This window comes from Myotis yumanensis, unplaced genomic scaffold (genome assembly GCF_028538775.1).
Source record: "Myotis yumanensis isolate MYYU_CA2020_CCGP unplaced genomic scaffold, mMyoYum1.0.hap1 SCAF_5, whole genome shotgun sequence".
Classification (NCBI taxonomy): Eukaryota; Metazoa; Chordata; class Mammalia; order Chiroptera; family Vespertilionidae; genus Myotis; species Myotis yumanensis.
The window spans coordinates 23,313,278-23,601,635 of NW_027223756.1; the positions used below are offsets into that span (position 1 = coordinate 23,313,278).

Sequence of the window (288,358 nt, forward strand, 5' to 3'; positions counted from 1 at the left end):
TTTATCTCCTTGATCATTATGCTCCTGGAAGATATATTCAGTAAGGTCCTTTTCCTATTTCTTCTTTGTCTTCTTCAGGACTCTGTACTGCCACATTCTTTTTAGCACTCTCCAGCAGAACTTTCTGCAATGACAGAAATGCTCTACATACATCTGTGCTATCCAATATGGAAGCCCCTGCCACTAGCACTTAAAATGTGGCTAATACAACAAAAAAAACTGAAGTTTAATATCAGTTAGTTTTTAACTGATTTAAATTTAAATAGCTACATGTGGATAGTGTCTAGTGTGCTGGACAGCACAGCTAGAGAAAAGTGAACTTGGGTGCTCTGTTTAGATGCTTGTGCTTGTATATGCTACAAGTATTATGAGTGGTTAATAATTATGGAACAAGAAAATATCAAAAACTCTTAAAATGAAGAATCAGCAGGTTTCAGATAAATACATGTGTAAAGATATATGAGTTAGATGTCCTCAAGTAAGAGAGAAATAGAAGAATCTCACAAGGAACAATTAAAATATTTATAAATATTTGGCTCAGGGAAGAGGAAACCAGTTTGAAAAAGGTGGAGTGGGGCTGGGGGAAGCAGAAAAGTCTGTATCTGGAAGGGAGGGTGCTTAGAGTTGGCAGCTATCATATGGGACAGAGAGATGACTTCCTTTTGTGAGTTCTCACAAATATGAATGCCAGCATTCTAAGGGGAAAGATCAATCAGTTAGAAGGTCCTGCAGAGCCCACTTTCCCAACCTGGAAACATGGTGGTCAGGACAATGACATCAGGAGCAAAAGAAGCAACAATGGATTTGAGATTAATTTCAGAGGTTCACTGTAATTGCCCCCACCAGAACAAGGACAGACATTATTTTTCTTCTGCTATACTCTTAGTGTATGTAATAGTTCTCAATCAATATTTGATGAGTTAAAGAATAAGTCAATGAAAGAAAGAGAAATGAGGATAAATCTCAAACCAATCCAGGTAGCTCAGCTGATTAGAGCCTCATCCTGATACACCAAGATTGTGGGTTCTATTTCCAATCAGGGCACATACAAGAAGTAACCAATGAATGCATAAATCAATGGAACAACAAAGTTGATATCTCTCTCTCTCTCTAAAATCATTTTTTTAAAAAAACTTTATGTTAAATAAAGCTAAACTTTTTTTCACTGTTTTTTTTTTTTTTTTTTTTTTTTTTTTTTTCCAATCGTCACTTTGTCAGCAGAGTGCAAACTAATTTTTTTTCCAATCTTTTCTACAGGGAGCGGGAAGTTCCTGTCCTCATTAAAAAACATGGGCCTTGCTGAGAACCAAGGTTCTGAAATCCTATAAGGTCACCATGATATCCACTGCCTGATTGTTGAATAAAATGCATCTAAACACTTCCTGTGGTTCTCATGTGCTTTATTCCCAAAGGCATGTTTGATTATAGTGGGGACAAAGAACCAAGTTTATAAAATCCAGCAATCCGATCATTTCAGACAGGGTTTCCTTCATGGTACTTTTTGCTTCCCCATCTTCCTCACATTCTGAGGACTCTGTCTTAGGAAATATGACTGCAGATATTTAAGTGACAGGACACAGTTGATCATCAATACACTTAGGACTAGATAGCATTTTCAGAAACAGGTGGAAAACTAGTCCAGAAACATGTTACCCATCACCTATCACCTTCACTAATGAAATAATTCCTTTAGGTTTTCCTTGGGATTTAACTGAGCATCTATTGTTCCTGGCAGTGGTCTAGGTACACATGTGTACGAATTAACAGATCTGTCTATCTGGTAGAAAACAATTTAGTCTTAAGATTTTCCCTGTATCTTAGAGTATAGATTTCAGGTGAGATACAATTTTCTCAAAGAGGCTCTGAATTACTGAGGAAACCAAAAAGGCTACATTTTCTCAACTATGCTGTGGAACAGCCTCTGCGTTCAGCTTTAATTCTTACTCAGCAGAGGTAACGCCCCATTAGTGACTAAGACTTTCCGTGGTACCTGAGATTTGGAGGGAGGGGCAAAGCAAAAACAAATCAAGCATTAGGGTAGGATGCTCAGATCACACCCAGATTGAGACCATTTTTAGTATTCCCTTCCCTCCATCCCAACAAGCTCTTCAATCTTCCCTATGAAGTCCCAGGTTAACCCAGGCACTCACCCGACCCAGCTTCTAAGTCTTGTAATTACCTATTTATACTGCTGTGTTCTCAGTATTTCTGGCTGCATGTATCTGTTGCCCCAGGCAGACCAGGTTTAAGACATGCCCATCTGTCTCCCCAGATCAACTTCATTTAAATGAGCATGTCCTCCTGGCTGCAAACAAGAGAGTTTTTTAAAATTGATGTTTCAGGAAAACTAGGACGGAGTCATTTCTAAGACAGAGCACTGCATTTATTTACTCGAAGCCACTGGGAAAGAATGATTGATGAGCCAAGGTTTGCTTCTCACCATATGTAACCAAAGGAGTCTGCATTAGTGTTGCTACATTTCTCAGCATGCAGTCAATGGAAAGTACATTTCATTGGAACGAGACAGAGCTATTTAAGTGACCTCCAATATTTTAGTATTAATAGTAGGCCACGAATCGATCAGGTCTTCTATATAAACCTGGAATTTTTTAAGTTATTAAGTAAATACAAAATTACTAACTTTCACCACTTAAACTAGGGATGATGCATGCATTGAAGTCTATGAGAAATTTTGTAATCAAAAATACTGGTTCTCAGGCTTAAAAAACTACTTAAGTATGAATGGGAGAGCCTGACTAAAAGGCTTCTTCCTAGAGATCTAACATTTTCTGTATGATCATCTGCATCTTGTGGTAAACCTGCCCATATGTTTAACTTGTTCTTGCCACATTTGCTTACCTTGACTTTCTAATTAGTCTTACTCTCACTGCCCTTTTCACCTGAGGCTCCCTACTGAAAGGCTTAATTGCAGGGAACTCTCTCCCATTTTAGAGAACATATTCCTAATGCTCTTTACTGCACCATCCATGAGGTATTTCCTTTTAGTGAGAGCTGGTAAAAAATCACACCAGTGCCAATGCGGTGAGAATTGAGAGGCAGGAGGATGTGAAAGGCAGAGTTTGGCTGTTTAATAACTCCATTATGTAAGTAGACACTGTAAGGCATTTGAACTGTACTCCCTTTAAGAATAATAACATTATGCCGAAACCGGTTTGGCTCAGTGGATAGGGCATCGGCCTGCGGACTCAAGGGTCCCAGGTTCAATTCCGGTCAAGGGCATGTACATTGGTTGCGGACACATCCCCAGTAGGAGATGTGCAGGAGGCAGCTGATCGATGTTTCTCTCTCATCGATGTTTCTAACTCTCTATCTCTCTCCCTTCCTCTCTGTAAAAAATCAATAAAATATATATATTTTTAAAAAGAATAATAACATCATAAAATTGTCAACAATGAGAATTATTACTGGACCAGGTACAGGCTAAGATCATCCCCGAGCCTTCAAAAACTCAACTGAGCACTCCTATCACAAGAGAACCGTGGAGCAGGTCCTCGGGAGACAAAGGGAGGAGACAGACATTACATTTCATTTCCTACTTCTTCTAGCTCCTGCTTTATTCATTTGGGCAATGTGTCTGAAATAAAACCCACAGTTCATCTATACTTCTCTATTACTCCATCCATGCTGAGACTGAGTCACGGGAGCATGGGGAGCATGCACTGGAGGTGCCCAGAAAACTGCATTCCTCCTGACTCCATTTAAGTTGATGTGTTGCCCATGGTTGGTTATGACCTACTGGTACTGTCCAGTAGTTAAGGCTCTTAGGAGGGACAGTAGAGCAGAGACCCCAGAGAGCTCACATAATCTAATAAACAAACAAACAAACAAACAAAACATCTCAGCCCTGAAGGTCAAACTCAGAGAGATCTGGTTATGCTGTTGGGAGAGAGAGACATTCATCATGGGAGTATTTTACATTCAATAAAGTCTGAAGGAGCGAGTTAGATAATCTCTAATTGTTCTTCCCTGAAGAAGGAGCACATAATAGTTGCTTCTCAACTACAGATCCCAATATTGGTGTTGTAAAAAACTTGCTGAGGATTTTATAGGAACTTCTAGCCCCAAAGCATAAAGCATATGACTTACTTCCCACATGATAAAAATGTCCCCTTGAAGAAAATGACACTAAGAATTCTGAGTGAGCAGAGGTCAGAGTCCTGTGCAGCATGAAGCTCCCTCTCCCAGGCTCAGTCTCTTATACTGAAGTAGAACTCATGAGGGCACATCCTAGAAAACTCTTGATGGGTTAAGATACAAGAAAGCATTGTGTCTCAGCTTCAAATCCACCCTTCTATCTTTGATTTGATAATAGGGCTGAAACTATGCAAACCCCATTGCTGCTTGACCAGTCAGCCAACCAAGGAGGCAGGGGACAGGGAGAGAATGCTAGAGGGAGACTAGAAGACTGTAGGAGGGAGAAGGGGTTTTTTTCTTTCCCTTTTGTATCCTATGGGCTTGAGGTTTCTGTGAACATCACTCCAGCAACACCAGGAGTGGGTGGGAGATGGGGGTGGCTGAGAAAGAATCAGTGGAAAGGAAAAGGAGAAAACCTACAGAAAAATGTTACAGACATTATGTTCTTTCCCCTAAATACTTGTGTGTATTTCCTAAAAGCAAGGACTATTTCTTTCATGAATTCAATGATCAAAATCAGGAAACTATATTGATATAATTCTCTGTACTCAATCTACCTTATTCAGGTATTGCCAATTATGCCATGAATGTCCTTTATGGAAAGTTGTTTTGTTTTGGTTCCCCCGAATTTAATCCAAGATTCCATAGCATTTAATTATCATCTCTAATCGTCTTCAATCTGGAAGATTTTCTCAGTCCTACTTTGCCTCTTATGACTTTGACATTTTTGAGGGGTGCAGGCTATTTTGTACAGTATCCTTCAACTTGGCTGTGTCTGCTATTTCCTTGTGAATTAGAATCAGTAAAGCATTTTAGCGAAAATGCCGCAGAAGTGATGGTTCTTTTCAGTACATAATGTTAAGAGGCACGTGATTTCTTTCCTCTATTCTTGGTGCTAACTTTAATCAGTCAATTAAGGAGATTATCAACCAGCTTTCTTCACTGTAAAGTTGCTGTTTTCTTTAGTAATTATTAGAAACTTTGTGGAGAAATAAGTTGAAAATCTAGATAGCCTTTCCTCCTCACATGTCTGCTCATGAGTTTTAGCATCCACTGATGATTCATGCCTAAAAATATTATGATGATGTTTGCTAAATAACAATTTGCCAAATGATAGAGCATTCCTTTTATAATTATTAGTTGGCATTTTCCCATAAGAGATTTTCCTTCTCCCCATTTATTCCATTTTATATATTTGTTTGTTTATAACAGTATGATTGAAGTTTTTCCTGCAGCTCTCAGTAGAAAACAGATCAGGTATTTCCCAGTAATTTCTGCCCATGAGCCTCCTTGTATATGGGTGACATAAAAAGGGTCAACACAAATCAGAGCACAAATAACAGGTGACAGGAGCCACAGTTAGGCATACAATATTCCATCTGGGCTTAATATCCCATACTGAGGTCTGGGACATGAAGGCTCTTCCTCCTTTAAGGAAAGGTATCTGAAACAACCTACTCTTGTTCTATAATATTTCCATATAGATTTCTGCATAACCTCAGACCCAGGTCCTTTTTCAGAGAATTTTGGGAATTTAGGACACCACATGATACAAAGCACTGCTCTTCCTCTTGGCCATTCCCATTGATTCAGGTGATATACGGGCTGCTTAGGACATACAAAAGGCCAACCACTAGCTTAGTTTATTCAAGGTCATAAAGATCAATCCTGGCATAAAATTTGTATCTCAAGGCTTGAAGCTCGAGTGAAACTGTGTAAGTAAAACCACTCTTATTCTTTCCTTTGTATATTGCCTATAAATATCTAGCTTCTCAAATGCTTTTTGGGACAGTTTTAACACATTATAGTTCCTCTGATAGAAATCAATCAATCAATCACTGGTATGCACATTTTGAATTTGCTTGAGAGTCCTGATTTTGCCATTTTAAAAATTTTATTTCAATAGGAGTTTAGAGTTGTACAGATTTATTTAAGAGATTGATTGGGATTTTGATAAGGATTGAGAAATTTATTAGAAGGAGAAATAGATGCTGTGAAAAGAGAAGCAATTTGGACTTAGGGTAAAAGAAAAGAGGTTTAAAAAGCGTTAAAATGACAAGAGCTGCTTTCTTGAAATGGAACTCCTCCTCTCTGGGTTTGCCTTCATTCCATCTCCCCACTCAAAATCAAACCATTTGCTTCAGAGTGGTAGTCTCTGACTCCTCAGGAAAGACCTCCTCAGCTGTAACAGGAGTTAGAACCAGGGGCATGTTAAGCAAGAGTCCCACAGAAGAAGGCTATGGGCAGATGCAAGAAATCTCAAAGATATCCTTACAAAGTTTGATTCTCCTTGGTAGGTGGGGGAGGGACTCCCACAAAACTCAAACTTCTTATTTATATATTTTTCTAATATGGAAGTATTAGCAAGCTCCAGCTCCCAATTTCACTCTTCAGACCAATCAAAAGAAACAAATCAAAGAGTAATAAAATGTACATATGGGATCTAAGTATTTAAAGAAAGTTGGCTCATAAATATGAGACCAGGAAATCTGTAAGCTGCACTTTTACACTACCCTTTCCTCCTTTTCAGTCCTCTGCATCTGCTATGTCTGTCACAGGAAAATAAGTACTCAGCCATCTGAAGGACCTGAGGGACCATTTGGGGGTCTTGAGGTGGGAGATATTAGGGAAATTTTTCAAACATTTGGGGGCTGGAAGGAAAAGAATAGCTTTAAAGGCTTTAATAAGGAAGGTTCTGGTTTGGGGGAGGGGATAATATAAGAGAACAGCTGAAATTCAGAGCGATCCTTCTTCATGCCAGGCATGTGTAAAGAATTTACAAATATAATTCATTTCAATCTCAATTCATTAGACAAAGGCAATTTTACCCTGGTTTCATAGATAAAACAACGAGGCTAAGAGAAGATATTGTCACAAGGTCTCATGATTAGAAGGTGGTGGAATGGAGACAGTAGCTCGAGGAACCAGTAGTTGTGGAAGAGAATATGGTTTGGAATATGTAGGAGGCTCAGAGTAGAGGAAGGCCTTTTCTTCCTGGCAAGCCACTTCTCAAGGCTGAGGGATTTTTTGAGTCAAATCCTGCTGTTCTTCCAGGCCTCATTGATCCCTTCTCAGCCAAGATACTTATGTGCAATAATGAGTCTCCCAACGCTCTGACTGGTCATTAATGCCTAATTCTCAAGAATGCTAGGCCTGGGGAGAAGGGGAGGAAAGGCCCCTGAATGCTGGCTGCTCAGAAACCCTTCAGGTCTGTCCCCCCCCCAACACCCCACATTCCCAGAGCCAGAGCCTTGGGGCCTTTCCTCACTACAGAAGGTGAGAACTAAACCTTAACAGAGAGATCTTCAAAACAGAAGAATTGTCTTTTTCAAAGTGATCCTTAATATTTGCCTCTCCCTCAGCCCTAACATCTAATCCATTCGCAAGTCCTCACAATGCCACCTCTAAAATGCCTTCATTCAAAACAGCCTAATTTTCTCCACATCCACTGCCACCACCCCAATCTAACCACTATAATCTCTAGCCAGATGCCACAGCATCCTCACTACACCCACTTTTGTCCACCACCAATTCATTTTCCACAATGCTTTGAACCATGTTTAAACTCTTCAAAGTCTCTTCAATGCCTGACAGTAGGCTCCAAGGTGCTGCATAACTTGGTTCCTGCCCACCTTCCCAACTGCCTCTCATGCCACTGTTCCCCATGCTCACCATATCCAGCTGTACTGACCTTCAGAAATACTTCTCATTCCTGAGCTCTCTCCTCTGAGCTCATCCTTCCATATGAAACTCTCTTTTCTTAGTTCTTATATGACTGGCATAATCCATACTTCATTCCTCAGTTTAAATGTCACCCCCACAGTAAGTCATTCTCTCTCTCCCCACCTCCAGTCCTTAACTTCCTTTCAGTTAATCACTGTTTCACAACACTTGTAAAATTTTGCTATGATTGTAGTGTTTTGTTGTCTTGTTCTTTGGCTCCTCACCCTGACAGCGGTTCTCAACCTGTGGGTCGTGAACAATGAAAATACATCCTGCATATCAGATATTTACATTACGATTAATAACAGTAGCAAAATTACAGTTATGAAGTAGCAACAAAAATAATATTATGGTTGGGGGTCACCACAACATGTGGAACTGTATTAAAGGGTCACAGCATTAGGAAGGTTGAGAACCACTGGTTGATGCTTAGCTCCATCAGGACAAGAACTATGTTTTGTTCACTGTGGGATGTATGTGCTTATTGCACTACCTGGGCCATGTTTTCTACTGCTGTGCTGTATGTGGCAAGACATCTTGAGTTCCTAAGCACTATAAAAATTATGGTGTCTCCCATAGACAATGAAAAGAAAGAACTAAGTTAAAATTAAAATTAAACTTGCATGTACACAAACATTGTAGACTTTCTAATTGTCAAAATTTGGAAAAGATAATTGAAATAGAACTTGTCTCATTTCTTTGGTGTCCCCGAGTTGCTGGTAACCTAAGCCAATGTATTGTCTGCCTCTGGATAATCTACAATTGCACAGGATCTGAAAGGAAAAACTGTTTCTTGTTCCAACATCACAGCGAATGTTTGTATTACCATGTAAATCTTACTTTACAAATCTGTAATGGAACAGTGGTTACTGTTAGCATTACACCTCTTTTCTACCGTAGAACACTGAATCTGTTGGCTTCTCTTCATGCTTTCACATTCCACACAGCCTGCCAGCTCCTTAGCTATTGACAAACTCTAATCCCCCAAATAAATTAGCAGAAGGAAAATATGGAGAAAAGGAGTTCTTTGTTTAGAAAAGGAATGACGCAGATTCTTTCAACAAACATGTAAATGGCACATAATGTATGTGCCATAGGTATTATGCTACATTAAACAAAAATTGAGTAACATGCCATGTTCTTCCATACCTAGGGACCTGTGTACATTTCCTTTGCTTTGTCTGAAATCACCTTCCCTGACCCACCCCACATTCTCTCCAGCAATATTTTCCCTGGGCTCCCACACTTAGTTACATCCTCCTTTTATACTAGTATGCTATCAGAGCTTCCTGCAGTTCTCTAATATAGCCTTCAACTTACTTCCCTTTCATATTATAAGCCCCATGAAGACAGTGTTTGTTATCTTATACACAGCTATGTCCCTGGTCCCTAGTATAGTACCCAGTAGTAGCTAGCAAGAAATATTAATGTATCAATAAATGAATAAACTGTATTACTGACCTCAAAATGCTTACAGTCAAGTAGGAGAGAAAGACAAAGAAAAAATATTTACCATTCAACATCCTAAGTGTAGTAATAAAGACATGACAGGGGACAATTGGAACTTCAGCTCTAATGCTAATCTTGGTATCACTGAAGACTCCCTGAAGGAGGTGATGAACAAATCTTGAAGGTTGAAGAGTTTGGGGAAGAGTGGGGATTTCCAGGGAATGGGGTTATCAAAGGCAAAAGTGTCCATCTGCTTACGCAAGGAGTCATCCATAAGAAGGTTGGCCATAGGAGTGTCGAGTTCATGAAAGAGTTCTAACATACTTGCTTACTGATACTATTGATAAAGTGTATGCAATGGGATCAGAAGGGTATTATCCTCCTTCTTAGTGAACTCAAGAAGATCTTGACTGCTTACATTTAATGTTTTCTCTAAATATGTAACATGTTAATAACCTCTAATAGAGTAAACAGGGAATAAACAAGTTTATTTGAAAACCTCCCTTTTGTGCCTCATTTTTGGGGGAAATCAGAACATTGGCCTATCTCTGAGATAAACATCTCCAGAAATCCTCATAGTCTGCTGAAAGCTGGTCTGCAGTCATAACAGCATGTTCTTAAAATAACCCTGAGTGATCTGAGTGTTTTTGTAAACACTCAGAAAAATATGCTATGCATTATCATAGTTATTATAAATTATATTAATATCTGTTATTAGCTAATGTTACTTGCCATTTACTTACTACATGCCAGATACTGGTTAACTCTTTGCACACATGAACATTGATCTTCAAAGCAATCCAATAAGTAAGTAATGCTTTTATGTCATACAAGGAAGAAACTGAGGCACAGAGAGATTAAGCAACTTACCCAAGGTCACTCAGAAAACAAATGAAGTATGGACTCGATCCAAGGAGTCTGTCTTCAGAGTCCATACTTTGCAGCTTCCTTCCATTATGCTGTGGTTTCTCCTGAAAATTTAATGCTGTTCTGGAGCCAAGACCCACACCCTGTACTTTTTTAGAAATCTCAAAGAATTCAGAAGTCAAAGTTGAAAAGTTCCCAGGAGAGGTAGACAAGTCTGGTAACTGTACTACTGGGAAGACACTCTTAGTACAAAATCAGTATTTCCCAAAGAACCCATGCATACCACTGGTAATATGCTAGATGACTTTGAATATGCATGCATAAACATTTCCATTTTAATAGCTATTTATATTTAAGATATGGATTAGACAAACATTATGCGAATATGCATGTATACAAATAAAACAATTATTTTTAATTTTGAGAAATATCAAAAATATATAACTGAAAAAATACTATAACATATAGAGCCATAACTCAATGCAGAACTTTTTACTATTATATTTATTTACTGGTTTATTCATTCAAGAAATATTTATTGAGCATTTAATATGGGTCAGCACAGTTCACAAATAAACAAACAAAAATTCCTCCTCCCCTTTCAGCAGACCTGACTAGACATTACTTCAAAGAGGACAGGACATACATACATCAAATAGGCATATGAAAACATGCTCAACATTACTAATCATCAGGGAAATGCAAATAAAAAACAAAATGAGATATCATCTCACAGCTGTCAGAATTGTTATCAATAAATCAATAAATAACAAGTGTTGGCGAGGATGTGGAGAAAGGGGAACCCTCCTGCACTGTTGGTGGGATTGTAAATTGGTGCAGCAGCTATGGAAAACAGCATGGAGGGTCCTGAAAACATTAAAAACAGAATCACCATATAACCCAGCAATACTTCTGGATAATTATTTGAAGAAATCCAAATCACTAATTCCAAAAGACCTATGTACCCTTATGTTTACTGCAGCATTATTTAAACAGCCAAGATATGGAACCAACCTAAGTGTCCATCAATAGATGAATGGGTAAAGAAATGTACTACATATATACAATGGAATATTATTCAGCCATAAAATAAATGAGATCTTGCCATTTATAACAACATGATGGACCTAGAGGATAATATGCTAAGTGAAATAAGTCAGAGAAAGACAAATACTATATCATTTCACTTACATGTGGAATACAAACAAACAAAACAAAAACAAACTCATAGATACAGAGAACAAACTGATGATGGCCAGATGGAGGATGGGATGGGTAAATAAGGGGAAAGGATTAAGATGTCAAATTGCCGAGACAACCAAGATGGTGGCATAGGTAAACACCTGAACTTGCTGCCGCGTACAACCACATTAAAACTACAACTAAAAGACAAAACGAATAGCATCCAGAACCACAGGAAGGCTGGCTGAGTGGAAATTCTACAACTAGAAGGAAAGAGAAAAGCGCATTGGGTCCGATTGGAGGTGCAGAGGTGTGAAAGTGTGGAGGTACGGATGCACATGCAAAAGGGGCTGGCAGCTGGGTATGCTGTTGTCTATTTCAACCAGGAGGGAGATACAAGCTCCTGGCTGCTCTGAAATCCAGTTCTGGGCAAGAATCTGGGGACCCAGACTCATAGAGAGAGAAATTGTACTGTCTGGCATCGGGCCGGAACGTGAGAGCGGCTTTCTCACAGAGGTGCTTGCAGCATCCATGGTTCCTACACGGGGCCAAGGGACATAGAGACCCAGGGACCTATCAGGGGAGGTCTGATGGCAACCATTGCTGTTTGCACAGCCCCATGACTCCCTGAGACCATGCCCCACCCAATTTACAACCCCACCCAAGCTGTGCAAAGAGGCTTTTGCATACTAATGGCCTGGCCTTTCTCCGCCTAAAAACCTGTCAAACTGCAGCTGGGTCAGAGAAACCCAGAGCTTCCAAAAGGCCTAAGGCTGGTCAGCAGCCCACATTACTTCACAGTTGTGCCTCATCTTGGTACCTCCAAATCCCAAACAAAGAGAAGTAATCTGCAGATCTCTCTGTAGCTCCTGCTGAGTGGCCTTAGGCAGTGGGTGACTTTGCATCCCCTTGGAGATCCAAGAGCCAGTATCCCCAGTGGTCAGAGTGAGACCATCCAGATTACAACTCTTCACATCCATAAGAGACACACTCAGGGGGCAGACTCAGTGAGCGCCAAAGCCCCACTGAAGCAAGTCCTGCCCCATAGGGTGTCTCTAGCACAGAAGTTCTCCCATTGTAGACACAACTGGTCCTCACAGCCAATTGACCTGGAGGTCAATTCCTATCAGTGATACCAACAGCAATCAAGGCTTAACTACAACAAGACTGTGCACACAGCCCTAACCGGTTTGGCTCAGTGGATAGAGCGTCGGCCTTCGGACTCAAGGGTCCCAGGTTTGATTCCAGTCAAGAGCATGTACCTTGGTTGCAGGCACATCCCCAGTAGGGGGTGTGCAGGAGGCAGCTGATCGATGTTTCTCTCTCATCAATTTTCTAACTCTCTATCCCTCTCCTTTCCTCTCTGTAAAAAAATCAATAATATATATATATTTTTAAAAAAGACTGCGCACACAGCCCACAAAGGGGTGCACCAAGAGTGTCCACCTCAGGTAATTAGAGAGGTTGAGCCACTGGGCCCTATAGGACACCTAGCACACAAAGCCACTCTATCAACACAGGGAAGCAGCCAAAATGCGGAGACAAAGAAACAGGTCACAAATTAAAGAAATGGAGGAAAGCAAACTACTGGATATAGAGTTCAAAATCACGGTTATAAGGCTACTCAAGAATCTTCTAGAAACCTCCAAGAAATATAGTGAGACACTCAAGGATATGAAAAAGGACCAATTAGAAATTAAGCATACACTGACTGAAATAAAGAATAATATACAGAGATCCAACAGCAGACCAGAGGATCCCAAGAATCAAGTCAAAGATTTGAAATATGAAGAAGCAAAAAACACCCAACCGGGAAAGCAAAAGGAAAAAAGAATACAAAAACATGAAGATAGTGCAAGGAGCCTCTGGGACAACTTCAAGCGTACCAACATCCGAAATACAGGGGTGCCAGAAGAAGAGAGAGAGCAAGATATTGAAAATCTATTTGAAGAAATAATGACAGAAAAGTTCCCCTCCCTGGTGAAAGAAATAGATTTACAAGTCCAGGAAGTGCAGAGAACCCCAAACAAAAGGAATCCAAAGAGGACCACACCAAGACACATCATAATTAAAATGCCAAGGGCAAAAGACAAATAGAGAATATTAAAAGCAGCAAGAGAAAAACAGCTAGTTACCTACAAGGGAGTATCCATACGACTGTCAACTGATTTCTCAACAGAAACTATGCAGGCCAGAAGGGAGTGGCAAGAAATATTCAAAATGATGAATAGCAAGAACCTACAACCAAGATTACTCTACCTAGCAAAGCTATCATTTAGAATTGAAGGTCAGATAAAGAGCTTCACAGATAAGAAAAAGCTAAAGGAGTTCATCACCGCCAAACCAGTATTATATGAAATGCTGAAGGGTAGTCTTTAAGAAGAGAAAGAAGAAAAAGGTAAAGATAAAAATTATGAACAACAAAGTAACAACAAATACATATCTATCAACAAGTGAATCTAAAAATCAAGTGAATAAATAATCTGATGAACAGAATAAACTGGTGAATAGAATAGAATCAAGAGCATAGAAAGGGAGTGGACTGGCAATTCTCAGGGGGAAGGGAGAGTGGGGGGTGTGGGAAGAGTCTGGACAAAAATCATACACCTATGGATGAGGACAGTGGCAGAGGGGTGGGGAGGGGTGGGGTAAAGACAGGGGGTGGGGTGGAAACTGGGTGGAAGGGAGCTATGGGGGGAAAAAGAGTAACAACTGTAATAATCTGAACAATAAAGATTTATTTGAAAAAAAAAAGATGTCAAATTGCCAGTTATAAAAACAGTCCCAGGGATGTACAGTACAGCATAGGGAATATAGTCAATAATAATATTGTAATAGCTGTGTATGGTGTCAAATAGGCACTAGGCTTACTGGGCTGATTGATCACTTTATATATTATACAAATGTCTAATCACTGTGTTGTACATCTGAAACTAATATAACATTGTATGTCAACTGTAATTGAAAAAAAATTGTTAAATCTCTGTCCTTTCATAGCTTACCTTCTAGTGGGCACAGATAAAAAATTTTAAGGTACAAATAAATAATATATTAGAAAATAAATACTATGGAAAAATAAAGTATGCTAGGAGAGGGGATGGCAATGAAGAGAAGAAATAAAATTTAAAGTTTAGTTTTTTGACTAGAAATCATTACAAATACAGTTGAAGTTTCTGTTTTACAAAAAAAAAAGAGGTCTGCTTTTGCTTTAAGTTCCTTTTACTGGGCATACCCTCTCTACCATGCCTATTTTTTTAAATATACTTTTTATTGATTTTTTACAGAGAGGAAGGGAGAGGGATAGAGAGTTAGAAACATCTATGAAAGAGAAACATCCATCAGCTGCCTCTTGCACACCCCCTACTGGCCCGCAACCAAGGCACATGCCCTTGACCCGAATCGAACCTGGGACCCCTCAGTGCGCAGGCCGATGCTCTATCCACTGAGCCAAACCGGTTAGGGCAGCCACGCCTATTTTTATTACTGTTCTGCTAAAGCCAGGGGCACATTTCATTTTAAAATAAATAAGTAACAAGTAGTCAAATAAAAAATAACTTCTGCATGATTAAATATCTAAAGAAGTTCTTAAACAATCATTAAATATATTATTAAATAATGATAACCGTGCTGCATAGATACGGACACCGAGAGGGTAGTGTTTGAATGTGTAAACGGGGGAATTGTTCAAACAGGGAACATTTTCTCTCCCCCGTGGATCCTGTTTGTGTGGACGGTAAGAGGAAACCGGAACCACTCACCCCAACATGTCAGCGCTGGGCCTGGACGAACGCTCCTCATTGGGCCTGGGGAGGACTGTCCCCTGAACAGGGCGCTTCCTCCGCCGGCAGCTGTCCTCCCAGCTCACCTACAAGCCCTTCCCCGTGGAGACAGCGGAAGATGAACACTGCGAAGGCAGCGAGGTCATCACATCCCCTCCCCTTACGCCGACAGAACTTCACTTACTCGGCAGCGCTCATGGTTTAGGTCCTGCCCCAGGCTTCGTGGCCGCAAACATCTCCCACGCAGAACTGCTTGGCCGTAAGGCAATATTGCCGTAAAGGAGATCAATAACGACCAATGAAGGAGAGAGATTACAAAGGACATAATGAAACCTGAAAAAGTGAATAGCAAAGTTAAAGACTTTATTGCAAAATACAAAGTATGCGAATACGTTTTGAATGGTCTGTAGCCTCAAGGTAATAGCACTCAAAGAACTGATCTTTGTTGTTTGTACCTAAGCTCGCATCTTCCTTCTGTGGGAAATGTGGTCCACTCTGCCCTCAGCGGGCCCTCGCCTCTCTTCTCTCAATAGGATGTGTTTCAAAATAACAAGCCACCAACTCTTGGGGAAAATCCTCATCTGGAAGTGAAGCATCCATCTTATATAAAAACTGCTGTTTGAAATTTTAGCCCTGCTATTTCTGGCTTCTGTAAATGCTTGCTGGCTTAAATAATAAGAAAAATAAGACTACTCCCATTCCAGGGAGGCCATTAAACCTTCTCCAGACAAAATTATCAGTGCTGGTGTCAGGCCAAGCCAGTGGTTCCCAACCTTCTGGCCCTTTAAATACAGTTCCTCATGTTGTGACCCAACCATAAAATTATTTTCGTTGCTACTTCATAACTGTCATGTTGCTACTGTTATGAATCGTAATGTAAATATCTGATATGCAGGATGGTCTTAGGCGACCCCTGTGAAAGGGTCGTTCGACCGCCAAAGGGGTCGCGACCCACAGGTTGAGAACCGCTGGGCCAAGCCTTCGGTTGAAGTCTCAAAGCCCCAGCACGTAGGGCCCTTTAAGAACTTGCAAAGGGAACCAGTAAAACCCCATATTGGGGAGACAAAGAGGGTAAGATGTATAAATACAGGAAACTTCCTGTGTGATTTCGCCCAGAATTTGAGAGACATTTTCCTCTGGGCCCACGCACAATAATAAATGTAACTCCATCTCTCTAAGCGTTGCTTGGTTCTTCTCCGGTTTTCTGCAACAGAAGAAATGCTGTTAAGACCACCAGCACCATGTCCACTGGTAACTGTGTAGGCCATTATGAGGGCTAGCTAAGATTTATATGTAATATAAAAATGGAGTCACTGTGAGAAATTCGTACAAACTAAAAAACCCCACCAAACAAACAAAAAAACCAAACTGTCAACCAGCTAGTTTCTTTTTTACGGAGATTGACTCATCAATGGAGAAATGAACTCCTCCACACACACACACACACACACACACACACACCTAAATAAATAAATAAAACAAAAACAAACCCACACTGTCAATTGGTTTACAGTATCTTTTGCAACACAATTTCCTTACTGCCAATTAGTGATGCTGCAAAAATGCTGTGGCAAAGACGATTGTGGGGAAAATCCCGGACAGTGATGCTGATGTGGAAGTGCGTGCAGACTGTGTGATTGACTTTCAGGCTCTGGTGGGAGGTAGGGCCCACCAGCTGCGCAGAGCAGGAGTGCTGAGGGTGAGCTGTAACCCTTTTCTCCATAAATGAGATACCTTTAAGTCAGTTTTGTCAGAATAAGGCCCTAGCACCAAGACCTTTTCCATGCAGGAAAAAGTCCTCTCACACGTTCATATTAATTACGTAAGAATGAGTAACAAATGATTATAGTTAATATTTACTGAACATTTACTATGTACTAGCCATGCTAATGCTCTATATGCATCAACCTATTTAATTGTCACGATGATCTGTCAGGTTCTATGATTAGCACCATTTCACAGGTGAAACACCTAGGTTCAGGGGAGTTAATTAACAAGCCCCATGCCATATCTATAGTAAATCAAGCTCAGGCTATCTGGCTCTGAAACTTGTATTAATCCCCTTTGAACCTACAAATAATCCTATAGGTGAAGAACAGAATATCTTCCTTTTCTGTTAGAGTGGTGTAGTAAAACCTCAATATAATGGACTAATTCGGGCAAGGGGATGTTTATTAAAGCTGTAAGTCCACTATATAATAAAGTAGGTTTTCCGAATTCGTATGCTAAAAATTTGACAACTTAGTTCATTTACCTTTATGTAGGCATGTTTGTGTAATCAAAATTAAGTATGTATGAAAAGTTTAATTTCACATAAAAGTTTTCTATATGTATTACTATAATTTTTAATTTATTTTAAAGAGATCTAATAAACGTGTGCATTCACCAGTCACTGTGAGTAAACAAATGCACACAGCTGGATGGGGCGTGGCTTAGCGCACGTGGAAACATTGGCCAGCACCTGTTAAAACTGCTGCAGAAAGTCACACCACGTGACAACAGAATCAATTACCCCAGATGCAGTGTGATCACGTGCTAATCACTCCCCCGAACATTGTTTACGAGAGGTGACTCTTGGATTTAAATACTTAGACTATAGTTGTAACTATGTCATATTTATTTATGTTGGTGAAATTACTACAATGTTTTGTCCAACATATGACCTATTCACTAAAATTTGTTTAAAAGAACAGTGAATTAATAACAAAAAAATAACCTGTTAATTTAATCATAAGCAAATCTTGGCTAAAAGCATTTAAAAATTAACAGGGTGTTAATTTTCACACATAACATACAGAGCGAAAAATTTGTCTGTTAAATCCAAAGTCTGTTTAATCAAGGTCCAAAAAATCAAGGGTTTACTGCAATGGTTAAACAAGAGCAGATGTTAGTGTTAGAAGAGCCAGAGTATTAATTCTGGCTCTGCCTCTTATTAGCTGTGTGAATTGGGGAAATTTATCCAACTCCTTTAGGACTTAGAACGTCCTCCATTAACCTTTTAATCTTCAGAGTACGTACTTTTAATCTCTCAGGCCTCCCTATATTTGTCATTGTCATCATCATCATCACAGATAACATGTACTAAGTGTTTTCTCACCTTACTTTTCCCCATATTTGTAACTGCCATGCTATTCCTTTAATTTCTTGGATTAAGACATGAATACAATGTACTACTGCTACTGGTAATCTTTATTGTACACATACTACATGCCAAGTGCTTTTAGTGCATTATCTCATTTGATCTTTACAACTACTGCATGAGATAAATACCAGTGTCATCTATAATTTATAGCCAGAGACAACTCACCTAAACCTCAATACTGCTGACCTCACTCCTTGGGACCTCCAAAAGAGCGTTCATGAAAATGGCATGGAATTTACCGCAGGAAATGAACTAAAAAGGCTTGGAACTATCCACCAACTTGTGCTACTGAGAACCCTGATTGCTGAAGAAATTTGTTTCCTCTGTTCCATCTTCCTTTTCCACAGGGTAGTGCCAATGAACGCTGGGACTTCTTCACAGGGGGAGCTGGAAAAACAGTAAGACCAAGCAACTCTCCTGAAAAGAACAAGGGAGAACAGTGCCAAGGAATCAGATTCTTGTTTTATTGCAAAGTCCAGCCACTCCTTTTGCTTTATAACAACCTTGAGTGGCATTGAGTAAAAGATGCTACAAAGGACAAACATATCTGGAGTGATAATAATTTCCTATTACACGACATAATTTTCTCCATATTTTTTTTCTGATCGCAAACTTAATACATTTCACTGGAAAAACCATATAAAATGCACAAATAGCTGAGCTGTTTTGTATGTTACAGTCTAGATTTCGATTCAATTTAAATTATTTTCTTCCCGTGCCTATGCACCCTTGCCCCACTTTTAAAGAGCCGGAGTCCAAGATAGGAGAGCCCAAGAGCATCCCAGAGGGCAGCAGCACAAATTCACTCCCCTCCTGCTCCTCCAGCGTTTCACCCATCTCCCCTCCCCCTTAGTCCGATCGCTTACCATTGGTTATTACCATGACAACCAGCAGCTGCCGGGACGGGCAGCCTCTACCGCAGCAGGGGAGGGGCTGTGGGGGAGGGGGCAGGAGAGGAGGAGCCAGAGGAGGTGTCTGCTGCAAGTTCCTGGCTGCTTCTGAGCTCACCCCATCCTCCGAGAGGGAGGAGGCCCAAGTGGTGATGCTGGTGCTGCCGCCGCCTGGACTGCTGATACTCTAGTGGGGCTGGAAGGGTGGTTCCTTTTTGCACCATCGCCAGCCAGAGACTGAGGGTGGAAAAAAAAAAATCCCAGCAGCCGCTGCTGATGTTGGGTTCGGAGGCTGCATCCGACTCGGTCACAAGGAAAATGGATTCAGTTTGCACCTCTCCCTCCTTTCAACAGCTTCTCCAGGTCTCAGCATGGTGAGTAAGACACAGTGGAGCTATCTTCTTGGTTTAGTTTGTTCCCAAATGCCCTGTGTATACATCTGTGGCCTGCACTGGAACAATGACTCCCTTAGAGCGGGAGAAGATGTAGAGACAGAGATGGGGATGGAGATAGAGGAAGGTTGCCAGGAGGAGAGAAGTAAGAAGGCATCCGCTCCCGTTTAAAAAAAAAATGGTGTTCTGATTTTATCTTAACTGGCTTAGAATGCAGAGTGAGCCACTTGGTTCCTTTCCTTCCAAGCTTAGCTACAGAACCAGGGGGTGGAAAAAGCTAACAAGAAATGGGTGTTATTGAAAGGAATCATTTCATTTGCAGATCCCACATTCAGGGCTAGGCCTTCCTCCAAAACACATTCGGTGCCTCATAAGCTTCTCTGTCTAATGATAAGGTGATTTTGCTTCTCTCCCTCATTGCGTGGGAAAGGTGGCCCCAGAATTGAGCGTCCTATTCCATGTTCTTATGTGCTCTTGTTGAGAAACCATTTGCTGGGTACAGTTTCATTTTCAGTGCATACATTTCATTGTGACTACACAAATGTATACTCTCTGGATATGCATAACATATATACACATTACTTAGCACTTAGAGTGCATTTATGAAACATATTTATGTGCAAAGCATTCTTTGCAATCATTCTTATGGGTTATCAAATGCCCTTGCATGCTTGGAGGTAATTGAATATTTTTGAAAGTATGCTTCTGGTTTGTGAAATTATTCATTGACTTCATCTGGATTAATGTGAGATTTATTCTTGTTATTGCCCATCAGTTTTGTTGTGACCAATTAGAACAGATGCCTGTCATTTAATATGTATCGTCACCCTCGATGTGAATTCATAGCCGGCCTCTTTTCTTTATTTTTAATTAGGTTTGTGGGGGGTGATTTGAGAACCCGGACTTGACAATGATGGGAAAGGGAGGTGGCTTGTGGTATTATTTTGTGTACAGCGTCTTGCCAAATGATTGTGGAAACAAATCAGTTTTCTTGGAATTCTACCCCTTCCCTTTCATGTGTGTGCCTTGTGTCCCAGAAAGCACAGGCAAGCTGGATGGTGAAATGCATTCATTTTATTTAATAGTGATGCTATTTGCTGTTCATTCCTTCAGTATCCAGGCACCATTTTAGAGTTCTCTCAAATGTTGTATTCTGGATTCACTTACTTAGGTGGTCAAGTAGGAAAGTGAGTTTGTTTTGAAAAAAATCTAGGTATTTCCTAAGTACCCTAGCCATTTCCAAATGAATCTGCTTATACAGTGAAATGGAATAAGAGAGAGCAAAGCTTAGCAAGAGAATGTGTGGCTTGTAGCCTAAATGGGGGGTGGGGAGCGGGTATTGTAGTTTACAAATGCTTACTGGGATCTGCTTGACCTTTTATTATGCCAAGGCTTTAGGGCAGCGCAGGAGACTAAAGATGTCTAAGATGAGTAGGGTACAGGCCTCCATTACCACCCAGGATAATGGATTTCATTGAATTAAAGCCAGAAAAATCCTTGCAGGTAAAAGTGTGTTAGTAGTATTACATTCATCACTTGGGCTAGTTTCAGCCATCGATCTCGTCTCTAACAATATCATTGTCAGTGCAAGCATTTTCTACAGTGTAAAATATCAGTATTTTTGGTTTTAATCTTTCATTTTATTTTACCCATCGCTTCCCTTCACTTAAGAATTGTATATGTATTTGAATCAGGTTTATAGTTTAATGTCTCTGAGAATAAATGTCCTATTTGGCTTATATATGGGAAGACTCTTCAGCAACTTAATGGAGAGAATGCACTTAATATGCTTATGGCATGTCATATATTATATAGATGCACGACTCTGTAAAGTCTTGCTACCATGTGCCTAATTATAACAGCTACATAAAGTCAAGCAAGGAAATATCCCCTGGGCTTGTATGTCATATCAAAATTTTAACACACTTCATCCTGAATTTTTTAATGACAACTTTTGACCTCCAAAAATTACAATTTCAGATATATCTACAGTAAGCTTTAAAGAATCAAGACATAGTTGACTCTGTTTTATGCAATGGAAACAGATATCTTGGGGCTTTGTTTTCTTTGTGTTGACTTTCCATGGGGATATGGTTTTATAGGTGATGTTGGTACAATTTGAGCAGAGGCAAATCACTGTAGGCCACGGATATAGAACTAACAGTCATATATTTCAGCTACGTGGTCAGACCTTGATATGAATACAGGTCTAGATTTTGGTGCCACAACTTGAGGTGATTACATAGCCTTTGAGGAGGAGCCACAGAAAAGTGAATTATGTATAAAGTTGAACTCTTTAAGAAAGGATAAGGAAACTAGGATTATTACATTTAGAGAAACCTGAGAGATGACAGTTATTTGCTTCAGAGAAGCTGAGGGTTTACACGTAGGAAATTGCTTCTTGCCTATTTTTGGGGACCTAAAGAGTGGAAAATGGGATTCACCTGCATTAGGAAGAATGGAGATTATAAATACAAAATGTAGAACTTTCTGATAGCAAATTTGAGTGGTCAGTAGGATAACCAGATAGGGCAGTGCATTCTTTTCTCATCAAAACCTCCATAAATATGACCTAGACATGAATTTATTTGGGATGGACTAGATTCTTTCTCAAAAACTTCTCTGCCTTTCTAGTCAACTGTCCATTGAAGAGTGTTTCATATCACGTACTTCTAGACTTGTAACAGTCTAGAAGTACAAGACTCCGTTTTGTAAGGGGCTTTTAAATTACAGAATCTGGATATTTTTTACAAAATCAATTGATCATCTGCACAGAGAAATTTATATGTCATCTTGTCAGGATGCGGGGAACTGAAAAATGGCCATTTCACGAGAGTCCTTTCCCAGTACCTCTATGGAGTGTGATGCCTAATAGCCATATTAAAGTTATCCCTTCTGTGTGGCTAATTTTGAAAAATGAAATGGGGTTCATTGAGGTCTAGATACAAAATAATTCAAGAGCCATCAGATTGATGTCAGAACAAAACAAAATATATATAAAAGGTACATTCAAACCCTGGCTGGTGTGGCTCAGTTGGTTGGGCTTTGTCCTGTGCACCACAAGGTTGCCTTTTGGATTGCCGGTCAGGGCACATGCTTGGGTTGCACGCTCTATCCCTGATGGAGGGAGTACAGGAGGCAGCCAGTTGATGTTAAGCTCTCACATTGCTGTTTCTCTCTTTCTAAAAAAAAAAAAAAAGGCACATTTAAATTATTGTGTAAATGAACTGTTTAACAGCTAATTATCTTTTTCTCAAACACTATCTTGAAAATGCCATTCTGGTTGAGATAGTAAATATTTTGACTGGTATTTAAACTTAGGTAAAACTTGTTTTAATTGGAATAAAACACATTATCTAATTTCTCACTTTCTGATAGGATGTTCCTTATTTCTTTAAGTCATCTCAAAACATATTTCAGTTTTATGTACATGCTTCAAGTCTCAACCAGGAAGAACTAGAAGGAGAGTCAGAACCATTTTCTTCAATTCTTATAGGTCTATCAAAAGATTAATGCTTGTTTCCCATGGTTGGAGCCTAAAAGAAAACCAAATTTATCATGGAAGTTTTAACATAATATTTATACTTGTGTGTTATTCTGAGAGGTCAGTTACAACTGAAAATGTGTTTTCAAAGGAGATGAATTAATTAATTGCAAAACAACTTATATGAGTGGCAACATTTGCATATGTTAGCACATAGAATTTTTTGGAGGATTTAAGATGTACACATGTGAAAAGTTATTGACAAAAATAACGCATCTTATATTAGTCATTACGCCTTGTATTAATACTAGAGGCCCAGCGCACGAAATTGTGCGTGGGTAGGGTACCTAGGCCTAGCCTGCAATCAGGGCCATCTTCTGCCCATTCACCAGTCCCCAGTCCCACCCCGCCGCCAACACCCACCCTGGTTCCCCGTTCGCCATCTGGTGATCTATCTGAGCCTGTGGGCTGCGGGGAGGGAACAAGAGGTCAGTCATTCCGCCCGCTTGCCAGTCCCCAGTCCCGTCCCACTGCCGGCACCCACCCCAGTTTCCCGTGGTTCCCCATTGGCCATCCAGCGATCTGAGTCTGTGGAATGGGGGAAGGGACCGAGAGGTGGTCAATGCACCTCATAGTGACTGGTTGATCGGTCGTTCTGGTTGTTACGCCGTTATGGTCGCTGGCCTTTTATTATATAGGATAATCTTTTGTAGTTCTCATTAATTTTACATTGTTTATTTTTAGCTTGTATTCCCCCGAATTCTATCACTATAAGTATTTTAAATAAGTGGAAACAGTCTCAGAGAGGTTAGACTTGTTCAAGTTTGGGTTAGGTAAATGGTCTAACTGCAGCTGGATTCCAAATCTCCTGAGCCCAATTGTTCCATATTAGAAAATGTAACAAATTACCTTGCCAATTTGAATTTTTAAATATCAAATATAGTAGATCTGCATTAAATGTGGCTCATCTTTATTTGGATTTTTATTTGAATATTTCAGGTGCCATGATTTGCTCTTTGATCATGTTGAATTGGTTCAACAGACTAAGTGTATGGTTAGGGTATCAGATCAAAAAAAAAAAATGGTGCACACAAGAATTATTTTGGAAAAACTTTGAGATTCCTGATATTTCAGAAAAGCACAAAAGCATTTGTCTAGGGAAAAGTCAGAACTATGTTGGACTGCCCTGCACTTATTTTATGACCAAGTACTATTTTTATTTTTAATGAGAGTTTGGAAGGTAACATAATTTTATTCTGTGCTTTGGACCTTGAAAACACTTAGCCATACCTCCTACCTATATGTCCTAAGCATCTCTCCACCTACATGTTCTTAAAAATAGAAAGGGCATTAAATAATAAACAAGTGCACATAGCTTCAACAACTTCCTGATATTTTTCCTGAACAAACACTTTTATACTTTTCTGAAATATCAAAAGTCAAGTAAGTACCTTTCTCCAGAATATTCTAATTTTTGGTGCCTCCCTTTCCTTCCGAATGCCCTAGCATACGCTCTGTCTGACTGGTAATTCTGTGCTGGCCAAAGAGCAAATTGTGCTGTCTGAACTATCATTCCACATCCATTAGCTTGCGGTGCAAGAGAGATCTGTCTCACTAACGACATTCTGCTTTAAATCAGTTTTCACCAGTACAGTTAAAGTTTGTCTTTGAAAGTTTTTTTTTCCACATTTAAAAAAATACATGCTCATTTTAAGAGGAAAAAAAGATAATACAGGAATGTTTAAAAAGAAATTCACTCATAAGCCTACCATCAAGAAATAATGCCTCTTAGCGTCTTGGAATATTTCCCACTAGATTTTTTTTTCTATATGACACTATAAACACACTCAGGCATACAGTTTCATAAATGGGACCATACTCTAAACATTGTTTTATAGTTATTTTACTGTGTCAATGAAATATGTCTCTACTAAATTTTTAATCGCTGTGCATTTTTCTTGATGATTCAAGATGTTCTTTCCCCCACTTGGGGCTCTTTACACTTTGCTTTAAATACTTCTTATGATACAGGTAGAGCCTACTGCTTTACAGCAGCTGTGAGTCAAGCATTATTTTCAGGAAATACAAGATCTGTTACCCAGGCTTGCTACTACCTCTCACAATGGGCATTAAATTAACCTGGGTCATCTCTCGTCTGCTAACAATGAATGACTTTTTAACCCAAGTCAGTGAAATCCCTGTTTGAATCACTGGGAATTGTAGCAGGTGCATGCATAAACAATAATTTAAAATAGCAATAATAAATATCTTTCAGATTCATGTTATTTTTCCTCAGTATGGTAGTGGCATCCTGCAATCTTAACGTCTCTGACCAACTGAACTCTTTTATGAAAAAATATTTAACTGACAAACATTAGCTGTCACATGACTTCTTAGACTAAACTGAAATATATTTTTGGCGTATATATCCCTTAAACCTGTATATATTTTTATTTGTTTCATATTTTATATTTTTTATTAAAGTATAGTTGGCATACAATATTACATTAGATTCAGGTGTATAAAATAGTGATTCTGCATTTACATACCTTATGATGTAACCACGATAAGGCTATTAACCATCTGTCACTGAACGAAGTTATTATGATATTATTGACCTTATTGCCTGTGCTGTGCATCACATCTCAATGTCTTATTTATGTTAAAACTGGAAGTTTGTGCCCTGGTTAGTGTGGTTCAGTTTGTTGGGCATCATTCTGTGCACCGAAAGGTTGCTGGTTTGATTCTCAGTCAGGGCACCTGCCTAGTTATGCTCTCACATCCATGTTTCTCTCTTCTCCCCTCCTTTCTCTCTAAAATCAATAAGCTATGCTTAAAAACAACAACAACTAGAAGTTTGTACCGATTATTTCCCTCCACATTTTTCATCCATTCCTCCCACCCCCTCCCATCTGGCTCTATATCTATGAATGTGTTTATGTTTTGTTTTAAATATGAATATAGTTTTTAAATGAAAGCTCACTCTCATCAAACTCTTCCCCTTTTAAAATATGACTAGTTGGATTCTTCTTATACTTTAACTTTGAGCTTTAATATGACTCCTTGTGTGTGTGTGTGTGTGTGTGTGTGTGTATTACCCTCTGTACACTGTGTGTTTCCTTCATAGCATATATCAAAATTGTAATTTTAGAGCTTTTTGTTTGCTTTCTTGGTTTTCCCTACCCTTCACTATGAGGGTGAAAAATTAAACTGTTAATAACAAATGGCTTAGCACAATATATGTGCTCAGCAAATACTGGCTGACTGACTGACTGAATGAATGAATGAATTGTCCCCTGAAACACCTCTGGCCTAAGATTGTAGAAGAGCTTTTTCACTAGTAGTTCTTTGCACTTTTCTCATCCTTTTATTTTGGCTGTGAAGAGAAAATGGATTTTGTATTCAGATATGTGATCGCCCCAGGATTTTAAATTTTGATAAAAGAAAATCAAAACTCAAAAGGTAACAAATCACACCACTAAAAGATCCACCTTTAAAAGGTGTACACTACTATATGCTATGACATAAATAAGAAAGCTGTGGACATTTCTTTTCTTCCCTTATGGTTCCTTTAATTCCCTTCCAAAGGGAATTGCAAGTCAGACATAGTGACATCATTAAGAGAAAACCATTGATTTCAGTGTAATTTATTAAAATTAATTAGTAACTTAATTAATATTAGTATCAAATTACTTAATACACACTCATAGCTATTTTGCTATTCTAGAAATCCACCCTAATAAATTCACTAATCATAAACAAATTATTTTTTCATTTCTATATCTAAAAATCAAGCTGAAACAAATTGAAGTAATAACCTCACTCAAAAGATAAATTAAAGCAACATCTCGCTTTCATGAAAGTTCTGAAATCAAATATCAAAAGAGTAACTTGGAAGAGTGAGGTATCCTTGGCAAATACAGAGGACTATCTTCAAGCCATTGGGGACAGCCACCTCTATAGGTGCCTAACCGGCTGATCCAGTTAAACTTCAGTATGAGGAAAAAGTCTTCGTTCCCTTTCTTTACCTGGAATCTATATCAAAATCATTTACTGCAATGCTTGAAATCCAAGCATTGAAATGCTGGAATCCAACTGCAGTTAAAATCTACATAGAAAACCAAATCTAAGTTTAGTTGATACTATTTGGTCAGAAAATAATTCATTGGTATTATTTTCAGGAATGAAATTTTGCTGAGATCATTGTGAATCTAAAAAGCCTTGTGAGCCTGTGCTTAAGAACAGAGGATGATATTTTCATCATGCCTTCTGCTGCAAACTGGAAAATGTCCCCTGGAAAATGCTACCCATTATAACACAATGAAAATGTAAACCAAGCAAATGTGCCTCACCTATATTTCTTACCTGCCTCTTTCTTATGCAGCATTTCATGGAGAGAGAAACCTCCAAAAATAAGCTAAGCTCTTACTTCATAGTCATTACTGATTCATATTTAAGTCCCATTAAGTCAGATATACCTAATTTGAGCACATATTTCAAACAAAAAATTGTTTTTTAAAATACAAGAATACTGATGGAAACAATTAGAGGTAATCTATATATATAAAAGCCTAAGCGACCATTACGACCGAATGACCGGAACAACCGGTTGACCAGTCACTATGATGCACACTGACCACCAGGGGGTGGACACTCAATGCAGGAGCTGCCCCCTGGTGGTCAGTGCACTCCTACAGCCAACCTCCCATGGCCCCTCCCCCTGTCCAGCAGGCCCCAGCCAGCAGGCCCCATCTGGCAGCCAGCCCGCCCCAGATCGGGACTGAGCAAGATGGCCCCGATAGGCCCTGATCACTGGCCAGGCCTAGGGATCCCACCCGTGCACGAATTTCATGCACCAGGCCTCTAGTAGTTTAAATAAGCATCATTCTATAAAATTTAGGATATGGTGTCATTCTACCAATAAATTATTAACACGTTAAGCACCAAGCCTGTTTTGTCTTCCTTTCCATTTAGCCTGCCATATCCGATTTCACCAATATGCTGGCAGCACCAGTGACTGACTAGTCCGGATGGAAAGTATAGTGTCAGTCACCAGTGACTGACATGGTGCTTAACGTGTTAAAATAATAATAAGATAATTGACAATATTTTTTATGTAACAATAACCAACTGGAGAGTTTATCCTAAAAATTAACACTGAATTCACATGAAAATTCATAAGATACTAATTCTTCCATTGGCACTGACAAGACAGAGAGAAGGACTTAGGTGTCTTGAAGATATTATAGATCCCATTGCTTTTTTATGAATTTCCTAGATGATTCAGATTATGAAAATGGGTACTCTGGATCACTGGGGTTTCTCTATCCTCTGCTCTGCTCTGGTTTACCTAGACCCAGAGGAAGGAATTACTCCTACTCCATTGGCTCAGTCTTTGTCCCTGTATCTCTTAAGGAGGAATTAAAAGGTAGTTAATTAACCATGAAATGAATTTTGAATTTTAGAAAATGTGAAATTTTTGCTGTATTAAGGAAAACATTTGAATTATGACTTATTTTTAAATCACTTCATTCAATAAAAGCATTTACAAAATTTAGAATTTACAGTAGTTTGAGCCAGGTGCCTAAAACATTAGTAATCATTAAAAATAAACCTTAATTTAAAAAAAAATTTTTTTTTTATATTTTATTGGTTTTTTACAGAGAGGAAAGGAGAGGGATAGAGAGTTAGAAACATCGATGAGAGAGAAACATCGACCAGCTGCCTTCTGCACACTCCCCACTGGGGATGTGCCTGCAACCAAGGTACATACCCTTGACCGGAATCGAACCTGGGACCCTTCAGTCCACAGGCCGACGCTCTATCCACTGAGCCAAACTGGTTAGGGCATAAACCTTAATATTTTAAAATGAAGTAACAGGAAACCCTTTACATCTAGTCAGTTTTGCTTAAAAAGAACATTCAGGCATTTTGTTCTCTTCTTGCTAGGTTGTCTATATGTTAGGCTCCACAGGGTACAAGGCTACACTATGAAACAAGAGAAAGGAAAATATCAGCCTGCAACATAGAAATTGATTTTTCTACCACTGTGCGACCTTCAGGTTTTTATCCTTTATAGAGCTCAATCTCTAAATGCATGCTTAAACATGCCGGAGTCATACTAATGCTCCTATCTGGACAGGTTTGACTACACATATTGTCAAATCTCTTCTAACTGTGGTATATGATTTTATATTTTTCTTCTTGGTTTCTTCTTTCATTCTACTTAAGGTTTTTGAAATCAAACCTAAATGGTTTAGCCACCGTCCCTGAAAGGTAATACAAAGGCAGGATTAATATTTCTAGTCAGTCACTGGTCATTTGCTTACTGAACTTTCACTAACATTTGTATAGTTTGAAAACATTAACAGTCTAAATTTATTTTATATAATCCTCTTGCTTTGAAACATCGATCTTTGGCTGTATAGTCAACTAATCTAAGCAGAATTGATCCGTTCTCAGCTCAGATGGTGCCATCACTTACCACATTCTTGGTGTCCTTAAATGCTGTTTGACTAACGTAAGGATCTTTATGACTGAGAGTAGCTGATGAAATAGTGGGGAAGCGTTTTGTTCAGAAGACAGTAATTTTGCAAAACAGCACTCTCCCTTGGGTCAATCTGAAAAAACTTTCAGACCTGATGCTGACTCATCTGTATTATTTAGAAGAATTGGGGATAACCATAGTTTCAAATTACATTTACAATTCAAGTAAACAATTTATTTCGTCTTTAAACCCTTCCTAGTATGGGAATATAATGAGGCCATACGCACAGTAAATATTGGAAGACATGTTAGATACATTGATTCCAGTAAAAGTCAAGGGACTCTTTCATTACTGTTTTTTCTGCATTTAATACATAAAAAGTAACACAGAAAGTGAGGAAAAAATATAAATCCGGAGGGAAATGGTCACTGAGTATTTAATGAGAGTATTGATTCTGATTCACCTGCCTTCACTTTGTTTTTCTTTCATTGAGCTGTGATTATCAGTACTCCAGCTTCTGCAGTAAATATTCTGCTCTCTCTCTCTCTCTCTCTCTCTCTCACTCACTCTCTCTCTCGTCAAATGCCACTGAGGCATAAACCTTTGAAACTGGCAAATATTTTGAGCTCTTTATTTTTCTTTCAGTAAAAGGAAAGTCTTGGGCTACATTAGCTTCAATAAGGGCCCTTCCAGCTATAAAGATGTTTATGACTCTGTGACTGTCCCTCACATTTGCTGGCAGTTCTATGTCATAATAAATGCTTCCCAAAGAAATAAGCAATGAAAGCACTTGTATGCATGCATATTAGAATAACCAATGGACACAGACACTGGGATGGTGGGGGCTTACCAGGGGTGGGAATGGCTGGGGAAGGGGGTGTCAATCGGGAAAAAGGAGACATATGTAAAACTTTAGACAATAAAAAAGAAAAGAAAAAAGAAATAAGCAATGTCAGCTTTTTGTCATTTTTCTCTTTCATTACGTTTAAGTCTCTCCTCTCTCTCTCTCTCTCTCTCTCTCTGTCTCTCTCTCTCTCTCTGTGTGTGTGTGTGTGTGTGTGTGTGTGAGAGAGAGAGAGAGAGAGAGAGAGTTGCCATTCAGTTTAACAAAAGGTCATTAAGTCCAAGCCATACATCTAAAAAGCCATATAATGAGGTATACTGCTGGACTAATTAGTCAGTCCAATACATAAAAGTGTTGAGTTTACTTTTTCTTGACTTCGGTCCAGATACTGAATCCCTAAGTGCTGATGTTCAATTACCAGGTGAATGATTGATTGACAGGTTTTCTGACTTATTTAAGGGATTGTATCACATTATTTTTAAGGACTCTTCCCACTCAACATTATGAGTGTATGATATGTAGACCCCCAAGGCAGGAGTATTCTCTGTCCTATAAAAGATTTGCTCTGACACATTCAGAGAGTCAATTTCTAGATCTCTTTTTAGAGGCCATGTTGGAAGCCAGCTTGCCATATATGTAATATTTTAATCAAGGTATGAGTGTAGCTCTGTTTGAAAGAAGAAACAATCAAATGAAAGGGTACAGGATTTTTATTTTTGGTTCTCTCCTATTTCTCAGGACACCTTTTGCTGTTGTATATCGAGTCAGTAGAAATTCTTGCAAAATCAGTGAATCCCTTGACTTTAACAGGTGTTCTTTGCCCACCTTCTCTGTCTTGGTACCAAGTTCACATATTCCATCTGCAATTTTTTATTAGGGTGACCTGGTGTGACACAGTGTGAAAGCACAAACCTGGGATTCCAAAATCCTGGATTTAACATGAGTTAAAATAATTATTAACTATAAATATATGCAGGAAATGAAAACCCTAGGATTTTAGATAAGCCAAATGAAGACCAGCAAAGTTGTCCTGCTAAGTTTAAAGCTGTAATGATGCTGAAGGAAAGTCACCAAAGTGATTACATCGCCCCCATCAATGGGAAAAGAACCAAGCTTTCTTAATGTCTATCTACTAATAATTATGAAAATTAATATTGGGGTCATTTCTTTTTTTGGAAAATATGACCTATCGGTTTAGGACGTGGATCTCTTTCTTAATTTACAAAATGAACTCTGATACACCAATATTGTCATCTATTAGTAATTATTCAGTACATACTTATAATGTAATCCTTTTTAGTCATTATAGTTATTTTTATGTACTTATTATGAGCATTAATTGTTCTTTTCATAAAGTATAGATCAGTTGAAGACTTTCATTAATCACTTTTGCTTAATTTTATTCAATGTCTCTATCATTTATTTGTGCCTTTGCCACAGCATCCACTTTCACTCCTGACCCCTTCCCATGTCCTTTTTCCTCAACTTGTTGCTCTATGTTACTTACCCCAGACACCCAGAACGTAAGACAAATCTTTGACTGGCAGACTAGTCCAGTGCACTCAGACCTCCCCTTGTCTGAATTCCTTTCATACTTGTGATCACTACCACACTGTTTAGTGCATCATTGTTCTTCTCGTTTCAGATGTTCTAACTTTGTTTCCACAGCTGGATTGAAAAATTTACCATTCTTCTCCTTTTTCTAGTCCTGGAAGGAAACCTCTGTTTTATGAGTGAATCCTGTATGTCATGTACTATGATGGGTGTTTTGCATGTGATCTCATTTAAGCCTGATAACTACTCTTATTAAGTTGGTATTAGTATTCTCATATGTCATGGGCGGTCACTAAACTTAGAGTTTGCCTACTTTCCTGAGGCCACACAGCTGGTGAGTGTCAGAGCCATCTGCCTCTCAGTCTCCATTTCACCACATTGTCTGGTGGTCGATAATAGGTCACTTTAATGTGGTAGCTCATGTATAATTTTATTTCATTTTCTACTTTTCCATACTCTTGCTTTGTTGACATAGTTGAGGTAAAATGTAATGGTAGAAACCTTAAATATAATCAACTTTTGGTCACTTGCTTTTAAATGGCCTCCCCTGTTCCTGCCAAGTTTTTCTCCCTCCCTGGTGTCTTCTCTATGATATTGTTTCCACACACCAAGACCGCATTAAACCTCAAAGTGCCCAATTCATTAAATAGCTCCTCTATCCTGGGAACAATGTTAAGACATAAATACATGGCTAAGCTCTCTCTATTCCCTGCGTGAAAACAACCTTATCTTCTCTCTTTCAATTTGAGATTCCCCTCCGCCTCCAAATTAAAATATTCCCCCCAATTGTGGAGGCACCAGACTCCAGAGACAAAAGACAATGAAGATGAAGCAATGATTCCAGTCTGTATTCCCTGCAGTGCCTCTAGGATATTCAGAAGCCTGAGGTAACCTGACTCCAGGAGGAGAGAGCAGAATATTTACAGAGAATGCTGAGTAGGAAAAGGCTCCCCTTCAACTGTGTTAGCTTAGCAGGAAGCAGGAGACAGCCTCAGAGCTGCCCCTAAATTAACCATGTTTATACAATCTTGTAACAGTACTGACACATGGAAAGACTGTAGGTGATTATTAACTCCATGAAGAATTAAAACTGGGGCTGGTATACAGTATTAATCATCAGGAGCAGCACATTGTCAAATATAGTAGCCCAGGTATTTTGCTTATATCAGAAACAACTATATGTTTGTCAGCTCTTTCTTATTCTATAACTGATGAGAACACCTTGATTTAGGTGCTTTTTTGAGAATGTTACTTTAAAAAATTCTGTTTATTATTAAAACAAATATTAAGCAACACTAGAGGAAGGAAGATTCCTTCCCGTGTCCTTGTGTAATTCTTCAATTACTCATATTTCCTTCTAGTCTGCCTAACACACACCTGAGGTCATAGTTATAATTAGAATGTATATGCCTTTGTGTAGGGCCTCATGCCTTTTACAGTGGTCCTTGCACCTGTGGAGACCAGAGCGGAGCCTGTAGATTTTGAATCCCATTCCCTCTCACCTTCTCAAGGTCTTTTCTCCTGCAATTGTATTCTCTTTCCCCTGAATCATCCATTTCTTGACCCTCGTAACTCAATTACTGGCACCAGCATATACATATGCTCTTCAGTCTCACATCTTTAAAAATTCCTCTTCTGACCTCACATCCCCTTTAATTACTCCCCATTTTCATTCTACCCTTAATAGCAAGACTTGTTGAAAAAGCTGTTTCTCAATGCTGTCCACACCTACTCACCCCACACTTTCTCCTTAATTCCCTCTAGATGGGCTTCCATTCCCATCACTCCACTGAGACTGCATTTGTCAAATCCCCAAGAACCTCTGTACTGCAAAATTCTCCTTATTTAATCCTTTTTTAAAAATCTTGATCTTTTCTTAGTTTGACCTCTCAGATAAGACTATTGACCAATCCCTTTTTACTGTTTTTCCCTTCATGGTTTCTATTACTCTACACTCATTGATTATTTCTTCTATTTCACTAGCTTCCTCTTTTCCTTTCTTGTGTCTGGTTCCTTTTCTACTTTCCACTTCTAAGTATTCGAGTTACCAAGTCTCAGTCATCAGCCTCCATAAGCTCTCTAGTTACACGGTCCCCAAGTAATCTCATGCATTCTCATCCACAAGATGACAAATCTCATTTCTGGGAAGTCCAGACTCATACTCAGTCACCTACTTAACATGTGCAGTATTGTTTTTACTAATCTTTCAGCTTCATAAGGACAAAGTAGAACTCTTGACTTACCTGCATGTCACACTCAGCACAAAGTCATCCTTCCCATCTCCATCTTATTTAATGACATTAATCCTCTAAACCAATTTGCAGAACTGCCCCTGAGTTCCTTTTTTTATTTGATACTCCATATCCAATCTATTAACAACTTGTTACTTTTACCTCAGAACATTCCCTAACTTGATCTACTTTTCTATCTCTATTTCTTGTTAAAGCCGCCATCTTCTCCTGCCTGAACCACCTTAATAACCCTACAGGGACTGTCTGCTTCTGTCCCTCTTAGAGTAAATTCTTCTCACAGAAAACAGAGCAATCCTTTTAAACATGAGTCAGATCATAACTTTCACTTCAAAATCATCAATAAAGACAAACTCCTTACCACTACACATTGACCTTGCATCCAACTATAATGCCATCTTCTCCTAGTCTCTTCCTCATGCGCTCCACTTTCTATTCCTCTACTTTTCTATAACTGATTAGATAAAGTTATAAATTGTGAAATAGTGGACAATGTTTTCAATGCCCAAGCACTTTTGTGTTCTCGTTATTGGTCTAGTAGCATTTTAATTGGAGAAATCAAACTTGGGGGAACCGTATTATTTCCTCAATCTTTACTAAACTGTTCATTACTGCATCTGACTATTGTACCTAAAATGAAATCTGTGATGAAAACCTTTTAATAGATAAATTAATCCTTTCAAGTTAATAACACACGATATAGTTTATCTGTGAGTTTAAACAAAGTCATGGCTTGTATTATCACTGGTTTCATAGGAAAGGAAACCAGGGTCCAGAGTTTACATGACTAGGCTGAGGTTACATGACCAAGGCTAGATTCATGCCCAGGCCATCTGACTCCCAGAGCCACTGGAATATGATCCCTGACTTAGTTGACTTGTCTCATAAAATCTATAACTTCTCAATGATCTTCTCTAGATTTTCATAAAAATTTAAAGACCAAGTTTACTCCTGTGGGTAGAGCTAATAAGATGATGTCTCCCTAATACCACATATTACAGCCTTTGCTCTGCTATCACAGTGAAGAACTAAGGCAAGGACTTCCATTTCTAAGAGTTTTCCCCTATCCTCAATAGTCCATCCCACTAGAGAAAAGATCTGTGGATAATTTGTATTTTTTGTCCCAGTGGCTATTTCTATCCCCTTGTCTTTTGGGTTCTTCATATTTGGTAGTAATATTTTCTGTGAATGGAGTGGGTCCTACTGGGTGTAATTACTATACAGAGCATGTCAGCCAACCTTAACCCACCACTGTGCCTGCCCTTTTTTGATTCATGCCTTTTTAATTCACAGGGACTCTTTTTCTCCACATAAATCAGTCTCCTTAATCAAGTAGCGTAAATTATAGCATATATGTGAAATTCCACCAGCCTCTTCCTCATGTGAATTAAATTAGCATAGGTTAGGGAAGAAGCCAAGTACTTACTGAGTGCATATTATAAATGACAGCATATAGCACAGTTACCTGAACACAGGAAGCACTTCATTATTGTTCCTTTTTCTTGTCTTCCTTTTTTCACCCCCCTACCCTCTGCCCTTCTGATGTTTTGTTCGCTGTTGCTCACCTGTGTTAACAGATGGCAAAGTCTAGAAACAGCAGTTACCACATAGGAAGGGTAGAGCACTGGCTGTTTATCTTGACAAGTCCAATGGGAGGACAAATGTGTGCAGCCCTGCACTTCCTCGGTGACTAGATGACTGGGTGCCTGTCCACCCACCTTTCCTCCTCTCAGTCCCTGTTCTCTGTTTACCTGTCCCCAGTTTCCATTGAGTGGGGAAGCGGTCCCACAAGCAACTGTCTTAAGGAGATTTATTAGGTCTTGTTTGTAAAGCTTTTTGATTCCTCAAACAAAAAGACATATCATATAAATACAACACCTCATGCTGGACAAGTTTTTTGTTTAATGTTTTATAACCATGAGAACTTTTCATGAACCTTAAAGTCTTTTTGAATAGCTCAGAAGGTAACATACGCAGTCATTCTAAGCTAAAGTGATTAGAATGCTCTAATCTCTGCACATCCCAGGGTAAGGGGTAAGGGCAGGAGCTTCCCATCCTTATGGACCTTTACTGACAAATTATTTCTCCCATAAAGACAACACGAATACAAATTGTCTTTGATAGAATTCTTCTCTCTGATGCATCAGTCATTACATCCTGTCTAATAAAGAGGGGGTATGCTAATTGACCCTCACGCTCTCACAAAGATGGCAGCACCCACAGCCAATAAGGAGGGAATATGCTAATTGACTGCCCTATCCTCAAATATGGTGGTGCCCACAGCCAATAAGGAGAGAATATGCTAATTGACTGCCCCTTCCTCAAATATGGCAGCACCCATAGCCAATAAGGAGGGAATATGCTAATTAACAGTCACGCCCTCACAGATGGTGGCGCCCACAGCCACAAGATGGCGGCGCCCAGTCCCCTCAGCCCCGCCGAGGCAGCAGGTGCGCGGCAAGGCCAGAGTCCCCCAGTCCCCTAAGGCCCCCAGCTGTCCAGGGCTGGTCCGAGGCGCAGGTAACCAGGGCCGGCCGAGGCTTGTGCTGCCGGCAGTGGCAGCAGCAGAGGTGTGATGAGGGTGTAGCCTTCCCCTGGTCACCAGGTCACCTCCCACCCCTGAGGGCTACCGGACTATGAGAGGGGGCAGGCTGGGCTGAGGGACGCCCCCTCCAGTGCATGAATTTTCATGCACTGGGCCTCTAGTAAAAATATAAGATGCTTTAAAAAATAATTCTTTCAAAGCACTGTACTTTCATTTAATTCATTATAGTTGCAGCATTAGTAATCACCGTGACTATTCCTTTTATAAAAAACATTTAAATATTCATAATTGGTCCTTCCTGTTGCACTGATAGACTCATCTGTTTATGATAATTTTATATGGATGTTTGTAAGTAACCTGTGTTTCTTTTTGTTAAAGCAATATAGGGTATACATACATCTGTTGATTAACTAAATGATCTCAGTTCTCATTGTGAGCCCCAATTGTAAAATGTTCAGTTTACTGATAGCTAGTATGAGTGAATGTTGAGACTCTCTAGTCATTAAATACTTGTACATGGACTAGTTCTAAAAAAATAATAAATAAACATTTATGTTTTTTACCACCCTGAGTCAAGTGTACAATATACAGATAATGTATTATAGAATTGTATATCTAAAACCTATATAAATTTATTTACCAATGTCACCCCAATACATTCAATTAAAAATACATTTAAAAAAATTACTCTGCCTTGGATAATTTTAAACATTCAAAAAAATTACAGAGGCACTGGGAAGAATAGTGTTTAATATCAGAATAAACTTTAATATAAACATGCAGGTATGAGTATAACTATTGTTGGTATTGCTATTGGGTTTTATGTCTTTATTTCTTCACAGTGCATGTGACCTCCCCTTTCTTAGGCTCCTACTGATAGAGGCAGAAATGTAATATTGGGGACCAGCTAGAATTGTAAGGAATATTAATCATGCTCTGTTAACTGTGATTGCTTTGTTCTGATTAAAGAAGGCACACTCTAACTTGGCTGGGAGTTACACATGGGATCTAGAAACTCACCTGGAAATGCAGCCCATCCTCCCCATCAGGGAGCTGCCTATTGTCATGGGAAAATTAACAACTTTGTTGCAGAAACCAGAGCCGCCAGCCCTTTGAAGACCCCCAGCCTTTGCATATCCACAGGCCTTTGCAAATCTGTATTACCAATTATTTTTTGGACTTACCAACTTGAACATCCATGGACCTTCCCCTTATGTTACAAATTTCACAATCAATACCTACCCAGTTATTCAAGCATGAATCTCTAGTGTCACCCATGATACCTCTCTTTCATCCCTCCAATTAATCCATTCTAAAATTATGCTGATTCTCCCTCCACATCTTGATGCATCCTTATCTTCTCTGTTCTCACTGCCAGTACCCAAGTTTAGACCATCATTATTTTTTTTTCTGGATTATTTCAGTAACCTTTTAAGAGGTTTTCTAGCATTTGGTTTCTTCAATGTTCCTGGGTTTATCTAATAAACTCATGCTTGATCATGTTAATCTGATTCTTACAAGCATTCAAACAGTCCTTGCAATCTGTGGAGTAACACTCCAAATCTGTAATTTTCAAATCTGGACCCCGTTTACAAGTCTTACATAAAAATATTTATAGCTGCTCCTTACCTGTACCCCCCACTCCAACACATATGAGTGCAACGAACGAATCTCTAGACCTCAAACAAAAACATTGTATGTCTACATGCTGCGTGCCCTACCTGATGATAGAGTATAGGTTTAAAAGCCCAGGCTTTCATGTCACATAGACATGGAACTGAATGCAAGTTTTTCCAAAGACTAGCTGTGAAGCTACCTTTCTGGACCTCAGTCTTTTAATATAAAAAATGGGAATTTAAAACAGGTTTAACTTATTAGGTTGTTGTGAAGAATCAGGTATAAGTGTACTCATGGTAAACTCTTGATATGTATTAATATGCATATATGACACAAAATGCACCTTTTCATACCTGAATTCTGAAATGTTAGCCATCCTTACAGTTAGAATTGAGCTGTAACCTTTCCTGGGTAGTTTTCCTTGACCTAGACCTCTCCCAGCTCTGCCCCCAAAGGAGCGTTTATTAACTATCCTTTTATCCATGTTCCCAGAGCATTTTGTAATCTTATTAGAGCACATGTCTCAATCTATTGTTATTTATGGTTCTGTTTCCCCTACTGGAACCTAAGTGCTCACGGCCAGGGGCAATGGCTTGTTCATTTCGTATCCTGGGACCTAGCACAGGTCCTGGCATATAATAGCCATTCAGTAATTGTTCACCAATTGAATTTGTTAGATTCTTTAAACATTCCATTTGCCTCCTCATTATACTATTTAGAGGTTGCTGAGCTTAAAATTGAAACGGTAAACCAGTGATGGCATTTTCTAATCTCCCATTGTTAATGAAATTAACTTCAGTTGGAACCATCAAAACGATATCCAGTCTCCAAAAACCAAGAAATGAATCTGAAAAAAAAATAAAGCATTTGATATCTTTAATTCTAAAACCTCAGAGTTTGTTGGCACAGTGAGGTCAGTGTAGTTGTATCATTGCATTAGGAGGACTAGATGAATTCATTAGCCACATGGACAATATGATTTGGGGTTTCACTCTAGTCATCAAGCAGATGTTCAAACATTAGAGAATGGCTACGTGTTCCAGACACAAAAAGCAAGTGCCTAATGCAACCCTTAGCTATTCTAAGAAACATCTTCAACAAAAAATACAATTGGTTGAGCACGCAGAACAGTGAGTTACACCAGATTCACCAATATTTACTAAGAAGTGGAGTAGTGCATTTCCCCACTAAAAAGGTGATAAATCTGCAAAGGAAAGTATGAGAAATGCCTGCAGTGATTGGATTCTCTAATGTTTGCTCTAGGACAAGGTCTTTTTTTAAATTCAGAGGTTTTTTATTTATAAAATAAATTGATTTCCAGCTTCTCTTGAAAAATCAGACCTGGCAATATTGGGTGACTGCTTTTTTGCAGACTAAGGCTCACTGTCAGCCAAGAAACAATTGCTCACTTAGGAATGCTGTTGCCCTATCTACTCCTTCGCCATGTATATTTCCTGCCTCAGCTCAGTAGGACAGGCATTTGTGCTTTTGGTCCCTTGCTCTAAACCTCAGTTTCCAAATCTGTAGAACTGCTATAGCAGCAACTTGCTTGTTGGGCTTTTGTAAGGATTCAATACTGTAATCCATGTGAAGTGCCTCACCAAGTCCCTGGTGTTATAGTGAGTTCTCAATAAATGGTTGCTGACTCTTTCTCAGTTCTCTTTGAAAATCTGTATTTATTAAGCTTCTACTGTGTCGCAGGTACTGGGCTAGGCATGGAGATATAATGGTGAGCAATACAGGCATGGGTCCTTCCTCTTGAGTGTTTACGGTTTAGCATCCAGGGAAATGTCAGTTAGCATTCTACGTGGCTTTTGTTTGTGTTATGGAACAAGGAGGGAGAAAAAGTCATTGGGTTCTTTTGAGAATCACTGCCCTGAACTGAAAGGAAAAGCAACAGGCTATTTTTATTGTTAATCCTCACCCTCAGATATTTTCCCATTGATTTTTTTAGAGAGAGTGGAAGGGAGAGGGACAGAGAGAGAGAAACATCAATGTGACAGAGACACATCGATTGGTTGCCTCTTGCATGCACCCGGAGCAGGGCTAGGGTTCAAGCCTGCAACTGAGATACATGTCCTTAACTGGAATCAAACCCGGGACCCTCAGTCCATGGGCTGAAACTCTATCCACGGAGCCAAACCAGCTAGAGCCAGACAGGCTTTATGAAAAGACATTTCAAACTAAACATTTGCCAATAGCTCTTTTTTAAAAAAGAAGAGTTTATTGATTTTTAGAAAGAGAGGAAGGGAGAGGGAGAGAGAGAAACACTGATATGAGAGCACAACATTGATTGGCTGCCTCCTGCATGCCCCCTGTCAGGCATTGAGCCTGCAACCCGGGCATGTGCCCTTGACTGAACCAGCAACCTAGCAACAGGATGACACCTGACCAACTGAGCCACACCGGCCAGGGCTCCTCAACAGCTCTTCATTCTCACTGTTCCCATAGAGCTGCTGCTTCCCAGAACTCTCTGTCTCAGCATATGACCTTGTTATCCACTCAGTTGTTCAAGCCAAAATGCTAGGAATATTCTCTGATTCCTTTCTATCCTTTCCTCTATTCCCGCCATGTTCAATTCATCAGCAAATTCTGTCTTCTCTTCTTACAAAGCATGCGGAGACCTGTCCACCTCCCACCTCTATACTGCTACTTACCACTCTGGTCCGAGCTACCATCACCTCTCCATTGGATGACTGCCCAGCCCCAGCCTCTTGCTTCCACTCCTTTACTTTTCTGCAAAGGGCCAGATAGTAAATAGTTTAGCTGTTGTGGACCATACAATCTGTCACAACCACTCAATTTTCCTCTTATAGCACAAAAGCAGTCATAGACAATACTTAAACTGCTGGGCATGGCTGTGCCCCATTCAAACGTTATTTACAGAAACAGGTTACATGCTGGATCATTGTTGTAGTTAGACTCACTTAATGTAAACCTCTGCAAAGATATCTAAAAGCACTAAGAGTACATCCTCAGTTCTCCTGATCATGTTCTGCATGGCCCTCTTGCTCTAGCGCCCCTTTTGACCCCATCCTTCCTTCTGACTTTCAGACACATCCAGCTAATTCCTGCCATAGGTCATTGCACCAATTCCCTGAATTCTCCCAGATTTTAGCATGGCCTGACCACAATTCAGACTCACCGCAAATGACTATTAAAAGTTATCCATGCCGAAACCAGTTTGGCTCAGTGGATAGAGCGTCAGCCTGCGGACTGAAAGGTCCCAGGTTCGATTCCGGTCAAGGGCATGTACCTGGGTTGCGGGCACATCCCCAGTAGGAGATGTGCAGGAGGCAGCTGATCGATGTTTCTCTCTCATCGATGTTTCTAACTCTATCTCTCTCCCTTCCTCTCTGTAAAAAATCAATAAAATCTATTTTTTAAAAAAAGTTATCCATTACTATCTTTTATTATATTTTCAGTATTTACCATCATCAGAAAATATTTATTAATTTGGTTCATTTTGGATGGTGGTCTATATTTACCTACTAGTTTGTAAGCTCAGTACCAGTCACAGAGCAGGCCTTAAAAACAGACTTTTTGCAACAGAAAATAAATAAATGCTCCCGATCAGTGTGAAGCACAGCAGCACTTTCAGCCTGCAGTCCTTAAAGGCCACTGGAGCCTTATCAGTCAGTGCAGGCCCCGGCTTCGTTCTGTCCTCTTTGATCCACAATGGACAACTGGGGCTGGCCTAAAAGGATGCAATTGTAAATCCCTTTCAACGGGAAAGAATTTAAATTTCAGAAGGAAAAAGAGTACAATCCATCTAACAAAGAGCCAGTATCATTGCTAAGTTTACACCGATTTCTGCTGTGTGGCTGGCCTTTGTCTGCCTAGGACCCTTTGCCCATGCTCGATATCTGGAGGGCGGTTCTTAGAGAAAAGATCCCTCATAAAGAGATACTTTACAAAACAAGTGTTATATGTGGGGTGTTAATATTTTTTTTTTCTTTTTGTCTGAAGTATAAAGGCCAGAAGATCCCAACTACATCTCTCAAAGGGATTTCCTTGACTTGAAAAGCTCTTTGTTTGATAAGCTGTCCTTTCTCTTCATTGAAAAATATAACCATTATTGTTATAGGAGGACAGGAAATCATTTAATATAAACATTACTATTATTATTCGTCTGCTCCAGCTGGCATAATGGAATGCTGCATACTGGGGGCTTACACAACAGAAAATCCACTTTCTCGTGATTCCAGAGGCTGGAAGTCCAAGATCAAGGCACCAGCAGAGTTGGTTTGTGGTGAGACCTTTCTTCCTAATTTGTAAAAGGCCACCTTCTTCACCTTCTTCAACAAGAAAGAATTTAAATTTCAGAAGGAAAAAGAGTACAATCCATGTAAGAAAGAGCCAGTATCATTGCTAAGTTTACACTGATTTCTGCTGTGTAGCTGGTCTTTGTCTGCCTACTACCCTTTGCCCTCTGTGGTCTTTCCTCTGTGCATGTTGAGAGAGAGCTCTGGTGTTTCTTCCTCTTTATAAGAGGGCACTGGTTCTGTTGGATTAAGGCCCCAGCCATATGACCTCATTTAACCTTTATTACCTCCTTAAAGGCCATACCTCCAAATGCAGTCATGTTGGGGGTTTGGGCTTTCACCTATGGAACACAAATCAGCCCATAACAATCAGGACCCTTCAAGTACTGCAGTAATATAGACTTCTTTATTTAAAAAACATATATTTTTATAGATTTCAGAGAGAAAGGGAGAGGGAGAAAAAAATAGAAACACCAATGATGAGAGAGAACCATTGATGGGCTGCCTCCTGCACGACCCCCATTAAGGATCAAGTCCACAACTTGGGCATGTGCCCTGGCAGGGAATCAAACCGCAACCTCCTGGTTCATAGGTCGACGCTCAACCACTGAGCCATGCCAGCTGGGCAATATTTACTTTTTTATTGATTAAAGTGGAAATACATGTATTTGTATTTACCTGCAACATGAGTGATGCCTTCATTGGGAAATCTGTGTGCTTACTGTTTTTATCTTGTCAGCTCTATTACCTTATAGCCAGTGTCAATCTTGCAACTCTTAATAAATTGGAGATCAGAGTTTTCAAATAAGTGATTACTACATGTGAAATTTACTCTGTCAGTGCGACTGGAGAACAAAGGAAAACTCTCACCAAGGGGCCTTTTTCACACACAGTAACAACACAAAGGCATCCTCTGGGGATTGTGTCCCTTGGGTTAAGAAGGAAGCTGTTTACCACAAAAGGGTCCTTCTTCCTGCTGATTCTCACATGCATGGCCCCTTCAGAGCTCCTAGAGAGTAACTTATTTCCTGTTCCTTCATCTTCACTCAAGTTTATTTCACAATATTTATGATCTTACCTGAGGAAGACTTTAGATCTGGGTAAAAGAGCAATTGCTTGAATGATCAAGGAGTATTCTTTAATCATTTGACTTTTAAAAAATAATAAAATTGTATTTATCAAGCAAACTTTACTGAGTGCTCACCACGTAGGAGTTATCCAAATTATTTTAAGACAATTTTAGTCTTCATTTTTTGGCAAATATTTAACTGATAGGCTGTTCTCAGGTTATTGGTAAGTATTTGTTAGTGTAAATCTCAGTTTCATCCCCCAAGACTTGTTTGTGTTTCCCCATAAAATCTACTGTTCAGGAATCACTCAATGGGCCTACAATAGGGGCTGAGGGCAAAACTCATTTCCAAAGAGAATCTCACATTTAAACTTCAATGCTATGTCCACATGGGGCTCTGTTTACAGCCACAGAGACACCTTGACAAGATTGAAAATATCCATCGTAAAAGTCTAAAATTTTTGTTCTATTGCAAGACCTATGGACTTTAATGAACTGTGATTAATGTTATATAATACTGTAATTATTTTTGTGAGGAGCATGGTTATTTTGTTTTAACATCTTTTTCATTGAAACAGCATTGCTGCAATGCTGTTTAATAGGTTTATAATATACTAGAGGCCTGGTGCACGAGATTCGTGCACTGAGGGGAGGAGGTCCCTCAGCCCAGCCTGCGCCCTCTTGCAGTCTGGGAGCCCTCGGGGAATGTCCGACTGACATTAGCGCTGCTGCGGAGAGGCTCCTGCCACCACTGCTGCTGCACTTGCCAGCCGTGAGCCTGGCTCCTGCTTTGAGCGTCTCCCCTTGGTGGTCAGTGCGTGTCATAGCGACCAGTCATTCTACCTTTCGGTCTATTTGCATATTAGCCTTTTATTATTTAAGATAACAACTTTGGGGGAATTATTTAAACTTTTATTTATTTTTTAATACATTGGCCTTAGATAGTTTTTGACAATTTATTTATAAAAATTATGTTTCTCCAGTGAATTTTTGAGAATTTTAGCATGTTCCTAATACTGTCATACAAAGGGTCAAGTTGGAACCTGGGAACTCCTTATCTTAGGCATAGTGTCCCCTGTCATGCAAAACATGACATGACAAGTTGGGGGAGACTTGTTTTTCTTTGCCAACCTAGATCCTCTCCTTGATATCTGCAGATACATTTAGAGACAGGCCAGTTCCCTGTGTTGGCTCATTTATTTCATTTATTTGTCTTTTTTTTCTTTGAAAAACAAATGAGACAACTTGCTTTTAAAAAAAAAAAGATGAAAGAAAAGGAGGGAGGGAGAAAACAGAGAAAGAGGCAGGGAAAGGAAGGAAGGAAGGAAGAAAGGAAGGAAGGAAGGAAGGAAGGAAGGAAGGAAGGAAGGAAGGAAGGAAGGAAGGGAGGGAGGGAGGGAGGGAGGAAGGAAGGGAGGAAGGAAGGAAATAAGAAAGGAAGGAAGGACTGTTCAATCAGGTAGCTTATCCATGAATTATTTTCTAGGATAATGGAGAGACAATAAAGATAATCTGCTGGTGAGGTGGGCTGAGTTGAGTGGGAGGTGGACTGGGAGTAGGGACCTCTGCTCCACATCTCAGAGCCTCAGTTTTGGCATCTAGAATATAGCACAACAACTCGCTTGTAGGTGTCTGTCAACCCAGGTGCTCCAGGAAGCCGAGGCCCAGGCTGGACTCATTAGGGGGAAGGCCTGGGAGGAAAGGGCAGAGCTGGGGAGTACCCTGCATCATCCTGCAGTGGGGGACTCAGCAAGGTGGCGAGGAGTCCCTGAGCCACACAGCCTGCACTTCCCACCGAGCAGCCTGCCCTGGTGTGCCCACTGCACTGTCACTGCCAAGGAGGTCCCGGAGGGAGCAGGAGACAGGGCTGAGGCACAGACACAGGTGTGGGTCTCCCTGTGAGACCTGCAGTGAGAGGTCTAGGGGGTCTCCCCTGCTGGGGCACAGGGCTCAGCTGTTCCCAGAATGCGATCAAAGCCCCAAAAGGAGGGGCAAGAAGGGGTCTATTTCCTGGGGCTGCTGCTCCAATGACCACAGACTGGCCTAAACAAACAGAATCATGTGCTCTCCCCATTGTAGGGGCCAGACTCTGAAATCAAGGTGTCTGGGGCTATGCTCTCTCCGAGGGCTCCAGGGGAGGGTCCTTCCTGCCTCTTCAGCTTCTGGGGGCTCCTGGCCACATCCCTTCAATCTCAGCCTCCATCCTTACGTGACCATCCTGTGTGTTCACGTGTCCTCACCCCGTTCACGTGCCTACTCTCACGAGTTCATGTGTCCACATGGCCCCACCCCCTTGTAAAAAAAAAAATCTACTAACCCAGTTTTCTCTGGTGCTCAACCTGGACTTCATACCACCAGTGAACAGAAGATATTTTAACAATATCTAAGCTATAAGTTTTCTTTGAGATCAAAGTCAAATGCCTGCATTTTATTGTGAGAGATACACAGATTCCTTTTTTTTTTTTAAGGATTTCTCCTCCACATACACACCGACTCAAGTACTGTTATTTAAGTGCCATTAAGCAATTTTTGTATCTTCAACAGATCAACCTGCCTACTACATGAAAATTATTATAAATTAAATGGATAATGTAAGGTTTATTTAAACTGTGTGAGTGATGGAGAATGCTGGCTCAGCTCAAATGAGATAGCCTTGGCTCCAAATCTGTCACACCTCCTTCAAGCTGTGTGCTGCAGAGCAGTTCACCTAACCTCTCTGAGCCATAGGAAAAGGATCAACAAAGAGGTCCCTCCTAGTGTTGGTGTGAGGATTCATAAAATAATCTGGAGGATTAACACAGCAATTCATTTATTTATCACAGTTAACACTCAATAAGGTCAATTATGATTATGATTATTATTTGAAGGGTTTTATCTCAGAGAAAAAGCCAAACATTGAGGATTAGGATAGTGTGTAAAATTCTAGAGGGAGAATCAAAATTCAGTCCTATTTCAGGTTATCAATGCTGTAAGTCAGCAAGTCTTGTAATAGACTTACTTTATACCAAGCATTGTGCTAGACATTTTTCTAAGCCATTAATATTTATATTTCAACTAGAGGCCTGTTGCAGGAAGAGATTCGTTCAATAGGCCTTCCCTTCTGGCTGACAGCACAGGTTTTCCTCTGGCACCCGGGAGCCGCCTTCAGTCTTCCGTCTTCGTTGCTCCGGCTCACCTTCAGTCTTCCCTCCACCTCTTGGAGCGTACGTATGCAAATTAACCGCCATCTTTGTTGGCGGCTAATTTGCATATCGCGCTGATTAGCCAATGGGAGGCTTAGTGAAGGTACGGTCAATTACCATGTTTGTCTATTATTAGATAGGATAATTAGTTTGCTACTGCAGGCAGGGTGGGACAGTGCCATCCCACCTGCCCTGCCGCCATCCGGGCCTGCTATCTGCGACCCGGGCAGCGGGCGTCCGTGTGCAACCCGACAAGGGGCGGCCGGGTGGTGCAGCAGCAATTGGCCAGCCTGCCCAGCCTCCACCTGGGTGTCCCATGTGCGACCCGACCCGGGGCGGCAGGGCAGGGCAGCAGCGATCGGCTGGCCCGCCCAGGTGTCCCATGTGCGACCCGACCCGGGGCGGCTCCCCAACCCCCGGATCGGCCCTGCCGTGTGCACAACCCGGGGAGGCACTGAGGTATCAGGCCTGCCATCTGCCACCCGGGGAGCGGGCCTAAACCAGCAGGTGGTTATCTCCCAAGGGGTCCCAGACTGTGAGAGGGCACAAGTGGGGCTGAGGGACACCCCCTCATTCCCCTCCCCCGCCAGTGCACAAATTTTTGTGCACCGGGCCTCTAGTTATTATATAAAAACCTAAGCGACCATTCGACCAGTAGCTATGATGCGCACTGACCACCAGGGGGCAGACGCTCAATGCACAGGCATGGAAACATGGGACAGACTGATGAATCTCAGAGGAAAGGGGGAGGGGGAGGGTGGGAAGAGATTAACCAAAAATCTTATATGCATACTAGAGGCCCGGTGCACGGATTCGTGCACTGGTGGGGTCCCACGGCCTGGCCTGAACCCTCTCACAATCCAGGACCCCTCAGGGGATGTCGGACTGCTGGTTTCTGCCTGATCCCCACAGGCCAGGCCGAGGGACCCCACCAGTGCATGGATTTACTAGAGGTGCATGGGCCTCTAGTAAAGTAATAAAAGTCAAAGGAATGGATATGTAATAAATACCACCCACAATTCTACTCTCTAAAGTAGAATTTTGGCATTCACATTCTGAAACTGGAATTGGTATATCTTTTAAAAAGCAGATATCTGATAATTTTTTACAATGAAGTTATCAGAATTATTTTAAACATACTCTGTGCAATTTTTTTCAATTTATATTTAGAGAAGTACTGAAATTATTTTAGTATGCAGGTAAGGTTTGTGATATTATTTTATGTAGTGATATCCTAACACCTAATTTAGCTTATGAGCAAGTTTGTGTTTTAGTTAGTTGGGTTTTTGCAGCAGGATATAGCTATAATCTTCTTCCAGGCCTGAATGGACAGGGTGTTCTGTACTGATCAACTCCTCCTAAGAAGCCCATCCTATGTGAAGTGTTAGTTGTCTAGGATACCGTAAAGGGCTGCAAAAAAAATCATCTCATTGGGCCCTCCAACTGTATATTATACTAAAATTCCTCCTTACATAAAAGGAACCCACAGCTCATTTTACAATATTCCCCTTCACCAAGTTTATATATGAGGTTTTCACTTCAAGATTGGTTGCAGCACCCTAACTGGTTTGGCTGAGTGGATAGAGCAGTAGCCCGCAGACTCAAGGGTCCTGGGTTCGATTCTGGTCAAGGGCATGTACCTTGGTTGTGGGCTCCATTCCAGTAGGGAACGTGCAGGAGGCAGCTGATTGATGTTTCTCTCTCATCGATGTTTCTAACTATCCCTCTCTCTTCCTCTCTGTAAAAATCAATTAAAATATATTTTTAATAAAAAAAATTGGTTGCAGTAATGCTGAGACACTTTTCCCCCCTACCTGTCATTTTTGATCACATACTAAGTAATAAACAGTGTGCTAAAGTTGGTTGTGGAGATAAAGGCTGATATCAGAGCTCTAGCTTTAGCCCTTTTAATTTTGCCAGGGATTCCTGGAAGATGTGAGAAGAACCTGTAAAGACTTTGGGATTATTGCAACCATCCCATACTACTTCTAAATTGTCCAAAAGCTTTGAGAAATGCAGATATGCTGAGCAACAGTGGGAAAGACTTGGTACTGTAGGGAAGATTCATTGAGACTATTGGGTTCTAGCCTGGGAGAGGTTCTTAGTCAACTTGCAGAAAAAAAGAACATTTATGAAATTGGCTTGACCTTTAAAAGTAAGACTATGACCATACCCTCTTGTCACAGCTGCCATGGTTACCACCCTAGCCCCTCCCCTTTCCCAGTAATGTTCAATCTGGCTTCATAGAGCACTGATAATATATATGCAAAAATATGCATATATGTAAAATATGCATATATATGTAATGGCAATCAGCTCTCAATTTCTTTTTTTACATCTGTGTAATTAATGTGTGTCATGCATTCTGATTATATAATTAGGCCTTAGATCTTAGTGCTACTTACATTTGTACTTTTATATGTTTTCCTTATAAAACATGCATAACAAGTACTCATCCATTTGGCTGAAGCCTGGAAAGCAGGTTAGACATGTGACTCAAGACAGCACCATATAGTTGTATGGATATAGGTCTGGTATCTAGCAAGTAAGAACAACAAAAAAAGGGAGGTGAGCTTTTATCTCCAATAATCAGTTGTCCTTGGAACAAGTACGTACAGCTCATGGAACACAATAAAACACTTATTTTTCATTGCTCCCTTTAAAATTTATGTACTAGGCATAGTCTTTCTATGACTCTGGATAAGAAAGGCAGGCCTATGACTTTTGTGGTTCATCTTAGGTAAGAGAGAAAGTCCTGTGATCTCTTTAAATTACAGGAAGTCTCAAAATGAGACTTTCTCATCCCAGAGGATGATCACACTCTGAATTTGATTTAAGGCTGGATTTCCCCCCACCCACAATGAAGGCTAGCCTCTTGCAATATGTATGTGTGTATGTGTATGTGTGGGGTGTGTCCTTGTATTTTTCTCACCCACCACTCCCTCTCTGTGGTTGGAGCATTGAATTTCCATACCTCGAATTTTTCTTATAAAATATAAACTACTTAAACCCATTATATTAGTGTTTTGTAAAAAGTATATCTGTACATGTATGTGCTCAATAAGATACTTGTATCAGCTAAGACATTTAAGTCACTCAAATTAATCCATCAAGAGTCCTGACTATAGCCCTAGCCGGTTTGGCTCAGTGGATAGAGCATTGGCCTACAGTCTGAAGGGTCCCTGGTTTGATTCCAGTCAAGGGCACGTGCCTGGCTTTCGGGCTTGATCCCCAGTAGGGGGCGTGCAGGAGGCAGCCAATCTGATTCTCTCTCAACATTGATGTTTCTATCTCTCTCTCCCTCTCCCTTCCTCTCTGAAATAAATTTTTTAAAAAAATTCTGACTATCTTTAATGAGAATGTTATTTTCCAATAGAAGAATGTACACATTTCATGAGCAAGAATCTCAAAATCAGTCAGCAGCTATTGGAACAAATCCCCAGATGATACTTTAAATAGCTATACCTAGAAGCCTATTAAAGCTTAAATGCATTCTTGGTCAGAATATATACCTTAAAGATAACAAAAGTAGAAGAATGATGGAAAAATCTGTAACATTTTCAACTTTTGAGGACTTCAATTCCAAATGTATATCTTCACCATCTCAGTTAAGGGAAATTAAAACCTCAGTGCTATTTATGAGGGATTTCTTCTTCATTTCGCCCTGCCTCTGGGAAAACAGTACTTGAATGTAAAAAATGAAAATTGAAATCCTTCTTTACTTATAATCCTGATTTATAACACTGAAAGAGCCAAGTTATAGCTGGGCTAGAACAAGACACAACTAAAAAATTTAGTGGTAATCATATGCTGCAGCTCTATAATTAATTTTATTAGGAGATGTTTTGACATTAAGGTGGGAAGTATTTTCATTCTACAAGATCAGATGATACTCAAATCAAATATATCAAAATGAAGCATAACGTTCAGAATTTGTTATTGTGACGACTGTTTCTGGAAATATTCTGGATTTTTTCCCTCCATTTTTGTGTTTTTTAATGGAGATTGCTGGGACTGATGTCAGATACTCAGCAAATATCTTACCTAATAGGACAAATGTCTATTTCTGTAGTAAGAAAGGTAGGTGAACACTGATGTGGTCTTACACCTCACATCTCTCCCTATCAGCCATAGTGTTTCTTCTAGTAAACTTTTCTTTTCCCTTGGGAACTCAGTTATGAAATACTAATACACAGCAGATATGTGTGAAAAATTGACCTTAAATTTCCTAAATTGTTACCAGTTACCTGAATATGTCCAGAAACAATACAGCACTCACACAAAATCTGCGTAAAAGATTCAACATCCTATTCAACATTGTATATCTTTAAAATCCAGGGTTTTTCCCAGCTGGTTTGGCTCAGTGATTGAGTGTTGACCCATGAACCAAGAGGTCACTGGTTCAATTTCTGGTTGGGGGACATGCCCAGGTTGGGGTACATGTCCGGGTAGGGGGCGTGCAGGAGGCAGCCGATTGATGTCTCTCTCTCATCGATGTTTCTATCTATCTGTCTCCCTTTCTCTCTCTCTCGAAGTCAATAAAAACATATTAATAAAATTAAGAAAAGAAAGTACAGGGTTTTGATTAAGTGAACTCTAAGATACCCTGTAGCCACCAATGTTCTTTAAATTAAATAGATTTATCTTTTGCAATGACTAAAACAAAATTTTAATTTTAATCAGGAAATTAAATGAACTAGAAAACCTCATCTCTTGAGACTTGTATTATATTTCTTTCTTAAGCCAGGTTAAGGAAGAAGAGGTGGGAAGGAGCATTAGTTTATCGGAATTGCCTCATTTAATCTGCCTGAGGCTCAAGAAGGAGATGACACCCAAAAGAGTAATGATTTGGACTACAGACTGAGACCAGAACTATGAAACTCCTGACTGCTAAACCAGTGCTCATTCTAATCCACGTGTTAACTTCATTATTTCATAGAAATCCTACCTACATTGAGTGACAGTCAGCAATGATTGCTAGAAAGTACAATAGCTAAAAACATTTAGTACCACCCTAACAGAATTTTGAGATGGTCAATTATTAACAAAAGGTAAGCATTAAATATGGGAATTAAGTTGGTAGAAATATTTGAAAGATGATCCCAGTAATAATAACAAGCAACATGGGAGGCAGCTTTACTGTTGGAAGATCACTTTCATATTCTGTAAATTGTTAATGTGAGCTTCGTACTACCCACTTTTTTCAAGTAAGGGAACTAAGGCAGTTGCAGGAATTTGACCAAGGTGACATTGTTGGCAGAGCCAGTACTCAAACTGAGGTCTGGCAGACAAGAAACACCTTAAAATAGAGACACCTGAATAGTAAGGATCTTGGGGGAGCCCTTATTTTGGGTGCTGACCCAGCATACGCAGAACCACAGAAATCCATTTGCAGGGATTCCCACTCTGACCCTCTGCGTGGTCAAACGAGTGGGAAGGCTGTCTGGGAGGGGGTTTTTGCTCTGTTTCCTTCAGTAGAGAATTTTCATCTCATGTAGGTGTCTGCAGAGGGCCTCAGGGTACCCCCTTCAACCCCTCCCTTTACACATAGGATAAGTCAGGCTCTGTGTTCACACTCATTAGAAAGAGAAAGCAGTTTATTAGCAGTTTGTTATGATCTGCATGTAGTTTGTAAATCTTGCCCCAAAATCAATGTGTCAATAGCCTTACCTACAAAGATGCTGAAACAGCAGTGGCAAGTGGAAGGATGGAAACTATATCAGGAATAAATAGGAATACGAAAGGGCATAGGGAACTGAATGGAAAATACCAGCAACACTGATGTAGTGCAGTAAAGGCATAGAGATAATGGCAGATAATTCTCCTTTGTTCCTTCCCTTCTTTGTCAAATACAGAGCCCAGCGTGGACCAAAGTTGCCCATTTTAGTTTTTCTGTGGCTGATCTGCTCTCACAACTAAAGAGAGTGATATGATCATGAGTAAAGGTGGTTTTTTTCTATTTATTTGCATTCATTCTCTAAGCATTACGTGGTGACATCTACCTGTCAACTATTGTGATCATCAATGGAAATGAAATGATTGATACCATCTCTCCCCTTAAGATCCTCAGAGATTAATGGATTTTAAAAATCCTCACCTAAACCATGATTTAATTATGAGTAACAGTTTCACACAAGCGATCTCTATCAATTTTAAACTCTGTAAGCATCTTAAAGATTTTAATTTTAGATATTCCCTTGAAAGTGTTGGGAAGACAGAAGAATTCGAATAAATCATTGAAAGATCATAATGGCAAGATGGTGTTGGATATGTCAGAACTTCATACTGTGAAATAGAAAAGTCCAAGCCTGAGATTAAGAGCACATTTCAAAGGCCAGACAGACCTGGGTTTAAATCCTGATCACATGAAAAAGTACCAGCTCTGTGACATTGTGCAAGGTACTCAACCTCTCTGAGCCTTGGTTTCCTTACTCAGCAGGAGTGATAGTACTGACTTCATCAGGTTTTTTTGAGGATTAATGACATGATGCAGGTAAAGGCTTCAACACCTAGTAAATGTTCAATAGCATTTGTCATTATTATGAGCAGCAGTGATACTAGTAGTGCTAGTATATTATTTATTATTATTATTATTATCTGAAAGATCCCAGCAAGCCCTATGTTTTCTCCTGTATCCACCACCAAGTCAGACAGAGGGAAATAGCCATATCTAAATTCTCACATACTCCACTTCTTAGAAGAAATGGAGCCATCTCTTTTTTCTGTGTTAATAGTACCAGCTAGGGATAGAATGCTGGGGGCCTCACAAACACATGCTGAATGAGAACATTAAGAGTTACTACAGCCAGGTGGGGGAAGGGCACAAAAATGGCAGTGATTCCAAATGAAGCCATGAATCTTTTTTATAGTTATATTGGGTGTTAATGGAAAAACATGGAGTCACATGACCTGCATTCCTAGATGCCATTTCATCAGTGCTTTCTACAGAGTCAATTAAATGTGCTGAAAACAATTTATTAGACATGGGCTAGAAAATGAAGATGGTAGGAATTTAGAGGTGCAAATCATGATTTTGTATTAACCACCTTTCTTAGAGCAACTCAGGGACAGGGGAAGAGATCACCCATGCATGATCTAATTTAGCCTGAAACTGCTCAGTGATATTTAGTTTTGCAAACCCACGTACTCCAACCATGTTCCAAGCTTTTCTGTAGCGATCCTTTGTATGCACAATGCACTGATCCTAATTGAAATGCTGAGTAGTTTGTTTCTGCAAGGTTCAAATTCTTGATACATCTTCTGAATACCAAACGCCCAGAACAATGCTGCCACACTGGCCGATGTGCGAATAAATGTGTTCTGTCGGGTTTCTGCCCTGATACCAAGAGCGGCTCATTTCCAAATCATCCTCAGCCCCAGATGGCTCAACACAAAATAGTTTTGAAATCTAGGTGACCTATATTTTAAAACCATTGTTGCGAGTAATTTGGAGGAAAATAATCTAGATTAAAAAAAATAAAAGAGGTGAGCATTGCTGTGTTCTCTGGAACGCTCCATCTGAAGCTGTTTTTTCTTGGTAAACGTATCTATAACATGACCAGGACTTTGAGATACAGTACAAAACCTCTGAGGCAAACAGCATGGTCCTGAAGGATTTGCTGCTTCCACAGCTCCTATGAAAGCCTCATCCAGAAGCCCTTCCAATAGTCCCCTTTATTGTGAGGCCTTTGAAGTAGAGGGACTGTGTGGAATTCATTGTCTAGCCCTGGATACTTTCAGAGCACTGTTCATGGTTACACCAGAAGAGCAGGTGTGACGCATGTCTGCCCTGAGCAGACCAGAATAGTATCATTGCTTTTCTCAGAAGGCTATAAATCATCTGCTACCTCCCAAAGGATTTACTTCATCTTTAATGATGTCTTTTCCTAAAAATTCTATGCAGTTCCTTTTACCATCAAACTAGATCCTCGAGGCCTCCTTGAACATCTCTCCATTCAAAATAGAACCAATATTGGGATTTTTTAATTCTTGTGATTTTTTTTAAACTTATCGATTTGAGAGAGAGAGAAACATTGATTTGTTGTTCCACTTATTTATGCATTCATTGGATGTTTCTTGTATGTGTCCTGACCAGGGATCAAACCCACAACCTGCTCTAACCAACTAAGCTACCAAGCCAGGGCTAGAACCAATAATCCCATTGTCTCTGTTCATCTGGCCTTGGATACTGACCCTCATTTCCTGTTTATTCACTTTGTTCCTGTCTAACAAACTTGCTTTAATTCTTCCTATCCCCTCTATCTGCTTATATTCTTTATTAACCTAAAATGGCCTGAAATCACATAGGCTTGACCCACAGTTAAAAAAAACAACAAATACAAGTGCACTGGTAGGAAATCACCCAGCATATCACTCTGCAGAGGCCATTTGTTGAGCATTTTTATTTGCCGGGCATAATGCCAAACACAATGCCATGCACTTTGCATACATTATTTTTAAGTTTTGCAACCGTATTTCGGATAGCTGTTATTATTCCTATTTTATAGATAGGAACGTGAAACTTAGGGATGTTAAACCACTTCTGTGGTCTTGTAGATAATGAAATGGCCAAGCCCATTTCAAACCAGGCACAGCTGACCTTGAAGTCAGCTTCCCCGACTACTGCACTCTACTGCTTCCTCTGTAAGGACAAACCTCCGTGTTTGCTCTGCTGTGCTGGCTGGCAAAAGATTCCAGGGAATAAATATTTCATAGAACAAAGCTTTTTATCTGACAGTACCTAACCCTGCCTTCGCCTTTGGAAATTATAACACTTTAGAGAACGTGATGCTTGGTGATTTTTCTGTCCTCTCTACTCCCTATCCCCCCAGTTTTTATTGATGACACTTGAGCATCCTTTCAGTTTCCTAAATGCTGTCTCAAACATCCTCTCACTTTGTCCTCATGAAAGATAGGAGGAGTTAAGCTAGGCAAGGATGGAATTAAGACTTCATAGATGAGAAAACAAACTTGGGAAGGTTAAATGTGTTGCCCAGTGTCATGCATCTGTGGCTAAAACTGATGGTGGCCAACTCTTAAATCAGGAAAACCATGACTTATACGGGAGAGCGATCTATCTATCTATCTATCTATCTATCTATCTATCTATCATCTATCTATCTATCTATCATCTATCTATCTATCTATCTATCTATCTATCTATCATCTACCTATCTGGCCATCCATCTAATCTATATCTGGACAGTGATTAATAAGGAAAAGAAAACTACTGATGCAACTCTTACAAAAATCAGTTCAAACTGCCTAGACTTGTAAAGACTTTATGAATATGGAACAAGTACAGGAAGATCTTTCTTCTATATCATCATTCCATGAGACACATCTGAGTTTGAGTTTGAACTGAGCCTCTTATTAGCTTGGTTGACGCAGGAGAGTTAGTAAATCACTCCAAATCTCAATTTCTTATCTGATAGAGTATTTGAGATGGATTTAAAGAGCTGGTGCCCGTAAAGACCTAGCCTAATTCTGGGCACATAATAAGTACACAGCATATTAGATGTTATTCTATTTATTGTTTTTATTATTATTGGGGAGCAAGAAAGACATAAAAAGAGACTGCTATACAACACCTTGTCTCATTATACCAAGCTGCAGGTGTGATAATAAATAAGAGGAAGATGACAAAAATAATGGTGCTAGAAAATGTAAGTTTGTCATGTTTACCTGGGCCTTCATTGATGAGTGTATGGCATGTTAGATAGTAAAACAAAACTACCTTGCATTGTAAGCACTCAGAATTTTTAAAAAAACTTAATTATGGGTCAAATGTCTTTTATCCTCAGGACCTAGCTCAGTGTTTAAAATATACTAATAGTAAGTGTTCAAAAGAATCAGAGAATTATGAATAAAGAACTAATTTACTTGTTTTTGTAATCCTATCATTTTTCAGTGAGCCTGCCACAAAATAAGTCCTCAAGTATCTGATGAAGTGGATTTTTTTTTTATAATGAACGAGAGGCCTGGTACATGAATCCGACATCCCCCGAGGGGTCGCGGATTGTGAAAGGGTGCAGGCTAGGCCGAGTGACCCCATGGGTGCATGATCGGGGCTGGGGAGGAATTGTGGGAGGGCTCCAGGGCGTTTCTGGCCCATCTCACTTAGTCCCCATCAGCCGGACCCCAGCAGCAAGCTAACCTACCGGTCAGAGCATCTGCCCCCTGGTGATCAGTGCGCATCATAGCGACTGGTCAAAGGGTTGGACACTTAGCATATTAGGCTTTTAATATAATAAATAGTATCTTCTAGATAGTGAGTTGAATTTGATTGAAGGCCCTTTGGACATGTGGGAAATTTAAGATCATTTCACCACAGTATCTTCCAAATATGTTATGCCTCTCTTCTTTTGGGTTTTAGACCATTCATTGTATTTTTTAAAGAGCTGAGGTGTTTGGGATGCTAGCCCCAGGCTACTGTGAAAAGACAACTATTTATGATACTGCTGGATAAGAAAAAAATGAGTACTTTTTAAGCCATGTGCTGTTCTTTCTGTAATGCACAATGATGGTTTATACAGGCTGCATAATAAATGAGATACAGGCAGAGCTGTTGTTGCTGAAAATAGCTACATCAAAAGGCATGGAAGAGTAGAGAGAATCATCTGGTGAATATTAAGGAGTATCAGCTTTTTACTATATTTGGATCAATTTTTACCTCTTTTTAAAAATTGCCTATGACTGAACACACAGCAATGAAAGAAAAGAAGTTCTTTAAAAAAACAATAGGGAGCAACCTTCATCCCAGGGTATTATCCAAAATCAATGTTATTAACCCAAAGGGGACATTGTACTAGAACACACCACCTAGAATGTACAGAGTTACTGTGTTAAACTCTTCCTCAGCCCTCTTTGAAAAGTTTTTGTTTTTTTTAATCACACAAATGTTTCCTATTTGGGGGAGTGTTTCCTATTTTGAGGAGAGTTATTTCACAGGGTCTCCATGCTACCTTGAAAAGTCTTCTAGATAACATATGTGGGAGGTTGCTAATTTGTTGAGTTTAATTGTATTTTATCCTCTAAAGATGACATTTTCTCTCCCAGAGTAAGTGTGGGAAATGAAACTGTTTTGTTTCTTAAAGATTTATGTAAGCTAGAAAGTGGTATTAAAACCCCAGTATTTGCAAGTGTATAGAATGTTTAGCTAGTTTATTACATGTCATGTAAATCATCATGCTTACAAAATACACATATATCTGGACTTTGTGTATCTGATTGTGTATAATGTATGATATTGTTTTTCTCTAAATCTGATATTAAAATGAGAGTAACAAGGCATAAAATCCAAGTAGCTTAGAAAGACTACCCTATCAAAATGTAAAATTTATGGATGATGTTCTAAAATTCCCACTATTTCCTTTCAACTCAATACTGTGTTAATGATGCATGGTTACATTTTTCAAAATTCAATATGTAATTAATTGCATAATATTACTTTTCCTCACCCACAAATGCTTTGCTAATGCTGGGTAACTATGTCAATGTAGTAATTGACATAGTTAATTGACATGTCATGGGGTAGCAATAAATGACATGAAATGGGGTGGTGGGAAGAAAGAAAAGAAAAGAAAGATGCAAATAAAAATGAATTGTCCTATATTCCACTTTCAATTTTTAAGTAGATAATTCTTTGAAAAAATTAGTTGTCATGACATCAACAGAGCAGTAAATTACACATTTATTTTATTAGACAAAACACCAAACTTGACATCTTCAGCATCAGATGATTTAGTTTCTTCATTTCACTTGTAATGTAACAAAAATATTACATTTTTTGTTATAACTAACATTGTCTCATGTTATCCTTTCATTAGTTATACTTTGCTGGAGCTGGTCATTAGTGGAAATCATCAAAGATTAGAAAATTAGGAAATCATTATGAGAAATTGTCAGGAAACAGCCACTGCTTACACAAGGAACTACAAAATACAATAAAAATTTTTTAAAAAAAGGTCAGTAGGGAAAGAGGGGAGAGATAAAAGGGAAGATAAAGGTAGGGAAGGAAAGGGAAAAATAATTAAAAAGAGCAAGCAGCCCTGCTGGTGTGGCTCAGTGGTTGAGTGTTGACCTATGAACCAGGAGGTCACGGTTCGAGTCAGGACACATGTCGGGTTTCTTGGTTCTCTCTCATCATTGATGTTTCTATCTCTCTCTCCCTCTCCCTTCCACTCTGAAATCAATAAAAATATATTCAAAAAATAAATAAAATAAAAATAAATAGAGCAAGCAGACTAACCTGAAATCTGGTATAGCAAGTTATAACAGCAGCTTTTAAAGATTGCACAGGTATTTATAAAACCATCAGGGTGAGAACAGCAACTAGAAGCAAAATCCTAAAATTAGTCATTTGCAGCAAAGTTGGATAGAGAGTGCAAACAGCAATTAGTTGATTTTAAAAAAATGTTACAGATATGAAGGACTCTATAAATATTTCACTGGCTTTAAAAAATTGAAACGTCAAGTACTTTTCTATGTAGGTTTTTTCCTCTTTGTTCTTATTGCTTTTGTGTTGATAGGAAAACTATAATCAAGACATTTCTTTTTTATTAATTTAGAAGTTAGAATATCTTTTTAAAAATGTGTTTAGTGTTAACCCTAGTAATTACATTCTTGAGTTACCAGTCTAACTTTAATCCACATATCTAGCTTCCTCCAAATCCTTAAAACTTTATTTACTCTTCTTGAATTATAAAATTATGTGCTTTTATTTTGGTGAATTTTAATTATATACCTCATAAGAAATACTCCAACTTTTAAATAGTCAGTGCTAACCTGATCGGTTTGGCTCAGTGGAGATAGGGCACCGGCCTGCGGACTGAAGGGTCCCAGGTTCGATTCCGGTCAAGGGCATGTACCTTGGTTGCGGGCACATCCCCAGTGGGGAGTGTGCAGGAGGCAGCTGATCAATGTTTCTCTCTCATTGATGTTTCTAACTCTCTATCCCTCTTCCTTCCTATCTGTGAAAAATAAATAAAATATATTTTTTAAAAAATAGTCAGTGCTCATTTAGATTTGCCCAGATTTTTATCCTGTTCTTTTTTTTTTTTTTTTTTTTTTTTCGCTTAAAGTATTACAAAGGGTATTACATAAGTGTCCTTTTTCCCCCCCCCCCGCCCTTGACAAACCCCTACCCTCCCTTACCCCCCAGTGTCTTATGTCCATTAGTTATGCTTATATGCATGCATACAAGTCCTTCGGTTGATCTCTTACTCCCCTCCCTCCTGCCCCCCAACTCTCTCTGGCCTTCCCACTGCAGTTTGACAATCAGTTTGAGGCAGCTCTGCCTCTGTATCTATTATTGTTCAAAAGTTTGTAATGGTCTTTATTATCCATGAATGAGTGAGATCATGTGGTATTTTTCCTTCATTGACTGGCTTGTTTCACTTAGCATTATGCTCTCCAGTTCCATCCATGATGTTGCAAATGGTAGTTCTTATTCCTTTCTGTATTGTTTTTCTTCTGCCTGAAGAAAACCCTTTAAATATTTTTGCAGTAATGTCTATCTTATCTTTATTCTTAAAGGATGTTTTCCATGGATACAGAATTCCAATTGCCCATTACTTTCTATTAACATATTGAAAATATCATTCCACTGTTTACTGCTTCTCATATTGCTATTGAGAAGCTATTGGAATAACTCTTGGGTTTTTTGGGTTTTTTTTGTAGGCAAGCTGTCTACAATATTTAAGATTTTTAAAAATTTGAATTCTTGCCAGTACTTATTAAACCTCTCAAATATATGAATTTGTATGTTTTAGCAATTCTGGAAAAAAAATTAGCCATTATCTCTTTAAAATTGCCCTGCCCCATTCTGTCTCTTGGATCTTTCCATGGCTCTGTTGAACATATGCCAGACTTTCCATAAAGCCTCTGTGTCTTCTTTCATATCTTGGTCATTTGCATCTTTTGATGTCTCCATGCTTTTGACCTAACTTTCATTCACTGGTTCTCTCTTCTGTTGCACTTAAACTGTCAATGAAATCATCTGTTGGTTTTTAATTTTCGTTGCTATTTTTTTTTCACTCTTATCATTCAAATTTTGTTCTTAAATCCATTGCATTTGTTTTTTTAAAAATATATTTTCAGGTTGCCTTTCAAAATTTTCAGGCTTGATTTTTATCTCCTTGAATTGGACCTTTCTGATAATTACAGTATTTGAATTCTTTGAGTGTTTCTGTTGTCTCTGCTGTTCTTATGTGTGTCTCCTCATGTATTGGTCATTTTTGGGTGTGTGCTGATCATGGTATTTCAATAATTGTTAGTAGAAATCATTTGAGCCCTGCAAGTCATTTTCCCTTTGCCTTCCCAGGCCCCCGTGGACAATAGCAATCTGGGATGACCTTAATGGAAATCTGGGTTTTAGATGTTCTGGGTCATCCAGATGAATCACAGTTTTTATGGATAGTCATTTACTTTGCTTCATCTTTTCCTTCCCTATGCAGCACTCGGAGGTCCCACCTTAAAGCAAGAACAGTTTACTTGGATTCCAACTTTTTTCTGCTACCCCCATTAGTCTACCAAAAACTTAGCTCAGCGTTTTAGCCATCTTCCTTGGATCAACAAACACCATCAGACCAAAGCCTCTGAGTGCTCTGTGTTCTTGGCCCTAGATTTCTATTTCTCCCCAAATATCAGCCTGCTAATTCTTTACAATCTGGGTTGCTATTTAATGCTTTTTTTTTAAAAATTTGGGATGTTTTTTCCAGGCTTTTAAATTGTCTGTTGGATTTAGTTTGCTCAGGATTATCTAGTCTGCTATTAACTAAGTAGAATCCCCAATGTATTTAAAAATTTACCATTTTTCCCACCAATAATTTCCTCATAATTATAAAAAGGATTACCTGCTCTCTTTTTTTAGATTATTTTAAGTGAATTGATGGATGTAAAACCTAAGAATAGTATATGGTACTTAGGGAATATTCAAACAAATTTATGATTTTTCTCTAATATTATTGCTGTTTGTAGCCCTCGTCAGTTTGGCTCAGTGGATAGAGTGTCGGCCTGTGGACTGAAGGGTCCTGGGTTTGATACTGGTTGGGGCACATGTCTGGGTTGCAGGTTCAATCCCCAGTAGGAGGGTACAGGAGGCAACCGATCAATGATTCTCTGTCATCATTGATGTTTTTTATCTCCCTCTCACTCTCCCTTCCTCTCTGAAATCAATTTAAAAAAAGTGTCATGTAAAAAATGGAACTTTGATATTAATGAAGTCTCACACTTGTAAAAAAGTGTCTTAGTTGGTAAACTCAAAAAATTGAACAAATGTTAAGAAATTTTGTATTAGTATAATAAAAATATGCTAATTCTACAATCCTTGAAGTGAAAACAGATCTGAGCCAGCTACATTATATTATTCCTGGCTAGAATTATCTTTTTAAAAAATATGTTTTATTGATTTTTTTACAGAGAGGAAAGGAGAGGGATAGAGAGTTAGAAACATCAGTCAGCTGCCTCCTGCACACTCTCTACTGGGGATGTGCCCGCAACCAAGGTACATGCCCTTGACCGGAATCGAACCTGGGACCCTTCAGTCTGCAGGCTGACACTCTATCCACTGAGCCAAACCGGTTAGGGCCAGAATTATCTTAAATGTAAAATGCAACAAATTAAGTTTATGCAACATATTAATATTCAGGATGTGATTTATTTTTGAAGACTTCCAGTTTTGACAATTCCTTTTATTTTGACTGCCTCCTGTCATACACACATTTCTAATTGTTAGCTATATCCTTTAAAGGAACCCTGTCTAACTAGAATTACTTAGATTTATGAACTCAGCATAACAAAGAGTATTATTATTTCAATCCTTAGTTCTTAAAAGGGTTATTGCTTAGGGTTTTACTTGAGAAGGAGACTGAGATGTGTCTGTGTTTGAAGCTGAAATGGATGCCCTTCTGTTTCTTGCTTTTAAACATTCATGGGCATGGGCATTATTTCCATCATTGGAGGGGGTGGGTGCTAGGTGCCATGAGGTTATGGTGTCTAAATTAAGATGGATGAGGGAGCAACCAAGTGAAACATCCAATTCCTAGTTTTAAAATGTCCCCTCCCCCCTCAACTAACTGATATTGGCAATGCAATTTTATAGTGTGAGAGAGCCACACAAAGAGATGAGAATGAAGCCCTGTGAATGTATTATTAGTGGAAGGACTCCAAAATTCGTTCCATGGCCTGTATGCCTACTCTTACAACAAATTTCACATGATTTTAGAAGGGACTATACACAAAATCTAATCATTGTCACAGTTTATTTGTCAAAGAGCAACATGGCATATATTTTTGAGATCTAAATTGTGAATAAAGCAAGACTCTCTTAGAATATTCTAACATGACGGAAAGCCTATTTGGAGTTGTTTGAAGTTGCATAGCTGGCAAAGAAATCTCTAGCAACACCTTCAAGTCTACCATTTAGTAAGAATTTACTATGTATCACATGCTGTGATTTATGTCCATGGTTTCATTTAATCTTCTAAAAGACTCATGAGATTAGTGATAGTACTATTCCATTTTTATCCCTGAGGAAACCGAGGCTTAATAAAATTTGCCCCCAGAGTCCATAGGTATCTGTCTCTTTAAGCTGTCTGCATTCTCACCAGTATGCCACCCAGTTTTCATGTTTTTTAACTTTTATATTTCTTATCTGATTGAAAAGTTTGGAAAGAAAGAAACCTATCATTTTTATTCACTACTGAGTCTCTACTTCCAAACATCGTATCCAATGCAAAATAAATACTTGTTGAATGAACTAATAAATGAATAAATAAAAAGCATAATCCACTTTATCATCACTCTTGTAGATTGGCAATTACCTCATTATGACTATAAGACAAATTTTTTAAGGTAGATCCACTCATGTCTTTACTGTTACAGAATGTTACCATTTAACATGTTATCTTTTCAACATTAGCAAACAATTTTCAGGAAGATGTAAGAGCCGAGAACTTTTGCCTTAAATAAATAGTATAGAGATTTTTATTTTTCTCTGTTCAGGGACATTCATTTGTTACCTAGACATTTTACTACTTGGAATATGTTCCTATAACTGATTCAGAAATCTGCATCAAGATATAAAAGATTACCTTACATTTGCATAATGTAATTAAGTTTTCAAAGCTGTTTTCCATCACATCTATCATTTTAATGTTTCTTTTTAGCAGAGTCTTGGAGTATTTTAAAATCATTGTATACACACACACACATACACTCACATATATATATACACATATATCACCATAATGTTGTTGTAAAGCATTCATATTTTTGGAAAACTTTTAATATGTAAAACAAAGATTCTTTAGAGTCTAACTAAATCAAGCCTGTTGTAAGAACAAGTAAACTGGGTTTCAAGTAAATAAACTCACTGGCCCAAGTTTAAGAAGGTCATTGGTAACAATCAGTATGGAGCTTATGTTTCCTGCCTCACCTATTCATTTAGTACTCCTTCGATTTTATTAAGCCTCTGTTATATGCAGATCACTCTATTAGACACTGAAGGATACCAAGACTAGTAGAATATCATTGCCTTTAAATAATTTGTAGTACAATGAAGAGATGATGCATACACATTGATGAATAAAATGCAAGGCAGAGTGCAGTCGGACATTTAAAAAAGTACAAACAGGAGAACAAAAGGAGAAAGAATAGAATAGTATTTTCACCTCCCATTTACTTTAAATTGATTTCAGAGTAAGCCATTACAATGTGACTTTTTCAGTGTGTAGGATAGACCTCATTAAAAATTAAAAATATTTAATTTTTAAAGTATCTTGAAATGCATACTATTTATATCAGTATATATATGTATATGTACTAGTATATGTATGTTTATATATATGTGTGTGTGTGTATGTTTGTGTTTGTGTACACATATCTATGGAGCGATGCTTATAGATCCATGTGGATATGTATAGAAATATTTATATATGTGTAATTATAGGCATGTGTGTATATATAAGTGTAGATGTGTATATACATAAATATTTTCAATGGTTGTATATGAATATATTTTTTTTGGTGTACAATTTTTGACATATTTTTCCAGTTTTACTGAGATAAAATTGTATAAAATTAAGGTGTACAACATAATGATTTGATATCATGAAATTATTATCACAATAAGTTTAGTTAACATTTTATCACTTTAAACAGTTGCAAAAATTTTTTTCCATGTGATAAGAACTTTTAAGATCTACTCTCTTAGCAACTTTCAAATATACAATACAGTCTTGCTAACTATAGTCACCATGCAATACATTATATCCACAGAACTTGTACCTGGAAGTTTGTATGTTTTGACCAATTTTACCCAAATCTGCTACCCTGTACCCCCTGCTTCTGGTAAATACAAATCTCATCTCTGTTTCTATGAGCTTGTTGTTTTTTGGTTTTTTTAGATTCCCTGGATAGGGTGGGACAAAAGTAGGTTTATAGTTGTTTGTACGGGAAATAATACAGTAATGAATAAATAATAATATAAGAATAAACTCTGTGTTTTGAGTACTCAGAACGGTAAACCCACTTTTACTCCATCCTGTATAAGTGAGAACATACAATATTTGTCTTTCTCTGATTTATTTCACTTGTGTGTCTATTTTTATGCACAAGTACATGTAAGTGTATACAGCAGTTTTATAATGTTAGACCCTAAAAGTCTCAGCAAATATCTGACATCTTCTTAACTCCCATAATATAATTAAGTTTTCATAATACAGTTATAAAATGTCACTTAGACACTGGACAGCTCCATGAGTTCAAACTATTTGTATGATTCATTGAATAGATCTTATTTGCTGCCACAGTTCAACTCCTGACTTATTTAAAATACCTCTTTTTATATTAAAAATTACTCTTAGACCTTTCTACACCCATCGCTAGCATTGACCACTGGCTATATTGGGGGATGATTTTCACAAGGAAACAAAATATGTTGTTGTTGAGGTGATAGTCGTTGCTTTACTAATTAGGGCTAGTCCTTGCATTTCTGAAGAGTGAGGCTGTCCTGTAACATTGGGCAATTTGCTGGGCTCACACAGCACAAATCACCTCAGCCACACACTAGTTTGAAAGTACTCACCATTCAAACCCAGGAATTGGCACTATTACAAAGGGCCTCATGTCATGAACCTTGAGGCCACTTGCGAATGTTGTAATTTTTTAAGGCATAGTTCATTGTATTTTTGTAGCATTGATTTAATGTCTTTTCAGAGAAAAATAATATGTCAATTGTAAGAAACCCCTCAATTTCAGGAACGTTGAAAGGTTGGGGGAGGGAGTTTATATTAGAATAGAAGAAACAAGTTAAAACTGAATGAAAAATTAGTTTTAAGAGGTATTTATCCTGAAGATGGATTATTAAACTAATACTGAAAATATGAGTAGACTATCATAAATTCAACTGTTCCTCTGCCCACATTAATTGACTAGCTGTCAATTAAGTCAGTGTTTTGCCATGCACTGTGCATCATAATCTCCTCGGAGCTTGCCCCAAATGGAAATTCTCAGTCCTCACCTCAGGTCCTAAATCAGAATTTATGGAGGGGAGCCCACCTAACTTCTGTATTTTTGACAAACTCCTCAGGTGATACTGAATCTCTTCAAGGTTTGAGAATCGATGTCTGCCACCCAGTGCTGAGGGAAATAGGAATCCTTCTTTAGGCCACACTCCTTTTATTATTTTATTTGTTTTTTATTTGTTTGTTTGTCTTACTGTTTTCAAGTTGACACTATCCTTCTATTGTCATTTGAAGCCTAGTTTGTTAGAATTTCACCATGTGTACCTAAATGTGTAAAATATTTTCATAATCTCCTACTCAATAATGGCACACTTCCAAGAGTGTCTCCTAAGGGATTTTTTTTTTTTTAGAAAATAAGCAAATATTTGTTGATATGTATACAATATAAATTTAAATCTCCCTTCTTTCTGACTTACACTCTTAGGAAACATTGCTCAGAAATCATCCCCGGCTGAAGCTTTTTTCTGACTTTCCTTAGACCAGTCCATGTAGCCTGCATCAAACCAGCCTGAGTTCTGTCCTGTGGAAGCATCAGGGCTTCACATCATGGCTCCTTCCCAACCTCTTGGCCAATTCATTGTGCTAATAAGACTCTTACTATTTCTGATCTGATTTCAAGCACTGACTCATTACAGCTTCAGAATCACAAACCCACTGTTACATATCATATCCTATCAACAGTCTGAGCCAAACATTTGGAAGGCGAGTGCATGATGGAAAATGGATGTCGGTGTATTTTTGTGTAGGATATGCCACCAATGCTAGTGAAACGCTGGTAGCTACACATTGCATGTCGGTGTGCAATAGCATTATGGAAATTGAGTGAGAAAGTCTTATGGGGCATAGGAGGGGGCACTGTCACTCTGCCACCATCTGGCATTAATCCAGAATTTCCCAAAGTGGGATATTAGATGGGACATGGATGGATTTTTTTCCAGCAGTGATGTATTATTATAGCATAAATTAGAAAAATATTACTAGCACACCAAAACGTTTGTTCTACACATATGTCTGCTTAGATTGAGGCTAAATGAGGTGGTCTTTAAGGGGGAAAAATGAGTTGATTTAGAGAAAAATTAATTAAATAATATTAAAGTTGGCATTTGCATACAGTGACAATTGTGAGGGTGGTGTACAAATGCCTGGAGTTTGGGAAACACTGCATTTATCAATACTGGTTGCACATCTCACAGGGACACCCAGCCGCACTTGAGAGCACAGTCCATTTCTGCCCTTCCTGGGACTCAATAGCTTGGCTTAGCACAATGCCTGGCACCTCAGATTAATCAATATGTATGAAATCACAATGCCTGTACAAAGGCTTAGTTTCCTGTGTAAACATGTTCACATGCCTTACAAGAAGGCTGTGTGCGTTTTCAGTTGTTAAATATGGTGCCAGATTGCCCTGCGGGAAGGTTGTGCCAGGTTACACTCCCCTGCAGTACAGAAGTGTTCCCCACATGCATGCCAAAGCAGTGTACTTACATCAGGCTTTCCGATATGCAAAGCATAGAATTGTCATTTTAAATTGACTCCTTATTTATGTATTAGGTTGAGCTTCTGTGCTCTTTGAATGCTTTGTGTCACACTGAGTGACCAGCCTCCCAACCTTACCCGTTATCCTTCGGCTGAGGATCAGAGCATTGCTGGCCTTAGATTTCACTCACTACAACTTCCTCACTTTGCAGACCTGGGAGGTGAAGCCCAAAATGGAGAGGGTTTTGCCAAGGGTCACGCAGCACCTCACATATATTCCTTACTTAACAAGTGACCATTTGCTGTCTCTGAGTTAAGCACTCTTGGAATTCTTTCCTGGCTCCAATAATCCACTGCTCAAGGTGCTGCAAAGGTTAGAGCTCTGGGGTTCAAACCCAGATTGAGCAAGACAAGTCGTTCCATACATTCACAACGGGCTTATCTGTTGCAGAAGGCATCCCAAGGAGTCAAGAAATCAGAGGGCAGTTATCCTTGAGAATACAGAATACTCCCTCCTGCAGCACCAGTGAGCAGATTCCAAAGAGATTGCACGCGTCCTGGGGATAGCAGCTGACGAGATAAAAATATCACGGCTGATTTGTGTGCAGATGTTCACCTGCATCTTGTTATTCACACTCTGCTATGTTGTTAGTGCTATTTTCTCTCTCTACTCCCTCCAGTAAATGCGACACCCTTCAGAAAAGTGAACAAACACCTCCACCAGGCCCCTGACTGCCTCAGTTACACTGCAATGTTGCTTCCTCAGGGAAGCCTTCTCACTCCACCCAGTGCCTTTCTCAAAGTCAGAATAGCTAGCAATACAAGTGAAATGAGTCAAACAGAGAAAGAAAAATGCCACATGATTCCATTTACATGTAAAATCTATTAGAAATTTCACTGATATGGATCTAAAAAATAAAACAAGCCAACAAGCAAAAGAGAAACCAACTCATAGATACAGAGAACAAACTGATGGTTGCCAGATAGGAGGGGTTTGGAGGGATGGCTGGAAGAGGTGAAAGGAATTTAGAAATACAAATTTCCAGTTATAAAAATAGTTACAGGGATGTAAAGAACAGCATAGGGAATATAGTCAATAATATTGTTATAACTATGTATGGTATCAAATGGGTACAAGATTTTTCAGGGTCTTCATTTCATAAGGTATATAAATGCTAATCACTATGTTGTACACATGAAACATATACTACGAGAGGCCCAGTGCATGGATTTGTGCACTGGTGGGGTCCCTCGGCCTGGCCTGCGCCCTCTCGCAATCCGGGACCCCTTGGGGGATGTCGAACTGCTGGTTTCAGCCCGATCCTCACAGGCCAGGCCGAGGACATCACCGGTGCACAAATCCATGCAACAGGCCTCTAGTATGCATATAAGATCTTTGGTTAATCTCTTCCCGCCCTTCCCCCTCCTCCCTTTCCTCTGAGATTCATCAGTCTGTTCCATGTTTCCATGCCTGTGCATTGAGCGTCTGCCCCCTGGTGGTCAGTGCACATCATAGCTACCGGTTGAACAGTCGGCCGGTTGCTAGGTTTTTATATATATAGATTGTATGTCAACTATAATTGAAAAATAATGTAATTTTTTTCTTTTTTATTGAGTTTATTGGTGTGATATTGATTAATAAAATTATATAGGTTTCAGTTGTAAAATTCTACAATACATCATCTGTATATTGTATTGTGTGTTCAAAACCCCAAGTCACCTTCCATCACTATCACTATTTATCCTCACTACAACCTCTTCTACCAACTTTTCTGTTTTAAACTTTAGATAAAAAGAAAGAATCATCAGAAATATAAACTACAAATGATTATTGATAGCTAAAGATATTTAGAAGGTAAGGAAAGGGAACCTCTGCCAGACTCCACTATTGAGTAAATAATCATACTGGTTTGTTATCAGAGATTCCAGTTGGTATCCCATGGAGAAGCTGATTGGCTATTAATGGATAAATTAGTCCTCTGGGAGAATGAACCAGTCCTCCTGGTTGTCTTTCCTTTTACCTTGCTCCTCCTCTGATGTTGTCCTCTTTAGCAGGAAAGTCCCCAGTAGGGGGAAGCAAGGAGAGAAAGAGAAAGTCCAGCACCTTCTCTTCTTGAGAAAAGAAAGTGTGGGAGACCTGGGCTTGAGCCCGGGGTCTACCATTCACTGACTGTGGGACTTGGAACAAGCATTTCCCTGGGTATCCTCTTCATCTCGGAAGTTCTTTCCTGTGAAACTCCTATTCTATTGCAAACAAATTTTAGCCATTTCAATTTTTCCCAAGTGTATTTGACAGTAGTTGTCCTTTCACAAGTCACAGAAACATGTCTCAGTAAACCTCACACCTCATAGAACAGACTCTTGAGCATACCTGGCATTTGGTATCTGCTTACTAACTTTTGTCCAACCTCCGAAGGGACATACCTTAACATTCTTTTTGTGATGACCTAATTTTGTTGAGTTAAGGAAAGTTAAGACAGGTAGCAACCTGTATATTGGGAAGCTCTTCCTAGAACATTGTTTTGTTTTTGTCTCTCCTTTCAAATAGAAGCAAATATCATAATAATTATATTCAGATTTTAGATATGGGATCTTTTGTGGCTTTAAAATGTATAATATCATAGGAGTATGTATTATTCAACATAATGTTTTGCTTATATAACTTATGTCTCCGATGTAGACCCTTGAATTAGTCAAGCAAGTATGCCAAATGTTAATCCTCAATGCCTATCAGTCAGTATGCAATAAATGAGTATAAATGAGGGGGAAAGTCTCTGGCTAACCTCTCTCTCTCTCTCTCTCTCTCTCTCTCTCACACACACACACACACACACACACACACACACACGCAAAGATACAACTCCATTTCTGTAACATGTAATGCTAGGGAAAGAAAAGAGAGAAGCAAGCCTTCCTTTGATGGTCAGAAGTTAGAGAACAACAGAAAGATCTGGTTCCAGGGCACAGGCTAGGGCTGCTGTAGTTGAAGCCCTGCTATTTTCATGAGATAATGCCATAAGGAGAAACCCTATCATCTGACTCTCCCTAGAAAGGAAATATGGTAACTGTAGCCAAGCAGCAGACGGAGAGAAGCCATAATAAAGTCCACCACCTCCAGTCTGAGGAAAGAAAGTGCCTCCTTGAGCGTGTTCTGCCTTGTGGGGTGGGTATGGAAGGAAACTCTTTAATCGGTGCCATTTTGCTTTACCTTTTTGATCCTCTCAGCCAATTTATTGTTTTTTCTTTGTTTAAGCTTGTGTTAAAGAGCACTTACGTTAGTTGGATTGGTAGCGATCTATAAACTGCCAAATTTAGTACAACTATCACTCTACAAGAATCCTGAGTGTTGATACTTATGTCCTCAGCTTGGTTCAACTCTGACTAGATCATGAATACTTATTCCCAGTTTAAGTTTTAGAATAAGGAGAGAATATCCTCATTCTGCATCTAAGAACGGTCACTTAGAAAACAAATTGACCAGCTTGCATGCGCTTCTCTGATCCTGTGCCTTCCAGTTACTCAGCCTCCAGTGTAGACCCTTGAACAAACACAAAATGTATCACAATTTGATAAGCTCTGAGCCGCATTACTTCGGTCAAAAGGACAAGAGATGTAAAATGTAACTTCTATGCCTGTCAGAACCGTTTAGGTCTCTGTGTTTTATTTTCTCCCTTTGACAGTAGTTCCCATCCTTACTGTATTTTTTTCAAAGAGGAACTCTGGCTCACAACAACAAGGAAGAATGAATCTGAGCCATAGTAAAAGATAAAGGTACAGGAAAGAATCTCACAAGGAGGCGTAACAGGAAGGCACACTGGGGAGGCCTGGCAGGCCAAGTCACACACAGGCAGTAGAAGCTGCAGATGGAAATTGCCGGCCTCGAGAAGGGAGGGCGGGAGGGAGGGAGGGAGGGTGACAAACTGGCTTGGACAGGCATGTTCCTATCTATTTCACAAGACAGTCATAGGAACTGTAGGAATCGTGGGGTGGCTCGTTCTCCTGCATGGCCTCTCCATCTCAGGACACTCTGGCCTGGGGTGATGCCTGCTTGTGGTCCAGACCACCCACCGAGGAGCTCCGTTTCTATTTTAGCTGCCCCTAATATGACTGTGATCCCAAAATTTGCCACAAAGACAAGATAGGAAACACCCAGAAAAACATAGCAAGCTGCCGGCATCCTTGGAAGATGAACTTTATCTTCTCTAGCCCAAATAGAACCTTAAAGAAATTGTTTAAACCCCAGTACTTTTCCAGTGGAGGTAGGAGCCACTGCCAGCAAATTCAGCCTTAAATCTGAGATGGAAAGACGGTGATACTTTTTGACACCAAGAGAACAACGGAAGTTCTAGCGTGGCTGTTCTGTTCAAGAATGTAAATATATGAACTGGCCACAAAATTCTTCAACAGAGAAGTCACTGAAAATGTTGGTATGAGGAATTATTTCTTTGAGAAGGAGCAAACATCACAGATATGCATAGTGGATTTGATTTTCTCCTAAAATCTGATTTGTCTGATCACAAGTTCAACCCCCAAATTAATTGTAATTCTGAGTCTTTAAACCATTCTGTTAACCTGAGTTTTTAATAATCCTTTGACATTTTGACTGAAGCTAAAGTGCAAAAACTTGAATTTTAAACATTACCATAAAAATAAATTAATGCCTTCAAAAGAATGGAAATAGGGCACTTTAATTTAATTTTTTGACACTTTTAATGCTCCCTACTCCCTTGCCAAAAATAAAGATTAATTAAGCTTTCAGAATTTTTTGTTTCAAAGAAATGTGTTTGCAAAATCCCTTTGCCATCCCTAACTCCACCATCACTCACCTCCCTTTGCTGTTCATTGCTTTCTAATTCTGAAAGATGAAAAAGAAAAATGACTTGTAATTTGTACTTAAAACATAGATAGATGAGATTATCTCAATGACTACTCACCATCGTCTCTTCCAAAATCATATGTCTAATAGCAATAATAATGCTAAAATGTATTGAGTTTTACTAGGTGCCAATTCCTCTTGCATATTTAGCTTATTCCATCCAACGACAGCCCCGTGAGACAGAAATTAAAAGCTGGCCAGAGAGGAGTTGGGTAATATGCCCAAGGTCAAACAGTAAGTGGTTAGAGCTGATCTTTAAGTCTTGGGTCTTGCCCTCAACCATTATGCAACATTATTTTTCTCTAATTTTTAAAATGTAAGAGTATATGAATATGTTTATAAATAGCTAATTTACAGACAGAAAAAAAGTATGATTTTTACTGTTTGTATCAAATAAAAATTGTCTACTATTTTGGATTCTATGCAAAATTGATGGGACAAATAATTATTGTGCTGTTTGATAAGAAGACAATGATAAACAACATCCAAATTCTCTCACTTATAGAAAGAAATTATTTATTTTTCACAGTTTTATAGTATTTATCATCAGTGTAGGTGTTGACAGTTTTTCGTGATGTTATGAACGGTTTTGTAAATCTTACCATTCCCCACAGACTTTTAAAAAGACAAATGCTCTGACTCTAACTTGACAAAGGCGAGAGAATGAAAGAGAGGGGCAGAATGAGGGAACGAGTGAGAGAGAGAAGGAACAAGAAAGGAAAGAGGAAAGGAAGGTGTTTGTTTTGCTTTCAGATGGACCCTTTTTCCATACCCCCAACCCTAAGGCCAAAATTACAAGTGCTAGACTCTCTTCTTGCCATTCATCAATTCATTCATTCATACACTCTTGCTTTCATTTAAAAAGTACTTATTGCATTCTTTACTGTTTTTATGCTAGTCAATATGATGAACAAAACCCAACACTATCTCTGTTTTCATAGGGCTTCCATTTTAATAAGGGGGATAAGCATTGATAAAAACAAACAAATAAAAAACCAGGCAAACATATAACCACAGGTGTGATACAATGCTATTTAGGGAAAAAAATTGTTGATGCTATGAAAACATGTACTAGAAGAACCTGTCCTGTCCTGGAAAAACCAGGAAGGCTCTGTATTAGTTTCCTAGGGCTGCTGCAACAAATTACCACAAACTGGGTATCTTAAAACAGCAGAAACGTATTCTCTCTTCATTCTGGAAGCCAGAAGTCTGAAATTCAGATGTCACCAGCCTGGGCTCTTCCTGGAGGCTCTAAAGAGACTCTTCCATGCGCCTCTCTCCTAGCTTCTGGTGGTTGCTGCCAGTCTTTGGTGTTCCTCGTCTTATAGAGGCATCACTTCAATCTCTATCTCCAGCCTCATGTGGCATTTTCTCCTGTGTATCTGTTTGTGTGTAAACTTTCCTTTTCTTCAGTGGACACCGGTCATTGGATTAGGACTAACCTGAATCCAATATGACCTCAACTTGTTTATCTCTACAAAGACTCTATTTCCTAATAAGGTTACATTCATAGGTGCTGGAAGTTAGGACTTGACCACATTTTTAAGGGACATAACTCAACCTACCTTCCTTGAGTCAAGTACATTTGAGCTGAGATTTAACTAGAATGAGAAGACTCTGCAAAGAGAATGGGATATGTCAAGGCCCTGGGGCAGGAGGGAGCATGGTATCTAATGACTTAAAAAAGGGACACAGAGACAGACATTCACAGTGAAATACAGGAGCAAAGAGACTCAAGAACATGGGATGGAGGTGTGGCACATAGGCTCCCACATGGACTCCCCTCACACAGGTGTGAACAATCACAAAACAAATAAGTCCAATTCAGGTGCTCCTTCTGCATCTCGCTAGTCAACCAGCCCCGCCATGTGCCCTGGAGTAGAAAGAGGGGAAACACTTTCCTATGGGAGAGAAAGTCTACCTGCTACAGCTTCCTTCAGGGCCAAAGCATGGGTTGTGAAACATGAACAGAGTCTGGAAGAAGATGACTTAGGTTAGTTACATCCTAGCTTTCTAACAACAACTTGGGTAAGTGACTTCTCGCTTCTGAGCCCATTTTCTCATCTGCAAAGTGGGGGGAGCAGCATCTGCCTCAGTTTCATTTTGAATATTAAGTGAGATAAAGCATGTCCCAGCACTTTGTAAACTTATACTAGGTATACTGGTTAATAATGGCAGATTTTGTCATCAAAGAAAACATGATAATTTCAAGAGAAACATCAAAAGTGCTTTATTCAAAGTAATGTCCATCACTAGCTACACATTTCCCCATCTTTCAGGTAATTTGTGGATACTGTCCCAATAGAACTTTTCTTCTTTTGAGGCAAACCAGAGACCCAATTTTCCACTTCTTCGTACATTTTGAAGTGCTGCTCAGAAAGTGCATGTGCCTCGATCAGAACAAGTAGTAACCTGAAGGAGCAAGGTCTGGTGAATATGGCAGGTGGGTTAATACTTCCCAGGCAAGATCTTTTAATGTGTCTTTAACTGGTTTTGAAGTGTGTGATGGTGCATCATCATGAAGCAAAATTACTTTGTCATGTCTTCTGGAACATTCTGGTCATTTCATGATCAAAGCATGATTCATATTGATTATTTGTTGTTGGTAGCAATCAGTATTAACAGTTTCACTGGTTTTAGAAGCTCATAATACACCACACCTTCCTGATCCCACCAAACGCACAGCATTGTCTTCTTTCCGAAGTGATTTGGCCTTGCAGTCGATGTTGATGGTTGACGTGGATGGACCCATGATTTTGTGCATTTGGGATTCTCAAAATAAATCCACTTTTCATCGCCAGTCACAATTCAATACAAAAAAGACTTTCTTTCATGCCATTGAAGCAACATTTTACTGATGACTTTTCGGTTTTCCATTTGTCTTTCATTCAGTTGATGTGGTACCCATTTTCCTTCCTTTAAAATCTTTCCCATTGCTTGTAAACGATTGAAAATTGTCTGCTGAGCAACGTTTAATCTTTCTGTAAGTTGTTTTGGAGTTTGACATGCATCTGCATCCAATAATGCTTGTAATTGTTGGTCTTCAAACTTTTTTGGTTGACTTGGGCGTTCTTTGTCTTTCACATCGAAATCATCACTTTTAAAGTTTTTAAACCAGCATTCACGAGTTTCTTGAGATGGAGCATGTTCACCATAAGCTTCCCAAAGTACATGATAACTTTTTCTTCAAAATGAAGTAACGAATTAAAACTTCCCGCAAATGCTCTTTTTTTGGCACAAAATTCGATATTTTTAAGCATAAAAATATCTATGATGTTAACACCTTCGGAAAATTTGACATATGAAGTTTTGAAGCTTGCTGCCAATACAACAAAATAGCATACATACCAAATCACATATATATCAACATATGTGTAATTCCATCTATTGAAAAAATCCGCATTATTAACTGGTACACCTAGTAAAATAAGGAGTAAGAATGTTAGATGGTACTAGGAGTAGAGATGATTAATAATCCTTGGCCTTCTAAGCCTAGCACAGCTCATGCAAATGCCTTCCCAGTGACAGAAGGAGGGAGATTAATATTAATAGCATTTCCCAATCTGTATACCGTGGAGGAGGTGAGAAGGTCCATAATAACAATAACATTTCATCTGCGTACAGTGGAGAGTGTGGGAGAATTCATATTAATCATTTTAACAACTGAATTTATGTATAGTGGCTTATGGGTAACAGTGAGTTCCTCATATACAGTCTCAGGCAATGCTTGTGGTTCCTAAACCCCTTTTTGTTTGTTTATTTTTGTTGTTGTTAATCCTCACCTGATATTTTTCCATTGAATTTTGAAGAGAGTGGAAGGGAGAGGGACAGACAGAGAGAGAGAAACATCGATGTAAGAGACATACATTGATTAGTTGCCTCTCGCATGCACCCCAACCAGGGCCAGGAATCAAGCCTACAGCTGAGGTATGTGCCCTTGACCAGAATCCAACCCAGGACACTTCAGTTCGTGGGCCAACACTCAATTCACTGCGCCAACCCCACTAGGGCCCAACACCTCTTTTTGAAATCAAGCTCAGGTACCAGGGGGATGGACGAGTCTGTAAACACAAACCTTATCTGCGAGCACATTGGCAGGAGAGTGTATTACACTTACTGAACTTGAGAAGGCTGAATGGAGTGAGGCCCTGGGCAAGAAGATGATGACAAAGGAGGAGAGAAAGGAGGCCAGAATGGGGCTCCAGTCACCCCCAAACTCCTAAGAAGGCCCTGGGACCAATCCTGTCCGCTCTGAGGGTTTCATCTTTTCCAGAGACAGAGCACAGTATGTCATTGTCGGAGCTGTCCTCAAGGTGAGGCTTACGATACAGGATGACACAGCCGCACTGCTGTGGAGAATGACCTGCAGCCTGGTCTGTGGTTGAGACGGGAGGTGCTGGAGCTAACATTCCCCAGAGGGTTTGGAGCAAATGATGTGAAACGTCTAGGCAGCCTTTTTGATCCCTGAATGAGGTGGAACCTGCCACCCAATATATCTTTCCATGCCGAAACCGGTTTGGCTCAGTGGATAGAGCGTCGGCCTGCGGACTGAAAGGTCCCAGGTTCGATTCCGGGCAAGGGCATGTACCTGGGTTGCGGGCACATCCCCGGTGGGAGATGTGCAGGAGGCAGCTGATCGATGTTTCTCTCTCATCGATGTTTCTAACTCTCTATCTCTCTCCCTTCCTCTCTGTAAAAAATCAATAAAATCAATAAAAAATATATATATATATATCTTTCCAAAATATATTATGGCCTTATGGACATGTATGTACACATAGAATTGGGTATGTGTGTGAGACATTATACTTTGCACTTCATTTCATCATCTTGCTCTTTTGACTAATATGTCTGGGTGTGTAACTAGTCTCATTGGTTCATCAGATCTACTTATGTATTTTTAACTATTGCATACTAATTTGCAGACTGGACATGCCACTTTATTACACCACTTTCTTTTATGTGGATCTCACGTTGTTCCTAGTTTTTCAACACTACGGAGTTGTGCAGGCATGGCTTTGATCTTTATGAAGTCACTCATTATTACCTTTTAAGATGCTATATCATTTTTATATTTATCTGGCTATCTTTCCTCTGACTACTCGAATATAAACTCCAGGAGAGCAGGAATTTTTGTCTTGTGTATCCACAGCTCTAGCTCCAGAACGTAGAACTGCACCCCAAAAATATTCACTGGATGAATGCATATGACTACATTCTGCCTCCATGTATAGTTATGAAGTATTAACCTCTTACTAGAGTTAAGCTCTCAAGGGGGAAGGAATAGTCATTCTCAACTCTTCCATTGGCAGTGCCTGGCATAATGCCTTTCTTAGAGTGGGAGCTTAATACTATCAGGGATACACAGTATATAGCACATTTCAGCTCAACAATTGACTGGTTGTAATTTTGGCCAAAGACCAATTTGAAAATATTAATAGCAACTTATATGTGGTTCCTCTTACCACCTCCACAGCTCCCACCCTGGCCTAAGCCAGCACCATCTCCAAGCTGGAGTTTTGCAGTGGCCTCCAAACTAGTCTCCTTACTTCCACTCTTAGCAAATTCTCCTCCTGTCCCCACTGCAGGGAAATGTTGAAGCCTCAGATCAGGGCACCTCCTGTCAAAACTTCCAGGGGGACTTCTCTCTGAGTAAAAGCCCAAGTTGATGTATAATGGCCTGAAAAGCACAGCGTGGTCGGCACACGCTGCCCTTCCATTAATGTCTGCCCTCAACTTGGCTGCTCTCCTAGCTGCTCCCTCCCTCCAGCCCTGGGCTTCTGGCTTCCGGCAGTTCCTGGAACTCAGGTCTGTGCTCACTGTAGATAGAGCTCTCCTACTTGCCCTTCGCTCCTGGAATGTTTCCTTCAGGCATTTGCATGGTGCACTCCCTTCCAGGCTTGAGCCAAGTCACATGACTTGGTTAGGCTTTTCCTTATCTCAACTTGCAATCCCATCTGGACACTTCCTGTCACCTCTGTGCTCTATTACAATTTCCCAGAGCACTTTGTGATCATGCAGCATAGTACTTATTTACTTGTTTGCTGTTCATCATGCTCATTGTGTCTCTTCCAACTAACAGATTAGTGCCACGAGCAGAGATATATGTTTTATTTTATTTTATTTAATGCCAAGAACAGTGGCAGCAATTGAGTGTTCAATACCTATTTGTCCAAGAATCTGATTTTAAAAGAGCGCACTTATTTGATACACACCCTGCTAAAACCTTTATTATTCCATGTAATTTTCACCACCATCCCAAGGGAGGTATATAGTGACGGAGTGAAGATAATGGTCTCTATAGTCATACAGCTTGGATTAAGTCCTTGCTCCATTGCTTACCAGCTCTGGTCCCAAGGTCAACAATCATCTGTGTTCATTAGGTCTCTATTACCCCATCTCAAAGAAATCAAGGGAAATATTAATGATTAGTATTTTGTCAGACTCTGTATGGAACAACCAGGTCAGCACTATAAGAAGTGTTTCAAGCACAGCCCTAAATTTAGGCTTCAAATCCCATCTTATTTAATTATCTGTCTCATGTGATCATTTAAGACTTAATAGCTATTTTGTGCATACTGTTTTGCAAGAGTAAAGTACTCCCTTATCTTACCCTATATTATATAGGAAAAATGTTAACTGCTAGATCATAAGTGCCCTGAAAAATGGGATTTATCAGTGCAAGTGATTAACTCTCAGCACTCAGTGCATTGCTTCAGTAATGATACACTGCCTTGTGCTAAATCTTTATCATGCTCTGGACAAGAAATGTGTTTCATCACCTTACACTCTGATTTCTATACAACAGGACTTGTTTTTAGTCATTTGAGAGTTTTCAAGATAATAATAAATATGCAATATATATATTGACTAGAGAAACAACTACCGTAATGGTTAAAACAAATGTTTGTGCCCTTACTGGTTTGGCTCAGTAGATAGAGAGTCGGCCTGCGGACTGAAAGGTCCCAAGTTTGATTCCGGTCAAAGGCATGTACCTTGGTTGCGGGCACATCCCCAGTAGAGATGTGCAGGAGGCAGCTGATCAATGTTCCTCTTTCATCGATGTTCCTAATTCTCTATCCCTCTCCCTTCCTCTCTGTAAAAAATCAATAAAATATATTTAAAAGAACAAACAAACAACAAAAAAACAACAACAAATGTTTGTGAATCAGGCTGACCCAATTTAAATTTTGACAGACACATCATAGGCTCTTAAGAAACATTTGAATCAAAGAATGGCTCATAGACATTGGGCAATTTTCAATGTTTTAATTTCTTCTCTTATATAATGAGAAAATGAGATAACATATGTGCAATGGTAGCTACTGTGTTTGAAATATAGAAAGATTTTAATAGAATTATTATTAAACAGTTTTTTCTACTGTGCTGTTCAAAATATGGAACCCTTCTCTCCCAAATTTAATGTTTTACATAAAGTGTAAGAATACAAATGAGCTTAATAGCAGATATAAAAATGAGCCCTTTCTAAATTCTCTCCCCCTCCTCCTCTGCCTCCTCCTCCTCCTCCTCCTCAACCTCTTCTCCTCCTCTCCTTCTCTTCCACTTCCTCCATCCTATCCCCAACTCCATTTAATCGATAGTATGGGTACACCCATAATTCCTACCAAATCTTATACAATAATGATTCAATTACGCCTTATTTCCTCAACCACAAGACAAATCCTCTCTTATCTTTCAAGACTCAGCTCAGCAGTCCCTTCTGTTGGCAGCGGTCCCCATCCCCCCAGGGAAGTGGTTCTCCTCCTCTGGGCCCCAGTCCTGCCTGGTTTGCTTCTCTGTTTCAGTGCTCATTACATCCTCAGGCCTGCAGCTCATTATTTACATGTCAGTCTTTCCCAGTGGGGAGAGTTGTAGAGGGGACTCATAAATCATACATTCCGGACTGGGCTAGATGACTTTCCACATGCATCTCAGAGCATTAAAAAGATAATGCTTGGAAGTAGTTTAGCACAGTGGCCAGCAGGAGTAAATGGTCAATGATGATAATGAGGATGATTAGCAGTAGTGGTAGTATTCATCTGTCACAGTGTGAGGTAAGTAAGTGGATGAAGTATAATTATCTATACAAATGCTATTATGATCTAGAATATTACAGGCCAGGGCCCCAGAGCTTTGGAATATCAAAGATTGCTTACTATGCAAAGAGGAAAGACTAGCTCTCAGAATTCTCCTTTATGGTCCTGTGAGGGGAAAAAAATAGAGCCTTTGAGACTGCTCTTCCTAACAAAACCATTTATCAAAATATTTAAAACCTTAAATGAGAAATTGTAATTCCTGGTTTCTGTGCCAAGAGGTAATAAAAAACAAAACAAAACAAAAACAGGAAAGAATTGTGTTTTGCATATGTAAATTGCTTGCACTTAAAAGCATATTGCTTATATTTCTGAATACATAGGTACTATTAATATATCACAGAGTTTAATATGGGATAAAATTACATTATGATTAAGTCAATGGTGAATTATACCTTCTCCTATAATGTGAGAGAACAGCATTAATATTTTGTGGGGTTAAGGTATTCTTGATTCTTTCCAATGAAAATTTCACTTGGCCCCATTCATTTACCTCAACAAACATTTTTATTTTTGAGTACCTACTGTAAAGCACAATCCATATTTCTTTTGAGGGCTTCTTTTTCCTTATCTGTAATATTTATGATGATGTGGGTTAAATTGGATATTACACATATCAAAGTTTTTAACAAATTGCTTGAACTAATGTATATATAATTTAACATAGTTCCTGGCTTATATTAATCACCCGGAAAACATTAGCTCTTGTTATTTCTAAGTATACATACGACTCCTTTCATCTAAGTGAGTTTTTTGATGGTACCCACATCCTTCCAGTGTCCCAGGCACAAAGGTTGGGTGTCATTTTCAAACTCTTCTTCTCTCTTTACTATTTCCCAGCCCATTATGTGGATTCTTCACACATCACAGACCAGCTCGAGAGAAGAGTTGGGGTTTAAGTCTGTAAGAAGCTTCAGACTAAAACACATTTGACTCTGCCATTTACCTGGCTCTGTGTCATCTAGTAAAAGAATTGACCTCCTATCAACTCGGTTCTCTCATGTATAAATAGGGAATACTAACTGCATATATCTCATAGTTTTGAATGGAAGGATGGACATAAATTGTTGCCTTATGCAGTGCTCAGCACACGTTAAGTGCTCAGTAACAAGATGATGTTAAGTGATGATGAAGAAAATGATGATGGTGAGATGAATAAGAGTTCCTTTAGCCTAGAAAAGAAAAAAGCCCTTCTTCTCTACATCCTATTCCAAACTTCACCTATTTACATATGAACATTGGCAATGGATGCCTATCTGGACCTCTAACCTCTAGTCCTTTCTGTTTCATTCCACCCTCCACATAACTTCAAGATTAATATTTATTTTTAAAATTGTATTTTGCCTCTTCTCTTAAAAGTGCTTATCGTGTTCCCAGTAATTTTTAAATAAGATGTAAATTCAGCATCGAAGCACTCAAGACATGCATAGTTTATCCTTACCTTATTTTTCTATACATCCACTGGTTTCCCACACTGGGCTTGTGATCTACAATTTATTCCTCACACTTACCTTCCACGTGTCCTACCTACATGCCTTTTCTTGATTCCTCCTGTTCATCTTTTATTGTCCTGGCCCTAAACACAAGGCCCTCTCTTTTGGTGAAGTAATGTGTTTATTCAGAATCAGTTTTGTGCCTGGCACTGTACTAGGTACTGAGAGTCAACAAGGAGCCAGAGAGACACAGTCCTTGCCCTCATGCTACTCTTCCTCTTGTTGATGTGTTTGTGTGTTTCCCCACTCCTTTGGCACATATACAGTATATGCAGCCTTGTTTGGTAGATATATACTGCATCATCTTCAACTATAACATAAAACCTTGCACATAATTATGGTTCAAGAGAGAGCTGATCTAGTTTTTGAAATGATTTTCCTATAGTGTATGGTCCACATTGAGATTAGAGATTAGGTTGACTAACAGAAGTTAGTCTTGCTTCAAAGATCCCATCAACTGCGGGGCGGGGGAGGGGGGTGGGGACGGGGGCGGATAGTTAAACATTGGCCTCTGGGACAAAACTCAAAACAGAATCCTAAATGTTAAAAAATGGAATAATCTATATTGTCCTATAATTTATTATACTGCATCACACCATATTATAACATAGGGAAATGTTGATAGCCAGTTTCTTTTTAGTAACATGTAGAAAATTAAATGCATTTATTTGTAATAGAACCATATGGTGTATCTAAAAGTTGTTTTATTCAAACTTTATGTACTTTTACTTAAATAACATTGATCAGAGTAAATCTTAATACAGAAATTATTCTGCCTTTTTAAAAATAGCAGGTACATGTTATGCATGTCCTATTTATAGAATTTTCTGCTCATGTTTGACACTGCAAAGGTGCCTTTATGAAAGTTTTCCTTTTTTAATTCAAGGTCTTTGAAAATACAACAGAATAGGTTATACATGCTTCACTTAACCTAAAATAGAAAAGCTTGGTGTCACTTATAAATATAATTATCTAAGACGACTCCTTCAAATGCTTTGGGCATTTATTTGTTGGTTTTCTTTCAATAACTGTACATGCAGAGCAAATGCCTACTTGAGGCAAGGGCTCTGATTCGCTTTTCTTGCTCTGTCTGACCTTGAATACATAACTGTTTCCTGCTGTGTTTGAGATTCCCCCTCCCTCCATTTCCAATGAAGTTGGTACTCTCATTCTACAACAGCTGTAAAAGAATTTGAATCCAGAAAGAAAGGACAATGCAAATAAGAATATGTAGCACTGTGAGATTTATTTTGCTGAAAGAGTACAATGCAAGATAACTTAGTGCGAAGGAGTGAAATTAAGCTGGGGGATATGAAGGATAGCAGCAGAGATTGTGAAATCTCAACACATGGCTTAAATAAAAATTCATTTTATTTTATTGTTTATTAAATTGTTACACCACGCTTTAACTTTTGCCTGAAATCAAAACTGTCATTCAAGGGCTCCCTCAAAGTAAAGAGAACTTCCATAATAAACCTTATTAAAATGATCTGGACATTGTGCAGGCATTGTGAAAAATGTTTCTCAATCTCAGTATTTTCCTTGGATCGGGATCAATGTTAATTAAATTGAATTTCATGGTGGTCATTGTGATAGATACTATGAGTACAAAGAGGAATCAACACAAGGTTTTACTCTTAAGTGGGATTCAGTCATTCACCTAAAGAATAACTGTAATGTAAATGAACATGGCCACAGCCTCCTAACTGTACTTTCTACATCTTTTATCCCTTTAGTCCATTCCATTCTCTGTTGCCACAGGACTATTACTAAAACCAAAATGTGAGCTAATCACTCCCCTCCCCTACACACTTCTATGGGAATGAAGTTCATATCCTTTAACATAGTTTATACTGGTCTCTACCAGCTGCTCCCTGTCTGCCTCTGCTGGCTCATCTCTTACCACTTTTTCATTTCCTCACCAAGCTCTTGTCTGTATTTTTCTCCAGAGCATTCTTCATATTCTCTTTGGCTTCTAGACTTTCATACTCAATGTTCTGTTGACCTAGAAGGTTCTTTGGTCCCCTCCAACCCTTTGCTGGCTGATTCCTCCTCATCTTACAGAGCTTTGAGATATATATAGATAGATAGATAGATAGATAGATAGATAGATAGATAGATATCTATATCTATATATATAGATATATATATATATATCTATATCTATATATAGATATATATATATATCTGTTCCTAAGGTGTCTTTCCTGACCCACCAAGACCCTTAGGATTCTTATAGCCTATGATATGTGCAATTACCACACTATATGAAATTGCTGATTCTTTCTCTGGGAAGGACAGGGACCCTATCTCTTGTTTCACACAGACATCCTCTGCCCTCCAGATGTTTCATAAATATTTGTGAATTGATAAATTAATGCATTTAAAAATGAATAATGAATATTGTAAAAAGTGCCTTCAAACTGAAAATGGAAACCAAGTGAGGAATAACTTATCATCAGGGTATGGTGAAGAGGTATAAAGGAAAATGATATGAGATGACATTGGATCTGGTCCCTAAAAGAAGAATAGGAGAGAGTTAGGAAGTTGAGGAAGAGAAATGGAAGCTAAACAACAAACCGTGTGATCAAAGTCAAGGGTTTCCAGAATAGATCGATTCTGGATGAATCCGACCTGCTTTGGATCTCAACTTAGACATCTCCTAGCCTTCCTGACAATCCCCCTTAAAGAAGTTAGATGTTTCTTGTATGTGTGCCAAGCGCTCTCTCTTACTGCAGGCTGTATGAGATATAATGTGAAGTTTTAATCCTGAGATCTAAAAAAGATCCAGCAAGAGTAATAGCATTCTTTCATATGAAAAATGTAATGTGTTGACTTGATTTTTAAAAATATATCTTATTGATTTTTTACAGAGAGGAAGGAAGAAGGATAGTTAGAAACATCGATGAGAGAGAAACATCCATCAGATGCCTCCTGCACACCCCCTGCTGGGGATGTGCCCACAACCAAGGTACATGCCCTTGACTGGAATTGAACCTGGGACCCTTCAGTCCGCAGGCCAACTCTCTATCCCCTGAGCCAAACCAGTTAGGGCAAAGGTGTTGGCTTTAAATAATTTATAATGGTTGCTATTATTACTAAGTGATAAAGAGGGTATTTAGCAGAAGAATAGAAGAGAGACAAACAAACATAAAAGGACATACAAGCCTGATAAGTACAATCCTGAAGATGCATAATCACTACCAGGCTGAATGTCAGCTTTTCAGATTCATTTTCTTCTAACAGATTCGTTAGAAGAGTCTTCTGTGTAAGAGGTTCGAAGCCCTTAGACTCCATAGCCACACCACCACATTATTTTTACATAGGAAAACTAGAACTCCACGGTTGGACTGGCTTACACAGCAGCCCCCTCCTCTATATTAAATTGCTTTGTCAAGTTAATAAATGCACAGTGAGGCACTTTTCCTGCACAGAGAAGGATTTAAGAAGTGATAACATGGTCCACAGGTCACCAGGACTAAAGTAAGTGTAATTCATTCAATTTAAACAATAACACCTTCTGAGTCTAAAGCATCATCTTTGGAAATGAAGGGGGGAAGGGCTTAAATGAACAGGCTCTGGTAGAGTGGACATATCCAAATATTAATTATGGAAAAGTGTTTGTAGCCTTGAGCTTTATACATATGAACTCCACCTATTTTATATTACAGTTGCTTTTCAAATCATAACTCAGAGGCAACAACCTTATTGGAAACACTAAGGTTAATAATGGCTTTATTCAGCTTATAGCTTAGGGCAGAACCAGCTACAAAGCCAAGACCCCTGGGAATACTGATTGTGTCAGTGCTGGTCCCATTTCCCCCAAAGCATAAGCATGAATTCCTTTAGTCTTTCCAGGGATCTCTGAGCTTTTCTTGGCCTGTCTTTTTTTTTTTTTTTTTAACACTAATGGGTAATAAATATTTTTCTTCTTTTAAAATCTAAGATGGCTTTTAGTAAATAATAGGAGGGTAGAAAAATAATAACTATGATATTGATAATAATAATTTACTAATCATTGGACACACTTTGACTTATTTATTCCTCATGAGAGCACAATGAGGTAAACATATTCCTTTCCACATTTTATAGTAAAAAAACATGAGCTTAGAGATTTTAATTTCTCAAGAATATACAGCTAGGAAGTTTAATTCAAAGCCAGTCTTTCCAATTTCAGATTCCGGTCTCTTAACCACTACATCCCACCATTGTGTAGGCCCCCAGCTGGCATTTTCATGCTTTGCCTTCTCATTACCCTACCCCCAACCAGAGCTGAATCATGCCTTTCCCTCAAGAGAGAGTTATCATAGTCAAAAAGCTCAGAGCTGACGTATTTGAGTTGCAGCTCTGCCACTTCATAGCTGTGTAAGTTTTTTCAAGTTAGCGAACCTCTCTGATCTTCAGTTTCCTTCTCTAAAAGAAGAGTAAATATCTGAAAGGGTTCATTGGACTAGTTCAATAAGTTAGTCTTCCTAAAGTTTAATGCACTTTGCATTGTTCCTGCACTAAGTAAGAACCCAGCCAGGTGGGCAGCATCTCCAGATCAGCTCACATGTCACCTTCTCCATCAAGTCTTCCTCTTTCTCGGTGCACTCTCTGCTACAGCATTTACCAATGAGCTCGTTCTCTGCTTTCCAGGATGTTTTCTCTTTTTATAGGCTGGAGCCTAGGACTGGGAGGGATTTATGGGGAATAAGGAATGGCTGCTACCAGGTATAGGCTTTCTTTCTGAGGTGATGGAAAGTTATAAAATTAATTGTGGTGATAGTTGTACAACCTTGGGAATATCCTAAAAATCACTGAATTATGTACTTTGAAAGTGTGACATCATTGAGATATAAGTGAAAGCTGTCCAAAAACAAAAAATAAAGGCAGCCCAAGCTGACAGAGCATTGTAGTGACATTACATATGAGAATCAGAAGATTGCTGGGCACCCATCAAAACAGGAAGAGACTTTAGAAAGCTCCCCTCCCCCAGCGGGGTGTGTAGGACCACACTCACAAACAGCTGCTCACTTTGAGATATCCATAAGTTGATGCTACCAGTAACTGTCTGGGATGCTTTTTTCGCTCCTGAACATGTTTTCATTTTTTAAACCAATTTCTTCTCCTCAGCCCTTCTGGGACTAATTTAACACTAATTCACAGACCAAAAAATACATGAAGTCAGTACATACTATTACATTTTTTTGAAAAGAATTATAAATTAAAATGTAAAATTGTCTTGTACATTTTTCCTGCAAGAAATACCAGAGAGCTGGTACTCATTTAGACTGGAAGAGGACACCGGTTAAAACCAGTAATAATGTGTAAAAGTAGGACATGATTCCATCAAAATCTCCATGTGGTAGAGTTGCCACCTCCGGTTCATCCCCGTGGCCATGGTCCAGTTCAGGGCTGCATTACTTCTGGCCTGGACCATTACTGATATCCTGCCTCCATACTCTCTTTCTACCTTCACTTCCACCACGTTCCAGAGTTCCCTTCTAAAATGCAAATATGAGGCAGGGGATGATAGCTTGGGTCCCAGCCTCTCTCAGGCTGCCTGGATTTGAATCTGGGCCTCACCACATAGCAACTCAGTCATCTTAGGCAACTTACTTAATCTTTCTGCTAATCATTTTTCCACATTTTTTAGTGAGCATCAAATGAGAGTAGTATGTTAAGTGCTTAGTCTAGTGGCAGGTTCGTAGCACTCAGTCACTGTAAGCTTTTATTGTTACACCTATATTCAAATGCTGCGATGTTTCTTCATGTCTACATAATAAAATTCCGTTATCATCAATTACGTCTAATGATGGGTCATACAGGAACCTGTGCAATCTAACCTCTGGCTGTCTTCTCCCAGTTCACAACCTTCTCCAAATAGCCAAATTCGTGACTCCAAGTTTTCCTCAAGCTCTGTCCTCTGCCATCCCTCCTCTGTCTCAAACAGAAGAGCCCATTTTTGATTCAGGAACACTAACTACAAGGCTCTAAGTGACCCATGTTTTTCCCTGTGTGGGCTTTGAGAGAAGTTGACCAAAGTAAGTCATGTTATATAGGGAAAATAAACTGGACTTCTTGGTGGCCCGAATAAATGAGGGAGAAAAAAAGAAATTATGATTTCTAAACTTAAGTCTGGAATGCCTGGGCCTGGGGCGGTGCCATTTGTTGATAAACCTGGAGAAGATAAGGTTCTGAATGATAATTAATAAAGACATCTGTATTAGTTAGGTTAGGTTTGAAATGCAGTCAGATATTCAAGTAGATCTGGTAAGTAAGCAATTGAATATGTGAGTCTGGGGTTTGGGGAATGGTCAGGACTATGGATATAAAACTGAGAGTCATGACTTTATAGGGGGCAGTGGAGATAACTTTGAGGAAGCTCTAGGGACCAATAGCATCTAGAGACCAACTAGAGAAAGAGAAACCTGTTAAACATGGACATGTGGGTTTCCTCACTCGATACCTGCTTGGAGTTAAGCGCTGTCTTATTTATCTTTGGGTCTAGTGGTGTTTGTCATACACATTTTCAATAATGCTTGTTGAATTCATTTTAATTCTAAAAGCAAAGAATGATGCCTCTTAGAAGTCTCCCAGGCATGCACTTTAATGATTTGGCAACACTTGCAAAACAAGCACAAAGGAAACTCCAGCATCTAATTTAGGGTGGGATATTGGTGGACAGTTCCATGACTACTGGAGACAGGCGTATTCTCCCTATCCCTTAACTCTTCCCTCTCCCCTTTCTTCGGGGACACATCCAAAAGGCAAGGCCCCGGTGCGCAGGGGGTCGGTGGCAGAAAGCCCAGGATCCCAGCATGGTCCTCAAGGCTGAATACCAGGGGTCTTGAGAGAGAAGCAGCTGCCGGAACATATGTGTGATCAGTAGGAATTCCCCTTAGTCCTGGGCTGAAGCACATCTATGTACGCAATACTCAATTTTCTGTAAGGTTGCATGGGAAACTTTCTCTAGTATCTTGTCATGTTTTTTCCATTGACTTTTTAAAATAATATATTTATTGATTTCAGAGAGGAAGGGAGAAAGAAGAGAGAGAAAAACATCAATGTTGAGAGAGAATCATTGATCGACTGCCTCCTGCAGCCCCTTACTGGGGATCGAGCCTGCAACCCAGGCATGTGCCCTTGGCCGGAATCGAACCTGGGACCCTTCAGTCCGCAGGCTGATGCTATATCCACTCAGCCAAGCCGGCTAGGCCTCCATTGACTTTGATAGGTTAGTATTGATATTTTTCTAACCTGCTTTGTTCCTGTGAAACATTTAAGAATTTGTAAAGCAAGACCATCCCTCTTTATTTCTCTCCTTTTGCTGCTGTTCTGATTAAGCCTTCATTATCCTCCACCTTAGCAAGTTCAATAGGCAGGCTCCCTCCCTCCATTCTCTGCCCACTCTGCCACTAGAATAACCACACCAAAGCACTGCTCTGTTATGCCATCCACCTGCCCAGAACTTCAACAGAGTCCCCATTGCTTATTGAAAAAAAAAATGATTCCAAAATTCTAAGGTTGGCATCCCAGGTCTCCCGCAATTGGAAATTTCCAGGCAACGTTTTCAACATTAGTGCTCACAAATCATATCTTAGGTTGTAATGAATCAAGCCCCCATTTTTAGCCACAAAATAGTTACTGTGCTTTCTATTTGCTGTAGCTCAGCACCTGCCATTTCTTTCATCCAGGATTCTTCACCTGTTTCTCCATCTGTTAACATCCTACTCGCTCCTCCAGTTCCAGGCCAGTGCAGCCTTCTTCAGGGAGCCTTCCTTATTCCATTCCAAGAAGAAATCTTATCTATACCCTGAGACAACTGTTTATTTTTTAAAGTCAGTTATCAAATAGATGATAATATAGATGGATAGATAAATAGATAATATAGAGGTTTTGTTGAGTTGTTGTTTTTTGCCTTGAAACTCTTATTTTCAATTTCAACATGTTGTGCCTAGCATAGCATATAGAAGGAACTCTAACAATATTGACTGAATGAATGTGAGTGACCCAATTAACCCAGTATAATTAATCCTCACTTCTCACAGTTTATTTATTTATTGTATAATTCTAGGTCTTTATAGAAATGTCTTAAAGTTGGGGCTCTTTATGGGGTGATCATGAGGTCTTCACATAGGTGACTTCCTTTTACAAATACTAATTAAATACCTGGTATGTACCAGGACTTATGATGGATACTGAGAAGCAAGTAGTAAGAGCAACACATTTCTGCCCTCACCAAGTTTACAGTTTCATGGTGGTGAGCACAATTAAACAAAAAGGACATGTAATAACCTAGGGGGTGTTTCCCGGAGGAACTGATGTGGAAGCTGAGACCTGAAAGAGTCCTGAACGCCAGTCAAACTACACTGTGTGTGTGGCAGGGTGTGAGGAGGAGGACATAAGGGAGGACAATGTGAGGAGGCTGGGCAGAGGCTGGAGAAGAGAAAATAGAATAGGAAAAGTCCCATGGGAAGGGAACAAGAATCAGCAAATTAAAAGACATTCGTTATGGTTAGAATATAAGTGAGTGAAATGGAGGCAGAAAGGCGAGGAGAATGGGCAGGGTTAGACATAAAGAGCACTCTGAGACGTGAAAGATACTGTCACGGGTCTTTGAAGGATTTTAAGCAGAGCACTGACGTGATCAGACTGGCCCTTTGGAAAGATGGCTGGAAATTCATGTGCGGAGTGAACGGGAGATAGTGGAGACAAGAACCCTCCCGAGGAGACTCATAGAGGCAGCTCAGGCTGAGAGTGACTGTCAGGCACCCGCCCAGGTCTCTGCCACCGCAGTAACGGCTGTCTCTTCCCAGGGCTTCCAGGGCAGCGGCTAAGGAGACCTTACCAAGGACCACCACGCAGTAGATGCTGAAACATCGCACTCCGGGATAAGAAACAGGAACATGGCAGCACCCATGTGAAAGGACTTAAAAACCAACAGACTCCATTTAGAAAGGAACAATGTCCAAGAAAGGGCGAAATAAGGGCGAGAAGCCCGAGGCGCTCATCGTCGCCCTTCAAGCTGCCAATGAAGACCTCAGGACCAAGCTCACAGACATCCAGATAGAGCTGCACCAAGAGAAGTCCAAGGTGAGTGAGGGCTCTGAGGTCACAGCCCTCAGCGTGGCTCTGGCCCAGCTCTGCCTACTGCTCCCCCCCAACCCCCCCGTGGGCTCCTTTCTGCCAATTGCCTTTCTGTACACAGGGAGGGTTTCTTGTGTGTGACAGGAGGGAATTGAGCAAGGGATACACAGAAGGTGACAGTAACATGGTCATGAGACCGATCTCTGCCTGGTTCAGGAAAGCAGAGAATAAACACGGAGACAATGACCCCAACCACCCGTACCTCCCCTCGACACTTAATAGTCGTTGACTTAGGCAAGTCCCACCCTTGCCCTCTATAGGGTATCCCCCCTGTGGGATTTAGAGCAATCTTTCTAAAATGTACCACATCTTGTCACTCAGAACCCTTCGGTGGCTGCCTCTGCCTCTCAGAATCAAAGTTTTTCCTACCAACTACAGGGTATTTCCTGTAGCTCCCTCTGACTCAGTTCCCACATCCCTCCCCTTGGACCACTCTGCTTCAGCCTCTTGGAAGAATCAGGAGAGATACCATCACATTGAGGGCCTTTGTTCTTGTTCCTCCCCCGGTCAGCTCCAGGCTCCATCCTCACCGCCCTCCGGTGTCAGCTGCATCTGACCACAGCCTCTAACACAGAACATGCCAAGCTACTCCCCAGAGTCTGGCTATTCTTGATTCATTTCACAGAAAGTTATAGATTTACTTATTGTTTAAATAAATGCCCAGTTACTCCCCCATAGCCTGGCTATTCCTGACTTCTTTCATACAAAATTATATATTTATTTATGTTCTTGTTTCATGCTTATCTTTCCTGAGTCAAGTGCGATCTCTACGAAATCAGAGACTTAATTTACCTCTGAATCCCTAGAGCCCAAATAACTGTCCAGAACGGAAAAGCTCAACATCTCTTTTTTTTAATAAGTTGAGGAATGAATGAAGAGTGATTTGAGCTGTGATGAGGTTTAAGTTGGACAAGTACATAAAGTGATTATGAGGATTAAATGAGAAAGTTCATGTCTCAGTGAGCTGCCAGGCACATAGTAAACTCTCAAAAAATGGTAATAGTAATATTCTCTCTAATATGGTCTACACTGAATTAGTCACTAACTGGACTTAGGAATGTCTCTTTAATTCTCTGGATCTCATAAATGGATTTGCTAACACTCATCTCACCAGCGCTGTGTGGATATCACAGGGTCACGGGAAGGAGAGCATTTTGAAATTTTCAACATGCATTGAGGCAGGTCTGCTTCCTGTGAACTGGGCACAACCATGTCTGCACTACCATGCCTTCTCTAGATAATTCTTTGCTTGGCAGAAACTGGTCTTGATCAAACTGTAGATCACAAACCAACAAATACCCTCATTCTGTTTTATCTCCCTTCTTCCTTGACATTACTATGAAATTTTAATTATTTTCCTCCAAATCTATTTCTCTTGGTGCCAGCCATAATAAATATTAGGTCGCCAAAAGCCCTTTGCCTCCTGTCTCGGCAAAACCTTAACCTGGGATAAACAAACTCCAATGTAAAATTTGTGAAGGAAATATTTTAGTTCCCATGAAGGTACAAAGAACATGATGTTGTTGTTTTCTTTAAAAAAAAAAAAATTGTTTGCAAGTCAGAAGACCAAGGCATTTTCTTTATCTCTCTTCAGGGACACATTTAAGTGTCTCAGTGTCTCCATCTGTAATTCAGATGACTGAATCAATTTCTCCATATCTGTGTCTCTCAAGCATCACTGTGCCTTAGAATAACCTGGGGGAACTTATTAAAAATTGAAGTCCCTGGGCCCACGTTGGAAGGATTCTGATGAAATAGGTGGAGTGAGGACCACGATTTCCAATTCTAACAAACAGTGCAGACAGTCCCCACGCAGGTGGTTCTCCGCCTTCATGTTGACAAACACTCCACTCTGCCTTTCCGTTCCTCCTCTTCTGACAGTCTGTGAACATTCCACTGGCTTTAACTTTCCCGGGGGCAACGTCACATTTCAAGAGAACAGACTCATTTCATTGTAATCAGGACAGGATGACGAACAACATTCATAGGAGGAGGCGCATTGGCCTGGAGACTGGTAACCGTAGACTGCCACTGACTTACAGAGAACAAACTCAGGAGATTTCAGAGAGGCAGAGGCCCTGAGGGCCCCGCCGCTGCCAATTTCCTACACATTCAAGTCTTTTAAAAGGGGTAACCTGAGCCTGGACAGGGCTGCCTGTTTATCCAGGACCTGGCACTGGGGTCTAAGTCGAGAAGGTCAGCGTAATCTCCCCTCGCTCTCTGACAAGAGATGGGAAGCCGGCCTCCTGAATAAAGGCACTGTCTTATCCTCCCCTCTGCAGGCTGCCTCCCTGTCTCCCTCCCCTTGGCAGTTAATTACAGTCCCAGCACTGGGGCTAACGCAAAGCCTCCCCGCCTGTCAGCAGCCTTCCCCGAAGAACAAAGGGAATTTCGGGGGCAAACAAGTCATAAAGCAGTTTTATTAAAATAAATAGGCTTGTGCTTCCCAGGCCCAGGCGTGAAGAGAGAGCATATGAACAGTATCAAGATGGGAACGCTCACTCTCCGTTTGGTTCCCAGACTATGATGATAAAATGGCAATTTGGCTCCTGGGGAATAGACTAGAGAGCGGAAACCTTTGGGGCGATGAGGCATTACTTGTTTTTCCGGAAAGACGGGTCATTCCATTGACATTTACAGAACACAGTGTATAGAGAGCAGAGTCATAAATGCTTAGGGCTGATAAGAGAAATAGCTACACTTTGCTGAATGTTCACTGTCTGTCACACGCTGTAATAAACGCATTTTCTCCTGACATAACCCCAGCCCTTGCACTCGGCACCAGAGTGGCCCTGAGCAGACTGTGAAATCCCTCGGTGTTTTCCTTTCCTCATCTGTCAAATGGGATCGTAGCCGTGTCTGTTTCATAAGGGTGTATCTCTGTGTGTTCGTTTTTGAGCAGTATGTTTGTGTCAAGCATGGGAGGTGTTTTAATTCATCATCTCGGCGACTTTTAACTTTTTCCATCTCATGGCACATGCATACTACCCGCTAAAATTCTGTGGCACACCACAAAATATATTTTTTGCTGATCTTACAAAAATAGGAGTAATTTTGATTGATTTACAAAAAATAATAATAGTAATTACACATGCATGTCTGACTCTGCTCTCTATACAATGTGTTCTGTAAATGTCAATGGGATGAAGGCACAGTGGGGAGAGCAACAGGCCTGGGCTGCAGGGCCAGGGGGAGTCAGCTGCAAACAGGAGTTTCCACTGTTGGACTAGCCCTTGGGACTGCAAAGCATTTGCATCCTCAGGAGGAGCCTGGGACAAAGGGCGGCAATGACTGTTCTGATTTCACTGAGGAAGGAACCCTTTCACTCATTTGTTCCCAGTGACATGTGAGTGCAGGAGCCTAAATGGGAATCCAGGCTTCCCTAAGGCGGTGATCGGTGCTCTGTGGCTGCTGGTGCACTCTCAGAATACCAGCACCCTTCTCTATCCTCCGGGGACTGCTATAGAGCCTCCAGGTTCAGGGCCCAAGTTTGGGGTGCCGTATTTCTTGCGTTTTCTATCTTTAGTTTTGTTTTCAGGAAGCCTACGTGGCTAAAATCAGGACCTGAACAAATAGAATCCTCTGTGCCTCCCCAGGTTGTATAAAATCTCCCTGAGAAGCACCTGCTGCCGCCATTTGTCCCTCCTTGGAGTCTGCTGTTTGAGATTTACTTAGCGCCCAGGAAAATCCCCTCTGGCCTGCTAAGAGTTTAGACCTCCAGCAACATCTGATGCAGATCATCCGAACCAAAGCTTTTGTTAGCTTGTCTTGCCTTGATAACCTCTCAACCCTCCGTGCCTTTGATGGGACTGTCCAATTTTTAATCCTAGATGTCTAAGGTTCCAGGAGAGCTCACATCACTGCCATCTTGATCTTGGCAGAATTTACACTGGCATTTGGCAAAGGCCAGACTAGAATTGGGACAGAAGAGGAAAATACGTGTGAGGCTGTGTGAGGTCGTCAGGAATTCCCTTCCTTCTCTAAGAACATAAGCTTTCCCCGCTAAGATTAATTCTCCCTAATGATTATATTTTACATAAAACCTCTCTCGCTAGAAGGGATTTGGGGCTGTATCATCCCAAGCCTGGTCAGTGCTCACCCTCATGCCCTGTCCCAGCCCCACCCACTCCTTCTGTATACACATCATCCAAATGTCTTCCAAGTTAAGGGTAGGTGCCTCCAATGTCAGGGAACTCAGTGCGTCCTGAGGAAACCCAAGTTTACTTTTGAACATCTATTTATGTTAGTAAAATAGTTATTACAGTCTTAATGCAACAATAATAATGTTAGTCTTATCACGACAATATGGGTACTTACAGTTATATTGTCGGTATTTATGTAGCACCGCATAGTAATATTTATAAAAATGATATTGTAGTATCTACCATATATGAATAATTATTCATCTCCCATGTGGGCCAGCCTTTCCAAAGTATGTTGATACCTTATCTAAAGCATTCCTCAGAACTATATGAGAATGATAGCACCAGTCCTGGTTTATAAACAAGGACACTGAGGCTGAGTGGTGAGGCGGCTTGTCCAAGCTTTCAGAGCAAACAGGGGATCTGGACTCTGACCCAGACCTGACCGCTGACCCACACTGGGCTCTAATCAACCCTCTTTACATGCACTTATGTGGATGGAGACTGGTTCTCACTTTTTTCACCTGAAATTCACATGAAACAGACACTACCTACATCACAGAGCTGCCCAGGAGGTTAAATGAACTGAAATGGATAAAGCCTTTTCAAAGGTGCCTGACTAAATGCTCTTATGTAATCCAGCTGAAATTTTTTCTCCATAAAACATTCCCACTAATTAAAAGTGATTCTTTTTCCACTAACTAAATTTTTTCCATTTCCAAGCATTATTATCTTATACTTTTTCATTGTTACATAGGAAAAATTCTTGATCTTTTTGTACACTCATTCTTACAACTTACATCAAGATATTAACATCTACGTCCACCTCTGAACTAGGAGGTCACGGTTCAATTCCAGGGCAGGCCACACGCCTGGGTTGCAGACTCGATCCTCAGTAGGGGGTATGCAGGAGGCAGCTGATTGACAATTCTCTCTCATCATTGATGTTTCTATCTCTCGCTCCCTCTCCCTCCCTCTCTAAATCAATAAAAAAATATATTTTTTAAAAAGATATTAACATTTATTTCCTTAGTGGTGCAATATGGGCTGCAAAATTTTTCAGAAAATGATTTTTTTTTTTTTGTGATTTCAGAGCAGAAGGGAGAGAGAGAGAAATATCAATGATGAGAGAGAATCGTTGATCAGCTGCCTCCTGCACGCCCCCTACTGGGGATCGAGCCCACAACCCAGGCATGTGCCCTTGACCGGAATCAGACCCTGACCCTTCAGTCTGCAGGCTCTATCCACTGAGCCAAACCATCTAGGGCTCAGAAAATGATTTTACTACAAAATTTTTATTAGCTGTTTTTATCTAAATGTCAGTCACATCCTTTGTACTTCCTTCATAGTGAAACACTTCTCTCAAGCTTTAAAGAAGTCATACCTAGAAAGCCTACAAAAAAACCCAGTTTCCATGACAACCAAAATAGGTTAACATAAAAATACCAAATATAATTCAGTGCCTTTGAATTTTGTTTGGATTCTATAGATTCATTTAAGTGACCAATATGAAGGCCTACCTGGTTTGGCTCAGCAGATAGAGCGTCAGCCTGCAGACCAAGGGTCCCAGGTTCGATTCCTCCGGTCAAGGGCACGTACCTTGGTTGCAAGCTCCTCCCTGGCCCAAGCCCTAGTCAGGGCTCATGCAGGAGGCAACCAATTGATATGTTTCTCTCACATTGATGTTTCTCTCTCTGTCTTTCCCTCTCTCTTCCACTCTCCCTAAAAATCAATGAAAAAATATCCTCAGGTGAAGAGTAACAAAAAAAAAGAAAAAAAAAAGGCCAGTGTTTGTATTTGCTTTTATTTTCAAACTAGAATACACAGGAGTGGGCAAAAGTAGGTTAAATTACCAGCCTAAATGATAAATCATAAGTAAGAATTTAAAATAACAACAACAATAATAAGATAAATAATACAATAATTAATAAATAATAATACAAGAATAAACTGTGTTTCTCCTACTCACAACTGTAAACCTACTTTTGCCAACCCTGTATTTTTCTTGTACCTGTAATTTCATGTTTTTATTATTCATCTCTACAGTCTACACATGAAAGATTGGTGTTTATAATTAGAAATGAATTGCAAAGTGATACAATCTAATTTATCTACAGAGAATTTGACATAAGTCATTTTAGATTATAAGTATCTCCTCTTATATCCAATAATAATGCCTTGCATTTCATAGTACTTTATAGACCAAGCCACTTTCCTATGTCTTATCTAATTTAACCCTAAAAATAACCATTTCATAGGTATTCTTCAGTATAGTAAAAGATCCTCAGAAGGATAAAGCAACTTTCTTAGAGACAGCAGGTGGTGGAATTGAAATGCAAACCCAGAATTCCTTACCCTTTGTCCATTTTACTATAATTTTCCATTATTCTAGGAACAATTGCTAAAATTTCTTTTAGTAACGTGTTACCAGACAGCCCTCGTGGTCATGATGGTATTTCAAATGCCCAATGTAAAAACATCCTGCTGAAATTGAAGATGATTGGTTTCCGATTATTTGAGCTAAACTTAACATTCTCAAGGGCCTAGATGGAAATCAGTGAAAAACTAAGACCCCTTTTCAAAGAGATTCCTTTTCCATGTAAAAGAAGAATTAGCACATTTTTTCTGTAAAGGCCAAATAGTAAATGCCTTAAATTTTGTGGGTAGTCTCTAAGACTACCCAACTCTACTGTAGCCTGAAAGCAGCCATAGGCAACTTGAATAGGCATGGCTATGTTCCAATAAAACTTTATTCACAAAAAACAAGGGGCAGGAGAGATTTGGTCCATTTGGCTATAGTTTGCCCACTTGTGAGCTAGAAGATCTCCACTTCAGTTCATTCTTAAAAAATGGGGAGGAAATTTTAGGTTGGTCTTACTGGAGGACTGAGAGAAACATCAAGCAGAGGGCAAGTAGGAATTCTTATCTATTACGGCTGTTTCTGTTTCATTCTTATTTTATATAGGGAAGGGATGGATGAGGGGTTGCTCTGGGTAACCCTAGAAACCTGTGTTCTCTAAACTATATACAGGGTATATTATTCTTGCTTCTGATTAGATGGCTAGCCAAGGAGACATATTGCTATACATTCTTTATTCCCACACACTCTTTGGCTTCTTCTTATGTGCTGCCTGGCAGCTACTGTGTAGACAAAGATGAACAGGCTCATTGGCAGCCTTCTAGGAGCTTCCAGTCTGGGTAGGGTAGGGGAGGCTGTGGTGAGGACAGACAAGTGCACAAAAAAGCACAGCATAAATAAAAATTTGGACAGGAGAAGGAAGAAGGTATTAACAAAGTACACTGAGCCCTGGCCAATGTGGCTCAGTTGGTTGAGCATTATCCCATGTACCAAAAGGTTTCCCATTTGATTCCTGGTCCGGGTACATGCCCCAGTTGCTCAATCCTCAGGGGCATGTAGGAGGCAGCCTATTGATGTTTCTCTCCCATATCAATGTTTCTCTCTCTCCTCCTCTTCCTCCTCTCACTTCCTCTCTCTCTAAAATCTTTTTTTTTTTTTAAGTACACTGAGAAGACAAAGGCAGGAGAAATGAGCTTTGTCCTGGGTGATCATGGGTAGCATGACCACAGAGGATGACATCTGGCTGGGCCATGTGAATAAGAGGATCCCCAAAGGAGGGAAAGGCAAGACAGGAAGAGGGAACTATAGGCACATTGGTACAGAAAGGCAGGGCATGTGCTGAAAATAGCGTACCCCTCTGTACCTGGAGAGGAAGACGCCAGAGCTAGAAGCCTAACCAAATCTTCTGAGAGCCCCAAGGGCGAGGCTAAGTGTTGGGAGCTTTTTCCACAGTGTAAAGGAGCCCTGGGTGACTTCTGAGCAGATACATAAGTCAGACCAGAACTAGGCTTTACTCAGAGAGAATCCCCAGCAGTGTGGGGAAAGCTGGGCTCATTAAATGAAACTCCAGGAACCCTAGAGCAGGGCTGTCTGAGAGAAATATAATGCAAGCCCACAATGCCAGCCGTATATGTGATTTTAAAATTTCTTGTAACCAAAATTTCAAAAGTGAAAAGAATTAGTTTTTTAATTTAACCTATTTTGCCCCAAATGTTAAAATTTTGATATGTAATCAATATAAAAATTGTTCATGAAGTATTTTTTTACCTCACACTAAGTTTTCAAAATCCAGTTTGTATTTTGCACTTAGACCAAGTCTTACTGCAGACTTGCGATGTTCCAAGTGCTCGGGGTGGCTAGTGGCCACCACACTGGACTCCTGCTCTAGAGCAGCTGAGATAAGAGGCATCTTGGAAGGGACCTTGGTCTAAGCTGGAGGTGAGATCGAAGGACAGTCGTTTGAGGATGCCTGGCTGCTAATTTCGCCGAGTCTCCATGTGCCCTGAGTTCTTTTAGAATAACCAACATGGGAATAATTTCTTTGCCTTTCAAATATAATGTTCATATAACCCGTGGACACAGACAATGGGGCGGTGAGGGCCTGAGGAGAGAGGACGGGAGCAGGCTGGAAGAACATAGATATAATGTTCACAAAATGTCATGTGGACTTAGAAAATTCTGCTCTAGTTAAAGGTAGGTAAACTGTGAAGGTAAGTAAATCTCAGGCTCCTTACTGAATGATTTACGTTACCATTCAGTAAGGAGTTTGAATCTTAACCTTTTCCAGCTGAAAAGCCTCTTAACAATTATTTTATGACACCTTCCAATTCTACAAATGGCAGAGACTCACTATCACTCAACTAGATATTACTCCTGAGGCTGCCTGATTCTCCCCCTTTTCCAGGTTACGGTGTGTGTGGTGTGTGTGTGTGTGTGTGTGTGTGCGCGCGTGTGAGCGCCCATGCACACGACAGAGACAAAAAGGAACAAATACGGGCAGCAGAGATGATGTGGGGAAAAGGATGGTAGAACAGGAGCCATGAGGCTTTTTCAAGCTGCAAATGCAATCGCTCCACTCCGATCCACTGAATGAATCAGAGCCGGATTCACAGCCGGATGAAGGCAGTGCCATTGCTAATCTATGAGGAGACCTATATTATTTATTATCATTGGAAATTTAACAAAACACAGATTTTTAAAAATCAGAATACCTGAAAGATGAAAGGAAATACTTTATTAAACTACTTGGAGAGTTGGCTTGCGGGGGAGTAAGAGAGGGAAGTAACAGTGGGGATAGAGAAGGGTGCAGAGAGACATCGATGGAGTTTTTTGCCTGGTGTGTGCATATGAAGTTTGGGGTGGAACCAAGTAGCTAAATAAGAGGGAGGTGGAGGTTATATCACTTGTTTTCATTGTTTCCTTTCCCTTTAATAGCAGCATCTTCTCTTCCAAAGAATAAAGAAACATGGAAAATATGTCATAATATTACTTTAGGCACCATTTACTAGTCTGATCATAATGAGCTATGAACTATCTTGAGTCACCGACACTGATCAGTCGCACCTAGCCAGGGATGCGTAGTCTAAAAAGCTCTCTGGTGTTCCGTTTTGAACTCCTCTCTGTGGAGGTGAAACCATTGTAGCACCGCTTCCTGATTTCCCTGTGCAGGCCCCTCGCCTGGGAATTTGTTCCAATGCACGTCCAACGCGTAGATCTGGGATGGAGCCCCAGATTCAGCGTTTCTGACAGGCTTCTGGTGATGCCCGTGCTACTTGCCTGCAGACCACACACCAAATATATAGAAAGGCCCCAGCACATCAGATATTTGTCTGAACAAAGTAACAAAAGCATCCTTGGGTATTTGCTCCTTTTACACACTGTATCCGCAGCTTTAAAGCTTGTGGTCTCCTTCCCTCCCGGCGCACCATGGCCTGGAATTTGCAAAGATTTAAGAGATCACAGGGCCCTCATCTGTAAATCCTGCCTCGGAGCACACCTTTCCTTCAAGGCGCATCTCTTATCCTTTCGCCTTTCCGCCTTTAGGTATCGAAGCTGGAAAGAGAGAAGACTCAAGAAGTCAAGAGGATCCGGGAGCTGGAGCAGCGCAAGCACACCGTCCTGGTGACCGAGCTCAAAGCCAAGCTCCACGAGGAGAAGATGAAGGAGCTGCAGGCCGTGCGGGAGAGCCTCATCAAGCAGCACGAGCAGGAGATGGCGAGGACAGTGAAGGTGCGGGACGGGGAGATCCAGAGGCTCAAGTCGGCGCTGTGTGCCCTCCGGGACGGCAGCAGCGACAAAGTAAGGACAGCGCTCACCATGGAGGCCCGGGAGGAGGCCCGGAAACTGTTCGATGCGGAGCGCATTAAGCTCCTACAGGAAATTGCGGACCTGAAAACGGCCAAGAAGCAGGTGGACGAGGCCCTCAGCAACATGATCCAAGCGGATAAAATCAAGGCCGGGGACCTGAGGAGTGAGCATCAGTCCCACCAGGAAGCCATCTCGAAGATCAAGTGGGAGTCCGAGCGGGATATCCGGAGGCTGGTTAGTAACCCAGTGCAGAGCCGTTCTCTTTCCGGGGGCCAGGGAGCCAGGGGTTTGCTTTATCGGGTGTTTCTTAAGAGTGGATTGTAAACAGCGCCCACCTTTTGTCCCATGTTCTCTCCAAAATACAGGATTGGTCGATAAGCAGGTAGGTAGTAGACAGACAGACAGACAGACAGACAGTCAAAAGTGTAAAAGATTTTGGGTCACCTTTCTCATAAAAACTGGATTCTTCCAGCCCAGTACACATGGAAAATATCTATTCAATGACTCATGTTTTCTTGGATGTCTATGAAAATATTCTAAATTATGAATGCTTCCAAAATCAGCCTGCTGTCGTGTGCTTCCCATTTGTGAAAATGTTCACAGGGTAAGGAGAGTTTCTATGGCTCTCAAGACGTCTCAAACAAGGCAGCCGCTGGGGACATCCCGAGTGACTCACCAGTCTTCTCTCTAGGAACTATGCCTGAAAGGAGTAGGTAGAGCTATAAAATTCCCAGTCCTGTTTAAAATCGATTTCCCCCCAAATGAGCAGGGGTCACTATAATTTTTAAATTGGATGTCATTCCTAAGTAGCTTATTCCTAAGTTTGCTATTACCAAGTTCAAAGACCTACTTCAACCCCTATAGAGTTCGGTCTTTCTTTTTAATATGTATGACCAAAGCCATTGGTCTCTCACTATGTCAAAAAAATAAAACAAATATCATTATTGTGTGAAAGCTATACTATCCTAGGGTGACTTTGTCTGATATTTTAGAAGATGCATTCACATGCATATACTCGGAATGTTTAGCATTAGTTATATCTTATCAAATTAAACATTACCTGTTAGAATGTACTTTATACTTCTCTCAGAACAACAATTTCTTGGGAAAAATTATACTTTCCCTCTTGTGTCTCCTAATTCTAAGCAATTCTTTCCTAAGAATTCTAATTATGTTCCTTGGATGGTATCTTGAGGATTTCAATTTTAAGTAAAATGTGGTTACCATAGAACATTTAAAAAAAAACTAAACATGTAATTTTCTTTGTACTGCAATACATTGTGACTGTAAAATGTTGCCTTTGCTACACTTTTTGAATTCTTGACCTGCAATTCATTCTATTGCACTGGTTGACAAAGGAAACCAAACACAGTGTAGAAATACGGGTCTCTGCCCTGCCTTTGATTTTTGAAACAACAGTGGCTGATGATAAAGAATCAGGCCCGTGAACTCTGGAGTCAGCAGGTAGGTAAATGGAAAGGAAGCTTCACACGAAATATTTTTGTCTTTTGATGGTTTTCAGTGTAAAATCTACAAGTACATGTTGATGTGTTGTTTTCTCTATGATGTTTCTTTCACCAGCACACTGATGATGTGAATCCCTCTTAATAACTGTAAAATCTAAGCTACCTGAAGAGTCATTCAAAAATTGGGCATAAACCGAATAACATGGTAAACTTTTTCAATCATACGGATGCACTTTTCATTTTTATCTTCTTCTTATCTCATTCCTGTCCTCACCCCCAGCTCCATTTTTGGAACTGGAAGGGAGAGAAATGGGAGTAATTCTATATATATATATATATATATTATATATATAATTCTATATCATATATATATATATATATATATATATATATATATATATAAATTTCCATCCCAACTAAGAACAGAACTATGGAAAATTCTGGTGTTCAGAGACCACAGTCCATTCTTATAACTATTGTACAACAGAGCCTTCACACACTAATTACGGAATATCCTGCAGGAAACCACTTGGGGAAATGCTGGAAATAATCTTGGAGTCAGTCTAGCATAGACTCTAATAGAGTGGGCTCTAAAGTCAGGAGACTGAAAGTAAAATCAGGCCTCACCAATTAGCCACATGACTCTAACCGCGTTACTCTTTGGTACACAGTCATCATCTCTAAAATGGTGATAGCCGAACCTACATAAAAGGATTGTTAATAAAATGAGATAAGGTATGTAAAGCTCTGCGTTCAGTGCCTTGAATGTGGTAAAAGATCAATACATTTCAGTTGTGATGATGGTGATGATGAGGATGATGATATGAGCGGTAATGGGATACTTTCTCAGCAAATTGGGTATTATTCATCAGAACCAACTAGGAGTATGCATATCTGGAACTGTGGTAAACTGTAAATAGCACCATAGATGACAGGTCTGACAAATGAATGTGCTACTCAGTAAAGAATAACATTGCAGTCAATCTTCTACAAGGAGATAGAAACAAAGACCATGCTTTTATTTCCAAATTAACAGGACAGTTCAATGTCTCACCAAGCTATCAGACGATATCACAGGATCATCTGGTAACTTGGAATTTAGCACAATGGCCACCCAAAATTAATCTAAAAGCCATCATGTGTCTTTGAAGCAATATTTACATATTTACAGATATTTACATATGGGAAATACGTGACTATATAACACAGTTTCTGTCCCCCCCGCCCCTTTTTTTATTTTTGGTCTGAGGAGCAAAGCAAAGAAAGATTTATATAGAGTGATTTGTTATTATAAGGAGACATCTATCTAAAGAGAAGAGTATAATGGTATAATGTTGTTTGTATTAAATGTCTTTTCTCTATCTCCATTTTGAATATTCACACTGGATATAATGAAATGAGGAGAAAGGTTTCACTCAATAGCTATGCTTTCTTCAAAATTTATTTACAGAAATTCACTTCACTTGCCCTCATCCAGGCCTGGCAAAAACATTCAGTCCAATGAAACTCTGAACAATTGGTATCAAATGTTTATAGGCCTTTAGTTGAGAAATATTTCTGAGGCCATGCGCAGACTTAGCAGAAATGAGAGTGAGGATCAATAAGTATATCCCACAGGAGTAAGAGAGAAAGAAGTGCTAATAAAACCAGGTACTTTCCATCCCTATTCTTGTTCCAACCATGGCTTTCTGACAGGAAGGGTAAAATGGTTGCTAAGAATTGGCTGCTCTGAAACATGGATAGGAATGGAAAGAGCTAGACAACGTGAACCACGGAAGGACCTCACTGCAGATTCACAGCCTGGATGCAAACATACTGGCCTGTGGAAATGACTAGGCTTCTAGGAAGTCTGTAGCTTCTCCAGTTACGAATGACCTACTCCTAGTGGCTACTGCTATTTGAACTGAACTCAAAGGTAATCCCCCCAGAGAGGAGTTGACATCCAAAATTGTTCTGGGAGACCCTGTAGTGGCATATTTAGTATCTGTCTTTATGAACACTAATGATCCATTTTCAAGTGAACCTTTTCTTTCCATATTCAACCAACCCAAACTATTTCAAACAATATATAGACTCAAAGCATCTGCACAGAACATACGAGAGAGAGAGAGAGAGAGAGAGAGAGAGATTCTCTTGATACCTAACTAGCCTAGGATAGGCCTTCATTACACAGCATTGCCTTATTCATGAATCCAATACACTAGTCGTACTCATGACTTAGTTCTACAGCAATCAGTGGAAAGCAGTTCAACTCAAAGCTGTTGTAAAAATGCATTTCTTTACAGCATGGTTAAATAAAATGTCCTGGGTGTCATTTAATTCAGATGGATGAAATCAAAGCCAAGGACAGGATCATCTTTTCCCTGGAGAAGGAACTGGAGACTCAGACAGGCTATGTACAGAAACTCCAGCTGCAGAAGGAGGCTCTGGATGAGCAGCTCTTTCTGGTCAAGGAAGCTGAGTGCAACATGAGCAGCCCGAAGCGAGAAATTCCGGGGAGAGCAGGCGATGGCTCCGAGCACTGCAGCAGTCCTGTAAGTCTGTTCAAGTTGAAGTTACCAACACAGGAGTCATCTTTTATTTAGCTCCCAAGTTTTACTTTTCACTTAAGCTCTGTTCCTGTTTACTACAAAGAAATCAATTCCATCTCCTACTATAAAACCAGCTAGTACCTTGGGAACACGGTTTTCTAAACTCCTAGACAACAAAGTGGTATACACTGCATTAGCAGATCACAAGAGAATTACAGATCCTTTAAAACCCTTCATAGAATTTTTCTGGCCATCAATATCTGTTCAAACTCCAGCCTGTTATAAAGAATCATAAATTAGATGAAAATGCTTTGCCTCGTGCCAAGACTGGTAATTTTCCCTCGTGTGAACAATTGGGTTGGAAATTGGTAAAGACGGTTATCATCTACAGGGTCAAAATGTGTCACTATAAAAGGCTAAAGCATTTATATCATCCTCTGAGCGCTTCTAGTCTGATTGAACTTGCCACTTATTTCTGTGGATGTTTGTCATTTTTATATGAGACACTATTTTCAGCCGTGCAGCAATAGAAATCAGCTTGTATGTAATTGACTTTCATACCTTATACCTTTCAAATTATTTAGCTGCTAAAAAGATGCAAATGAATTATTTAGGAACAGAGACAGGTTCCAAAGTAGTACTTAGAACCAAGTAATGAATAATTTATGAATTGGTATTCAGGATATCTATACCCCAGTAGGTGGTGAAAAAGATTGCTGAACTTGGATTTAGCAGATGTCAGCTTTTGTTCTCTCATTGACACCTGCATGGAAGGTAGCATAATTAGCAAGAGAATGGGCTCTAGAGTCAGACCTTTTAGTTCAAATCCTGGATCTGCCCTTTACAATGTGACCTTAGTAGAGTTTCTTCATCTGTAAAAGAGAGGCAATAGTGGTATCCATAGGCTGGTCTGAGGTTTAGAAGACGTGATATGTAAAATGTTGAACACAGTATCTGGCACATGGTTAGCATTTAATACATATTGGGTAGCTCTGACCAGTTTGGCCCTGTGGATAGAGCATCGGCCTGCGGACTCAAGGGTCCCAGGTTCGATTCCGGTCAACGGCATGTACCTTGGTTGCGGACACATACCCAGTAGGGAGTGTGCAGGAGGCAGCTGATCGATGTTTCTCTCTCATCGATGTTTCTAACTCTCTATCCCTCTCCCTTCCTTTCTGTAAAAAATCAATAAAATATATAAAAAATACATATTGGGTATTGATTTATCGATACTAGCCATGAGCTCTTGAATAAGTTAGACCTCCCTGAATCTTACCTGTTCTGCTGAATCCTCTAGGATACTGTGCATCAAGGGATATAGTGAGTGGGAAACTGCCTTGTTAACAATACAGCACTATCAAAACGTAAGACAATAATGGCATTGCAAGAGTATGATGTTAATGGTCCTATGGACTCGAGAGAATAGAATTAAGCCATGACTGCTGTGTGTAAGCTGACCCATGGCAATTATGCCAATTAGGAAGCCAGTTGCCCTGAGCAAAATATACCAGCAATGGCTATCCTATATTCTGTTTCCTTCTATGCATGAAGGTCATGCACCAACCTTCTCCTCAGACCTTCTTCTCCAGGAATATGCAGGAATTTATAAACCCCATTTCTACCTGATACTCTATCCCCTCTTTGGCCAAGTTTATTTTTTTAATTTCTTTTTTTATTGATTTCAGAAAGGAAGGGAGAGAAAGAAATAGAAACATCAATGATAACAGAGAATCATTGATCAGCTGCCTCCTGCAGACCCCACACTGGGGATCAAGCCCACAAACCCGGCATGTGCCCATACCGGGAATCGAACAGTGACCTTCTCAGTCATAGGTCAACACTCAACCACTGAGCCATGCCAGCTGAGCTCCTTGGTGAAGTTTCATAGCAGGATACTGTCTAAGCCGTGGGAAGCAATGTCTAGCCACAGCAGAAGAATGCTTCTTGAACCTCATACAATCACAACATGACCGTCGTCTCATAGCTCACAGATTTAATAAGCTGATCAGACATCTACCTCTCCCTCTGCCAGGAGTCAGTGCTCCAGGGAGTAGCTGCCAAATAAAAGTCATCTGCAGTTTCAACTAGGCTTGGTCTTAAACCCAAGTGGTAAATATTGGGGGTTCAAAATGGGTAAATATTTGCTCTTCTCTGAATAAGAGAACATTTTACTCTCACCTCGTAAGCCAGATGAAAGGACGTAAACCTATTACTATTATAAACTGTATTCCAAAATTTTGTGAATAGTGTTCTTGGCAAATTACCCATTTTAACTTTCATGTGTGTAGGATTTGCGGAGAAATCAAAAGAGAATAGCTGAATTGAATGCCACTATAAGAAAATTAGAAGACAGGAATACCTTGCTTGGAGATGAACGAAATGAATTGGTGAGTTCTCGTCAGCTTGTTTTATTTTGGGTTAAGCATTATGTGATAGAAGTGTATATGATGTTATGGATGTATAGCAATAGAGAAAAACCCACAAATAATAAAGGTAAACTCAATAAATATGCCCAAAGTGATAGACCCATGTGGTCCACCCAGATGAGTAAGTGGAAGATTACCAGTGTCAGAGACCTCTGCTTCTTGTGACTCCTTCTGAAGTTACCCACTACGCTGACTTCTATTATGAGATATAAATTCAGCTGTGGCCTTTGATATAAGATGGGAGTTTTCAAAGGGCGATTGGGACAGAGTAGGGGGAAATTGCTTTAGAATCACAAGAGCTTTTTAACGTATTCGTAGGTAGCTAAGTCTCCTATCGCAACAATTCCCCAAATGGTAGGTTCTCCTAAACAAGAGTGAGCACTTTAAACAGCCTTTCAGCTATTTCTGATACACCCCCATTCCTTATTTTGGGACCCCCGCCCCCAATGCATACTCCCATTCAGAGCTATTAGCGTGAAATGAATGAAGTAATCAGGAGAACTTTGACATGGAAATATATGATGTATAGGGTGACCATAAAATGTCATCCAAATGGGAGTTTTGAGAAGAAAAGGGGAGACTGTTCATGATTACCCTATGTCAACATTTACAAACTTAAACCAGTATTTCTCAACTAGAGGCGATTTGGACAACATCTGGAGACATTTTTGGTTGTCACAACTGGGAGGGAACTACTGGCATCTCGTGGGCAGAGGCCAGGGATGCTGCTAAACATCCCACAATACACAGAACAGCTTGTCATAACAGAAGTAAAATCTGGCCCCAAATGTCTAGAGCAGAGGTTGAGAAACCCTGCCTTAGACTAAAGGGGCCAACCAGAGTATAGTCACAGTTTATTGGTGGCTAGGTAACAGCACAAGCATACTTTACCAAGGCTTGGTGAGAATTGGTTGTTCTTAAACACAAATATCAATAGAGTTTCAGAAATAGGTTTCGTTTGTTTTGTTTTACTCAATAAAGCTGTCCTAAAAATAAACAGCTTTAGTGTGAGTCAGGAGACTTGGCAAGATCTCTGATGGAAAGAATGGGCTTCGGGGACAACCACGCTGGGATTCGGGCCCTGATTGTACTACTTAGTGATTGTGTGCGTGATTCTTCCAGCCAATGAGGTCCAGGGCGGTGTGAGCAGGGTGGGCTGGGGCCGAGCAGAGCGGGGTACCTGGGCTGCAGGAGTCTAGGGGAACAGGAGTGCGATTCCTCTTCCTGAACGTTTCCAAAAACAGAATCTCGGCAGCACCTCCTTTAAGGGCATAGACTGTTGGAGGGTTCTGAAGAATGTGACGAAATGCCATTCAAGGAAACCGTAACTTGTGTCTTCTCAGTTAAAGCGCGTGCGGGAAACCGAAAAGCAGTGTAAACCCCTCCTGGAAAGGAACAAGTGCCTCGCCAAGAGAAACGACGAGCTGATGCTGTCCCTGCAACGCATGGAGGAGAAACTGAAAGCCGTTACCAAGGAAAACTCCGAAATGGTGGGTGTCCCGGACGCTGTAAAACCGCAGCGTCCTTGCTCAGCTCACCCAGTCACCTGACCTACTGCTCTCTCGCAGCTTTGTTTTTTAAATACAATGCTATTTATGAAAGCTCAGATTTTTTCCTTATGTAAGCAAGGAACCTTTAAGGGGAAAAAAAAAGCAAAAGTTGGTTGCTGACTCTGGGTTTTATAGAGTTTCTAAATTTGCAGAACAGTAGGAGTGCTTCCAGGAATCTGCACCCGCTCTGCTAAAGGTCTGAAACAGAGAAGCAAAGTTTCAACAGAGCTCCTCAGCCAGACACCTCCTTCCAAGAATTTCACGAATGTGCCCTTCACAGAACTGTACAGTGGTACCCTCATCTTCGAAGAGCTTTCACGATGGTGGGGGAATAGATGCCATCGTTTGTATTATGTATGGATAAGTCATATGCCAGAGTACTCCTTCACAGGCGTTCACTACAGCAATCAAGATCTCCAGACCTTGCCAATGATTTTGACTTATTATAGCAGCTAAAGTGTACCTGAGAGTTTTAGTTGGCATGTGTGTGTATTGAAGCTGGGAAATTTTAAATTTAGCTGGAGCCTCATAAAGTTTCTATAGATGTTTTATGTTAATCACTAACATTTGGGATTTTTAAAGTCTTCACCTGTACATTCCTCTTTTCCAATCCAGAGAGAAAAAATAACAACCCATCCACCCTTGAAAAAATTAAAATCTCTGAATGACCTCGATCAAGCTAATGAAGAACAAGAGACAGAGTTTCTCAAACTTCAGGTCATTGAGCAGCAGAACATTATTGATGAGCTCACCAGGGTAGGTCTCGATCAATCTGTGAACCCTAAGCTGTTCCCAAGGATAAGTAGCCAAGGCACCACCATACACTGGGAGCACTTAATAATTTTGGATTAGCCCCAAAGGCCCAAGTTCATATGTTTAATATGTAAATAGGTTCAAGAGACTCTATTCCAAAAATACTTTATATTGTTGAACTCTTTTATACCTTTTCAGTTATAATCTGATTATCAGTAATTATAATAAACTAGAGGCCTGGTGCATGAATTCATACACCAGTGGAGTCCCTCGGCCTGGCTTGCAGGATTGGGCCAAAACCGGCTATCTGACATCACCCAAGGGGTCCCTGATTGTGAGAGGGTGCAGGCCAGGCTGAGGGACCCCACCAGTGCACGATCAGGACCAGGGAAGGATGCGGGAGGTTGGCCAGCCAGGAAGAGCTCCAGGGTGTGTGCGACCCATCTCGCTCAGTCCTGATCAGCCAGACCCCAGCAGCAAGCTAACCTACCAGTCAGTGCATCTGCCCCCTAGTGGTCAGTGCATGTCATAGTGACTGGTCGACCGGTCAAATGTCTGCCCCCTGGTGGCCAGTGCACATCATAGCGAGCGGTTGAGCAGCCTTAGCATATCATTAGCATATTACGCTTTGATTGGTTGAACGGCCGACTGGACAACCGGACACTTAACATATTAGGCTTTTATTATATAGGATCAATTTGTTAACTAATCTGGTAACACAAATAATAGCTGCAAACTTTCAAATAAATGCATTGTACTGTGAGTGGGTAGGTCATGTGGGTATATCTTATAATTGCCTCCAGTAAGATTCTGAGAATTACAGGTTAAATATTTCACCTACAATAATAACAGAACTATATGCTTCTTGTTTCCCAACTTCTAATTCAGTATCTAGCACATAGTTGCAGTTTAATAAATATTTGTTGAACAGTCACGTCATAAGTAGTGACAGAGCTGAGATTGCAGTCCAGATCTTCTGACCATGACTCCAGTACCTGGTGAAGCAGGTAGAGCAAGTATTATTCCCATTTGCATCTGGTTAAAGTCCGTGTTACCAACAGCTGTGGATCAAGGCCTTTAATGCCTTTGGGTTGCCTCTCTGCCTCTCTGTCTTTATGTTGTGAATGACACCTCTGGTCACTCTCACTTCAGGACCAAGCCAGGGTCCTGAGGAGCTAGTGAGGGGGGTTTTAGGCAATAGTCTCCAAATAGAGTGAGCAAGGTGATTTAGAGCCCAGGGAAGAAAAGATTATAACTTTTGTATATAGTTACTTGTGGTTTACCCTTTTAAAATGTTCTATGCTGAGTATATGTTGTAATGCATATACTCTATTAGGAGAGTGATCTAAGCATACATTTTTTAAAGTTTCAGATGTATTGAAGTTGCATGATCAAAATATTTTCACATATAAAAGTGAGAAATCAGAAAGGTTAACACCAATGACTTAAACCAGCTTATTTCTCAAACATAGCCTTCTGAAATGCTATGCCTCTCCCATCACTTCCACACCCTTCATAAATTTCACAGGCTCACTAGTCTAGGGATTTGTTTGGTTTTAAGTATCCTGAGTTTAAGCTAAAAGTTTCTTATAGAATTTGGACACATTGAGGCATGTCAAGCAGACTCTCAGGGAGACATAAGTGCCCCTTAACTTCATCTACTTTTGAATTTGTACAGTAAATACCTGAAGTACTTAGTACAGAGGTTCTCAACCTGTGGGTCGCGACCCCTTTGGGGGTCGAATGACCCTTTCACAGGGCTCGCCTAAAACCATCAGAAAACACATATATAATTACATATTGTTTACAGTAGCAAAATTACAGTTATGAAGTAGCAATGAAAATAATTTTATGGTTGGGGGTCACCACAACATGAGGAACTGTATTAAAGGGTCACGGCATTAGGAAGGTTGAGAACCACTGACTTAGTAGATGAACACCAAATTCCCAGGATATCTCTATTCACAAGAATGAATCAAGAAATCATTATTTCTAGATATGCTTTCATTTCCCCGAAAATTCCAACGAGAACTTACCCCCCCCCACCCCCACCCACCCTCACCCCTCAGAAGCCACTAGATCAGTGATTTTTAACCAGTGTGCTGGTTCAAGAATTTTTGAAACATGCAATACCTGACTAGGGACACTGATTTGTTCTCTCTAAGGTTGTCAAATAAAAATATGACAACAGCCAACACAATAATAGCCATCCGGTGTGAATGAATCAAAATTATGCCTATTTTTTTGTCTTATCGGCAAAAAATATATTTTTTAGTGCCAGATAATTTTAGTAATTATTTTATATATGCCATGAGATGAATAAGGTTGAAAATCACTGCACTAGATGATTTAAGCCAAGACACTGTTCCCATCTCCAGAGGCTGCTGGTGAGAACAAGGACCCAAAAATAGTCAAAGGTAGTTTTCTATGCCTGTCAAGTGATTGAAAGAAAGAATAAGGCCTTCCTTTGTTGTGAAATGGTATTTTTTCAACATTTAAATTGAAAGTAATTTTGGGTTTGAGAAAACTGCAGCATTGTGCTTTGGGAGAATATGAGTAACTATTTTCAGAGCTATTTGATCTTGAGTATAAAACAAAGGATTCTGATTAGAAACACAGTACGCTTCCTCATTGCGAGGCTCTCAGATCTACATAGATTATTAGGACAAGTTGTAGAATGTCCTTACTTTGAAAATATTTAAGCATCAAACCCAAAAGTTGCTAAAATTTACACAACATAATTTTCTTTTCCCCCAGGGAGAGGGAGAGAGGGATAGAAGCATCAATGATGAGAGAGAATCATGGATTGGCTGCCTCCCACATGCCCCCCACTCAGGATCAAGCTTACAACCCAGGCATGTGCCCTGACTAGGAATAGAACCGTGACCTCCTGGTTCATGGTTTGCTGCTCAACCACTGAGCCACACCAGCCTGGCAATATAATCTTATCTTAAATAGAAATATGTAATGTCTCTGGGGAAAACAACTCTGTCTTTGCAAAGCAAAACAAAACAAACAACAACAAAACCTATAAGGAAAAATGTACCAATTCAAGGTCTGAAAAGTCCTTGGTCTGTTTTCCAGGACCGAGAAAAGCTCATCCGCAGAAGAAAGCATAGAAGAAGTTCCAAGCCAATTAAGGTAATGAGGAAACTAGGTTAGCAGGCTCTGCCACAGCCAGAGAAGCGAGGCTTGCCAAGGAGTCTTCCTGCAAAGATGTGATAAGTCAGGTGTTCCCGAGAAGTTCAAACCATGGGCTTTATTTACTAGAAGAAAGTCTCTTCTCTTGACAGTTTTCAGTCCAAAACATTTTAACCTGAAAAGGTTTGCTTTAATATGACCTTCTCTGAGTTAGGAAGCCACAAGGCTTGACATAGAAAGGGTTATCTGACAAGTTGGAGAGAGTTACACTCCAGGAATGTACAAGTGACACATAGGATTGGGTGTCTCTCACTGAATATTAGCATCTGAAACCTACCCTATAACTGATTAATGTATTTTCGTTATTTACTTGCACAATATTATGGGTAATGATAGACCCAATTCACCAATATCTGTGTAACCTCTTATTAAATAATAAAATCACAAAGTCTTATTGTTTAATTTGTCTGTTTGATTTTTGTTTTTATTGGGGACATCGTTTCATTTGGTTATGGAATTAGGTGGTAAGACTTCAGATTTGATAATCCTCTTCACAGAGATGCCTGGCCTTTCAGAGTCCCTTGATAGTTTCAAATACTGAAAGGAGTAAGTGACATAAACTCATCATGGTATAAAATGTACTGTAAAAGAAGCTACGATGTTTCTATGAAGAGAGCCAATATTAGTGAGTTTCCCAAAAAATATCAAAAATTGAATAATACGGGACAAACATGCATTGGAATTATTATGGTTGTATCCATATTTTTATTTCATAAGGAAGCATTAAGGGATCCATGTCTTTTATAATCATTTGCACGTATGCCAGTTAACAGTGCTTTAATAATGTGTCAACTTTTCCCACTTTTATCTGTGTCAGTAAATATGTACTTTCCCTCCATTAGAGGCCTGTTTTGGACCCATTTATTGGTTATGATGATGACTCCATGGACTCAGAGACATCATCCATGGCCTCATTCAGAACAGACCGAACACCAGCTACTCCAGATGATGACTTAGATGAAGTAAGCCTTTCTCTAGTCTTTGGTGATAATGTCACCAAATCTTTATTTTAAGGGGGAGAAAAAGCATTTCACATCTGTATCTCCTTTTTGAACAGCACAAAATGATTTCATAATAGTGAAATAAGACTTCAGACCAATTTTGAGACCACACTTGATTTTGATAACTCTTAGAAAATAGTTCATTTGTGTCATGTAGCCCTTTTACACGATTCTCTAAAGTTCAGCTCTGTAACTTGAAGACTTCTTTCAAAATAAAAGTTACAGTCCCCGAATTCTTCAGCGAAGGAACCTGTGAACCAAGGAACAAGTTTGTAGATATAATCTAAGACACTGTTAAGCAGTGTGCACTGTCAACCACCTTCATCAGAACCATCTAAGGAGTTCAATTACAATGAAAATACCTGGGCCCTACTGCACAACTCCTGACCCAGGATCTATAGGGTGGAACCCCAAAATCTGCATTTTTCACAGAACTCCCTGGTGATTGTATTGTGCTCTGAAGTTTGAGACCTTAAGCTGTAAAACTATGTTTTTCATAATTTATCTGGGGAAGAAGTTGTTGGATATGAATGTATTGAAAACAAGTGAGACTAAAATTATGAATATCATTTTCTCAAATTTGGACCCATAATCAGGGTACACATTCTTCTCATTTGGATCCAAAATTGACTGCAACCCAAGCCCAAAGAGGTAATAATTAGAAATGTATAAACAAATGCTTCTCTTGTTAAAATAAATAGTAAAGCATTTCTTGAGGTAGAAAGTATTACAGTATTTTTTTAAAATTTTATTTTTCAATTACAGTTTACTTTCAATATTATTTTGTATTGGTTTCAGGTGTACAGCATAGTGGTTAGACAACAATATGCTTTACAAAGTGTCCCCCTGATATTTCCAGTACCTACCTGGCACCATACATAGTTATTACAATATTATTCACTATATTCCCTACGCTGTACTTTATATCCCCGTGACTATTTTGTAACCACCAATTTGTAGTTCTTAATCCCTTCACCTTTTGACCCAGCCCCCAACACCCTCTCCTAAAGTACTACAGTATTTCTGTCCATCCACATACTTTAGAATTAAGAATAAGTCACACAGAATTCAAAATCAAACAAACCTTTAACTTCTGAACTTATGTGCATAGCACATGAACAGACAATAGTGCAGGGAAGGCCCAGGGAGGGGGCAGGATTGAGGTGGATGTGTCAATGGGGAAGGGGGGTTGGGGGGGACATCTGTAATACTTTAAACAATAAAGATAATTTTTTTTAAAAGTAGACGGAGGTTAATATTTCACATTGGACACAGGACCTGAACTTAGCATAATTATTTTTTGGCCTTTTTTATTTTTCCTACCTCAAGAGTTTAGCAGCTGAAGAATCTGAGCTACGATTTCGACAACTAACAAAAGAATACCAGGCCCTCCAAAGAGCATATGCCCTCCTGCAGGAGCAGACTGGCGGCATCATCGACGCTGAAAGGGAGGCCAAGGTTAGTGTGTGTCTCGGAGAGTGCTCGGAACTGGCTTTTTACGCAGCCCTCGCAGCATCAAAGAATCACCGACATAAAAATATCAATAGGGTAGCTTTCCCTGTGCCCTTCTCTCCTCTGCGGCTTTTGAACTGTTGTATCTTTTATGTCAACAAGCCTTGGATCTAGAGACATTAGAACCAGCCTGGATCGATGCTTTTGTTTCTTTTAGATACTTGAGTATCTTGCTGTTTGAAAACTTACATTTTCAAAACTAGACAATATTGAATGTTGATAATCCATTTTTTCAGTTTCCTGCTTGGGAAAAAAAATCACTTTTATCTTTCAATGGTTAGCCAGTTTCTTTCCTTAGTTAGTAAGTACACAGCATTATATCAGCAGCCTCCCGAGAATTTCCACTGCAAATATCTCATTTAACCCTTGTGACAGCTCCCAAAGGCAGGTATTTTATAAAAGAGGAATTTGAGGCTGAGAGAGGTTCATTGAATTGCCCAAGATCACACAGGTAATAAGTGGGAAACTGAGATTCCAACTCAAGTCTTACTGGATCAGATGTTCCTTCCATTTTTTACAACTGCCTCTCATAAGCCTATTTCAAAAATATAAAAATAAACACACACAATACTAACATTTAACACTTATTTAGTGCTTGCTGTGTTCCAGGCATTGTGCTGAGCACTTTATATACATTTATATCATGTAATCCTAAAATAGCCCTATGCATTAATCAGTGGTTCTCAACCTCCTGGCCCTTTAAATACAGTTCCTCATGTTGTGACCCAACCATAAAATTATTTTCGTTGCTACTTCATAACTGTAATGTTGCTACTGTTATGAATCGTAATGTAAATATCTGATATGCAGGATGGTCTTAGGCGACCCCTGTGAAAGGGGTCGTTCGACCGCCAAAGGGGTCGCGACCCACAGGTTGAGAACCGCTGATCTAGGGTATGCTGAGGAGTGTTGTAGGACCTATTGTTAGTTGTTTAGTGGGAAAGGATAGATATTATAGTTATATATTTTTAAGTGGTGACATATATACATGCACATACATATATATGAGTAAACATGTTTACAAAAAAGCAATCATCAGAAAGGGGTGTATATGTGCGCCTTCATATTTATGTCCTATAACTATAATAGTTGTGGTTTTCATTATTCAGCATTTATTAAGCATTCTTACCAACATAGTATTGCCAATTAAAATAATAATAGCATATGTCTCGTGTTTTGGAGAGCTGGTCATATAGAAATTAGTTGTCTTTCTCTTACCTCACTTTCCCATCTAAATAAAGGTTAAGCTTTATCTCTGGCTATTAGAATAATATAAAAAAACCACTTAACATTCAAAGCAAAATAGTCTAAAATGAATCAAGATGTTGGAAAAAGAACAACAAAGTAAATTCAAAGAAGTAGAAATGAAAAAATAGACAATGTAACATAGATGAAATAATATCAAGAAAACAAAAGATGTAATTATTTCGATGCAAGAAAAAAAAAGAATATACTCAACACCCATTCAAAGTTTAAAAAGTTCTTAGCAAAATTATGCTGGGCATTTTTTAACCTGATAAAGATAAATATAATCCTTAACAGTCCAAATAAATATTCTCCTCACAATAAGGAATAAAGAAAGGTACCTACCATTCTGGACTTTATTCACCTTTGTAACAGAGAATTTATGCAGATCATAAGAGAAGAGAAAAATATATGTATGTTCAGAAAAAACAAAACCTAATTTTTGCAGAAAATAGAATCATAAACAGAGAAAATACAAGAATATCTAAGAATAAATTACTACAGTAAATGAAGTAGGGTTATTCCTTATAAGATCAGAGTTCAAAACTATTAATACACACAACACTTGACATATACATGGACACATACATACATAAATACTTGGATTTGGATTTAGATTTAGGTCACAAAGTTGGCTCTGAATGAATCGAAAGATTTTGGAGAGGCAAAATGGGAGAAGGCTTTTCAAATGAGAGCAAGCTGGAGAGTCACAAAGCATATTTAGGAGACGGGAGATCACCAGCAGGTAAGGGGTGGACTGTGGTATCCCTGAACAGTGGGAAAAGATTGGAAATATAACGGGAAATCTCAAATCCCAAACTAAAGAGCTTGAATTTTAACCCAATGGCAAAAAGAGCCACTGAAAGTTTTAAGCAAGAATTTAGATCACAAAAATAGTTTTAAGGATTCTTTGGTCATAGAGTGTCCTTCTTTTTTTCCTTGTTGAGTTCTAATCAAGGAAGATGAGGGGAAGAAAAATATTGAGCTACCATTTTACTTACTGAGTTCTGGATTTTTTATTTCACTAGGCTCAAGAACAGCTCCAAGCAGAGGTGCTAAGGTATAAAGCCAAAATTGAAGATCTGGAAGCGACTCTGGCTCAGAAAGGGCAGGTAGGCATTCGGTTGCTGGCCATTCGATCTGACCTTCCTCTAGATCACCCTTGTGCATGGGCCACACCCAGGACACGGCTTGGCTCTCCACAGTGACCTTTCTCAAATGTGTCAGAATGTTCAGCGCTATGTTTCTGCCCCTGGTGTTTTTCTGGCCAGAGCGTGAACCCAGCTACAACAGTGAATGAGGTTGGGCAAGAGGGAGAATGCCAGAGGAAGAGAAGCCCTATACCGATAGCCTAGAGTGGTCACACACTGCTAAGACAAGGACCCACCCCTGCAGCTGCATTCGTTGCCTCTACGCTACATTTATGGTTCTGCATTTTAATGTTTTCCATCCATATGTATCTAGCCTGTGTGCATTCTGACCCTTGTCACTCTTTGCCTGTGTGGTCACTTCTGAGTCCCCAAAAGGCTGGTCCTGGATTATTCAGACTGAAAAAGTTAGAGGTAGTGAGTGACAATGAAAAGGGGGTTCAATTTTCCTGGCAACTTTGGCCCCAGTGTCTCTGAATAAGGAGCTGGCAGGGGTGGGTGTCATTGACCAGTGGTTGGCAGGCAAACAAACTGGGTGAAAAGAAGAAGGCTCTGGAAAAGTGGTTTGACAACACGGGCTCTTTCGTGCCACTCTGAAATGCTGACTGCGCGATATTCTTTGTCAAACAGGATTCACACTGGGTAGAAGATAAACAACTTTTCATTAAGAGAAACCAGGAGCTTTTAGAAAAGGTATGTTGGGCGCAATACCCTAGTGGGGCAGAGGAGACAATGATGAGAGATCCAGGAGCAGCAGGGGTCCTCTCAGGAGTGGCACAGGGGCCAGGGGAAGGGACGGCTTCTTGGTGCTGTATTCTCCTCTGCTGCGTGCTCGACTGCATCCCTGTCACCGCCATCACCATCAGTGGAGTGGCACGTGTGCATGGCTCTGTGCTGGGCATTGCGCCAACGCAAAAGGATGTGATCCCTGACACCTATTGATGTGTTAACCATATATATATATATATACTGTATATATGCTGTACATACATATATATATATATATACACACCCACACGTGCACACATCCTATGTGGTTGTCCATCTACAAAAAGCACACTATGAATAGGACTTGTTATTTTGTGCAAGGAAGTGACAGGTTATGACTCCAAGTCCATGCTGCAACCTATCACAGACAGTTTTCACTTTGAGTCTTTTTTGCTCAACTTGGCTGTTAATTTTAATAAAAGAACTTTTGAAAAGATTCCTCCAAAGCACGAAAGTTCATGTCCAGGATTTTGTTCAACAAATCAAGATGCAAAAGCTACTTTAGTCCCAGATGATGGGTTATTTTGATTTGAGGCATTGAAAAATAAAAGATCATTTTAAGTTCAAAGGTGGCTTTTCCTTTGGTATTTACTTTCCAGGAATATAATTTTAAAATTGCAACATAATCCTTTATATTTTTTCTTGACAAAAATAGAATTTGAAAGCCCATTGGAATAAGGGAAATAATTCTGTAGGTCTACCCAAAATAATATAGAAATTATCTTAGAATAATTTCTGCCAATATTTCCTAGCTTTGACAAGTAATAGAAATTAACCACAAAGAAAGGAAAGAAGATACTAGTACTTGTCCTCCTTCCCCTCTGGCCTGGCAAAGTTAGAACATCCTATCTCACCTTCTGCATGATTAGAGACAGGGCTGATAGATACAAAGTAGGCGGGTATTTCAGGATTGAGAACTCATACTCTCAGAAAGGTTAAGGGTCCCTACAAAGAAACCTTATTAGACATTGGCTCTGGTCTGAGAATTACAACCTACAAACCAATTATCTCCTTGCTAGCACTAAACACCAGAATCAGGAATTTCCCCAAATATCCCATCTCTAGTCCCAATCCAAGATGCTAGAAAGTAGAATATTTTTGTGATCTAAGTCAACTTCTGAAAACTTTCAAAACTTTACTTGACCACAACAATCTAGTGTAAAAAACTTGAATTGACTTGAATTAATGTCACACAGCTCACTATTTTCCCATCTTTATTTCCCTCTAATTTTTGTATATCATGAGGCTATGAGTAAAAGAGGATTTTAGCAGTCTCAGAAAGGCCCAGTAATATGTGCTATTACATCTCTTTATCATCTAAAAAATAATTCCCATTATGTCTTCTGTCTGATTTCATTTGGTCTTGATTTCTTTGGGCTAAAAGCAGAATATTGAGCTCAGATTTTTAAAAGTGAAACAAAACTGAAACAACAATAAAGCAAAGCATCCTACTTCAAGTATGTATACTTGGGAAAGTAAAATTCATCCTATGCTGAAAAGCCCCTGTTTTTTTATATTTCTAACTTTAAGGTTTTAAATAATTACTGAGAAATGTCTACCCACATAGCTAATATCAGAGGCAGCCCATAACCCTTTGCAGATCATGAAATTTGTTGATTCCTTGTAGACATGGACCCTGTCTATAGGGTGAGGCATGTTCATACACAACCAACTTAATTCCATGCTTCATCAGGTTATATTAGAAGTCCTATAGGATAGCCCTATAGGAAAACAGAGGAGGAGTTATTATATCTGGATGGGTAGACATGGAAGCTCTTACAGTAGGAAATGTTAGAGCTTGATGTTCCAGGAAGTGTAGAATTTCCTCACCTAGAAAAGAAGTGGGGGGGACCCCTCTTAGGCAGACAGATGAGCAAAGGCAGCTCCTGAAGTAGTCAGTCCATGAAGTAGATCTGGGTTTCTAGATTCTAGTGTGTATGTGTTCATGTGAGTGTGTGAATGTGTTGAGATGAGAGTGATAACATTTAAAACTGGAAAGCTACCTGGTAACCAGAATATCAAGGTTTTTAAATTCCATATTGAGAAGTTTGACTTTACTCCGAAGGTAACTGGAATTCAGCAAAGTTTGTGTGTATATGATCAGAGATGTTTTTTAAAAATTATTTTCCCGACAACTTGTAACTCCAGAAATAAGAGGTATAAGATTCCATTATTTACCCCATTCAGTCTACTTCTGGGATCTCCAGCAAGGCCATAATGAGTACCCTCAGATTCACTACTCACAGGGTCTCTAGACTTTATCTCAATGAATGGAGGTGTCCTCTGGCGTTTTCCTCTATGACCTGAAAAACTCAACCGAAGGATAACTGGAAGGAAAGCCAAAGACTTGCCATAGTCACATCTACTTGGGATTTTTTTTTTCATGGTCTAGATGGTTTATTCACTGAGTAAATGAATGCTATCTATGCTTGCTTCGCAAAGTTGTATTGGCAATGTTCTCCTAACTTGAGGATTTACTTTATTAGATAGAAAAGCAGGAGGCAGAAAATCACCGCTTACAACAGGAACTGCAGGATGCCAGAGACCAGAATGAACTGCTGGAGTTTCGAAACCTAGAGCTAGAAGTAAGGAAATGATGATCATAATGATGATGATAATCATAATAGCTAACACACATGGAGCACGTGCTATGTGTGAGGTGCTGAATTAAGCATTTCAGCTGCATACTCTCATTGGACCTCACAGCCACAACACAGGTTTTATAGATGAGGCAAGTGAGGTTGAATCCATCGCCTAAGTCCTGTGATTAGTGAGTGGTAAAGCTTTGATGCAATTCAGGATGTCTACTAGATACTGTATTTTTTCAACACTATTAATGCCTTGATGAACAAGACTAATGAATAGACTTTAAATAATTTAAAGAAGCAATTTCAAACTTCATCAATGATTCATTGCTTTTAAATAATCATTTCCATCCTTCATTTAATTCTGACTTGAAAAAAGTCACCTTAAAACTTATATTTCATAGTGTACTACATGCAAAATTATTTTATCATTAGACATTTGAATTTTTCAGTCAACTTTTTTAGTCTATAATGCATTTATGCCAAAAGCTAAGAAGCAAGGTAACTTGTTTTGAGAAATACTTTGGTTAATCTAACCAAATTTCAGAATTGTGTTTTTGTTTTTTAAGTAAAACCTATCAATCAAATAAGATTTTGATTGTATCATGCAAAATCTGGCTTAGGATCTGGTTGAATGTATGTTGAAATGTAAAGGATAAGAAACATTCTTATTTAATTTCTCTTATTCTGCCAACAATTTCTTCTTGAGGTCCTTTCAAATTAGGGCTGGATAGAGTTAGTAGTCAGTATGCTTCAATGAAAAAAAGTTGTCTTTGGTAGCCCATATACAGCACATTATTCATAAAGCTTGAGTGGATTGAATATGCAAAAGTCTGTTAGCTGCCATAAAACTTCATGGTCAAAAGATAACTCTTTGTGATACCTAAAAGCTCTAAATATTCAGATAGCTTGAATTGCAACCCCACTTCCCACATTTCCCTGATCAAAAAAATTTGCAAGATTGGATGACACCATCTATAAATTCCCTTCCATACCTTTGTTGACTAATCAGTCATTTCCATTAAATTTAAGCATGAACATCTTGAGTTCTTTTTTTTTCCAAATGTCATATTGATACACTGCTGAAATAGCAGACAACTGGTTTAGTGTTTAATCAGTTGTTGCTTTTTTTTAATGCCCATATATTCTCCACTGTATTTCAAGGAAAGAGAGAGACGGTCCCCTCCATTTAATCTACAAATTCACCCATTCTCAGATGGTGTGAGTGCTCTCCAGATCTACTGTATGAAAGAAGGTGTCAAGGTAGGCAGATATTTGATGTTTTATGTTTGTAAGAAAGTGGAAAAACTGGGAATTGGAAAAGGGGAGGTTGCTCATGACTTTTGTCTTTCGGTCACTGGATGTCATTTTGATACAAACTGGGTAAGAATTGAAAGTAGTCATGTCCATTGGAAAATCAATAGAACATAAGACAAATGTGTGACAGATGTGTGAAATGTAACAACAAAGAACACAGGAAGCCATGATTATTTAGAACAGAGTAAGATAAAGAATATGAATTCAAAATATTAATATAATGACCTTTAATTATCTAGAGGAAATATTCAATGAATTCAGTACTTCAATAAACATATTTCAAGTATGCTAGATAAAAATGTACTTGTTGAGTCCCTCTGTTGTGATGTTGGTTGTAAGTGCTGTGGAATTCATAATCTTGGAATTTCAGCATTAAAAGAGACCTTGAAATTGTCTAGTTCAGCATTTCTTTAGGTATGTTTAATTTAAGGAAGATTTCTCTTTTGAAAGTTTATAACATATTGCTCAGTTCGACAAAATATACTTCTATCTGTAGTGATATTGGATTACATTGTAAATAATATTAAGGTTGAATGGCGATGGCTTCATCTCCTGGGATCAATATTGTCCTTCAATGTAATGAAATCACATGGCAAATATCTATTCCAGAAGTAAAACTGGGAAGCCTCCCGCTATTCCTGGCCTCTCCTTACCTTCTGCATGGCCCTTCCTGCTCCCACTTTGAGCTGCCAAATATCCTGCGTTAGTTGCCTTCTCTCTGCCTATGAGAATGAGCTAGACTTTCCCCTGTGGTAGGATCTGCTATACTGCATTTGAACATAAGAGGAGAAAGTGGTACTAATGAGGTAAAAAGTGTGGGGTAGGAGGAGGGGATGAGGTAGTAAAATCGTGCTTCCTTGACTTCCATCTTCAACCACTTTCACATTGTTTAAACTCTGGCCTTCCTGAGCTACATGAAAATTTGTAAAGCAAAGTAATTTTTTATTCAGCTCTAATTAAATGAAAAGTACTTTGCTTCATCTTTTCCTTGGATACTTTTTTCTTTAGATAAATCATAAACAACCTAATCCAATGGATGTCATTTATATCCAAAGGAACTCTTTCCAATGGAGTTTATTTGCTTTACACTGATGCAAGAATTATAATAAAAATCAGCTGTTTCCAAAAGATGAAATTAAAGCTCAATTTTTAAAAAAGGAACTGAATTATAGTTTATATGGCAGTCAAAATCTCAACCAAATCAGAATTCCATTAATTAGAATGAAGTTGGTTCATTATTTATATTTACTACCTATTATTTTTCTTTATAACTGAAGTCTACCATGACTTAAAAAAATGGACAACTATCATAAAAAAGTTAATGAGCTAATGCAAGCCTTCACTATATTCTGGACTCTTTTGTACATAATCTGTTTCTCCTCAAGATCAGCCTATGAAGGAGGTATTTTTTACCTTCATTTTGCAATTGGCGAAATTGAGAATGAACTGTTTTCCAAAGTTCACACAGCTTATAAGAAGCACAGTGGAAATTTAAAACCAGGCGTGCCTGCTTGAAAACCCAAGGAATTACAGGGTTAAAATGTCTTCTCTATATTAGGCTTGGGGCACTGGGAGAATGGGAAGCCACATTTGTGTCTTTGACTTGAGTGTATCTCCTTGATTTTGCAGGATGTGAACATCCCTGATCTCATAAAGCAGCTTGATATCCTGGGGGACAATGGGGTAAGTATGAATTAAATAAGTGCAGGAAAGATATGAATTTGCCTAACAAGAGGCAAGAAATCCTTGCCAATGTGTCGCGTGTGAAATAATAGCAGGTAGGAGGCCATGTTCACTGAAGGATGTAGCTCTCCAGAGAGAATCAACTGTTTATCAGACAACTTGGCTAAAGGATTGTAAGGATCTCTGGAAGGCAGTGACAGAAATGGGAACTGGTAAAATGCTTTTCGTGAGCAGGTTTCTGATTTGAATGGCAACCACATCTGCAGTGATTAAAACTGATTGCCTTCTGACTGTTGCTTGGAGGCATCCAGCGTGAAATTAATCAGACATGCAATTGCAAATGGTGCTAAATAGTAGGGTTGGTGGCAGCCACATAAAAATGGACCAGGAAGCTATAGTCCTTTTTCTTTTTAAAAACACCTTCCAGGCAGGGTCAAGGCATATTAATTCAGTGGGAGGACTGTTCATTGAGGCGTTAGATGAATGATACATGTAGGTTGAGAAGTTATACCATTTTTTCCCTTAAACAATTGTCAAAGGGGAGAACATTAACAATGAAATCGCATGAAACTGCTATGCAGAGATTACTCTTTATTTCATTTTGGTTTATGCTCTTCTTATAACATGACTATTAATGAAGTATGCTTATAGTGAAACAAAACCAAGTCAGTGTTTGAGAGGTATAAAGAAACAATATACTTTTTATAGGTTTTGAATGAACTCTTTGTGAAGAATTATTACTAAATAGAACATTTGTTAAGGTTCCATGCATTTGTGCCTGTGGCAAGCGCTTAGGCAATATTTTCTGATAATGTATATATCTGAAGTGTCTTCAGCTTATTTTTTTTCTGTCTTTTTTCACAGAATTTAAGAAATGAAGAACAAGTGGCCATAATTCAGGCCAGCACTGTGCTGTCCCTGGCAGAGAAGGTAATAAATTGTACTGACTTTCAAATCATCTCGGTGCCTGGCTTAACACCTAAAGAGCAGGGTAGGGTTATTGAATACCTAATAAAGATTTTATTTTTCAGGGTGAGACAACCCAGATAGAATGAAAACACACATCAAAAAAAGTCTACACACTTACTTGGGGTGGGTGGATAATTCTTGCTTTGAAGTCTCTTAAAAATAGAATTCTTTAAAAACGGAAAAACTTCTAAATTACATTATTCAAGCAATCCTTACCAAGATGGGAAACCGATAAAGAAGGATTTTGTTAGAACAAAATTCAACTGAGTATATTTGAAGATTTTTTTTATTTAATTTATTGGGGTGACATTGGTCAATAAAATTATATAGGTTTCAGGTATACAATTCTATAATACATCATCTGTATATTACATTGTGTGTTTACTACCACAACTCAAATCTCCTTCTGTCACCATTTACCCCCTTTTACCCTCTGCCACCTCCCCCCACCCTCCTTTCCCTCTGGTATTCACCATACTGTTGTCTGTGTCTATGATAGGTTTTTTTTATTTGTTATGTCTTGTTTTGTATTGTTTTGTTTTCGCTTAATCCCTTCACCTTTTTCATCTAGTCCCCCAGCTCCCTTCCCCTCTGACAACTGTCAGTCTGTTCTCTACCTATGAGTTTCTGCTTTGTCTGTTAGTTTATTTTGTTCATTAGATTCCACATATGAGTGAAATCATATGGCACTTCCTTAAATTTGAAGATCTGATTGGCTTATTAAGCGATTCATGGATTGGGCAGCATCCTATCTAGCAACTACAACAGCGCTCTTAGAGGCTGTGCAAAATGGAAAGCTTTTATAGGAAGAAGGGTGGGGCTAGGGAGCTATTAACAAAAGAAAATAACCCAGTATTTCTAGGCCAGGACATCTTTTTTTCGGGGGAGGCAGGCAAAGGTTTTATCATGCAGGTTGCCTCTTGATCCTACGGGGAAGAGAGAAGCACTCCAGGGACAGATGACCTCATTGATGTTGTCCAGAGAATTCCAGACTGGTTGACCGAGATTATATTCCCAGTAAAGGTCACAACTGCAATTAGGTCAGATATTAAGTTTAGGTTTGGTATCATGGGCTTTAGCACAAGTAATACCATTTGTGGGCTTGTGGTGTTAACAATTGAGAGGCGGTAAATTGGAGTGTGGCTCTTTTTATGGGCTTTTCTTTGGGTGTGTACCTGCAAATTGTTTCCAAAGAATTCTAGGACCTGGTGGTAGCTCACTGCAGGCTCATTCAGAAAGCCCAACCTGAGAGTGTGCTCTGCCCCCTTGTGTCTAAACCTGATCAATGGTAGGAAGAGTGAAAGAAGAGGAAAGAGCAGGTAGGTAGGTCTGATAACTGGCTGTATTCAGGGTGCCTTGAAAATCGCGCATAGTTGAGAGTCATGTATATGTGGTTGGGTCTAATGAGAACATGTAAGTCCCTTGAGATGCTTCCTTAATTCCTAACTGCATATAAAACTTGTTATAAATTAGATGAAACCAAGAGGAAGCAATCAGCTTGCTACAATCTGAAATGAGGAATTCTACAAATCAAATGAGCCTGTCAACTTACTCAGACAAAACAAAGACATTTAAAAAATGGTTATAGCCAAAACCGGTTTGGCTCGGTGGATAGAGCGTCGGCCTGCGGACTGAAGGGTCCCAGGTTCAATACCGGTCAAGGGCATAAACTTTGGTTGCAGGTACATCCCCAGTAGGAGGTGTGCAGGAGGCAGCTAGTCGATGTTTCTCTTTCATCGATGTTTCTAACTCTCTATCCCTCTCCCTTCCTCTCTGTAAAAAATCAATAAAAATATATTTTAAATAAATAAATATATATATAAATAAATAAATAAAAAATGGTTATAAAATAAAAAGTACTTAAGAAATTGCCCTAGCTGGTTTTGCTTAATGGATAGAGCATCGACCTGCAGACCCAAGGGTCCCGGGTTCGATTCTGGTTGCAGGTTGCAGGCCCTGTTCGGGTCATGTACAGGAGGCAACCAATCAATGTGTTTCTCTCATATCGATATTATTCTCTGTCTTTCCGTCTCTCTTCCACTCTCTCTAAAAATCAGTGAAAAAATATCCTCGGGTGAGGATTAGGAAAAATAAAAGAAATAGTGAAATGACCTTTTTTGGCATCCTGATTCAAGCAAACCAAGCGTAATAAAAAGGACATTTTGCTGACAGTTGGGGAAATTTTAATATGGACCAGGTACCAGACAACAATGTTAATGTTAATTTTTCAAAATGTGGAGATGGCCTTGTGGTTATGCTTTTTTTTTTCTTTTTAATTAAAAAAGGCCTTATCTGTTAGGGATATGTATTGAGGAATTTACTTGTGAAATGATATCTGGGATTTGCTCTCCCTAGTTACATGAAGTACATCTTTTAATCTTCATATTATTATTGATCTCATATTATAGATAAGAAAGTTGAGGCTTTTAGAGAAATTAGGTAACCTTTCAAGTCCACAGAACCATGAAAAGCTAGAATTGGGATTTAGACCCAAAGTAGTGTGCTTCTAGAACCTACACACTTAATTATTATGCCCGATTACCTCCTGAAGGGATAAGCTGATGTTTAACTTGGTAGAGACACAGTATAAGACTTGTTCTTTTAAATTATATGTGTGGTAGGTTCATACCATAATATTCAAAGTCAAAATTTATTCAGGGAATTGGTCTATGCTAACATCAATGTCACATAACACAATTATATGTTTTAAGTGTTAAGAAAATTTTGTAAGTTCTTTTTATGTGCTTTAAAATGTCTCTACTCAACAAAAATGATTCTTTAACACTTACTAGTCGCTGTACTATTTTATATATTAAAAAATTGCTAATTCTCCAGTCTCACTTGGCATTCTTTTTTCCATCATGCTCCCCCCAACCATGGAGAATTGGACATCCCTTCTGGTTGGAAATTGCCCCTCAGTTTTGCCTAATCACCTTTGACTCATTGTTCAGACTCCAGTGCAATTGTCACTTCCCAAGAAAGCCTGCCATGGTGTTCTCCATGTGGGCAAGAATGTGTTGTTGGGCAAAAAAATGTGTTGGTTACCATCACAGCTAGCACATTGCCTGGCACATAATAGATATCAATGAATATATTTGTTGAATGAATGAATGAATGAATGAATGGAAAACTATAGTCTTATTTCTGAACTAAGAGATAAAATGAACCAAGTTTTCATTTCAGTTCTTAGTCTGTTTACTGAGATATAAGGGGAACTGACCAAGTACCTCAGTAGAGAGCACCATATACACCATACCAAGGAGTCATGTTGAACACTTTTGTCTTGTTCAGTGGATCCAGCAAATCGAAGGAGCAGAAGCTGCCCTGCACCAGAAAATGATGGAATTGGAAAGTGACATGGTGAGTACAAAGATGAGGTATCATAAAAATTAAAATGAAATTGAATAGGCCAATGGGAAATGTCTTCTTTCTACCAGTTTTATTTGGCAGTGATGAAAGTTTGTAGCCTTCCATTATTTTGTGTACGCACTGTGGAACAAAGTTCCCAGAAATCTTCAAGAACTGTTTATATTGAAAATACCCTTGAAAACTCTTTAAATGCGCAAATATTAATTACACATTCAACCTGTACTGTGCACTGTTCTAGGCATTGGAGCTCAGAGGTACTCAGGACAGTCACCAGCAAAATGGGTCTTGCAGGCGGTTATGGACTGAAGGCAGTCATACACACAAAGAAATAACTGACTGCACTTGGGGCTGTATTATACACAAAAATATATTTTTAAATACTAATGGGAAAATGTGCACAATCTGAGAGGCACACAGAAGCTGAGGACTCAAGGGAACATTCGATTTGTCTCCAGTTCCTACTGGCTCTGCCTCAGGAACAGACACCCATTAAGTAGCATTGTGGTGGTGGGTGGGATCGCCGCCACTCTCTGAATTCTTATCTGTCTTTGTGTTTGCTAATCATACACTGATGACATCAGATGAGTTTTTCATTATCCAACTCTGCTAAATTACATTTCATAACATCCTTACCTAAATACACTATCATAATATATTTGCACAGATATACTTATTAGTGAACATTTATCTTATCAAAATCTATACTCTTGGATTGGCATAAAAATCCTTTAAAGCATTGTTCATTATGTCTTTTGTGCTTCTTTCCATTGATTTTCACATTGTCTGTGTGAGACGCTGAAAGTTGAACTATTTCCCTAACAGACAAAATCGATGACCCTACAAATACTAGTGATTTGTCTTGTGATGGAATTAGAGAAAACACTGATCAATATGATTATATATCACTTTCTGGTTAACTAAGCTGACTCTATTTATCAACATGGCCCTTTTTTATAGGAACAATTCTGCAAAATCAAAGGCTATCTGGAGGAAGAACTAGACTACAGAAAACAAGCTCTGGACCAAGCATATATGGTAAGTACAGCAAGCACTCAAGAGACTCAGAGTGTTTACATCAAAAACCATGAAGGAAAACATCTGATTTAATTTGTCATGCCACATACTCAAATAGGCCACAGCGTGCAATGGTTTATTTATTCAGTGGTTTCCAATTCTTATTTTAGAAAATATATCTCTAGCTCTTTGCTATAATATTATAATATTCTTATAATACTTAATAAATATTTCATTTTACTTTAAATTTTTTTAATTAAATGTATATCATTATATAATATTTTAATGAAAGATAGACTGCATGGCCGTGTAGATTAAAGAGAAAATGAATTAAATCCACTGGGGAGCCTAATTTAGTGGTAGACTAATAAAGTCTTTAATGTTTGTTATATACATTTTTAATTCACTTATTTCCCACAACAACCCTAAGAGGTATAGGTGACATTATTCCTCTATTACATATGAGGACATGAAGGTTTAGAGAGTGAAAGGAATCTGCCCAAACTGGTAAGTAGGTAGTGTTTAGACCTGACTGCAGACATTGTGGTCTTAACTACCATAATCCACCCACCATATGCAAAGCTGTATCAGTAAATCGGCTGTGCCTTCTCTCCCACAGATCATGCTGAGTGAGGAGCACTCTTAACTCACTCTCCTGTACAAAAGTCATAACAAGCAATTCCTAATATTGGACTAGAGCTTGCATTTCTTCTGTCCATATGCAAACCCCCCATCATGAATTCACAACAATGACTCAAGAGAAAAAGAGCAAACTTAGAAGAGGAACATTTCAGGGAGTTGCTTGTAGAAGTTTTTCTAATGCTTTCCTGGAAGCAGCCCGAGTCACTTTTGGGAAAAGAGTGAAGCACTTAGTTTCAGCTCATAACAAAGATAAATTGGTATTTCCCCTCCAAGATGAATAAGAGGTTCTGAGCATTACTTGACGGGGAAAGGAGAGAATGAGTTGGTCACTAGAGAATAAAGAAGGAAACGATTCTTCCCCTCCCTCCCACCCTTTATCCTTGCCTCCTCTACCTGTACATAAAACAATTAAGCTGTGTGTGCTCATTCAGCTTTAAAAAGATGAGATCTGCATAATCTATGACAAGAGTTAGGAAAACATCCCTCACCAGGCCATGTCTGTTTACCTCTGTCAAAGTCACAGGGAACAAGACTGTAGATTTTGGCAACTGTGTCTGAAACATGTTTCAAAAAAATCCAAAACTGAGATGTAAGGAAGAGTAGACTCTTCATCTAAAACAAGAGAAGACTTGCCCAGGTGGTGTGGCTCAGTGGTTGAGTGTCCATATATAAACCATTTCGATTCCTAGTCAGGGCACATGTCTGGGTTGCAGGCTTGATCCCCCAGATCGGATCGTGCAGGAAGCAGCCAATCAATGATTCTCATCAGTGATGTTTCTATCTCTCTCTCCTCTACCTTCCTCTCTGAAATCAATAAAAATATATTTTAAAAAACAGACCAATTCCAGAAGCTCCAGGCCATTTTTAGATCATATTTCCTGATTTTTATTTTAAGAAGAAATGTGGGGATTATAAAGCCATCTTCAGGTACAGAGGTCTGTCATGTGGAAGAGTCGTGGCATTTTGTGCATTAAATTTACCTCTAATTTCAAGTATTGTATTCCAACTTTGACCACTTTTCAATACTTATTTCTAAAAATGTGGCCACTATAATAGATGTCTTTAAATATTTGAAGGGCTGTCAAATGGAAGAGAAAACAAATTTATTTTCAGCTACATTTCAGAATAGAAGAATGTACAGTTATTATAACAAAGTAAGAACTTTTTAACAATGAAAACTGTCCAAGAAAAATAACCAATTTCTCATCATCTAAGAAGTTAACATATTGGATAAATGATTCTTATGGACTCTTATAAAGGGGATTATAATATGGGTAGTTAGTTTGGAAAAACTATGAAATGCATTTAATTGCTATGATCCTGTAAGACTAACATAACATAACATATCTCTTCCCATACACACACTTACGTGTACACTCACACACCACATAGAAAATGCTCAATTCCAAAGTTAGACTTCTCGTTTTATTTGCCAGAGAATCCAGGAACTAGAAGCTACTTTGTACAATGCTCTGCAGCAAGAAACTGTTATCAAGTTTGGTGAACTGCTGAGTGAGAAACAGCAAGAGGAGCTGAGGACGGCGGTAGAGAAGCTACGGCGGCAGATGCTGAGGAAGAGCCGAGAATATGACTGTCAGATCCTTCAGGAGAGAATGGAGCTCTTGCAGCAAGCCCACCAGGTGAGGATGAGTGACTTCTGCTTAGGGTTGGTACTAAGCAAGTGGGACTCAGTACCAAGTACACAGTGCTGAGTATGGGTGTGGAGAAGCCCAGGAGCGAGACGCTATTTTCAGAGTAAAATAAATCACTTTTGTTTTCTACTTACCTTTAGATAAGGGAGGACTGTTTTGTAATGATTCCGTCTTAAGAAAATGGGCGTTGTAGAAGCACTGCATTTTACTACTGTTTCTGCAACTGCTTTGTCACGAAATACCCTTTGACTCTCATGGAGCCTGATTCTCCCTGCTATGCAGGAAGGCGGGACTTCCTCCAGGACAGGAGTAATGCTTTCCTCCCGTTACTCAGCCCAGCCCATACCTAGTCTGATCACACAATCTGAATGGGTGAAAGAACACAAGGGCCTTTCCCTTTATTCCCAGAACAAACAGCAACAAAACTTGGAAGATGCCACTTACTTCCTGGCATTTGCTGCATGTCAGCAAGTAAACTAAGGGCTCTACTCACATCATTTCATTTAATCTACAAAAGAGCCCAAGAAGGTAAATATACTTAATATCCCAATTTAAGAGAGAATGATTCTGAAATAAGAGTGCTTAAATGGTTTTCCCAAGATGACACAGATAGTAAGCAACAGAACCAGAATTGCAGCCCAGGTCCACCTACTCCAAGGCCACTGCACGTAACCACTTTCCTAACTGACGTATGCAGCTTGAGTTGTGTGTGATTTGTGATTCATCTACACCAGCGAGGTTCAGAATAGACACCCAATATTCATTTATAGCCCAGATTCTTCATCCAACTCTTAGTTTATGTCTTAGCTTAGATGGTGAGGAAAAGGTCAAAGGCAGATTCCATAAGAATTCTAGAATTGGAAGTGCCAGGCTATATAGTATTTGTCACGCAGAAGCTGTAACAAGCAACTGGTACAAAATCCAGATGGGCTATACAAGAAGAAGGAATCATGTGGTCACCAGAGATCTAGGTGAGTGGAAAAGGAACAGGAGTTATTTGATAACATCAATAAGAACAGTGCATGGGCAATTTGGCACTTAGCACACCGCAGTTGTAGCCGGGAGCTTTGCGGCTAACAGACTCCCCAAGGTAACAGGGAACTCTGAAGCCATTTGTCTAGTTGACAGACAAATTCAAGATAGTCCTGGAACTTTATTGTCTTCAGGATTAGTTGTGTTATTTTTCTCATGTTTGCTTTTTCCCTGATTTATCAGTTCCCGCCTTGAAATTTTTATGGAAGTGTAATCTCTACTGTGTATTATGAGAACTGGCCAGTTGTGTTTTGTGAGGAAATTCCTCCCTGAAACAGAGTTAAAATAAGGTTGAAAAGAAAGGTTAGCAAAAACCAATGGGCTTGTTTGCATTTGTGTTAGTCAGCTTTATCCAGTTTTTACTGTAGTAACAACCAACCAAAAATCTTAATCCAGATGGTTTACAACGATGTTAGTTTCTTCTTCACTAGTTCTGATTCACACTGTCCCTGCTAGGAGGCAGCATTCCACAAGTCACATCCCACCCGCCAACACTGGTCCCATGGTCAAGCCCAAGCACAATGGGTGGGGACAGTATCTCTCACGAGGAAAGGGTCTGCAGGGATAGACCCAGTAGAGAGGGTTAGCAAATCACTTCCACCACAGGTGCAGTTGATTTTGAAAATGCAGCAGTTGGGTATGAAAAAAATGTATATGTGATATTTCCAGCTGCTAATACTATTGCTAATGTTTTTATAGAAAGCTGACTGTTTTAGCTTGGTGAAGAGTCTTTTGGTTCAACTTAATGCCCACTCATGCTTTTTCCTTTTTCTTCTTTCTGCAGAGAATCCGCGACTTAGAAGATAAAACAGACATCCAGAAAAGACAGATAAAGGACTTAGAGGAAAAGGTAGGTGTTAAGGTCAACATCTATTTTAACTTTACTTTATAATCAGAAATTAATGCCAGTTTCACTCACTGTGTGTGTTCTTTCTTTCGTCTCGGGTACTGTGTACTTTGGGTAGGCAGCTGTATAAACGTAGGCCTCACCTGAGTCAGGCACCGGGATCCCAGCGTAGGTGCTGCCCTCGGTACTTTGCCTTTTGTGTTGATTCCCATTCTTTTCTGTAAGTGTTTTCCTTCCTCAGTTTCCCCTTCTTCATCTTTATTTCCTTTTCAAACGTTTCTTTTGAGTTTTGTTATTCTGTTTTCTCTTAAAAATACATTTAGCGCCTTTAAAAAAAATCCCATTATTATTCATAAAAAGCCCTTCATTCCTGATACTGCAGTTTCACTTCAAAAATAAATTCATAAATGTAGATTGACATATGATAATTATGCCCTCTTGTCACTTCCTCGTGTCATTTCCACCAGTGGTCTATAAAAATCACTGCTTCTTTCAAGCAAGCCAGCACTTTTGAGGGGTTAAAGCATAGTCTTTCTTAAAGAGGACATTTGCAGGTGTGTGTGTGGTGGGAGAAGGGGCACTTGTGCAGGGGTGCTAAACAAGCTCTGCGGTGAATTAAACAGTCTGGCACAACAAAGTTATCCTTCCGGTGATGCCAGGAGCGCCTGCTGAGGAACACAGCGAAGATGGCGAGAGGTTTTCCCTGAGTTCCAATCTGATGGGCTCGAAGTAGCTGCCTGATCCCTACGTTGCAAAATAATATAACGCTTTCCTGTATCTTCCATAGTCACCCAAGAAGAAAATAGCAAACCATGTGGCATTTCTGATGCTATGGTTAGAACTTGGCTCATCCCAAGTTGCTTCTGTAGTTGTCCACATATGTGAGTTTAGATGGAGCTGGAGGGGAGCTATTAGCCAGACCATCAGCACCTGGATTTTTATGTAGGCCGGTCTTCAGGTACTCATTTGACGTTGGGTAAGACCCCCTGTGTCTAAGCCGTGTCTATAGAATAGGGATGATGACACTTGTATTCACCTCCTCTCCATGAGGAACAAATTAGTGGTTGGTGAAAACAGTAAGAAAGTCAAATTTAAAAGTATAAATTTTTAAAGTACCAAATGTAAAGTATACTTCGGCAAATTTTTAAATTTGAATTTTCCTCATTTCAGAAGTGTGCTCTTTAGTTCTCCAGGATTGAATGAGGCCAAGTTAAACAAGGACTTAGTCTCATTTCCCAAGTTTTTGGCAAGAAGACCCACAAAAGACAGGATTTCCCTACAGCTTCCCCGGTTGTCAAAGGACACGAGATATCTTCCAGTTTCCACATTTTTGAATGGCGAGTTCTTGGCTCTAGTCATTCTCTCTGCTAATCCTTAAACAGCCCTGGGGCTGGCTCAAGGACAAAGTCACAGCTAAGACTGTTCTGCCCCCAGAAACTTTAGTTCAGTTCAGTTCCCATTCAACTGAGGAAAACAAACACAGGATTTTTTTTTAAATCTACAAATGTCACCCCGGTGGCCATTCTCTTAATAAACCCCATAATGTTGGGAGGAGGGAGATTAAGATTATGTTTAGTTCAGAATTCCATGTGAGCTTTTCGTTTTATGGATCTGACCTTCCTAAACATTTATGATAATGAGATAATATACTTAACAGAAAATATGGATTCTTTAGTTATCAAAGCAACATATACCATATATAGGAGTAAATTAAGTTACTTCAAAAATAACCTAGTTTGTTTCTGATTAGAGTTTGAATGAGAGATGAGCACCTTCTATTCTTCTATTCACTTGACCTCAGTTCTACTCATCTACAAGCCTAGTAAAAATGCTAAAGATCACTTATGTCAGAGATAGTCTCCACTCTTTTCCTTGGAATACTTGAACACCTTCTCAAGGTACATAAAATATCCTTTCTTTGTTCCTAATTCCCATGCACACCATTAATATAAATCAGGGGATAACAGCAAACAGCAAAATTGCCCAAAATGTGCAGCTTTTCACCATATCCAAAGCACTTCCACTTCCATCAATTCATTTGATTCTCATCATTATTTTGTGATTCAGACACAGTGAAAATAATGATCCCCTTAATAAAACAATAACCCAGAGATTAAACAACTTTCCCAAGATTGTATAATCACTCCATGGCTAATCAGGACCAGAGGTCTGCCCACCACACTGCGTAGACTAAGAATCTCATTACGGGCTGAGCGGTTGGGCATCTCCTCATTCATGCCCAAGAGGTAGTGCCGATATCTGACCTTCTCCTGGGAATAGTGGAGCCTCCCATTCCTCTCCTTCTCTCCATCCTCTCCTGTGACAGGTGCCACCATACCCCTCTTCATCTTCAAGGAGTGAAATAAAAAGGACCATTTCTGTGTTTTAGACTAATAGAATAGTCACTGCTACATGGCTCTTAGCACCATGTTTACAACTTATTCATACAATTTTGCCATAGTGAAGCAAGAGCCTTCTAACCAGTGGCATTAAAGGAAATATGCAAATAACATGCCCCTAATATGAGAATGCTGTACTTGCCATACAGGAAGCCATGTGCAACAGAATGCTCCTAGAGATTGGATACAAGGCAAAGACTTCCTGCCTCTGTAAGAGTAAATCACTGAAGAACTCAGTATTGGAAAAAACTGACCTCACCTGTGACATGTTTTAATTAGTGTAGAGTTGGTTATATACTAGTGCTACAGAAGATCTGTTGGTCCATCAAGTATCTGCTTCTCTAGTGAAGATTCTTGGTGAAGATAAACAAATCAGGCTTCATTTAACTTCTGTAGGTCAGGTAAATTGAGATCTATCTCAGAAGCATGAAGGCTGGAACCGCATCGTATATTCATTATCCAAAGTGTCCACCGATGTATAGGCAGATGTCACACCAATAGGATGGCCACACAAACCCACTGGTGCAGGACAGACCCAGTTCACACCTGTTGCCTTGGTGTAATTACTGATAGTATCCCATTTCCCTCTCTGGGGTATCCCCTGTGGCTAATTTGTCATATGTTTACCCTACATATTACTATTCTTCCAGATGAGCCTTAGTCCTAAAACCTAACACACTAACCAATCAATGACAGCATTGAGTGATTAAGTGTATGCTCTGATCATATTTTGTGTTTTTGAAATAATCTTCCATGCATTAAAAATGAGACAATAACATATAATAGAGTAAGACTTGGGAGGTCCATGCTCTAAACTGAACTATGCCATGAAATTAGTCTATTGATGAAATGATCTGTGCTTTTTTTCTGTAATTTTACAATTAAGGGCTTACACCAATTATCTGTAAGACCCTCTCAGAATTCTAAAATGTATGAGTCGATGTTAGCTGAACACCAGTTAGTTATTTATTGTGCTGCTTTGCCAGTAGACAAGTAAAAGGTATGTTTTTTTGAAACAAAAGGTATTTGGTGTTATGTGAGAAGTGATTAGATGAACAATGTGGAAAAGCTGAGGTTTGTACTACCTGAATAGCACTACAGAAATTCAGATTTACGTAATCTTCTTCTTTTTCTTCTGCAGTTTCTGTTTCTATTCTTGTTCTTCTCTCTTGCCTTTATTCTATGGCCTTGATGTCAAGGTGCCTCTTAAAGGTAAGATTCCATTTAATTCTCAAAATGTGGTTCTGAGAGGTATATACATGTAGTTATTAGGCCCATGTTTAAAAAAGTGCACATGGTTTGATTAGCTTAAATGCCATAAAATGAGAAATGGATCCAATCCAGTTGGGTGTTTATTGGGGAAGTATAGTGAGAATCAAGATTTTTTTTTCTAGTTAACAGATTTGCTTTGGGAATCACAATGTCTATGGATCTCAGTCTTCTCATCATAATCATTACACAGAGAGTTGCTTCCATATCTTCAAAATGAAGATATATTTTCAGTATCTTTTTCAGTTTGAAAATTCTGATATCTGTGAATCCTAACAACTAATAAATGATTTATTTTTTTTAACCCTTTCTCCCCATCTTTCTTCATCAAAACTCAGGAAAGCAGGAAAGTAAAATTGGATCTTGGGTTTTCAAATAAGATTATTGTCAATGTCAATTTAGAGGGAAAAAATACAATAGTCTTATTGTTGCTAAATCAAGTCCAATTCTAAGTAATCTTAAACAGTAATTCCCAATGCCGTTTCAAATAAAGATTCCATGGTCTTCCTGTGACTTAACTTAATGAAGCAGATTACTGGGTAGATAGTGGGAGAGAGAGAGAGAGAGAGAGAGAGAGAGAGAGAGAGAGAGAGAGAAAGGATTGATCTATATTTTTAATAAACACATCAGGTGATTCTGATGTCCACCCAGGTATGGAGACCACAGATCTCAATACTATCACTTAAAAATGCGAAAAGGCTAGCTGCTATTCTAAATACATTTATCACGGTCTGTGACAGCTTTGGTTATCCTATTAAGTTATATTAGTCAAGGATCTTTCCTGGATCTCATGTTATTTAACCTTTTCTATAAGTGGAGGAGAGACACTTTCTTTTTCCATGAGTATCAACTTGGTGACCTGCAGGCAGAACACACAAGCAGAAGGGCTTCGGCATGGACGAGGGAGGAGTTAGGCAGATATGCCCAGAAAGTTATGTCTTCCTATAACCAACTCTTTGGCTTGATTCCATCCAGAATATTTTCTTTACAGGCTGACAGATATCCTTCATCTGACATGAAGGCTGGTAGCCTTGCAGCACATAAAGAAGAGGGCTGAGTCTCTCAAATTGAATGAGAATATCTTAAGTGAAATGGGTGAGATTCTCTAAGAAAGGATCAAACATTCAGAGTGTCAAAAAAACAAGCAGCCCTCCCCCAAAGAACAATAAATAAACAGGAAAATAAAATTCATGAGACACAAGTACTATATGGGGGGTTAGGAAAGAAAATTCCAACTTTATAAATAAATACTAGGTAGGAAAGGAGTAGGTTTGCACATAGACATCAATCATGGCTAACACTTATGTGGCAGGTACTGTGTTAAGCAACAGATACACAAATCTGCACAAAATCCCCTATAAACCAGGTGATAACAGCAAAATTGCCCCAAATGTTCAGAATTTCACGATATTCAAGGCACTTCTACTTCCATCATCTCATTTGATTCTCATAATTAGTTGCTTTAGTTGTTATTTTTGTTTTGTTTACCAGTTGGGGGAACTGTAGCTTGTAACTTTCCCAAGTCCACACAGCTACAATTCTCAGGCCTAGGATTTGTACCTGGACAGCCTCATTCTAGAGACCACTTTTAACCACCACACTACTGCCTCACAAATGAAAGAGGGCATTTCTCTCACGTTCTGAGCATCATTTATGTTCATGTATATCAGCAACCAGAGGCATCCTCCCTGATGTATGTGGTACTTCCCACTAAGTGGGTTTTGAAATTACAAGGCCCTCCTCTCTATACCTTGTAATCCCTCGAGAGCTGTACAAGATTTGAATTGCTTTTCCTCCGGAATAGCCCTTAATTGACACTTAGTAATTATCCGTTGAATAAAAAAACAGTATTAATAATATAGCAAATTAAGTAGCAGTATATCTGGGTGGTATAAAGTATGCACAGGAGAACAGCTGAGTAGTTTAGAGTGTGCAGCCTTGAAGTTACTCAATTTACAGAAATTTAGCATTTTGGGAGACTGCCTTTAAGTCCATTTGTATTATTATTAATTATTTTATTATTATTTTAAATCCTCACCTGCAGATATGTTTATTGATTTTATAAGAGGAAGGGGGGGAGAGCGAGAGAGAGAGAGAGAGAGGAAGAGAGAGAGAGAGAGAAAATATCAATATGAGAGAGAAATCAATTGGTTGCCTCCTGTACATGCCCTGTCTGAGAGATCTAACCCTAAACCTTTTGGTGTATAGGACGACACTCCAACCAACTGAGCCACCCAGCCTGGGCAAGTCCATTTGTCTTTTTAAAACCAACATAGTTTTACTCAAATGGATTTTCATGACAAACATGAAAGACAGAAATTATACATGTGCGATTTGAAACAGAATTTAGGATTTATCTCTGAAAGTGTATAAGTTAAAAGTTTGCAAGTAAAAGACTTTTGTACTTACATACATATTTTAAATATACAAACACACACATACACTATACATACACATACACACGTACATACCTTACAGTACCTTTTATATACATTGAGACCAGTTTTCTTATTTACCAGAGAATATGGGAATATTATAGCTGTAACCAGTTGTTTAGAACTCTCATCCCAGTAGGATGTAAATATGAACATAATCTGTTTTTCTCAAAACATAGCTTAAACTCAGCTTCTGCCTTATTTCCCTCTTTCGTCCTTTAGTTGACTCTTAGGTTGGTTCCCAAAATTTTTAGTCACTTTCAGTTCTTAGAATTCTAGCTCAGATTAAAAATTCTATCTTTGCCTCTGTTTAATCTCACTTCTTCCCTTATGCTGGGGTGGGGTGGGGGGGTAGGGATGGGGGGAGGGGGCTCTGCCTCTAAGAGGGCTCATTCCCTTCCCTCCTCAAGGCTCAGCTCCTCTGGAGGGCAGGGAAGAGGAAGCAGGGCAGGGGGACATGCCTCTCCATTCCAATGGTGGCCAATGCTGTTCCTCTGGATATTACCGACCAGGTCTCAATGTCCTTTTGAAGGGAGGTGATGAAAGACTGATCATTAGGGGGACATAGGTCTGAATTCCTCAGAAGCTGTGCAGAACATGCTCACTGCACTGTTCCCTGACTGATGGAGGCCCCAGCTCGCCCACTGCCAATCTGGATGCCACCATGGGGGTCCCAATCACAGCTTCTTACTGGGGAGGAAGCTATTGCTCCCATCTCTGCCCATCATCCCCCTCCAGTTCTCTGCACAGATAGACAAAGGAAGATGAGCATTGCTCTGTAGTGGAATGTAGAACATGAGTCTCCTTTGTACAAGTCCCGCCAATCTCTCATTGTGCCTTTTGGTACTCCCCTCCCTGCCACAGTGTGCTCTCATCTCAACCACTGCACTTCCTAACTATGGTTCCCCTCTGGGGCTCTATCCCTCCTTTATCGCAGTTGAATCTGGTCTTTTGGAGCAGACCAAGTGGCTCTGAAATATGAATTCCAAATACTTCTGGCTCTCACGTGTGGTGGGAGTTTCTTTGAACCTTTAATTTGCCTCTGAATGGAGCACCGAAAGTGCTAAGTGCCTCCTGTCCCATCACTTCAGATCTTGGTCACCATTCCTGGGCGCCAGTAAAATCCTGCTACGGAATCAGTATCTTCTTTATACAGATGGGGAAGTTAAGGCGTAGAGAAGTTAAATAACTTGTCCTTGAACAGACATACAGTGAGAACATGGGAATCCCATTTTCTCCGTCCATGTCATTCAGACTCTGAAAGCTATGACCTTACACAGCACATAACAGCACATCCTCTGCGCCGTTTCCAGCTTTTCTTGAAGGAAACACTATGTCCTAAACTTCTACCCAAGTGAAACCCAGACACATGGATTTAAAGAGGAACAGGGCCAGGAGTGCTGACTGGCATAGCCCAGAGAAGTACCTTTTCAGGGACATACCGTGGATCAACCAGGAAACCTGTGTGACAAACTTCGTAGGGAATCCTCAGATCAGGACTTAGAGTGGAGGCTGCCACTGAATACAATTGTTGGGGTGGAAATGTGACATCAAAGGAAGTCGCTGACAGGCACAGACAGACCTGCTTTTTAAAAAAAGCTTTTATTGATTTTAGAAAGGAAAGGGAGAGGGATAGAGAAATAGAAACATCAATGATGAGAGAGAGTCATTGATTGGCTGCCTCCTGCGGGCCCCTACTAGGGATCCAGCCCACAACCCGGGCAAGTGCCCTGACCAGGATTCGACCTGGTGACCTCTTGGTTCAGAGGTTGATACTCAACCACTGAGCCACACTGTCCAGGCCAGAACTGCTTTTAAAATAATATTTTAAATTAATATTTGGGGCATAATGATTCAATTGAGTTTCTTCAGGCCTCACCTTGGAAGGCCCGGAGGAAAAGGTAATAATGATACCTAATGTTTCAGGCTACTTTCTGTGAGGAAAGAACTGTTCATTGCTTTAGATGCATTATGTTGCAACAACCTTTGACATAGATAGTCTATTTTCTCATTTGAAATTAATGTAATTAAGCTTAGATACCTCCTTTATGTAACTTGCATAAGATCATACAACTCAAAGAGGTGGTAAAGAATAATTTTTTTTTTCTTAAAAGCATTTTGGTTTTTTTTCTTCTGTTTCAGCTATTGACAGAAATGGTGATTAAAGAATATTCCTTCTGTTTTACAGAGTAACCGAAAACATGGATAAAACCCCAGAGAGACAAATGCTTCTAAACCTTCAAAGATGGCAGAAATGTTTACAGCAGTGAGAGAGAGAGATCAAAAGCTAAGAACTACCCTGTAGCCAGGACTACAACTGTGTATTTTAAAGCCATTATTCAAGGTTTCTTACTTGACAGTTCCTACATGACCCTGGTGAAAATCTACAATATATGCTGCATTTAATGAAACGTGTACATGTCAAGCCAGAAGAAAAGAACTATAAACATATATTGTGAAGGCAAAAAACAAATCAGCCATGGAAACAGATTCAGCAGATCACACAAAGATGTGTCTTGGGCATGGAACCAAAGTTACAAAGAACCATTCTACCCCTGCTGTGCAGGGGGGGTCATTTTAATGTAACACCACACCCCATGGAAACACTAGTCCTGAAATAAACATCATTTAAAAAAAAATAAAAACAAACAACAGAAACTAGGGTGGGTGGGAATGAAGCACGAGGAATACCTATGAGGAGCTATTTACAATAAAATGTTTCGTTTGAAAAGTCTGGTTTCTTACTACAGGGATTTGCTTTTTTGTCTTTATTATTGTTTAAAACTCAGGAACAGAGACCTCTGCCATGTGAGTGGGAAGGAAGGCGCTCTCCGGTTGGTTTTTCTGCCAAAGGTGGAGCAGGTGGAGTGCATCCCACAGCTGAGAGATCTGAGTGGTGGCACAAGGTGACCCCGACTGCCCCGGCGGCCAAGGCGGAGGACCTCGGCGAATGGGACATCAGACCCAGAAGCAGACTTGATGCTTCTTTGACCTCCTGTCACATCTGTCTCGCTCCAGGAACAAGAGACTGATCTCATTCATGTTGAAAATGAAGAAGACGATGCTCTAAGTCACTAGCTCCCTGACTTAGTTCTATTTATAATACCAATATCTATAGGGGACATGGGCCAGAGAGCAGCTCTGAATCTTTCCGTTTAACAAAATACTGGTTTTCAAATGGCTGCTTAGAATTGCCTGCAAATAAATGTCATATGATTCCAGTAAAACCACCATAGGAGATGATAAGTAAACTTCTAACAACTTTTGAGTTTGCCACACAGGGATGTGAATATAAAACTAAATTATGATTGTTTTTTTTTTAAATGTCCTGATAAGCCTCCAGGACTTGGATCTCTTGTCATTTAAATGGATAACATTGTTTGTTTTTCCCAGATGGCTGACAGCAACAAGATAGCTCGGCTTTTTTTATATAGAAGTAACATTATGTTACTGATAAGGTTTGTTTTCTACCAGAGACAATGAAAAGACTGGTCCTTTTCCTAAGTTATGTAATACCGAGTCTTGGATTCAGGTGTGAGAGCAAATAAATGTTCCTGAAAAGCTAATTTTACACCTCACTTACTGTAGATAACAAAACAGCCTCAATTTTTCAAATCGCCAAGGTGTTATTTACAGGGCTAGAGTTCCCATGCCTAGAGAATGTGTATAGGGAGCCAGAACCTCTTTCTATGAAATACTTCCCAAGTCCTCCCACATGTGGGTTCAGTATGTTATTCTTCAGTTTTAGCACTGGCGTTTTCAAAGCCAGCAAGTCACTGAAGAGTGTACAAGAAAAGCTGCAATGCTGGGGTCCGCTTTTTGTTTTTATATTGACTGCTGACACAGGTATCGTTGGCCCAGTCACTTAACCTCTCTGTGCCTCAGTTTCCTCATCTGCAAAATGAGGTTAAAAAGCTTTTTTCATGAAGTTTCTTTCTTGCAATTCTGGAACAAGAGGTGCTTAAAGTAGCACAAAGTGCTTTGTAATTACGCTGACTGCGAATACTATTTGACTTCCTTGTATTGTTGAGAACCAGAGTCCCCTGTGTGATAACATAGTGCTTGGGTTGGGTTGGATCTAAGTCCTGCAGCACTGAAGCCTTCCCATCAAACCACCTGGGGCATTCCTAGCGATGAGGACTGAGAGGTCAGAGCCAGGGGCTGTAATAACCCACAGGAAGTAGATCATCTCGTGCTATTATTGAGCAAGATAGAAGTGTGTGCCATCCCAGTGATGAGGCTCTCCTAGCTCTCCTCATTGCGTATGCAGGGCAGGATACAAAACTCACTTTCTCATCGGAGGGCCAGCCATAAAATGAAGGCTTGGAGTGAACTGATAGCATCACATAATTCATCGGATCACCCCTTCCATTTGGGGGGAAGGTCCGCTGATGTGTCCTACTGGGAATATATAAGATAACTATCCTGCTGAATTATTTGTTCAATTGGGTAGGTTCCAGATTAAATGTGAATAGTACATTTGTTGTGCAGATGGTGTGAACGAGGGTGCCCTCCAGCCTGTGACCAAACCCTTTCGAACCTCAAAACGTATGGGAGAGGATAAATTACCCTTTGTATCTTCAACTTTTCTCTTTCACTGTCTTCATTGCCATTTCAGGGTCCATCTGAGCAAATTCATACTCCACTTCCTCCAGCAAACCTACATTCCTTCTCTTCATCTTGCTTTCCCCACCAAGAAATTTGTAGTTTAAATTTGACTTCCAAGTACTGGCTATGGTTTAAATGATGAGAAACATTTGTAAAAATAATGTGGTTTAATCATATATGCAATCTGCTATAAATCATTGCATCACACACACAAATCATACAAGAGCAATGACATCTAAGCAGTTTTAGATGTGTTTAGAGAATATGTTGCTTAAGATCCAGGAAATTAGCAAATTTCTCTATATTGTAGGCTAAAAGGTGATATGTTTGCCTAGTCTTACTCATGATCCTCAAAATTATTATTGGATAAGGTCAAATATTTTTATAGGTACACCTCTCTGTTATCCATTTCCACAATTACAAAAAACATTAGCAAAATTGTAACTGTCTGATATCGTCACTCATGGATCCATGGAAATGGACCATATCTAAATGAGTGCTGCCCTTGTAAATGATGTTCAGAAAAAAGAGTGTCTTATTAATAGAGGAAGGCTTACTGTGGCCCTACTCCTTACAAAGAATGGACACTTCCCACTCAGATCTTTAATTTCTGCATCTTAACTATCCCACCACATTTGGCCAATGGGTTAGCCCATCAGAACAGCATTCTTCAGGGTCCATTTACTTAATTTTTCTTAAAATAGTCATTTCTTGGAAAATAAAGATAACCAACAATACTAAAAAATAGTTTGAGATAAAATAAAAGCCCAAATTTAGCACAGTTATTCAAGACAGGAAAATTTTTATGGTAAAGGCGGCGGGGGGTGGGTGAGGATGAAAGAATATATTTGGCTATAATACTGGAAAGCATCTATTACTAAATTGACCAACTTTTTTTTAATGCCACCCAATTTTTATTTTTGGAAGCACTAGAATTTGTTAAAAATAAGTATAAGATCTCCTTTACCCTTTGTCATATAAGTGAAATTATTGCCAATAGTGAGATTTTAGGAAAGGAAGAATAAATTTCGCTTGATTTTTCTTCTCACAGATAACTTCACACAGGTGACGGGGTCTTCAGGAGGATAGAGATGACCCAGAGGGCTCATGGGTCACTGTTGAAACAGAAAGGGGACATTCATTCTCCACTAGGAATAGAGGAAATCAAGGCTTGTCAAGTAATTTTTGCTACAGTATTTCATTTCAACTTACTGCGTTTTTAGTTGAAAATACATCTCTGGCAAACGTGTTCCTTTTTGCCTACTATTGTCAACATTTTTTGTAAAACCACTGTGTAATTTATATACGTTCAATGTCTTCAGTGTAATTCATAAGATTATTGTTTGAAAATGAAGCAAGTCTTTTAAACCTGCCTGGGTTTTTATGGGAACTGTAAAAACACTATGCATCAGTATTGTGTTGGTGTTTAAATAATTGGATCATGTGTGTTATGTTACATGAAAATAGTTGGAAAGCATCGACGGTTTATTTTTTAAATACTTAACTGCATTTTTTCAATCTGTCAAAGAGTGGCACAGAAAATATATATATTTGCCTACTATATTGAATAATGTACCTTTCGAGGGATCAGTAATCAAAGCGAGTCTTAGATGCCTGTGTGTGTAATGAGTTAATGCTTCCAGAATGGGCCAAGTCTTTCTAAAGGGAAAAAAGTAGGTCACAAGGTCTTGAGGGATGAAAGCTTCCATTCTGTTCAACTGCCTTGTCATTTCCGTGTAACATATTGTCTTGAGAATGAATTTCAGGCATCCTGGCAAGAGGATTCAGACATAATAGAAGGTTGGCGTCAATCCTCTATGGTTCCATCTGAGGCCTGGGCAGGGCAAGATTCACTTTCCTTTGCTGCCTTTAGTTTGGCAGTTTAGTGTTGTTGAGTCCAATGTTTAATCAAAATGACTAAAGATAGAGTTCAAGGGGCCATGCTGCAGTAATAAGGAGGATAATGTGTTGTACTCAACACCAAACTCAGAAGTACAAGCGGTTGATGGCGTACGGTTCCCTTTCTTCTTTGTGTTTTTGCATTGAGGTCTCTGTGCCCGTGCTTATATTTCCATCCTTATTACATCAAAGTTCTGTAAGGTGGGAGTGCTACAGATAAACAACGTTGAGTCCAACTTTGCCTACACTCACGACTCCACAAACTTGCTAAATTGTGGATGTTGCAATTTCCCAAAAGCAGATCCACAATATCCCCCAATAACAGCAATCACTGATTGGCATCTCACAAAATGTGCCTATCCCCCCTCCCCCCCATTAACCATAATAATGAGGCAGATCAAAATCTAAACACTTTTATAAATATGTGATGTACATATATATACACACATATATATTCTGTACATAGTAGGATGGTGCGAGTGTTTCCTACGTGTGTGCTTCTGTCCTGGGGTTGAGGCGTTAAGGAAGGGTTTCCCCCCTGCTTCTGGGTAACTCATGTTTTTGTTTGGCATCTGCTGTCTGTGCTCTTCCCCTCCTTGCCTGCTTCCCTCCCTCCTCCCCACCTTCTTTTCATTACTACTATTCCCTGCTGTTGAGAGAGACAAAGATCTATGTATTGGTTCTTTTTATGCAGGCCCCTAAACCAGCCTTGTAGTGATGCCAATGGTTTTCTGGGAAGAGCAACAGTAAGCCCAACACAATCTACAGCACTAATATTAGCCAAAATCTCATAGGTTTATCAGTTAAAAACCCCATTTGCAGAAGGGTTCATGCATGTTTAAACCCTCAAGATCCAATTCTGTGGGAACTCAAGTATAGAGCCAGTGTATTTGAATACACAACTCCCCAAGTGTCTACTGTATACATGTAGCCAGGGGCCAATTTCTCAGAGCTTTCCTACAATCAACTGCCTCAACGGGGTTCTTTCTCTCCATCACATTAGCATGACTCCATATATCGCTTCAGTGCTTGTTTACTAACAAGAAAAACATAAATGGACTGAGTTTCACCAGAATGATCCTCTGAAGTCACTGAAGATATACATGTATTGTATGTATTACCATAGAGATCGGAATCAGCTTATTGTATGTAAAGTTTTATGAATGGTTATTTTATAATTTATGTATTTAATATAGGAATTGATGAGCTCTGGTGTTTTAGTTTCTATAAAAATAAAACAAGCTGCATTTTTAAAAACTTTATCTGGCATTGTTCATAGGTTTCTGTTTTGTGTTAAACTGAACGCTTACCTACTTTTGAAAAACAGGGTGAGAGACAAGTCAGGGCTATCAGTATAACATCAGGGGACAGACTCCATATGAAGGTGGTAAATGGGTTTCTCCTCATGTTTCCACTCTGAAATTTTTATTAGAGCTGCCGGGGACACTGTGGTGAGGAGCCCAAGGCAGAAGTTACACTCAGAAGGAGAGAGCACTGGTCATTAGCATGCCTACTCTGAGGATAGTTGGGGAGAGGATCTTGCCAGCTATTTGCCATCCTTATTCTAGATGTGTCTTCTTTTCCTTTATCCACCTCCTTTTTTTCTCTACCTTGTAGAGCCACTAGATGCAATAAGTTAACAAGTACATGTCATGTGAGCATCCATTATGTATGTGCCCATTCCTATGGCCTGGAACATCTGGGTCTACTCTCAAAGAGCTTAATGAGGGAAACAACCCAGGTAACAAATTAAGAACCAATATGCACAATATGAGGTACAATTTTGTAAGTCACTGTTAAGACACTTAAATATAATTGTAGTATTTGGGGGTGGGCTTGAAAGATCCATGCAAAGAAGGTTCTTTGCTTGTCTTTTCAGTTGTAACCTCTTACCTTTAGCAAAAAGTGTCTCTCATCGGTTCATTACAGTGTCCTGTTGTCCATTTATAGGAACAAATCTTTAACACAGAGAAGAGTGAGACATGGTGCTGGACCTGAAGGCGTCGTATTGGATGAAGATTTACCACCAACTGCGTCTCTCGGAGAAAGGTACCAAGTCTATCCCTCTACCATGAAATAGGCTGTTATTGTTATGGATTGTCTGATTTTATTAATGAAAAGCTCTGTTTTGATGAACTCCAATTCCTGTATAAAGCCCAAATATGCTATCACGTCAACAACTCCACTGACTCCTTCTAGCCCCAGAGGAAAGGACCCCTGTGACTTCTGGAGACGCAGAAAGGGAGTGGGGGACACTTCCTACCACAGCGCCAGTGACCCCAGGACCACCCAGAAGGCCCATACAGAGTTCACACAGAGGGCTTCCTCCTATGGCTCAGGACACAGCTCTGCCTGGGACCCACCGGGAGCAAGGGCAGTCACAGACGTACAGGTGTGTAGTGAAGTGCTGACCTACCCCTTAAAGACTAAGGACACATCTTTAATTAAATGTCGTAAAACTTTGTGCCAAACGGCTGTGAAGAATGCTTACTTTATTTAAGCAACTTTGTAGTTTCATATGAAATGTGTGAAGGTGAATTGTGAAGGCATTTTTCTCACTGAAAATGCTCCAAATAAAAACCTGTTTTTAACAAATGCACTTTTCTTTGCATGCAGATGCACTTGGTTTTGATCAAAAAACCCATAACAAATAGTCATCGATAATCTTTGCCTGTAATTAGTTTAAAAATACCGAGAACAAGGCCCACGACGTCTGTCATTTATGTGAAACTCCATATGACTCCTTTTTTTATAATTTAGGAGGAGGAAACACAAAACAAAATATTAACCAGCTCAGAACTAGATGTTTCTTCCTTTACGATAAGAGATAAATAAGATAAATAATTTACTGTGTAAATGACTTTGTGCTGATCACCTAGAAATGCATGAACAAATCTAAAATGTAATGATGGCATCTTATCATTTTTTTTCTATTTGCTTTTTACCTTATTGATTTTATTGTCTTACCTTTAACTTGCTTTAATTGTGCCTTAAGTTTAGACCACCTTAAATCTATTTCTCTACAGCCACAGGATATAAATTCAATATTTTAAAAATGCACATTAAGTATTCTTAGAGATACTATCGGAAAGTGTGTAGGAAAATATTTAAAGCTTGGAAATAAGGCAAAATGATGAGTGTGTCTGTATCTTTATAATTCCACTTCTGAATGCTTTTTAAAAATTATGTTTTTATTAATTTTAGAGTGAGAGGAAGGGAGAGGGAGAGAGAAACATTGATGTGAGAGCAAAACATTGATTGGTTGCCTCCTGCACTGGGTGGGCTCAGGCCTGAAACCCAGGCATGTGCCCTGATAGGCAATCAGACTGACGACCTCTTTGTGCATGGGACAACGTTCCACGAACTGAGCCACACTGGCCAGGGCCCGAGGGCTTTCTAATATGTCAATTGGGAAGTCATTTGACTCTGGGGAAATATAACAATTGATGAGAGCCAGCTGTTTCCCAGCCCTGTAAAGTCAGAGGCTAGCTTACAGAAAATGGATAAGGTGTGATGTATTGTTTTTTTCTTTGATTTAAAGAAAGAAACACCCAACGATTAGGTTTATGTCCTGTATACAAATCAACCACTTTGGTTTCTAACATATTGCCTTCATTTCAGCATATTTTCCCCCCATTCTTTAAATCCTCCTTAAATCAGCTCAGTCATTCTACTGGTTGTTTTAATTATAACTATATAAAACTTTGGCACGTATGCATTTATATTTACGAGGACAGTTTTAACAGTTCGTTAAGAGTGCTTTCTCAAAGGGTATCCTAAGAGATGTCGAGACAAAATGTGTTCCTTGCTCTCAATGAACTTAAAGTAAAATAAGACAAATATGGCCCAGAAACAATGAGATAGAAATCAAAACAGGATGGGAAAAACCGTCAGGATGCCACAAAGCACTGAATATCCTGAGCTCATCTTTCCTTCCCCACCTGCTCCTATGTTCCCCAACTCGGTGGCAGATGCCAGATGGAACGATAATGGATCCCTGGCTTCACTCTCTCCTGCTTTTCCCTCCCTCCCCGTCCAGTCCTTCCAGGTGCTATTGATTTGCGCTCTCCAGCCTGTCCTCCACTCCCCATCACTGAGCCCTTTTCACCTGGACGCTTCCAGTGGCTTCCTAGTTAAACAAACTGCTCCCAGTTGTGGCCTTTAACTACACCCGGCCCCGGCTTACCACGGTTTGACTTACGATGGCTTGACTTTACGATGGTACCAAAGTGAAATAAATTCAGTAGAAATCGCTCTTTGAGTTTTGAATTTGACCTTTCCCCCAGGCTAGCGATGCTGGACCAAAGCTCGCAGTCAGCCCGATGAGCCCGAGGGTAAACAGCCGATCCTCTGCGGTGTGCCGAGTGGCCAGCGTGGTTTGGACGTGGCTTTGTGTTTTCACATCCCCTCCTGCCTGCCCTTCTGCGTGTCCGGTGCTTTCCGCTGTTTGCTGATGGTGAGTACCCACACTACCCCCGTTTTCCACTTTCAGCACGGTTTTCAACAGTGACCCAAGGGGCTCAACACCATTATAAAAGGGGCTTTGTGTGAGATGCTTTTGCCCAACCGTAGGCTAATGGAAGTGTTCTGAGCACGTTTAAGGTAGGCGAGGCTAAGCTACGATGTTTGCTCGGTTATGTGTATGTAGAAAATGCGTTTTTTACTTACAGCATTTTCAACTTACCATGGTTTATTGGGACGTAATCCATCATTAGATCAGGTGCATCTTGTTTCTCCCAGTTTGAGTTAATGTGTAGATCGTAACAGGTTGTCTTCATCTGTAAAATCCCTCAGTTTCCCACGTCTAGCTGAGGTTAACTCTCAAGTGCTTCTGGAATTAAACACCTAACAAACAGGGGGCTTGGGAGTGGGGGATGACACTGCAGCCAACACCAGGCACTATTGTATCTCTCCCACCCCTAGGAAATAAGGTGCAGGCTCTCTTCTGAGCGTGGCCATTTATGTCCTGAACAAACCTAACTTACAATGAAGGCCCAGCTTAGCCATGATCTTCTCCAGGAGTTGGACAAAACATCCTTAGTTCTCCCACAGCATTCTGTGTGCACCTACCTTGTCACTTGCCGGGCTTATGAAAATTACTTTTCTGTACACTCCCACTTGTACCCCCAACTAAATCTGAGCTGTTTTAAGGACAGAGATTATGCCATGTTCAGCTTTCAATCTTCAGCATCTAACACAGTTCCTAGTACCCTCAGAGCCTCACTAAATTATTCTAATTCTGTGGCTTATGTATTGGACCGTGGAGGGAGGAGTCACTTCTTGTTTGGATGATAAAAGAAGGCTCTGTGAGGGTGGAAATGGGGATTTTTGAAAGTTATTTTGTTGTTTCTGGGGTTTTGTTTGTTTTATTATTTCTTTCTCTTCCCTTCCTTTCTTCTTTTCAAGGAGAGTTTTATTCCATAAATCAAAAGCTCTTCAGAAAATATATGCCCCCAAAATGCATTTATAACAACACATAGCCACAGACAGCAGAGTGGTGATAGTCAGAGGGAAGGGGGTGGGTAGTCGGTGGGCATGGGGATGGAACGAGACTTGGGCGATAGGCGATGAAGCAGTGTGCAGATGAGGTTCTGTTGAGCTGGACACTTGAAACCTATGTAGTTTTGCAAACCAATGTCATCCCCAAAAAATTCCGTTTAAAATAATGAACACAATCCCTGCTGGCTTCCCTGTATCCTCCTGGTGTTCTCCACTCCCCTGTATTCTGCTCTCTGGCCACAGGAGGGGGCATTTGTGCAGAAGTCCAGGGAAAGTGTCAGCTCAAGGAGAACCCTAAACTGACTGGGTGGCATGGTTTGTGTGCCTTGTTTTTGTGCTCCTCTTGCTCGCATCATGTGGAAGCAATAGCCTACGGAGGAGCACTGGCTTGGCCACTCCCCTGGCTTGGTTTCCCACCACCTGGATCTTTGCAGCCTCTTCTTCCAGGGAGGCTGTATTGTCCTCACCCAGGCAGCAAATTCATTTGCAAACACAAAGAAAAGCCCTGGGAAACTTAGAGACCAATTACAGGGTTTCCAAATGTGGGCGAAAGGGGGCCACACGGTCACCCGACTAACTCTGGGAAGGCCTGTGTGGCGGCCTTGCAAACTCAAGAGTAGCCACAAAGGATGGTCTGAAATTAAACTTTTTAAATTAAAAAGCAGTCTCTGGTGGATAGCCATGTTCTAGGCCAGTATCTTCCCTGACAAAGATCAACTTCGATCTTTACTGAACCTATTGTCTTCTTGCATCTAAGATAACACACCTATGAAATGTCAAGATAAATTGTAACTTCCCTTTTTCTGGACCCCTCAGGGCACAACCAAATGTGCCTGAGACCACAGATTCCTTCATTGTTATTGTTATTATGTTAACTGTTGACTGTTAACTATCCTGTACCCATTTAAAAGAAGTGTCCATCACAGTAGTTTTATCCAATCCCAGAGGTTCCTCCCCCCCTTTGCTTTCTCCCGCCTCCCTAATCTATCACCAATGATTTCTTGTAACCACTTGCATCTCCTCCTTTAATTGTGATGTATAAAACTAGGTGAAAAATTGCCATTCTCCGGAGCATTATTCCAATTCGTTGGGCAGTTGTGGACATTTAGTCTCAAATAAACTCACAAAAATTCTTTATAGGTTTGAATGTTTTTTTTTTAAGTTAACACAAATATTCCAGACTCCCTCAGACACCAGACAGAAGGGGTCAAGGCAGTTCGTTAATTCACTCCCTAATTGTCTACCTCCAAAGCAAGTCCTCCCCAGGGAACAGACAGGGGACGGTATGTTATTGTGGCTAGAGTTTCTCTGACTGTGAATGCACTTGAATTTTTTAATAAGTGTTATGCTTTAAATATCTTTGCCAAACATATTATGTTTCTCAAAGGAATTTCTAGAGAAAAGTAGGGATTTTTTTTTTCCTTATAAAACATTTACCTCCCAAGGAGTACAAGAATGAAAACAGCAATAACTTCTTGTTGTTTGTACAAAATGTTGGCTAGATAAGCTTTTTCCCACGAGTCTGCCGTTCTTAACCATGAAGAGCATTTTTTCGTTCTAATTAACAACGGATCCCTGCTTCTCAGTACTGGATCCCCCAGTTACATAGGGTATGGTATGGGGAAGCCCAGTTCAAAACAACTGGGGGCTTCAGTTTTATTTTAATCACTGATGGGAGTAAAGTAGGCACCCAATTATGTGTGCCTTTTCTTTTTCTGACCTGTTTTCTTTCTACTCTGTTATGAGAGGCAACATGTATATAAGAGACAGGCAGTCTGGGTCCCAGTCCTGTCTCTGCCACTAAGTACATGTCATTGAGTGAGTAACTGAACCGTTTGAAAGTTCAGACCTCTTGTTGGGCTGTTGTATGAAGTAAATGAGGTACGTAGCAAAATTAGTACAAAAATTTTAATGTGTATGTAAGGGTTCAATAAGTAGACTTCACACATCACTTTTTTATTATTTGGTATGTTTTTGGTTTCTTTATTAGTACAAAAAGATATAGTGCAGAAGTTGATATAAGTGTAAGAACATAGAGTGTGAAAGAGCAGTTCTGTGCTTCTTACCCGAGATACCCCTGCCTTCACAGTCCTTCCTGGCTCCTGGCACTCTGACAAACCAAGCAAAATGCATTCAGCCAGAGCATTGTGCTGTTCAGTGAATAAGCAGTGATTTATGTAGAGGACCAAGAAAAAGTCTTCCTGCTCAGGCTAGGGTTGATCGGTGGCCGAGGAGCAGCAAACAAGTGGCAGGGCAAACCCCCAGCAAACACCAGGCGCTGCTGGGAAGCAGGAGCAATGATTATTGCAGTACCAGATTTTCACCACATGGCGTCACTATCGGGAACTTTTGTGGTCAAGGACTTTGACACAAGCAAGCGATTTTCAACCATTTTCATCTCATGGTGCACAAACTAATTACTAAAATTCTGCACACACCACAAAAAATTTTTGTTTCCCATCTGACAAAAAAGAGGTATACTTTTGTTCAGTCATACTGGATGGCTATCGTTGTGTTGGCTGTTGTCATTTAAAATTTTTTTAAAAATTTTATTGGGGTGACATTACTCAACATGAGCATACAGGTTTCATGTGTGGATTACTAATTTACAAAATCTATATATAAGACCATGTGTTCACCACCCAAAGTCAAATCTCCTGTCACCTCATTTTAGGATCCCTTTCTTCCCCCACCCTGCTCTGCTCCCTCTGGCAACCACCACACTGCTGTTTCTTTATTTGACAATCTAAAGGAAAAGAGGTCAGTGCCCCTGATTAAATAATCGAGTATTGCATATTTTAAAAATCCTTGCAGCTTACTGGTTGAAAATTGCTGATTCAGACGTTACTAATAACTTTTCACTTGAGCATTAACTCTTTAATTTTTAATTTGTGTACACCATGAGAGTCATTTTTTAAGACCTGGATGAGACCTTAAACATTATTTGTTTATTTATTCAACTTTATTCCTTCATTTTCCACAAATATTTATTGAATGGCTACCACGTGTGCCCGTGTATGAATGAGGATGGCTTGTGTAAGTGACTTGTGTGTCATGTTGTGATTTATAAGCTATTTGGTCTTCAGCCACAGTTTCTGGCTCACAGCTTCCCAAACACTTGGAATTTCCTAAGTGTTGAGAGTGATGAAGGTGTGTTTATTTTGTTACATCAAGGAGGTGACTTTTGAACCCCTCTCCTGGAGCCTGTCACCAGAAAAACCAACCATGTGATTGTAGGTTTACAACTTTCAGTTCGACCCCCACCCCTGTCCTAGGGGAGGGGAGACACCCTGGAGATTGAGTTCAGTTACCAATAGCCAGTGACTTAGTTAATCATTAGGTGGACATCATCCTAGACATCTTTCTGTGTAAACATACAGGGGAAGGGGAAAGGTTGAGGCTACTTTTACAGAAATGGAGTCCTATAAGAGATCCTATTTTTAAATACATGTCAATAATTTAATTATACTTGAATTTAACAAAAGAACTTGATGGGGGTTTGGGGGACTGAGTGAGAAAGGTGAACGAATTGAGAAGTACAGATTGGTAATTACAAAATAGTCATGGGGATCTAAAGTACAGCATAGGGACTATAGTTAACTATATTGTAATAACTTTGTATGATATCAGGTGGGTACTGGAAATCATGATGGGAATACTTTATAAAGTGTATGATTGCCTAACCACTATGTTGTGCACCAGAAATGAATACAAAATAATATTGAATGTAAACTGTAATCAAAAAAATGTTTTTAATTTAAGAAAAAAAACAACCCACTGATGCTAAATTGTAAAAATCAGTGAACTCCAAATAAGTTTGCTGTTACCACACACACACACACACACACACAAGTATTGGATTTCTGAACCATTTCTTTGTCCCTAAAATTAAGGCCCTTGAAATTATAAGTCAAGTTAATCTATTTCCTGTTCTCAAAGATCATACCACTAAGGAAGAAAGTATTGAGCAAGTCAGCCCCCTAAGGTTTCAAAAAAGAAAGCCAAGAAACACTGAGCATTAACCCTTCAAAACATCTTAGAACCTTGATGGAAAACTTTGCTTTCTATATTGGACTCTCTGCTTTGTTTCCTAGCTAAAACTTTGCCCATGCTGTCCCAACATAGTACAATCTTCATGATATTTGATATTTGTCATAGAGTTCAATTTGCTGTGCATTGCAATGAAATAATACAATCATCTTGCAGATGTAGTAAACTTTATAATTTTAAAAGCTATGCACAGTTTTTACCTCCTTTGAAGGTCACCGCAACTCTGTTCAGCAGTCCTGGCTGGTGTTTTGCCCCCATTTGCCGAGCGGTGACATTAAGGCTTACAGAGAGGAAGCCACTTGCCCCCAGTCACAGGGAGCAAGTGGAAAGGCCAAGGAGTTTTGTAGACTCCTGGACTTTCGCCCTTTCTATCACATATTAATAACCCTTAAAACCCCAAAATAGTGAAAGTAATGTAATATAGTTTGTAATACACCCACAAAATTAAAGTATAAAAGTAATTGAAATCTTTCTTCCCCAAAAGAAAAACATTTCAAACCTACTAAGTAGTTAGTGGGGTGTTTTTTAAAAAATCGTATTAGCAGATGATCTCATTTGACAGAGCAGGACCCAAGGGAATGGAATACAGGACAGGTAAGTTAGTATATTGGGTAGGGAAAGTAATAATAATAGTGTTTTAATATATTATGTCACTGCGCTAAGCATTTATTTGTATTACGTAATACTTAGAACAATTCATTGAGGTAGACATAATTGTTATCCCAATTTTGCAGAAGAAGAAACTGGAGTTTGATGAGATCAAATAGGTAGGAAGTAACAAAGGACCTGGGATTTCAGCCCCTGTTTGTCTGATACAAAAATCCTGCATTTTTAACCAACGTGAGGCTATATTATGTTCTCTGGAGAACAGAGGGAGGGCAAAGAACTAATTAAAGGTACAACTGGAAAGAAGAAAAAGTTGACCTCGAGGACTGTGATGTATTCTCTGCCTCTTTCTTCTACTCTCCTCTCCCCTGCAATTACCCAGAGCCATGGAACTTTATTTCCTCTCGTCATATAGAAAGCATCTCTCTAAAAAGTTTCTAGATCTCATTTAAGATACAGGACAAGTGACTCTTCACAGATTTAAAAGTCATGTTTACCGCTTTCAATATATTAAGGCAGATCTCAGGAAGAATTAAAAATGTAACCTATCTGCCCAGCTGGTGTGGCTCAGGGATTGAGCATCGACCTACGAACCAGGAGGTCGTGGTTCGATTCCCGGTCAGGGCACATGCCGGGTTGTGGGCTTGATCCCCAGTAGGGGACATGCAGGAGGCAGCTGATCAATGATTCTCTCTCATCACTGATGTTTCTACCTCTCCCTCTTCCTTCCTCTCTGAAATCAAGAAAAATATATTAAAAAAAAAAAGAAATGTGATAAAGTATTTAAATTACTCAGCACGATACCTGCAGCAATTAACATGAAGAGAGGAGAGAAGAGACAAGGGGCACAGAAAATGCCAAACAGTGTCGAAGAGGCCATCGGGAACATGGGCATGGTGATGAGGCCAGAGACCCTGGATAAGAAGCCCGTGGCTCTCCCAGTCCTGCTGGCTGTTGCTGTCTGTGGGAGTCCACTGCTAGAGGCTGCAGCCAGGAGGTCCATGCTCTTGGGAGCAACTCACTTCGGTCCCATGGGCACCGATGGCATCTCTAAGGCAATCACTCAAAAACACTGTTTTATTCTCTGGAGAACACTGTTTTTGAGAGGTGCTGGTCCAAAAATAGTTATATCTGAAGCGTTCTCTCTTTACTGCTAGACAGAGAGTAGCTTCATACAGAAAACAAAATTCATAGGAACGCTGACTCATATCTGTATGGGGTCCAGTGTTTCTAAGCACCAGCTCATCACTTCTGGGACTGTGGGATTTCACGAACTATCAGTAAAATGGCCGGGGGGGGGGGGGGGGGGGCCGGGGGGGGGGCCGGGGGGGACCGGGGGGGGGAAGCAGGGGGAGGGGCGGGGGGGGGGGGATGAGGAGAAACTTCAAAAAGAAATTTTATAAAATAAAGGAGATTTTTTTAAAAAACCCAAAAGAGTAGAAAGAGCATACCTGCATTTTAAAAACTGTATAAAATTTGATTGGCACTCATTACACTGATACTATTATTTTTTTAAAATTATTTTACTATATGCTGGTGAAAACTGTTATGGAACTAACCCCAGAATATGGACAGGTTTTGGGAATGACTTCAGTATATTACTTCATAAACACCCAGAAACACATTTATTATTCTCAGTTTCCAGAGGAAGAAAGTAAGGAATACATGAGGCAACGAGATTTTCCAAAGACACAGTGCATCGGGTGGCTCCGACTCAAAAAAGCTCAGAATCAGGAAATTCTCAGGATGCAGTGCCAGCAACCGATGAGATGCTAAATAATTCATAAAAGCTCAGCATAGGCGATTTCAGGCTATTTACGTAGCTGTTAATTACATAACTGATGGCATATTCAATTTTCTTTTATCTTTCAGGCTTCTCCACTCCCCAATAACCCAAACTATATATCTAGATAGATCTAAAATATGGCTGCTGATTTACTATAAGAATAATGTATTTTTAAATGTAACATTATTGTTGAAAGTATTACAGATATCCCTTTTTGTTTTGCCATTGACTCCACTCCCACCCCCACCCCCAGGCCTTCACCACTATTGCCTGTGTCCATGGGTTATTCATATATGCATATAAATTCTTTGGTTAATCTCTTCACACCCACCCACCCCCTTCCTTCCCTCTGAGATTCATCAGTCTGTTCCATGCTTCTATGTCTCTAGGTCTATTTTGTTTATCAGTTTATTTTGTTCATTAGATTTCACATATGAGTGAGATCATGTGACACTTGTCTTTCTCTGTCTGGCTTATTTGCTTAACATAATATTAATCTACATATTGAGCATACATAGACTCAAATTGAAAGATCATAGTCTTCCCATTCTCTCTTCCTTTCTTGCCCCACCTGTTCCCCCAACATCTACATTCTCAGTCCTTCCCAATGTTCCGTCCTTTCACATAATCTGTAGGAAAGAACTGGGGTGAGTAAAGCTTCTTAAGTTTTTAGAAACAAGTTGGTAATGAAAACATCTTGGAAATTCAGCTAATTAAAAGCCAGGCATACTTTGCTGGGAGGTCCCAATGTCTTCATAAACATTTTCCCACTGAGATAAGGCTGCCTGTTTCTACCTGCGAAAACATTCAACTTTTTAGTCTTCAGAATTACAGCCCTTTAGAGCTATTACTTTAGAGCAAGGCCTGGTGTCACCATAACTGTTGCAAAGAACTTTTTTGTTTTTTGATGGACTGAACACCCTGATACAAACACTTGAGCTGACAGCACACATCTGGGTGAGCCAGTTTACAGCCAACTCCATTCTTGGGAATAATCAGAAAGCCCAGCCCCAGGTGCAAGTCCCAGGGGCCTCTGTTCTTCAGGATGTCAATCAAATGTACACACTTCTGCTTCCTCACTCCAAACTGCAGCAGCAGTAGAAACAAACCAATGTTTCATATTCACATGTATCTGGTTAACACTGGATTATGTTATTTTCATGTGGACCTGCTTTGAGCCTTTCTCCTAATGTTTATTAGGAATTTCCAAGTAGTCTGAGCTTTTAAAATATATTTAACCAAAGAACCTCCCCCTCCCCCTTTTTTTTACAGCGTTTGGGGAGGCAGCTTTAAAAAAAATTCCTATTATTCTGGGGGAATGTGATTTGGCAAATTATAACCGAATGTCTATGTGTTAAACCTGTGTAGCTTACTTAAGACCTTTCAGCTTTGTAAAATTTTTACTAACTGTACCCTAGAGTGAAAAGATAAATTTCAGGTGCCTTTAGTCTCCAAAACCCATGAATCCCTGGACTCCAGCCTGAAGCTTTCTATAATTTTTCTCTCTTCCAAGACCCACGACCACCTCCTTCCATAAATCTATCCCCAACTCTCATTGTAAGAGCAAGAGTTTAATAAAAACTCAAAATGTGCCCATAAACATGTTGCACACAGTATTTCATTGAACCCTACGGTCCATGCGATGAAAATACTATCATTATCCTCCCCATTTACAGATGAAGAATTTAAATCATGCCAGGTTAGGACATCTTCCAGCATCACTTAGGTAATTCCTGGAATCTGAGGCTCACTCTGCAGAGCCAGCATCTTTCAGCACCTATCCCTCTCTGCTGGGTAAACACTAGCACCTCCCCCATGTCCCTCCTCCATACTTGATCACACTTGACCTTGTGAAAAACCTGCACGTGACTCCTTTTTGGCCCCCAGTGCTCAACGGTGTGGTTTTCATCAACCTTTCTTTTAATTAAATTTATTTGAGTAGCAATAGAAAATAGCCCAGAGTCAAGACATCTGCAAAGGGGCAAAGGGGACTGGCTGGCTGTCCCTTCCCAGACAAGGCCAGGACCGTGTAGTACTCCTTTGTGAGCTTTCCACACCTGAAGGGTCCTCAGGGAACAAGAAAGACTTGTGAAATGGGAGGAACCCTCCAGCCAACTGGTAAAGAGCCTTCCCCTGTCCTGTCCCTCTGACTTGGACCCCAGGGAATACTTTTTCTTTAAATAATGATGAGAACATAATAGACACGATGAGCTTGCCAAGGGCTCATCTATTCAGCTCTGCTTGGCTAAGAGGAAAAAAGGAAGAGAAAAACCACCCTGATGTGGCCATGGCATGCTTTGTTGGGCTCCGCTTTCTCCAAAGGCTCAGATTCTAAGGCTAATGTCCCAGTCCCCGCTTTGGGGATACTCATCTACTTACTTGAGGGGTTGTTTCTGTTTTGAAATAGGATAAGATCTCTCCTTCTATGCAAGCTTTCATGTTGGTACAGTCTCCTCGGAAAGACAACTACGGGAAATAAACCTTCTAACCCCCATGCTTTTCTCCCCAAAGAGCCCTACAGGGGCCACTCCCACTTTGTAAAGAAAAGGAAAAAGAAATAGTAAAGTCCTTGGTAACTTAGAACTTTGGAGTCCTGCTGGTTTAACTAGTAGAAATGATTAAGTACCTAGGTATTTTGAAATAAATGTATACTGAAATATTAATTAATCTGAGTTTGCCTACTTTTGACCTTTATCACAGAAAAGCTAGAAAACACACCTGAAACTGTTAGTGAATTTTTTTAAAAAAAATAAGAAATATGTCTCTCAAAAGTGTATTTGCCAATGTAAAGAATGCTAACTGCTTAATTTTTGGTGGTCACCCAATATAAGCAGCTGGCTTACAGGGAGAGGCAGAGCAGATTATTATGGATGACCTGCTGCTCTCCCATGCTGCCGGCATGGTTGGAATAAACGCTCTTATATGATTCAGCCCTGTCTCTGCTTAATTGGCTGCAGTAGTGACAGGCAGCCGGACCCCTGGTTGTACAGTTAGACTTTCTCCCAGGACAATCATGCTCCTTTGCTTCTAACTTTGTAAGGGAGGCCAAGCTGTGATTAAGCCTATTGTAGTAAAAAAAAATAAAATAAAAAAAAATAAAGTATTATCAGGAGTTACAAGATGATATAGCTGGCAAGTTCCTTAGCTGAAAAGAAAAATGCAAAAGTCTCATTCTATACTCCCCTGCTCTTGAAGCCATGCAAACATAAAATTCAAGTGATAATGATCATATCAAGAAAAACAAAAAATCAAAAGGTCCCACCAGACTCCTGGGGAGGGGCCTCTTGTGAGCAGAGAAATGCATGTGAAGATACAAACTAGAGCGGCCAAGAACATCCTAAGGAAAGGAATGTGGAGGGTCCAGAGGGGATGATCTGGGAGGGAAAAGAAATTGAAGCCTGCAAGATGGGGAGGCCATAGAAAAGGAGATTTGGGGGAGAGAAAGAACATGTCTGGCACCTAGACAGAAAACAGGAAAAAAACAGAAATAGAAAAGGTGGGTTTTTTGAACTTTAGACATCTATTTGAGATGTTAGTATATTTGTAAAAGAATTGAATCAACCTCAAGCTGGTAATGGGCGAACGGAGGCTGTGCTAGGGGATCCAGTCACATTTGAGTTATAGTCCCTTTTATTTTTTGAAATATGTTTTTATTGATTTGAGAGAGAGAGAGAGAGGAACAATGATGTGATAGAGATACATTGATCGACTGCCTCTTGCATGCCCCCTACTGGGGATCGAACCTGCAACCAGGCCTATGCCCAGACTGGGAATCTAACTGACAACCTTTGGTGCCTGTGACGATGGACACTCAACTGTCCGAGCCACACCTGCCAGGGCATAGGTCCCTTTTCATTAAGTACTTTGAAAAGGCAACATGCATCCATTTATCTCTTGTTAACAGATCAACTGAGGCATATTAACATTTATGAGCAAAAATGCATTCAAATAGGGCAGCATCCAATCTGGCAGACAGAAGGATCGCTGAGGAGCTGTACAAAATGAATGGTTTTTATAGCCAGAAGGGAGTGAGAACAGGACGTTAATACCAGACAGAACGCATGCTGGTCATGGCAGGTTCCTGTCTTTAGGGGGCCAGGGTCCACCAGGCAGATTGCCTGGCTCATGCTGATCGGGAGGGTCCTGATTGTAAGATGCCATTTCTGAGGAAGCCAAAACTGTAAGTAACTCATGGTTTGGTGGTGCAGGGCTCAGCATAAGTGACTGCATTGGGGGCCTGTTGTCTTGTTTCTGTAACATTCTCTAAATCCAGTGCCTAGGGCTTCTTTAAGCACCAAAGTCATTCAATAAACATTCTTTTCTATATTGGTAGCAAATTTATTCTTTTGGTGAAGTGAGAGGGGGAATAGAAGATATGAAATAAGAGTTCTGCTTCTCTCCTCATCTAGCTTTTCTATGATGATCTGATTTCGAATCAACTACACTCCCATGTAACTATACACACAAAACATGACTCCAGCAATAAATCCATATTTTATGCTAAGCATTTTAAGATTGCTATGATCCCTTCTTTATACAAGTAAACTAAAGTTAGGAGGTTTAAAAATTCCCCCAAGTCATTGGCCAAAATCTGGAGACATGTTTTTGACTCCTAGATTGGCGTTCTTTCCACCACACTTGTGTGTTTCTCAAAGTGTAGGCCACGGATGGCAACATCCCAGGGATCATGTTAGAACTGCAGCAGTGCAGCTAATGGATAAGAAAAGTAATGCACAGAAAAAAAAAACATGCATTGGCATAAAGACCTCCTGAATCAGAATCTGCATTTTAACACAATCCCCAGGTGATTCATATGCACATTTCAGTTTGAATGGCTGGCATTCATTCCATCATACCACCTACTCCAAACTGAGAGCATTCATTTCTAGCATTACTCGGGATAGAAAATAGAAAAGCTCTGCACAAAATTTGAAAATTCTATGTCGCTAAGATACCATATGGCATTGCAAAGTAAGCTACAAAGCAGTTTGTTTAGAATAATTCCATTTTAAAATAAATTTTATGTAAATAGGCATGTATATCCACACAGAGAATAAAGATGAAGGGTTTTAAAGAAAATATTCTCTCTGGTGATGGGATTACGGGCAATTTTGTCCTTTTCTTCTTTATTAGCTTTCTTTTAGAAACACCTATTAATTTCTTAAAGTTAGTCTTTTGGCAATCACTGAATCTAGCTAGCTAAGAGATTTAAAACACACACACACACACACACACACACACACACAACAAAACAAAAAAAACGAATGCACAGAAAAACCATGAGTTGGCATAAAAGAGCCCAATAGAATGCCATTACTGAAGTTTTCTGAGTTACCAACCAAGCCTAAAGGGAACTCTCACCAGCACTTTAAAACATCAGAGACTCCACTCCCTGCAGGAAGGGGCTCGTTCTTCTGGCCCCCAGGGGGCAGCCCTGTGTAGGTTACCCGAGACTGCTCTTCCCCCCACGTGTGAATAATCAGACCTCGTGTTAGTCATAATTCATGTACACTGAGGGTCTGAAACATCCTGGGCACTTTAACAACAGCAACAACAAATATTAAGATGGATAATATTTTATAAATAGAGGGACACCCCCCCCCCCGCCCCCCGCCACCCCAAATAAACAGAAAAGAAACAGAACACAAACCACCCACATTGCTCAGCCATAGCAGCAGAGTCTCTGGCTGTGATGGTATCTGGCCCCGCTGAAGACATGGTTGGACTTCTTCCATGGCAAGACAGACGGAGATGGGACCTTGGGGGGGAACCCCTTAATTTCACATGGTCAATAAAGCTTTCCATGAAACCCCATCCTCCCGTTGGGGCCACAGGAAATTCTTTTCCTTGCAGCATCCCAAGAACTCCACTTCCGCCGATAACACTGGTACCAATTTTAATGTGGGAAGGGGGTTTGCCCCACACCCCAGGCCATGCTCTAGACCAGGGGTCCTCAAACTACGACCCACGGGCCACATGCAAATACAAATATTGTATTTGTTCCTGTTTTGTTTTTTTACTTCAAAATAAGATATGTGCAGTGTGCATAGGAATTTGTTATAGTTTTTTTTAAACTATAGTCAGGCCCTCCAACGGTCTGAGGGACAGTGAACTGGCCCCCTGTTTAAAAAGTTTGAGGACCCCTGCTCTAGACACCAGCTGGATTCTGACACTACCTCCCCAGAGACAACTTCAGCTCCCACAGGTTAAGGCTTCACTCCTCCAAGAGCCCGCTCCCCACATACACGCCTCAGATGTCAGCCTCAGCCCTGGTTGTTCCCTGTGCTTCTGACTGACTGGCTATAGATCAGAGTCCCCAAGACCCCTCCTTGGTTTGATTAGTAGCTAGAGCAGCTAAAAGACTCAGGAAACCCATTTATTCACTAGATCGCTGGTTTATTATAAAAGGGACATAAGTCAAGAACAGACAGACGGAAGAGATGCATAGGGCAAGGTATGGGGAAAGGGTAGGAAGCTTCCATGCCCTGTACAGGTGCAACACTTGCTGAATCTCCACGTTCACCAACCAGGAAGCTCTTCAAATCTTGTCCCTTTGGGTTTTTATGGAGGCTTTATTACAGAGGCATGATTGATTAACTTATTGATCATTGGTGATTGAGCTCAGTCTCCAGCCCCTCTATCTTCCCTGAAGGTCAGTGGGTAGAACTGAAAATGGCAACCCTCTAAAATCACTTGATTGAATCCTTTGGCAACCAGCTCCCATCCTTAGGTGCTTTCCAGAAGCTACCTTATTAGTATAACAAAAGACACGATTATCACTCTCAACACTTAGGAAATTCTAAGAGTTTTGGGCTGTGAGCCAGGAGAAAAATCAAATCTAAGTGAAAATTATATTTTGGGTATCTGAATGACCAAATATATATTTTTCTTATAAATCACAATATTGCAGCTGGAAAGGATTTTAGAGAGATATTTGGTTGAAGATACTAAAGACTGGTAATTCTTTTTTTATGGTTATTATTTATTTATTCATTTATTTATTAATTTAAATTATTTATTGTTGAAAGTATTACATATGTCTCCTTTTTCCCCCATTGACCTCTCCCCGGCCACACACATCCTACCCCCACCCACCAGCACTTGTCTCCATCCCTCTACTGTCTGTGCCTTTCGGTTATGCTTATATGCATGCATACAAGTCCTTTGGTTGATCTTTTCCCCCACCACACCCTGCCTTCCCTCTGAGGTTTGATGGTCTGTTCGATGCTTCTATGTCTCTGGGTCTATTTTTGTTCATCAGTTTATGTAGTTCATTATATTCCATAAATGAGTGAGATCATGTGGTATTTATCTTTCTCTGACTGGCTTATTTCACTTAGCATAATGCTCTCCAGTTCAATCCATGCTGTTGCAAATGGTAAGAATTCCTTCTTTTTTTACAGCAGCGTAGTATTCCATTGTGTAGATGTACCACAGGTTTTTAATCCACTCATCTGCTGATGGGCACTTAGGCTGTTTCCAAATCTTAGCTATCGTAAATTGTGCTGCTACGAACATAGAGGTGCATATATTCTTTCTGATTGATGTTTCTGGTTTCTTGGGATCTATTCCTAGAAGTGGGATTACTGGGTCAAACGGGACTTCCATTTTTAATTTTTTGAGGAAACTCCATACTGTCTTCCACAGTGGCTGCACCAGTCTGACGACTGGTAATTCTTATCTCACTGTTAACACTAAGGAACTAAGTATCTAGTCTCTGCTCTTTTGGAATGCCAGTGGCCTTTCTTGTGACTCCTCAAATCATACCACACATAATGCCCAATTATCAATGAGCTTCCGTGCCAGGCAATAATGCCCCAGCTTTCTCATCTAAGCAATGAGGGTAATACTAATACTTTGTATGATTGCTGGGAGGCTGAAGTGGGGCAATGCATGGAACAGACTTACCACAATGGCATGTACATAGCAAAGAGTAAAAGATACCGGCCATCATTCTCAGTACTGTCATTGTGGTAGTTAGAGAAGGGGCCATCTACTCATCTCTATATGCTTAGCTCTTACTAAGTGTCTGGTGTGTGGCAGGTGCTTAAAAATTGTGGACTGAGTAAAGGTATTACTAAAAAAAATCAAGGATGCCCAGGGTTTATAACTCAGAATGATGAGAGGTCTCTTTTCATTTTTATAGCTCATATTTAAAAAATCCGTGTAGAGAGACAACCTTATGCTGATACTGAGAAAAGTGAAAACTTCATGGTGTCATTGTTTTTTTGTCCTAAACCACAACAGAAAGAATGTGTTTCTAATTAGCGGGGTGGGGGACAGAAATACCTTGACCACCAGCTTCTAAACACTGACTTCCTAAAAAAAGTGGAAAAATCCAAAACTAAATAAAAATCTACAGCTTCTCTGGGACCCATGCTCAGAGCCGTATCGGCTAATTCTCCGACGGGGAGAAGCCTCCATCCACCAATGAAACCAGCCTCCTTTTGTAAACCCCTTTTATAGGCAGAATTCCTTTTCTGTTTCCTTGGTTTTATTTCACTTTGTGGAGTGCTTGCAACATTGTGGTTTGAAGGAGCAACAGGGAGAGAGGGGGCAACATGTAGGGCGAGTTCCTCCAAATGTCAGGCAGGGTAGTGCCAGGACAGCTGGGCCTGAAACCCTGCCCCCGGGGAGGGGCACTGGTGTGGCTGGGGAGGATGTGAGCTCAGCCTCATCTGGTTTCTTTTAGTGCTCTCAGCAAAAGCCCTGAGTTATTGCATTCTTTCTCAATGTCTTACATAAAATCAGATTATTAAATGCAGAGAGAGTCAACTGTTCTCTGTCCTCTTGGCTAGCTTTCTTGCATCACCATAGCAATATCCATAAACAGAGAAGTAAATTAACCTCTGAAGAAGTCTGCTGGCTTTCCTGTTCAAATTGCTCTCACTTTCCCTGCTTAACCACACATGTGTACACGCACGCACATACTCACACAATTGGGACTCATCTTCCTTATTGTTAAGTCTATGAATTGACCCGGTGGTGATAAGACCTAAGAGCACAGCTTGGTTCCCATCACTGTTTTGTTTTAAAAACCTTTAACTACTCCTCATTGACCTCAGAATTGTGATTCCTGCGCATAGTGTTTCAAGTTCTTGATCTCTTTCAAAGCCACATCTTCATCATCATTTGTCAGTGTCCCCCAGAAGCCATTTGAGGAGGGAAGGGGCTCATTGCCTTAGAGAACTCTTTCTTGTCTGATCGTGGCATTTCTGTCCAAGCCCTCTGCAGTCACCTCATCACAATCAAAGCTACCTTCAGTTCCACCTCCAACACCCAATCCCAAACTTCCCCTCTTCTGTTTCGACTGCCCCAGCCTGAACCAAGCCGTTCTTGAGTTCAACCTGGATGACATCGTCAAGAGCTTCTGAACGGGTCTGGTGCTTTTACTCTTGCCCTGCATGGTCTATTTTTGACACAGCAGTCAGCATGATCTATTAAAAATTTTTATCATATGAGTTCACTCTCCTGCTCAACACCCTTCTGTGATTCTCCTGGTACACAGATTATGTTCAAAAGCCTTACAATGCCTGCTGGGTCCTGTAAGACCTGGCCCGTGCCCACCCTGGCCCTTCCTCTCCAGAATCACTGGCCTTATTTCCATTCCTTAATCATGCCAAGCCCGTCCCTGCTTGTTTCTCTTATTCTGGAACAGTTTCCTCTGGCTGTTTCAGGGTTGATGCCTCTTTATCGTCATTCAGGTCTCAGCTTAAATTCTCCTTAGAGAATTTTTTGACCACCCAACCTGCAGTCACCCTCATCCCACCCAACACTCTATCAAATAGCTGTTTCTCCAAAGATATAGAAATCGCCAATAAGCACAATGAAAAGATGATGAATATCACTAGTCACTAGGGAAATGCAAACTAAAACCATAATGAGATACCATCTCACACCCATTAGGATGGCTATTATTTAAAAAACAACAACAGAACATGTGTTTCTTAGTAAGGATGAGGATGTAGAGAAATTGGAACCCTTGTGTATTGCTGGTAGGAATGTAAAATGATGCAGCCTTTGTGGAAAAAAGTATAGCAGTTCCTAAAAAAACTGAGCATAGTCCTGGCTATTTTGGTTTTGTGGATAGAGCATCGGCCTGCAGACTGAAGGGTCCCGGGTTCCATTCCAGTCAAGGGCACATGCCTGGGTTGTAGGCTTGATCCCCAGTGGGGGATGTGCAGGAGACAGCCAATCAATGATTCTCTCTCATCATTGATGTTTCTATCTCTCTTTCTCTCCTCTCTGAAATCAGTAAAGATATATTAAAAAACAAAAACAAACAATTAAAAAAAACAGCATAGAATTATCAAATAATCCAATAATTCCACTCCTGGTTATCTACCCACAAGAATTGAAAGGGGATACCATGTTCAGAGCTTTATTCACAAAAGCAAGAGATGAAAGCAACCCAAGTGTGTATTGACAGACAAAGAAATAAACAAAATGTAGCATATACATACAGTGGAATATTATCCAACCTTAAAAAGGAGAGAAATTCTGATACATGCTACAACATAAATAACACTTGAAACATGATGCCAAGTGAAATAAGCCTGTCAGAAAAGAACAGATTCTGTATGATCCCACTTACATGATGTACCTGGAGTAGTCAAATTCACAGAAACAAACAATAGGAAGGTAGCTTCCAGGGGCTGCAGGGGAGGGGCGGGGGAATTATTGTTCAACTAGAGGCCAGATGCATGAAATTTCTGCAAGGGGCTGGGCCCTCATAGCTGCAGCGGCTTGCCTTGGCCCTCACAGCCCCTGCTTCACCCGGAAGGTCATCTGGAAGGACGTCTGGTCTAATTAGCATATCACGCTTTTATTATTATAGATGGGGATAGAATGTCAATTTTAGCAGGAAAAAGTTTTGGAGATGGATCATGATGATTGCACAACAGTGTGATTGTGCTCAATGCTGTTGAATTGTACGTTTAAAAATGGTCAAATGGTAAAACAAACAAAACCTCCTTTCCTGAAAATCTGTATAAACAGAGAGGAGATTGTGGTTGCCTAAGGCTGGAAGGGGTTGGGGAAAATGGGGAGTAAATGCTGATGGGTAAAACGGTCTCTTTGGCATAATGAAAATGGCCTAAAATGTATTGTGGTGATGGTTGCACAACTCTGTGAAATACTAAAAACCACTGACTTGTATACTTTAAATGGGTAATTTACATGGTGTGTGAATTATATCTCAACTAGAGGCCCGGTGCATGAAATTTGTGCACTTTGGGGGTGGGGGGTTCTCAGCCTGGTCTGTGCCCTCTTGCAGTTGGAGAGCCCTCAGGGAATGTCTGACTGACGGCTTAGACCCACTCGTGGTGGTGAGTAGGCCTAAGCCGTCAGTCGGACATCCTTAGCACTGCCGCGGAAGCGGGAGAGGCTCCTGCCACTGCCGCTGTGCTCGCCAGCCATGAGCCCGGCTTCTGGCTGAGTGCCACTCCCGCTGTGGGAGTGCACTGACCAACGGGGGCAGCTCCTGCATTGAGCATCTGCCCCCTGGTGGTCAGTGTGTGTTATAGCCACCGGTTGTTCTGCTGTCGGGCCGAAACTGGCTCTCTGACATCCCCCGAGGGGTCCCAGATTGCGAGAGGGCACAGACCAGGCCAAGGGACCCCACTGGTGCATGATCAGTGGGGAGGGACCATGAGAGGGCCCCGAGGCATGTCCGACCTGTCTCGGTCAGTCCTGATTGGCCGGACCCCAGCAGCAAGCTAACTGGTCGGAGTGTCTTCCCCCTGGTGGTCAGTGCATATCATAGTGGGCAGTTGAGTGACCTTAACATATAATTAGCATATTATGCTTTGATCGGTTGAATGGACAACTGGACACTTAGCATATTAGGCTTTTATTATATAGGATTATATAGGGTAAGGCTGATATACATAGAGAAATCTCCTTTGTCATTTGACAATCCCTTTACCTAGACAAGTAATCTACAACTTTGGCTGCCCGTGACATTCTTTCTCATTCTATCCAAAAATTCAAATTCCTTTCTTCTTCTCCATCAAAAGTAATTACCCTCTGCCCATTTCCTTCCCATCCTGCTGCCCAAAACTGATGTTATACACTTATGGGTTTTTTGTTTTGTTTGTTAATCCCCACCCGAGGATATTTTCTCCATTGATTTTTAGAGAGAGTGGAAGGGAGGGAGATAGACAGAGAAACATTGATGTGAAAGAGACACATCTATTGGTTGCCTCCTGCACACATTCCCTTTGGGGGCTTGGAATCAAGCCTGCAACCAAGGTACATGTCCTTGACTGGAATTGAACTGGGGACCCTTTAGTCTGTGGGCTGATACTCCAACCACTGAGCAAAACCGTCTGGGGCCATTTATGTTTTTTAAAAGACCTAATGAGTGCCTATGATAAAGAGCCTCTGACACCTAAAAGGTTGAGCTAATGTGGAAAATCCAGGGAACCTGGCAGACCATGGAGGATATATTTAGATAGGTGTCACAGCAAACACAGTAGAAGCTGCCCATGATCTTTTCTGTTTTTGCTGCCAAGAGGGATAGAAACTATCAGTCACAGGGATAAGCTTTCACTTTCCAGAGAGGAAAAAGAGAAAACAAAGAGCTTCCCAGCAACCCGAGTCACTGGACTTAGTCAGCATTACAGCAGTGTCCTGGGTTGCTTTTAATTCCCTCAAAGTTACCTGGGACTCATGGAAGAGCTCATGATTAGAAAGGGCGATCTGGGTTCTAGAACAGCCCTGTTCCATGTTAAAGGTGAGCAAAGCTAAACAGTAGTTAAAGTGATAAGGATTAATCATTGCGATGGGAAAAGAGTCCAGCATGAACTGAACTGAACTTTGAATTGTACGGAAGTGACTGAATGTTTTCAAAAGAGAATAAGGAACAGGCAGGGGATTGAGCAGGGGGCTCAACCTGAGTCAGGGAAGTGAAAAATGGAAACCTTTAGTTTTCTTAGGCAGGCACTTTAAGGGAGGTTAGGGTCATCCTAAGGATGTGGCCTTGAGCTGTTAGAAACTATGTTGGTGTTTTTATTAAAGTCTTGAAAGACAAAGATTTAGGCCTAGTCAAGAAGAGGGTTCGGGGGAGCCTGGCTAGAGTTTGGTCAAGGAGAGAGTCTTGGTCATCTGTCACTTGCTGGCTGTGTGATCCTGGGTGAGTCACATTCCATCTCTGACCCCTAGTTTCTAAGATCAAAATACTCCCCAAACCAGTACCTTTCCCAATAACTCACCCCTACTTGTTGTCCTGAAAGATAGGGGGGACTTGGGTTTGAGTCTTATGTCAGTACTTATTAGATATGTGACTTTGAACAAGTACTATTGCCATTGAGTGCCAGTGTCCACACCCTTAAAGTAACAACAAATGACCTTGACAGAGATTGGCATCTATGGCTTCTGCTTCATTACATTTCATTGAATATATCAAAATTGGGACTTTCACTATTTTATGTGGTAAAGTGAACATTTCAAAATAACCCAAACGTCTTTCAGTAGAAGACTTGTTAAGTAAATGGGACATTTACACAATGGAATCCTGAGAAAAATATTAAAAAATAGATAATTATAATAGAATAAAGGCTAAAAATTATGAAGTGGAGGAAAAAAACAAGTTATAGAACAGGATTGCTAATTAGATCTCATTTTAATTTTTATTAAATAAAAAAGCATATAAATAATATATGAATATGCACATGTATATGTGTATAGAGATAAAAGCATGGTTGGATATACACCAAACACTAACATACCTGTATTGTTACCTACTGTGTGTTTGTTATATGTGTATGTGGATGTTGGGGAGTGAGGGATGATGAATTATACAAGATTAGAATCTATTAGGGAGGATATCACTTTTCCTATTAAAGAGTAGGCAATTTGTGCCAGGCTCTTGTGCATAATCATTCAAATAACCTGAGAGGTAATGATGATACCGACAATGATGACTATTATTATTCCCATTTTACGGATGAGAAAAGTGAGATGCAAAGAGGTTAAACAACTTGCTCAGTATCACACTATTGTAAGGTGCCAGAGCCACAGCTCTAACTGTGGCACTGACTTCAAATTTTTCCCTTTTAACCAATATTTAACTTCTTAGCTAATTGCTTTTGAAAATAGATAAATAAATAAATGCTTATCAGCAGAGTGATTTGCTAATTCCTAGATGGCCAATCTTTCTTCATCACAATGAAACCTATCACAGATTTCTCCATTTTCCATTTAATATGGAGAAACAGTTCCCACATCGGAATGCATATAGGAAAAGGGATGCCTGTCTATATTAGATTAATATCCATCAGTAGTATTTGTTCCTACCAACATGTAGTTTAAACCTTGAAATTATCCCTTTGTTTTCCCTACCATTAGGAACAGTCAATAAATTGAGTGAGGGGAAAATTCCAGCATCTACCAGTAATAATTAAAAACACGTCATTTTCTGTTTGCTTCTGCTTACTGCCCCGGTCTCTAATAATTTGAGGACGAGTGAATGTCTGTAAACCAGAGACTCATGATCTGAGAGTAAAAATAGAAATGGAAAAGACAGAAAATATCATTTAATGGGAACACAATTGGCCAGTTTACCAGCAGGCTCCAAATAGAAATAGTTTTGGAAAACAATGGGAAAATGTCAATTCTGTCTCATAAACCTTTTTGGAGGCCAATCCAGCCAGCTTTTGCAGCAAAGAGCATAAGCGATAGGGGGAAAGAGGGAGGTGGGAGCATCAAGCATAACCCCACCCTCAAACCCCAAGCGTGGTGGTTAGCAGTAGCATCAAATGAACAAGGAAGTTCACATAATTGCCCCAAATTCCTTACTTCATGACTTCAACCTTTCTGAAATCCCATGTTCCCTATCTGTGAAATCACATCCTTCCTACTCCATTTCTCACAGGAAACAATGCCAAAGTATGGATTCTTTGTTGAGTGCATTGAACATGAAGGATTTAAAAATAGACTTGGTTAATGCAACCTAATACCCTAGGCCAGTGACACAGATACACTGCTTTTCTTTTTCCTCTTTTCCTCGTTCGGGTCCTTATGAACCTTGGCCTCTGCTTGTCCTGACCAGTGGTCGGCAAACTCATTAGTCAACAGAGCCAAATATCAACAGTACAATGATTGAAATTTCTTTTGAGAGCCAAATTTTTTAAACTTAAAAGGTAGGCACATTGTAATTAACTTAATTAGGGTACTCCTAAGGCTTAGGAAGAGCCACACTCAAGGGGCCAAAGAGCCGCAGTTTGCTGACCACGGTCCTAGTCTCATTGTATGTGAAGCTGCCAAAAATCTATTTGGTAGATGCATTCCTGTTCTGTGTTTCATCAAACATGTTTACTAACATGTCAAAATGATGGAGACTAGTTTTGTTTCCAAAGGAGAATAGAGTTCCACATGGCTCAGGGACAGAAACTACCAGGCATCATCAGACCCATATCCTCTCCTTCCGGGACCTGCAGCCAGAATACCTTTCCCAGGCTGCTTGTGGTCAGATGTGCTTGGTTCATAAAAATCTCCCAGCTCTCATCCTCCATGCTCTGTCTCCCTCCCCGGACTTGGTGCCAAAAAGCGTAGAAATCTGAGCAGCTATGTGTTGAAGGTAGCAGGGCTCTGGAGTAGAGAAACCTAGACACCTGTACTGCCCTGTGGAGCTCACCAATCAGGAGCATCTATTATGGGTTTTGTAAGGGCAAGAAATAAATGTCTCTTTATGCATTTGGAGGGTTGTTTGTTACAGCAGCTGTTTTCACCTAACAAATGCAAGTTTTCTGATACTAAAAAAGAGACAGACATGATCCTTTTGTAGTTCATAAGCAAGATGATTGGGTGTTCACGCTCTTGTGTGAGATGAGCCTCCCACAAACCTGTTAGGACTTCAGCACATTAGCCATCTGACATGAGAAAAAAATAAAATAATAGCTCGGCAGGCGTGGCTCAGTGGTTGAGTGTCGACTTATGAACCAGGAAGTCATGGTTCAATTCCTCATCAGGGCACATGCCTGAGTTGCAGGCTCAGTCCCTAATGTGGGGCATGTAGGGGCAGCCAATCAATGATTCTCTCTCATCATTGATGTTTCTATCCCTTTTTCTCTTCCTTCCTCTCTGAAATCAATAAAAAATATTTTAAAAATAAAATGAAATAAATTAAGAGACAGACACAAAGAGGCCATGATTAAGAATTTGATCAGCCCTGGGCGGTGTGCTCAGTGGTTAGAGTGTTGGCCCATGCACCAAAGGGTCATGGGTTCTATTTCAGGTCAAGGACACATACCTGGGTTGCAGATTCAATCCCTGGCACCAGTCAGGGCATGTGTAGGAGGCAACCAATCCATGTGTCTCTCTAAGATCTATATTTCTCTCTGTCTCTTCCTCTGCATCCATCCCTCTTTTCCTATCTCTCTCTCTCTCTCTAAAAATCAATTAAAAAAATATCCTCGGGTGAGAATTTAAAAAAAAGGTATTTTATCAGGTTGATAAAAAGGCTAGAATGTCAGCAAAACTCCATGATCATCCATTATAGCTGAGAAAACAGAGGCCCCACAAGGATGACTGAAAGGCCAAGAAATCAGATCAAAAGAACTAAATAGTTCAATATAACCAAACAAGAAGCTTTTAAAAAGAGTTTCCTACAGTAATTCAATAGTGCTAAGATGCTCTAAAATGCTTATATTGGGGTTGAGTAATATTTTGGAGAGATGAAAGGAAAATACTAAGGAGAGGATGAAGAGAAACAATAAAATGGCATCAGTATGAGGACCTGCGGAGAAGACAGCCAGGGACAAATGCTCATTGTCCTGCCTGGCAACAGGATTTGAGGTACATGAAAACATTATATTGAATTTTATATTAATAGCCTTGTTATGATGTGACATAACTCTCTTCAATCAATATAATGCATTTCCTGGGATATTTTAAGGAAATCAAGGAAAACATGCTGCAGGTCACACCCAGCTTATAGGAGCATAGGACAGATAGAAAAATTAAGAGTGGCAGTATCTACTCATCAGCAGCCAGCCCTATGAGAAAGACCTGAATAAGGACAAAATATAAGCCTCCAAGAACTTTTGGGGATGATGGGAGGATGCTGGATTTTCTACTACATGTGAGTATGTGGTAATGCAAAGTATTCTTTAGCATGGGCTCTGAACTTGAACTGCTAATGGCTTAACCCAAGTGTCACCAGTAACTAACTTGTTAATTTATTTATCTGGGCTTCAGTTCTGGACCCTGTAAAAAGAAGATGATGCTAGAATCTATCTCCTTGGGATGCTATGAGGAACAAATTAATTAAATAATGTTAAGAGAAATAAATAGTGTCTGGCATAGAGTAAGCCTTCAACAGACTTCATCTATTATTGTTATTATTACTATATATTATTGCATGTGGAAGACAATGTAGTAAAGTCAGAAATGGTGATGACTAAAACTTTTAGAGTATGGAGTTGTATGTAGTGACTTATGACATTTATGTACAACTATTGTATGTGAATGTAAAATTAGCTGACAAAGCAAAAAGTGATTGCCTGAAGAAACATTATTAAAATGAGATTATTTTTTTCTGCCAAAATGGCTAAAATTTGAAAGATTTCCCATTCTTGAATTTAAACTGGAATTTCTATATATTGCCTGCAGGAATAAAAATGGGTACAACCACTTTGGAAAGTTATTTAGTACTAGAGGCCCGGTGCACAAGATTCATGCACTGGAGGAGGGGGGGTGTCCTCTCCTCTCAGCCCAGCCTGCATGCACCCTCTTGCAGTCTGGAAGCCCTCAGGAGATGTCCAACTGACAGCTTAGGCCTGCTCCCCTAAGGGGCCTAAGCTGGCAGTCGGACATTCTTAGCGCTGCCGCGGAGGTGGGAGAGGCTCCTGCAACCACCTGGCTTCTGGCTGAGCAGTGCCTCCCCTGTGAGAGTGCACTGACCACCAGGGGGCAGCTCCTGTATTGAGCGTCTGCCCCCTGGTGGTCAGTGCACTGTCATAGCGACCAGTTTTTCCACCGTTCAGTCGATTTGCATATTAGCCTTTTATTATATAGGATTATCTGTCAATATTGAACATACACAGAACCAAGGCCCAGCAAGTACACTCTTAGATGTAGACTCAGTATCTGATCACTAAAAATTCTTCAGAATGATATTTATCACAGCATTATTCTTGATATCCTCAAACTGGATTCAGCCCCAATGTCCATCAGGAATAGAATGGATAAATAAATAAATTCACACCATGGAATACTACAGAGCAATAATAATAAAGAGTGAACACCTGCTACATACAAAAACATGGCCACTTCTCACAAAAATAATGTTGAGAGAAAAAAATCCAAACACAAAGGATTAGATACTATATGGCTCATTTGTATACAATGAATATGCAGAATTATAAATACACTAGTGGCCCGGTGCACAAAATTCATGCACATTAAAAGGGGATTAATTAGAGGAAATATTTTAATATTGCTATTTGCCCTTTCTCTATAATAGAAGTGTCAGAGAGGAAAGAAAATTAGTAAAATGTATATGAAAATCTTCCTCCTGTCAGAGTCTGGGGTGCACCAGGGGACCCAGAGTCAAGGCCCCGCCCACCCACGTGCACCTCAAAATCTCATGAGACCCAGACCCAGACCCGGCCACCTCCCCCCGCCCCCATTGGGCTAGATCCAGACCCGAATGGTCCCACCCTTGTCAAGTCCACCGGGCAGGGGGGCACAGCCCACAGCCTCAGGTCCTCTGTCAAGCCCCACCAAAGGGGGGTGCAGCCTCAGGTTCCCCATCAAGCCCTGCTGGGTGGGGGGTGTGGCCTGAGGTCCCCCAGCCCGGGTTGAGGGGAGCAGCCTGAGGTCCCCCAGCCCAGCACTGGGGTGGAGGGGCACACCTTAAGGTCCCCTGAGGTCCCCCAGCCCAGTACCAGGACTGGGAGTGTGGCCTTAGGTCCCCTGGCCTGGCGCCAGGGTGGGGGGCACAGCCTCGGGTCCCCTGGCCCAGTGCTGGGTCAGGGGGCGCAGTCTGAGGTCCCCGTCAAACCCCGCCAGGCGGGGAGGGAGCAGCCTGAGGTCCCCCGGCCTGGCGCCAGGGTAGGGGGCACAGCCTGAGGTCCCCTGTCAAGCCCCACGGGGGCTTGGGAGGGGTGCAGCCTCAGGTGCCTGCTGATTGCTCGTTAAAGCTCATTACAGGAACTCAGTCTCCGTTGTGGGCTCAGCCATCTTGTGTTATGGAAACCCCACCTCAGCTGTGGGTGCAGCCATCTTTCTGGTGGAGTGATGGTCAATTTGCATATTCCCTCTTTATTATATAGGATAATGAATGTACAGTGTTGAACATTATACAGTGAAATGACTGTGTAGTATTACATATCCAGGTAGTAATGACCCTGGAGAGGCAGGGATAGTGATGGGGTGGGGGCATGAAAAGGATTTGTAGTAATGTGCTAGTTCTTTCCCTGGGAAGTGGTTGCACAAGTATGTTTACTTTGCCATAGTTCTGTGAACTATACACTTACAACTTGTGCCCTGTTACTCCTCGGTATGAAGATTTTTATAAAGAAGACCTTTGAACCCAGCCAACGTGTCTCAGTGGTTGAGTGTCAACCTACAAACTAGGAGGTCAAGGTTTGATTCCTGGTCAGGGTACATGCTGGGGTTGCAGGCTTGATCCCCAGTGGGGATGGGGGGATGCAGGAAGCAGCCAATCAGTGATTCTCTCTCATCATTGATGTTTCTATCTTTCTCTCTATTTCCCTTCTTCTCTGAAATCAATAAAAATATATATATTTTTAAAAAGAAGACCCTTGATAAGGACGGATACACTGTTAGCCCCAACTAGATCCAGGTGGTGCTTGCTCTATGCTCCCAGAATCAAAAACTTTCAGTCCCCATCATTGTTCAGAAATGAAACCACAGAAAAGACTCTGGCCTCACCACAGAATAACCTAAAGACAATGACATTTCTTAAAGGAATTAAACAACTAAAGCACATATTATGGTCAGTTCTCCACAAGCCAATAATTCCATTCAAAGCTGTTCCCAGACATAGAAAAATAAAAAAAAAGACCTTCCATTTCCACAAACCTTATTTGTCTTAATATTTCCATTGTTCTGCACAACAGAACTTTATTAAAAAAATAATTAGGTATTTTATATTCAATGTTGAAATGCATTTGAATAAGGTTTTTGAAAAAAAGTGATTTTTGAGTCTTTCTGTAGAAAATATTCAAGTTCAGTCATTTTTTTTTTTACATTTGGTGATACCATTTTACCCCCGCCCCAAATATTTCATTATAAATTTAATAATCAACTCACATCACAACAGCAAAAAATGTTATCTTCAACACTACTTACACTTGTAGTTTTTTATTGTGTGTTTGCTTCTTTAATTTTCATCTCACCCATGAAACTAAGCTTCATTGGAGTCGGAATTAAATTATTGTTGATTATGTATACAATACCTAGAATATATACGAATAAATAAATGACTAAAGTTTTTAAGACTTACCAGTGTTAATATGTTTCCATCATTTTTAAGGGAGCAGCAATAAATAAAATCTTATGCAGATCCCTAATCCATTAAGTATATACAAGTAAAACTATGGTGTGGGGTTGTCCTCAGGTGTGTCTATACAATCCTCTAAGTCTGAAGGTCTGAGAACCAAGAATATTGATGTCTGAGGGCAGGAGAAGATGGATGTCCCAGCCGAAGCAGAGGGCAAATGCACCATTGCTCTAACTTTTTGTTCTATTTAGGACCTCAACAGTTTGGATGGTGCCCACTCACATTTATTCAGTCTGCTGAATCAAATGCTAATCTCCTACAGAAATATGCTCATAGACACACCCAGAAGTAATGTTTTAACAGCTCTCTAGGCATCCCTTAGCCCCTCAGGTTGACTCATAAAATTAACCGTCACAGTGACATTTAAAAAGGCTTGAAGAAATTGATAGAAGAAACCATGAACACAACTAGAAAAAGAATACTTTAGACTAAGGAAAGGTCAAGTTAAAGGCCCTGAGAAGCGTGTTTGGTGCTTTGGAAGAACAGGAAGAAGGTCAGCATGGATAGAACAAAGTGAGCAAAGGGCAGAGTTTTAGGAAGTAAGGTCAGAAAAGTAATAAGGGGTCACACCATTCACTGATACTTGGTCCAGTTGAAGCAGAAATAAATTTAAAAAATTAGACCTCAGCAGTCTACATATGTAAGGCTGGTTTTTTGTTTTTTGTTTTGCTCAGTTATTCACAGGGCATTATCCCCTGCACTGAAGGATTGCTGGTTTGATTCCCGGTCAGGGCACAGGCCTGGGTTGTAGACTAGATCCTGGGTAGAAGGTGTGGAGGAGGCAGCTGATCAATGTTTCACTCTCACATAGATGTTTCTCTTTCTCCCTTTCTCTCTAAAAATCAATGGAAATCTTTTTTTAAAAAAAAGTTTACGGTTCCATCCACATAGAAAATGCAGACAATATAATGTTCAGCATTTAAAATGATGGATGCAGCATTTATATGCAGAGCATAGTATAACCAAGTGAAAGTGTGCCAACATTTAAGTAGCAGTATGATGGGGGTGGAACATTATTTTCCTATGTTTTATTCATTGATTGTGTACAATTTTTTAATAATAGAAAAATAAACTCTTTAAATGGAAAAAAATCAAATAATAGGAGACAGAATTATTCCCTATTGGAGAAACTCTCTATTTAGTAAGAGGCGCAATAGAGATGGTTTCTTTTACTCTTAGGATAGACTGTATCTTAACTAATCAAAGCCTTAATCTAAGTTCCAATCTCTTTGGTTGCATGTGATTAACACAATAGTTAAACTTTTGTCAAAGCTGCTTCCCTTGCAATCTCTCTTATCCCATTACTGCAGCTTTTAATTCACTTGTCATATCATAATGCTTCAACCGACAAAATTGCACATATACAGATGTCATAGCCAACTGTTGCAAGTTTCTGGGATCCTAATTACATAGATGAAAGCTTGCATCACATGCAAATGGATTGAAACTCTTCGTGGAAAGAGGAATGGGAAAAAATATGCTGTATTAAAAATATCTTTAACAGTCTTTAGGAGAAAAAAATAGGAATTGGATCTGAGATGAAATTATACCATTCAACCGTATTACACGATCTCAGTCTCAGATTTGAAAGGATCTGTCCACACTTCTCCTCATCCAGAAACAACAACCTTTTTAAACTACTTTGTTATTTCAAACCCTAAATGATGGATACATAAGTGTTATGCTTTCTTCATATTGTTGTAGAGTATATTCTAACAAAAGATAAGGGATCTCTCAGACATTAAGTTAAGCCCAGAATGTCAATCCAACCAATATATTAATTCCAACTACACATAAATATTTGGGATTCCATTGAATGAGGTGAATCCAACTTTTTGCTTCTTTTTAAGGTTAACCAAGAAGCATCAACCAACATTAACCTCTTCACTTTGATCATAACAACAAAACATTCCAGATATTTTATGCAGACAAAGAGTTGAAGTCCAAACTTCTGTTTTTCTTACATTCCTCAAATTACTTTAGAAAGTGAATAAATAGCGAGTATGTTGTTTTGGTAACCCAAGAGATTTCAGGTATATAAGTGTTTTTGCCAAAATTTAGCATTCTTCCTTCCCTTGGGTCAGGAATTATTTTTCCTACTCACAATTGTTTTAAATTCATCTTCACTTGCCGAAACCGGTTTGGCTCAGTGGATAGAGCGTCGGCCTGTGGACTGAAAGGTCCCAGGTTCGATTCCGGTCAAGGGCATGTGTACCTGGGTTGTGGGCACATCCCCAGTGGGAGATGTGCAGGAGGCAGCTGATCGATGTTTCTCTCCCATCGATGTTTCTAACTATCTATCTCTCTCCCTTCCTCTCTGTAAAAAATCAATAAAATATATTTTTAAAAAAATTCATCTTCACTCATTTATAGATTAAGGATAAGCCTACTATATTCAAGTTTTAATAGCACATTGGGTCAAAAACAGAGAATACTCTAGGGCAATGGCTATAGCCTGCTTTAAAAGCATAGGCCTAGGGGTCAAAGTCCATGGATTTCAGTCCAGCTTTTCCACTTACAAACTGGGTGACCTTAGGCAAGCATCCTAACCTCTTTGAGACTCATGCCTTCATTCATAAAATAAGGATAACAATAGTATCTCCCTTCAAGGAACATTACGTGACTAAATGAATTAACACATGGGAAGTGCTTGCAGTGGGGCCTGGTACCTTGGGTGTTAATAGAGTGTTAGCTGTACTTATCATCGCCAACGTTTGTGTGCAGCTCCAGGAAATTCTTTGGAGATGATTACACCCACCCTTCCAGATAATATGGTAGGACTGATAATTAATCTCTCTGGTTCATTTAAGTGAACATCTGGTCAAGTTTTCATTCCAAACAATATCAGTTGGAATGACTCAGCCAGACCATGACTAAATAAGGCAAACATTCCCTAATTCTACTGTATTGCTGACCAAAATTTTTTTTTTTACCCTCTGCTAAGTGCCAGAGACAATGTTAAGGCAGGGTGGAAACTCATTTCATTTTACAGACAAGGGAGTGTTCAAGCTAAATACGTAATTCCAACTACAAATATCTGGATACAATATTTCTTTAAAAAGCAGATACTTACAACACCTTTCATATTCTCTAGGAACCTATCCACCAAATCCTTTATTTGTGTGATAATTTCTCCCCCATAGAGAGAAAAGTAGGAGCCAATAGAACTAATTTATGAATGGCAGTCTTCAGCAAAGTTTCATGCTGGTCTGCAAAATATAACACCTTCTTGTCCACAAAACCTGATGCCCCATGGATTCTAAAAACAGCACAGCCTCATTACTCCCATAAGAGTAATAATAGAGATAAAGGTATCTTTGAGGTTGTCTCTTGTTCAAATGCCACCTTTTAGACAGGAGATAATTTAAGAGTGAAGCAGAAAACGGACTTATTTCAGGTCATGTGACAAGTTTAGAACAAAAGTGGGACTTAGCTCCTAAGACTGTCTTTGCACACTATTCCTACGCTTCCCCAAACTCCAATTATTGGAAAAAAAAAAGGGGGGGGGGGCGGATCTTGGCACATTAACTTCCAGAGAGCTATCAGTGTCAATTTCCTTCTTCCATTGTCTATTTGCAAACTGAAACCAAAGTTATTTCCATCCTGATCATCTGGATACCATATGTAGCAAACTTGGCACTTTAACAAATAAACACGTTGTGAGCGTGCCAAAAAAATGTCAGTAAGCAATCCACAATACCTTGCACCTGGGATGATCGATTATTGAAGACTCAGGATGGGTAGGTCCTGGGCTAATGTTTTATAGGGAATACTTCATTTACTGCTCACAAGAACCTTATGATATACTGGTAGTTAATATTGATTGCACTCTTTAACAGATGAAAAGAATTGAGGCTTAGCAAAGTTAAGTCATAGTCTAGTCATTCATACACTTTGGTGGTCTCATCCCCAAGCCGATTGGTAAACCTTTTTTTCTAATTGGGGGTTATCACTGCCATCCACAGATCTATCACTGTCTAATTGTTCCATTTCTGGCTTTACAGTTCACACGAGTGCATTCAAGGTTTGTCAACCTGATACTGTTTTTTCCAGTGTTTTATTTATTTCACAAACACTTATACAATAGTTCGGTGTCAGGCATTGTTCTAAGCAATCTATATATATCACATATATCTTTCATCTTCACCACAACTCAATCAGGTAAAAATTAATGTCCTCATTTTATAGATAAGCAACAAAGGCATTTGTGTAACTTGCCCAAAGTCATGTAGCTAGTAAATGACATACGCTACCACAAAAGTAATATCATTTGATATTATACCTTTTTCACTTCTTTCTTTTTTTTAAGAGCATATTTTTAAGAGAAAACTTAAAGGAGAAGTGTTTTTATAGGAGGAAGATAGGGTCATCTCAGATTTCTCCTCATATCTGTTACGCAATAAAATTCATGCCAGTAAATGTGAAGATCTAATTGGCTTTACTAAGCAATTCATGAATCTGGTGGCATCCCATCCAGCAACTAGAAGTACATGCTGAAAAGTTATACAAAATGGAAGGTTTTGCCTGACTGGTGTGGCTCAGTGGTTGAGCATCGACCTATGACCGGGAGGTTCTGGTTTGATTCCTGGTCAGGGCACATGCCCAGGTTGTGGGCTTGATCCCCATGGGGGGCCTGCAGGAGGCAGCTGATCAATGATTCTCTCTCATCATCGCTGTTTCTATCTCTCTCCCTCTCCCTTCCTCTCTGAAATCAATTAAACCAATTTTTTTAAATGTAAGGTTTTTATAAGTAGAAAGAGATTGGGACTAAGAATTTATAAAAGTGGGTTATTTCAGGCAATGACATCTTTCCTCAGGGACAGGCAAGGGATCTCATCGGACAGATTACCTCACTAGTGTTGAGCAGGACATTCCAGACTGATGGGTGTAAAATTTTACTCCTGGGAGAGGCTGAAACTGCAATTAGATTAGGTATTAAGTTTTGGCTTGGTGATGTGGCTTAGCAAAAGTGACTCCATTTTGGCCAGTTTCTTTCTTTTTTAACATCTCTCATACCATGGTAACCTTGGGATATGCCAAAGATCACAATATGAAAATTACTGCTTTGGAATGTGCTTGAATAATTTTTTTCTTCCTCAGATTTTTCACATAATTGTTACCTGTTTTCAACCCAAAGGAATTGTGTTGCCACAAGTAAGGGATGATTACTCCACCATTAAAAGGGATTATTATAAGGACTATATAATAACATGGCAAGGCAGCTATCATGTAATAAGTGGAAAAAATGAACAATTTTGCATGCACTGTATGATTATAGCTACATAAAAGTCTACTTGTATATGCCTATATTCTTTGAATGCCTGAGTAACAGCAGTAGAATCATGGGTGATTTTTTTTTTCAAATTTCATCTGAAGCTATTTAGCATCTAAAGAAAAATACCCTAACAGTGTCGGGCCACGGGCTGGAGCTGGTGGCCCACCCGCTCCCTCCACTGCTTCTGCTCGCCCTCCTCAGAGCAGCCCTGGGCCCGCCTGCCCGTGTCCAGATTTTTAAAAAATACAATGTCTAATGGTTATGAAGACCACATGGCCAAATCTGCAGGGATGACATTGGAGAAAAAATTTAATTGTCACCTACCTCCCTCCAAACGTGACCCTGAATAAGTTGCACAGTCTCTTCAGCAGCATTGGTGAAATTGAATCTGTAAAACTTATTCGGACAAAGTCACAGGACACAGCTTGGGCTATGGCTTTGTGAACTACGTAACTGCAAAGGAAGCAGAGAAAGCAACAAACACACTGAACCACCTGAGGCTCCAGTTCAAAACCATTAGGTGTCATATGCTCAGTGGTTGAGCATCGACTATAAACCAGGAGGTTACAGTTCATTGTATGATTATCTATAATAATAAAAACATAACATGCAAAATAGATCGGATGTCCTTCCGGACGACCTTCCAGACAAAGCTGGGGCTGTGAGGAAAGCCTGGTCCTGGATGCCAGAGGGAAGCTGGTGCCAGCAGCCAGGGGAAGGAAGGCCTATTCTTGCACGAATTTCGTGCATCAGGCCTCTAGTATCTATGTAAAAGGTCAACAGAGGTCAACAAAGATGCCTACTTGTATATTAGTGGGCTCCCCAGGACCATGATCCAGAAGGACATGAATGACATGTTCTCTCAATTCAGGCGAATCATCAGTTCCTGGGTCCTGGTGGACGAGATGAAAAGTTTGTTCAGAGGTGGGAGCTCATCCAGTTTGACAAATGGTCTGAAGCAGAAGAGGCAATGACCAGTTTCAATGGCCATAAACCCCCAGGTTCCTCTAAGCCTATTGCAGTGAAGTTCGCAGCCAATCCCAACCAGAACAAACACCTGGCGCTGCTCTCCCAGCTGTACCGCTCGCCATCTAGGTGGTTCGGAGACCCCGTGCATCACAGGCACAGAGATTCAGGATCTCCCCTGTGGGCATAGATCACCTGAGTGGGCTGTGGTGTCAGTGTTCTAGGCAACGGGTCTTCCGGCTAGTGCATCAACCTTGGGCAAGATGCCTCTGAGGGAATCCTCTGGCATATGTTTGGCCCCTTTGGTGCAGTCACCAACGTAAAAATGATTCTTGACTTGGACACCAACAAGTGCAAAGGTTTTGTGACCACAACAAACTATGACGAAGTCGCAATAGCCATAGCAAGTCTGAACGGCTATCGCCTGGGGGACAAAATCCTACAGGTTTCCTTCAAAACCATCCGTTCCCCCAGATAACTCACTTTTTGTACAGAATGGATAATTCAGAGAGAAGACGTTGAAGCGTTTTTGTTAGTGTACAACTCATTTTGTGCCAATGTTCACAAGTGTTTGTCTTAGTCTAAATGTGAAGTGAAAAGGTTTTTATACTCTGAGACACAACCAACATGTTCAAATATTTGAAATCCCACAATGTTAGACCAACTTTAAGTATCTTAAGTTATGTTCTTTAAAATATATATATTAAACAGAAATCTAAGTAGACTGAGCTGACTAACCAGTCCCTCAGGATGGTTTAACTTCTAAAACTGTCTAACACCCATTTCATTTGGTGTCTCCACAAACTGGAACAAAAGAAATGACCTTTGAGTTTTCATGTTTAAACTAAAGATGTTAGGAGCTGAGTGTGCATTTTCTCAATTGCTTCGACATTAAAAAATAATATATTTTGTTATTGATTTCAGAGAAGAAGGAAGAGGGAGAGAGAGATGGAAACATCAATGATGAGAGAGAATCATTGATGGGCTGCCTCCTGCATGCCCCACACTGGGGCTAGAGCCTGCAACTTGGGCATGTGCCCTGACGGGGAATCTCCTGGTTCATAGGCCAATGCTCCACCACTGAGCCACACTGGTAGGGCAACTGCTTCAACATTTTAAGAGATTTCTGCTTTGGTTGACATGAAATTGTTTCCCCAAGCAGGTCCCATTCCCACCTCCTGGTCACTCAGTCCCGGGTTCTGCCGAGTGGTCCTGGCAGTGCCCATGGGCCACCTCCGGGGAGGGAGGGGGGCACATGCCAGGCCAGGCCCTCCAGAGGAGGGCACAATGTTTCCCAATCCCAGACGTCAATGGGAACGTACCAAAGAGTCTCATGGAAACTCCATATATTCCTGAGTCAGATGTAAGCCCCAGGCACGCCTGAAGATGGGTTGCTACTCTGACATTCCGAGTTCCTATCCACACATTGCATGTACAGTGCCCCACACATCAGATATTATTATTCACGGTCATTTCTTCAGTTTCCAAAAGCATTTAACATAGCTCAAATGCATAAGATAGTTCTATTTTTAATAACGCATAAACATTTGAGCATTGTATTTCTCACATCCCTTCTTGTGAGTGCTAGACTTTTTTCTATTTTAATTGGATTTTGTTTTTGAAACTTTGCTTTCATATGAACACTAAGCAGAAAAGTACTTACTTCTTGCCAATTATCTATTGACAGGAAAAAACCCCACAAATTTAATTACATCCATACATATGGGAATCCCACATACGTAAGAAATTCAGAGACAGAATGTTAAAATTAAGTATATAAGGCGTTTTGAGCTAAGGATGAGGTAAGGTGCCCTGAGGCTTCAGAGGGAAGGAAGTTCACTGTGGGATGATAAGAGCAAATTGTTCCGTAATTAACAGTTTGCCCTGCCATACAGATAAGTAAAAAAAGTTATCTCTGGTAATCTCTTATTACGGGCAGGCCCCTAATTTAAATTCTTCTAGGTTGTTAAGGTAGGTACAGAAGTTTCTCTTGAGCCTAAATAGGGTCTTGGTTGTCATTCGCTCAAAACAATCCCCATACCACAGAGGCACATCTTGGCGTGACTTGTTCTGAGCTCCTACACCAGAAATTGTCCAGAGTTCAGTTCCCCATCTTTCCCTCAATGGAAGATCATCTAGTCTAAATGTAGCCCTCAGAGTTCTCAGAGCCACATGGTAACTGATGTTTCAGTCCTGAGGTCTTGGACAAAGGTCAGGTTTTTCAAAAGAGGATGTTCCTTATGAAATTTAAAGTTTATAACAGGCTCTCTTCTCAAAGAAGACATTTGTTTTTCTTTTTAAAAACAGTTCAACATCGCCAAAACCGGTTTGGCTCAGTGGATAGAGCGTCGGCCTGCAGACTGAAAGGTCCCAGGTTCGATTCCGGTCAAGGGCATGTACCTAGGTTGCGGGCACATCCCCAGTGGGAGGTGTGCAGGAGGCAGCTGATCGATGTTTCTCTCTCATCGATGTTTCAAACTCTCTATCTCTCTCCCTTCCTCTCTGTAAAAAATCAATAAAATATATAAAAAACAAACAAACAAACAAAAAACAGTTCAACATTGAAGATATTGTGAAAATTAGAAAAAGAAAATGTTATATTGATTACGTTTTTCATATAAGACCAATGGAAACAATTCTATTTAGAGCCTACCTGATGGTTTTCAGAATCTCCTAAACCTGTCTGGTTATCAGAACAAACTGGGAAGCTTTTGGAAATTATAGGTGCTTGGGCTGGCAGGAGATGATGGCTCGGTATACAAGGGATGGGTCCTCTCTGGTTTGTGTAAGGGAAGATCTATCACTAGGCCACAAACAACAACAAAACCATCCCAGGTTGACCAGCTGTTCTGATTTTAGCACTAGAATCCCTATATCCCAGAAAACTCTTCAGTCCCGGGCAAACAGGGACAGTTGGTCATCCTAAATAATTTTTCCAGACTCCTAACCAAACCTAAGAGAGTGGGACTAAGAAGTTAAAAGAGTGGGTTATTGCCGAAACTGGTTTGGCTCAGTGGATAGAGCGTCGGCCTGCGGACTGAAAGGTCCCAGGTTCGATTCCAGTCAAGGGCATGTACCTGGGTTGCGGGCACATCCCCAGTAGGAGATGTGCAGGAGGCAGCTAATCGATGTTTCTCTCTCTTCGATGTTTCTAGCTCTCTATCTCTCTCCCTTCCTCTCTGTCAAAAAATCAATAAGAAATATTTTTTAAAAAATTTAAAAAAAAAGAGTGGGTTATTTCAGGCAAAACCTTCCATTTTGTGCAACTAATTTAGAGCCCTTGCCAGATGGGGTGCTGCCAGATTCATGGATTGCTCAATAAAGGCAATTAGATCTTCAAATTTACTTGGTTGATTTTTGTTTTGTTTTTTAACAACTGGAATCTCTTTTAGTCATGATGCTAACACAGAGAAATGAAAACCAGAAAGAATGCAGTGAAATCTTTGAATTGAACAAGTCATATCTTTGCTGGAGTGTTGAAACCACTTAGATTTTTCAGCCTCTAACTTCCCAAATGTTTCTCTTTCCCATTGAGCATTTTATTTAAGAGCATAAGATAGGGAGTCTTAGCTGTTAGGATTCCAACCTTAAATGCCTCTTAGGAACAGGCCAAAAGAATGACGATTTCATCCAACATGTAGGTCCAATTCTCAGACATCATGGATAAACATCGTCTTTATTTTTGTTTCTTCTTTTTTTTTAACTTTCCAAATGGTAAGATAATCAACTCAGACATTAACAAGAAGGCTTTCTTTCAAAGTTTGGACTGGAATTAAAGTGTTTGGGTCATTTGGTCCATCTGCTGACATTGGGATGGGGTAGGGTGTAATTCTTGCATTGTATTCCCTTTTAAGGTATCAAATAAGAACTCTTGAGCATTAACAATGGGAGGAGTGCTGTTTATTATTAGAGATTTATTCCATTATGGGGAGCACACATTGAACCACGAGAGGCAACACAACATAAATGTAGTTTACAAATGTAGTGAAAAGTGACTTTTTGCCCTTTCTGCATCAAATCATAGTGTGGGGGCAAAAGCTGACCAAACAGTAATCTTTCAATCATTGTTCCAAATAAAACTCTGTTGTTTTCCCAGTAAAAATAAAACATTGTTATTTTTACCTTTCTCAACTCTGTGTTAAGGAGAAAGAAATTACATGGAAGTTCTAAAAGATATGATTTCATAACAAGTCCTTTTGACATTCATCCTCAGTGCAGAATTTTGGGTAAAGTTGGCTTATAACATTTTAATAGCTTTGGCTATGTTTTCAAGTATCTTATTTACTTTAACAATAGGCTTCCTAACCAGGATCACAGAGCAAGTAATCTGTTGTTAAACCAGCCTGTCATCCTAGCTGAGGCCAAAAAAAATCAAGAGATGGTGATGATTTGGAGAAACTGAGGTGACTGGTGTGCAGTCGGCAGGCAGTATTGGGTAGTGGCTTAGCCTACTGGCTCTGGAGGCAAACTGGTTGTGTTCACCAGGCTTTCCCTCTTACTAGCTCTGTAATAACAGCCCCATTTGTAAAATGGAATAATAATACTGACCCCATAGAGCTTTTCTGTAGCTGGAATGAAAGAAACAAAGCATCTAGCACATGTGAGAAGTGCGGTGATGTAATTCTCTCCCATGTTCCAATCACATGGGATATAGTGGTTCCTAAAAGGAGCTACATGCTCAGTTTCAAGTGTAGGTCTTCATAGATGCCATTTCACCTGCAGGAAGCTCTTCTTGACTTTCACCTTACTAAATCGTATCATCCTTCCAGCCTCAGTTATTCAGGGAGGCCTTCTCCAGCCTCCTAAACTACAGGCTGGTCACAACACCTTCCCGAACGTTCCCTTTATTTGTCAGAACTGGCATATAATAAGCGCTTAACACGTGATATCTGTTTATTGACATCGTTCTTATTTAGAAACTTAGTGTCATCAACCAAATACATGGCGGGAAAGATAGCTTTACAAAATAAGGTGTTTGTAGCCAATGGATTCTCCCATGTCTTGTTGTCAATAACCAGATTACAATAGAAGGTATCATGCAGCATTTGCCAAATTTCAGTAATTCCCATATATATCTAATACTTATGCTATTTTCCCAGAAATTTTTTATATTGGTTCACTTTTGTGCTTAGATTAATTTGTTCTGAGGAAAATTAAATCACAACCTTAAGGAGAAACCAGTCTTTGGGAATCACTAATCTATTGCATCTCTCTCCCTTTCCGTATCAGAAACTGAGGCTTACAGAAGGGAAGCAAATTTCCTACAGTCTTTTCTAAGTACTGTATATATCCAAGGCCACCAATGGCAGTCATTCAGGTCTCCCATCTTAGCCTGCATTCTTTGCCATATTTCATATCGTCTCATATGAGTTTCATTCCAGGCAGTTTTAGTTGGGTTGAGACATTTGGAAGGAACTAGCAGAATAATCCATGCTTATTTTTGATAATTTATCAAGCTGACTAAGGCAGCACACTGGTGATAGCTGTCTGTGTCAGAAAATGATGCCCTAATTCTAAAGCAGAATTTACATTTCAAAACCATGTCAGTTGAGTGACCATCTTTACTATCTCTTAAGAACCACTCTAATAGCTTCTACCTACTCTACAAGCTAAAACAATAAAGTCAATGAGAACAAATTTCATCATTGCAATGGAAAAGCTGTATTGCAATGGAAAAGCTGCTTCTCCTTTATAAAACAGCCTTATTGAGATGAATTCTCATACAATTAAAGTATGTGTTTAGTGTATTCACAGGGTTGTGCAACCATCACCACAAAATAATTTTAAAACAGTGGGGTTTTGTTTTGCCTCTAAAAGAAACCAGTATCCATTACCAATCCCCATCACTCTTCCTTCCCACTCCCTAGTCTCCTCAGCCCAAAGTAATCACTAGTCTACTTAAGCTACTTTCTGTCTGTATGGATTTGCCTATGCTGGACATTTCATTAAAGTGGAACCATACAATATGTGGTCCTCTGTGGCTGTCTTCTTGCACTTTGCATAAGGTTTTCAAGGTTAATCACGTTGTAGGATGTATCAGTACTTCATTGTTTTTTGTAGCTGAGTAATATTCTATTGTTATTCATTAGTTGATGGACATTTGGATTGTTTGTATTTTATGGTTATTATGAATAATGCCACTATGAATATTCACTTACAAGTTCTTACGTGAATGTATGTTCTCATTTCTCTTGGGTTTAATACCTAGCAGTGAAATCTCTGGGTCATATGGTAATTCCACATAAAGTTACTGTTTTGTCTGCTTAAAATCCTTGACTCCTCCTTAACAGTCTTCCCTCTCTCCCTTCTATTTTGCTGTATAATTCCTTCCACTTTAGCTACAGTCTTGGTGAAACTGTCAATCAACTCATTAAGACCTCCCCTGGCCAAGGAGTTGAGCATGTGGTCCAGGTCCTACCAATCAGACGCTCTTTCTCTAGAATTTTATTCTTTAGCTGAGGAACAGTGAGGCAGAAAGAAGTAGGAACTCATTTATCACTGCCCATTGATTTTCTACCATGTACATCTCAGAGTTACACTTATACTTCAACTTTTTCTTTAAATATTCAATTATACCATATCCTTCCAATAGATTCTCTGATTTTGTTTTTTCCTTAAGCAGATAAAAGTTAGGTTTGTAGCTTGCGTGCACCTTTTGACACATCTTAAATACCTTCTTTGAATAAATAAAAATGCATGCCTCTTTGTTACCCAAAACTGGTCTTTCTGTTGATGCTATAATTTAATCAACTCACATCTCCCTCTTCCCCTACCCCATACTCAGTCCATTATCCAAGAGGAAAAGGAAAAACACCCTTCATTATAAACTCTGGTTGCAAAAATGAGGAATTCAAGCAAGTCCCTGAATTCACCCTGTGTCCCAAAGACAAAGATGCAAACACCCAGAGCCGCCGGCAATAGTTCTTTCTTGGTCAAGTTGTAATCTGAGGCTTTAACAGACCATGGTCCCTGCTCTTTCATGTATATAAAAAGGATGCAGTTAAAACAAATTAAAGGCCTACATGCCTTCATCCTGTATTAACCCACAGACCCACAGAAGGGTTCTCAAACTCAGAAATCAGATCCCAAACTACCGTCTTTCTAACTGTGAAAGACAAAATACACAGGACAATTAAAGAGATGATTTTATTCAGGCTGTTGCAATAAGAAAAATGTCCATTGATGAAGGACATCTCAAAGAAAAATATGGGGACCTGTGGTTTTATAAAGGGAAGTAGACGGGAATCATGAGGCAAAGGGGAGGCAGGGCCCAACTGAGTCATCCAGGAAGGGTGGTTTTTGTGGTTAGCTCTTTCCTGAAGCAGTAAAGCTTGGGAAATTTTTTTCTGGGAGCAAAATGCTTACATAAAATTCAGTCTTTCCTTCCTTCCTTCCTTCCTTCCTTCCTTCCTTCCTTCCTTCCTTCCTTCCGTCCTTCCTTCCTTCCTTCTTTCCTCTTCCTTCCTTCTTCCTCCCTCCCTCCCTTCCTTCTTCTTTCCATACTTTTGCTCATTCAGGAAATATATATTGAGTATCTATTTTTATGCTGGGACCATGGCTCTGGGTTTAAGAGAGGATCCTGCTGTCAAGGGTCCTTGTGAAAGGAAACAGAGCTTAGGGGGTGACCTGTGTAGGCTGAGGGAGCACTTGGTTTTGAGGCAGACTCTTTCCTCTTACTGCCTCTTCTCATCATTCCCATTGCATGTCCCCTCCTTTTCCTTGGTCTCTGTGCCTTGGATCAAGATGCCCCTCTGTCTGGGTAACACTTCTACATTTTCCTACCACCTTCAGGTCAATATACCTTTCCCTCTAAGGAATTTTTCTGTATTTCAAATGACGTACCTGAAATAACTTTGGGAGGCTTTAATGGTCCCTACCAAGGTCATGGCATTTTTTAATAGAGATGGTCTACTTTTCTTAATTTTATGTAAAGTGTTATCTTTAAGCAGCTTCAGGGCAGCCTCCAGTCCCCAGTCCCCTCTGCCAGCTAGATTGTCTCCTATAAATACGTGTAGAAGTTCTAACAGGTTCCCAGAGATGAATGAATCTCTCCTTTCCTTATTTATATTCTTTAACAATCTACCTTATTAAAATTATTTATAAATTTCTGCTCTGGTAAAGACATTTTTTATTCATTTGTCTATCTCCCCAAATGCCTTTTATACCTATAATGTGTAAATTTTTCTGCATTTAAGGAGCAGGAGTGAAGTGTAAGCATTATAGGGAAGATTCTGGGCTTCATTGGAAAACTACATTGTCTAGAACACAGCCTTCCATTGTTATCTTCCTCTGATTCCATGGGAGCGACAATCCTGTAGGCTGCAAATAATTGATAGCAATGTAAAACATTTTTGTCTACAGATGTGCAAATTCTATCCATTGGAGATCCAACAGACTTCTGCCCCTTCCCCACTGTGGAAGAGTCCAGGTTTGCCTCCACTTCACATTCATTTCAACATCCCTGATACATACATGTCTTCTGTTGTTTAACACATCTCTAATTTCCTCATTGAGTTGATAAAATCTTTGACCCATGTTCATACTCATACCTATATGAAGTCATGATTTTACCTATTTATCAAGTTATATTTTAACAAGGTTGGATGACATTAAATCGCTCAGAGCATCAAGGTGCAAGGAAATTCTTGACAGGCATGGCTTCAGGGGAAATAGAGTGTAATAGTTAAGAATATCGGATTTGCAGTAGACTCTGTGAGTTCAAGTTCTACCCAGATCTACTACTTTTTTCTTCCCTAAGATCTGTGACCTTGAGCATGCTACTTATCCTCTCTGTGCTTCAGTGGAGACGATAGTACTTATTTTATAGAGTTGTTATAAGGACTTCATGAGCTCGTCAAACAATGTGTGGCATCTGGTAAGATCCCAATAAATACCAGCTTTTACTGTTATTAATTAATAAGGAAATATGTAAGTAAATTCTGTGTCCCATTAAATCTTAGCAGGTTAGAGACAGAAAGCAAACTTTTCCCAATCACATGTCTCAAGTATTCACAGCCACAGTTCCATTTATAGAAGGACAAGTGGAGATGACAGAAAGAGGTAGAACCAAGTTCACTTGAGGTATTATTCTGCAATCTTGTCCCACTTTGCAAATAAAGTATTTAAATGTTAGCCCTGGGATTTTCAAACCAAGGCCTCTAATTGGCAGACAAGGGGTCCTTCCTGTTTCTCTGTCACTGTTAGACACCACCCCCATGCCCACTTTCCCAGGATTTCTTAAAAATCTCCCCTCTGACTCAAAATAGAAAATGGGGCTAAGGCACAGCTATCGGGGTCATTTCTATCTTAGGGGACCCATTTTCGAGGTATCAATTTAGAATCCCATTCTAGCCAATTCCTGCTGGAGTATTTTCTGAGACATTTTGGGGCCCTTTATGACCTTACGTTATTCCATCTCCCTTTGTGGCCAGATGATAGCAAAGCTCCTTTTGGGGTATCTGTGATTGACTGTCTGGAAGATAACAATAAAAAAGAGGATAAAAAAGACAAAAATGTTAGCGGTAGAAAAAGGAAGTGTCAGACTGACCCAGGAAGCCGGGTTGAGAGAAGCAACCTTTGCACACACGTGGCGAGTTGTGAACTCCACTCAGGGGAAGAAATTACATCTCAGGGAAGCAGTCATGGAGCTTGGGGTGTTTTTGTTGCTCTTTTACTGTCTTACTATTTTGTTTTGAGGGAAAGGGTTTTTTTCTGCTTTGTTTTGTCTATATCAGAACAAAATTTTTAAAAGATGTTGATACATAGTTTAGCTTTGAATTGGTTTTCTACCAATTTCTTTTTTTCTTAAACATATTTTTATTGATGTCAGAGAGGAAGGAAGAGAAAGAGAGAGATAGAAACATCAATGATAAGAGAGAATCATTGTTTGGCTGCCTTCTGCACACCCCCCATTGGGGATCAAGCCCGCAACCCAAGCATGTGCCCCTGACCAGAATCGAACCCGGGACCCTTCAGTCCACAGGCTGACGCTCTATCCACTAAGCCAAATCAGCCAGGGCATCTACCAATTTCTTTGAATTCATTTTCAATCTGGTTCTCTCCATAGCTAAACCATATTTGCCCATAGTATCAAGTTTCTTAATTATGAATTCGTGGAACCTTTTAGACATCAAGATGGGTAAATATTTAAAGCATATATGTCTTTTTTTTCATTGAATTTTAATTAATTAATTAATTGACTAATTAATTTTTATCCTCACCCCAGGAATATACTTATTGATTTTATTTTTATTTCATTATTTATTTTTTAAAAATCTTTATTGTTGAAAGTATTACATATGTCCCCTTTTTCTCCCATTGACCCCTTACAGCCTGCCCCCAACCCCCACCCCAGGCCTCCACCACCCTATTGTCTGTGACCATGGGTTATGCATCTATGAAGCATATATATCTTAATCAATTCTTCTGGGAACCTTACTTTTGTTAGTTACTTAAAAGGATCAAGAGGAACCCAAATTTAAGACTCATTGCTCTGGAGGATTTTAAAAAGTGGAATAAGTTTATCGTTTCTTCCAGTCAGCAGGCAATAGGAACATGCAAGTGAAGAAGAGCTTTGACTCAGCCTTTGTTCCATCTTTGCTCCACAGCCAGCTCGTGACGTGAATGAATGTGTCATTCAGTGAGGAAGAGAGTGATTGCAGGACACCACAGAGTGTGTGATCATTGCAATTTCACAGAATAACACAAGACCACTTTTCAAAATTCTTGCCTCTTTAGTGCCATAAAAAAAAAAGAGAGAAGGAGGGAGAAATGGGTTCATCTTTTCTTTTGAGAAGTAAGCCTTCAAGGTCAACTGGTTAAGAGATGTAGACCAAGTTCATTCAAGTGTTAGATAATATTCTGATTATTTAGAATGTTTGGAGGGATTTGTTCTCTGATGAGGCTGGAAAGTCACCACTTTAAGGCTGTCAATGACTCATCACAAAGGTCAAGAGGGAAAATCTATTCTCCCCAGTACAGCATAAATGGTTGGATTCATTCTCCCAGCTTTCAAACCTGCTTTTGAGATGTAAAATGCATAAAGCAGAGTGGGGCAGGGGGAGGAGTGTCCATTTATTGTCCAGTTTGACTCCTCTGTGACAGCACCATATTTAAACTTTTTAAAAATCATGTATTTAGCAAACCTCGAAAAAGATGAGTGCTTTTGACCAGTGAATTTCATACTTACGAATTGTTTACCTCTGAACACTTCTATAAAATTGCTAGGGGTAGGCCATGGCCGTTGATAGTTCAAAGAAGTTCTCCAAATTATTCTAATATGCAGCCATAACTGAGAATCGCTGGTTAGAGTCAGAAAAATCTGGACTTTAAACACAATTTTCCTATAAATCACTTTAGACTCAAAGCCTATTTCCTTATCTGGAAGGTAGGAACATGCAACAAATATTATATTAAGCTTCAATAAATATGGAAAAAGAAAGAAAGGGCACAGTCGAAATTATATGTAAATCATTCTCCATTGTACAACAGTCTGCCCCACAAAGAGTTATAAAAGTGACAAATGTCTAATCACCATATTCAAATGCAATGACTTTAAAATAACTGTTTTTTTAAAGATGATTAATTCTGACCAAGCATTTTCCCTCTTTGAGTGAATAATAATAATTAATTTACAATAAGTAGGCGATTCACATTCTCCTCACACTCAGAGATTTCCTGGCTCCAACCAATGCGGAGGATCAAGCCATCTTGGCTGGCTGCCTATTCATCCGGGAGATTATTCTTCTTTACAAACAGACCCGGCCACAGCAAGACCAATTCATGCCCAGCTGCGACAATTGTCCTTATCACCATATATCTTCTGGGGATGTTCCTCAATTTCTGCCACATGTCCTGTGTCTCCTTTTGTAGTGGTTCAAGAAATCTTTTTTTTAAATTTATTTTTACTTATATTTTTATTGATTTCAGAGAGGAAGGGAGAGAGCAATAGAGACATCAATAATGAGAGAAAATCATTGATCGGCTGCCTCCTGCATGCCCAACACTGGGGATCGAGCCCACAACCTGGGCATGTGCCCTGGCCAGGAATCAAACTGTGACCTCCTGGTTCATAGATCAAGCCACACCAAGCTGGGCTAAGAAACCATTTTTTAGTGCTTTTTCTGTGCCACTCCATTTGTGCTATATTTTACATATATTATTGTACTCTACCCTCATAATAGCTTTGTGAATCAAGTGTACTATTGCCATTTTACGGATGAGGCAATAGGCTTAGAGAGGTTTCAAACTTGCCTATGGGCACAAAGCTGATATTTAGCATCTGGATTTGAATTCCATTCAGTCTGGCTCTTAACTATTACACTAAATTCCTTCTTGACCCACCCAGCTTCTGTCCTTTGTTCTTGCTCAAATCAGAGAACAACTAAAGTATCCGTCTCAGGAAATCTAAACTTAGGATTTCTCTTACTATAATAGCTAACATTAATTGAGAGCTTAGCAGGCACCGGATAGATATACTATGTGCCTTCTTCTTTCCTTTGAACTACCTCTTCTAGATTTTCCACATACATATTTTTATTTAACTAATGAAGTATGTTACATGTAGAAAATTATGTATATGTACTTACAAACATATATAATGCCTACTTGATTTCTCACAATCTTTGTTTTTCCCCTGTGCTCATAGGAAACTATTTACAGTTCTAGGAACTAGTGAAACCATCTCTTGCCTGTGGTCTTTTGTCTATCATCTTCTTTACACTGTGCTCCTTCAACACCACTTTGCTTCTCGGTTTCTCTTACCCTTCAACGATGGCTTTATGAGGCCCATGTCTGAGCTGATCCTATTTGATAAGGTATATATTTAGGACATATTTTCATTTGCTATTTATTTGTTGGTCTTCTTCATGAAGTTGGGAGTACATATACCATGATGACTGAGTCATCATCAGCTATGCACAGCAAAGTGCTTACATACAGAAGACCCATGGGAATTTTTTTTAATAGGGGAATTAACTGCTATTTCTGTAACCCACACTAAACCACCTAGGCTATCCCTCATCTCATATTTGCAATCCCTACCTTGCCAATGTCTGAGAAGTGGAACTAAAAGCTGTTTGGTACAAAATGACAGGAACATGTAGAACTATTTGACTTGGTCAATGACTTTCTCTTTTTCTTTTTCAAGTATTAACTTTTCCTGGCCATCCTCAACCCTTACCTTTCACAGACATAGAAGCATTCGCTAAAATATCACTTTGCTTCAGATTTAGAAACAGGAATAGGGAGCAGTTGGATTTGTTAATTTGCTTACCACAGTCCAGAGTTTCGGTCCTTCTTGACATATGGCACAGAATTTCAGCTCGTTGTAACTAATGTTAAAATTTAAAGCAGAGTGTTTTGGTTTAAAAAACTATGAAGTCAAAATAGGATGATATGCCATAGGAACTATGTGCAGAATCTTTCTCTTGACCGCAAAACTGTAATTTTTTGTTTCCCTAAAGAATCAAAGCTTACTCTTCATAGAAAAAAAAAAGTCTAGAACCAGTTTAACCCCTAGAGCGCTCCTCCTGTCTTTTGCCAAAAGTGCTGGGAGCGCTATCGCGCTCCTCCTGCAGTGTCACTATTAGATGCTAGTAGTTCACTCTATATTGACAGATGGCACCTAAGTGCAGATTACTTATGATGCCGAATGTTTGTAGTTCTAAAATTGACCACTGGCATTTATCTGCCTAATTTTTTACAGGTACTACGATTTTATGAAGTTTACTCAGATTTTGTAGCCCTAAAGCTTCGAAATGGCGTCCAGTTCTAAGTCTGCTTTTATTAGTGATGATCATATTGCTAAATATGTCAATTCTTGCTGTGAAGATGACGATTTTGTGGAAGATATTGTAGAAGGGTGTCCCTCTATTTTAACATATGTTTTGTTCAAATTTTTTTTTCTACTAGTATTTTATAATACAATCAGCAAACAATATATGTCAAAGATGAAAACAAATGTAGTAAATGTTTCCTTAAGTTTTTGAATATGTAACTTTATTTACTTGTGATTCATAATTTTTTTCCTAAACTGCTGTAAAATCAGCAAAAATGCCTTGGCAATTTTAGCATAGTTCCTAGGATATTGGTTGGCACTCAAAGGGTTAAGCATTCTAGTGTGTTAGAAAAACCCCCAAATTATGTGACTTGCAATCAATTGTTCAAGCCATCTTGTTCAAGCCTGCTTTGTTCCCATTGCCTTCATGTTACTAGCTTCTGCTTAGTCTTGCATATAGATATGGTAATCATTAGGGAAATTCTGCTTGCAGCTTGAGAAGATAAGGGAAGTGTGTATTGTTTACCAAAGATTGGCATGAACCTCATAACCAGACTCACATTAACTAGCACAATCTTCCTTGGACCCCTGCTGGTGCTCAGATGTTTGTAGTTGTCAATCACCTCTTGTCCCTCCCATTTTGCCTTCCCTTGGCATAAAAGAAGCCTGAACTCTATACTTCCATAGGATGGATTTGAGGTACCACTAGGGCTCCTATCTTATTGGTTGACACCTTCTTGATCAACAAACTTTTCCTTACTCCAAAACCTGACATTTTGAGTTTTGTTTGACCTTTTAAAGCACCAGGCACACAGACTTTAGACTAGTAACATTGCTATTTGAAACAGGGATTTCTGAGAGTTGTAAGAATTTGCTCTTTGAAGGATCCATCAGTTACAGTCTGCATTCAGGTGTGTAAACTGCATGTGAGAAGACCGGTGGGTTATGGTGCTGAAAGAACAGTTCCTACAGAAGCTCCTTTACCTATACCAGGAGAGACCTGGGAATCCTAAGTCAAGAAACATCAGCAACACATCACAGAAAAAGAGTTTCAATAGGGATGGTCTCAGAGACACCAAAGAATTCTATTTCTGAGAATGTGCCCTGGCTGAGAACCACTTGCTGCAGAAATACCTGACAGAGGCATCTTAACAGGTAGATTTCTTAAATATGTTCAGAGTCTTGATATCTATTGTCCAACTGCCCCCTGAAAATGCTGCACTTCCATTTTTAATTTTTTGAGGAAGCTCCATACTGTTTTCCATAGTGACTGCACCAGTCTGCATTCCCATCAACAGTGTACTCGGGTTTCCATTTGTTTATTTGTTGATAATAGCCATTCTGGCAGGTATGATTTTAATTTGCACCTCTCTGATGATTAGTGACTTTGAGCTTTTTTTCATATATCTCTTGGCCATCTATATGTTCTCTTTGGAGAAGTGTCTATTTAGGTCCTCTGCACATTTTTAAATTGGATGAAGTTGTATGAGTTCTTTATATACTTTGGAAGTTAACCCCTTACAGATGTGTCATTGGAAAATATGTTTTCCCATACAGTGGACTCTCTTTTCATTTTGTTGATGGTTTTTTGTGTGTTTTTTTTCTCTGCAGAAGCTTTTTATTTTGATGTAATCCCATTTGTTTATATTTTCCTTTGTTTCATTTGCCCTAGGACCGTGGTCGGCAAACTGCGGCTCGCGAGCCACATGCGGCTCTTTGGCCCCTTGAGTGTGGCTCTTCCTAAGCCTTAGGAGTACCCTAATTAAGTTAATAACAATGTACCTACTTATATAGTTTAAGTTTAAAAAATTTAAAAGAAATTTAAAATTTAAAAGAAATTTAAAATTTTCTCAAAAGAAATTTCAATCCTTGTACTGTTGATATTTGCTTCTGTTGACTAATGAGTTTGCCAACCACTGCCCTAGGAGATGTGTTGCAAACATATTGCTACGAGAGATGTCTGAGATTTTGCTGACTATGGTGTCTTCTAGGATTTTTACGGTTTTATGACTTACATTTAAGTCTTTTATCCATTTTGAGTTAATTCTTGTGTATGGTGTAAGTTGGTGGTCTAGGAATATATCCTAAAAATTCTGTAACACCAGTCAGAAAGAATATATGCACGCCTATGTTCATAGCAGCACAATTTACAATAGCTAAGATGTGGAAACAGCCCAAGTGCCCCTCAGCAGATGAGTGGACAAAAAAGATGTGGTACATTTATATAATGAAATACTATGAAGCTGTAAAAAAGAAGTATCTCTTACTCTTTGAGGAAGCATAGAGGAAACTGCAGAGTATTATGCTAAGTGAAATAAGCCAGTCAGAGAAAGACAAGTATTACATTATCTCACTCATATGTGGAATCTAATGAACAAAATAAACAGATGAACAAAATAGATCCAGAGACACTGGAGCATGTAACAGACTAACGAATTTTGGGGGATGGGGGTGAGAAGAGATTAACCAAAGAATTTATATGCATATATGCATAACCAATGGACAGACAATAGTGTGGTAAAAGCCTGGCGGGGGGGGGGTGGGGGGGGGAGTGGAAGCAGGGTGTCAGGGGTCAATGAGGGAATAAAAGGGGATATCTGCAGTACTTTTGTTGTAATGTACCCCATGAATCACACAAGGACACCTCAAGAAGTCTAATTAAGGAGTCACATTTATTTCAAATCCGGGACTATGAGGGGGCATTTTGCTCTCCAAATCTTATAGTGATAAGATGGCCACTACATCAGATTTATATAGGCAAAAATCACAAAGGTATTGATTACATCTCGGGGTTTGGAATGAGGAACCTGGTTTGCAAAAAAGCAGTTTGTTACAGAAGCTAGATTGAGCCCATTAGTTATCTACAAAGATTAATTATAGTTTTAGGTCTTGGGACCACTGAGTCAACGGAAACACATTATCTGGAGCCACTGAGGCAATTTAGAGTAATTGTACAGTCCTGGCCTCCAGGTACAGAGGAATGTGTTGTCTAAAACCAGTATGACCACAACCAATGGGGTATTCAAATTACAATCGATAGGGTAGTCAATCGAATGGGATGATTTATATAATTCAGAAAATCAAAATAACTTTTCTATTATTTTAGCAAGCAAATAATGACAGAAGCCAAGTCAGCAGTGTTAAAATATTAAACAGCAATTCCCACCAAGCATGGTTGCCACCATGCTTCATTTTCAACAATAAAGATAAATTGTTTTAAAATGCTGCACTTTATAAACACCCCCAGAAGTGACAGGAACCTATCTTTCTATACATTCACCAACCCGTGCACACTATGGATCAAGGATTGGCAAAGTTGTGCTATAAAGGACCAGATAGCCAATATTTTCAGTTTTTTGGAATTTGCAGTCTCTGTTGCAATTACTCAGCTCTGCTGTTGGCATATGAACACGGCCATAGGCAATACTTAAGCAAATGAGTAGGACTCTCATCCAATAAAACTTTCTTCTGGACATGGAAACTTGAGTCATATAATTTTCACATCATGAAGTATTTTCTGATTTTTTCAACATTTAAAAACATAAAAAAATTCTAGCTTGAGTGCAACAGAAAAATAGGCTGGTCACTAAGCCTGATGCCCCTAAGTCAGTCATAGTGTAATCACAGAAATTACTTGTGGACTAGCACGTAGCTTGCACAACATGTATGCAAGGTAAAACTCCTGAATGTTCCCCTGGCCCACTTTGCAACATCGTTCCCTTTTAAAAAGATATAGGAAGATGCCCTAGCTGGTTTGGTTCAGTGAGTAGAGCATCAGCCTGCGGACTAAAAGGTCCCAGGTTCCATTCTGGTTGGGGGCGGGGCACATGCCCTGGTTGTGGCCTCAATCCTCCATGGGGAGTGTGCAGGAGGCAGCCAATCAGTGATTCTCTCTCATCATTGATGTTTCTATATCTCTCTCTCTCCCTCTCCCTTCCTCTCTGAAATCAATAAAAATATATACATTAAAAAAAAAGATATAGGAAGAGAAGAAACTTTTATTTCACCTCAATGGAAAATGCCCTGCAAGGGTATCTTCTGCAGAGCAGCTGGGAGAAGCCATGTACACAGATCAAGCCCTCAGGTCTCCAACTCTGGACCACTGCTGAGCCTCATTATGAGACCTTCTGAGACCCTGTTAAGGAAGGTTGCATAGCTGGGAGAATCATCTGTCTGTGACCACATGAGGCAAGAGCCTGCCACTGTTCTGGGTCACTATTCTTGGCTTCTCTGGCTTCGATATTTGGGAGGTCTTGCCCAACTAAAAACTCATCAAGATGTGGCCTAAGAATGTCTCCCTCAATTTTATATAAATTCCCATATTATATACATTTCTACAACTGTTATCATTTGATCCCTACAGCCATCTTTCTTGGTCCTTATAGCAACTTTGCAAAATAGATAAGTCTGTTAAGTTTATTGTCCATGGCGCAAATTGTCAGATGCAGAGGGCTGGAGTGGCCTGCCGGGGAGCCCCTGCTACTAACTGCTGCTTCCTGAACTAGAATCTTGAGCCCCTGTGTGCTCTTCCCCCTGCTCCACAAGGACTCTCAAAAAGTCACACCTAAGAAAAAGAGCATTTTAAAAAAAATTCATTATAGATTTTATTCTATATTACCAGGCACTATCTCATTGCTTTGTGAATTTGTGCTGACAACCTAAACATTACATAACAACATTTTAGTGACAAGATATAATTGGAATCATATGATCATATCTACATAGCCATCTACATAGATATTTTGATCCTTAGTAAATCCTTAAGCTGTAAGTGGTGAGAGTTGTTCAGTCATATAAGAAATGGCAAGGCTGGCCCACTTTTCAACAACTTTCCCCCGGCTAACAGGTAGCATGAAAACGGCTGGCAGTTTTGCTACTGGAAATAACAGCTCTGCCACCAACCAATGAGCTTGGAAAAAGACACCAAGACTAAGTAAGATCTCAGCCTTGCTTAACGTGAGACCTGAACAAAGGACCCAGCTAACCTATACCCAAATTCCTGCTTCACGGAAACTGAGATAATGCATTTGTGTTAAGCTGCTGCTAAATTTGTAGGAATTTGTTGTAAAGAACAGAAAAGTAATCCACTCTCATAGAGAGAATGAAAACTGTTCTTCAGGTGCCTGCATGTATTATTTGATTTTGTATTTCACAGCCCACCCCACCCTCAGTGTGACAGAAGCTTGTTCATCTCCTCAGTCACAGCTCTAAGCTTTCTGCTCTGCTGTTGAATTGCTGGCTTTCTAACAACTATTTTCCACCTGCCACACTTGACGAAAAGAAAGCACTTTTTCATGGTGAAAATTTGCCTCCTGATTCCAAATCTTTCTCCAAACACTCCTTGCCCGTCCATACCTTGAGATTTAACCTACTCAGCAAGGGATGGGCAGTCTATATACTAATAGCTGGAGGTGTTCTCGCTGTCAGGGGAATCTGTATCTATGAAAGTCTTAAGGAATAGAACAGCAGTCCTAAACATGATCTCAGACAGCAATCTGAAGACAGGAGAAGTTTGGGCTGAGGGCAGATGCAGAAGTGATTGTTACATCTGAGATCAAACCCGGGCACTCATGGTTGTAGGTAAGGTTAGTATTACAAAGCAGGTATGACCCAGGGTACGCTTATTTTCCTAATCCAAAAGTTTCTCCTCTGCCATTCATACTCCCCCATATGCAAGCCCTGTCCAGTCTTCCTGGCCTCGTCCATTACTGCCCTGCACGCCTTGTGCTCTCCAGCAAGCAGGATTGCTCACTGCTCTCCCCTGTTCCTCATGCTGCCAGGAATGACCTCACCCAACTTCCCCTTTAAGACGTGTGGTTTGCTTTTTTAGAAGCCTTCACTGATCTGTACTTTTCTTTTCCTTAGTGACACTATTACAGGCCGAGCAGCATTATATTTGAATAATTTGTCTTATCTCCTGTATTACAAACTCTCACAAAACCTTGGATATTCTCTGACATAAAATAAGTACTCAGTAAACATGTAATGACTTACATTGATTAAACAGGCTTTTCCTTTTGTTACCTCAGCAGCGTTGCCCTCTCTCCTTCGCCCAGAGAGAGTGTACTAGTACTTGGCTCAGGGAGATTGTCTCTCCTGTGTTTGAACTGTTTTAGGATAAGAAACAAAACTGGTCTTTGAATACAGAAAAGAAAAGAATGAATAGGATAATTCAAAGTTTCATTTTTAAAAAAAAAAAAAACTAGAACAAATTTCAAAGTGGTTTCTTAGACATTATTCAGTGTCTTCAAAGATAAAAAAAGAAAATCAAGCAAATTTGATTTTCATATCATCAGATATACTAGAATTTCGGAAAGAATACTTCAAGATCTACAGAAATGTTAAATTTCTTATAAAATTGGGACTGCCTTCCCTATGGGAAGTTTTTATGTATGTCTTGTCTTGTATGAATTAAGGATTTCTCAGGATCCAGATGTATAAAGCACTAGTAATAATCCAAATAGTGAAATTAATCATCCTTATATTTTAAGATTACATTTTAATCACAGATAATTGAATTTTTAAATAAGTAATTATGGCTTGCCAGCCACTGTCAAAAATTATATCCATAACAATGAATAATCTAGCTAACAATATTATACCCTTACTGTATTTTGTTACATGGGTAATTCCCAAGTTCTACATTCACCAGACTTATCACAATGCTATAGACGTGTGGTAAATCTTATCAGGTTTAACTCACTCAAATTTTTTAGTTTGATAATTAATTTTTAGTTAAAATTCAACCATAAAATAAATTATTATATTAAAAATAAAATACCAAATAATTCATCTACTATCATTTTTGCCTGGTATATAACCTTAGATCTTCTTTTGAAACCCTTACTAATTTATGTATTTAATAAATTATGATTTTGAGAATTTTAGAGTAGTTCATATTGATATTCTCTAGTTATTCCTAGAACTGATCAATTTTATTGCCAAAGACTGTAATATGTCATTTTTAGATATAAATTTTATAGCCAAAAATTCCTTTCTGATGCAACTAATGATTTTGTAGTATATTATTTGAGCATATACTAATATTATATATATGAACATATATATTTTATTATTGATTTTTAGAGCGAGAGAAAAAGTGAGAGGGAGAGATAGAGAGAGAAACATCAACGTGAGAGAGAAACATCAATTAGCTGTCTCCTGCACCCACCCCAACTGGGAATCAAACCTGCAACCTGAGTATGTGCCCTGAACTGGGAATTGAACTGGTGACCTTCACCCCACAGGACAACACTCAACCAACTGAGCCACACCACCCAGGGCAGCGCATATACTAATACTGACTATTTTTTTTAAACCTATACATATTAAAGCCTAAGCAACCAGAACAACCAGTCGCTATGATGTGCACTGACCACCAGGGGGTCAGATGCTCGATGTAGGAGCTGCCCTCTGGTGGTCAGTGCGCTCCCACAGCCAACACCCCCCGGGCCAGCCAACCTCCTGCAGTCCCTCCCCCTGGCTGGCCAACCTCCCCTGGTCCCTCCCCCCAGGCCTGCAGGCCCTAATCAGCCCACCACCTGCCTGCTGTGGTGGTGCACTTCGGCAAGGGAAGGAGGAGGGGGGGAGGAGGTGGGGAACTGCACAGTGGCGGAGTACCAACGATGGTGTCGTCGGCATCCAGCATCCATTCCTTCTGCGCCCGGCCTAGCGACCGTTGCCTTCTCTCCAACCAGGACCTGATCGGCCTGGCCCTGATCAGCCCTGATCACTGGCCAGGCTTAGGGGCCCCACCTGTGCACGAATTACGTGCATTGGGTCTCTAGTAAGAAATAAACACTTTAGCAAGTTTACATTGTACTTTCAATGTTATAATTCCTAGTGACAGCCAACATGAAAAATTATTAAACAAGTTGTTAGATATTATATAGTCAACACTGAGAAAATTGTAATGTGGATCTACTTTAAAATACCAATCTTTAAAAACATTCATCTGTATCAAAACATTTTAGTGTATTTTTATATAAGTTTTTTTTATTGTCTAAAGTTTTGCATATGTCTCCTTCTCCCCCAATTGATATCCCCCCATAATAAGTTTTACATACACATATGACTATACCTTTGATCTAGAATACCTCTAGGAAACATCTGAGAGTTTCAGGATTGGAATTGCAGGTGATCTGACTTGGTTTCCCAAAATATGTCTTCATTTTGGCCATGCCTAAGACTGATTAGTAATCATTGGTGATATACTGCATACAGTTCTATCTACCACTAAACAACAAAAATCCTAGGTAGCATTAATTTTTTTTGTTTGCCTATTGGGTCACAGAAACTGGGGTGAGGATCTGAAGATAGTAAAACAACATTTCTAGAGAACAGTTACAACATGGTGTGCAACATCTCGCTTTTATTTTTTCCAACACCACAGCTTTTTATTCCCATTTTGTTGATGAGGAACAGAAAGAGAGCTCATGCAATCCCTCCGAATTCACTCAGCCAGGGGAGCACCCACAGTTGTAGTCCAGATTTTCTTACTTCCAATCCCATATCTTTCTCAAACTTGTCACACTCCACATAAATACTCTGGTATTTCTTAGTAAGAAATGTAAATTGGGCCCTGGCTGGTGTGGCTCAATTGGTTGGAGTGTCATTCCATACACCAAAAAGGTGGCAGGTTTGATTCCGGTCAGGGCAATTCCGGTCAGCACACATACCCAGGTTGTGGGTTCCATCCCCAGGATCCACAGTCGGGGCACCTGCAGAGGCAACCGATAGATATTTCCTTCTCACACCTCCCTCCCTCCCTCTCTCTCTCTCCCACTCCCTGCCCCCCCCCTTCCTCTCTCCTCCCTCCTTTCCTCTTTCTAAAATAAAAAAAAAGAAAGAAATGGAAATTAGGGCTATGTGATTAAAGTAATTGTCTGTCTATACATATATATTTTCCTGTTTCCAATATAAATCACTGTAAGAGCTTAAAACATTGAATGGATCCTGTTTTTATCCATTTGTCTTAATTATGCAGGATCTGGAGGAATAAGGCATGACAGGGAACTGCCTAAACAAGGAGTGATTTGTTAACAGAAAAATGAAATCAGACAAAAACACTGGGATAAGAAGGCATTACCAATGCATTTATGTTTTCTGAATCTATGCATAACTATAAAATTCTCAATGAAAGTATTATTCACCATGTTTCCATTCCCCCCACTCCCATATCTCTTATTATCTGCAGACTTTCATGCTCTTGCCTGTTAGCTATTGATGTTGGAGCCAGGATGTGCCCTAGTCTGGTGGAGCCAGTAAATTTCTGTCTGGAATGAAAGGAGCTTCTCTTTTCAGAGTGTCATTTTGTTTGACTACCTTTATTTGGGCATTACTTAACTTATGCTGAAGGGAATACTAAAATAAAAGTTATCTTTTTAAATGTTCAGTGTAAGTTTTATGTCCAGGTTCATTGAGCCACTCCAGGTATAATAACAACAAAAGTATCCCCCATACCGGCGAAATGATTGGGTTTTTCTACTTTTTTTCTGACAGAACTGGTATCATTTGAGGCAGAAACTCAGAGTTCTGAAGACACACACCTTCTCTGAGAGTTCGAGTGGAACATTTTTTGCCCTGATACATACGTCGTCATGTTAGTGCTGCAAGCCTTAGCTGTCTAGGAGAGAGGGGCTTCTATATGTCAAACATATGATGGCTATTTTTAAAAGCAAATCAAAATGAGGGCAGTAATTTATATGGTAAGAGAAAAGTGTTCAAAAATCCCAACTAAAGGACCAGGTTCCAACAGATAGCAGGTCGCCAGGAGACTGTGAGAGATTAATAAAGACTATTGGTTCTTTTTCAGAGGGAGGAAGAGAGGGCAGAACAGGTAAGGGGCACTTTAACTCTATTATATTTTATTTCCTAAAAAATGAATAAAATGTGATGAAAAGTTAGCATTTATAAATTTGAGAGAGAGTACATGGGAGTTTGTTAAATAACCCTCTGCTTTTCTGTCATTTTGCAATTTCCATCGAAAAGGAAGGAAGGGAGGGAGAAATAAACACAGGATTCATTAACAGGGCTGTTATTTTTACTTTGGATGGCAAAGAGTAAGAGAGAATTATTTTTTTAAATAATCGGAATGAAACATAAAAATAACAAATAAGCACTTTTTTTTGAAATTCTGGGAACATACTGTGAGCCATTGTGCCTGGGAAAGAGGTTGGGCAGGTTATAGTTTTCTTTGGTTTGTTTGTTCACTTGCTTTTTATTTTTTATTTTTATTTTTCATGTATCCTGTAACTTGATTGTCTATCTCTTACTCGGGGATTTTTATTTAGGAGATTACATTGCACCTGTGCACCTGAGCCTTAGAGCATTGGCAGTGACTTATCTGCTTTATCATATTGGTCAGCAATTACTTAGCATTTGTCTCCTTCTCACTTAAGGCAAAAGGAAATTCTGTGATTGACATTGGCCTTGGAACATTTGAGAACAGGAACATCAAAGACAGATGCTCAGTGGATGAAACTGGGAAGGAAACCCCAACAACTCCCCACTCGGAGGGCGATTATGTCGAGTCTTATTAAGCAATCCTTTGGTGGGAAGGATTTGCCTCAAGGACATTTCTAAGCCCTCATTTCGCACCCTCATCATCATGATCATTTTCCCTGTCAGCTGTCCACTGCGGGGCTGCTTTGCATGAGGTGACAACTTGACTCTGATGAGGAGTCTAATGTCCTTTTATTTTTATTTTTCACTTTAGAACAGGGGTCCTCAAACTTTTTAAACAGGGGGCCAGTTCACTGTCCCTCAGACCGTGGGGCCGGACTACAGTTTTAAAAAAAAACTATGAACAAATTCCTATGCACACTGCACATATCTTATTTTGAAGTAAAAAAGCAAAACGGGAACAAATACAACATTTGTATTTGCATGTGGCCCGCGGGCCGTAGTTTGAGGACCCCTGGTTTAGAAAATAGGTCTTCATAATGGAGTAGGGAGCTAACACCTTGGCTCAGTCATTCTCCACCAGAGATTTTTGACATGCCCAATAAATGTATTTTTTTAGGTAAAATAACATTCTGGACACCCCTTTAAAAATAACATACTTTTTATTATAAAAGTAACGTACACTTATTATAAAGACTTTTCGAAAATATAGAAATGCATGAAAGAAGAAACTGAAAGTTACTAATAATCCTACAACTCATCTTCTATTAATATTTTATATATGTTCTTATATTTTTTCTCCCTACATGTATATATTTATGAACTAGCAGGGACTTTTTCTGCATGCACAATTGGGATTATTAAAAATATTTTGTAATCTGATTTTAACATTGTGCATAGATTTGAAAAATGACCTACTTCCAGGTTTCTAATGAACACTTTGTTTACCAATACTGAGCTGTAACTCAGTAGTAGCCTTTCAAGAGAATTCTTAGGGTGTGGTGGAGGTATATTGAAAATAGCAGTTATTTTTAAACATATATTCCAGACATTATTATAGTGTCAATTTGCTCCAAAAACCCTGCAAAGCTGAAGTCATAGGACAAGTTCATTATTACAAACTCTGTTTTATTGTAACGATATATCTGAAATAGTCTGAGGAAATGAAGGACTAATATTTATTAAGCACCTACTATGTATCAGGCAGAAAGCTGAATCTTTTGCAAAGATTGCCTTATATCAGTGATGGTGAACCTTTTGAGCTCGGCGTGTTAGCATTTTGAAAAACCCTAACTTAACTCTGGTGCCGTGTCACATATAGAAATTTTTTGATATTTGCAACCATAGTAAAAAGATTTATATTTTTGATATTTATTTTATATATTTAAATGCCATTTAACAAAGAAAAATCAACCAACAAAATGAGTACGTGTGTCATAGGTTCGCTATCACTGCCTTATGTATACCGTAAGTAGAGTAAAAAAAAAATGAGGTTTCTAATTTCTGTTCCCATCAAATAGGAAAGAGATAATTCTGCAATTCAAGGAAGAAAAAAGACAGAGGGTGGGTTTTGATCAGAAATATGTTTCCATTCACTGTTGAGTCAAGGTAAACTGTATAACTCCTCCATTTTCTCCTTATTGTGAGCATGGAGGCACAGACTTACTTAGTATTAAAATTTTATCTTCTATTGGGTAGAATTTTGCTTCATAAGAATGCAGTGCAATTCATTTTGAATGAAAGGTATTCCATGGGTAGCTATCTCGGGATTGCTGGATTGCTTTGTGCATGCCACTGCTGTCTAGCACTGTCTGCCTTCTGCTGATCTATAGGTAATAGAGACGCCTCCGGAATACATTTCCCTAAAGTTATAATCGGATCTGCTAAGGGCTCACATCACAAGTCATCTCAATGCAAAGTGGCAAGTCATTTACTGCAGGAAATGCAAATTTGAGCTGGTATGTGAAAAGTGGGAAGCTCTATTTTGTTGCCCATGTAATAGAAATAGCTTGCTGTTTGTACACTGTTTTGAATAGCCCCTTCTCTGGGAAATCTGACTTAAGGTGGCATGGACACAATTCTGTGCACATTGCTTTGAATAACCCCTTCTCTGGGAAGTCTGACTTAAGGTGGCATAGATACATGCTGCTCTCATGTTTGTGACTATCATGAGAAATGCATCCTCTATCTTACTAGGGAGAGACATGACCGAATTCCTGGGCTAATGGTTGGTGATTTCTTTTTGTCTCAAATATGTATTTTTATTGATTTTAGAAAGAGAGAGAGAAAGGGAGAGGGAGAAAGAGAGAGAAACATCAATGAGAGAGAAACATCGATTGGCTACGCCCTGCACATTCCCTATTGGGGCTTGACTCCTCAACCCCGGCATATGCCCTGACCGGGATTGAACTGGCAACTTCTCAGTGCATGGGTGCATGGGTGCATGGGACAACACTCAACCAACTGAGCCACACCAGCCAGGGCTATTTCTTTTTTGTCTTAATTAAAGTTAACTTTTTCCCAAGAACAATTGAGCCACTTAGAATTATTTCCTATGTTAACACCGTACTTCTGGTCTTCTATTTATTATCTCTTTGGATCCTTACAACAGAATTTTATTGTGGGGTGGTTTTTAAGAGCACAGGCTCTGAAACTAGCCAGTAGAGTGCTTGAATTCCAGCTTGAAGTAGCTGTGATACTTTGGGCAAGGAGCTTAACTTTTCTAGGCCTCGTATTCTGCACTGGTAAAATGAGAATAACAATCACCCTAAATGTATGGGGTTGATATGAAAATTAAGGCAATGGATATGAAGTTCTTAGCACAATGCTTTACTAAAGAAATGAAGTCCTTAATAATCCTGTTAGGTGGCTGAGGCAAATACGGAGCAGAAAGATATCAAGAGGTTAAGTAAGACACCTGGCCTAAAGCCCCATAATTACAGAACTGAAGTCAGATCAGCCTTTTCCATTTCAGTCTTCTTTTTTAATTAAACGCAGATGTGTATACAGAGCTGTGGACTCTAAATCTGTTTCATTAACAAATGTAATTATTGAGCATGTACAATGCAGCATAGTGGTGAGGCAATGTAGCTATAACAAGGGGGCTGATCTCCACCCCCGTGCCCACATGTATGAGCTAAGCACCCACATTCAGAATGGGCCCCTCTAAAAGGAAACAGACTCTGAACATATTTCGCATCCCGTTATGATTCTGTCATAACTTGGGCATTTACTCAGATCCTCAACTTCCTCGCTAGTAAAAGAAGAATTTATAGTACCTGACTTGCAGTGTTATTAAGAGTAATCAAGATACTGTATGGTGAGTCAACAGCACTGAGCCTGCCACAGAACAGATTCCTAATAGATGTTCGCTAATATCCTTATTGTCCTTGCTGACGGTGTTGGTGGCAGTGGTGCTTATAGAGTCAGTGGGCGAAGAGTTTATATTTCCTGACCAGCCGATCTAAAATGTGGCTATCTTATTTTCTTCATAGCTCTGTGACTGTCTGTCCTGATTATTCTTATTCATTGTCTGTTTCCCTCCACTAGAATTATGTTCCAAAGAAGACACATAGCAAGTGTCCCCCTAAAAGTCTGTAAATGAATTGAGTGGAGAAGAGGTAGACAGCAATGGGAAAGAAGATGGAAATAACCTACATGAGCGAGCGAGAGGGAATGTCCTGCATTACTGATTTCTCACATGAAATTCTGGGTTCATAATCAATCAGCATCTGTCAAAAAGGAGCAGCTAGCTGCCCAGAGGAAGTCAGCTTAATAAATCCTGAATAACTTTGATAGAGCACAGGTAGTGTAAGCAAATGCCTTTCTCCTCACTAGGAATAAGTATAACTTGTGTCAACATCCCTGTCTTTGACCTGAGTTCAGGTCCACTTCTATCTCCCAAACCTTTAAGGTTGTCACAGGCTTGTCACCGAGATCCCATTTTCCAATATCCCAATTACCCTCCCAAACTGAAGTCCAGAGTTTCAGGTCATCAGATTCAGTGCAGATGCCTCCAAGATTGTGTCCATGTACACACAGAAGCCTGCCATATGCTTATGAGCATTACATGAGTCAACATATGGGAAACAATTACAATAGTGATGGGCACATAGCAACAGCTCCATAAATGTTCCATGTTGTTGCTATCATCATCATCACCATCATCACCATCATCATCATCATCATCATCATCATCGTTATCCATGTATTAAAAAAGGATTTATAGACCACCTATTATGTGCCTGTAGATGTTCTAGGCTCAAGATATTCAGAGGTAAACTAAACAGGTCAGATCTCTGCCTGAATGGAGCTTATGATGTAGTTGGGGTGAGGGATGTTCAGAAAAGAAAGTTTAGTGCATTGAGCAGAATGGTGAATGCCCCACGCAGACGGCTGGCTGGGGACTACACTCTTGGTGAGGACAGGTCCCCACCCACCTTGTTTCACACAGTCATTCCAGAATCTTGTGAAGAGCATAGGAAGCACTTAATTCATGTTGGATGAATATGTGAATGAGTGAGTAAATTTTGGAGGGATCCAGTTTAACGTGGGCACCACAGGTTTTGGATTTAGGCTGTGTGTGCAGACACCACCCAAACTCCACCGTTTATGGACCCTGTTTATGTGGCAAAGTTTGGGTTAGAATATATGTAGGCGGACAAAGGGAGGAGGAAGAGGAGGTTGTGAGAGCGTGCATACTAGTACTATTATATGCAAGTAAAATCCTCATGTACCTGAGGTAACATGGAAGGCAAAATCTTTGGTTGTGCATTTTTTGAGGTAAATCTGAGTTTATGTGTGAGCCTAAGTGTAGGCTTCTGACTGAGGTAAATCGGAGCTTGAGTCAGCTTGTGAGGTATTAGAGTGCGGTTTTATGAGGACAGGGAATTAAGAGTATTTTGCAAGTATTTTGCTGGGGAAAATATGCCAATCACTATTGTAATTTTCACATATATTGACTCCTTATGCATGCCTGTGATCTGTCATGTAATTGTCTGAGGGGCGAATTCAGGGTGGATAAAACAAAAGCTGGGTGCTATATATGCGGAAAGTGTAGATTTGTCTGTGAATCAATGTTAGGCTTTTGTGATTGTTAATGAATTAAGAGGTCTCTCTCCCCCACTCCTCTTTCCCCCTGCCCCTCCCCCCAATTCAGGAGCTCTTTATTTGAGGATGCAATTGTGAGACAGTCCTAAAATCAGGATGAGACCAGTCTGGGATTCTAGGACACCAAAGTCTGGGACTGAGTCTGATAAAACTGAGTTGTGTGGGTGTAAATCAGGATTTGGCTTTGACCCCTGAGCCAACTAGGTTCAAGTGCACGAGCCGGGCAGAAAGACTGGTGTTTGCGGGGCAAGCTCAGAGTTGGTGTGGGCAAGGGAGCCTGTGCGTGTGCCTGTGCGAGTGAGGCAAGTTCTGGAGTGTGAATCTGGGGCTCGCTGGACGAGCGGGGAGTGCGCGCGCGCTCGTGTGTGTGTGCACGCGCGCCGCAAGTTGGGATTGCTACTTCCCATGGGCGGCAAGGACGCGGAGGACAAGGACGCGAGGCCACATTAAGGTCGGAGCGGTGACCCGGCGAGCGGAGCGCGCCCTGCCCCGGCCCCTGCGCGCGACGGGCTGGCGGGGGACTGGCAGCCGCGGGCGCAGCACTGCCGCCTCTGGCGCGAAGGCTCAGGCGCCTCCTCCCGCCCCATCCCTGAGGCTCGGCGCACGCGGCCGCCGGTGGCTGCCCTTTCCGCCCCGGGGAAGAGAAGCCGCTGGGCTCCTGTCGCGCTGGAACCATGGCCTCCGGCCGGAGAGGCTGGGACAGCTCCCATGAAGACGATCTGCCCGTGTACCTGGCCAGGCCGGGCACCACGGACCAGGTCCCGCGGCAGAAGTACGGCGGCATGTTCTGCAACGTGGAGGGCGCCTTTGAGAGCAAGACGCTGGATTTCGATGCCCTGAGCGTGGGGCAGCGGGGAGCGAAGACCCCCCGGAGCAGCCAGGGCAGCGGGCGCGGCGCGGGGAGCCGACCCGGGATCGAAGGCGACTCCCCGCGCAGGGGCCAAGGCCGGGAGGAGAGCCGGGAGCCCACGCCCGCGCCGCCCGCGCCCACCGGGGTGGAGATCCGGAGCGCCACCGGCAAGGAAGTTTTGCAGAACCTCGGCCCCAAGGACCAGGTAAGGGGCCCGGGTCTCCTTTCCCTCTGCCCTCCTTCCCGGTGCAGCCAGGGGCGCCATGGCCCCGGGCGCAACTTTCTTTTGCTCACTTTGCACAGGAATCGGGGACTGGGAGAGGGGCAAGGGCATCCTCCGCTGAGCCTGTCGTGACCTCCTCGCCGGGACCTGGATTAGCGCATGACCCCAATTTCAGCATCTAAATGCGCGCGGGTCCCCCTGCCTCCCAGCCGCACCCCAGGGCCATTGGTTCTGGGTGGGTGTGTCCGCCCGGCCAGTCCGGGAAGGCTTAGTGATTTCTCTCGTCCGAGTAACCAGACACAATTGTCTGGGCTCCCACTCTGGCCCTTCAATCTCAACTCAGGTCACCAGGGCAGAGGGCAGACTGGTGCTGGGAAAATGGGGTCATCGCCATAGCGCCCGGATGAAAATACAGGATGGGCCCTCTCCCCTCCCACTCTTCGAACATCGGTTCTCTTCCTGAAACTTTTAGGTGTAGAGCCACCAGACTAAACAATCGAATCTCCATGCCTCGCTCATGTCCTAGAAGGGACATTTCACATCTGTGTTTGTGAAGTGTGTATTTGTGTATAGAGCTTGGCACAAGCCTGGGTACCACAGGGATCCAGCTGTCCCTGGAAGAATATCATTGTATTTTTTAAAAATAGGCGAGCGTGTTAAGGGTGCACATGAGACTAGCACGAGCTGCAAGTTTTCCCGGCTGCTCTTACACGCGCCAAAGCCAATTTCTTCTGTCTGTAATTTTGAGAAACTTAGGTCCCGCTGAACTGACTGGAGGCATGGCATTGGCATCCAGCTTGCCCTGATTGATTTATTTCATAGGAAAATCAGAACTGTAGTTCAGAACATTTAGGGCCTGAGCAGGGCTGGAGTATTCCAAGTTCAAACTGATGCTTTTCCGCTGAGGGACAATGGGAATCAGATACGTCACCCTTGTCCAGAATCAATGGCTGCAAAATCCAGCTGCATATATTATTCTGCACTAATACTGTTATGAATAATAACCTGAAATGGAAATGTCTGCCTCAGAGCAATTACAGTGAATGCTGACCCAAGTTTTAGATGTTTTTCCATGAAAAGGCAGAGAGCCGGGGAAAGGCCAGCACATCTCTCTCCACTGTTTGATTTTTGGAAGTTTAATAAAAACAAACAAACCTTTAACTATTGATACCAGCAGGGAAAAGCAAGCCCTGTTGGAAAGGGCCATTGGGAAATAAGGTCAGTGTCCCTTGAATCACTCAGTTTGTCATTTTCACCTCATCCTTAGGATATGGGATTTCTCTAGGCCCTACTCAAATACTCTTTTAGGAAAAACTTCAGATCTTCTGGAAGGGTGTCAGCTGATTGGTAAACTGAAGGATGGCCCGATAGGATAGTCATTGCTTGTCTTCAAGTCTGAGTTAATGAGCGTTGAAATGATCCCTTCCTGACTCTTAGGGGCGGGAGAAAGGCTGGAAAAGGTCAGTGGCAATTGTAGTGAGTCAGTGCTGTTCCCTCTGCTGGAGCACCCCTGATGTAAGTCAGATAATATGCCTGGTTTGCAAGATGGAAGAATGGTAACTAGAGAAAGGAAAAATGTTCCTCCTTTAAAACCAGCAATTCTCTCGTTTTCCTTCCTTTTGTCAACCCTATACTTTGGGCTCCTAATTGAAAAATAATAATACAACCCAAGCATCAGCAGGATTTCTAGTGCCACATGGTTATTGGTAAGTTCGGGCTTGCTGTCAGCTTCACCCAGCACATGTTATTACCTCTAATTTGGTTGAATCACAGTGCTACAAAAGATGGCATAGGTTATCTACTTCTGTACTTGATGGTCATTTCCTTGAAGAAAGGGGTTGTGTTTGGATTTACCTTGGTGACTAAAATACCTTGTACACTGGAGGTGCTCCATAAATGTTTGATATATTAAACCTCCTCCATTAAGCCATATATTTTGCTACCTAAAAGCCAGATGATCATCCGGTCTCTGTTTAAATACTACCATTTTCAGGGTGCTCTCTCCCTCAAGAAGCAACTTTTAGATAACTTTATCTAAGAAACTTAAGCCAAAATCTGCCTACGTGTAGTTTCTACAAACGATTCTTAGTTCTGACTTTTGGAAAGAGAGGAATAAATATGTTTCCTTATTCTGAAATATTTTAATGATTTTAAGCATCTGGGCTCATGTATCTGTCAGAAAAGGCTGGGTAACGCTACAGTAACAAGCGATCCCCAACTCTCCATGCCTTAACCAAACAATAGCAATTTATTTCTTGCTCCTGCTACTGGGCCAGCATGGGTCATCAGGGCAGCTCTGCTCATCACTGCCCCTCAGAGACCTAGACTGACAGAGGCTCCGTGCCCACACAGTCATGGTGGCAAGAACATGTGGCAAATTGTTCGCAGACTTTTAAACTCCCACTCGGAGGTCACAAACATGGCCTCTGCTCAGATTTCATTGGCCAGAGCAAATCATTACTGCACTGGCTGGCCAGAGGCAGGGTTAGATAGAGAAGCAACCGGAGGATGCACTGAGGGAAGACGTGCTCTACCCCCCAACCAGCTGCTCCAGCACGTCCTCCTCCTTATGCTGAGCATCTGCCATTTCTGAGGACTTGCCTTTTTTTTTACTCTTTGCTGGCCATTGTGTGTGCAAAATGTTTTTATGGTATTGTGGTGGGAAAGCCTAGAGCAGTGGTCGGCAAACTGCGGCTCTCGAGCCACATGCGGTTCTTTGGTCCCTTGAGTGTGGCTCTTCCACAAAATACCGACTTCTGCGCATGGGCCACAAAGTTTCAATCGCACTGTATGTGCGTGCCCGCACGTGGTATTTCGTGGAAGTTCCACACTCAAGGGGCCAAAGAGCTGCATGTGGCTCGAGAGCCGCAGTTTGCCGACCACTGGCCTAGAGAAACAAAGGGAGCTCTCTGCACTCCTATTTAGATGAGTTTATTTCTGTATTTGACACCTAATAAATTCCATTTTCTCTTTAAAAAAAATTCAATGGTCCTGGCTGCTGGGCTTGCTCCTGACACGTTACTAGAATGCAGGGCAAAGGCAGACCTTCCCGCCACACCCGGGAAAACCCCCCTCCATCCTGCCACCAGCCCATAATCAGGACCCTTGGAGATCAGTTGCTCACCCTTGAAACGGTTGCTGCCAAACCCTTATTCTTCCAAGTTGATTGCAAAGTTATCAAAATAGATTTTTTTTAAAGTCTCCATAAACTCAAAATTGGCTTTGTCTCTCTCAAGCATACCTACCTACTCATTACTCCCACCAAAGGAAAATGAGTTTAATGAATGAATAAATTATGAAGGAATTAAATAATAAAAGTGTTTGGCAGAATAAAAGTATAAAAATGTTTCTGAGTTATACTCCGAATGCCAAGTTCCAGGTTTGGGATATGACTGGGTTTATGTTGTGGTTCTGGACCTACCAGTAAACACCTTATTAAATCTTATAGTTAGAGTTTTCTCATGATAGGCATTCATGTTGCCAAAATCCTCCATGGGTGGCTCACACAACTTTTCGTTTATAATTTTTTAAAACATTTTTATGTATTTCAGAAAGGAAGGGAGAGGGAGAAAGAGATAGAAACATCAATGATGAGAGAGAATCATCGATTGGCTGCCTCCTGCACGCCACCTACTGGGGATCAATCCCGCAACCCGGGCATGTGCCCTTGATCAGATTCGAACCTGGGACCTTCCAGTCCGTAGGCTGACGCTCTATCCACTGAGCTAAACTGGCCAGGGCTGTTTATAATTTTTTTAAAAATTGGATTTATTGAGGTATAATTTACATACGTAAAATGTTACCCTTTAAAGCATACAGTTTTCTGAGTTTTAACAAATGATTTTGTGTGTGTGTGTATGTGTGTGTTTATATATTTTAATCTTCTGGGAATATATCCTAAGAATCCCCAAACATGAATTTGAAAGAATATTTGCATCCCTATGTTTATTGCAGAGTTATTTACAATCGCAAGATCTGGAAACTTTTTGTTTACTTTTTTTGACAATAAGTGCAGAAAAAGCAATTCCATGTGAAAAGTACATATTTTCTACCACTTCTCAGGATGGTTTCCAGAATTGTTCTTGCAGTGAAGGAATTACTAAAGGGAATGTAATTATGATACATGGTTGGCCAAGAGCAAATGATACTGCAAAGGCTCTGTCATCCAATGAAAACAGAGTAATGACATTATGATTACATGTGTGTATTGATAACTCCCTTTCAGGAGCCGTGGGGCATTTCTAGTTCCCTGCTTCCCACAGGGGCCACTTTGGGGCAAGATGTTTCTTTTCTGAAGTCAGCAGGGGTTTAGGGTGTTGGAGGAGAGAATTTACACAAATGAGATGTGGCTCTTTAACTTTTGACTGTTTGTCATGTGCCTTCTGGTCCCGGGCAATACGTTTTCAAAAGGATCCCGCGACACTGAGTTCTCTTCCTTCCCCTACACAAGGGAAGACAGATGCACACAGAAGTGTAGGTTTATAGAGGTCTGGATAGTCCTCAGAATCCAAATCCTGGATGTAAATTATTTTTACAAGGCTGCTCTGACTCATGGGCGTGTGCACTTAGAGAAAAAGGCGCTTGCTTACCTGAATCGAGAAGTATGTTTACTTCCCCTGACTCGGAAGTGTTTGAAACCTTTCAGAACTTTGGTTTAGTTTGACAGTAGGCATTTGAGAGTCATAAAAAGCATGCCTTCCAAGTAATGCTGGGATTGGCAGGGTTCCCTCAAAGTAATGGTCCCTGGAGACAGGGTTTTGCTGACGGCTCTTGTAAGTAAAGTTTAAGACGGCCAGGGGCTGTCTGTGATGCTTTCCTGTCAGCGATCCTCTAGCTGATTTTCCTTGTGATTTATGTCTACTGGGCATTATCCCTCTAGTAGTGTTTCAGGGAGAGAGAGGACACAGCTGATGAGGAACAGGAGCTCTGGCTGTGGAGAATGCCATCTGGGCTGGGAAGCTCAGCCCTCCGGTTTGGGGAGGAGGCAGAAGGCCCATATAGGTGTGTAAGCCCTGTTTAAAATTAAGTTTCTAGGAAAATGTGATGTTAAAATTTATCTGTACTCTTAGATGAACTCATAGGCATTCAAAAAACAGCTCTACTCCACCAAGAGACAATTAGATGCGTCAGAAACAAACAAACAAACAAACAAACCACACAGAACTTAACTGGATAAAGCATTAGCAGTCTCAGCTTGGAGACCCTAGCTTTAACCAGCTGTACTTCTTGGGAAAGTTAGCTCTCTTCTCTCTGAGCTTCAGTTCCCTCCTTTCTAAAACAAAAGGGCTGGGCCAGATGGTCACTGTGGCAATGGTCTAGACATTTTTTTGATTTTTCTCCTCTGTGCAAATTACATATGCCTATCCTATATAATAAAAGCCTAATATGCAAATCGACCTAACAGTAGGACGACCAGTCACTATGATGCTCACTGACCACCAGGGGGCAGACACTCAACACAGGAGCTGCCCCCAGCCCGCAGGCCCCAGGCCAGCCAAGGCGGGTGCCAGCAGGAGCCCCCCACAATCGCCCCGCCGGTTGCCCCGCAAATGGAGGGAACTGGTGGCGGCTGCAGCAGGGGTCGGGGCCGGCAAGTGGGCAAAACCAGGCCGGCCAAGGTGGATGCCAGGAGGGGCCCCCCTACAGCCCCGCCGGTCGCCCCACAGATGGGCCCTGATCGCTGCCCAGGCCTAGGGACCCTACCTGTGCACAAATTTCGTGCACCGGACCTCTAGTACATCTATATAAATTACATACACAAATAATCTGTTTGTATCTTTTGACCATTAGACAATACAAACAAAAAAGTACAAAGTAAAAAGGAAAAGATAGCATAATAAGTACAAATAAAAATCCTGATTTTTTTCCTGGTACCCCAGTAGCTCGTCTTGCCCACCCAATAAAATGAGTGCTTGTAAGTCTGCTATCTTTAAGACAAAAGCCATAACCGTCAGTGGTTCTAATATTATAGTCATTAATAGCCCTTTTATATTGCCTTTTTTCACTCAGCAATACACATGTAAGTTTCCTCCATGTCTTTTCATAGCTTGAGAGCTCATTTCTTTTTAACACTGAATGATATTCCTTGTCTAGATGTACTACAGTTTATGTATCCTCTCACCTACTGAAGGACATTTTGCTTGCTTCCAATTTCTGACAATTAGGACTAAAGATAGTATGAACATCCACATACAGCTTTTTGTGTGGACATAAACTTTCAGCTCATTTGAGTAAATGCCAAGGAGTGTGATTACTGGATCATATGGTAAGAGTATGTTTAGTTTTGTAAGAAATCTCAAAACTGACTTCCAAAGTGGCTGCACCATTTTACATCCCCACCAGCAATGCATGAGAGTTCCTGTTGCTCTCCGTTGCCACCAGCATTTGGTATCGTCAGTGTTTGGGATTTTGGTCGTTCTAATAGATGTGTAGTGGCATCTCGTTGTTGTTCTAATTTGTAATTCCCTAACGACATCCAAGGTGAAGCATTTTTTTTGTATGCTTACTTGACATCTGTACATCTTCTTTGATCAGATGTCTATTCAGGTCTTTTGCCCCTTTTAAAATTGGGTTGTTCCCGTTATTTCTTTCATGCATTGTGCTTTTGGTGCTCTATCTAAAATGTCATTGCCATACTCAAGTTTATCTAGCTTTTCTCCTATGTTATCTAGGAGTTGTGTAGTTTTTCATTTAAGTCTGTGATACATTTTGAGATCATTTTTGTTAGGGGTATACAATCTGTGTCTAGAGTGTTCTGGATGTTCAGTTGTTTCAGTACCATTTGTTGAAAAGGACTATCTTGGCTACATTGTATTTCCTGTACTTCTTTATCAAAGTTCAGTTTACTATATTTATATGGGTCTATTTCTAGGCTCTATATTATTTTCCGTTAATCTATTTGTCTGTTCTTTTGCCAATACCACATTGTCTTGATTATTGTTGTAGCATTATAGTAAGTCTTGAAGTTGGGTAAGTGTCAGTTTCTTTGAGTTTATAAGTATGATGTTAGCTGCAGGTTTTTTATAGACATTCTTTATCAAGTTGAGGAAGTTCCCATCTATTTTTTGTTTGCTGAGAATTTTTATCATGAATGGGTGCTGGATTTTGTCGAATGCTTTTTCTGCATCTATTGCTATGACCCTGTGATTTTTCTTCTTTAGTCTGTTGATGTGATGGATTACACTAATTTTATAATATTGGACCAGTCTTGCGCACTTTGGGTAAATCCCACTTGGTTGTGGTATTTAATTCTTGTTATACATTGCTGGATTTGATTGCTAATATTTTGTTGAGAATTTTTGCATCTATGTTCATGAGAGATATTGGTCTCTACTTTTCTTTGTAATATATGTCTGGTTTTGGTATTAAGATAATGCTGGCTTCATAGACTGTGTTAAGCAGTATTCCCTTCGTTTCTATCTTCTGGAAGTGATTGTAGGGAATTTGTATAATTTCTTCCTTAAATATTTGGTAGAGTTCACCAGTGAACCCATCTGGGCCTGGTGCTGTCTGTTTTGGAAGATTATTAAGTATTGATTAAATTTACTTAATAAATATAGGTATATTCTGATAGTCTATTTCTTCTTTTGTGAGTTTCTGCAGGTTGCGTCTTTTAAGGATTTAGTCCATTTCTTCTAGGTTATCAAATTTGTGGGCATAGAGTTGTTCATAATATTGTTCTATCATCTTTTTAATATCCAGGGGAACTATAGTGATGTTGCCTCTTTCATTTCTGATATAAATAATATGTGTTTTCTCTCTTTTTTCCCCCCTTAGTTATCCTAGCTGGAAGCTTATTAATTATTGATCTTTTCAAAGAGCCAGCTTATGTTAATTTTCTTTATTGATTTCTTATTTTCAATTTTATTAATTTATGTTCTAATTTTTATTCTCTCTCTTATTCTGCTTACTTTGGGTTTAATTTATCTTTGTTTTCTAGTTTCTTAAGATGGAAGCTTACACTATTGATTTTAGGTCTTTCTTTTTTCCTAATATATATATTCCATGTTATAAATTTCCCTCTAAGTACTGTTCAGATGGAGTGGCAACTTCTAAGCTCATTAATGCCAGACTGGAAATCCTAAATGACCTTTTAAAACTTGTGTTATTATGGCATTTTTACAGAGAATCAGTGCTTTTCTAAAGCATAATTTACAATGGCTTTATAGTACTCCACTGTGAGGTATCACTTATTTAATTACTAATTCCTTTAAATTGGTTACTTATGGGTGTGTTTTTTCAGTTTTTGATTTCACTTTTGCTGTTGTGAGTAAGGAGGTGATTGACCTCCTTCTAGCTAAATGTTTGTACATATTCATTTCATTACCATTGACAATGGATAATTCCTAGACATGACTGCATGTGGTGTGGTCCTTTCCATCCTGCAGGGACACGAGCATGGGATGGTTGCTTCCTACAGGAAACTTCACAAGCAGGACACCAGGGCACTTAAAGGCAGGGAGGTATAAATTCTGTAAGAACGAGGGATGCAGCCTGGGCCACATTGCTTAACTGTGGATGAAATTAAGGGGCCACAAGAGCCAGGTGAGACAAAGTAAAAGACATAGGAAGAAGAAGATTTTAAATCTTAGCTGCAGATAGAAAATTAAAGTTATGAAAAGGAGACCTACTAAAAGAACAGAATTTACTGTAACAAAGTAGTTCACATTATAAGCCCTTACAATTTTATGGGCTTGGGAGCACACATATGAGGTTGAAGGTGTATGCTAATGAAAAGTTTCATTTATGGAGTACTTATTTATTCAAAGCACTCCTGTCTCCAATCCTCACCATAATCCACAAAATAAGTATATATCTACATAGTCTGGAGGAAAAACTGAATCTCGGAGAGGTTGACCTCCTATAATCATACAACTGGAAAAAGTCAGGATTTAAGCTCTGGGACTTGTCTGATTGCTTCTGCTACACCACGTTGCTACGGTGGCAGCTAAGCATCGGTCGGTACCGAATGAGGTCCGGCACCTAACACTGATGTGGCTAAGAGGATTATTCAAAATAAAGTATCTCCTCGTGGGACTTTCTGGAGAGTGAGAGGATGGGGTTCACAGAATCAACATAGGAAAGCAGAATCTGGTCAAGTCCAAAAGGTGAACACAGTAGCTAAAGCAGGAAACATCAGAGGCTATGAGGCCCTAGAAAGCCGCCAGGACATAGAGAAAGGGAGGGAAGAAATGGGAGGGACTAGGAAAATTGTCATGATAAGCCCCAAGAGCCCAATGATAATTTTTGTTGGGTGCTATGACTTGCTGGGGGGTCAGCCTGATTTAAAGGTGCCTACCAAGGGCAGAGGATGGTGGCAGAGATTGGGTTCAATTCTCGGTTTACAAGACCTTGGAGCCCACACACAGCGCATTTTGGACAGTCTATCAAAGGCAGAACCAATTGTTTTTATTTCAAGCAGATAAACTGTGTCCAAAGAGAAAAGATGCAATGCTTACTTTGAGTTGGAAGTGGGCTGGGGAGGGACTGTTCTCTTGTAATATTCCTACATCCTGTCAATTAGAAATAAATAAAACTAACGAAATAGAAAGCTGTGTGATAAGTGGATATTGAGTGAGAAGGAAAAAAAAATACACTTGATGAATGATGACACCTCACACAATTAGTAGGGAGGGACTACATTTCCAGGGACACAGTTTTTTCCTATACACCACCAGGGGAGAGTCGGGAAGCCAGCCAGTGGTACACTTAGGGAACTTTTCGGTGAGATTACCGGGTGGGGAGCAGGGAGTTTGAAATGGGGAGAGGGATTTGAAATGAAGGCAGTATCTGGCAATGCATGCTGACAGCTAAGAAGCTGTGCACAAGTAGAGTCTGTATACTTTTCCTATAAAGGTCCAAATAGTGAATATTTTAGGCTTTATGGGCTATAAGCTGTGTGTCCCAACTAGTAAACTCTGTATAGCAGGAGCGTGGATAGACAATATGTAAATGAACGGGGTGGCTAGGTGCCAATTAAACTTTATTTACAAATCAGGTGGAGGGCTGGATTTGGCCCAAGGGCAGTTGTTTGCGGACCCTGGTCTTGAATACAAGAAAAGGGGCGTGTGTGTGTGTGTGTGTGTGTGTGTGTGTGTGTGTGTGTTAGAGTGGCAGAGGGAGTCCTGGCAACTTTTCGAGATGAAAAGATTCAGACATTTGAAGTAGATACAGTAACTATCCAAAACAATCTAAGAGACTCAACAAGGAGCACTGGTTCCCCTTTTCAGGATGTCTGAGATTAGAGGAGGAAATTAGAAATAAATACATATCTGATACTGCGGAGAACAATGCAAGGTATTTGAGAATGGCAATCTATGAAGTGTAGGCACGGCTTTGTGAAGAACAAAGACAGGAGAGAGGGGGAGGTTGAAGAGGATAACCTGGAAATAACAGTGGGGGAGAAATAAACAAAGGAAGTCCCAGTGATGAGGAAGAAGGAGGCCAAACTTAAAATACGGCTTCGCGGGAGTGCTAGGAAGAGGGCAGGTACGCAGGCAGCAAACAGCTTGGAGTTGCAAAGGTGGGAAAGAGCCTTTTCGGAGTGCTGGCAGATGTGACAGGATTAAATGAACAGGGAGGATTACTCTTAACACATGTCAACAGATTACAAATGTGGAGCTTTGGGAGCTGAGATAATGGCTTGTCCAATAAAAGTGTGATTAGGCGTTCGCAGGGAAAAGGTGGGTGCAGTTGGGCATGTGTCTGTTACCTTCTGGAAGATGTGTGCTCACTGCAGGAAATCTGACTTAGGGGTCAGCCATTCAGCTGGGGCATGAGGCATGCTGTGAGAATCATTGGCTACACATTCACTCTCTCATTAATTTTTTATTTTATTTTTTAAACTAGAGGCCTGGTGCATGAATTCATGCATGGGTGGGGTCCCTTGGGGTGGCCTGCAGAGATCTGGCCCCAGCTCATGCCCCAGCCTTGCAGCCCCAGCTTGTGCCCCCAGCCTCGCAGCCCCACCTGGCACCCCACCTTGGCCTTGGTGCCGCCCCCTCACCTGCTCCACCATCCTGCCACGATCCCGCTCTCATTGGGGCGCATCAGGGCCTGCAGCGCCTCCACTGCCACCTGCTGCCAGCACCGCATCACCAACGCCCGCCATGTTCCGTGCCACCCCCTGGTGGTCAGCGCACGTAATAGCGAGCAGTTGAACTCCTGGTCTCCCGGTTGAACCCCTGATCAAATGACCACCCGAGGGGACAATTTGCATATTGGGCTTTTATTATATAGAATTCTTTTTTTAATATTTATTTATTTATTTTGAATTGAATTTATTGGGGTGACATTGGTTAATAAAATTATATAGATTTCAGGTGTACAATTCTATAATATATCATCTGTATATTGTATTTTGTGTTCACCACCCTGAGTCAAGTCTCCTTCCATCACCATTTATCCCCCCTGTACCCTCTGCTTCCTCCCCCAACCTCATTTCCCTCTAGTAATCACCATACTGTTGTCTGCATCTATGAGTTGTGTGGGTTATTTTTGCTTAATCCCTTCACCTTTTTCATCCCTCTCCCCAACTCCCTTCCCCTCTGACAGCTGTCAGTCTGTTCTCTGTATCTATGAGTGTGTTTCTATTTTGCTTGTTTGTTTATTTTGTTCATTAGATTCTACATATAAGTGAAATTATATGGTGCTTGTCTTTCTTTGGCTAGTTTATTTCACTTAGTATAATATTCTCCAGGCCCACCCATGCTGTCACAAAGGGTAAGATTTCCTTCTCTTTTACAGCCAACTAGTAACCCATGGTGTAAATCAGTGGTTCCCAAATTTATTTGGCCTACCGCCCCCTTTCCAGAAAAAATATTACTCAGCGCCCCCTGGAAATTAATTTTTTTTTAAATTTTAATAGCAATTAAACAGAAAGATATATGTATTAATGTTTCTACCTTTTTCGTAAAATATAGTAAAGAAAGGTGTAAATTAGGAACATTGAAGTTTGAAATTATGAAACTATTTCTTGAACTCAGAATAGAAAGGTAATACAAAAAAAGTTAAAACAAATGCACCTGTGGCCATCACCGCCCCGCCTGGATCGCTGCAGCGCCCACCAGGGGGCGGTAGCGCCCACTTTGGGAATCACTGGTGTAAATGGACCTCAGCTTTTTTTATCCACTCATCTACTGATGGGCACTTGGGCTGCTTCCAAATCTTGGTGTTTGTAAATAAAGCTTCAATAAATATATAGAGGTGCATATGTTCTTTCTCATTAGTGTTTTGGGTTTCTTTGGATATATTCAATTTTCCTTCCATCCATTCATGGGTCCAACAGATATTTACGGAGAGTCCCCCATGAGCCTCTTCAGGGTCCCAGCTCTCAGAGAGCATCAGGTACTTGAATAAGTCGTGTTAAAGAGGTGATGGCAGCTTCAAAATGAATGCTCAGGAGAAGGGCACTGGGCCTCCGTCAGGCCAGAGGAGGGAGCGGGCAGGACGTGGATAGTCACGAAAAGATTTCCCCAGCACAAGGCAGATGCGTCCAACGACACTGTGGAATCTCAGAGCTAAAAGCAATTTCAACGCTATTTTCTCACCGTCACTTTATAAACAGGAAAACTGAGACCTTCAGAGGGCAATAAGGGTGAAAAATGGAAATTGTGGAGTGTTTATTATATGGTAGGCACTGTTTTATTTGTTGTTATTCTTTTACTATGCTAAAATATGTATAACATAAAACTTATAAATTTCAAGTTCAATTCAATGGCATTAAATACATTTACAGTGCTATGCAGTTATCACTATGTTGTTCCAGAGCTTTTCCATTTCCCAAAAGGAAACTGTAACCATGAAGCAGTCACTCTCCATTCCCCGCTCCCTCCTGCCCTGAGTAACCGCTAACCTGCTTTCTGTCCCCATCAATTTGCCTATTTCTGGACATCCCATATCAATGGGGTCATATAATATGTGACATTTTGGGGGGAGTCTGGCTTATGTCAGTTAACGTAATGTTTCAAGGTTCATCCATGCTGTGGCATGTATCAGTCCTTCATTCCTTTTTTTTGTGGCTGTATAATATCCCATTGTATAGATACACCACACTTAGTTTATCCAGCCACCAGATGGGTTGTTTGTATTTGTTGGCTGTTGTGAATAGTGCTGTGCCAGGCACTCTTTAAAGCACTTTACATTTATTAATTTTATCTGTTCATACACACACACACACACACACACACACACACACACCACACACAAAAAACATTGGAGGGAGGAATTATAATAATATCTATGTTACAATGAGAAAAGAGAAGGTTAGGTAGCAAGTTTCACAGTTAGTAGAGGGGGTTGAGAGGTTGGAACTAAGACCCCAGTTTTTTATTTTCCAGCCCAGGGCTCCTTTCACTCTCCCCAGTAGCTCTGCTCTGTAAGGGCACTCACCGCTCGCTCCTGACTGCTCTTCCTCAGTGTCCACCCAGCCACATGTGCTCAGTATATTTGGGTAAATTAGTTGACTTACTAGTAAACCCTTTTGCTGAATAATATATAGGGAACAAAAGGAAGGAGTAGAAATTATAAAAAGTCACTCTATGTATTATAATAGTTAATTTATAAAACAACTGCTCTAGTAACAGGAATTATAAATAATTTATGGTGTATTCATATAAAATAGTATAGAGACATTGAAAGTGATATTGGCTCAGTTGGTTGGACATCATCCTATAAATCAAAAGGTCACAGGTTCAATTCCCCATCAGGGCACATACCTAGGTTGTGGGTTCAATCCCCAGTAGGGTCAGGTATGGGAGGCAACGGGTCAGTGTTTCTCACATTGATGTTTCTCTCTCTCTCTCTCTCTCTCTCTCTCTCTCTCTCTCTTCCTCTCCCTCTAAAAATCAGTGAACATATCTTCTGGTGAGGATTTTTAAAAAGGCTACCGTAGAAGAGTAGTGGCATGAGAATGTGTTCCTGGGTTATTCAGTCTCTCCGCCCTCTGAAGGAAGGCGTGATCCACTCCTTGGGTAGGAACACAGAGGCTTAGAGAAGGTAAATAACCTCCAGGAGCCCAAGCCAGGATTCTGTCTACCTCCCAAACCCATGCTTTCAGCCACAATAAAAAATTCAATTGAAATTGAGCAAAATCTTCGCAGTGGCATATTTCTGAGCAGTGAGATAATGGGCAACTTGTGTTTTCTTTTATTCCTTCAGCACCATTTCAACATTTTCCACAAAGGCCTTGCATTTGCTTTTGAAATTGAAGAAAGGCATTACATTTTCTGTTACAACAAAGAGAATCCTGCTCAAGTTAACTTCAAAACATAGTTGATTAAAAAAAGAGATGAAGTTCTCATGGAAGAAAACATGGGTCACAGCAAAAGTAAGGACCAGTGCTGGAGAGACACCCTCCGTGGAGGTCCATCCAGTTCCACGGGCACTTTCTTTGCCGCCTCAACATTTGGGAACTATTAATGGATGCTGACCACTCCTTCTCCCGAAATAAGCATTTCTATTTCCCAATTCCTTACAAAGTTCTTGTGATGATTTGAGAAAGTAGTTGACAAACCATGCCAAATCATATGCAGTTGTAGTCTGGTCTGTGTGACGTGGTGGAAATTTGAAGCATTCAGTTGGTTAAGATATACCCCTCGATTCTCTAACCTCTATCTAAAAATTTACCTTGCTCTTTTAAAATTAAATTATTTTACCTTGTTTTGTTTTATTTATGTCAAGGTATAAGAAGTGACATATAACATCATATTAATTTCAGGTGTTCAACCTAATCCTTCAGTATTTACATGCATATTGCAAAATGATCACCACAATAAGTGTAGTAAACATTTGTCACCATACATAGTTACAGAATTTTTTTTCTTGTGATGAGAACTTTTACAATCTACAATCTTAGCAACTTTCAAATACATAATACGGTGTTATTAACTACAGTCTCCATGATGTACAGTACATCCCCAGGATTTATTTAATGACTGGAAATTTGTACCCTTTGACCCCCTTCACCCATTTCACCCCCTTCCCCCTCCCTCTGGCAACCCCCAACCTGCTTTCTGTATCTATGAGCTTGTTTGTTCTTTTTGTAATCCCACCAATGAGTGAGATTCTCATGTCTGAATATTGCCCGGGAGCCCTTGCTTGGGGCCTGTCCTGTAGTCTCCACAGAGGATCTGAGAAATAACCCGTCTTCCTATTGTTAACATAAGAACAATAGTACTTTGTTATTGTTTTTACTGTTGATAGGAACAACATTAAGAAAACAAGTCATTGTCTCTAAGGACTTAGGTTGTTGATATTTAATTCCAAATTTCCCCTTTCAAGTCCCGTCTGTCTCCTCCTTCAGTCAGCAAGGATGCGGCTCCACAGTGGCTGTAATATTGTCATGATTTCCATAGAAACCTCTGCAAAGCTGCAAACAGAGGATTACACCCTCCCTGCAGGCTGAGGCAGGAAGGCCAGATGGGCTGCGAAGGGGAAAGGCCCTCAATGAGACATAAATCACTTGGTGCCGGGGGGGGGGGGGGGGGGGGGGGGGGGGGGGGGGGGGGAGGCAGTAGGGGAGGGGGAGGGGAGGGAACTACTTTAGGAGGAGAATTGGGTTTGGTGCAGTCTTTGCCACAGGGTAAAGTTCCCAAATGCAGTGGCCAGCAGCGCAGGCTCCTTTCCAAGGCCAGAGTCTGGGCCTGGTTACTTGCTTGGACCCTTATGCTAATGAGGCTGGAGACAAAGATTTCTTCTTATGTGAGTTGCTGACCACAGACATAAGGTCCCGGTGGGCTCCTGTGTGTATGAAGATAGAGACAGAAAGTTAACACCATCTCTGTGTGCCAGGCTGGACACATGGATACAGTAGCTCCCCTATATCTGCAGTTTCAATTTCCACAGTTTCAGTTCAGGTTAACTGTGGTCTGAAAGTATTAAATGGAAAATTTCAGAAATCAACCATTGAGACATTTAAAGTGTGTGCTATTCAGAGTAGAGTGATGACGTCTCCTGCATCACGCTCCGTCCCGCCCGGGAGAATCCCTTTGTCCAGTGTGTCCACACTGTGTCCACTACCTACTCATTAGTCACGTGGTAGCAGTGTGGGATATCAGATCAGTTATTAGAGAGTGAGAGGCCACATACACATAACCTTTAATACAGTTACTACAGCATATTGTTTCATTTATTATTAGTTACTGTTTTTAATCTCTTACTACGCCCAATTTATAAATTAAACTTTATCACAGGTAAGTATGGATAGGAAAAAACATAGTATACTTAGGGTTCTGTCCTATCTGCACTTTCAGGCATCCACTGGGGGGGCTTGGAATAGAGCCCCACAGATATTGGGGCACTACTGTCTCTTTGGACCTTCATAGGATCCCTGAGATAAGGGTCTTCTCATTTTCTAGCTGAGGTAACTGGGCTCCTCTCACTCTCTCTGTCCCTCAGATCTCAGCTTCATCCCGAGTGTTTCCAGGGACCTTTCCCTGCGTCTCAAAGCCGAGTGAGGTTATCTCTCTTCTTCCGAATGACCTCTGATTGACATTTAATCATTCTGTAGTACAGATTCTTGTTCACCTCTTTTCCACTAGCCTGGGAGCCTTTTGGGCGCATCTGTTAGTACCTAACACAGGGATTGACATATAGTGGGTGTTCAATATATATTTTTGAATGAATAAATAAGGAAGTTTTAGTAACTTATTCAAAATTCTGTCTTTTTTCACAGTGTATCCCTGGATATTGGGACAGTCCCTGGCATATAATAGACCCTCAATGGATATTGGAATGAAATAGTGAATGAATGAGCATCAATTAGCTCCTCACCCACTGGTACCAGGGAGTCACACCAAGCTTTCCTGACTTCCGGCGCTGTATTGCATTAGCTGGTAGGAAAGATCATTGTCATGTCTAGCCAGCAATTCAAAGTGCGTAGCTTCCTGATAGGGGCTTGGTGCTGTCTGCTCTGCGAAGTACATCTCATTATATAACAGCTCTTGTACTTATCCGAGGCCACCCCCAGCCCGGTGGAAAGAACATTTGTCTGACAGCCAGGAGAACACAAGTGAGACCTGGTTCTGTTACTCATTGTGTAAATTGGGCCAAATCCCTTCCTCTTGGCTTCTTCACCTTTAATACAAAGATTCGGTTGAGATAAACCTGAGACTTTCTAGGAGCAAACTTTCTCTTTTAAAAAAAATCCAAAGCAATCTTATGCATAACCCCAGTAAGAGTGACAGAGGCCTTCCCCACCCTTCCCTTCTTGGGCCCCACCCCCACCCGACCCATGCTAGCCTCGGAGGAAGCTCAGTGGACCACAAGGTCCCTGGGAAACACAGTTTGGAACCCTCTAGAACAGATGATATTTGGGCCCCTTTGGTTCGAAAGTTCAAGGATTCTAGAAATATGGACACTGAGCCCCTCAAGCTGTGCAGCCAGTCCCGGGCTAATGGGATGAGCCACGTATCCTTACAAACAGGCATCTTGATGGAGAGGAATGGGCATGGGGTTTGGGCCCGTGATTTCTGGTACAGGAACCCAGAACCACCACTTCCCCAAAGGGTATAACCACTGAGCAACTCGTTTCACTTCTCTGAGCCAGTTCCCTCATCTGTAAACCGGGGCAAGTATTCTTTAGTGATTGGGTTTTATGAGGCTCATAATAACTATCATTTGCCAAGTCATTTGTTGGGAGAGGCAGTCCGCCCTGGCCTTTGAGTATTTCTGCATGTTCTTGCTGGTTTTCCCCAAACTGCAAGGCCCTGGCTCCTTTGTACCTGGATCATTTCTCATGGTTATGTTTTCGGTGAGCAAGCTTGACAGATGAGGTAACATTGTCTTACTTCAGTGCACCATAAAAATAGTGAATCCCCCAAGCACAGGGTTCTCCTATAACAACTCCCTGTGTGCAGGCATCCATGCCGGACGGGCCCTTTGCGTCATGCCTGTGAGACGTGGGAAACATGAGCAATGTATGAAAACCAACATGAAACTCTGGCTAATGCTTTTGTCATGAGTAACGGAGTCATTTGTCTCTGACCCAGGAGCCTCCTGTGTTCTGTCAGCATCCATGAAATAGTAACAAGCTAACTGGTTAGGTTGTAAGTAAGATAAAATCTCAGAGCCCACATAGTTTTTGACATGTTATATGTATTGTATTACATGAAGTAAATGAGCACAACAGCTATATGAGGTAGGTACGGTATTTCTAGTAACCAGATTTCATAGATGACAAAACTTAGCTTCATCAAAGCTCAGTAATGTGCTAGAGATCACACAGCTATTGTATAGCAGAACCAAGATTTAACTAATGTCTATCTTACGCCAAAGGTTATACCTTTCACTATAATATATTTCCTTTCTGAATCATATGAAGTAATGGCTATGAAATCCCTTCCAAATGGTAAAGCATTATCCACATATGTTATTATTAATGACAATATAATTATGATGTGAGCCTTAAGAAATTGGTTAATCTTAAACCCATGTGTATCGATTATCTACTGTGGCCCTAGCTTCCTGCCCCACCCCCAGCAAATAAAGCTGCCTGTTTGTCTGAGGAAAAACTAGGTTTAGTCATTGCCATGCTGATTACTTGCTGTGTGACATTGGACACAATATTTAACACCTTTGTATCAGTTCATATTCAGTCATAAAAAAACACACCTTCCTAGGTACTTCAGATAGAGGGATGTAATCAGAGGATTGAGAATACATTGAAAGAGCAAGAAGGAGCATAGAGGTAAATCTAGAGAGAGTAACTAGGGGAAGCAGCAGCCATCCAAGGCCGGATGAACAAAGGCAGAGGGCAGCCCTGCAGTGTTGGCGCTCAGATTTCTGAAGAGAGACCTCTCCCTGGCAGCTCCTGATGCTCTTGTGAAGATGAGGCAAAACTGGGAGTGGAAGTGCCCAGAGGCTGCAGTCTGGAGGCGATAGGGGTGATGCTGCCGGGACAGGGAGGCATGAAGGAAGTCCTGCTGCCCTATAGTTGGCTCTCTCTTCTGCTTTTTCTGCCTTCTCTCTGCAGAACTTATTAGGAAACTAGGCAGTTGAAGGCCCTGGGTCATGCAGTTAGCATAGTTCCAGCCGAGTAGAGGTTAGAGAGGCTACTATAGTAGGCAAGTAACCAACACAATTGCTATCCCTGGGCCCCATGTCTGTAATGTGAGGATGATGTCTATCGCATTATATTCTTTGGAGGATTAAAGGAAATAACCAATCAGTTGCTTGAGACTGATTGCAAGCGCCCAATAAATGTAAGCTCTCATTATTCTTATTGTGCGAAGCTTGCTTTCTCTCTGATCTGCTGCCTTTGCCTGTTTTCCAGTGGGACGTGGGTGTTACTGCTTGCTTCGGGGATTAGCAGGCCATCTGGGAAGCTGGTTTTGCTGAACCCCATGTGGAGAAGGGGCTTCAGAACCCTGCCCTGGCCCTTTTGAGTCAAGAATGAAGCCCTCTCCCCAGAGAAGTTTCATTAGCCGTCTGTCAGAATGATGCTGATAGATGAAATGCCTGTCTTAGCCGGGGTCTGTGGTTGCTCTGATGCTGATTCTCAGTTTATTTCATTTGTCATCCTGCTTCCTCTCTTTCCCCAAAGAAAGACCCCTCCACCCCCCCCCCCCCCCCCCAGCCTTTCACTTTTCTCTCTTTTCATGCTCCCTTCAGACAAGATAAAATGTCCTTCACTGAGTCAGCAAGATTTGTCCTACCTAACAGCTGTTCCGGGGTCTGGAGCTTCATGCTGCTGCATCCTCTCAGAACACACAACCAACTTGAGTTTCAGCAACATCGCCTGGTAATTAAGGATTTAGATTGTGGAGTAGAAACAACCAGGGTTCCAGTCCCTGACCAATGTTTTATATGCCCTCAGGCAGTAGCCCCTTTGAGGTTCAGCTTTCTCAGTTGTAAAATGAGCATGGTAATGGTATGCATATTGTTGGAAAAATAAAAGAAGATAATTCACGTAAAGCCCTAAATCCAGCATGCTTCACATTTCATAAACACTCAAGATGCAATAACTATTATTACTGCCTGTTGGCACTATCTTTTCCCTCTTATGAACTCCTGACATACGCCGAGTTGAATTTATTTATTTATTCCACAAATGTTTATTCGTTACTCATTAGGTGCCAGATACTGTGCAAATAATTGACCAACCAGAAATGAGCAAAAATGCAAACCTGACCTGGTGAAAATAGAATAGAGTTTCTGCCTTTAAGGCGCTAACAGTTGGGAAGTGGGGGAGAAGGAAGTTGGCCAGGTTCACAAACACACAGTACAGTGCATTAGGAGCTACAGTAGGGTTACAAAGGGCCACAGGGCTAAGAGACAGACAGGGAGCTGAACCTGGACTTGGGGGATAGGGGTGGCGTCCCATGGCCTCAATGCACAGTTGAATTAGGCTGGCAAAATAGGCATGCATGGTATGGTGATGAAAATATATGCTGGTGTGTGTGCATGCATATGTGTGGTGGGGTGATTGGGTTTGTGGTGGTGGTGGTGGTGGGGGGGCAGTTTCCAGGCAGAAGATCTATAAAAGAGAAAGCGTGGCATGCTTAAGAACATGAACTCCTGTAGATAATGAGGGCATTAGTTGGGCAAAAGTTAAAGCCAGAGAGATCAGCCAGGGCCAAATTGCACAGAGCCTTATAGAGTGTGTGCAGGATCACAGACCCTGGGAGCCTTTTTGCGTTCTATTGGCTGTCACTTTCTTTTGAAAGGGGCCATCTGCTTCTCAGACCACAGTTCTTATCGTATTATGGTACCTGTCTAACCAATAATCAATTGTCTCCTTATCAGTTAAGACAACCCTAATTTTTTTTTGAGGGTGACAGTATGCCCACCTTGAAAAACTCCATTTTCTAGACTCCCTTACAGATACAGTTATGCATGGCTGAATGATCATCCGAACGGACACTGATGTGTACAAACTGGAGGTGCAATTGTTATGATCCGTGAGCCCTCCTCTAACAGACCAATAAATACTAACTGAATGTTAGAAGCTTTGAGAGAAGTGTTGTCTCATGAAGTCGATAACCCAGGATAAATTCTTTATTGAAAAGCATTTTTATAAGAAAAATAATTAGAAAGAGAGAAAAAAATGATAGGACACAAGAGACATGAATTCTGGTCCTAGCTCTAAAAAGTCTAATTGTGATTCTGCATGAGCCATTAACTATGAAATAATAAAATTCCCTGGGAAAATGGAAACAAAGCCTCAAATGCAGTGTTATTATGAAGATCAAGTGGAACATGATGAAAATAATAGCACGAGCTTTTGTTCATTGAGAGATTCCTGTATTCCAGGCACTGTTTTAAACAATTTACATATGTCATTTCACTTAAAACACAAAGCATTATGATAATCTATGAGTGCTACCATTTTAAAAGTAAGTGAAATGAGAGAGAGAGAGAGATTGAATAACTTGCCCAAAGTCAGGAAGTTTCTAGTAGGAGGACTCAGGGTTAGAATCTCTTTCAACTGACTCCAGAGCCAGACTTCATCATGTGGTAGCAATTTTGAAAAAATGTATATTACAGACATAGGGAAGATTATTATCATGTCCACATGTGACTTGCATGGATTACTGAGAATTAGAATAAATAAAATAGCCCAGCCGGTGTGGTTCAGTGGTTGAGCATCCACCTATGAATCAGGAGGTCATGGTTCGATTCCTGGTCAGAGCATATGTCAGGTTGCAGGCTGGATACCAAGTGTGGGGCATGCAAGAGGCAGCCGATCAATGATTCTCTCTCATCATTGATGTTTCTATCTGTCTCTCCCTTCCTCTCATAAATCAATACAAAATTATATATTTTAAAAATAATAATAAAATATACTAAACATTTTCCCTGTATTGGAAAGTTTTCAAAATCTGATGTGGTTTCAGAATCAAAATTCCTTTGCAGTTAATCTTTCTTTCTCTCTGCTTACCTTTAACATATTTTTGTTGTCTATGAGTTCTGCAATTTTAGTAAAGATTTGGGTATTTTTATTTTTCCTTCTCTGAACTCAACATACTTTTTGAATCTGAGGAGCCACATCTTTCAACAATTCTGGAAATGTCTTAGCCCTTATCACTGTGTATGTTGTCTCTTTCCATCCCCTCTCTTTTCCTATCTGCAATCCCTGTTAACTTAATGGTGAACCATCTCACTAATGTCCTGGTCTCTTTCCTCTCCATTGTATTTTCCATTTCTTTTCATTTTTTTTGCCACAGTTAGAGTTATTTAATCATCTTTACATTCCAGCTTACAAATTCTCTCTTCAGATGTATTTAATTTGCTGTTTGTCCATTAAGTGTTTAATTCCATTGTCTATTTCTTTGTAATTTCCGGGATACATATGCCCTTCACCTTTTAAAAAAATCTACATTTTTCTGTTTGGATGGTGTATCATTCTGTTCTTGTACTTAAATCTTATTTGTACTATGAATTTTGTCATTGTAAACATACTGATTTTATTTATTTGATTCTTTTATTATATGAAGTTTGGGAGGGGACTTAGTTTACTTATTGTGTCTGCTAAATCTTGCCGATGATAAATTACTTCCTTATGTGTTTTGCAACTTCTAACTAACTAGCTCATCTTAGTGCTGTTTTTTTTGAAAGAATCTAATGAGCCTGAGTGTCTAGAGCAGTGGTTCTCAACCTTCTGGCCCTTTAAATACAGTTCCTCATGTTGTGACCCAACCATAAAATTATTTTCGTTGCTACTTCATAACTGTAATGTTGCTACTGTTATGAATCATAATGTAAATATCTGATATGCAGGATGGTCTTAGGCAACCCCTGTGAAAGGGTCGTTCGACCGCCAAAGGGGTTGTGACCCACAGGTTGAGAACCGCTGGTCTAGACTGTCTTGTGAGTGGTTTTGCTTTTGCCTGATACCTCAAGGTATCTTTGTGGTGACCATTTTTAACGTTAATACCTTCCTTTAGGAATTCTTAGTGGTTTAAAATAAAATCCAAGCCTGTGTGAGGGTCCTCCCATCATTACAAATTCTGAAGAGACCCACCTTTCAGTGCCCCATCAAGAGCATGGCACAAGGCCAACAACTTCCATGTCTTTACCCTTTATTAAAAAGATGTTCCTATTTGCCTTTCTTCACAGAAGGACAAACATTTATACAGGGAAGGGGATGTCTCTGTTCCAACCCCACTGCTTTCTTGTCCTCTCTGAAGCTTTAAAACCCAAACCCCTGGTTACCAAGATGGACAGATTCCCTTAAGGCAGCCCCAGTGTCAGCTCTCCTGCTTATGTCTATGTTCAGTCCCCCGCCACCCCTTTTTTGCCTCTAATTGTGTGCTTATATATTTTGTGTTGGAAGAGCTAAATTATCTAACCTACCATATTGCCTTACTCATCATTCTGGACATTAATTATTTTATAGTTAAAAGTTGTCCTCTGAGTGGACCCTGGATAACTAAAAGTTCATGCTAATATAAATAAAATCAGTTTGTGTTTCCTTTTGACTAGGTGATTGAAGGACTAGTTGGCATTAGGATTTAATTTCCCATGCTAAAATTAGAGATTAATTCATGTCCTTACTTTAATTTTGAATTTCAAAATGGGGTTCGTGACCATTTGTAGCTCTATGAATTAACTAGCTCTACAACTTTCTTGCTATGTGAACGTGGTCAAATAACTTAAAAACATTGTGGCTCAGTTTTCTCACTAAATAAAGGGCCATAGTAATGGTATCAATCACGCCAGGTTATTATGAGAATTAAATAATGCATGTAAAACAGAGAAAAGTTCTGGGGCAGATAGAACTTAATAATTTTACTCTTGTTTTTATTATTATTGTTACTAAGGGCCCAGTGCACGAATTCGTGCACCTTGAAAGGAAATGTGGGCTGCAAGGCTGTGATGGACACAGGGGCAGGTCTTGGCCCCCGGCCCCTCCCACCATGGCCCCCAGTCTCCTCTCTGCTGGCAGCCCCGCTCCTGCTGCTGCCACTCCCATGTGCTGATGGCGCTGGCCCGGAGCTATTGGGGCCAGTGCCAGCAGCAAGTGTGAGTGGGGCCAGTGTTGTCAGTGGGTGCAAGCGGCAGCTGCTGCCCCAATCACCTCTCAGGAGTAGGGGGAGGTGGAGAAGCCCTCAGGGGCGATCGAGGCCGGCAGCCGCTGCTCACACCTGCTGACAGCGCTGAGTAATTGGGACTGGCACCGGGCACCGGCAGCAGGTGTGAGCGGCGGCTCTGGTGCTGGCTGCGGGTGCAAGTGGGGCTGGCGCTGTCAGTGGGTGCAAGCAGCAGCTGCTGCTCCAATCGCCCCTCAGGAGGAGGGGGAGGTGGAGAAGCCCTGAGGGGCGATCGGGGACTGCATTTGCCACTTGCACCCACTGATGGTGCCGAGTGATCAGGGCCAGCGCCGGTGCCGGCAGCAGGTGCAAGCGCCTGGCAGGACCGCGATGCATGGGAGCAAAGAATTTTCAGTAACCACCAGAGGCTTGCCCCAATGACAGCAACCGGCGCTCCGCCATGGTCTGGTGCCCTCGTTCACCTGTTCACCATCCCGCTGCAGCTGATGCCTGCCATGTTCCACGCTCTGCGCGTGCTGCTGACTCCTGCCATGTTCTGTGCAAGCCCCCTGGTGGTCAGTGCATGTCATAGCAATGGATTGTTCGGTTGTTCGGTTGTTCTGCTGTTCGGTCTTTTTGCATATTAGGGTATATATATATATATATATATATATATGTATATATATATATATTCTATAGAAGCAATATAATAATCATACATTTATTTCTGAGGATTTGTTTATTGGTGTTACTTTGAGTTCATGTTCTTCATCCAAATAAACTTCAGCACAGCTGGAGTGTCTCAGTTGGTTGAATGTTGTCCCTTGCACTGAAAGGTTACTGGTTTGATTCCCAGACAGGGCACATACCTGAGTTGTGGGTTTGATCCCTGGTTCGGGCACTATGGAAGTATGATTGATGTTTCTTTCTCATATCAATGTTTCTCTCTCTCTCTCTTTCTCTCTCTCCCTCCCCTTTCCTCTCTCTAAGCATGTCCTTGGGTGAGGATTAAATTAAAAAATTAACTTCAGATTTTTTTCACTGTAATTACCCCTTTAAAACTTTTAAGAGTGTTTTCAAGAGTTTGAGTCATCTTCCTCATTATAACATGTTAAGACAGTCCATTAAATGGGATTATTCCTGTAGTTTCTACCTTTTATAAGGCATTTTTATTTATTCTTTAATTTACCTTATGTTTATTAGCATCTTTGGGGCTTTGCTTTTATCGGTCCTTTTGAGGTGTTCTTTCCATTCCCTTGAATAATTTTCCATTTTGAGCAATTTGTTTTGTAATTTCATCTTTCTGTCAAGTCTTTAGCAATGATGATAATATTGTGTCACTCTTAAAAATCATAATGCCAGCTTTCATGTCTGGGCATCCTCTTCAAAACTCCTCTTGGCTTTCCTTTTGAAATGCCATTACTTTAACTTTTTATTTTGAAATGATTATAGACTCACAGGAATTTTCAAAAATGGTACATAGAGTTCTTTGAACATTCTACTCAGCTTTTACCAATGGTCACATCTTATGCAGCAGTAGCACAATGTGAAAACCAGGAAGCTATCACTGGTATAATAATGTTACCTAGATGGCAGGGTCTTACTCATTTTTCACCAATTTTTACATTCTGTGTGTGTGTGTGTGTGTGTGTTTCTATGCAATTTCACCCTACACATATTCACATAAGCACCATTACAACCAAAATACAGAATTGTTTCATCACTAAAGGAAGTCTCTCATGCTACCTAAAGTTTTGTCATTTTGAGGATATTATATAAGTGGGGTCATACAGTATATCACTCTGTGAAATTATTTTTGTTCATTAAGCATAATACCCTTAAGATCCATCCTTTCCTCCTACTTTTTCATCTATCAATAGTTTGACCCTTTTTATTGCTGAGTAGTATTGTATTATGTGGGTGTACCAGACTCTACTGACCCATTCACCTACTGGAGAATATTTGGGTTGTTTTCACTCTGGGGCTATTACCAATAGAAATGCTATGAACATTCTTGTCCATGTTTTTGTAGGAATGTAAGTTTTATTTCTTTGGGATAAATGCCCAAGAGTGTAACTGTGAGGTCAAATGGTGCATGTTTAGTCTTATAGGAAACTGCCAAATTGTTTCCTGGAGTGGCTCTACCATTCCAACCAACAATGTATGAAAGAAGTGACATTTTTGATACAATTTCTTCTTTAATAAATCTATCAAAATTCAGGGTTTAAAAAATAAAGGACTTTTCAGGTGATAAAAATATTCTACACCTAGATCGTGGTGATGTTTGTGAAACTCTATGAGTATACTAAGAAACAATGAATTGGAATTTTATGGTATATGATTTATATCTCAATAAAGATGGTAACAATAAATAAAAGGATATGAAAACTAGGGATCTAATTTTATTACAAAAATCTTATTTCTTCACTAACTTTCTAATTTATTAAGAATTTACATGTGGCAGGCATTACATAAAATGCTTTATATACATTAATTCTTGACCCATCTGTAACCATTTGCAACTTCCTCATCCTTTTCTGTAAATGGGAATAGTAAAATGACCTTCCTTTGTGAGGATTGAATGGAATAATTCATATAAAGCATTTAGAATGATGCCTGCCTAGTATCATTATCCTTATTAAATTCATGAAAAGACATTTTCCTCTTAGCAGTTGAAAACTGCCTGGTAATAGTGTTATGAGAAAGGGAGCCACATGTATTAATAAAAGATGACAGATTTTGTCCTTGTATTTAAGGGAGGACAAGGGAAGCAGCTGACATTGATCACCTGCTATGAACCAGACACTGTATTTATTAGCCCCCATTTTGCTCATTTAATCTAAAAAATTTTCCACAGTGGCTATAGTATCATTTCCATTATATAGAAGAAGAAACAAACTCAAAAAGGTTGAGAAAATTTCCCAGTTTCCTAAAGCAAGCATTTGATAGAGCCCCGATAGAAAACCAGGTCTGTGTCCCTAGCCTGTGCTTTTCTACTCTCACGGATGAAAGGAATTGATACAAATTAGACTTTTCTTCAAACATTGCAATTAGGGCAGTCATTTGCAAATGGTATGGGGCAAGAATTTTTAAAACATGCAATACCTGGCTCTTTAGTCAAGGGCACTGATCTCTTTAAGAAATTTTTTCTAATCCTCACCCGAGGATATGTTCATTGATTTTATTAGAGAGAGGAAGGGAGAGAGAGAAAGAGAAACATCAAGGTGAGAAACATTGATCAGCTGCTTCCTGTACGTGGCCCCGCTGGGGATTAAACCTGAAACCCAGGTATATGCCTTGACTGGGAATCGAACATGCAACCTTTTGGTGTACAGGACAATGTTCTATACAACTGATCCACATGGCCAGGGTGGACACTAATCTCTTTTTCCTTAGGTTGTCAAATAAAACAATGACAACAGCCAACACAACAATAGCTGTCTGGTGTGAATGAATCAAAATTATACCTATTTTTTGTCAAATCAGCAAATCCTATATAATAAAAGGCTAATATGCAAATTGACTAAATGGTGTAATGACCGGTCACTATGATGCGCACTGACTACCAGGGGTCAGATGCTCAATGCAGGAGCTGCCCCCTGGTGATCAGTGCGCTCCCACAGGGGGAGCACCACTCAACCAGAAGTCCGGCTCACAGCTGGCGAGCGCAATGGAGGTAGGGGGAGTCTCTCCCACTTCAGTGGCAGTTGGACAGCCCCTGAGGGCTCCTGGACTGCAAGAGGGCCCAGGCTGGGCTGAGGAACCCCCCTGAGTGCACGAATTTTGTCCACTGGGCCTCTAGTACATATATATTTTGGTGTGCCGCAGAATTTACAAATTAGTTTACATGTGCCATGAGATGAAAAAGGTTGCAAATCGTTCACTTTGGTTATCAAGATAACTTTCAGTTTTTCTCTCTTCTTTATTCAGAAACTAAAATTTAGCATTTCTAAGTTTGTTGTATGTAGAATGTTTTTACTATATTTTTAAAAGAAATTGGGAGATACCTATGGTAGTTCAGAGTGAGGTTTTAATCAACCTGAATTTCCAACTGTTCAGAGCTTGAGCTGCAAAAGGCAAAGATCTCTGGTGAGAAGCCCATTGGCAGAAATGCTCAATAAGTGAACAGACATATTCTAGAGATTAGAAGAAGCCAGAGTACCCCATGCTGAACTCGATTTAAAAACCAAACAAAAACTAATTCTAAGCTAAGAAGAAAAGAAAATTGTTTGCAATAACATGTCATCAAAACGATTTCTCAAGTCTATTCATCCATGGATTAGTCTTTGTGTTTTTTTCTCCTTCAAACCCTTTTCTCTTTAGAAACTGCCAAGTGTTGTAATGGAAGCAAAGAAGGGACTCTAATGTCAGCCAAATTATTGTGAAAAACTAGGAAAAGTTTTCTCTGTGGGAGCCTCAAAGATTATGCACCCTATTCCTCCAGTTTATGGAGGAACTTGGCAGGTTTTCACTGGAAAGAAACACAAGGATTTGGAGTTCCACTTGGAAACGTAGGCCCTTCTGATTTCTGGATCCGCACAGAGACAGAATCAGAGCGAGCACCTTCACATTGATGTGGGGCAGGAGAAATTTGGAAAGGAACCCACTGATTTATTCTGATGTGTTGGCATGTTATAACTTATTTTATTTTACTTTATTTTATTATGATCAGGAGAAACAAGGTCTGCTTCCCATATGACTAAAACCAAACAAATCGAACAGTCTTGGGCTGGGTTAGGACAGTGATGGCGAACCTATGACACGCGTGTCAGAGGTGACACGCGAACTCATTTTTTTGGTTGATTTTTCTTTGTTAAATGGCATTTAAATATATAAAATAAATATCAAAAATATAAGTCTTTGTTTTACTATGGTTGCAAATATCGAAAAATGTCTATATGTGACACGGCACCAGAGTTAAGTTAGGGTTTTTCAAAATGCTGACACGGCTGAGCTCAAAAGGTTCGCCATCACTGGGTTAGGATGTTCTCTCAATCGTGAGAAATGACCCTCAAAACTGGCTGAAAAACCCAACAAGAGTGAACAACAGCAGGCTGAAAGTCCCAGGAAGATGCGGCAGCAAGCAGCTTCAGACACATTTCATTTTGCTTTGTTATTAATGGCTTGGAAAGAGGCTATAAACCTATTATGGTAATTGCATCTGCAGATGAGGGTAAATGGTATGATGCTATAGACACTAGTGAGCAAGAGACATAGTGCAGAGCACCCTTAGGTTAGAAATATGGACAGGAAATGAACAAATGAGGTCAGCCTGGAAAAGTAGAAACGTGCATCTGGAGAAATACATAATTCGAAAAACAGAGAGGTACTTACAGGGAGGGTCATACTTGGAAACAATGATGGTAATTAGACCGTTGAGCAGATATCAGTCCTGGATATGTTTGTAACATGATGGAAAAAATAATACTAAGACCTGGTGTTCAAATAGCCTTTCTGGGTACATTTTTATCCCCCAAGTGGGGGCATTTCCATGATCTCATTTGATCATCAGCCCAATGGAGAATAAATAATTTGCTTCCAAATTGGAAGGAAATTCCATATTCTCCATTGAAGATCTGAGGAGAAGTTAAATGAATTGCTTATGGTCAAATAATATGTAATAAAACAGACATGGCTAAAACGTGGGACCCTTGACTCTATTCTTTTTCTCTCTTTAAAAAATATATTTTTTTATTGATTTCAGAAAGGAAGAGAAAGAGATAGAAACATCAATAATGAGAGAATCATTTGATCGGGTACCGCCTGCAAGCCCCCTACTGGGGCTCGAGCCAGCAACCCAGGCATGTGCCTTGACTGGGAATCGAACCAGTGATCTCCTCGTTCATAGGTCAATGCTCAACCACTGAGGCACAGCGGTGGGCTCTTTTTCTCTTTTCACAACACCACCTTTGTTTCTGAATCAGCATTTACTTGTCTCTTTCTGATATTGCACAGAATTTTATTTTATTTGAGGCTTTGTATTACCATAGGTTTGAACAGGACATGAACCTGCCTCGGCCCCCACACCTCTATATATCTAGGATGAAGTGAGGCAGTATGTCATGGATGGTGGGTGGTCTCTGGAGTAGGAGTCAGAACCTACACTAATCATGTCACTGATGATGGGGTGGGTTGGCAAACCATGTCTTCTGTAATCTCACGTGCTTCCACTATAGGATCGAGTGGGTTGATCACAATGGTCTTATGTACTTGATTTCTTTGAAGATCGAAAATAATAATGAAGCTAGAGCAAAAAGACAATCAGAGACAGAAACCGAGAAGCCTGAGAGAGGGGGAAGGGGGGCAGGAGAGCGAGATGCGTATACCTGTAATATGTGGACTGAGAACGCTATTAGCATATGGCAGGCAGGCAAATTTGCATTGTCAAGGGTTGCCTTTGCAAAATTTATCTCACCTACTCTCTCCTGAACTTGTTAGAGAATTTCGATCTTAAACTTGACAGTTTTTCTTTCCCTTGTTCATGATGTATGGGTTTCTGTGCACCCTCCTCTGCCCGTTTGTGTGGACAGCCGATAAGAATCAGTGCACCAGTCGTCTTTTCGTCTTTTGGGGTTCTGCCAAGATCATAATGGCTCCTTTTTCTCTATTTCCACGTGGGTGGGCTCCTTGCAGTCAGGTTTATGTTGTGATTACTCCATCCCTCCTCCATAGGTGATTAGATTGTAGGTTTATAACTGACTCAAGCAGAGCCAATCAAATTCTTTCCAATTGAGAACTGGAACCAAGAGACTTATTTTATTCTCTTATTTCCTTAATGCACAGAAATATGGGGCAGTCAAATGTTTAGAGAAAAAATGTAGCTAGTGTAAATAGAGTCGAGTGAATGACCATGAGGCCTCAGGAGATAAAAGAGACTGTGGCTGACAGGTCCTGATTCCAGCCTGGCTGGGTGCTTACACTTGAATCTTTTAAATAAATACAGTCCCTCTTTTTAAAAATTGTTTTACTGATATTGTTATCTTTAACTTTTTAACAAGGCGTTTTCACTAATAGTCTACCTATACTATATCCCGTTAACATGCAAATGAGTCCATCCAGAACTTTCTGCGACCCCAGCCAACCCTCCAGGATTCTGCTCTCCAGGAGGGTTCACATTTGGTTTGAGTTTGTTTATGAGTGTACGGATGTGTGCATGCACATCTGTAGTGTATATGTATGTTGGCATGAGTTCATCCAAGGCATTCAATACACATCTCATGCCTGCCTTCGCCAATACTCAATACTATGCTGGCACTGGGCATACAGTGAGGAATAAACACAGCACGGCCCTCAAGGACCCTGAGGACAATGGCCAACAAAACGACAATTACAACATGCTCGGTAAGGGCAGTGCTGGAAGCTGGCAGCGGCTTGAGGAAGCACCAGGGGGCAGTGAGTAGGTGTCAGGGAAAGCTTTCTGGAAGAGATCATGCCTGGAGTTTCCCAAGTCCAGTAGGGCAACAGTCGTTGGAGGCGGAAAGTGTGACATAGGCAAGCAGTTGGATGTGAGAGAGGAACGAGTCGTTCCTGGGGTTACTGGACCGGAAAGTACAATCAGGAGTGAAGAGAAATGAAGCCGCAGAGATGAGCAGAGGCCCTGTACGGGGAGTTTTGTATCATATTAAGAATCTGAGACTTTAACCTCAGAGTACTGGCAAATGATTGGAGACTCACAGACAGGTAATGGAGGCAGTAAAAATTAAGTTATGACCTAAGGACCAGTTTCTGTTCCCTGGCTCCTTTGGGAATTTGCTTAGAGAAACTGTGACTAGAGACCCTCAGGCATATGTATCTGCCATTCCTACTTCTCTGAAAAGATAGGGAGCCAGGAGGCCCTATGGCCTTGGAGCATTTGCTACAGCTCAGTACAGGAAACCAGAGGAAATAAAACAAAGGACATACAGCCAAAGTCCCTTCCTGGAGACGGATGGGAAACCTGGAAAATATAAACTGGGGTTGCAGCTTTGTACTCGGGGTTGGCTTGCTATTCTGAGCTTCCATCCAAGAGTGAAGCTCACATCCCTCATCTGGAGCGAGCTGTTGTGCTGTACAGGCAGCGATCTGAATCCAGTCACACGTGTTTCCATTCAGCCCAAGGGTGAAACGGACTGCACTTAGCCTTAGATCCTGCAGCTCCAGTGCGTGTTCTCAAGCGGGCTTTTAACAGGAGGCCTGGTGGTTCCGGATTCAGTCTTGTGATTTAGGACCCATTGGGAGTGGAGTGGGCTGGGCTGGGGTGGAGGTAGCTCCTTGGAGAGCTCACTGCTCTCTCAGTTCTGAACAGGCACTGGACCTTGGAAAAGAACAACCCAAACCTCTGAGACATAGAGTCACTATTTTTTATTTTTATTGATTGATTTTAGAGATAGACAGGAAGGAGGGGGAAAGGGGGCGGGAGAGAGAGAGAGAGAGAGAGAGAGAGATCAAATTGTTGTTCCACTTATTGGTTCATTCATTGGTTGATTCCTGTATGTACCTTGACAAGGGATTGAACCCCAACCTTGGCCTATCAGGATGACAATCTAACTAACTGAGCCAGGGCCAGAGTCCCTATTCTTTAAGGCCTAAATAACGAAAGAGTCTCAGATGGTCTGATGTCAGAACTCAAATGATGATAGCCAGGCAGGTGGCATAAACACATGGAAGCACGTATACTAATATATACAGGCTTCTGTGGAAAGGAAGAGAAAGCAGCAGGCATTATGACTAGGAGAATACATTCTGTTCAAAAGTCAGCCAGTATTCAGTTCCAGCTGATGTACACCGATGTGTGCCTATGAGCCTAGAATTGCCAAGTTTCTCATTTTTAAAGAAATCCAAATTTGAGTGGAAAATTTATGCATTTTAAAATATTGGCTAAGTAAAAATGTCGCATTAGGTAGATGTTCATTTAATAGCAGCCTCACGGTTACAGGTAGGGTTTCCTGGGAAGCAGATTCTGAGAGGGAGAGTGGGATGCAGGAAGTTTATTAGGGAGTGTCCCTAGAATCAACAATTGTGAAAGGGGAGGGGAGGAAAGGGGAGGTTTGGGCCCAGGGTGAAGTCTATCTGTGATGTGGTCTTTAACAAAGACATAAGCTGACCTACAGTCCTGAAGTTGGGATCACCCTTATAGTTGTTGCTCTTTTGTGGCGAGGAGGCCAGGCCTTTAAATGCTCTGGTTAACCAATGACTGAATCAGGCTGCTCTTGCAGGGGTGGGTATCTTAGACAAGGGCAGCTTCTAGAAAGGGCTGACCACTGAGAGTTGGAATGAATCCTTCAGTCCTGAACCGGGAGCTGGGTGGAGCTTCACTGTGTCTCCTGCAGACCCCTCCTTGTGCTGCTGCTACTGCTCGATTTCACTTCTTTGTGTAAGTGCTCGGTGCAACAACTCCAGGATCAGCGGGTATCTCTTCTCTTGGGGGTCTGAGGGCCTCTTTTCCCATGGTCTTAAGGCCACCATAATACTCATCATGGCCCTTTACTATTCTAGATTTTCTTCACCCTTAGCTACCTCCTTCACTGGGCCAGGTGATTTACTTGCTGTTGGAACACAGACCCTCATCTCTGAGGGCTCTGAGCCCCTGGTCACCATGCCCTTCTCAGGGCACAGCACATATTTCCCAGTTGTGTCCCTGGGAGTGAAGGTAAAAGGGGGTTACTTCTGCTGTTTCTTCCCCTTGGTTCTTGGATCCATGTATTCTTTCTTTCTGGACATAGCACCATATACTAGTAGAGGGCATTGATTTAAAATGTCCAGTGCAACTTGGAGGATGGTGCTTTACCCTTGTGAAGAATCATCTCTGAATTGGTGCTTCAGTTGTGCCTTCAGTAGGCCATTCTTCCATTCTCAGGATGGCAGCTTCAGGGTTATGTGGCATTTGATATAACTGGTGGATCCCACAATCACGTGGCCATTCTTGCATCTCATTTGCTTTTAAACCGGCCTCTTGATCTGATGTGATGTTATGTGGGATCTCATTTTAGTGCATTAAACACTTCTTAAACCCTCAAATAGTAGTGTTGCCTGAGGTCCTAGCAGTAGAAAAGGCAATTACATACCTAGCGTGTGTTCATTTCTGTAAAAATGATTCACTGTGCCTCCTAGTGTGAAAAGAGTCCAAATGTAGTCAACTTTTCACCAAGTGGTCCTGTGTATCTTTGAGGGATGGTGCCATGTTGGCGAGGTAGTATTGCTCTCTGTTGCTGGCAGGATGGATGATTGACAGCACCAGTAGCTGAATCAGCAATGGTGAGTAGATGTTGGTTCCCTGCATAGCCTCTTCTCTGTCACTGTGTCTACTCCATCCGTGAGCCCATTGTGCCAATATTGGGGTGGTTAATGATGGAGCCTGGCTGATGTCAACTGAATGAGTCATTTTGCCTTCCTCATTTCGTGTATCTGCTGTGATGGATGCTCTCTGGGGAGGGCATTGATATGTAATTTCTATATCTTTAGTCTTCATGCCCACTTCCATAGGTCCATCATATGCTTCTACCCATAACCTCATTTTCCTTGATCTTTCCATCTTTCCCCTTTCTGCCTAGGAATCCTTCAACACTGATAGTATGTGAAAATGATCACTAGATGGATCCGTGAACCCAAAGAACCAAATGTAAGCCAGATCTAGACCAGGGGTCCATTTATACCTGGCCTCAACATGCCTCCTCTCTAACAGAAAAGCTATGATGATGCTTCTAGTCTCTGTGTATCAATGCCAACTGGAAACTTGTATCCATTGGTCCTTAGGGTGTTTAGTTATTCCCTTTCCCAGTTGATAGTGGCATTAGTATATGGCCCTTGAGGAGAGAGTAGAAGAATCATTATCATATACACTAGACATGGTATTGCAGGCTCCTTCCTCTTGATGACCCAACTTCTCCTCCAGTTAACATTTTTTAAGCCTGAAAACTAGGTCACATCCAGACATTGGGCAAGGGAAATTAGTCATTCCATTAGTGGAGTGACTAATCTGAGCTCCCTGATCATGAATCCTTGATTCACTTTGATTTCTATCTATTGTGGTTTCTTATTGCTGCTGAAACAAATTACCATACACCTATGGGCTTAAAACAATGTAGACTTATTCTCTTTCAGTTCTGGAAGTGAGAAGTCTAAAATGGGTCTTACAGGGCTAAAATCAAGGGATCAGGAGGGCTGCAATCCTTCCGGAAGCTCTGTTTCTTGCCTTTTTCAGATTCTAGAGGTGGACTACTTTCCCTGGCTCGTGGCCACATCATTTTGACCTTTGCTTCCAACATCACATCTCCCTTTCTTTCTCTGACCCATTGCCTCCCTCTTATAAGGACCTTTGTGACTACACTGGGCTCAACTGGATAATCCTGCCTGTGGCTTTAAAATGAGTTGCCATGAAAGCGAATGGAGAAGGCCAGGGGCTGTCAGAATCATTCTGTACTAAAGAAGTAAATGAGAAGCTCCGTCCGGGGAGAAGGAGGTGTGCACACTAGCTCTCACTAGTGGAAGTGTGATTTGGGGATAAGCCCATGAGAATACTACTCTGTGGCTATAATCTTTTTTTTTCTCTTTTATGGCTTATGTATAACAAGGGTAGGCTTGTTTGTCAGGTAATTTCTGTGTATTTAATAAGTAAACATCTAATAATAGCAGGTGAATCACCACTTTGATTTTCATTCTGTGACACTGGAATTACACAACTAAGATTTCCTTTGAATTGTAGGTGAAATTAATACAGTAGACCCAAATACTTAACGGGCAGTTCTGAGATTAACTGTCTATTTATTCACACTAAAATTGCCTATATATTTCACAAAGGCCTGGTGTGTGATTTTGCCCCTTCAAAACCCTTCTATAGTTGTTTTGGGACTATTTTTTTCTCCACCCTTAAAATCAGGACTAGGGAAAATGTTTCGCATATTAATATAGGAAAACATAAATTTGTTTTTTAAAAGAGAAAATATTTTTAAGAGTAAAAACCATTTACATGGCTAAGCACTCATTTTAGATATTGTAGCGATTGAAAGGAAGACAGAATATTCTTGACTTTCCCCTCTATTCAATTAAATACCTCCCATCCTGCATTGCTTCTACCCTATTCCAATCATCATAAAAGAGCTGGATCTATAAAGATAAATAACACGTAGTCCCTGACATAATGACTTCGGCAAATAACAATCAGAACATTAAAAATAATGGTAGGCCCAGAAACGAATATAAAATAATATTGAATGTCCAAATAAATAAATAAATAAATGTGAATTTAAAAAAAGATACAATTGCAACAGCTTTATTATTCTTTTCAAATTACAGATGATAACTGATATTTAGCTTTGTAGACCCTCTATATTGCCTATTTGTTTTTCTTTAATTTGATTGTTTCATTAATAATAACAAATAGCATTTGTTTCTATTTTAAAAAAAGGTAGAAATAGCTGCCCTCTAATTAACTTACTTTGTACTAAGAGCTTTACATGAATAATTATATTTAATCTTCAAATGTTCACTGTCCTTTACTCATCTATACATCTGTGCCCTCCCTTGTCTCCTGACCGGCATAGATCCCAGGCCTCGTCCTCAATTCCCTTGAGTTTCTCTCTGCCTTGTCAGCACTCACCTAGCAAAGCCCTTGTTAAATTGCACACCCTCCCTACCCCATGCCTGCATACTCTGCACACATACAGCTGTACACGGCTGAAGGAATATCAACAAACATGCTTATGAGTCTTTCTTCCAGTTCATGGCTACTAACTGAAGGAACTCCTTAGTGCTGCCAGATAATCACACCATATTTCCTATTTCCCTAGTCCCTTTACTCTCCTGGAAAAGTAATTCATACCAACTCCTCTCCCTTCTAATTTCCATCACCTCCCCTGCAGACTGTCTTAGCTGATGACAGAGAAAATAGACACAACCACCAGAGAACTTTCATAAACTCCCTCTGTGAAATTTACCTAGCGACCTGTCTCTGTGCCAGTATGCTCTTCCCTTCAGTTACTGGGAAGAAACCATCCTTGCTCCTTGCTAAGAGACAAGCCCTCCTTTTGAACACTAGGTGTCACCTGTGTTGTCCATTCAAGATAGAGCATTTATTGCATTTCTTTCCTGCTCCATGAAGTTTCCTCTCCTTACTGAATTAGGCCCACTGGCACACAACCGTGATATACTTCCCTCGTATTAGATTCCACTTTCTCTGCTAGTTACTCTCCATTTCCCTGTCCCTGTTTGCAATACAATCCCTTGAAAGAGTTGCCTATCTTAGATGTCTCTAATTTCCACCCCCACAACTTCATTAAGACTGCTCTGACACAGGTACACACATAGTAGGTGCTCAGTAAATACCACTGAATAATTTCATGCATGCTCACAAAAACAAACAAACAAAAAACCACTCTGATATGGGTATTTAGATACTCATTTTATAGGTGCTCTGTTTAAGGTGCTCAGTGACCTCAACAGTGCTTTCATGTACCTATTAATTCTCAGTTCTCCTCCTCCTCAATCTTTCAGGGGCCATTAGGGAAGTGAACACATTCTCTTCTTTGAAATAATTTTGTTTCTTGACCTTCAGAGCACAATACTTGCATGCTGTCCCCTCTGTCTCATTGACCACTCTCGCTGCTTCTTTTCCTGGTTGCTCATTTCCATTAGAGATGCTACTTACCTCAGATTTCTTCTCTATCTGCACTCCCTTCCTTGGTCATCTCCTCCAGCATTGTTACTTTAAACAATACCTAATGGCTGTCAACTCCCAAACTCGGATTTCTCTCCTAGCTCTTCCCTTAGATTTCTAACCTCAGATACCCACCTGCCTGCTCAGCCTGCTCAACATTTCACTTGGGTGTTTAATAGGAATGTCCACAAACATTCCTGACCTTTCTTCCCAATCCCATTCCTCCTACACTTTTTCCTATCTCACCTTCATCTTTTGAATTGCTCAGGGCAACAAATTTAGTGTATATAATCTTTGATTCTTCTCTCTCTCATATCCCAGTCAAATACTCAGCAACTACTGTTGGCATTACCTTGAAATAGATCCAACATCTAACCATTTCTCACTGCTTCCACTGCTACCATTTGGTCTAAGCTACCATCCTATCACCTTGCCTTCTGTGACCCCTGTGTGTAAATTTCCAGGCCATCCTCAAAACTCTGGAATGACTTTCACCTTGCCATCCCTGCTTTATTTATCCTCAATACACTTGCTCCTAAAATGGAAGCTTAAAGAGGGCTTTTGTCTGTTGTGTCCAAATATTTGTATCCCTAATGCCTAGGTGCCCATAGTAGGTACTCCATAAATATTAGTTGAATGGACTAGTAAATCATCACAAAACACTGTAAAGGTAGGTAATGAGATGCTCATTTTAGAGAGGATGAAACCAAGGCTCAAAAAGCTGAGGAAATCTGCTGAAGGTCATGGAAATAGGAAGTGTGTGAACTGCAATATGGAACAAGGTCCTTCTGCTCCTAAACCCAGATTCTTAGACAGTACACCATTTTGGGTTTAAGTCCATAGTTTTCCCTCTGAACTCATCAAAAAGAAATTTTTTAAAGAAATTCTTTAAATGACCACAGGCTTTTTTTTTAACCTCCTCATACACTTTGATGGCAGTTCCCTTCAAAGCTGTAGCTTTATAATCTCTCTATATAAAAGCCTAAGTGACCCTTACGACAGAACGACCAGAACGACCTGTTGGCCAGTTGCTATGACACGCACTGACCACCAGGGGGCAGATGCTCAATGCAGGAGCTGCCCCCAGGTGGTCAGTGCGCTCCCAGAGCCAACCTCCTGCAGCCCCTCCCCCCAGCCAGCCAGCCCTCCCGACTGGCGGGCCAACCTCCTGGGTTCCCTCCTCCTCCCTTTTTCGCCCCCCCCCCGCCCCCCCCAGGCCTCCATCACCAGCCAGGCCGAGGGACCCCACCCGTGCATGAATTCGTGCACCAGGTCTCGAGTTAGTGCATAAATACCTAACCTATTCTACTGAGCCATTCTGTGACACATGTGTTGCCTTGGAATTTGTGACTGTATCAAAGTGATTCCTCACCATCTTGAATTTATCTGCTCTGAAATATAGAATCAGGAAACTCTAAGAAGCCCAAGAGATGCAAAAGTATTCTTAAATCTAGATTCTAACCACATGCCCTTTAATTACAGGAAAGTTCTTACTCCATCTACTTTTTCTTCAGATAGAATTTAAAACATTCTTGCATTCACTCACCTAATTATTGAGCAATTTCTTTGGGCAAGGCCCTATTTCATACACTTAGGACATAGCAGTGAATAGAACAGACACATTCCCTGCTCTTAAGGAACTTACATTCTAGTGATGGAAAAGAGGATAATACTCAATAATAAATTAATATGTCATGTGGGGTAAAGTACCACCAACATAAATAAAATACAGAAGAAGTCTAACAAAGGACCCTCTGTTGATAAGGAATAAAGTCAACTACCAGTATGTGAGATCTGGGACATTATTATTATTATTATTCACCCCTGGAACACTGGTACCTAGAAAAATAATAGCATATCGTAAGCACAAGGTAAGTATCATGTGAAATTGTGAGAATGAATGGATGTTGCTGAAGAAGAGAGCCCAGTTCGGGTACTGCAGGAGTCCAGGTAACAGCAGATGGTGGCTAGACACAGACAGCAGGTTTGTTGATGGAAAGAAGAGGTTGCATTCTGGTTGTATTCAGAAGACAGAAGCAACAGCATTTCTTGACAGATTGGATAGGCAATGCAAATTGGATTGGATTGGACTGGATTGAATTGGCCTGAGTTACTAGAAAAACTTAGCCTTGATTGAAATGTGGAAGTCTATGGGTGTGGTAGTTTTGATGGCCAAAATTAAGTTTCTTTGGGACCATAAATTAAGTCCCTCTGTGTCTCTCTCCCTCTCTCATAGTTTCCTGAGATGCCTAAAGCCAAGTACTGCTGTGTATCCAAGGAAAACCATTCAGAGTCATTCTACTGTGGAAAACATCCACGCTGCTTGCACTCCTCACCCTCTTGGCCAGACACAGAGGCATCTTGTGTTGATTGCTGCCTTTCTTCTTACCCCTTGAATAAGAAAGGCAAAGCCAAAGAAGGGTTTTTCCTTCAAACTCATCTCAGACACTTGATTTTGATTTTAAAAAAGAGAGGGATGATTGAAGGGGATGAAAGAGGGATAAAATGGTGTTTGTTTTACATTTCTGATGAGGAGAACAGCTTGGATCGATTAGCTGGTGATTATGCATTCCTGTGCCTGGCTTGTCACAGCACTCCGATCGGAGAAACACATCACAGGTCCTATTCTGCATGGCCTTTTGCAGGCAAACCTGACCTCAAAGAATTTAACCAAGTCTTGTTACTTGAAACAACACACACACACACACACACACACACACACACACTCAAGTAACCAAAAAATATGGTATCAATCTCATTAGTAGTGTTCTGGTTCATAATGACCATAACAGAGGAGATAATTAGGATGCAAGACAGTCAAAGAAACCCAGGAATTTAAAAAAAAAAAGGTAGTAATATTTTTTTAGGACTATAAATGTCCCCTATATATTTTTGCTTTTTTAAAAGAAGAATTTGCAAAATCCCCTCAAAAGACTTGGTGACAGTAAACTATGGAAAAGATTCAGAGAGACCTCTGCAGGGTTTCACAGTGTGTAGTTTAATTCTTTTACTCTGTTCTAAATATAATCCTGCTTATTTGCATGTCAATCCCCAGAATGCTTTGTAATTTCACAACTCTTGGCTAGTGGTCTCAGCACTTCAGCTTTAAGAACAAAGCAGAATGTTTAGGGCGTGCCTTTGGTTTCCGTCTCTCACCTCCTCCCCCCTGTGCTTTGCAAAAGAGTTCTGGGAGGTGACCTTTGCCTGGCATTCATTGTCCTAGGCAGAGTGTCTCAGTGGAGTGGACTTTTCCTGTGAAGCCTGCATTCAGCCTAGTTACGCATGAATAAACTGGAAGCTTGGATTAACTCAAGAAGGGAGTGTTTCAGGGGGCCTTCGTCTCCTCTTTGATTATGTCAGGTTCATTTCAGGTTTCTGGAAAGCCCCAGCTGAAGTATTCTGTCCTCTTTCTGTAGATGTTTTTTTTTTTATAGCATCTCCATTACAAAGTAAGCCTTCAACTTAATGAAAAGATATCCTGAAGTGTGGTCAGTGTTCTGCCTAACAGAAACGTGAATTCAAGATTCCTCACGCAGACCTAGTCATGCTTCGTGAGATGTAAAGAATTTCTATTTAGTAGGGCGTTAGGATCCACAGTTGAGGAGTGGGGATGTAGGAGACTTATCTTGAGAGGGATTTCTAATTTTTGCACAGCAAGCCATAGCTGTTTCTAAATGCTATGATTGGTTTTTTTTTTTTCAGGGGAGCTGGAAGCTCCCTAGTCAAGCACCACTCACCTTCCACCCACAGTGGCTTCTCCAAAATTTGCCTCCCTTGGCAGTTAACTCTAGGCAGGTAGTAAAGAAGCAATATATTCCAGCGCTGAAGGGCATGTTTTTGCTTCTACTAACGGTGACTTTCGACTATCAGCCCTGCTGCCTAAAGTAAAGTCAGGAATGTGAACAGGTTGACTCACAAAATCCCTGGCTGCCCAGCAGTAACGTGCCTTCCCTTAAAGGTGTCGTCTATTTTTTACTCAACAGAGCAACATCAATACTCTTTCTTCGATACTAAGAATCAGATGGCGGCATTCCTTTAAAACATTATTTTGATAATATTTTTAAATTCAGAAAAGCAGTTGGTATTAGCTGACACGGTACCTACCCCTCGCAGCCCTCTGAGAGTGAGTGGGTTGCTTAACATTTTCTGATTCCTATTCTCATGGTCTCAGGATAACAGTGTCCCGATAGGCTGCACCAAGTCTGGCCAGTCCTGGGCTTTTTAAGGGTTTGTACCGGCTGTTTACACACCCAGCGACCAGCAGAGGCAGCGCCCAGCGCTTGGCTGTAACAAAGGCGGCGGCCACCCCCTCCAGCCCGCGAGGTGGATGGAGGGGGAGGGCAGGTTCTGGCAGGGACAACAGAGCTGTCACCTTTCAGAAATGAGGGTGGGGACGGGGAGAAATCCGACGGCGAGCTGGTGGGAGGCGCTGGCGCTTTCCCGAGCTTGGCCCTCGAGGCCAGGAGGGCGACAGCAGAGCTCCCTTCCTACCCCGGGACTGCAGCATCCCGGCCCGGAAAAGTCCCTCGCGCCCCCTGGTGGCCGTGGAGCGGCCTGGCTCCGCCGCACAAGCAAGTCACCAAAAAAAAAAAAAAAAGGGAAGAAAAAGGAAAAGTGGGTGAGGCAGATGCAAAGAGGAAAATCAATAGGGATAAGAGAGAAGAGGGAGGAGTCGCGGATCAGCCATTCCCATTCTTGTCTTACGGGGTCCCAGCTGGCACCGCAAAAGAAAAAAAAAAACGCCCGGGCGTGAACGCGAGTGGAGGAGGTTGTGTGCGCGGGGGGGCCGAGGGTGAAAGGGGGACCAGGGAGATTTACTTTTGTCTCTGGCAGCCGCCGCGGGAGCCCGGGAGGGGGGCGGAGGCGAGGGGAGGCGGCGGCGCGGCCAGCGCACCACTCGCGCCACCTGATCTCGGGGCGCTGTGCGCGGAGGAAGGCGCGGGCGAGCCGGAGCCTAAGCAGGAGGGAGGGACGCACGCCGCTGCTCAGCCACCGCCGCCACCATGTCCTACCAAGGCAAGAAGAACATCCCGAGGATCACGGTAAGTCCCGGCGCCGCCGCCTCCCTCCCTCTCTTGCCGGGTCCGCTGCGCTGCGGGCGGGGCGGCTGGGATCCCTGGTCCGGTCCCCGGGGAGGGACGGAGACCCGGGTCTGGGGGTGGAGAGCGGCGGTCAGTCCAGCCAGCGCGGCGGGCGCCACCCAGACGGAGCGACCCTGGGGCTTGGGGAAAACAAAACAAAGAGGAAACCCAAACACTGGCGCGGAGAATTTAGGACTATGTAGCCTCCTTTCCCACCGCCCCGTAGTTCCCCAAGAACGCTGGGCTCACGGCTCTCCCCGGATCGCCGCTCCTCCTGGGGTGTCGGTGTGCGCCGCCCCGGGCCAGGGGTGCTTTTTGTCTAAGGTTGCTTTAGGCGGGGCGGGGTGTGGGGAGATGACACCTTTCCCCAGGGCACTGGGCGGCCCGACCGCGCCCCTCTCCCCGCTCCAGCCCCGTGGCGCTGCCCGCCGTGCCGCTAGGGTGATGGGGTGTCTGGACCGTCCGTCCTCACGCTGTCCCCTTCTTGCCTGCGTTCACCCGATTCATATTTCAGTGCGTCATATTCGGGACCGGACAGCTAACGTGGCTGTAGCGGGCATGACAACTGTTGTTCTTGGTCTTTTTAATTTTTTTTTCCCCCTCGATGCATTTCTCATTTTTCGTGCCATTTCTCCTCCCCAGCCCAAGAAAAGGCTGAGTTTTTAGAGCAGATTTTAGTTTGCAATCGCAGGCGCACGCTGTGTGCATGCGGTGTCCAACTGCCATTGTGTGCGAGACAGAGCCACCCTGGGCCTGCGGGTGTGCGATGCGCTGGGCGAGCCCTAGGCGGGGTGGGGAGGGGAGGTGCCATGATCAGGTACAGGAGCACACTTACACCAGCGACCAGCAAGATGCTTTCACGGCAAAATACCGCGTCCTGGGCTGGGGTGCCTCCAGAATACCCTGAAATGATGCCCCCCATCCCCCCCCCAATGGAAGGAACATACCACAAGCTAGGGTGGGCATTAAAAAATAAATAAATAAAAGCAAAACAAAAAAAGAAACCCCACTGACATTCGGTAGGTTAGCGTGGAGCAGTGCAATTGTGCTTTGTCTGTAGTGAATGAGGTGTGTGTGTAGTGTGTGTGGTGTGTAGTAAGGGAATGGGTGGCTACTCCATCTTTGCAGGGCAAACAAAGGAAGTGATCAGCTGGCCCCTGGGAGGCTCTGCAGCTGCCCTAGGGCAGAGCTGTACCTGCTGCTGCACTTAATTGGCCTCAATTCATTAGGTTTTGCCGTGGGCATGAGTCTGTTTGCACTTGTTCCCTTACGCTTGGAACATCCTGTGCGTTTGTGATCGCCATGCAGGACCTTCCCCTCTGTCGGCAGCAGGAGGCTGTTCTCGCCTCCCGTGCACTTGGCTAGGTGCTTTATTTCTGTTGCAGCATCCTACATTTTTCATGCACTTGGGCTTCATGCCACACAAGTGTGCCCCACCCCTACCTGCTGTTTACCTGGTCCCAGGGAAGAAACACTCCCCCCAGGGAAAGCGTTGGGATGGGTAGGGATCCTTTTGTCAGGTAGAGGGGATGGGTTGAAACCCATCCTTCTGTACCACTCATTACCTGATACCATGGACTTCACATTATCGAAGAAACATTGTAGGTCATTTACAATGCACAGTATTTTCTCAGTGCCAGTTGCTTTTGCAAAGAGCTGTGGAGGGTACAGTAAAAAAGAAAAGGCTGATTAGGACAAAAGCTCACTGTTTATACTTATTTCCCTAACTCAGAAGAGGTGCACCCAGCTGTCATGCTATATGCAGGAGGTATGGTGCATATATGCCACTTGCTTTCCATCCGGTATGCATTTGCCAGTTCTCCTGATTGGGATAAGCAGGGAACAGATCTTTTCACCCCTAGTCTGAAGATTGCAATGGTTCTTATGGACTTAGCCTGTGATATGGCATCGAGGGCCACGCCCATTCTTCTAGGCATCATTTAAGCCACCCTTAAGGAAAGATGCAGAAATTGAGCCCTGATAACTTACCTGCCTTAGAAGCCACCATGGGTGTGGCTGTGTCCTGATCTCAGGGCCAGGTTTGCAAGGGGTTCCCTTTTGTTCCTGTTTGGATGCTCTTCCCTGGGGTGCATCCTTCATTTTCAGTGCGGCTTCCATCCTTTCTCTCTGCGCGTGGGGCGTGGTGCTGCATAGCAGCCTCTGCTTGAAGCTGGGGCTGTGTCTCCAGCAGCTGTGACAGGAATGTACAATGGCTGTGGATTTCTTCCACCCAGGCTGCCTGATACTCATTGTTGAAAGGGGAGGGGGGCAAGAGGGATAAGGCAGGAGTGAGGGGGATGCTGGTCTTTGGGAGCAAGAAATCCATTTGTAGATTTTTTTTATGCTTTGTGTTGTATTTCCATGAACAGGGATTCTATTTTAGAATAAAATACTTTTCTAATTTTGCATGTCCAGAGATAATTATGGTTATCCACATATACAAGGGTTGAGATATTTATCTCCACAGTTAACATAAAAGCATGGATATATATATATATATATATATATATATATATATATATGAAATATGATTAAAGATTTAAATATAACATATATCTCCTACTGTCAATTCTAGTACTTTTTAATTGTGGAATTTGAATTAAGTTTATTATCCTCTCCATATTCCTTCCTGTGAAGGCTGCCCCACCCAGTAGCTGAAATATCACTTTAATCTGAGGATGGGTGGGGACAATCTTTCTTGGCCCCGCACCCTCTATCTTCCCAGGCACCGCCCGCTGCCACAGTTTGGGGGCCTCAGTAAGGTTTTGTAGGTTGTCTTTCCTCCCACCTATTTGTGCTGCCCTCCTGAGATTTAAGCCTTCTCCCTACCCTGTGTTTATGGGTTTCCTGGAGGAGGTGGGGGTTTCTCCGTATCTCAGGCCTCAGCTGTCATGGTGCCTCCCTAGGTCATCTGTCTATGTGCATGACCTGAACAGCCTTCCTCAATATTAGTCCTTGTTTCTAGATGTCAGACACTGGCATTTTGGAGCAGGGCCCTTGCATTGGCATTCACCTCTGTCTCCACTAACTAGCACAGGGCCTAACATATGGCCACCCAATGATGATCTGGTAAATCAAGGAATGAATTAAAACGTGTTCCTAATGAGAATAGCTCACGCCCATTGAGTGTTTATTACATGCATTGTCTCACTTCATCCCTGAATCGACACTGAGAGGTATTACAGTTATCCTGATTGTGCAGATTTAAACAAACTACCTGAAAATCCAGTGCATTTGGCCCAGGTCAGAGCTGTAATGTTAGAGGCAGGACGCACACCTACACACCTAGCTGAAATCAAAGTACATGTCTCAGCTTCTGCCATCACTCTTGCTTGGGTTGGGGGCGCAGATGGTTTAGAAGAAAGACTCAGACAGTCTCTACTCCTGGTAGGACTTGTGAGGCATAGTTTCCTGCCATTGTCAACCAATTGTGTAACACGGTCCCTCTTACTTTTTATAGTCACTAAATTTAAATGCCAATTTTAGGGATGGTAGCTACCATATCAAAGCTGCAGGCAGAATATTTGGATAATCACAGTCATTGTTCTCCTCTGATATAAGCTACAACTTGAAGCTGGCCGCAGGAGTGGGTAGGGAGCTAACGCGTAGGTTCCAGTGCTTTCCATGTATTCTCTAAGCAGAGTCTCCACAAAAAAACCATTTCACAGTTAAGGAAGTTGAAACATAGATAACTAGGTGAAGTCCCTTATCCAGTGTTACACAGTGAGACTTTGGGGCAAAGCTGGAAATGAAATCCATGTCGTGTCTGACTGCGCAACCTCAGCTGCCCCGGTACAGCCACAGCCTCCCATAGGCACCTGAAAGGTGTAGCTAGAACTCCTGAATTCCCTCTGGGAGACCAATCCCAGAGAGCTGGCTTTTTGCGAATACTAATTGGATTTCTGTAAATACATTCTGGCAGATAATTAATGCATTTCCCCTGCCTTGGAGGTTGGGCCATTCGTGTATGATGTTTGGGAATTGCCGGATCACATCCTCAGTTGGAACGGGACCTGGAGAGTTCTGTCTAGGGCACCTAGTCTGAGCGCTGGGGGTGTTGTGAGCGCTGTGGGGGCCATGAGAATTGTTTTGGAGGGGAAGTGAGGGGGGATGCTTAGGGACTTGGAGGAATACCCAGGTCTCTGTAACAGTGGAGCAGGGGAAAATACAGTCCTGCCCCTGGATCTATGTCTTCCTCTTCCTCCCACTTCGGATTGGGAGCAGATATGAGGAGATGGAGGACTAGCATTTGGGAGACCGAAGGAAGAGAGGTCATCCAAAGTCAGCTCTGTCCATGTCAGGCATCTTGGAAGGCCAATTCCAGCGTAAAAGACAGAGGAAAACGATCAAAGATGTAGGAATGGAAAGCATCTTAGGTATCTGATCATGGAAATCTCAGCCCAGGCCCTGCCTGGGGTGCTCATTGTACTTTATATTTTGAGCAGGTATGTGACCAGGTCTGATTCTCAGCCAGGTTATTTCTCTTTCTCGAATAGCAGCAAAACACCTCAGGTGAATAAAGAGCTATTAGTAACTGAGGGAGCCAGCTGGGCACTTGGGGGAATTCTAAGGAAATAGGTTTCCTGAGAATATTCAAGTCTCTGTGGTAGGACTGTCAGTTTATAAATAAAAATCCATCCTGCTTATCTCACTGGGCTGTTGAAAGGCTCAAATGAGGAGTGCCCATCAAAGTGGTCTGTGAGCCCCGGATGTAGTCAGGAGAGTAAACACTGATTTATTTATACAATCTCAACCACTCTGGAATGTGGAAATGAATAAAGGAAGACTTGACAACGTCTAGAGTAGAAAGAGACTACTTAGGAAACTTTTAAAAAACACAACTTTCAAGAACAGACAAAAATGAGCACAATGTTATATAAAAACCATGATTTTTTTCCTGCTCTGGTTATGTTACAGTGTTCCTCAGAATTATGCTTGGCATTCATTTGTGACGATCTAAGAGAGGCCATTAGACCGCCTCTGGACTCGGAGACAGAGACTCTCCCTCAACCCAAATAAAGGCCACTTTCTTAGTGGAACTGGATTGTTTTCCGTCCTAATTAGCTTCTAGCCTGGAGCGACACAGGTTACAAATCCCCTTTCTAGCAATTTCTTCACAACTTCCTGTCCAGTGGCTTTTTCTCTGCCCTTTCTCCTTAGTTGGAAAAAAAATTAAAATTGAGCTTGAAAAAGAACAAAAATATCTTCAGATCCTAACAGGCTCTCTGTTCTTTATGTATTGACATCTTTCATAGAACTATTTATGTCTGCTTATTGCATTTGAAAAAATGACAATATGTTTACAGTCGTGGGACTGTCTCCCTGGGATGGAAATGTGCACATCTTTGATTAAATCAGCGCTTCTAGTCATAAGGGGGCTGGAGGTTTGAATATGTTATCACCTCCGGGGATGGACGTTAACAAGCTGGCCTGGACTGCTCCCTGGCTACTCCCTCCTCAAATCAGTGCTCCTCTCTGCCTTTTCTCCCATTTTCTGTAGGCTAGTGCGAAACAAATGGGAAAGACCCCGGACAGCCCAGGCAAACAGGCTCCTCTATCTTCCAACTCCTCTGCTGTGAAATCCCTCTCTCATCAGACTCAGTATGTGTCTGTCTCAGTATGTGAAATAGACCAAAAAACAGTTTAGTGGGATAGGAAGATTCTCCACCTGACCTCTTCTGTTGGCCCTAGTCTAGATTGTGGGGAACTCGGTGGTTAGAAAGACGGGACAAAGCATAGTGGAGTTATTATTAAATACCTACTGTTTATTCAGTGCCTTAGCACACACTACATGGGTTATCTCACTTGACTCATGACAACTCCTGTAGCTACAATTATTCACCATCATTTTGTGGTCTGGATAGAGGCTCAGAGAGATTGAGTAACTTGACTCAAGGCACACAGCTGGAAAAGCAAGATCTTGGGATGGATCCCTCCAGAGGTGAGTTAGTTTCACAGGCAAGAAAGCAGTAACTCCGTACCCACAGGTGACTATCCCCACCTCCCGTCACCTCCAGCTGTCCACACGTGGTCGCTCACAAATGTCGGTCAGCGCTCATAGGATAGAAGGAGTGGGGATGGCCTGGCCAAACCTATCACATCACCATTGGAACAACAACTGAGTGCACGGCTTCCTGACAGTGGTCCATGCGTTGCTCCGCCAGCTGTCTGAGTTCGCTTCTGGCTGTTGCCCAGGAGCATGCATGAGTGGAAAAGGATGGAAAAACAGATGCTGTTTTTCTCCTTTGCCTAAGTGCAGATCTGGGCCCAAAGCCCCTTTTCACTCCGTATCCCTGTCCTCTTCCTGGACAGAGACAGAGCCAGGCTCCCTGTTCCCATCCAGCCAGGCAGAGCGACAGACCCTGGACACACCCAGATCGGGGAGCTCCACTCTCCGGTGGCCCAGGAACCTAATCGGGACATCTGGAATTCAAAGACACGTTTCTTATGACTTCATCAATCTCTTTCTCTTTCCTATGGAAGCGCTGGACAGTGAGATTTGAAGGATAAAATGAGATTTTATCTTTTGAGAGAGGAGTTCCTCTGACTAGTAGAGCAAAGGAGCCCTCTTGTTCTGGGATGCAGGGGAAGGAAGAGAACCCCGGATGGAGTGTCAGCACCTTGTGGTTCAGCCTGTCCTTGCCTCCCGTTGACCTGTGACTTTCGGCCAACCCTTATTATCCTTCTCAGATTCTGTACCAGTCAAGCGAGGGCACTGAACTAGATGATCCCTAAAGCCCCTGGCAGTGCAAATGACTCCATTAGCTTTTATTTTGTCTTCTATTTTCTCATGAGATCATGGTCAGCCCCTCTCTACTTAGTTCCAGATTCACAGAGAGGAGTTCTAAGCCCTCCCCACCAGGGAAGGGAGAGCAGTGAGAAAATGGATGAGAGAACAGTTGTTGGCTTAAACTCAGCAAGACCAGCCAACATCTGTGTTGGCTATAAGGGTCTTTGGTTGCTTTTTTACCCTTAAAATCCCAGCCTTTTTCTCATTCAGACAGAGGACTTGGTTAACAGACTCTGTGCAGGAGAGAAATAGAATAATGATGATTGGTAGGTTCTTTCCTTAGCAGAGTGTTAGAATTAATTCAAATGAGTGTTATAAAGTGATACCATGATCTACTTGCTGGCACATATAGTCTCTCTGTGGATAAGGCTACCATTGATAAGGGCACAAAGCCAACAATTGCCCCAAATCTAGATTGGTCAAACAAACAAGCATAACCAACAGAAAACAACTTCCGGTCTGTATATACTCACCAAGCTCTGTTCAGTTGCCCTTGCCAATATTTTAAATGTGATGGCTGACATCCAATAGAAAGAACCCTCCCCAAAGGCCAAGTAATGCCATGGATGCTCCATGATGGATGGTTTCTGTTTTGTTACCACTGCATCTCCAGTATTTAGTTTTGGGCACATATTAAGCCTTCTGTACATATTTGTTGAATGAATGGATACATTTAACACTTACTTTGTGGGAATAATTTCAAGGGAGAAAATGATCAGAATGTGCATGCGTTTGCACTTGTACACCATCCTCCCTGTCACTGAAAACTTTTTAGAATAAGATCACTGGCCAAGAGAAGCATGACATTCCTTTAGTAGAAAACACAGAGCTCACTGTAGCCGGGGACCTGACGGGCAAATGTGCCAGGGAGGCCATCCATCAGTGGTACTTCATTTTTCTGGCCCCCATCCATTCTTCTCCTCCCAAATTCTGCATCAGGTCTCATTCTCAGCCTGTTTCAGGGGCCTGCCTGGGTACTTCTTGCTTGCATCCTTTCTCTTACTGCAAATGATTTAAAATAATTAATAGGGACCTTTAGGTCTTTGTCCAAATGGAGAAAATTGTCACCATGACTTTTTGAAACAGGATCTGACACAGATTTTAACGTAAGCTGCTTCTGCCTTGGCGCAGAAAGCACAGTCATTAGAGTGATCAGCTGCAATTCCATAGGCCAATCTGCATGTGTACAGCCCACTCTGCCATTCACAAAGCTTGGTCAAGGAGCGGCCCATAGTTCTTTTGTGTTTTCCTGTCAGGGCTGGCCATTTCAATGGAATGCTCCAAATAGAAGCCCAGAGAAAGCTGACAGATGTGGTAAGGTGAGGGACTAAAAATCTTTAAGAAAACAAACACACAAGCAAACAAGCGCTGAGATTTTACAATTGAGTAGAAAAAAACTTCTTTCAATTACAAAAAAAAGTATAAGTAGTTATAGAAATATGTACAAAAAACCCCCACAAGAAAACAAAATGAGGATAATAAAAATAAGCTCACATGAAATGAATCAGAGCTAGACATTGTAAACTTTATGAACATACCCATCTAGGATTTTTTCTTATGACTATACATGTCATTTATTAAAATGGTACCATATATTATTCATGCTGTTTTACATCCTGCTTTTCATTCCACAATATGTTATGACATTTTTCTGTGTTTTAAATAGTCTCCCTTAACATAATTTTAAATACCTACATATTATTCCTGTGCTTGGGGATCTGGTTAAATTAATCCCATTTTGTTTAGGTTTTTTTGTTTGTTTGTTTTGTTTTGTTTTGTTTTGGTGGTGGTTTCCAAGGTCTTGGCATTAACAACAACAATGAAATGCTGGATTCATTTTCAGATGCTGTTCTTTAGTTGAAGTTAAATTCAAAGCTACCCGGGGATGAGAGGTTGAATAACTTGCCCAAAGTTGCTCAGCTCATGGGTCTCAGACTATAGATCTGAAAAGCCCAGTATCTTTAGGCTTAGTCTTATCCTCTTGTTATCGCTCAATTGCTTCAGCAGTTGTGCCATTTTCCAAGGAAATCTGTGTTCCCTCTCAAATGAGCATATTTGTTTCCTCGCCGCCACCCATGCTTGCCTCCCCGTCCTGTTGAGGCTGTTGATGTTGTAGAGGTACACAGTGTCTTAGGACCTGAAGCTACACAGCTGGAAGGAAAACATGCCCAGACCTTTCCCCGTCTCCCTAATGTCTTAACCTATACGCTGGGAAGCTGGTTTTAATTTGACATTTACTGTGTGTGTGTTTGTTTTTAACCCCACCCCTTAATTCTTTCAAGGTGACCTTTGTTTGAAATCATACACCCTTGCCCCTCAAGGCCAATCCGTGCCCCAAAGCCTGATGAGATTACTTTGTTTGGGGATATTGATAAACTCAGAGTGAGGTTTCTGGCTTATCCAACTAAATTGCTTTAAATTATGGCCTTGGAGTAAGGGCTTTAAACAACTTAGAAGGTTTGAAAGCCATTGAATAGAATCCTCTGCTTCCAGAGGCTTCATCCTGAGTTTATTCCACAAAGAAGGTATGTTTTCGTTTTGTTTAGTTTTATTTCAATTACTTCATTGCCTGCTCTTTCTCAGACCCCTTTTTGCTGGGAAAAATTGTGGGAAACGCTTAGCCTTGCTCGGTTAAGGGCAGGAAGAGAAATAAGGAATCCGTTATTCTAAACCCTCTCATTTTAATGATTAAGAAAATACGGGCCAAAGAGGGAAAATAATTTGCCAAAGGTCACACAGCAAAATAGTTCTATTTTTTAAAAAAGGGAAAAAAAATGAAACAAAAAAAACAACAACAACAAAGCTTAGGATTCATTTCTCTTGCTTTGATTCAGTGCTTTTCTTACACTCTTTTTGATGGGGATGGGGAATGTGAGAGGCTGTTGTGTGAGGGGCTGTTGTGATCTGAATTTGTCCCCTCAAAATTCATGTGTTGAAGTCTTAATCCCTAGTATCTCAGAATGCGACTGCGTTGGAGATAGGGTCTTCAAAGAGGTAATTAAGTTCAATGAGGTCATCGGGGTGGGCCCTGATCCAGTAGGACTGGTGTCCTTATGAGGAGAGGTTAGCACACAGGCACACACAGGCACAAGACCCTGTGTAGACGGAAGGGAGAAGAGGGCAGTTTATAAGCCAAGGAGAGAGGCCTCAGAAGAAACCAACGGCCCAGTGTGGGGCATGCAGGAGGCAGCCAATCAATGATTCTCTCTCATCATTGATGTTTCTATCTCTGTCTCCCTCTCCCTTCCTCTCTGCAAATAATAAAAATTATTAAGAAACACAAAACTAACATCAAAGGTGGGAAGTTCTCAACGAACAGGAAAGGGAAACCCAGATAATTAATATTTATAAGGAATTATGCCATACCAGAGCCCATGCTAACTGATTTTCAGACATGATTTTATATATGGCGTCTCATTCCATCCATATAACATGCCTGGGTTATAGTTATCAGACTCACTTTACAGATGCAGAAACTGAGGCTCAGAAAGTTACATGGTTATTAACTAACTGGTGGAATTAGCTCCAAATTCACCCCATTGACTGACTTTAAAATTTTCACTTAGAACACTCTACTCCTTCCCAATGAGGAAGTTAATCCAAGCTGTTTAGTAAACATCGCTATTAAGTTTTTTAAAGTGAATAATTTTTTCTTATTGTTAACTTTAAAAAATGACCTGTAATCCGCTTACTTGATTGGACAGGAAATTTTGGGTCCCTGCTTTTAGAATGAAAACAGGGGTTGGGGAAACTTAAAAAGATAACCAAAGTATTTGAGTTTCACAACTAAGTCTTCCCAGTGGCTTACACCTTTGCATGTTAAAACAGACAGCTACACATAATAAAGAATTAATGTTGGTAGTGATGGACCCTAGGCCCCGAAGACATCTAACCCATCAAAGGAGTATCTATTACCAGCATCGGGTCATATTTGCTAAAGCAGGAAACCAGATCCATACATCTGTAATATGAGCAGATGTGGAAACTGTTTATGCCAGAATTTTACAGTGACATATTTTAGAAGTATTTTTAAGAATAAGACCTGAGAAATATGCAATTTACCAAAGAAACAAATTCCAATGAACTTGAGCTGCTGGTAAACCCAGTTATGATAGGAGAAATATGGGCTGCTTTAAATATTGAATGTAGATGGCTCTCTCACAACTGTGTCCTCCCTGGTTCAAAGTTGTGTGGTCTGTCAATGCTTAAATGTATAGGTTTAAATGCACTTGGACTTTATTAGTAAGAAGACACAATCAAGTTAAGAGTTCATTGGGCTTTGTTTTCAGCATACCCTGGGGTTAAGCCCCAGTTAAGCCAGTCTTAGACTAGCTGTGCAATTTTGTTGCCTCTACCTTTAGACTAGAATATTAATTCAACCACTTCCCACCATTTTCATCACCCTAGCTCAAGCCTTTGTCATCTGATTGCAAGGCCCCCCTACTTAAATCACCCCATGTGATCCTTTAAAAATATAAATCAGATCCAATCACACCTCTGCTAATACATCTATTGCGCTTGGAATGGCTCTCAGGGTTCCACGTGGGCTGGCTCTGACTCCATCTCTCTGGACTCCAATCCTGCCACTGCCCCTCAGTGACTTGGCAGCAGCTACCCGCCCCTCTCACTGCCCCTTGGACCTGTATGTCCATCTCCAGCTCAGAGCTTCTGTACTGGCCGCTCCCGCTAACCGGGGAGCAGTTCATTACTTGACTTCTCCTTCAGATCATTCAGAGCTCTGTCCAGCGGACAGCTGCTCAGACATGCCTTTGAAAACCTCATTAGAGGCAGACCCAGATTCTCTTTCAAGCCTCCATCATCCCCTTACCCTCTTTCTGAATTTCACTTGAGACTGTTGAAATTACACTCATTTCCTACCTTATGTGTTCTCTGCCCTTTCAACCATACAGTACAATGGCAGGGAATTTCTTTTGCTCATTGTTGTATTCCTAGTCCTGTGAATAGGAGGCATTTACAATCGTTAAAGGAAGGAATGAATGGATAAATAGATAAATAAATAAATAAATAAAGGAATGAAAGGCACACTACTACTTTATTGTAAACTAACATGGTTTCTTTGGGTTAAGTGGTTTGGGGAGGATGGTGTCAAGGAAGCAGTATTATCAGAAGCTATGATACTGCTCGCTGGTGATAGGGACCAGGTCTGTGTTGTTCTTCACTCTATCGCCAAGGCCTCGCTCAGGCTAACCTTGAACGAATGGAGTGATGAATGAAAGATGAAAAGACTTGGGATAACAGGGACAAAAGTGATAAAACACATGAACACCGCCGTGTCTGAGATGACTTGGAGGGACTTGCAAGAGTTGTAACTTGTTTGCTGTTTTTTGGACAGTTGAATACATGCCGCATCTTGCTTTGATATGCACAGGACAACGGCAGCTGTACACTTCAGTCATCACAACACTTTTTGGAACAGTTCTGAGCAGAGAAACAAAAAGAGCACACATTTTGGAACTTTTGCAAAAGAAGGTTATTCTGCTGGTGTTAGAATCATACAATGTTAAATGGTGATTATTGGAAAGAGCATAGCTTCATGGCTTTGCAGGTAGGGATGAAGGCTGCAGGCCTCCGGGGGCAGAGCACATAGTCCTGTAATGTCAGTGTGATATTTGCAAATAAAAGCAGCCTTTTAAAAAATATATATATTTTTATTGATTTTTTTACAGAGAGGAAGGGAGAGAGATAGAGAATTAGAAACATCGATGAGAGAGAAACATCAATCAGCTGCCTCCTGCACACTTTCTACTGGGGATGTGCCCCCAGCCAAGGTACATGCCCTCGACCGGAATCGAACCTGGGACCCTTGAGTCGCAGGCCGACGCTCTATCCCCTGAGCCAAACCGGTCAGGGCAATAAAAGCAGTCTTGAGTACATTCCAGGAGGTTCCCGTTGTGTACAGTCTTCGATCTTTGCTGAAGGTGAAGAAACATCTCCCTATAGGAGTAACTGCTGACTCTGATCATTTCTAAGTGGAGCCTCAATTGTATTTATTTTAAGGGTTCATATCCTTCAAAGCTGGCCTGACCTCTTGAAGTCCTTGTTCTCAGAGCATCTGTAGTTTTCTCTGTCACTATAACTTGGAGAAGTTTGGGGCACAAGAGTAAAATAACCACCTATCTAGCAAATGAAAGTGGAGCTGTGGGTATGCAGGTTTCTAGGCAGATAGATGGCTGTGACCAAGAGAATCAGTCATCACCATCGTCTGCTTCTTGTGTCAAGAAAGAGCCAGAAAGCTCTGGCCGGTGTTGCTAAGTGGTTAGAGCATTGGCCTGCACACGGAAGGGTCACGGGTTCAATTCCAGGTCAAGGGCACGTACTTGGGTTTTGGGTTTGCTCCCTGGCCCCAGTAGGGGTGTGTGTGCAGGAGACAACCAATTAATGTGTCTCCCTCACATCGATGTCCCTCTTCTTTCCCCTTCCCTCCCCTTCCCTCCCCTTCCGTCCCCTTCCTTCCCCTCTCCTCCCCTCTCCTCCCTTATCTTCCCCTCCCATCCCCTCCCCTCCCCTCCCCTCCCTTCTCATTCCCTCCCCCCTCTCTCAATGGAAAAAATATCCTCAGGTGAGGATTAACAACAACAGAAAGAGCCAGAAAAAAGAGTCATCTCCTTCATTCCCTCTCCTTCCCAAACTCCATCTTAGGAAGTGTGCTAGGCTCTTAGCAGAAGGTAGTTAAAGCATATGTAAAAACTAAAAAGAAATGCAAAGCCAAGTTACTTTGGGGGGATGGAGGAGAGAGAGTGGGTAGGCATCCAGGTGAATCTTAAAAGATTTGGGTCCAATTTTTTTTTTTTTTTTTGCGTGTGAAAATTTATTACTCTGTTTTTGCCACCAGAACTTAGGATCTTGGCCTTTCCTCCTCACCTTTGTGTAAGGCCAAAAAGAGAGACATCGGCTACTTTGACAGCCTTAAAGCAGACTCCAGGAATGTCACCAACAGCATGACCTTTGTGACCAAATTTAGCAACCAGAACTTCATCATTTGCCTCAATAAAACTTGAACAACCGTCACTGGGTACAAAGGCTGTGATTTTTGGGGGGAGGCGATTCGTGATCAGCCAGATGCTGACACACTTCTTGATGGCAGAATTTGGCTGTTTGGCTTCAACCCCCTACTTTTTCCCTTTGCATGGGAGGCACCTCAAAAATCATTGGCCTTCAGGGCTGTGCCCACATGGGCCTTTCTGTACTGTTTATCATGTCACTTCGGACCTCGTCAGTGGCTCTGGAGCTTCCTGGCAGCACAGAGACCGAGACACTTGCCCATCCTGCCGGTGCCAGGGGCCTGAACAAAAGAAATGTGCAACTATTGACCACTTACTATGCACCAGAACCTAGGCTTAATACTCACCTCAGGCCTTTGAGGCAGATCAAAGTTTTCTCATTTTGCAGCCAGGACTGTGGCTCCAAAGCCACTGTTGTCACCATTTCATCAGGCTGCTCTGGCACTTGGGATCGTTAGCTGCAAAGTGAGTGCTGAGGCCTGGATAGACCGGTCCCGTCTCCTGTACAGACCCAGTCTCTGTGATGTCCGGACTCCAGAGCAGAGCAAACTGGGGGACATCTCTGGCCTTTGAAACAGTACCTTCCTCCCACATTGTCTCTCCAAGTGCTCTTTCCACCGCAGCGTGGTGTGAGTTGCAACATTGCAGCTGTATGTTCTCTTAAATGCACCCACCACGGGACAGTTTTAGGAAGTTGCATAAGCCAGTGGTTTTTGTGCCCATAACCACAATCCCCAGGCAGGCCCCGCCAATTTTAAAAGTATAAGGTCAGACTTGGAGAAGAATCCCCATGGCCACCACAACTAGATGGGGAGTAATTGCCTGTCATTTGAAGGTGCCGCTCACACATTCCAAGCCTGGAGCCCGCATTTCTCCTCTGGGAATTGCATTTTGGCTGGCTTTCAGATTTAGTGAAAGAGTTTCTTGTTTCTGAGAAGCAGTCGGGTGGGAATTCACTAGACTTCCCTGTCATTCTAAAGGCTCAGTCAAAGCCAGCTGCCAGTCAGAAGTGATCAAAGCGGAGAAACGCTTCTAAAAGAGGGAAGTGGGTACCATGCATTGGCCAGCAGCCCAGAAAGGCTAAGTGCCTTGCTCGGGGTCGCAGAGTTATGACCAGAGTCCAGGGCTCTTGACTCCCATTCCAGAGTCCTTTCTTTCTTTCTTTCTTTTTTTTTTTTTTAAGGTTTGGTAGAAAGCTTTATTTCCCTGGAATCACACCCTGGGGTTACCAAAGTCCCATTTCCCTTAGTCCAGTCGTAGAAGAGGTATAGCTGGGACTCCAGTAGAGCTAAAATCAGAGCCAGTGTCCAGAATTTCCATTCCATGTTGGAGTCGGGTCCAGTCCAGCATCAGGCTAGCTTAGCTTGTGCTTCCCCACTGCAGTCTATTAGTCCATTTCATGTGGGGTCCGCATGCCTGTGGGCCATACTGGCAAATGCAAAGAAGCAGGAGAAAAAGAGCCCCACAAGCCAAGAGTCAAGTGCAACAAGAGCAACGAGAGGGAAGAGCAACAATAGAGAGAACTCCTTTGTTGAGAGATTATGTATTCCCAAATTTTCATGGGCACTTGCAGTGGCCACACCCACTCTTATCCAATTATCTTTTTCAGAGTCCTTTCTTCTACCCTTCGTTGCCTTTCAGTTGATGTAGTCACTTTCAGTGTGACATTAACTCAAGTCCATCCATGAACACCTGACCATCCTTCCAAATCACAGGCCCCCATTCTAGCTATCTGCTGCATGGCTGTTGGGCTGGCCAGCACGTCTAAAGTAGTATTCATCGTCTTGTGCTGCCACTTTGTTACTCTCCCTCCTGTTCTCCATTTTTATTATTGGGTCCTTCCTGCTGTCCTGACTCGAAACTTCAATTTTTTTTAATGTGTGTGAAGTTTTTTGTGTTTTGGTTTTGTTTGTTTTTTTCAGAGAGAGGAAGGATGAAGGAGAGAGAGAAACATCAATGATGAGAGAGAATCATTGACCGGCTGCCTCCTGCATGTCCCCTACTGGGGATCTAGCCCACAACCCAGGTGTGTACCCTGATGGGAATCGAACCCGTGACCTCCTGGTTCATAGGTTGACCAGCCAGGCCCAGTCGATTTTGACACATCACTTTCCATTCCCTTTCAGTTGCTAAGTGGATCCCAGCTTTTCCTGCAGTATGCCATGCATTTTCTGACCCACAGTCTTGCTGTCACGGTAGACCCATAGCAATCAACTTAGTCTGTTTCCTTTTTATGATTTTCTTTATTAAACCTCTTTGAAAAGTAATAAAATCTCATACACATTGTGCAACTGGTGAAATTACATAAATAAATAAATAGAGGAGAAGGGGGGGGAATTAAGTTCCGAGTACCCCCTCCCTCTGCTTTCCTTGCTCCTTACCGTACCCAGTGTTAATAACTTGGTGGAGATCCTTCAAGACCTTTCTCTTGCTCACACAAAAACATAAACATATTTACCTAGAGTATTTTTTTGTTTGCTTTTGCAAGAACAGAATCATATTTTGCACTTATTTTAGATCTCCAGTTCAAGATGGCTGTTTAACCTGTTTACAAAATAGCTGCGTAATAATCCATAGTGTGACTGTGTTGCAGTTTATGAAATCATGTTCCATGGCTGGATGCTCAGAGCCTGGGCTGGATAGTTCCTGCTTGCCTCTGGATATCCTCTGCACCTTTCTCTGCCCTGCCCCATGCCCTGGACCTGCCTTTGCCCTTGGGTGCCTGGGGGGATTCAGGTCACGTAGTACCACTGCGAGATGGAGAAAGGGTACTTCCCCTGAGTCCCTCCTGCTGGGTCACTGTGGAGCGGCTGCATGCCTCCACTGAAGGGCACAGACCGCTCCGCACAACTGCCCTCTTCACTGCCCATAACCAGGCCTGCCCGCACCTCCTTCGGGCCTGGGATGGCGATGACTCCCTACTGTTGGTCCTGGGATGCTGCACATCCATTTAATTTCCCTAAACTCTGTCTACACTTTGTTAAATGATCCCTTTGCTAACCTCTCTTTGTATTCCATATGTTTGAGTATTCCTTATGTTTCCTGGCAACCTAAGTGATAAAGGTTCTTTTTCTCCATTTCTGCCACTTGCCATTACTTTCTAATTAGTTCCTTTCTTATTCTCCATCTTCGCCATTCTGGTAGCTTAATTTTTCCTTTTTCTCTGAGATTGTATTTCACTCATATCCTCAAAATCCTTCCAGAGCTCCCCAGGATTCACAATAAAGGTCAAACTCCCAGCCAGCCATCTCTTGCATCACCTTCCCCGCATTCCAGGATCTTAAGCATTACGGACCCTGCACAACTCCACAGTCCCCTCCCCACCCCACCTCCCCACCCCAGACATGCATTTCTCGCATTGGTACAGTTGGTCTCCCGGTGACTGGTTATGAGATGTTGGACCATGAGCTGAACTTCCTGACCTTCCATGTCTTCATCAATTCAATGGGGGTAATAGCAACACCGAATTTATAGCATTTGATTGAGGGTTAATGGAACAAAATGTACACGCTTCTGAGAGTTTCTGTCACATAAGTTTTCAGTAGGTGCTAGTTAGGAATTATTGTTCCCCAACTCTGCAGGTCCTGATCAGTCATTTTCCCAAGACTCAGACCTTCTTTGATATCTACCCAACCAAGGGTCTTTCTCTCAATAGACTTTGCTTTTTAGGGCAGTTTCAGGTTTACAGGAACATTGAGTAGAAGGTACAGAGAGCTCCCATATACTCTTCCCCACTCCCCCACCCCAGAGTTTCCTGTTATTAACATGTTATATTGGCGTGGTACATGTGTTATGATCGATGAATCAATATTGATGCATTATTAACAGCAGTCCATAGTTTTATATTAAAGTTCACTCTCTTTGTTGTACAGTCCTGTGGGTTTTGACAAATCCATACTGTCATGCATCCTCCGTTAAAGTGTCTTAGGGAATATTTTCACTGCCCTGAAAATGCTCAGTGCTCCAACTGTTCCCCTCACCACCCTTCCCACCTCTCTCCTCACCTCCCCAAACCACTGATCATTTTACTGTGTCTATCGTCACACCCTTTCTCTTCTGATTTCACATTATTGCTTGTGTTCATGGCTTCCTTTTCCTACTGTTTCATCTTTGCTTCTCCGTAAACCTAACATGCAGCTTCACAGCCAGTAGTCACACCAGTGTGTGTTTCAAGGATGAATTATTAAACCTGGTTATCCCTGGGATCAAGGGTTGAAATTTCAGGCCCTCCTGCCTGATGTCGCAGGCATTTGGCTTTGGCACAGGCTCTGGGACTCATGGACATAGGATCCTGTTGGAACGAAGCTGGAGCCTAGTTTCCTCATCTGCACAGAGAGGTCTCACCCATCCCACGTGGATTAGAGGCCTAAAAAGGAGCAGTGCAAGACAAAACAAAAGAGTAATGAAACACAAAAGTAGCAGATAAACCCTGACCAAAGATGGCCATGGATTCGTTCTCCAAAGCACTGACTTTCCTTTAGTCTGTGTTCTACTTTGCACTCAGGTCCTGAGCCACGCGTTTCTCAGGCAATTTATAATAGTAATAACTCACTTCTATTTGTACTGCAATTTGGATTTGCCTTTAATTGTGCATCTATATAATAAGAGCAATAAAATAGAAATGGTAGCATGGTGGTAGGGTTATTATGTTAATATTTAAAATGCTTACCACTTATGGTCCAACCCTGTAGGCGTGACATTTAATTCTCACAGTAACTCCTTGAGGTCGGCATAATGATCTGTACCTTATAAATACATAAACGGGCCTTTTTGGAGAACTACACCTTCACTCAGCAGAGGAAACTGAGGCCCAGAGACAGATCAATTCACTTGCCTAAAAAAAAATCACACAAATAAGTAGGTGGCAGATGTAGCTCTAGCGTCCACTCTCCCTAAAAGCTCTGCAAAATGGTTTTCATCCTAGGCAGCCTCCTTTCTATTTTCCCTCCCAAAAGCTCAGCTAAAAATGTGCCACATTTCTTATTTGACTCACATCTGATACATACATACTCTTTTCTGATAAGGCATGTTGTTCCCACATTCGACCTTCCCCACCCTGCCTTTCCTTCTTCACCCCGACCTTATGATCCTCATAATCTCCTCCCTCTGCTGCACTGCCTGGGGCCTCGCAGGTCCCTGTGATTTTGCTTTGGGTCCTGCTTTTGCTTCTGATGGGCCCAGGTCCATGTCCAACCGGTGACCTTTCGATGCGCAGAACAACACTCAACCTACTGAGCCACTCTGGCCTTGCGGTAACCTTCCTTTTTAACAATGGTAGCAGATCTGAGCTCAGCCTTTAGAACCTTTCTGAAGGCAGCAAAATGTAGCCAAAACTTAGCAATGTTTTTATTCCTACCTTTAACGTCTATTTTTGGTAAGTGATACTGGCTTGGAATTTATGGGAGGTAGAGAGTGTTTCCTGTAATAACACATTTATTTGAGCATGATACTAAGTCAATACTAACAGGATAGTTTGTACCAGAATATGCCAAATATCATGAAAACAGTGTATAAGTGACCAAGGTTTGGGCTTCCCAGGTCCAGGAGACCTTCCTGCTTGAGACTGGAATGGCTTGGTGGCTCCTCCTGTTCAGGGCTGGGTTGCCCCTCCCCTCACCATCCTCTCGTTCCCGGCCTGGTTACCCACTTGTGCTTATCCGTGTCTGGAAACCTGCTGGAGATGGAGAGACTGTTATCAGGGGGCTGGGGTGAAGGAGCCGTCACGGCCGTCCCACCCTGGACTCTGACCGAGGGCTGGCCACATCACTTGGCTGGCCCTTTGAGAGTTGCATCTTTAGAACGGTTCACGTGACATTCTGGGGAGGGGAGAATGCCCGTAGCTGACTTTGATGTTCTGGTCGAGGAGACTGAGCAACCTCCTGTCCTGGTTAATATTGCCCCCGGCTACTGCTTCCTCTGCTGGCTGCTTTGCCTACCCTGCAATCTGTCCCTGCAGGGCCCAGCCAAGCATGATCCCGTGCACACCGTGCTTCTCCTTTGGTATGCATTTGGCTCGGTGGGCTGTGTTTTGAAGGGGGCGCCCCAGGTTAACCTCCATCTAGCACACCTTTGATGGTCATAGTGTGTTGGGATGATGAGAGAAAGGAGGAATGTTTTTGAGATTCCTCTGGAGCAGTTCAGAAGTTTGGAAGAGCCAACCCTGCCAAACTATGCCCAGTTTCAATGAAGACTCAGAGCCAGGGCACTGCATTGCTCTTCAAGACGTGTGTTTTCTCCCGATGTTTTCTGTCTCTCTGTCTCAATGGCACGTTTGTCATTAGGGGGTCCTAGAAACAGACCCATGCCTGGGGCAGGGAGTGTGGGTTTGGGGGCAGGTTGAAGACCTTTCCACCCACTCTCCATTCCTCCCGGAAGAGAGCAAGCAGATTGTTATCTCCTCATGGAGGCTTATTTCCAAAGGAGGAATGACCTGGAGGGGCATGGGAACTTGCCCTTGGTGGAGGAGGGGGGTGAAGAGGGGTGACCTTGGCTGCTGGTGGCAGGAGCTGAGAACAGTTGCTGAGGGCTGGCTGGGGACTGGCGTCTCTTTGTGGCAAGGTCTGTAGATTTCGATGAACAAAATGTAGTTCAGTTCTGCATGAGCATTCGTGAGAGGGGGGTTATAGTGGCCAGTTGTAACGATAAGGAATAATAATAATGGTGGTAGCTCACATGTCTGAAGCATTTGCAGCATGCCAAGCAGAGTTCAGCCCTTCACATGTAGCATCCCCACAATCCTAGCCAGCACTCTGAGAGAGAGGTATCACTGCCCCGTTTCCCAGGCGATGCGACTGAAACCCAGAGAGGTGGAGTCACTTGTCCAAACACAGGTAGTGTTAGTGTTAGAATTTAAACTCACGTCTGTGTGTCTTGTCCAAGGTGCATATTTAACAGCAGAGCCTGGATGAGAAGCTTGGTCTCCTATGAGCCTACAGGTGCCTTGTTCTGAACACCATTTTGAGTCAACTGGACTGTCTCAGAGAGCCTTTTCTCTTTCTTCTTTGAGACACATTAAGCGCCATGTCAGTCAGTGGTGACTGAAATGGAAAGGAAGACAAAACAGGCTTGGCACTTCACATGTTAATGGATGCTGCTTCGGGGAAGAAAAACGAGATTTCATCCATGTAGTCTGTCCGTCCTGCTGTATTCTTAGGAGCAGAAGTGTTTTTAGGGAGTCAAATCTAATTACCCAGAAGGGACTGTGTTTTACATAGCCACCGGCGCCTTCCCCTGGAATTCTAAAGGATCTCGAGTCCCACTTGAGGATGGGAGACAGGTTCTGTGATTTGAGCAGAGTTAACAACATATGTGATTTTGGAAGACTCATCTCTATTCTGTACCCTCTTTTTCTCTTCCGAGGATTCTAGGTTTTACTCTGAGCTGCTGGAATGGCCACCGCACATACAACTGAGGTGCTTTAAGTACTGTTCTCAGGCTGACTTTATTGATGCGAAAAATCCACGGGGGGCGGGGGCGGGGGCGGGGGGCGGGCTTAGGGAGGCATATTCGCATGACCTCAGGTAGACAGAGGTGATAATTCAAGTTCTTGAAGTTGAAGACTAGATGAGGAAAATGAAAACGGGAACCAACATCTCCAATAGGCATGAGTTCAAGGTTCTGTTCTTTCATTCTCTAGTCTCTCATTGGAACCCCAGCCTTTCCTGTTACAACTGTTTCCTCCTGCCTTTCCTCCTCTCCACTCTCCCTCCATTCCTGCCTCCCTTGTTCTCTCTCTCTCTTCCTCCTCCCTCATTCTCACAAACTCCTAATTTTTAAAAAATATATTTTTATTGATTTCAGAGTGGAAGGGAGAGGAAGAGCAAGCTAGAAACATCAATGATGAGAGGCAATCATTGGTCAGCTGCCTCCTGCACACCCCCTACTGGGGATCAAGCTTGCAACCGGGGTATGTGCCCTTGACCGCAATCGAACCCGGGACCCTTCAGTCTGCAGGTCGTTGCTCTATCCACTGAGCCAAACTGGCTAGGGTGCAAACTCCTAATTTTTTGTATTGGTTTGTCTTAGTTATCTGTATATATTAGTGAAGGAAAGAAGATTTGATTTCATCACTTTCTCAGACTTCAGGGACCTGTGCTACCCTGGATTGTGAATCAGGTCCCTTTATGAACTGCATTGACACATACGGGGCAGGTTTACTACCCTGACTCTCTGTGAGTGGCAGCGGTGGAAAGTTACTGGATTCCTCCCTCAGAGCACCGGTCAGCAGTTTCAGCACTGGACAGTCAGAGTCAGTATTAAACAGAGAAGAGAGCCCTGTCAGGAAGAGCCACTTGTCATACGGGTTAAGACACTTGGTACAATGGCTTCCGGTGGAAACGGGTGTAGCGCCTCGAGGTAGAGACCTGGATTTTCTTCCAACTGGAACTAATCAACTCTGTCACTCAGAGGAAGTCACTCACCTCTCTTTGATAAATGGGAAGTCACCCCTTTTCAACATACTTCTTAAGGCTTTAAAATATTAGGGTACTGTAAATAATATGAATGGAATCAATATAACTAATATTTAGAGATGTTTACTTGTGTTCTAGATAGTTTATATATGTGCGCGCGCACACACACACACACTTTATTCCTGGCAGCCACCCTATGTGACAAGCTAGCTATTATATCCACTTTTCGCTAATAAAAAAACACCTGAGGTTCTGAAACGTTAAGTCCTAACTCAAGATCACACGCCTAGTTAAATGGTCTGCCCAACTCTCCCAGTAGTGGGAGAACCCAGCTGGACCCACACTTACTAGCTGGTATGCCCGGCACTCCTATGGGCTCTCAGAGCTCGCCACACTCAGCCCTGGGTGACTGTGCAGGGTCTAAGGCAGAGAGAGTCCTGGGCTGATTGCTTCGGGCTCTGAATAGCTTCATTTTGCATTCCAGATACCCTCCCGATTATCCCAGTGTGCTCTAGCAATACCCTCATCCTTTATATACCTCATTCCAGGAGAAACATTGGTAGGCTCCTAACGAGACCATTTACCTCCTTGGGCATCAGCTCATGGATGCTAGACAACTTCAGCTGCCGGGAACAGAAAGCCCACAAAGCCACAATCACCCATCCTTTCTAACGTCATCCTTTTAATCCTAGAAGTCAGATGTGTTTGTCTTGTTGGTTTTTGACCCCAGCATGTGTTAGTTACTCTCTAAAGCTGATCCAGGAATTCACGGATGAGCATGTTCTGTAACAAGTGAGGTTTGGTTTTATGTGGCTTGGGAGTGGTCAGCAGGTATGTCATCCTTCAATGACAAGCCCAAGGCTGGCTTTTCAGACTTTTCTGTGTCTAGTAATAGTTTGCCTGGGCTGCCCTTTGTCGTGGATCCCATCCCACATGCATAGAAAGAGTTAACGTGAATAAAGCAGTTTTATTAACCACTTTCATAAAAGTTAGGGGGACAAGCTGAGGATCCCAGGGCATTGAGGTTTTGGTGGCTCTGTTTAGATTCCTAATTATTGAGCCAGAGGAGGTTTATTTAATTATCATGTGAAAGGTTTCCAATGGTGTTCACTCCATTTAGATCAGCTCTTACTAATCCCCCAATGTACATGGGGCCTGAGATAGCTTCTGCCCCTGGCTGACATTTGATAGGTGTTGAAGGAAGTGATGAGCAGGCCAGTGGCTCAGGGATGGATGTCCCCAGGCAGGAGGATGATCATATTTCATAGCTGGTCTCCATTCAGGCAGTAACTGGCACCTTTCCAAAACCCAGCTTACCTCACCTCTTTGTAGAAAGATAAAAGAATATCAGAAAAGCACTGAGCTACAAGAGGGGACTCTTACTAGTATAGTTACCAAGATTGTTATTATTACAAAGCTCCTACTGGAGGTGCTTCTGTCGCCCTCATAAGCACACAGAACCGTGCCTGGGGCAGTGGTTTCCGCTACTGGTGTGTGACTTGGTCCTGGGCTGGCTGATGACACCAGAGCTGTGTATGGCACTTATAAAGTATAGATATGACCAGAGCAGGGCATGGGAATCTGTTCTCTAGTGTAGGAAGCATAGTCCTAGGACCGACTGCCTCATATAAATTTTCAGTTGCTGTTAAACCAGTAGATTAGAATTGCCTTCCAGTTTTTTTTCTTAAAAGTCCAATTTTTTGGCCCCTTCACATAATTTTCTGACTCAGATGGCCTTTCCATCATACCGATATAATAAAACTTCCTGTTTCCCACCCTCCACTCATTCATTTGGCCATGACCTAACAGCTGTCAAGGATGGGCTGCAGGAACTAAGGTAAAATGATCAAAAGACACATGGTTCCAAGACTAAGAGAGTCTTTGTCTGGTCAGGAGACAATTGAACAATAAGCCAGCTATTATAGAGCATTATAATTGTGTGAACTAAATTGCAATGGCAGCAGGTGGAATTTGCTGGAAAGTCAGGTAACGTGTCCTAAGGGAGAAACCCGTTGACTGTAGGCTGAACAAAGGAGAGGACCTTTGTTGGGTGCCAGGTAACCAAATGAGAAAGCAGAGAGAACATCTTTGCAAAGGCTCAGCCTGATATGAGATAAGAACTACACGCTTCAACAAGTTCTGCTGTTGTATAAAATATGAGGTAATACATGATATAAAGAAGGGTAGACATACTGACCACGCCCAGATCACAAGGGGCTTGTAGGTCATGGGTGCTGGGAGTTTGTATTTGACCTTATTACTGCATCTCCTCGCCACATATATAGGTTCTTTCTAAGCGCCTCATTGATCAGTATCTTTTAAAAATTCTCTCCCCTGACAATATGGCATGATGAAATTCCTTATTCTCATGCAATACCTTGGAAGCAGGAGAAACTAAGTGGTAATTTGCTTTATTGCTCATGGATCCCTCGTTTCAATTCTCATTTTCTGTCCCTGTCCACTTTAATTTTTGAAGCCAGAGGTCAGCTCGTATGTAGGGCTTCCTTCCCCATAAAACCTATGTTCTCAGACTGAGGAATCTCAGAGGGAAGGAGGCTTTGAGAAGAGATTAACCAAAGAACATATGCATATGTACTTTACCTATGGATACAAACAATTGGGTGGTGTAGGCTTGGGGCGAGGCAGGAACCAGGTGGAAGGAGGTAATGGGGGAAAAGGGACATAGGTAATACTCTCAACAATAAAGATTTTAAAAATAAAATAAAACCTTTGTTCTCTTTGAAAGCCAATGTCTGCCTCACCAACTTCATTTCATACCACTTTCCTCTTTGATCCCCAAGCTCCCCCCACACTGATCTTTTTCAGGTTTTCAAATAAACCAAATGTACCCCTACCTCAGGGCTCCACACACGCTGCCCCTCTGCCTGTAGTTCTCCATCTCCACCCCATCTAAATTGATCTTCCCAAAAAGGCCTTTTCCAGCCTCTAGTTAAATAAACAAGCTCCACTCCCCTATATTTTGGGGGCACTTAATACATTTTTACATTTTATTTGTTTTATTGACTTTCTTTTTTCTTTATTGCCAATTGCCCCGTAAGTTCCATAAATGCTGTGACCTGCATGACTCATTCACAAGGGCACCATCCCCACCTATTGAATAATACATATTAAATAATGATTTGCTGAATGAGTGGGTGGATGAAGTCCTTAAGTTTAAACCTTAACAAAACCCAACCTACTATTCTTTTTCATGCTCTGGTGCACTCAACCTAAGATTTCTCTTCTCCCCTATGAACCTAAGGAAGCTTCACCCATCCCTCATGCTGCAGTCTAAGCTCCATTCATTTAATGACATTTTCAGTCTCTAAAGCTGACACTGATTTGTCTATCTCCTGACTTACATGTAAAACACATATTTGTATTTTTTGAATAATCTTGGAATCTACGTGCGTTGTTACCAGTTGGATCACTCTCCAAACTTCATTTAAGTTATAATTTGTAAAGACTTCTCATCAAGAAAAGCAATTTTTAATAATAAAAGCAATAAAGAAATGTATTTCAGATGTGAGAGAGATACTGAATATAATGAAGCAAATATGAATCCTGCATAATTTTTCACCTTGAGTTAAGTACTGTAGATGTTTTGTCCTCTTTTCCATCGAGTAGTTTTCTTATACAGTCCACAACTTAGTGTGCACGTGTGCACACCTGTGTAAGTATCCTGAATTTTAAATGTAACATGACTACCATGTCATTGTAAAGACTTTTAAAGGCTGTTTCATGGTATGCTGGATCCTAAGTGGTTTTGAGAATCATGTGGAACATCAGCAAAAATACCAAACTGGGTGGTAGGCACTGAAGTATATGTTATACCACTCTAAATATTGAATGCTCAATGAAGCAGAAACATAATAAAAAGAGTGTCTTCCCTCAAGTAGCTACACTTCTGATTTGTTATGGTAGGTTGTAGAAGCAAGAGGTGAAACTCCAGAATAATTTGTATTAGAAGCAAAGGCGAAAGACGGGGTCCCCAGCAAATACCCCCAGTTCAAAGGCTGAGTGCATTGAGTGCGCAGATGCCATCAGTAAATGTGTTCTCACTGTACTTCCAAAGCAAGGAGTTGGGAAAACCTTGGCAGACCACTCTTCTCTGAAGTCTTGACTGCGAGAATGACTGCTGTTCTCTTTTTCTTCTAGAGTGACCGTCTTCTTATCAAGGGAGGCAGAATCGTCAATGATGATCAGTCCTTTTATGCTGATATTTACATGGAAGATGGCCTAATCAAGTATGTATCCGGAACCCTTCTCTTTATCTCTTTGGTTTCATGTCTTCTTCTCCTTAAAAATGAATCTTTATTTTCACCCCTCAGTCTGGATGCACTTGATTCTTCAAAAGTGGGAGCTAGCCTTCGTTCACTTGGATCACATGAATAAAGTGAAAAACCTGAGTTTGATCAACCCACTGAGGTGGAGGGCACTTTGGGCCAGCTGCGTTGATGGGCTTCCTATGTGTCTTGGAGAAGTGGAAGATGTGACCACTGTCCTTAAGGATACTGAAAAGTGTGCACAAATTATAGCACCCTAAAATAGGTCCCCCAGGAGCTCAGCTGAGGATAAGTCATTTAGAAGTGTCCAGAGGAAGGTTTTGGGGTGGAGAGGCCATTTAAACTGAACTTTGACTTAGGTAAGAGCACAGATAGGACATATATTCCAGGCAAATTTCCAAATAGATACTTTAGGAATGTAAAATTACTTAGAAAAATGGTTTGCTATTGGATGACTGTAAGCAGCACAGCCAGGTAACCTTTAAGTGCAGGTTCCTTACCTAGTGACCTTTAAGGGAAGGGTTTGATAGACACATAGCCTTTCATCACAGAAGGCACAGTACGTCCCCACAGGGATACGATATTGTGTAAAACTAGTGCATTCAACTCATCCTACTAGCCATTCCTGACTTTGCTCAGCTTTATACTTATGTTGTTCAACTTTATTGGCTAGTTTAATATTCTGGTTATGGGAGACCTCTTCCTTATCTTTGAAAACTTGGCTTAGATATACTAGTAAATTTTTGTGGGTGGACATTCCTTATCAGCCCCCCAATCTGAGCTAGCTTCCCCTTCAATATAAAACACCATGTGTTTTTATCAATCATAGCAATCCTCACACTGTTAGGCCCCCTTGAGAGCAAGGACCATATCTTGTTCATTTTCATATTCCTTGCACTGAGCCTAGTATTTAGTACATTGAGCTCTTTTATAAGAGCTACCTTTTATTGAGTATGTAGTATGACTAGTTTAATATTAAATGTTTTTATACCTTACCTCATCTGATCTGCCAGAAACCTTATGAAGTAAGTACTTTTATTGCCCTCTTCTCAGATGAGAAAAAAGAACATAGAAAGTAAATAATTTGCTAAAGATCAACATATAAATCAGATACATTGAATGAATGAATGAACAATGCAAGATTTGGTATTTAGTTGCCTTGCCAATTTCCATAAATAATTTTTCATAGTAGAAGTAGGAAAAAATGGAAATAATAGGCAAGCTAACCAATATAAAACAATTTTGTCAAAATATCAGTCACAATTGATTTTATATTTTTTATTGCTAAATATTATTTTATATAGTCGGCTCTCTTTGGAGGTAGCGAATTCCCTCACTTAGAGACTCAGAAATAGAAAAAAATTATTACTTAATGCTTCTTTCTTATTTCAGAGCTTATGACAGACATCAGTAATTGATCCCAGAACTTTTCACAGTTGAGTCTTAAATGCAAGTTCAATCCATCTTCACACACTTATTCAGGCATCTACTACCAGAGTTGAATATGCAAAATGAATTCCTTTTGGCATCTTTATTAGATTGGACTAGGGACCACTTAACAAGGATGTTATAGAAAGAATTTAACCATCAGATGTGTGGGTTGGTGGTGGAGACAAGGTTGGATAAACATGATCTCCATCCAATTCTGACATTTTGTGTGTCTGTAACAACATTCTTAACAGAGTATAAAAACAGAAATACAGGGGGTCCTCAAAGATCGTTTGACTTATGATTTTTTTTCATATTATAATGGTTTGAAAGTGATATTCTTTCAATAGAAATCATAATTCAAGTTTTGAATTTTGATCTTTTCCTGAGCTAGTGATAGGGCATACAATATTCTCTTATGATGCTAGGCAGCTACAGCAAGGTGATTTTGCCCATCTTTAGGCTAATCTAAATGTCCTCAGCTTGACTAAGCTATAATGTTTGGTTAAGTTAGGTATACTAAGTGCATTTTCAACTTATGATATTTTCAGTGTATGAGTGGTTTATTGGGACATATAATCCCACTGTAAGTCTAGGAGCATCTATTATTTCCTCCAACTGTTCCATAGTTGTTTGCCTGCGAATTTTTATGGAGTGCTTGCTATGTGCAAGGCAGTTGTCTTAGTCACTGGACACATGCTATGTCACATGCTATGTTAAATGCCTTTGGGATCCAAGTCATCTCTTCCCCTGGGAACCTTACATAATTTCAGGGGAACTGAATAATGTGTGTGCTTGTGTGTGTGTGTGTGTGCACGCGAGTGTGTGCGCACAAATGACAGATTTAACGTTACCAGATAATATCAACATCAAATATTAAATTAGTAGAATGATGAGATTCAGAGGGAGAGGGCTGGTTAATAAATGGGAATAGGATGGTTATTAATCATAGTAGCTGATATCTATTGACTTCTTATGTACCTAACATTGTCCTTTAAGCTTAACACAATAACATCTAATCTCCACAACAACCCTATGGAGTAGGCATTTTTATGACATTCTACAGATGAAAAAATTGAGACCTGGTGAGGTTGAGTAACTTGACCAAGGTCATAACACTAGTAACTGGCAAAGCCAAGATTGTGCCTCTGGCTACCCCAATTCCAGAGCTGATCTACACTTACTTAATTACTAGACCTGGCTATCAGTAGAAACTTGACCAAGGAGGGGAGATGGAAGCCCAGCCTTCAGGAATTAATATAACCTTGGTTAGTTCAGTGGAGGAAAAGAGGAAGGCACATCTGTTTGGGGCTTGGTATTGTACTAATTGTCATAGTGGTGCAAGCACACGTGCATCCACACAGAGAGACCAGACAGCTCTTCATGCCCTGGGCTCTCGTTTTCCCTCAGAGGAAAACCAGCAAGAGAGGAAAAACGGGAACACGGCTGGCCAGTATCTGGACTAGAATAGGGTTCCAATCAGAGCTGCATTTTTTCCACAGTGTGTTTTGAATTGTGGTGGCTCTGGAATGGCCCCGTGGTGATGCGGTGAAGTTGAACTCTTAG

At 40.8% G+C, this 288,358-nt stretch overlaps 3 protein-coding genes, 1 non-coding gene and 2 pseudogenes across 8 annotated transcripts in view; 5 read left to right on the top strand and 1 right to left on the bottom strand.

Annotated features, from left to right (window-relative positions):
• Positions 1 to 1,380, top strand: part of SPINK1 (serine peptidase inhibitor Kazal type 1) — a 6,709-nt gene extending 5,329 nt beyond the window's left edge. Inside the window, exon 4 of the mRNA XM_070417126.1 lies at positions 1,258 to 1,380. Within this exon, the coding sequence (XP_070273227.1) occupies positions 1,258 to 1,303 (46 nt within the window). The 3' untranslated portion in view covers positions 1,304 to 1,380. The remainder of the gene's footprint in view (positions 1 to 1,257) is intronic.
• A 17,938-nt stretch (positions 1,381 to 19,318) lies between these two features.
• JAKMIP2 (janus kinase and microtubule interacting protein 2) lies at positions 19,319 to 143,324 on the top strand. Of its 4 annotated transcripts, none has more exons than XM_070414658.1 (22): positions 19,319 to 19,561; positions 91,141 to 91,417; positions 101,516 to 102,013; positions 105,570 to 105,779; positions 108,065 to 108,163; positions 109,546 to 109,692; positions 110,368 to 110,508; positions 113,590 to 113,646; positions 114,549 to 114,668; positions 116,037 to 116,165; positions 118,493 to 118,576; positions 119,243 to 119,305; positions 121,867 to 121,965; positions 123,130 to 123,228; positions 124,912 to 124,965; positions 125,830 to 125,895; positions 129,226 to 129,294; positions 130,261 to 130,338; positions 132,396 to 132,599; positions 134,428 to 134,493; positions 138,031 to 138,101; positions 142,782 to 143,324. In XM_070414658.1, the coding sequence occupies exons 2-21, from the start codon at positions 91,289 to 91,291 to the stop codon at positions 138,079 to 138,081; spliced, it is 2,463 nt and encodes an 820-aa protein (XP_070270759.1). In that variant the 5' UTR covers positions 19,319 to 19,561; positions 91,141 to 91,288; the 3' UTR covers positions 138,082 to 138,101; positions 142,782 to 143,324. The 4 variants fall into 4 exon arrangements, with proteins under 4 accessions (XP_070270759.1, XP_070270761.1, XP_070270762.1 ...); XM_070414659.1 differs by lacking the exon at positions 19,319 to 19,561 and adding an exon at positions 85,263 to 85,310; XM_070414660.1 differs by lacking the exon at positions 138,031 to 138,101.
• A 31,492-nt stretch (positions 143,325 to 174,816) lies between these two features.
• LOC139011956 (small nucleolar RNA U13) lies at positions 174,817 to 174,919 on the top strand. The gene has a single exon (XR_011471757.1). It is a non-coding gene; the product is annotated as a small nucleolar RNA U13 (small nucleolar RNA).
• Positions 174,920 to 185,094: 10,175 nt separating this feature from the next.
• LOC139010098 (ELAV-like protein 1) lies at positions 185,095 to 186,290 on the top strand (annotated as a pseudogene).
• Positions 186,291 to 215,713: 29,423 nt separating this feature from the next.
• The window catches only part of DPYSL3 (dihydropyrimidinase like 3), a 101,908-nt gene continuing 29,263 nt past the window's right edge, over positions 215,714 to 288,358 (top strand). The window contains exons 1-2 of one of the 2 annotated variants that reach the window (XM_070414662.1): positions 215,714 to 216,157; positions 285,237 to 285,325. In XM_070414662.1, coding sequence (XP_070270763.1) covers positions 215,777 to 216,157; positions 285,237 to 285,325 — 470 coding nt within the window. In that variant the 5' untranslated portion in view covers positions 215,714 to 215,776. Of the gene's footprint in view, positions 216,158 to 258,577; positions 258,817 to 285,236; positions 285,326 to 288,358 lie in introns of those variants that run through there. The other variant, XM_070414663.1, reaches the window with a different exon arrangement.
• On the bottom strand, positions 272,502 to 272,930 carry LOC139011628 (small ribosomal subunit protein uS12-like; annotated as a pseudogene).

What these genes read in the sequence shown, in the direction of transcription:
- JAKMIP2 (XM_070414658.1), top strand. Translation starts at nt 91,289, where the DNA reads ATGTCCAAGAAAGGGCGAAATAAGGGCGAGAAGCCCGAGGCGCTCATC. An exon ending in CCAAGGAAAACTCCGAAATG is followed by an intron (nt 109,693 to 110,367) that starts GTGGGTGTCCCG and finishes TTTCCAATCCAG; the next exon opens with AGAGAAAAAATAACAACCCA. An exon ending in ACGCTGAAAGGGAGGCCAAG is followed by an intron (nt 116,166 to 118,492) that starts GTTAGTGTGTGT and finishes TTATTTCACTAG; the next exon opens with GCTCAAGAACAGCTCCAAGC.